This window comes from Catharus ustulatus, chromosome 18 (assembly GCF_009819885.2).
Source record: "Catharus ustulatus isolate bCatUst1 chromosome 18, bCatUst1.pri.v2, whole genome shotgun sequence".
NCBI classification, from domain to species: Eukaryota; Metazoa; Chordata; class Aves; order Passeriformes; family Turdidae; genus Catharus; species Catharus ustulatus.
Genome location: NC_046238.1, coordinates 8,850,617 through 9,138,974, shown reverse-complemented (window position 1 = coordinate 9,138,974; position 288,358 = coordinate 8,850,617). Strand labels below are relative to the sequence as shown.

The 288,358-nt window shown below is 42.5% G+C and overlaps 1 protein-coding gene across 1 annotated transcript; it reads right to left on the bottom strand.

Moving 5' to 3' along the window:
- Positions 1-103,596: 103,596 nt before the first annotated feature.
- MED13L (mediator complex subunit 13L) lies at positions 103,597-272,055 on the bottom strand. Its single transcript, XM_033075785.1, has 31 exons — positions 271,917-272,055; positions 252,929-253,166; positions 192,999-193,083; positions 187,317-187,400; positions 149,881-150,026; positions 148,576-148,770; positions 147,999-148,190; positions 143,908-144,070; positions 142,975-143,079; positions 140,002-140,730; positions 138,693-138,915; positions 138,153-138,252; positions 137,115-137,236; positions 135,889-135,985; positions 132,358-132,578; positions 129,097-129,302; positions 125,880-126,826; positions 125,099-125,278; positions 123,310-123,533; positions 122,545-122,737; positions 120,867-121,314; positions 119,415-119,634; positions 116,931-117,119; positions 115,335-115,558; positions 114,748-114,890; positions 113,444-113,602; positions 112,034-112,210; positions 109,853-110,007; positions 107,843-108,004; positions 107,428-107,540; positions 103,597-106,442 (listed from the first exon to the last, which is right to left on the bottom strand). Exons 1-31 carry the CDS (start codon positions 271,986-271,988, stop codon positions 106,310-106,312), a joined length of 6,645 nt encoding a protein of 2,214 aa, XP_032931676.1. The 5' UTR covers positions 271,989-272,055; the 3' UTR covers positions 103,597-106,309.
- Between the last annotated feature and the right edge of the window lie 16,303 nt (positions 272,056-288,358).

Sequence of the window (288,358 nt, the reverse complement as noted above, 5' to 3'; positions counted from 1 at the left end):
GTGCAGCCGTTTCCAATGCCCTCGGACAAGCTGATCGTGTCAGTGTCTCAAGGTCCCCAGAGACCGTAATCTTATGTGTTCAGAGAGGCTTTAGTTCATGCAAGGTCAGAGTAATTGTGCATGATTAATGGTTTATCTCTTCCTGAAAGCCTTACACAAAGGCTCCAAACCAAGTTAGCCGTAATTCCATACTCCTTACAGTCCGCTTAAAGGGGCAGCATCCTATTTCCTGTTGGTGGGGCCAAGCAGGTTGACTTTATCTATCAGAATTGGAAGTGAGCCATGTGGCCTTTAAAAGAAGTTCCTCTCCCCCATTGAGATCCCAAGGAAACATGAATACACTGGGAAAAAAAATAAATAAATGAACAAATGGGGGAAAAAAAGGAGGAAAAAAGAAAGTCCAAATTCAGTCTAAACTGCCCTAAAGTCTGAAAAGACTTCTATGTAACAGTCCCCAAACCTTTTGCTGTGAGATTCTTTGGTTTTCTACAGAAGTGCTCCTTATCACATTGCCAGAGCAGGACACATTAGAATCACCTTAGAATCTCATTTTTATTCTGCAGCCTTATTTTGTTACAAAAGGATCATTTTTAATCAATTACAGCTTTGTGACCATGGGCAGCCAAATAATCTGATTAAATTATTATTTGCAGATAGAGCCCACAGATAATTCCTTAGGGATAGCTGCAAATTTAGCCCTTTTTTGTTTCCCAAAGCATTAAAGCACACAATTGCCCTGAATGCATTGTGCCTTTTGCTGGAGCTTTCAACTGCCTGTTTTCAGACTAGGGAGCATTTGTGAGCTGCTCGTTCAGCTCCTTGGTGACACACAGGGTGTAATTGGGCACCTAAGTCATAGGCTGTTGTTTCTGCCCTCTGAGTGGATGTGTGTGCAAAGCCCTTTACCCAAGAGAATAGTGAAGAGTTTTGTTCACATACCAAATCCTCCTTGCTCTCTAAGATGTTCAGATCAAACACCACATTCTCTGTGGTTTTACGCAAATCAAAATCCACACACATCAAGTTTGTTCCCTAACAGCAAACGACAGGGATCACAAACATGGATGAATACAAACAGCAGTTGGCAGCTCAAATACACTTTTGTCTTTTGTAAATGCAGTTCCCACTAGCAAAAGTTTTGATTTATCTGGGAATTTGAAATGTTATGTTATGTCAGAGGGAGGAAAAGGCATCCAGTGTGGTTAAACTTCCACACAGCAATAACAGGAGTTGCCCAGAGCTTACGGAAAATGAGCCAGGAAGCTTCTGGAAAGGCAACATTGCCAGTCAAAGGCTGCTCAATCCCACTGGGCCAGTGTGTCAGGAACACACTAATTTCACAAGGCGGAGGAGCTGAACCTTGTCACCAGCTGCCTTGAACACCTTCCTACCCAGCAGGAATGGACTGGCTGAACACTGCAACCAGAAGATAACTTGGATGAAAAAGAATCATGACCTCAAATGTTTTGCTTTCAGAGGAGAGGTAATATCAGACACTGGACTGCACAAGAGGAGATGCCAGCAAGCTGGGGAGATTGGCTTCTTGGAAAGACTTCCCATGGGAAGCAAGGTAGAGTAAAGCTGGAATTTTCTGGACAGATCACACCAAGAGTACAGTAGCAAACTGACAGGAGGGAAATGGAATGTCTCTGATCTTAACTAACTCAGAAAAATTGAACACTAACATGGAAATAGCAACACACAAGTAAGGGTTAATATCAAGGAAGAGCATATGAGGAAGAGAAAAGCATCGGGGACAGAACTGCAAAACAAATTACATGCACCACATATAAAAAGCAGAAAAGAAAAAAATAAGAAAGTCATCAATGCCTTCTTTACTTCCACATTCACTAAAAGATTAATGGTGACTCAAGGTAATTTTTCCTATCAAGACAAAGACACAGTCCAGAACAAAGACAAAGCAGGTTAAATAACACTTCTGTCAGTACAGCCTAACTGGGGGGCCTGTGTGCTAAATCCTCTTTCCCCAGAGAGAAAAGAAAACATCATAAATTATCCAAGCTGTGGAACAGATTCTATGCACAGGGCTTGGATCACCACATGCCCATAGAGCCATGAACTGGAAATGGCAGCAGGCCTCCTTTGATAATAACAGGCTCTGGGGAGGGAACAACAAAAATTCTAGACCTTGTGGAAGCTCCATTTGGGTCACCCTGAGCTCCCCACCCAGACTGGCCTGAACCAAATCTCTGATCAGCCCAGATCGCTCAGCAGCAGGCAGTCAAGACTTTGGTCTGATAAGCAAGACGTGGACTGAGCAGATTCACCAGAACAGCGACTCAGGAATCCTGGACTGGCTTTCAAGTCCCCCATCAGAGCAGCTGGGAGGTTTGCATGTGACAGTGGAGGACCTGGCAGCACCATGCAGGGTCCCAGTGCAGCCTCGGCTCCAAACACAGCGCTAGAGCTCAGTGTCACCAGCAGGCACTGTCTGCTGCGTGGTCACACCCACAACAAATGGGGACCTGCCATGCCACATCTCCCTGGCTCAATAGCTGTAAAGTCAGCATGTGATGCAGAACAGATTCAAAGAAGAAAATCCCTGCTTGCATCTTCAGCACACATTTTCTGAAGCAGAACTGAAGATGTATCAGCTGGCCACCTTTTACTCTTTGCAATACTGTGAAGTAAATGGGAGAGAAGCCTATCCATGCACTGCTATGAACATTCCTTGGAACAGCAGCAAACAACCCTGGCTTGAGATGCTATGTCCTTTCCAATATGGTACCAATATATCTTTAATAGCTTTTTTTCAGTTTGGTTTTTTTTTTTTTAACTGTTACAGTTACCAACCATTTGAACAACCTAACTCACAGTTGCCATGGAGCCTGGGCCTCAATTTCTTTTTCTTCTTGTCTCTTTGGGGTAAAGTAGATTTTTATGCCAGATTAAGCAAAGTGCTACTCTTCTTTGATCTACAGTTCAGGCCTCAGTCCTGACTGGAGAAGGGAAAAATAATTCACCAGGGTGCTCCTAACTTAACTACAGCCAAAAACACTTGGGTTTCCAAGGTTTCCCCTATTTCCTTTTCAGTAGGGACATCAAGAAACAAGTAACAAGTTAAATATGTTGAAATACATTTCTGGTTTGCTCTTCATTTCTTTCCCATTTGCTCTCTTTCTCTACAAGTAGAACCTGAACAAATACTGACCTTAGAAAAGTGCCAGCATGAACCATCAGAAGGTGTATAAAATACTTCTAAGTTATTTCATAACCACAGTATCCTAACCCTCAATGCCCCTTTTCCACTTTGTTCCTTCATGCCGCTCTTCAGCATAAGACAGACTGTAGAATTTTTTAACAAATATTTCTGACACCACATCTAAGAACATCTGTAAAGAACAGGAAAACTCTAGAAAGCTTAATTGAGTCTGGTGTAATGTCAAATGACAGACCTGTTCCTCAGTATTTATATTTAGCTTCAAACTCCGTTAATTAGCATTCAGCAATGTCTGTGTACTTTTAAAACTGTAATAATAGCAACAGCTGTAGCTGAAATGAAAATTTCCTCAGTTCAGACCTTAACTAAGTCAGGCAGAATAGTGAAGTTCTAAGATAACAAGGATAAAGTCATCTGAAGTCTAGCAAGTGAATGACATGTGCTTACTCGTGACAGAATTAACAGTAAAGTCTGCATAACTTCAGAATATAAACAACACCAGGTGCTTAAGTAGCACTTAGCCTGGTGTTAATTATATCTCATGAGCTCTGTCTTTCAGCAGAAAAGTTTCCAAGAAATCACTCTCCAGTGGCACCAGAGGATTTGGAAACAGCTAGTTAGTACCTTAGAGAAAAAAAGGATTAAATTGTGCCTCAAAACATCCAACACAGGCTGCTGCAAAGCCATTCAACTAAATCCAGGGCTTTTTACAATCATTGTGAGTGGGACACTGATAGAGTTAGAAGGACAAAGCTGAGAAACAAAAGTAGTCATAGTTATGAGAGGCAAAAGTAGGGAAACTAGATCAGAAGCCAGGCCTTCTGTAGCCCTAAATTTCTTTTCTCCCACTAGTTCTGCTCTTTATAGAGTTACAGACCTCCTTGTGTAGCCTGGCCTGCTTTCTAGCTCAGCCAAAACACATATTCCAAATATTTCAGTCCTTCCTGTGAAATAGCTCAGCTGCTGCTAGGCCTGAGGTAAACCCACCTCCTCTTCTCCCATAAATAAATGATTGATATTGGACACCAGACAATTGATTTCAACCCAGCAGTTCATTACTCTGTAAGTGGGAAGAACAGTACATCAAACCCCAACCCACACCTACAAAACAGAAAACTGACCCAGCCTGGGACTCTATCCAGGACATCAGAAGATATTTTTTTTCTCTATTAGAATACTCAGTATGCAATGCAAAATTAGTTAGCTGGGGTGTTCTGTGCTTTTTTAATTAAAAGGAACAGTCATGCAATGCCAAAAATTGACTTTTGGAGGGATTTGAGTGATATGAGTAGCTGTTGCATTCAACTTACCTGAGCCTACAGACAAGTGATACATAGAGTAAAGGACATCAGCAGATTTGGGTTTTTACCCCATTCCTGTATGCATTTACTTGGTAGAACTCATCAACTTTGAAAATGTAGTTTACAGCCCCTGAGCTCAGCTGTGCAACCTGGAAAGTGGAAGTGTGGAATGGCAGCAGCAGCTGCCTGGGCCCAGGGAAGGCTCATGTCTCTCCAGACATTCAGTCACACCTGTCTGAACATTGTCATTCAACCTTCCCTTCACAAGAGTGTTCTCACCTGCTCAGAGGGTCTCACATCATCCTTCTTCCACAGGGCCAGCAGGATAATGAGGGTGTGCAGAATTGCTCTCATCAGTAAATGCCTCAATCAGAAAAAAAAAATAAAGTTACTGCACCTAAAATCATGGGAAAATAAATGAACTGAAAGAGTTGCATGAACACCTGTGCTAGTAACAGCCTAGAAAAAATGGGGGGATTTTGAGATGCCGTGTTCCCAGGAAGTTTCAGTGGTTTACTAAATAGAAAACACCAGCACTCCAAAGAAATTCCTAACTATTTAACTTTGGATTCCTTTAGCTGGTATATTCCTTTTACAGTTTCACCCAAATCCAAACTCCTCCTATCTCCCTAGGTATTAAAATAGGACAGGTTGAACCTACTGAGCAAAGTAGCTATTCCCTAATATCTGAAGATACTCTCCAAGGAGATGGAACATGGACCACACTTTGACACATGACTTTCATGGGACACCAAACACTGCACAGACAGATTTTGTTTTGCATAAATATATGGTACAGAAAGGAACTGGTTAACAAGAACACAGGAAACTCCTTACAAATTGGTAGTGATGGCAATTTCCTGCAATAACTTAGAAGATTTTCACTTGCTTGGTTGGGTTGGTAACTCATATCCTTAGGTTGAAATTCAAGAACCTCAAGTCTTGACACACAATCCAGTGATTAATAATATAGACTGTGTGTACAAGAATGTGAAATATATGGGACCAAATTCAGGGTATACCTACACTAGATGTAACATAAATGCCTTTCAGACAGATTTTTGGTTTCAATACACTTTTGGAAGGTTTGTTATTGGAGAAGAGGCTTAAAAAGTTGACCATTCAAGAAAAGCTACCACTACAGTCAACGAGAGTTATGTCCAGCTGCAAAAAAAGAGCTGAGCAAAGACTAGGATTCAGAATGGGATTTTTCAACATCACTCAAATGATACAGGGCTATGGAATGATTTTTGGAGGCAGAGAGGGCATTTCAGCATCCTACTCCTATCAAGCTTTCTTAAGAAGGTATAAGTTATTGATCTGCCGTTTGTAAATTTGCCTAATCCCAAACCAAGTAAGCACTTTTAAAAGATCTAATGTGAGCCTTTAGCTGTACAGGTAAGTCCTATGTGGTTATCAGGAAGCACAATACTGGTTTTCAAAAGAATAAACTACACTGAGCACACGTCAAGTGCTGAGATCTTCTGAAAATTCAGGCACTTGATTCTGTTGTCAAAATGTAAACCTGACAAACTGCAAACATTTTTCAAGCAAAGATGTGAAGATCTGTCTCTGACCTCTGCCAAAATCCATATATTATTGACTGAAATCAGAGGAGAGGTTAAAAACAAGGGCATATGGATGAAAACATTCTTTCATTTTCTTGGTCTTTACTAAAGCACAGTTTTAGTTGATTTTTCACAACAGAGATGCTTCTGTGTTTAAGGACAGAATAGTGGCTAGAATATAGTATAGCTGAGGCAAATAGGAGGAGAAGGAGGCAGGAAAACACCCTGAAATCACTGTTGTGAACCAGACGCTTCCACCTCACAGCCTGACACGAACCACACGGTTTGATGGCCAAAGGGCAGCATGTCATGCTTTAGTGTTGCATTTTTCTCCCCCATGGCAGTGAGCTGCATTACAATCTGTAAAGTAGTAAACCCACAGAGACCATTATAAATAGTCATGGAATGCCCTGGAGTGACTGCAGCAGAGCTGGAACTGTGCCTTCTGAGCCCCTCAAGGAATTTCAGCTTCAGCTTAACTGTAGAGACATCACTTATCCTAGCAGCTGAGTATCTAGTAGACAGGTAGATGTGGGCCTTCACACAAGATGTGACAAGGTGTACAGCTGCTTCAGTGAATCCATGTTTGCTGGGATGAGGCTTTAGGGGCCTTCAGCTCCTGAAAACAGCAGTCATCTCTGTGCCATCTCATCTGCCCAGTCTTCCTTCTATAGAGAACCATCCCCTTGTCCAAGGCAGGAGGCAAGAGCTGAGGCCCAGCTTAGGGGATCACTTGGAAAACAAGCCTAAGTCAGCACTTCTTCCCTGCCCCATGGACATGGTTCCTCACATGGACTCCACTGAAAATGTTCCCAGCCCTCACAAACAGCCAAGATACACAAACAGTGTCTCTCCTGCTCCATGGACAAGGGCTTAGGGAGGTGCCTAAGTCACAACACCTGCAGCAAAACACTGCTGCAGTTCACAGGCACTGCCTCCCTCTGGAACCCTGCCAATTCCCACCCTCTAATACACAGCTGGACCTCAAACTCCCTCCAGATGCATGTGGAAATGTCATTTGTCCTATTGGGTGCCAGGAGTAAAACACAACCTTCAGCTCTGCTCTGCCCACAGTCCTCATTCCTGCTCTTTTTAAAGTTCTACCAAGGTGGCAAGAGGCACTTTCCATCTGCTGGTTAAGGTACAGGAATACACATCTCCTTTGAGAAGCCCTCTTATTTCTCTTTTCCCCCATTGCTCATTTCAGTTTCTACCATACACTGCAGCTACAAGAGCTGCACAAAGTTCAGTTCTCTCACCACTGGTGTTTGTGTCATCAAGCTTCTTCTCCTGCACAATCAGCCTAGAAACTCCTCCCAAGGCTTTCCTGGCTTTATGGGCAATAATGGCTATTCAATACAGGGGAAAAACAGCAACTGAAGAACCCTCCCAGCATCTAAAAATTATCTCACATTCTCATAAAATCAAGGCTGACTGACCACAGTTTTTTTCCCCCCAAAAATCCACTTGGCTCTTATTTGTATTATTTACTGCTCAAACTTGCATGATTTGATGCTCTGCTTTACTCAAGTGTTCACAGAACTTATTCATGTACCAGGTTTGTTGTGAGACCTCAGGCTGTAGCTTCAAGCAGCCCAACTTTCATTAAGTTTCTGCCTCACCTGCAGTGTAAAAAAGAGCAGTGCAGGCCCTACCTGCCTCTAGAAAGGGTGGTGCAGGACCCAGCTGCCATGGTACCTCAGCGTGCCTTGCAGAGCAGGAATTGTTGTTCCTCAGCTGCATAACTCACAGATAGGTTCTGTGGTGCCAGCCCAGTACTGGAATGACACAGTGGCAGACTGGGCAGTGCTGTGTCTCCTCCCTGAAGGAAAAGAAGAGAACTGCTTATCCCTGTCCTTTTCAGGAGCACAGAACTGAGATGGCTCCTCTCCCTGTCAGGATGCAGAGGCAGGGTCAGGCAGGTTTGCAGCGCAGTGCCTTTGGCTCCTGTCCCAGCTGAGTGGGGACACAGTGGCTGTGTGAGCCCACAGCCATCCCGGGCCAGGGCTGCTGCCTGTGCACGGTCTGAAGTGCTGCAGCAGCTAATTCCTTACAGCTTGCACTGCTGAGCCCTCGCCGGGGCAGACACTTGGGCGCCCCTGTACAGTTAAAGATCACAGGCCTTGATAACCTGGCTCTTTGATTTATGACAGCCCAGACCTTAGTGATCACCTAATGAGGGGAACCTGGAGTGTCAACCTGTTTATTAAATACCCAGAACCAGCTGTAGACCCAGCCAAGGAAATAACTTAATCATATTTCTCATTTATTTTGTGTATCCCTCTCACTCCCTGGCTCTCCCCATTCTCTCCTCAGTTCTGCCTGGCTCCCTCTTTTCATCTCAGAAGGGGAGGGATTTCGGACAGGTCATTTACGGAGACTGTCAGGGGGCCAAAATGTTTGCGATTTCCTACTGATTTCTTAGGTGTTTAGAAGTTAATAATATTCAGCACCTCATGATTCTTTCCTAGATGTCAAACAAAGACATGAAAGGCAAGCAATCCAAGACGAAAGGCGGGGAAAGGAGGGAAAAGGATGGAGCAGCAGAGGCAGTAGAAGAACAATTTTCCCTTTCCCCACCGTTTTAAAGAAAGCTGCATCCAAAAAACCCGAGCCTTAGTACTAACACAAAAAAGGAGCACATTAGTCACGCAAAGATATTTCTATTGCTTTAGTCAGACAAAAATTTCCTTGCTCTTCTATTTTACACCCAGAGCAATACAAACTAAGATCCAAAAGGCAAAGATTGAACCTGTAAAACTACATTTATGAATTTTCTATCCCAGTCTAGGGCTCTTCCTTGCCAAATCCATTTGAGTATTTGGGTTTGTTACATTTTTGGTTTGTTTTTTTTTTTTTTTTAACAACTTAGAAGAAACACAAAAAACACGAGTAACTAAAAGAAAATTTTAAAAATCACAAAAATCACTGTATCCATCTACCTGATAGGACACAACTCAGAATCTAGAGGTAAAAAAGATACCCAATGTTGTGATTATATCAGATATTACAAATAATCTGGGTAACTCAGACACAGATCTAGGGCACAGAGCAAGTGCAGTTCTCTCTGTACTGTCATATTATTGTGAGGTTATAATCATTAAGACTTTAATAAAGCTCAGCTATCACCAATTTAAGTGTTTTCATTTCTCTTTGACCACAACAGATCACTCTCTTGAACTCAGCAGAGTATTAATCAAAAAAGTACATCTCTTATCCATGAGCAGAGCTTCTGCTCCCCCACAAGATGAAGCTGGGCCCAGCAACTGTGAATCCATCTCTGAATAAGCCTGTCTGCCACATCTGGAAAGATAAACCTCAAAATCTGATGCAATAAACACCCTTCTTTATAAATACTTTGGTGAAACATAAATGTGCAGAAAGCTCTCAGATACCTTCTCTGATCCATACAGGACAATGAATCAGTCCCTATCTATCCCCTCTGCTGTATTCACAAAGGACGAGGCAGCTGATAGAGAGCATCAGGAAAATCCAATATTTAGTGCTCTTAAACAATAGTTCCCTACGTTTTACTCCACCCCAAGCAGCAGTGTGCTATTTGAATTGCAATCAGAACTGTTCTGAGAGCTGGAGCACATTTGTTCATCCCAGTCCTGAGGTCAGCGGGGCTGCAATACTGCAGGGGCAGTTCCACAGCCAACACAAGCCACCAGAGCCCAGGGCCAGCTGCTTGGAGGAAAGGCAATACCTGCCGCTGTTACCACCTGAGAAGCCAAAAGGAGAGGACTATGGGATGACACAGCTTTTGAATTGCAAATGTCAGATAAGTATCTTCACTTCTGGCCCAGCAACAATCAGATAACAGCCTGAGGTCTGGGCTCACCACACAGGACCTTGTTCCTGTTCCTGCCTTCCCTTCCATCAAAAACTAGGAGAGCAGGAGCTGGCTCTTCAGGGAAGGAGAAAGGGGCCTGAATAGCACCTTCTTTTTGAGTAGAATTAGGATGCTTCCAATAGTACTTTCCAGAGCCTTCAAGCAAAAACCTTCTCCATCTTTTCACAGTGACCAGGTGAGGTCACAGACTGAGCTCTGCGATGTCCTCTGTGGGTGAACTAACAGGGATGGAAAAGAGATGATTCCTTCTTGTTGGCAGCTGCAGAAGAAACAAACCTCCTGATGTGCCAATCCTGCAGATCTCTGAGTGAGCTGACAAGACCTCCAAGAAGTCAGGTTTATCAGAAGTTCTTTCCTCATCCTTCCAGGCTCAACGTTTGCAGAATTAGCCTAAGACCTCAAGTGGTGCTATTTACAGAGGCTCCACCTTCATGGGATGCTTTTTAAACGTATCAGACACCCAATCTGAGTTGAACAATTGCAATTCCAGCCCGTGGTATTTCAGTTGTCCCCTTTCATCTGTCCTGAGGCAGCACTCACCTCAGCATGTACCTCTGTCTCCTTGTGCCTCTTCTCAGGCCTTCCCATCACACCATTAACTGGCTTTTGCAACTCAAAGGAGGAGCTCAGTTAGGCTCCTCTTAAGAGCCCGAGATTGACAGGTTTACCAATTCAATCCCCTGCCTACTGTCACAAATGAGTGCTTCAAGCTACCAAGTTCGTGCACCCTCTAGACTACACAAGAATCTGCCTACAGCTCCCCCACATCTCCCTGACTTGCACTGGCCAGCAGAGCCCATAAGGGCAGCCCAGAGTGCACTTTCTCTGGTTCTTTATCCAGCCTGCTTGGAAATGACGAGGAAATGCTTTGGGTTGCTGCAGACTGTTCCGATTTTTAGCTTCAGAAACCTTAACGCTTTGCTTGGTTTCCTTTTATCTGCCTCTTTATCTGTTTAAATTTAGCCTGGTTCCTCTCTGCTGTTTCCCAAGTCTGAGCCAATATCTGTTACCCAGTAGCCAAAGGGGACCTTTCTCTGCCACTTTCCTTCTTCCTTCAGCTCTGCTCATTCTCTCACAGGAGCTGAGGCTCTCTTGACCCAAAACCACGATCCTGCTGGCAGCTGCTGCTACCGGAGGTAAGATGTCTTCAAGGCATGACATCAAGGAGTACTGCAGAAAATAGAAGCAAATCCTAAAGGCTGCCTGTGTCTATATAATTTATTTATTTAATTGATATGCTCTCAGCTTTCCTTAATAGAAATTGTCAGAAGCATCCAACAGATGAGAGTACTGCCAGTCTCTTGCTATTCACTGAGTCCCCCAGAGCAGGCAGGTAGCAGATGGGGATGGGAAGAAATTGCTAACTGCCCTTATTGTGTGGAAATGAGCCTGCAAGCACTTGCAAGAAGTATTTCAAGGCTCAGCTGAGAAATAATAGCATGGACATTGCAACAAGCAGCTGAAGTGGGAAACAGGAGCAAAACAGGTCTGTGTTGAGAACAGACTTGAAAGGAAAAGAATGTACCCAGTGGCTGCTGGCATGAGGAGCAAGCCCTGGGGGTGGCTCTCTAGCTGGGTATATGGGAGGGGGACACACAAAGGAGTTGTTTTCCTTCTCTCTGAGGAGCCCGGAGCCAACCTGACTGGCAGCTGTCACTCAGCCCCTGTCTGCTGTGCTCTCTTTCACTCAGACGCCCTGGCTGGCATGGGAAAGAGCAGGATGTGTAGGGAAGGCACTGCAGGCAGCTGCCTCGGCCGCTCTGCTCTCAGCCCCGGGACAGGCGGGACACGCCCGCAGCACCCCGAGCTGTCGGGGCCGCTGTGCTGTCACCGGACAGTCACAGCTCGGCACGGGGCTGTCACATCACCATGGCTCCAAAGGAGCAGCAGGGACGTGCCTTCCCTGCGCCCTGCCCTCTGCCCTGACTGCTGCTGACCGTGCTGTAGGCTAAGGGAGCTTTGGGGGTACTGTGCCCACACTGTCCCCCCTCACAGACACTCCTCGGGGGTGGAGACCAGCCTTAATTTTACCCACATCCATTTCTGTTTAAAGCAAGCTCTTGTCACCAGTTCCCTGCACGATGTAATATTCTGTGCGACATGATCATGGATCATTGTCATGTTTTAATTCCTTAGCAGCCCTATCAGGAGAAAGGATTTTTCAGACTAGGTGGGGATCTGTTGCAACAGTTCTCTAGCAATCAGATCTAAGATAGCCATGCCGCAGGAGCAGGACAAAGAACTGAATCTTTACAACTGAACATGAAGGATATCTGTTAAAAATCTTACTTTCTTTTCCCCCTCTGCCAGGCAGAAAAGCAAATGCATTCTCTTGTTAACATCCTTTCAGAACAGCAGAAAAGCCATCGGGGGGCTGCAACTGGGGAAAAAGAACTTCGGTGGTTTGGCTGCTTGCATGACTTGCAGTAGTGGTGCTGGTGCTTTCCTTGGAAATTTCCAGGAAATTCAGCCATTGTTTGATAGTGAAAAGGTCCTCATCCAGTAGCACAGACCTGAAACTTCCTACAGAGCTTTAAAAGCATGAGGCACATTCTCCCTTGTCCTCAGAGCCTTCAGTTACAAGCAAAGGCAAGGAGCATCTTGCACAAATTACTTCAGCTACTCTGGCACAGAAGTCCATTTGGGCCGGATGTCTACCCATTTTTCCTTTCTCTTACTCCATTAACTGATGCTCCCTTTTCTCTTTCACCCCTAACACCTTGTTTGTTTTGTTTCCCCCCATTCTTCTATGTTGAACATCTTGTCCTCACTGCTAAATACCCTGTACTCCAAGGGGTAGCGCTGAAATCCCATTTTCCTCTGTCACATTTGGTTTTGTTATTGCATAACAAAAGTAAAGCACACTGGATGTCAAGCAGACCAACAGTTTCACTCCAGCAACCCCTTTCTGTTTACTTAATTTTGGCAAGGCAGCATTTTCAGAAATACCCACAACACTCTGACCTTCAGCGAGACTGAGCTGGGCTTCAAGGTAAGATATGCTCTCCTAAAGATCATCTCCACAAAGCCATAGGGCAGCTTGAGACTCAGACCTTGGACCAACCTTCTTATCTCCACTAGTCAGTCACTTTGAAGTCAAGAGGAGACAGGTCTAACTCATTCGGTGCTTTTGTAAAGATCACCAGGCATTTCAGATATCTACACAGCTCTGTAAATCTGGCCCCGAGGCTCAGACCCTCCAAAAAGGCGCCTAAAGCTTCCAGCCTTCAGTGCCTTCAGTGGAAGATCGGCACCTTAATACGTTTGTAAATCCAGTGCTCACGCCTAAATCACCTTTAAAAATGGTACAAGGTGAAAGTCAATACCGCAGCGCAGCTCCCAGGGCAGAGGTCCCTAAGCTGCTAAATCCCTGCCAGCCCGGCCCTGCCTGGGTGCGGGGATCCCGCAGAGCCCGGCCACATTAGCAGGATACCGCATTCCCCCTAACAAGCCCCACCTGCTAAAGACTTGCCCTGAGGCTCCTGTGTCACTTAGGTGCTTTTAAAATGTTGCCCTTCAACTAAATCCAGCTCCCAAATCAGTCTAACGACAATTCTGCCCCCTTGGCTTCGCTTCTCAGACATTTGTGTGGCTGGAATTCACTCACATAAACATCGGACTTGTTTTTCTCCTGCATGTCCATGCATAAATCAAGGTATTTGCCCATGAAACTCTTCCTCAACCAATTTGTTTGTAAAAACACAATTACTTGGGGGGGAGTCCCAACAAGCAAAAATTCAATGCAAGCTTGCTAGGAGGCTAATAAATTTGACTCGTTTCAGTCTTTCTCCCTCAGCCAGGAAGGAACCCAGCTATTTTTAAATCTGGATTCATGTATGTAGCCAAATATAATGTTCTTTCTTCTGTGAGAGAGAACAGGAAAAGATTTTAAATGTCTTAACATTTCCTAGACCAGCTTATCTCTTGTCACTCTCCCCAAGAAAACCTCACTGTCTGCCTTGTCTGTTTAGACGGTAATTTTTTTCTTTTAGGCCTGAGTTGTCTTTTATTATGTGTTTGCACAAAGCCTGTACAATGAGAACAGCCCCCTCTGAACACTGCTGCTGGAATAATAAGCCTGTGCTGGGGGTGTATAAAGCAACAAGATCCTGTTTCCCAAAGGGCTAAGCATGTAGGTCTAGGTCCAAAAAGTAAATTAAAATATCAAAAATAAACAAAACCAAAATTGAGAAGAAGGCTTTTCAGAGATGGAGAGGTTAGGTGCACACACATCTGATTTCCTTGGCCCCCAGCATAGAAGCTGTCTTTACTCTGTGGCCTTGTTCCCATACTTGGGGTAAACAAGTAGTTTTGTACTTTTTTGGATTGTGTCCCACAGTCTGGCAGAGTGATAACCACCAAAGCTGATGCATGCAGAGCGAATGCCGAGACATTAAGGCAGCCAGACAGAAGCTTTTCAAAACACATCATTATTAAAGAGAGGTGTGGGTGGGAGGAGATTTCAGATCAGAAAGACACACCCAAGGTTACCACATTGTGTTCTAATTTTAACACTTCTTACGACCCAGCAGCAGTACCTCTCTGGCTTCAGCTCATAATATCTCCAAATCCAGGAAGCCATTATGATTCTCCAGGGTCAAAGGTTGCTTGCATTGTAATTCGCTTCCTCCTTTGGAGGTTTAATTTTGGAAATATTTCTAATTGCCATTGTATGTGACATCGTCTTTCAGATAACCATGGAATGAGTTTTCTATTTGTTGGCTATGACTCAAGTATCCAAAACAAAAAGAAAAAGCAACCCTGTACTTTCTTTGGAACAATGATTTAGGAGTGACACAGACCTCGCAGAGGCTGTTCCACAGTCCCAGTTATCAGCTCTAGGACTGGGAGAGTGGTGCCTCCCATACCCAGGGAGTGAGGACTACACAATGGACACACTGTCAGTGAGTTGGAACAGCCTTCCCAGGCATCCCAGGTCTCTGGTGTAATTAGTGAATGTTCCCTTCTCAGCAGCTCTGAGCAGTGCTCATGGCTATATGGTGCTTAGTTCTCCTTCTGGTCGTTAATGCCTGTATGTACCTAATGACTGTATCTGCCACGTTTATATAGGCTCCTCTCCCCAAACAAATCCCCTGACTTTGCTCTGGCCCTACCTCCTCCCCATCTTACTTTCCATAGCCTCCTTCTCTGAACTCTTACCTCTTCTCAGTATCAGTCTGACCACAAGCCCCCCTTCCATTCCATTCCTACCCATAAAGACCTTCCAGCAGCACCTGCTCACACTGTCACAACCCTTAGGGTGATTGATGCTGCTCAAGTGGAAAATGGAAGAGAGAGAATACGTTATCCAAACAAAATGCATCAGAAATTTAACAGGTCTTGTCTAAGTCCACAATGATTTTTAATATCTTATTTTCCCCTTATTTCCTACACCAGCAACTTGACAGTTTTGCCACTGGTCTTTATTGTTCAGTGACACCACAAAAGTTTGAGCGCACCATGCAGTGAGCACTGTGCGAACTCCTACAACACACTGGGACCAGTGGGTGCTGTTACAATTGCTACATGTAAAGACAAGTCAGGCTATAATATATTTGAGCAAGAGTAAGGAAATAAAAACTGGATTATTACAAGGTAATTTTTTTTTGTTCCGCTCCTAGTCAAGATTTAATGGTTTGGTCAGAGAAAATGCTTCAGTCTCTGCAAGCGTTCAAGTGCAATGGACTAAATCCTTCCAGACCAAAAAAAAAAAAAAAAAAAAAAAAAAGTAAACCGCCTTTTTGGATTAACAGCTCCCAGCATGCCAACCCCAGCAGTCCACCCAGTCATGCTGTTGGTGTGGAGGACTGTCTGTAAAGGAATTGAAACACTTCCAGCCCTGTTGACACTGTGAACCAAAAGCTGGGGGTGGGGTGTGGAGGAAGTGTTAGAAGTCAGAGTCTGCTGGAGAAAGTGTGAACAAGCCAATTAAATCCCAACACTTGTGGACAAAGAAGTCTCTTAGGAAGAAGGAGATTAGCACCTCCTATTCATCAAGAGCAGCAGATTTCTGCGGGCTGGAGAACTGCCTGGCCGATCTCAAGGAGCCACGAGAGGACCAAGGGCCCTGCTGTCATCTGGGGTGGGTGTGCTCACCCCCTCCCAGCAGAACGGGGCCCTCTCATGTTTTTGACCTTGCCTTTTGCTTGAGAGTGCGTAAAGAAACACGGTTGTTGAAATCACTGCCACACTGTCACTGTGGCTTTGTCAGGCTTGCATTAACAATGCCTGATGCCTTCACCAGCCGTGCAGCCACCTTCATCCATCTTTCTTCAAGCCTAGGATTGATACAACAAAACAGCCAGCCACAAGCACCTCAAGTATTCAAACCAAGCTGGACCTGGACCATTGATCCTGGCCCATTGTGGATCCAGAGACCGCTTGAAGCTAGGTCAAAAATCACTATGATTTGTGCATTAAGACTATGCTGGATCTAAAACTCCAGAAAGACCCTGTGGACCTGCAAGTTGGGCACTTAAAGGTCCCAGTTTAAAAACAAAATCATGAGAGTCGTGGCACTGGGTGTAGTATTCCTGGACAGTAAAAACCAAATCACGTAAAATTTCTCAGCTGGGACATTGTAAATGAGGTGCCCAAAGTACTGGGAACTGCTGAGCTCTTGGACATGCTTCACTTTCAGGTACATTTCATTCCAACAGGACAATTCCCAGGATTATACACCTGACAGCACCCTGTTGTTCACCACTACAGTGTTTTATAAGCTGGCACTTGCCACTTGTTTACACAATGGCACTTGCAAATGTAACCCCAGGTTTGAGGAGGTTCAGTAAAACCAGAGCTCTAAGAGGAACAATTCCATGTTTACCCAACCAAAGAAAGCTAACAGAACATGAAGAAATGATGTTGTTAAAACAAAAGAAAATACATACTTTTTGTAACTAGAGAGTAAGGTGAAAAACATGGCCTTTTGAGATTCCTACTCCTCCCTTCTTTGCCTTTTGATTTCCCAGTAGCCTTAGGCTGCCTAATGCCACCAATACAGAAAACATTTTAAAGGACCTTCTCTTTTCATTCATTATTTCCACTGAGTGTGCATATGCCCTAAACAGTCATTACCCAGATGAGACTGTGTAAATGAGAATCCAAAATTCATACATAGGTAAATTGATGCACCTTAAAAATAACTGGACTTTCATTTGACTCAGCTCAATGACCAGAAACTGTAAATTATCTCCAAGTGCTCCAGATCAGATGGTATACAGCTCTGGCTGTGACAGGAGATGTGAGTTCAATTTTTGATTTAGGTCTCAAGGGAATTTTCTACACCTTGAATTAAAAGGGCATGTACCATTTGACTGTTTCCTTGAACCCCTCCACACCTCCCTACTCTTGACATAATGCCAGAGAAAGCACAAGGATGGAGAGCTGGGTTATTAATTTGAGTAGTCAGGAGGAAGCAAGAAGCCGAGTTACTAATGAGAGCTGAGTGAATGCTCGACATTCTCTCTGGCTCTCCAACCCATGAACTCATTTTGCCTGTGCTCGTGGTTCCTTTGGGGTTCACTTTCCATGAACACTCCAGCTGACCAGTTTCTTGGCAGGAAAAATCTCAGAAGCAGCCAAGTTCTAAAGAAACATTTAGAGAATACTTGTGGAGAAGGAATTTTCAGGTTGTCAAACTCCACTTTCATCCTAGCAAACAGGTCCTTGGTGCTGCTGTATGTGTTCATCTAATCAGGGTACAGAGGAGATGCCAAATGATCAACCTGCCCAACAAAGCTTAGACCAAATTAGTTCACGTCTGAACACTGAGAATTCACACCTAGATGCTCATAATCTGCCAACATTTTCTAGCCAATTATTAAAAATACCATGTTATGGAAGACCAGAAGCTATTTACAAAGAGGAGACCTTTTTATTAGAAAAATCTCATCATTAACCAGAGCTCCATTTATAATCACAAAATCTTTTGCCTTCCTTCCTGACTGTGATGTTATCCAGCTGGAATGACACATTGCTCAGTGGTAACCTAGACCTAAAATACTGACATTTTTGCTCTGTAATGTAGGCTCAGACCTAATTTTCACTTTTAATCTATGCCATTTCTAAATTCTATGTATTTGGTGACAAAGAACAGAAGATCTTTTCTCTAGAACCACAGAGACTTTCTGAAGTGGTTGGGTTGATATTGAAGGAACGTAGACAGTTCTTCTTCCCAATATGGCTGCTCTTACTTGGTTCACTACAAGAAGTACCTGAACCACAGATAGCTTCAGTGACTTTAGGCAATGAAGCAGATACATTTTTCACAGCCAAGCTGAGAAGTTCTTTCAACACCTCTTTGAAAGTTCTCTGAAGTTAAAAATTATTCTTCCATTAAATCCACAGACAGTGGATTAGCTGAATGCAAAGAAAGGGAGGAAGGTGTCCTTCATTATGTACACAACTCCCATAAAGTCACTCCTTGTCTTTCAGTTGAACCAATGGCCTAAGATCAGAGATCATTAAGGAAAAATGGGTTAGTTTAGTTCACTATTTTGATTTAAAACCTTCAAAGTCTTTCTCTTTAGGGCGTGTGTTCATTGGTCAAATAGTATTTAGGTCCTTTCCCTTCTCTTCCCACATTTAATCACAACATTACTAATGAAAACAAAAAAAGAAACTCTAGCTGGGCCTTACATGATTTAGGTACCAAGTAAACAGTACTTAACAGTTCTAATTGAAGGTCAGTAAATCCCCAAGAGATTAAATGAATCCTGCAGTGAGATGTGTAAATCTCACTGCCTTTTACGGCGTCCCAGCCAAGACCCTGTGCTGGGTTGTGCAAGACTTAATAAATGTGGTATGCACTTAATCAAAACCATTTTGCCACCAAAGGGGCAGCGGGTGTAAATCACAATTACTCTTGGCACTAAACCGCTGGCACAAAGAGGCCCAGCGATGCCAAACGTCACCGGGCTGATTCCCGCGCCTACTCAGCTGTCTGGCACCGCGCGGCTGAGTGCCCGCTTGCTGCTCGGCAGGGGAAATCCAGATGGGGAAAATAAAACACTGCAAAGGATACTGAATGCATAAGGGCTGTGCTTCCTCCAGCTTGCTCTCCACTTGCCCTCTGCCAGCTCTCACCCCAATTTAGTAACTATTAATAAGCTGAAGCATGGAGCTTTGGCAACAGCCTGGCTCTTTGCAGCTAAACCATGTAGATTTAATAATCCCATCATAGTTTATGTTCCAAATTGTATTTCAAGGTTTAATAACGGGTGCACCAAGAGACTCTGGAAAGTTTCTGAGAAGTTGGTTTCTTTTAGCCAGTCAGGAATTCAGAATGGGCACAGAAAGAGTGAACCAGTGATGCTGGTGATCTTAAAAGATTTTTCCAATCTAAACAATTCCATGATTCTATTGCTTATGATGGTCATCAAACAGGAACTTTTACCCATTCTTAGATCAGCTACCAAAGCAGAATTATGGGACACTAGATTCCTCAAGTGAGTAAAAATGTATTTAAAAATAGGTGAAGACCTATGCTCAACTCCAGCACAGTATTTCAAAACAGATGCAAAACAGAAGATCCCAGATAATTAGTTACTAGGAAAGAGAAAGCCAGAATGATGCCAAGCAGCAGGGAACAAGCAAGAAAACCCTAAAGTCAGAGACTGAACAGTTGGAAGAGGTGGAAACTTCTTTGTATTCAAAAAATAAAATTGAAAAAGGTAGAAAAGATCTAGTAATTTTATTATGAAAGCATTTGGGGTTCATAAAGAACATTCAACTCTTAATTCAGCTGTAATCTCAAAATCTTTCAATATTTTAGTTTCCCAAGGGACTGATCCTTGTATCTCTTCCAGTAACCAATCATTTTCATGGCACAGCAGGTGAGATACAAGTTGCTTAGCTTGCTGTTCCAAGTCTTTAATTTTAAGCATTAATTCTGAGCACTGTCAAACTGGGGTTTTGGATGCATCTGATGAGTTGTTTTCGAAAGTAATTCAGTGGTTCTCCCCACTGACACCCAACAAAAACAGCAGCTGATTCACACTGGTAGCTCACAGTGAGTCAGGAATAAAGGGATTCTCCAGCACCACAGGTGGTGGCTGGGACAATGGGCTTCTTTTGCCATCAGCTAAAAGCACTCAAGTTGCCCTTATCTCCCTGCTTTGATGGTTTCCCTTGCCACTTGTCTCATTCTGCCACCTCTTTCTTTCACCTCGAAAAGCCACATGTTCATTCATTTATTTCTTTCCTGTTCCCCTTCTCTTTATTATTCCCTCTTCTAAGATATTTTCATATTTTTCCTCATATTTTGTCCCATGCTGCTCTTATTTCCCATTCTTCCACATTGCAGTTTCCCCTTCTTCCCCCTCTCTCTTCTCTTTCTCTCCCCCCTTTTCCCACTATCTTACTTTTCCTTTATACCTTCTTTTCCTCTCTTCTCCTCCCCCAGTGTGCCTGGAGCTTGAGCAGAGTCGGCTGGAGCCTTAATTGCTGCTCCCTGCCTGACATCCATCGGAGATGACATCTCCTGAGCACAGAGCCACAGCCGTCCTTTTGCATATTCCCTCTGTCTGAGCACATCAGGAGAGATGTCACAAGCAGAAAGCTGGAAGCCCTCGCAGAAGCAGGGAGCCACAGAGATCACTGAAGCCAGCATGAAGCATTGGAGAGGTTGGTAAACCTCGCTTCCACAACGGGTTCTTCCAACGCTTTCTGCACTGCTGGTCTCAGGCTCAGAGCATTTACAGGAACTGACATATCCAAAGTTGCACAGCAATGTTACACCAGGGTTTTTAAACAAAACAAATGTTTGTGTTCAACTCCATTACAGCTTCGTGGCTCCCTGTGGGAGGGTGACTTTCCAGTAATTGAGCAAAGATGGTATTTCACAGCATAAGGGACACTAAGTACTTGCACCATTTCAGACCTGATCTTTGACTGAAAGGAGCTGCTCATAACACAGGGAAAGGAACAGCACAGGCAGCTGTGTCCGTGCACTCAGTCCCAAGACCTGACACCAAAGCTTCCATACATTCCTTCCCCAGAAGATGCACGCATGTGCACTTCAGCTCCTGCTCCCACATGGCCTTTCCCCAATTATTTAACTAAAATAGTGATTACAGTATCAGCACCTTCCCCATCGATTCTCCTCTATTCTCTCAGCTATTTAGCTGAATTAGCTGTTCAACTCCTTAATTCCACTTTAATCCTGCAAATACACTTCTCCCCACATCTGCAGTGAAATCCATGAACTACAGAAATGCCAGCATGTCAGCTTCGTTCAGATCACCAAACAAGAGGGAACTTCCAGCAGTGGCTGCAAGGACTGAAACTCACCCTGTAGTTCAGGCAAAACTGCTTGAACTTTGATTCTAGGAAAGTTTGCTCTAGCGCTCTAAATTGTAGAGGGGAGTACAAGAAATAAGGAAATCCTATTGTCTAAGTCCTGTGCGGTATTTCTTTAATATCATCCTTGGCTCATACATGTAATCAGGCACACCAGTAACTGCTTTTGGTTTGCTGAAGTAGCACCTTAAAATGCTTGCAGAAAACAGCATTTTCACCAAATGAGCAAATACTCTGCAGCAATTACATATTTTGATAATGGTTTTATCATAATTCAAAATGTCTTCATTTGAATCTTCCTTCAGTTTAAGAAGTTGTTCTCCTAGAAGATCACTCTGTATCATCCACCAATGGACGAGTGGAATCACAGCAAACTGTTGCTCAAGCCTTCAATCTTACTGCATGGCTCACTTCAGAACATGAGTTCAAAGCCATAAAGGTCTGTCTTGTTCACGTAAGCTCAGCATTCTTCATATGTAATTTTAAAATGCACCACCTCCAAACTCATACAGGAACACATAATGTGCACTTACGTACATATCAGCAACTGCATGTGGTTCACATTATATGAGAATCAAGAGTGGAGTTTAGAGCAAGAAAATTGCTTTATTTGGTGCCTCTGAGGCATTTATTTTAAGATTTTACCTGAAATGGACCACAATTGTCACAATTTCAAAAAAGAAAAAAACAGTAAGAAATTGATAGTTTCAGCGTCTTGTTAAAACCATCAAGTACCAAAATGTCCATGTTTCAGTTAACCACCACACAGCAAGACTTTATTTTAGGATTTTCAATGTGTTCTCATTTCAAACCTTTTACTCTTCTGTGTTTTCTGTGTTATTACACAGAGACAGTGCAGTTAAGAACAGACCATGCTGTGCAGGCATAACACTGCTAAAGATGTACAGATCAGGAAGGGCTTCCCAGAGCAAGGTAAGTGTCCTCAGCACCATATTCCGTATGAAACCACTGAGACACCAAGAGCAGAAATCAATGTGCTGTATGACCATAGGCAAGTTAAGAACTCATGTTTCCTGGCTCACAAGTCATTCTTAGTTCTCATCATACAGGCACTGAAATTGCTCCATTGCACAGACACTTGGACTGATGCTGCTGTTTTGAACACTGTTTTTAGTGTCTGCCCACCACTAAAGCTCCCTTTATATCAAAAATTACCCAAAAGCAGTTAAAATACTTGCAAAGTACTTGAAGTGTTTACCTTACCTAGCTACCAACTAGCTATTGAATACCTATTCTTCTCCACTCCTCTGATCAGTTTCTGATGGACTTTCACTAATCGCAATAAAAATCTGCACCAGATTTATGCAGTTCCATTATTAACAGACTGTAAATCCTCAAAATAAAGAAGTAACAATGAAACTCACCAGCTGGAACCCAGAAATCTCAGCCAAGCAGGAACCTATCAGAGGCAGTCAGTGAAGCTTTCTACTGCATGTAGGCTCTACAGAGGCTACAAGGCTCTCCCAAAGTACAGTGTGCTGCTGGTGGCACATTCAGTGTGACTCCTACAGAGAGTTAAGGTCCACATCTACTTGGGGTAGAGATGGTGGGAGTCACTTGGCAGCTTCAATCCCTGCCTGAGAACTGCCTGTGAGTGAACCAGAACTGAAGCCAACTGAAGACTCTTCCACACTCTCTTCATGCTAACCTGTTCTAGAAAACTACACCTGCCAGTGCAAGACACCACCACATTATTCACTGCCTCTTAAATGGGAACTGCTGCTCTGAAAAACAGGTCCTTAGACACCATAGGCTCAAATCACAGATTTACACTGTGCTAAAGAAAAACGCTACAACTGGTACATAACCTTAACTCTTTGGTCAATAAAAACTTGATCTTGCAAGATGTAGCCACTGTTCCAGGCTCCCTAAATCCTCCACTAATCTTACTGGCTCCCAGAGTTCCAGATCTGTAGTGAAATTTTAAAATGGCACATGCATAAGAAAGACAAACCTGATTTCCCCATTTAAAACTATGACATGGGACAAGGAGTTTTGATTTCAGCAGAAGTGTTTGTTAACAACCTATCAGACAGAGAAGGATTTCTGTAATTTGCTTAAATCACTGGAATAAAAGCAGACAAGATAACCAGGAAAAGGTCTGCTGAATGCATTACTGTGAATTACCAGGTTGGCCCAGGAAAAGCAGTTCCAGGTTTTGGAGATAAGGCAGCCATGTAATATAAAATGGAAAAAAAAGTGTCAATAAAGAAAAGAGGGAATTATGGAGTTGCTATGCTAAATTCAAAGGACAGCCATACTGGATGGGCACAAGTGAGCACAGAGAGTGGTTTCAAACTAAAACTCCAAGTGTGTGTATGTGCTCGTGTGCTTGTGCATTACCACAGAGATTAGAGCACACCACCCCAGCTCAGTATTTGCCCTCCTTCTTTGATGCTGTGACACGTTACCTGAGCACACACACAGCCATTTCAGAGTACATGAACCTGAACAGACAGCTAAGGAAAGTCTGATTTGACTCACTGAGGGTAACAAAAGAGAGCACAGTAAACTGTTTGTCCTACTGGGAATAACTGGCAGGGGTTTTATTCCACCCATTTTAATAAAAAAGTCACTTGGTGCTGAATGAAGGGGCCAAGGAAGCACCAAAACATGGGTTTGCTCATCAGCTGAAGCTAAGTACGACATCACAAGCAAAGAATGAGTTTTAAGAAATTTACAACTTCTTCCCTTCAACCTGCAATTTTTCAACCAAAGATTGCTACACTGGAAAAACTGCAATCACCTTTTATGGATTTGCTTTATAAAGTTCTAAGATCAGAAGTCATCAGGAAATTTGATTTTTCCATCTTCTCTAAGATCTGTATTAGAATGAGTAATTCATTCTCGTAAATTCCCTCAAAAGTAGCCAAGGTGGGAAGCTTGCCTAGCTGCACATAGAACAGGATGCATTCCCTGTTATTATCTGGAAGTTAGCACAGATCCTTCCTGTCACAATCCTGTGTTCCTAATTACAGCACCATGTTTTAAACACTGCACGCACTCATCTGTTTGAAATCTCAACTGAGCAAAACTGGTGCTGTATTTCTGACAGGGAAGAACCAACCTCATTTACCTCCATTGTTTTTAATCCTGGAGCCCCAAAAGGACAATTTAAATGTCAGTTATTGAATTGTTTCACTGCTAATTATTATTCAAGTATTTTTGCTGAAATTTGTGTCCCACAGCAGGATTGCCCACTATTGTTCCACAGGCTGGTATGGAAATTCTATGCAAATTCCAAAAAGGAATGGCCTCTTTTTTTTGTTTTTGTTTGAGGTTTTTTTGTTTGTTTTTTGGTTTTGTTAGTTTCTTTAATTCTTTCTTCCTTTTCTTTCTTTCTCCTAGCTGTAGCCTGTATCAATCCCTCCATCCAAATCTTTACAGATCGTCACAAACAGGAGAGCTGGGATAACAAAGAAAGGAGGGATCTTTCCCTGGCACTGTTGGCTCAAGAGGCTCAAATAACTCCCAGGAGGGGAGTGTGTACATACAGCCCCCACCAACAGTCTCAGCTGCAGAGTTCCCACAGGTCCAGATGAAGCTTCTCAACAGAAACTTCTGTTTTCATACTCGGGATGTAGATTTTTGTTTTGACAGCAGTAACCAGAAAAGGAAAGTGTGAAGGCAGCTCAAGAGAAAGACTATTCAATATCACAGTCAGTAAGAACGGACAAACTGTGTGGTGTATTTTGTACATTCCCCCCACAAAATTCTCTTAATTTCAGTAGAATCGCTCCAGAACTCCCCACCTTCCATTCCACAACAGGACTCCCTTTCTCATGGCTTCATCTGCAGGTCAGGAAGGAGAGACATGAACATGAGGCATCAAATAACTTGGCTGCCTGCAGCTTGTGCTGGTGCAGGCCAGAACCTGGGTGGAAGGTGCCAGAACCTGGGTGGAAGGTGCCAGTACCAGTCCTGCAGCCGTTTTCTTCACCAGTATCAGCTCACCTACAGAATCTGAACAACAGTGACAGCAAAAAGTCAGAGATACTCCAAGCATCCTGAAATCTCCCTATTCCCTTAATCATGCACAGAATCCAACTGCTTTTCCCTCTCACACCCACTCTGAACCTTACATACTCGCTTACATGGTGCATGAGGAAAAGCAAAATCACTGATCCCTCTTGCCTGCCATATTTTCCATGGTTTAGGATTTGAGCAGTCAGGGACCCTCAACTTCAGCTGTGTGAGTATCTGACAGGATCCAGGTTGCTTCCAACAACCAGGCACACTGGTTTGTGGAGACTCAACTGAAAACTGATCACCAGAGATGCTCATGAATATCCTCTTCTACAGGGAAAACAAGCTACAAAATGAGACTAGTTTTGGGGTTTTTTGGGGGGGATGTATGTTTTGTTGCTTCTTGGGCTTTAATTTTAAAATGGTAATCTACTCTTGTTCCCGTGCAAATGCAGTATTACAGAACCACTATTACAGAGCAAAAATATCCTCAGGTGGCATAAGGAAAGGAAGAGATTCTTCAAATAAGCCATTTCCACAGCACTGACAATACAGTTGAAAGGCTTTGAAGACTTTTGTATTCAAGAAAGGGCTGTAGGCACACAATAAAACCTAAGAATTTCTCAGAAATACATTGAGGTGATTAGTTCACTCAACTCACTCAGGCTGGAAGACCAAGACCACACAGAGGGATGTTTGTCTGGGACTCAAGCTTCAAAATCCTTGCTTAGAGTAATGACAAAAGACAATATGTTAGTTTAAGGAGGATCCTCACTCTCCCATTGCAGTGAAACTCTCCAATCAGCACTGACATCATAGCACAGGTATGATTTTGCATCCTGAAGGAGGCAAAAGTCAAGTTTCTCAAACTCTAAAAAGGACAAAGAGAAAATTAGGGAATTGTCCAGAAAGTAGAGAAAACATATCTGAAAGCCATATCCAAGTTAGCCTAATTTTACTTTATTTACTGATATTTTACAGGGTGTTAGGGGGAATCCTGTGCAAACACTAAACAGTGTTTCTTCAACCACAAGAAAAAGCTCATTACAGTCGACTGCCTCAATTTGCTGTACTAGCTCCAATCTATAGCCTACCTTCAGCAGGACCAAAGACCTAAGTGAAACAGAGAAAAGCAAAACTAATTAAGCAAAATTACCAGGCTTAAAATGATTCAGAAGTGCAAATGCTATGGTAGTGCTAATCCATTCCTACAGTAATGCTCTCTCTTTTAGTATGGGGATCTTAACTACTACTGCACTGAGTGCCCTCAGCTCTGGAGGGACTGGGATGTATCAGCAGTTACAAGTGCCACTAAATATCCAATCCTTGTGGAATTAAAACGGGTTGTGCCATTATAAATTTTAGCACATGGTTAAACTCATGATTCTTCCTTTCAGCTTCTGTGTTTTTATCGCACTAGAAAACCTCAACCAATCATGGGCATGCATCACACTTGTCTCAATTTTCCATTCCTGCTCCCAAGCTCCTCATGCATCTCTGACCACTGGCAGATAAAGCTCTGCTAGAGGACAGGACTGCAGCACAGACACCAAGGCTGTCCTTGTCCCTTGGAACACGTTTCCCAAAGAAGCACAGAAACTTCATCTGCCTTTGTGCCAGGCAGATATCTGCACCTGACTCTGACATAAACCAAACACAGTGTTAGTGTGTTAGGACGAGCAGAGATGCACATCCATGAACTCATGGCTGACAGAATTTGTGAGATAGCATTTTATGCATTCATTCATGCCTACATGCAAACTATCCTTAGCTTATTCTCTGCAATAGATCTCTAAAATCCCATTCATCTCCAGCCAAAGCAACTCTTCATACGCAAAAGATTCTTGCACTCCTATCTTCTTGAGTAGATAAAAGGAAATTTTCACTAAATTTGTAATCTCATTGCAAAATACTGACTTCTTAAAATATTTCAGCTGGTGTGAAATAGGGTTTATTAAGTCACCATCCATGGGGATAATATGAAATGTCAACCTCCCATCCATCCCTCTCCTCTTGCTCTCCCTGCCCCCCCTTTCTCTTTCACTCCCTTCTTAACCCCTCCCTGGCTCCTTTGAGCTCCCCCTGTCCCAGCCAGAGCAGCTAAAGACATTACTGACAGACACAAAAGGCGGCAGAAATCAAATAAAAGGCAAACGCAGCAGCCGCAGGTCAGCCTTGTATAAATATTTATGCTGGAGGAAGGCTCAGTGCCTGAGTAATGACCTTGTGGCTGGTATTAATAGAGATAATGTGAGTCTGTAAAGACATGCTGCCAGAGAGAGGGAGAATTTGGAGGGTTATAAATCTCTGCATTGGGCTGCAATGCTGGCTGACCTTTACACTGCTCTCCCTCCTGCCTTCCATCTTTCTTCTTCTTTCTTTCAATAAGAGAGAGACTGGTAGAGCACATTAGCAAGGGGAGGAGTCCCCAAATCCAAACCATTTGCTCAAGAGGATTTGATGCAAGTCAAAATTCCCACAGCAACAAAAATGGGAGTGAGGAATGCAATACATGCAGTGTTCACCTCCATGACACATGCAGATCTGCACAGAGTCCCCTGTGCACACACCTCTGTGCTGATCAAAAATCATGCACAGAAACATGCGCTTATACTTTCCATGACTTGTCTGAATGCATGTAAATGCATATATGCATCTATATAGTTATATATCTATGTAAATATACATACACACAGAACATCTCTGTACCACATACATGGAAGGTCCCAAAAGTAATCTGCACTCTCTTGTACCTATGTAACTATCGTGGCAGAAAAGGAAAGCTGTAAAGAGCGGCTTTAATGACAATTTAGGGCCCTGCTGAGAGGGATTGAAGTAGCTTCTGAATTTCTGCCACATACAGACCTGCAACAAAAGGTTTCAGTAGCAGATGAAGGAGAGGTAGGAGCAAGGTTTTGATCCAAGGTACAAGACATCAACCTTAAGCACTGCTGTCTCTTATTAAAAGCTGCTCCTACTGCCACCTAAGTTCCAGTGGAAATCTCCAAATTATTATAAAGTGACTAGGGCCGAGATCTGAAACAGCCATAACAATTCCCTCCTGGGTGAGCATTACTGGGCCATTAGTCTTGAGTCCTCAGAAGATTAACCCTTTGGCTTTCATCATGTATCATGTCATCTGTGCTTCAGGCAGACACTCAGAAACGCATGCTATGGAAAACAGCAGCATTCAAACTACAATTTTGGGGCTAAACGATGGAAGAGAAAAAATAACAATTTTGTGGGGTTTGCTGGCATTCCTCTGTAACACTTGAGTAAAAAGAAAGCGAGAAACCACAGCAAATGTGCATAGAGTTCCATTTGATAGGCACTTAGTCTTTAATATAGATTTATGTCTCTTGGATTTTTCTTCTGAAAGAAACCCCCAATCAGCCAAGCTTATTAATATTTGATAGGAAAGTAATTTGGTAGAAACAGGCTCCACAATCTTTTTAATTCAAACATCTAAATGACAACTTTGTTATTTTACTGTTCAGTGATTCAGAGCTGAAGCTGTGTTTTGCTAGGTCATGTACAAAGTAAGATACAGAAAGTTCAAAGTAGGGACAAACCATACAACACTGTTGGTGGGGAGCTGGACAGTAGAAACCTTAGAGCCTCAGGAGCACTACTGCACCTACAGAATGGGTTTTACAGAATGTCATTCTGAGGTCCAGCAGTATCAGCTACCTGAGAAAATGTTTCAGGAGGAGGGCAGACTGAAAACATGCTGCTGAGTTCTTGAAGAGACAGAAAAAGGCAGACAGAACCAGCCAAGCTCACTATGGCCAGGCAACAGCACCCCAATTAGTCTACACACAGTTCACTTAAGAACACCAGAGAATGACTGCTGATGTTACTGAACGCTTCTGGCATCAGAATCACCTAATCCTGGTTCTGTGGTATTTGCCTCAATGTCTGTGGTGGCCACCTCCAGGACTCTTTCCTTCAGCTTCTGTTCATTTCTCCTCTGCACTGATGATTTTCATCATTGCTGCACTAACAGAAATCTTAACCTACCATAGCAGAATAGTGTCAACAGGTACCCAGAGTATAAACAACACAAGCTGTTACAAAGTCTCTCTGTCTCTGTTCTAATAAACTCACAATATTAGAATTCACAAAACAATCTCACAGGACATGGATAGATCTTCTATTTCCATTTCACTCTGTATGAGCTTCATTCAAAGTGTTACATGAAAACTAAAAATCAGTTCCAATAATACTGTCCTCTCTGAAAGCGTTTGTTACCAAATTCCTGATCCTTATTTCACCATTTGAATCATTTGGGATCCTGACCTTTTTCCCTACAAGGCATTTGTTTCGTGTATGACTTGTTTTGATTTTTGAGCTACACTGCAACCCTGTAGGCCAGGATTTGCAAGAACTTCCCTAATACATGCAGACATCCCCAGCCTAGGGATATTCCAAGAAGTACATAGAAGTACATAGATGTCTGTGAAAGTTCTGATTCTTTGGTTGGTGTATAATATATAGTTAATGCCTAATTAGCCCATTAATGGATAATTCATAGTTAGATATTAACAAATGTAAGAACAAACAAAAGCTGTAAGTTGAAGCTCTTCGATCATGGAACTAAACATGTCATACAAAAAGAAGAACACATGATTTATTTAGGAAGACAAAACAGAGCTGGGCAACCCCTGGGCAGCACAGATCATCCCCACTCCAAGAAGTTAAGCTTGCCAGTCACCTGAGAGAAGAACCAAATGCTTGATCACCAAGCTGGAGGATACTGCAATGTGAAAAGATAAAAGTTTGTGGCTTGATTCTGTCTCTTCTAAATAGGTTCTTCATAGAAGAGAACAGGGCTGTCCAACAGAAAGACAGACTGGTCCCCAAGGTATTTTGACTGAGAGTCCAACACACCAGAACATCTCACAGGATAGGGGACTGGACACTCCCAAGTAGCCCCATATTTTTTGGTCTGTGAGAGAGCTGGATGTCACCAACACAGCCTGTGACACACTAGGACATGCACAGCCAGACAGAGACACAAACACACCATGCAAGGATGAGGAGCATCTGAGAGTGTACACAGTCATTTCCAAACATTAGACCCCTCCCAGCAACATTGTTTCCCTGTATAAATCCAAGTGAATGATGGCACACAGGAAAGATATACCACAAGAGAGGATCATCCCTTATATTATACAAGTTCTTTATGCAAACTGGAAGAGCTCCAAGAGGAATTTTATGAGCTCAACCCCACACCACCTCAAAGCCCAAGATAAGACTGTCACTCAACAAATGTTTGAATTATTCTGCACTTAAGTCAAGATCTAAGCTGTGGAATGAGGCTTTTCTGAGCATGTTTCATTATTTCTGAACCACAGTTTCATTTGGACACACAAATTTTATTCATTTTAGGGGATGGATGTTTGAGCAAGTCTTTCCCTACTGCTGAGCTATTTACAGAAGGACTGTTCCTCAAGCAAAAAAACCCATCTCTGAAGATCAAAAAAGGGTTTTCCTGCAAATTCAAGTACTTGCTACATATCCCAGTACAATTAACATGTTTTTCTGTAACATTCCAGGAAGTAGAAACACCGTAGTATTTCAGTGACCCACTACAGAGCACAAATATATACACAAAGCCCCCAAGCAAAAAGAAACCAGATGCAAACTGTACAAGGCTACTGATATTGGCAGAAATCTCTCCATATAAAGTGGCTGCTAAGCAATTGAAAACAATGAATACATTCCTAAAATATGCCTACTTGCATAATTCATGAACAGAAACAAGCACTAAATCCATTGGATAAATTGTGGACTATGAATCGTTTGCCCTGCTCTAATTATAATTCCATTTCAGTCTACTAATGGTACCATAAACCATTTGAGTTTCACTCTTGTGGTTTATTGCCTCATTAGCTCTCCTTTGAAGTAATTAATGCTTTGTCTACCTGACTAGAGCTCCCATGGTGGCTATGGGTGAGATCCAATGAACTCCATGTACCCAGCAGACCTGGAACTTCCGTTCAAGTGGGAGACTTCAAACTCTTCGGGAGTGCGGCTTTCTGTGCTCTTGTCCACACAACACCTCCCATAAGAGCTCATACTTACAAACATACCTGACTACCATTTTTGTAGGCTACCATAACTAGGTATGGATTGCTGCATTTCTAGGACAATGACATCAGGTAGAATTGTTGAGGGGAGGTGTGTATTATCTGAGGCAGCACTTTGCAGTGATACTGTTTTCATAAGTCCTCTCATGTTAACAATCAGCAGATCTTGGCTTGATTTGTCTAAAGTTAATACCTTGAGCCTAGCTTCACTGAAAAAAAAAACCTCTTTTCACCCATTCCTCTCCTTTCCTTAGCTAGCCAGAGATCTCCTTAATCCAACAGAGGGCAATCCTAAACTTGGGCACAAAATATACTTTTCAAAGCATAGCAAGCCCCATGGTTAGATTCAAACTGGACCACACGTGAGAAATTCAATAAACATCATTTGTCAGAAGCCTTTGTCGGCTCACAGCTGTATTTATTTATAGGCTCCCTTGTTATTTATTGGTCCTTGTGCTCTATATAAAAGCTGTGCAAAGGAACAGTGGTCCTGATGCAGGGGGAAGGGAAGGCCAAGTATTCTGCTGATTATACCAACACCAGAGTGTCTTTTCTAAGAATAAACAGCTGAGCACCTACTTCATCTCCTACTTCCTTCTCATGGTCACTGAAACCAGTAACTGTCAAAGCCTAGTTCAAGTTTCCTTCAATTTAGCTACAAAAATAATTTCTATGAACCACACAAAGGAGGTCTTCAAACTTGAGTGCTGTTGACTCTTCCTAAATGTAGATGCCCTGTGTAGATGTTAAAAAACTACAGGATCTTCTAATCCAACATACAGGAACTTCTGTACCACAACCCTCTCCCTGCCATTCAGTTTATCAAACCTTCAGTTGGGCAATGTAAAGGATGCAAAGCACAACCAAGGTCATCGTGCTGCGAAGAATAAAGTAGCACAGTTCTCTGCCCTCTACTTATTACCTGTTTTTTGTATTAGGTCTTTGAATTCAAGTTTTAAAACAGTAGACCCAGACTGCTTTAAATTACTCTGAAGCCCAGGAACATTATAGCCAAGGGGGCTGAATATCTTTGTTATTAAATCTGCCTCTTCTCTCTGATGGTTAAAATAAAACCTTGACAATGAGAAACCTAAAATCATATTTTTGAACCATTTAGGGGGAAAAAGAAAAGGAAGAAGAAAAAAAAATAAAGCTGGTCAATTTGTTCCCAGTACAATATAATATAAACCTCAGAAAGAACTGCTGAGCATTTAGAGGTGGGGTAAGGAGGGAATTTCCCAGACCTTCTCTCTATAACACACCACAAAGAAAGGGCCCAAAAACATAAATTCTAACATATGTACACACACACGCTATGGACAGTATTTAATTCTGAACACCCACAGAGAATACTCAATACTTTATAGCTCTTTGCTTCAAAGAGTTGGATCCATGGCACAAATCAACATGGCCTTATTATAGCTCCATTAACAACAAATCATACCTGCTAAGGAGCCAACCCATTAATTAATCAAACAAATTCATTTGGGGTTTCCACTAAGGATTATGTAACAGTTTGAAAAATGAGTATGATACAATAAAACAACCACATAGTTATCATTCCCTCACCAAGCATTTTAAATCTTGTGTGTTCTCTTCCTTATGCCCATTTACTGAATATAAAAACTGTAACAGAGAGAATATTCTTAAATAGAAAAAAGCTCAAGCTCAAGAGACACTCCTCAAGCCATACTCTGAAGGAACAAAGAGAAAGTAACAATTATGTTGGATATTATTTCTGCCCAGAAAACCCTGAGCAGTGAAGGAATTTCCAAGTTACTGAACAAGAAAATCTTCCATACTCTTCAACAGATCTGTCATTTCTTTTAAGATATTGTTGTCTCGCCAGTGGACTGTTCCCATCTGAAGAGTCATTAAATAACCCTAAAGCAGATGCTGATTGCCCTCAAAAACAGAGAGTTTGGGAAAGACACTGTGGTTGGAAATATCCTATCTGAAAATCTAGACATGCTCCCAATAAGGTACACAGCAAGCTCAGCTACCAGTGGATCAGGTCAGATGAGCTGCTCCTGTGAGCCAGATGCTGGTGTCAGTCTCACGAAAATCCACTGCAACTCCACTGCAGAAATGGGCAACATTCCAGAGGTATCCTAATGGGACTAAGATCATAGACCTGCCTTCTGCTAAGAAACTGTTTTGGCTCACTTTATATACATACCATTGAATAAGAATTACATATCCCAGCCATTCCCTCCCCATTAAACTGATTTCCATGAAATGTAATCTTTGTTTCTTAAGGATTATGGATTTCTTTTTGGCCAAAGTACGTCAAGCCTTGCTCTTCTGGAGACTTAGTGGCAGTTCCTGCATTCCCCACTGCTCGTATCCGTTGGCAGAAATTGGCAGCAACACACAAGCATTCTTTGGCTAGGATGTGGGAGGGCAAGAGCACTGTTTGAAGAAACACTGGCTGGTAAAGCTTCATGTTGTCTTTGGCAGGTGTGCATTTTGCTGAAACAAAAGGCTTAGGCAGGTTTTGCCAGAGCAGTATGGCCTGAGATGTTACTTGGAAAGGGAGGCAGCAGAAGGCCCTGATGTGTTTGCTCAACAGCAGAAAGGAGTCATTTTACAAGGGTTGATTCTGGGCTTGTAAACAGCATGACACAGAGAGCTTTTCTTCCATGAATTACCAAGTCCAAGGCATTCCCAGTGATGCCCAGCAGAAAGGGAATACCTGTAGTGATGCAGTCTTACAGGCATGGCTGTCCTGGTTAGCACATTGCCTCAAATGCCAAGTAATGTCTGCATTCTCCATAGCACAAATCTGCTCCCAGAATGAACCCTTCATGTTGCATCACTAACTCAGGAGCTCCTCAGCATGAGTCCACTCAAATTTAAGCATCCAGAGAATTCAGAACTGCCCCTTCCCATATCTGCAAACTGATATGTAAATTCACAATTGCATGACTTTGAAAGTCACTCATGGGATCTTAAAAAACAAGAAAAACTTAATGAAAAGCAAGCAGTACTTCTGGATTCCAAAAGAACAAAGTGGGGACTATTTTTATCCACCTTCTCTTTTTTTCAGCCATTACCATACTTAGGAACACACTTTCAGGCTATTCTCTACCATGATCAAGACCAGCAATATGACCCTTTAGTTAATGATAAGGTTTTAATGAAATTCCAAAGTACGACACACCCAAAGTACTGAAAGATTTACTAACACTAAGGCAGATGCAAAACTAACATCACTTTTTCTTGTCAAGCCAAAAGAGATGACAGTAGCTCACGTGGACTTAATTTTATTTGGTTTGCATACCCTGCAGGGCAATTAAATCATTCAGTTTGCAGGCTAAACACTGCATGAAGCTATACACAAGACAGATTCTTGACTGAAATTACATGAAAGTTATACACTGAAAGATCTGAGCTTGGGGCTTCGGCTGCAATCTTGTAACCTAACTTTGTCTTCTTTTAGTAGTAGGAAAAGATGTCAGAAAACAGGACAACAGTGCAAGAGGAGCTGGAAATAAATGCATTAAGGTGGACAATATCACTGCACTTCTTCCACCAGGAGCTGTTGTCTGTGCTTTACCCCAGCAGGGAATGAAACATCTTAGACAAGACAGTGAATAATTCTCCAGTGGAAATTACAAGGACAAAAGGAGGCAGAATACAAAAGCAGAAGCTCAAGCTGCAAATTTAATCTGCATGCAGTTGGCTGTGGATTTTTAATGGCCCCCCAAAGAAGTGGCCACTGTTTGAGATCTGCTTTTAATGACAACAATTGCCAGTCATCAGTGTGTTTACCTGTCAAATAAACAACACGTTGGTTTAGGGGGGTTTTTTGGTACAGAGGGAAGGATGGAGACCTGGAGACTACTATCATCCTATTAATCAGAACATCAGATGCTGTCACAAATTATGCAGACACGAATACCGGTTTTATGGACCTCCTGTAGCAAACAGCACAAAGCATTCTAATATATTTCAGTGCCAGTCACTACCAGTAATGCTATTAAAAATAATGTACTGATATAGCACTCATTTTCTCCTTTTCAGCACCCTCCTTTTAAGCTAGCACTTGTTGCTGGAAGAAAGCAGATGAAACAGTTCATTTACCACCATGTTAAGCCAGCCTCAAATACGATTTTTGGCAAAGGTTTCTTACACGACCTTTAAGGAAGCAGGTCCAGCAGCAGAATGAACTTGCAGGCAGTTAGTGTCATAATGCCTCGAGTGAGTCACAGATCGCTTTGTCTGAAAGCTTAAGCTCCCTTTGTCCGAAGGAAAGACTTATGCACACATTTTCAAAAGCAGCAAAGTAATTAAGAGACAAATTCCTTTAGAATTCATCAGCCCACACCACACAAACCACTTCTTACCTATCTCTTTCCTATGGTTACTTACAGTATTGATTACAATTAGCTAAATGAAGATCTTCTGGATATAGGTTTGCAATAACCCAGCTCTCCCCAGGCCTGTACCCTGAGTTTACTGCTTACAAGCAGTTGAGAGAACATAGTAGACAAATATATTTCATGGCATAAGAGAGGAGTGGGATGATCCCAAGGTCAGTGCTTTCCTAGGAAAATGTTAACCAAACCCCATAAACGTTAAGTTCCATAGTGCATTCTGGGTCCATAAGAGAAGAGCTGGTGGCCAAGCTAAGAGGCATAGAGTGCATATAGCAAGGAAAATTTGGTCTAAGGTGATGGTTAAAACTTCACTAACTATTAATTCAGACATGCCATACTCCAATACATTAAACACATTTATACATTCATCTCTACTGAAATCAGTAAGAAGCAGGTACCTGATCATATTCAAAGAACTGGGCTTCCATCTGGTGACTTTTAATGAGACTCAAACTTGTGTGTGCTGCTCATGGGAATAGTACATGGAGCCTGGGGAAAATGACCTGGGTGAAAGGTAGCTCTGCTCAGCCTTTTGCAAAAAAAGGGCCAGTTTCCAGATGGGAGGTAGCAAGGAACCATGGTGCTCAACAGTTGTGTAGAAGAAAGCCTGTGGGTGAATGCACTGCAAGCTGGTTTTTACTCAGGGGATCCAATTTAAGGCACTCTTCTGGTATGAGAATACACCTCCTCACCTGGCAGCATGTGGAGAGAGAACCAGTCCTCCCCTGGAACAGCCAGCCTTGCAATGCTTTCCTTCACTCACAGAGACTGGATCCCTCAGAAACTGAGGCTTAGTGCTACAACACTCTCAGGTGCCAGGCCAGCTCCTACAGGGATGCTGAGCTCCCAGCAGCCAGAGTGAGGAACAAGGAGGTTCACATGACACAGGTCCCACAAAATCCCCCGCTTTTCTTTGTCTCAGTCATGGCTTCTGCTGACTCTGAATCCAGACGCCGCTCCTGCAGCACAGGAAATATTCTGACCTTCCTTAAGCTTCTTCCAAATGACTTTAGGAGGCACAGAGACTGCTATTAATTGCACTTTTTTTGAAATTCTACAAAGTACAGGAATTGCCCTTCATGTCTAACAAATACCTGAGTAAAACAAACCTTTTGTGGGCAGCTGTGAAATACCTCAACCATCACAAAATATTCATAATAATCCTTTATTGTCACAAACAGAACAGCACATTCGTTGATAAGGATCAGGTGTGTGGAGAGAAAGTACATCTCTTGGGGCCCTAAGGGGTGGTTCTGCAACTGTGAGGAGAAATGAGAGAGGAACAACACAGCCAGCAGTTCTCTTGGCAAACCTCAGCTTTAACTAGAGTGTTTGCTCTGCCAGAGGCAAGGTGGCAATCACACCATTTCCTTACCTCGCAGGGGTGTGAGGTGAGCTAGTTAATGTCTGCAGAGTACAAAGTCAAAGCTGACTATTATTGCTGGGGTATTACGTCCTACCAAGTTTCTCTGCGCAGTAGGACAGGGAACACTGAGCGGAAAATTGCAAATGTAATAGCTGAAGTTATTCACTTTACAAGTTACCTCAATGTTTTTCTTTTTAGCTGTCAAAGTTCTTTATAAAAAGCAGCTCAGCTAAGCAACTCTCACCCTCTACAATTTGGTTTTGTTTGCTTCCTAACCTGGAAATGGGCGTCTCTTGTCTTTATTTCATTTCCAAGTCCAGCCTGAAAAGAAAAATGCTTGTAGAAAAATCCTGTAATTACTGGATCTGATTTTCATTTGAACTTTTGCTTCATTCATATGGTACCAACAACTTCTGAAATTCAATGAAACTAATGTAATTGCAATTTATATGGAAGAATGAGTGGGCAAGTATTTAAGTGGGCACATATATGATAGACTGTATGTCCATAAGAGAAAAAAAAAGTACTTACAGGACTAATACAAAGTCATTGGAATTGTAATATATGAACCAGCTTTCCTGAAGAACCCAGCCTCCATTTGGGCATTAAAATAAGTGGCTAGATTTTCAAAACTCCCTAGCTTCCACCATGCTGAGCAATTTTGATTATCTGGCCATAAAAATGTCTCAGTAAGAACTGCTGGGTGCCAAGCACTTTTGGAAATCTGGGCTCAATTGTGGGCTCTGAGCATTTAAGAAACCACTAGCTCCAAATATAAACAGTGGTTGCATGAAGCAATGGGTGAAAGTCATATAAAAGGCATATATGTGTCTGAAAGTATGTGTATTTCCTTAGCTTCCCTTAAGCATATAATCTGCATCCTACTCCTGCACGTTACCATGCAAAAAGACTCATAATATTGCAAGTCTTTCTTCTGAAATGAAAACAAGCTTCAAAATTCAACTATATCCTAAATAAGTTCTGCTTCAATGCATAATCTCACTGAAAAACTATGAGGATGCTCCTTAATTTTCTGTATTCATCCAAATGATGCAGGACAGTGCCAGCAGAGGATGAACTTAATTACCATCGCAGGAGTCGTCATAAAGTCATTAAGTGCTAGACTATGATGGACAAGTTCATCACACATCTGAAAGTGACACCTCCTTTCCAATCCCACCAGAAAAACAAATACACAAAAGAAACAATATGATTGGAAACAACAAACACTGAAGTCTAACACACTAATGAGTGCATGTTTATGAGCCAAACAAGGTCTGCACCACTGCTCTTTTTAGCTACCACGAGTCTGTGTGGATTTGCTTTGCAGTCACCTGCCTCAGACACCAGCTCACCACAGCCCATCTTCTCTGGACAGATCTGGTAAAGCCAACTCTTTCAGCAGTGACATTTAAAACTTGTCAGTCACCACTCCTTTGTTCTGAGCTATGTAACCAAAATGGAACAGAAAGAGCATCATGTGATCTAGGTGGTCAGTGGAACAAAAATTTGAATACTTAAGGAAAAAGTCTCTGAAAACTGTTTGTGAACAACCTACATTTTGAAATATATTCATATGCAATATTTGTGTTCATATGCAATTCTTAGTGTTTTTCAGTGACAGGTATAATTATATAAATGCTTATGGAATACTGATAGATAAACTTTGACAAAATTGTCAACATTTTTCTTAAAAACCATTTTCCCAGCTCAATTTGCAGCTCAATTACAATAACGTTGTATTTAACTCCATCATCTTTAATAATCTACAAGAAAGTGAGTAAATATCATCTGATTCAAAAAGCTGCAAAGCATTTGCAGTCACTTTATGAAGAGATACTTTCTACTTACACAACATGCCAGTCACTTTGATTCGTGAAAAAAAAAGTGTTGCTGAGTGCCCCAAGGGACTCTGCAGCTTTGTACAGATGCTGCTAATCTCAATGGTCAGGCCAGAATCACAAAAAGAAATCAAACTCCCCACACAGACAGAGCATCATTAAACATTAAATTAAGCTGGCATTAATTAGCAAAGCATTGGTTAGTAATTTAATGAGAAAGATGGAAAAAAAGAGAAAAGGAGGTAAAACAGGAAGACAAAAGATGAGTGGTAAAATAAAGAGAGGCATGAAACATTTTCTTCAATTGCTTTTCATGCTTTTAGAAGAGAATACACAATTCAATGAAGTAATGTGAACAAAGAGTATATTTTTGTTCCAATAAACGCTTCATTTCCCTCAAATCTGGATAGCAATGCTTCCTCTTTCAAAAGTGCCTCCTATTGACTGGCAATAGTTAATCCCCTCATTTTTAGGTGACTTTGCTGAAGGGGGGTGGAGGGGAATCAGGAAAAACGGTTTTGTTACTTATTTTACTTCCCTCACTGTTCTCCAAGAGCTTATGAAAAGTATATTTTTACCTGCACCAAGTTTTCCAACAACTGTAATTTAAGTGTGCTAATGGAAATGCTGGGAAAAAAACTTGCGATTTTACATATGTGACCATTTCTAAATTAAAACAATGAAACTTCCGTGGTGAAAGCTTTGGCCAGGGTTTGTTTGCTCCCCTCTCCTCCACTCTCCAGCCCCTGCCTCCCCTCCTCTTCAGGTGCTTAAGAAATCAAGTGGCTGTTTTGTGCTTCAATGTAGCAGCTCCTAAGGCAAATGGATCAGATAGTGCAGATTATGCCCTTTAGGCCTTTACAACCCAAAACAATTTTTCCTTTTTAACTCTATAAGCCAAACATTTCTTCAAAGCACAACTATTAAGCTACACCAAACCCCTCTCATCTGCACCAGTCAGAGAGTAACACTCATATGCCAGAAGAGGACTGGTGCACTCCCACTCACCAGCTTTAATGAGGATGAGAAACTGTCTGAAGTTCAAGTGTGCAAAGCATTTGGAAATTTTCTCTTGCTACTGCTGTAAACCATTCTCAGTATGGACTGTTGGACAGAAAGGGTTTCTACACAGCAGCGTGATCGTCTGTGCAGAGTGACTCAGCAAGCAATCCAAGTGTGCTCCACAATCCCAGACAAGTTGGGCTCGTGGTGCCTGCTCAGATCCCTGTGCAGTGTGAGACATCCCTCACGGGAGTGCAATGCAGCAGCTGCTTCTCCCATACCTGTGAATATTCAGCAAAACTACAATTCCAGAAAGGCTGTTGAATGTCAGGAAATCCTGGGCAAACAGGCAGAGCACAAAGTTCCTTTCCATTTATAAACAACATTTCAGGACAAATCAGATATATGGTAGCCCACATTGACAGTAAGAGGGCACAGATTACAAATGATCACCACTTGAAAAAAGGAGGCCTTGGCAGCCCAGCATGGATGGGCCCTCGTGTGCTTTTTTGCCACAAGTAAACACACTCGCACTGTGCTCCATTCTGCACAAACAGCCAGATTTTCAGAATGGCTAAGCTGCCTTTTAGGGTGACTAGACAGATTTTTGGAATGAGTTAAATCCATCTGGTGGATCCTGGATGGAGAAAATATTTTGAATCCTTATTTATTTGCCCAGGTGAGAAGAGAAGCTTTCAGAAAATATGTTCCCCTAACATCAGATGGCAGTCAGAAACATACTTTGTTTTGGCATCAGAAAAACCAAAACCTTTTAAATCGGGTCTTGCTAGTACCAGCTTAGTTTCCAACTTCTGCTGGACCAGAATGTTCAAGATAAACCATCAGTTTACCTTTTTGCACTTCATTGCTACTTTATGTGTTGAATTGCCTTGCAAGTCCTATAGAAGGGAAAGGGTCAAGACACAGGTTATTATTAGGTATTCTTGCAGTTCAGAGCTACTCTGCTTTATCCTAGAAGGAGCTGCAGTTCAGTAGTGATTGCCAGAAGGTATCATAGCTAATCTATCCAGTGGCTACAGTACCTTTTCAGGAGGGCACTCTGAGGAAGCAGCGACTCCCAGGATAGCTGAGCAGAAGCTGCAGAGCTTCACACCCCTTTCATTCTCAGTGAAGACCTACAGAGATACAAAAATTCACACAGTTGCTCCCAGCATTGCACACCACAGACTTCCAGCAGATTAACTTGGGAGGAACAGAGAATAGATCTTTTCACTCTTCCCTGTCTGTGCTTTTATCATGAACTTTTCACACACAGACCTCACCAGGATCCCTCTCCCAGTCCTGGCTGGTTCCCTCTGCACTGCCTAAGAGAAAGGGCCATGGAACTACTGGGGTTAAACCTGCAAATACTTTCTATCTGAAGTGTCTATGAATATATGCAGATATCTATTTTTTTGTAAAACCTGATCATACTCCTCACAAAAGTGAGCATACTTACTGGCAAGTATTTTTTATACTGTCAGCACAACCATGCCTAATATCACTAAACAAAAAAATCACATACACAGAGAAGCGATCTGCCTATTACAGCAGCCTGGTGACAACTTGTTTCATTTAATTTATATTTGTTTTATCTTTATCTCAAGAAAAAAAAATTGATTTATTATCTCTGTATATTCTTTCATCCCAGACATACCAGGTCACAGTCATAATGCTGAGAATTGCTCTGTTTTTCAAAAAATGTTTTAATACTTATTAATAATAAATGTTACAGAATTATGTGTAGAATTAATTAGAAGCTCATTGTGAGTGCAAAAAGAAATTTTGTGAGATGTGCTATATTTACGTACGGATGCTGCTGACAAGCAAAGATAAAGGCAAAACTATTTTTAGTGTTTACAGAAGATAAAATTTGTCTACATATATAATTATTTATATGTGCCTGTAAACAACATGCAGAGGGAATTGATGCCTTTGGGTGCTCATCAGCATGCGCACTGAGAGACCTTTCAGAACACCTCTAGACTCCTTTAGAGCATTTGAATTTCACCATCCAAAAATCAAAATTACATCAAACCACTACCAGCCTTCCAAAATTTAATCCGCTATGCATTCATGCAATTTCAGTGTATAAGACTCCATTTTATTCTGAATTTCAGTTTTGCATCTCAGAGTCTATTACTCTGCCCACTTTTCATTAAGTATACTATTACAAAAAAGTCTATTTTTGAAAATTCTCTATGTAAATGTCTTACAAAAATATGATAATATAAATAAAACCACCAAGATTTCAATTGCAGCAGAAAAAAATTTAGGAAATAATGTTTCTTAAACTGTCTTCCATCTTTTACAGTAATTGTTCTTCCAAACAATACTGATTTCTTTTTTGCTGATTATCACACAACGTTCCTAAGCAGGGTTTGTAAAGCTAGGCATAAGATTTGACAGGAAAAGAGAATGTGAAGTGTGGATTTAAGTCGGTCAAAACAGATATCTAAACAAATGCCCAAGAATTTTTTTCAGAAAACAAAAATTATTTCAAATCTGCCCCAAATATCTATGCATTTTACACAACTTTCACACACATAGGATCCTATTTCAATGGTTTTCAGAGGCAGCAACATCATCTGCATTTAGCAGTTAACTGCCAGCAAAGAGCTGTGATGGATTTGCAGTGTGTATTTCTTTCCTATCTATTTTTGAACACTGCAAACATTGACGGTACCTTTGAATTCGATTTCCTCTGTCACTGGCTTTTAACCTGAGAGAAAAAGGAATATGAGCCCTTCTCTCTTGTGTACTTTCATGATTTGAGATATATGAAGGCAGAGGGTCTGTTTAATGGGAAATTATTTCCTAGTATTTTCTGCCTTGCTTGGATTTCCTTTCTTTTTAGTATTTTTAGATCCCAAGATAAAAAACCCCTTGGTTTATTTGTGTTGTAAGACAATCCACCAAATAAAGCACGGATCACTGGGAGACTTTCTTCAATGAAAGGTCCAGTTTAACTGGTTCACTTTTAATTTAATGAATGGCTCTTTCCCTCAGACAAGGAGAAACCGCCACAGACATTTACAAAGACACAAAGCCAACACTGGGCTGTTTTATGTTAGTGTCTTTTCTTAAAACATTTGTTTTTAACTTGAAATGTTCAAGGCAGAACTTGCAGATACAAATCCTTCCCCTTATAGAAACAAAAGTGTTTATATAGCCAACGGTAAATAAACCCTAATTATATGTATGCATCAACTATATTCTTTCATATCATTTATTATTTGTTTCCAGAATGTAAGATAATGTTTGATGAAGACTTATAATTAAATCTTTATCATATAGCAAACACCATTTTTGTTTTGAACATCCTTTTCTTCTTTAGAAGACTATCATGTCTGATAGATTCAGCTTCTTAACAGCAAATCCAGTACAACTTTCTGTCCTGTCTGGATGTATTTTGACAGAAAATATAACCATTTCATGCCATCAGTTGCTGCCTCTAGTTTAGTCCAATTGGTACTTACTGCATATTTCTACAAAACATTATTTCCTCTTTTCCTCCTCCTGCAAAATTAAAATGCAAACAGTTCAGCAAATATAACAAAAAGGGAGGGGGGAAAGGGGAAAAAATAAAAGAGAAAAAGAAAAAAGAAGAAACAAGAAACAGGCCATGTAATATAGTCCAGAATTTTTTTTCATTGTTTTTACAGAGGTTTACAGTGAAAAAGGAAGGAAAAATTCATATTTTGTTTTCTGCCTTTCTAGTGGTTTGTGCTTGTTGTAGAAATAAAGTATTACAAATAGAAACCAGAGAGAGAGAAAGGGGGGGCGGGGGAAAGCTCGTTTAGTTTCCCTTTTTCATTTCCTTTGCTGGAATCCTGGTTTGGAACATCTGAAGACAAAAAGGATTTCAAAGTTGGATGTTTTGTTGTTGTTCAAAGCCGCCCCTAAAGCAGTGCAGTGCGGGGTTCGTGGTGTCACAGCGGCCCCTGGAGGCCGCGGGCCGGGGCACGGCTCGGCCCGGAGCTGTGTCTGTCCCCAGTGATCACCAATTGCTCCCAAACGCTGTTCCCCTTTTCCCTTCAGCCCCCTTTAGTTAGGGTCCGACCCCGGCCGCTTCCCGAAGTTTGTAATCTGCTACCTGTGGGACTAGCGAAGGTGGGAGCACCTATGGAGAACTGCTTGGGGTCACTTAAAGTCTTCATGACCAAAATGCTTTTTGTCCTTGTAGCTTAACCCCTGTAATTACAGACTTCCCGTAAGTGTTCACCACACAAAGCAAATTCTGTCATATTTGTGTATAATCGGTTTTTAAAATGCACTGAATACAAACCTGGCAGTCATACACAGATCTAAATACCTGCCAATTCCAGTTTGAGTTTGAAGTTGTGAAATCCAGTCACTCTTCTGAGAAATAAATATATCTAAAGTGTGGTAGACTATCAGGATTCAGTTTAGTGCTTCATTAAGATACAATTCGCTATGCAAAATACCTTGAGGGTGCAGACCAGAAAGTTTTTGAGACATGAGACCCGAGTATCGCGTCTTTTGTTTATCTGATAAAAATTGCTACAGAGGCAGAGAGACTACACTGTAATGTTTTAACATTTAAACATGTGTAATAAATCACAAATTTGGGCCAATATATCCTCAATTTTTGTGGTTATAAAATTTCAGTTATTGCATTCACTGTTCTTCTTAATGTTGTATAAACACTTCCTTCCCAAACCATTCTTTTGGGAAAAGTGGATAGAAGCTCACTGCAGCAGGAAATCTGACTATTTAAATTTTAGATTACCAGCACACTTATATTTATTTTCAATGGTAAAAAGAATATTAGGCTCGATAATTCCTAATTGGATATTTAATGTTCATAACTCAGATACTTCATGTGATTTTGATATTTCTGATAACTTTTTCCTCCTCTGTATATACTTAAAGAATATTTAAACACACATTAAATAATAATTTTTAAATGCTTACTCAATAATAATAATGATGTTGTCTCCCAGTGGGAACCTGTACAAATATTGCACGTCCTTGATATGATCCTGTTATATAGAAGAACTAAATGCAAAAACATCAGGTTGTCCTTACAGTGATGCTTTTAAAGAATTTAAATAAGGTTTAATGTAGAATCAGGGGAGGTGTCTGCCTTATATACCGTCTGAGCAGTTACAAATGTAACAGGATGTGCACATGTGAAAGTATTTCAAATTCTGTTGGTAAAATCATGAGGTAGGAAAAAAATCCACCTCTGTCAGAAAAAAAACCACTGTAACTTGTCACTCATGCAGTTATGAATGTACACAGTCTCCATTTCCCTTCACACCAAGCACGGAACAGGCATCTCCTCCTTCAGTTCTGACACAACCAAGACCTGCATTTCTTACAGCAACAGCCCCTGGATTCAACCTAAGCACTGTTCTGGGAAGGACACAACAGATCTTGCTCCGTCCATCTGACCTCCCAACTCCCAAGCAAGCTCTGTACTTCCTAAACCTGCCAGGAGAAAAGAAACTGACCCAGTGGCTCTAAATCAAATAAAAACAGACCACCACTGAACCTAGAAATCATTTGTAAAAACACCTTTAGTGGGTGTTTAATGAAAGGTACTGCTCCACTGGGAGGAGGAATTTTTTTGGTCTCCAACAGTCATTTAAATATCAGATAAAAATTACAAACTAAAGTAACTGTACCTAAACACAGCTGGAAACTACCGGAGAAATTTTTCTGAGAAAAATCACATTAAATTGTGAACCTACTCCCCCAAAAGCCAATGCTCTGCCTGGACAGATAAATTACGTTTGTATATATTACACCACTCTGGAAAATATACTTGCCCCATTTTTGAGGAAATTAAAGACAATTTTTTAGGGCTGTGACACAAACCAACAAAAGCCAGGAAATGCAGTGTTAGGACTGACGTTGTGTTTTTACCTCTGTCATCATTGTGCTTTTTCCCCACAAAAAGCACTCACAATAGCATGAGGCAAGTGGGGAATATCAGGCTTAATTTACATTTCCTGGCTTCTTCCAGCTGCTGTCCAAAACCTTACAGTTGTTTAGATAGAACTGAGTTCTTTTGTATTTCAAGTCTGTGTTGTGCATGCAGAAACACAAAATGCATCTAATTATGAAGTCAACTAAAAGACTGAATAAGCAATTTTTTTCTGTGCTAAGAAAAAAAGATAAATAATGGTTTTATTTCTATGTTAGGACTGTAGAAATAACTTACAGGAATAGCTACCAATGAGAAATAAACTCTTTTCTGTCATTAATGCCACAACACCATGTACTATTAAAAATTACAGAGCATTTTGGATTACATTATTTACCAAGGACATCGATGTGATGTAAAAAGAAAGCCTCAACCTCTAAAGATTTTTGTTTAGGAGTACAGTTGGTGAAACATCCAGGTATATTTGAAGCAAGTTGTCCAAAAGAAGACAAGTTACAAAGGGGAAAAAAAGCAAAACCAAAAAAAACCAACAAAAAAAGACTGTTTGAATGCTAACACTATTAGTTTAGTGCTTAATACTTCAATAATACTGAGTGATGAAAGACTGAACACACAGGTTTTCTCCATTTGATTCTCTGCAAGTTCTTTTGCATATTTTCTTCTGCAAAATGTTTAAACTTTAACTACATTTTAGCATTTGAAGCATGATATATGTGCATGTAAAACTTCCCATGTGTACACAGTTATTCATTAGAACAAGCTTTATGACACTCTCAGTTAATTTCTACATTTTTAAGGTGCATGCAGAAAGTTGTGAGCCTTTTTTCTAAATGCATTTCAGTTGGATTTCATTGAATGTGTTGTACACCTTGGCATTTTAGGTACTTTAATGGGGGTTTTCTTAGTTACAAAAACGAAGTTCTTGAAATTAGAGGTTGAGAAGGGGGGAAATCCTTTTAGGAAAAAAGAGGGGGGCAGTATGGGTAAAAGGACTTTATTTTCTAAAGCTCAAATTCCAAAGGAGGAAGACGGGGAGAAATAGGAACTGAAACTAATTTACCTGCATTCCTTTGTCACTGCTTGGCCCTTGACTAGTAAATGATTCCTTTCACTAGCCAATAAAACCAAATCAAAAGCAGGCTTAGGGAGCAGAGGGGGAAGGGGGGCAAGAGAGTAGACGAGAGAATCAACTTAAACTTAGACAAAAAAAAGAAAAAGGGAAGAAAGCAAAGTCACTCCTCTTGCTTTCCAGAAGCTCTCAGGAGCTGCATGCCTGACTCCTTGTGCTAACTTCCCAGCACAGCACAAAGACATTCCCTACCTGCTTTCTTGCAGCACTAGCTAAGGTAGTTCCACTGTTGCCCAGGACAGAGCTGCTTTTGTCTCCATGCCATGCTGGTCCCAGCCCTGCCAATGGAGGTACAGTGGGAGGCCTGTACAGCAGCTTCAGAGGTGAATGGTATCCCAGAAGGGATTTGCTTGGCACAAACCTGATGCCTCAGCAGCAGATCTGCGAGACCTGGGAAATCTTCACTTCAAAGGAGGGACGTTCAGTAACAGCCAGCAGCACTAAGAGCTCTGAGGATGAGAGCTTGGGATCATGGATGCTGCGCAAACACGCACTCTGCGATCTTCTCCCTAGAGCACTTCACATTCTAGAGAAGCAAGACAGGAGTTCAGAGAAAGACACAGAATGTACTGGCAGGGTCAAACTTACAAAAGTGCCCACATGCTTAAGGTTTATTGAAGTCCACTGAAAGATACTTCAAATTCTGACTTTAATTTTTACTCAATTAATTATTTTTAATAAATGGGGAAAGAGGCAAGATAAGCTCCTCAAAACCAGACAACACAAAGTATGATATGGAAATACTTTGTTCTTGAAACCACTACCTCATATTTTTAGCATCAAAGGGGCTTCCTCAGAGCTCAGTATACAGCATTTTTCAGAACTGGATTTTGTTTTCTTTCATGTCTCTTTTGACTAAAAAGAAGAGCTGATTAGAATGACAAGGAGGCAGTAAAGAGCATAATGAACAGAAAAGCCAAATAGATCTCTCAGTAACACGCACATCTTCAAGTGGTTGTAGTGCTGCCAAATACAAGTCAGGAAGTACAAGCACAAGTGAAAATAATAGCTTTAAGTCCTGTCAAGATCAGGATCATTTAAAGCTTTGTATTTTAATTTTAAGGCATTCTATTTTAATGTTAAGGTGTTACAAGTTTATGGAGAGAGGGTGCAAGGACTGTGTCAGGCAGCAGCAGAGTCTACCAGCTGCTCCAGCACCCCACACGTGTTGCTTTGCCAACACTCCCAAGTCCTGAGGACTGTGAACCACACAAAGACGTGGATCAGCAGCAGAGCGGAAATTAGACCAGATTTTACCAAGATACCAGCCCTAAATGCTCTTCATAAGCCTTTGGTACCTCTACAATAGAGGTTAAGATACAGTCAGAGACAAATACTTACCTACTTTCTTCCTGCCTGAATTTGTGGGTTGTGCCCAAATGACCTACATTCATCTCCATAGCAGAGGAAAACATCATCAGTGTAAGCACAGCCCTGTAGCATTGCTGTCTGTACCTGCTCTGTAGAAGACAAAGGCCCACCTGGGGAACTTGGATAAACTTCCTTCCCAGAGGAGAGGGAGAGCTACCTCAGGAGACCATGACAGTTCTAACTCTGGTCAATCAGCAAAATCTTTTTAAACTTTCCACCTTAGGCTAAAGCTGCCTCAGTAAATTAGTTCAGCATTCAGATAGTAGGTGAAGTGACTTTCAGGGGTACGGAACAGTCAAGATTCCCACTGAGCAGTGTTTGGAATTTCATGCAGAGTACAAGGTATTTATTCTAATTAGCAGCAAGTATAACACATACAATAAAGAATTCTAAGAATTCAAAATTTCCCTTTCCACAGTATGCATATACACACATATGAGGTTTTACAGTGCTGTTTTCACAGACACTCAAGAAACACAACCACAAATAGAGGTGCAGTCTTGAACAATTTGTTATGGTGTTTAATATGGGAAAAAGAGTACAGAAAGTATCAGCGTGACAGATGATTTCAGGAGCTCTGAGTAAGACAAAATGACAGTACTGTACCTCCAAAGGACCAATGCTCTGTAATAAAGGGTTCCATTTACAGCGATGAAGAAACAGAAAACTAAAATTTCTTAGCTTGATGCTGCACCAAGGCAGGTGTACACACTTCATGGTGGGAACAAAGAACGAGCTGTGGTGCACAATGCACTCAAGTATCAGACAGGATAAATGTTAGTGATATCAGTCATAATTACCAGAGGCTGTAAGATCTAATAGTGCCCCAGAACCAGTACAGTGACATTTATATGCAGATTTATTCTGAAAGTGACAGAGACATCTGTCAGCTCACACATCAGCATTCAGTGGGGGTCCAAATGTGGACAGCAGAAGCTCTGGACTGGTGACTACCTCACTCAAATCCCACAGAAAGAAGGCTGCAAAAGAAAGTTATCACAGAAGAAAACTCATGGAGGATGGGGTCACACTTCTTTCTGGAATCTCAGAAAAATACATCACACAAGTTTCAGCTTTTCAGTGCAGATGTTAATAAATACAGTGTATTTTTTTCCTTGTGTCAGAGGACATTGACCAGATTTATGCATGTTAGGTATTCAGATTAATATGGAAGAATGTTAGGGGCAGTAAAAATTACTATTAAAAGCAAATTAAATCAGTAGGAATCTATGATGTCTGTAGCCTACCTGAGAGGAGGTGTTAGGAGCTTGGTTCAAATGAAAGTCACTAAGCCCATGGCAGAGCTGTGTAATGTAAATAGGAACAGCTGAAGGAACTGAAGTAATGAAAATCCAATGGGAATGCTGGGAAAATCTTAGACATTTACTCCAACGAGAGAAATTGTGAAAAGATGGAGTACATAAGAAACAGGTAAAAAAACCCCAACAAACCAAAAAACAAAAAAAACTCTTTTGAAAATAAATTACTATACTCAGGAAAAGCATTGCCCAGACAACCAAATTCAGTCCAGACTGAGACACTGCTCTATTAAGCATGGTAGGAACATATAAGAAATCCTGGCCCCGTCTTGAAGTATTTGCATTTAAGATGATGAAAGGAATTCATAAATGCTGAATAGTTGGGATGTTCTATGGTCTGTTTGCAGACAAACCATGAACAAAAACAGGGATGGAAAAAATTAAATTAATCAGGAGAAAATATGCACTATTACTTATCCTAGCAGACCTCAAGAAAGCCAAGAAATGTTTTTTTTTTAAATATGCCCCTGATCAATGACAAATATTTTAACAATATCAGTGTACAAACCTGTATTTCTTTGTGCATTCCTAGACACCAACTCAGAAGGTGGAGTGAGTCAGTCATCAAGTGCAGCTATAGAAACTTCAGCATATTTAAGGCCTCTAATTTTTCCCACTGAATTCTGCAAAGTTTTTAAGACCAGCAAATTACAATAATATTTTGCTTTGTGAAATAATCTTTCCTGCTCTCCCTAATCTCTTTGTCTCCACAAAGTCTCTAATTTAATGGAGCAGGATGCTTCAAAATATTGCCAAGGCCATTATCTCTAGTGGTATTAATAAACTTGCCTCCAAGACACGCCCATACTCACACTCCCACATGCACCCATTTCACATGGAAGGTACAGAGAATGCCTCAGCCCCTGCGGGCAAGGTTTCTGAGTGCTATGACAGAACCAGTGCTAAAGAAGAAATAGGTAGGGCATGGCAAACACATGAAAAACCACTCTCATATCCACGAGAAAGCAGGCTGAGCAGCCCATTTGCAAAGCTCTAAGTTTCCTGGAGCAAACAAGTTGCAGGAAACTCCTCAAACAAGCCAGAGCTGGCCACACAAAAAGCATAAAACCCTCCCTTTGGTTATTACATTGATAATGGGGCAATCCTTGGCCAGAGGGCTTGAGGAATAGGAAGGCAGGAACAGGAAATTTCAAGATCCAATTCATGGAATACCATAGTGAAACGCTGGCTACCAGAGTACAGAAAAATATATCAATTTCCCCAGATCTATAAGCATAAAATAGATGGCTCAGGGCAATAAAATCTCAAAAATGTACAGAAAATGTACAGGTGACTGCTTTGTCAGTCAACCAAAATTTGTCTAATAAATACATCAATGCACAGCAGGTTAATACAGGCACAAGTTACAGTAATTTCACGAATACAAGCCGCACCAATTTGACCAAAATTTTGGTGGAAACCCGCAAGTGCGGCTAATATTCCGGGGCGGCTAATACATTAACAAAACTCTAAAAGCTGCCAACACGGAAGTGAGAGCCCGCGGCAGCCCCAAGCCAAGCTGGAGCCCGGCCGGCCCCAGCAGAGGTGGGAAAGCCTGGCAGAGGCGGGGCCAGCAGTGTGGGGGCGGGCGGCAGAGCCTGAGCCAGCAGGGCGGGGCAGGGAGGGCGGCAGAGCCCGGGCCAGCAGGGCGGGGGAGCCCGGGAGAACTGGGGCTAGCAGTGCAGGGGAGCATGGCAGAAGCAGGAAGGCCGACGGGTGGGGCTGCCTGGCAGCGGGGGAAGCCCAGCAGAATCGGGGCCAGCAGCGTGGGGGAGCCCGGCGGTGCGGGGGCCTGCAGTGCCGGTCAGGGCGAGGAAACGCGGCGGCGGTGCAGACGGGAGGGGGCGGCCGGCGAGCCTGGCAGCGGCGGCAGCAGCCCTGCCGGCCGGGCGAGCGAACGCGGCGCGGGGCGGCCGGCGAGCCCGGCGGCGGCAGCCCTGCCAGCCGGGCGAGCGAACGCGGCAGCGGGGCGGTGCTGACGGGAGAGGGTGGCCAGCGAGCCCGGCGGCGGCGGCAGCACCAGCCGGCCAGCCCCGCCGAGCCGTGGCGCTGAGCTGGGCCACCCGGCCCCGTCGGCAACCATGAGCGGGCCGAGCCTGCCTGGCCCCGCCCCGAGCCAGTAAAGCCCGCTATGCCGCGATCCTGTTACTAATTGGCCAATTTGTGAAAGCTGCGCACGGATTCTCGCGACGAACTAAAGTGCGGCTAATATTCGGGGTGCGGCTTATCTATTGACAAAGACAGCAACATTGTCGAGGCACCGGGGGTGCGGCTTATAATCCGTGCGGCTTGTATTCGTGAAACTACTGTAATACATACTCAGGGAGACAAGCAGTGAGCACCTCCATCTACAGGTACCCAGTTAGCTTGCTCCAGTTTGTTTTCTTGGTACCACAGAAACAGGAGATGAGGCTGGTCAGCCACAATCACAGCTGCAGGAAGAAGACACCACTGATTTCTGCCACACAGTTCTGCTGTGAGCTGTAGTGCAAGTTCTTATTCACTGAAAAAGAATACAGACACAACACATCTGAGATCAACCTAGAACCTGCCATACCATACGCTCTTCCAGATGCTTTAAGCCAGCCTTGGCTTTAGCTAAGAGCAGGGTGATTTGCAAACGCTTAACATCTTGTAGCTTCTTCCCTTCTCTTTTTGCTGATCAGGATTTTTTCCCTTTGCTGGCTCTTAACGCATCTGCTAACTCACATCAGGACACTTCTCCTCTCCGTGCTTTCTACAGTGTCTGGTCTCCAGATCAATGCAAGAGGTGTTAATCTTTATCCCCATCTACTCCATGTGCCCCTCAAAGACCCACTTTGCCATTGGGTAGGGCCCTGTGATACGGTGCAACAGCAGAAAAAACAGTAGGTGTGTAGTTCTCCACACACACAGCACTGAATTTAGTGGTGACAATGACCTCTCTGCCATTTCACACCTCACTGCTTCCTACTTTTTTCCTCTGCATCCTTTAGCACCCCTATCCCATTCCACCTTTGGCTTCCCCACAAACACCATCCAAGATGGCACAACCAGTCCCTAAACCACCTGCCTGCTAAAAACTACAGAACAATTGCAGATACTTTATTTTCTCTCAGGAGTTCACAAAAATCTCTCTCTGCATGGGCCAAGAGACCATGTTAAAATAACCAAGTTTTGGGTTTTAGTTTTCACCCAGAGAAGGAAGTAAGTTCCATGCTTTCCCATTTCCAGGCCTTTCTTTGAAAATCCTTTCTTTTCTTTAAATAACAAGGGGTAGCAGTCAAGTGAAAGCAAGGGCTACTTGATCCATTGTTTGGACCCCGGCCAGGTTCTGCTGGTCCCGCTTTCCCTCTCAACCACCCGTTTTTCTATCGGTCCTGTAATTTGGGGAGATTAAGATGTATAGCCTGTAAATTGGCTAAACTTTTCCAGGCTGCTTTAATGAGACTTCATATAATAGGGCTGGCTTTTTTTTTTTTTAATATTTTCCTTAACGTGACCCATATGGAAATAAAAAGATATATTTTTTAATGTATGCTAGATTACGGCCGACATTTTCCTCAAATTAAAATCCATGCTTCAGCAGCAGCATACATTTTCAATGATGTCAAATATGTTTTTTCAGCCAACTGGCTGGGGTCACCCTTATAACTCAAAAGTTTAAGTGTGCTGGATAATCAGTAGAACATGTGAGACTCTGTAGGGCACTGTGGCTGTCTCGGTGCCTGCTCAGGAGCACACAGGGCCTATTCTACTCCAAGGCACTCAGGGCAGGAGATATGGAATGAGACAGGGATAAAGCTCTGCCTCAGAATGAGCTGACAGCACATGGCTCACAGCAGGAACCATGTGGCTCCAGCCCATGTGGCATCAAGCTCTTCCAGCAGAGATCACCAGGACACAATCACCATGCTCAGCTGTAGGCTGACACTGAATTTACTAAAACCACCAGCACTTCTGCATTGACAGATGGAGTGTCCTTTGTTCAGAGATGCCATACAAGCCTTGTCAACCATTCCTGTTGTTATTGTGTTGGGAATGACACCCAGTGGAAGCAGCCACAACCTAAACAAAGGCTGTTCTTAGCTTTGTTCATAGCATATACACTACTGAAGTACTTATTTACCTGATTTTCCCGCCCTAAGAATAAAGTCAGAATATTACCTATAGCAAAGCAAATGTTTGGGCCCATTGACACTTTAAAGCAACTTACACAGATTACAACTAAGGCTGAATTAGAATTTAAATAAATTTCAACTAACACATCTAGAGAGCCTAAATTCAAACAACTTTGAAAAACATTTTCCAAATGCTAAAGCAAAAGAGAGAACTGTAACAATTTCCATGCAGAAGTTTAGTTTTCTAACAACTCTTTTAAGTCACAAGTAGCTGATAATGAATCCACAATTGCTTGGGGAACCACAAGAAACACACTGGGCTTTCCACTTTAAATGTTTTTTTTTGTTGTTGTTTTTGTGGTTTTTTTATTTCACATTACAGTTTCTGATTAGAATATGCATTGTCATACAATTCAGTCCAAAATTCCATTTCCATCAAAAGGCTATCCATTCAGCTTTACAGAAAAACATACTTTAAGTAACTTCATAGCTAGCACAGGTAGTGATAGCTTAGAATGGAAAAATGCAAGCTGGCCTATGCTTTAAAGTCGCATAAGAATGCTGGTACTGCCTGGTTGTCGAGAGTTACCCCTGCAACCCTAACATGGATGAATTTAAAAATGGGCAAAAAACCCAAAAGCAAACAACCAAAGTCAATTTGCTTCCAGGGCTTGCCTCAGGCCCGAGGAAATAACTATAAACTATGTGGACAAATGGCTGTTTTAAAGCTGTAGCTCCACTCAGAAGATTCAGTGATACAATTGTATCAGGGTATTCATGGCAGCAAATACTTTGTAGTTAATGCATAAAAACCCACCAAAACCTCATTTACAGTCGAAAGGACAGGTAATTAAGATACAGGGGATTATGTTACTTCAAACAAGATTCAAAAGGGTTATGGGATACAAGTATCAGGCTTCTCCATAAATAAATTTGTTCAGTCACACCTGGCTTGCTCAACCCCTCCATCTTCCTATCACTATCCTACTCTTTTCTGTTTAAAGATTCATCCTGTGAAATATTCATTTATAGCCCAGGTCTCACAGACATTGAGCCTCCTGGGGCCTTGCTCTATCGCTGTACAATTCTAACGGGGTTTTTACTCAACAACAAAGTTATTACTAAATAACTGTACTAAGAACATACCTGTGACTGTGCATGTTCAGTTTCCTGGAGAAGCCAGTCCTGCTTTACTGAGTGGAGCCCAGATGAGCTACCAAAGGCTCTGGAGCAATTTTATCCCAGGATGCAGAGGACACAGTGGGAATTAAGGACAAAATCATGCACCCATAAAGGCATGGATCTGCTGAACAAAAAAACAGTGTTTTGATGAAAGCTGTCCATAGTCAGAAGCAGAAACAACCATAATATTGGAAATGCAGACTAGGACACAACCAAACCTTCAGGCAGGTTCTCATTGAAATGAACATGGAATGGACTACTGATAGTGAAACAGACAACCAAGCGTTTCAGTTATTTGTAGCATTTCACAAACAATACCTACATGAAAGGCCATGAACTTATTTCCATGGAGGGTGGTAGAGCAGTGGAACACCTGAAGTCTCCCTCTCTGGAGACATTCCAAACCCACTCGGATATGTTCCTTTATCACCTGTACCAGGTGACCCTGCCTTACAAAGGAGTATGATCGGGTAATCTGCAGAGGTCCCTTTTCAACTCTGATTAGCCTGTGAAAACCACATTTACTGCACCTGAGGTTGCTCACCTCTTTGCCCTCAGCCTCCTCCGGCTGTGAGCACTCCCTGAGGGGCCGCATCACCACTGCGCGTGGTGCCCTTCCGCGCCTCACGGACTCCCACACAGGGGCCTCTGGGCTGTCTCATCACCGCCGCGCCTCGTGTCCCTCCGCCCCTCAGGGCTCCGCGCGCTCGTGTCTCAGTCCCACATCACCTCCACATCTCGTACCCTCCACGGCTTGGGCCGGCATCCCTCTGCCCTCCCTGTCCTGCCGCTACAGCAGCAGGTATCTGGTCACCCGTGTTCTGCCAGGAGTACATTCCAGTGCCAGGGACATCCCAGATGGGTCTGAGGAAGTGATCTTCTCAGGTGTTAAGGGAGTCACAGAGTGGTTTTGGTTGGAAGAGACTTTTAAGTTTCATCCCGTCCCAACCCCTGCCGTGGGCAGGGACACTTTGCACTATCCCAGTTTGCTCCAAGCCCCGTCCAGCCTGGCTTTGGACACTTCAGGGATGGGACAGCCACAGCTTCTCTGGGCAGTCTGTGCCAGGGCTTCACCTCACAGCATTGGGAGCCTGTAAAAGGAGAATGTGGGCTACCCTCGGGAAGGAGATGAGGGTGACAATTATTTTCCAAACTCAGCTTTGTGGTATTCTGCTAAACTTACTCGTGGCCCATTGAGTCAAATAAAATAAATTTAATAAATTTGTCACCACAAAGTGGACAGAAAATGCCTTGGTTTCTTTTCCCATTGTGAAGGTTTGAGTGGTCTTTTCCCATCTCCTGGTCCACACTGGCACTAGCAGGATTGAAGCATTCAGATTATACTAGAAGCTGAAACTGAGGCAAGTAACAAGAGTCAAGATAATTCCTGATGAAAATAGTTTTGCTCTTGGTCAGAGCATGGTGCTAATAATAGCAGGGTTGTAGGTTCAATCCCTGTGTGGGCTATATATGTTTAAGAATTGGACTCAATGATCTTTGTGGGTACCTTCTGACTCAGAGTATTCTGTGAATCAAAATGTGTTTGTTCAAATGAAGCAAAAATATAGAAGGTAATTGAGACAGTTTCTTGAAAATAAAAAAATTCTTCCTGGAGTTCTCATTGTTCTGAAGTTTGTTCTCCTGTGATTTGCTCTAAACTCTATTTAATCAGTTTATTGTCATTGATCAGCCATACTAAAGCAAGGCTGCTGTTCTGATTGGATATTTTACTGCATTTTAGCTGAGTACCAGAAATATTTCTTGATGATGAGATGTCAGACAGCTGAATTCTCTTCCAATGGAACTCACAGAGGCCCTGTTATTACAGCCAGTGGTAAGTCCATTGTACAAAATACCCTATAATCAGCAGTTTCAGGACAAAACTAAACTGATGTTCTCTTTCCAGCATTTTGGAGAGTTGCTCCATAACTGTGGGAGCTGTGAAAAAGCTGGGATTTCTCAGCTGCCTTGTCTGGATTGTTTACACCTGTGTATAATTAAGAGTTCAGTTCTTCAGAACTTTCTGGAAGGTGATAAGTAGCCTTGACTCACCAAATCATTGAAATTGTTCAATTTTCAGCGGCAGAGAAGGGTTATATCTGCAGAATCGGGTTCCTAACAAAATGTGGGAATGGGCAGAGCAGCTTTGATTCAAAATTTGAATGTAGCATTGAGATATTTATTTCTTTTGAGCATGAACATTTTCATACTCTACAGTGGTAACAAAAGCATTGAATTTGCATTTAAGTCTCTTCATTCCATAGCTAACACACTGAACTGTTAAAAAGATTCCAGACTCTTTTTCTTAGATTATTTGTAGGTGTCCTGTATCTACTGGTTTCATTTAGGAGCTGAAGGATGAAATGGAAGTAAAAGCCAGAGAGAGGTGTCTTGAAATTGCCTGATACCCAGATTTACCACAAACCTCACTAAAACATTATGTATTAGGGTTCCATAAAGTGTTCTCAATCAAACAGGTTTATGGAAATATCCTTAACTGTCAAAGTAAAATACAGAAAAGAGTGAAGAGAAGGAAGGATGCAGATTTTTAAAGAAGTTTGGGAATGCTGAACACAATAAATCTCCAGTAGCAAACAGGGAAAAAATCAAGTAATTGTTTTTGCCTCAGCATTAAGTATTACAGAAATACCCTGCTGCTTTGGCTGATGAGAGGAAAAGACAGGGAAACACAAGATATTCTGAATGTTCAGTGCCCAGGCAGTGGAGTGTTTTGAAATGTGCTCTGCTACAGCTGTGTTCTGTCACACAGCCATGTGCAGGCAGCCTTTGGTCTGCCTGCCAGGACAGGCAGGTAAGAGTGAGTAGTGTCAGCTCCTGGCACCTCCCAGCCCTGGCTGTGCACGGCAGGTGCTGCAGGCTCAGTGCCAGCTGACAGCCACCTTGTTTTCCTGCTTAGGCATTCCTCAGAGTTACTGGAAAACTGCTTCAAGTGGCCATCCAGTACTAGGGAGTGCTTTTCACTACATGAACTGATTCTAATGGACCCTAGAGGGCAACTGGCATTTTCTAGTATTTGCTGTGGCACTTCAGGAATGAAAATAACTCTTGCCAGACTAAACAAGGCTAAATTAAATGAACAAATATCCTGTCTCTAGGACAAGTGCAATAACTTGTAGTTATAGGGCAGTGGAGGAACTGACAGCATCGTTCCTTTTGGAGATGATGATGTCACAGTGCACAGCTTTGGTCTGTTGACTGAGGCAGATTTTGTATTCCCATGTATCTTATCATCAGCACTTTCAAATCAATTTTACCCTTTTGAGGAAGGGAAGTGAGAGTTGGAGGGTGGATTTTTATTAGGCACAGCTGGTCCAAGGGACGTCATTTGTTCCTAAAGCCAGGGCTGTCTTTCATATGAAACCGTGGGGTGGATGGTGGGCAGGGGGAATCACTCGAAGTAGTTTCAACAGCTGGGGGTCAAATTATAGGGAAAAGTGAAGAGAAGTGAAATTTATAATCTATAATTTGAAACCAAAATAAGAATGAGACAAGCTTATTTGAAGGACTGGAAGGAAAAGGATGTGATATATGGCCTGATACAGCCAAGCAAAATGAACACTGCCATTGTACTATTACTTTGCAGACAATCCAAAGAAACCAAAAGGGCCTATTAAGGCTGTCTCTGTGGAGATCTAATTAGTTCATACAAACAATCTCTGTTGTTAATAGGACCCTTTAACCATACATGGACACCTTAAGAAGTCTGTAACAGATATAGGAAACATTCTGATCCATGATGGGAATAAGAAGTGAACAAGAGCAAAGAAATAACAGATGAGAAATTGGCATAGGAAAAAAAAAATCTATAAATAGAATTATTGAAGTACGAGAGGAACGTTGTCCTGTTATGTGAGACATGATCTGCTTTTTATGTGTGACGTTAAGGGAATGGAGAAGAGGAATTGGTAGGAAATGATAGATCTCGACGGGGAAGAAAATGCTTCCAAGAGAAAGTGTGCAAAGATTGTGTTAAAAGAATGTGTTTACTTGGAGTGACTGATAGCAGTGACTACCTGGATCATCCTAGTGAAAGAGATGTAGAGGAAAGTTGGGTGTGGATTAGAATCATAAGTGCAGTGGGACCTCTTCTGGCTTCGGGACATCATGCAAGAAAGGTGTCAGAGGTGTGTGGGTCCTCACTCAGTGCAGACTGGACTTGTTGAGACAACAAGAGCTCTGAGTGACCCACTCACACTGCAGGTGTGGTCCCTCTTCACACTTACCTTTTCTCCCTCCCATGCTTCCAGGTAGCAAATAACTGTTTCACACCTGTTACTCCCATTATGTCCCAATAATATTCTGACCATTCTCTAGCACAGAATCCCACTCCTGTACTTGTTACAGCTAAGGGTTGAGTAATATGTTTATGAGCATATCCTAGAATCTTGAAAGAGTTATGGACTTAATCACAGCAGGATACTCTGTGGACCAGCAAATGTTCATAGTGTGTAGCAGTGTACCTGGATAGGGAGAATTTAATATCTGCAGAAAGCACACACTGAATGAGCAGTTGTTCATGCCATACTTGGAATGTACTGTTCAGTCATCAGTGGGTGTACAGTATTTCTGTCACCTGAGTCCTGTAACTGGCTCACTTGGGGTGAATTTGCAGGTGGGATATTCACAGTGGCCTGATTCTGAGCTATTTGCAACAAGCAATATTGCACACTAACACTTACAGGTAGTAAAGCATCTGAAATTTCAGAATGTCACAATCCACTTACCAGTGGCTCAATATTATAAAGAGCCTAATTCAGTACTCAGACTTCTTCCCTTGGGTATTTAAGTCCCACTAAATCAGATGCTAAGAGAGTCAGAATCATGGGGAAAAAAACCCCACTTTGCAACCTTTATATGCATTTCAATCCAGCGGTGCATGGCCCTACAGCATTTTATCAGCAGTATTTGAGCTCCTCACTACCTACATGAAAACCAGAGGGGTTATACAGCTTTTCTTATGTTATGCCGAATAATTTCCTAAAGATTGTATAGGAAACCTGTAGTTCAGCCTGTAAATAGGATCCCATCCCAATTCTTCACTCCTCATTGAGGAACACTGCAAGAGTAGCTGTCCCGGGGAAAGAGATGGCTTTAGGAGATCTGTTCCTTTCTATGGCTCTGTGCTCTGTTCCATGAAGTCTGACACTCCACTGCTTGGATTTTGAAGCAGCCAAGTTAAAACTAGTTTAAAAACTCCAGTGAAGGGACTGTGTCTCCTTATTACCCTGGATAGTTTTTACCAGTATATGTTTCCTAGAACCAAGGGCAAGATTGGAATACTGCTACTCTCAGGAGGAAGCCAGGAATTTTAGAAGCACTGAAAATAATATGAACTACCTGTAGCAGAATTTCTTCAAGCCCAACTACGTCTGCATAGGAGTCTACAGGAAAGTATCATCATTTTAGATCACTTTATTCACAAATCTGTCGTCTGTTGTTGTAAATGCAAAGGAAGCAGTCAGAGAATTGCCCAGGAGTTCACCCTGCCATGACTGAGCTGCATTTCACTTGAGATTGGGATGAAATTTGTTTGCAATAGATCTTTGTCTATTGCAGAAGTTCACAACCAGGGGTTTCAAGAAGGCAAAAATTAAGAGTACAAAAGCTAATTTTAATTTATAATTTGAAATTATAAACCTATTAGTTTATAATTTATAACAAAATAAGTAATCTATACGCCAGTTATATACAGGCATCCTGTGTATCAGCAGGTGCCACCAGGTATAGGAAACTCAAGGCAGTGATTTGGTAGCAAACCAACTGAGCCAATACCGTGTTTTGCTGGTGACATCATCGCTGCTGGATGGCTCTTTGGAATAAATAACATCTTCCACATGTCCCTAAGCACATGCTCCCAAAATAAATTTCAATTTCTGTAAGGCTCAACGTCCTAAATCACCTTGGATTAATAAGCAGCAGAAATGGAGGAGGAAGGCATCCAGGATTGGTTTTATTTCCCTAGAAATACTTCAGATGAAGCAATTGTTAAATGCATTAAATATTGTGCAGGGCAAGCAGGAAATAAAAGCATGAAGGTGGGAGAGATATTAACATACTGAAAACCTGGCAGGAAATGCTGCTCTAACTTGTGTATTGCCAGACTGGAAACCGTGGCAGCATTCAAGATAGGCTGAAGTTCTGTAACTGTTTCATGAGCACTGGTTTTGTCAGGAGTCTTTGCAGAGGATTGTGTTAAATATTTCAGAATGCAGAGGAAGTTTAATGTGAAACTTCCCTGAAGAAAAAAAATCCCACAAGAACACTTGCATTCTCACTCCCAAACAGCAAAACTAATTCCCAAGTAGACGATCAGTGACGGGTGAGCAAATGTAACTTCCACTTAGACCTAATCTGTAATTCTGGAGTGTAAATGGTGCCTTTGTCTCTTGCTCAGAACAGGGACAATTTATGAAAGTAAGAATAGATGTGTTATGGATGAGTAATGCCAGTTTATTTAGAAGTATCCAGAGCAATTGATCTTCCAGCAGCTAACAGGTGACAATGAGTCCTTAGCCAGTTTATGCTGGTTCTCTTTTTAATGAAGTTGGTTTTAATTATTCTGATGTGGTCTTTGCTTATCAGTCTGTAATAGAGGGGAAATTGTGTCTAGAGACACTTTTGCATATAACATGCCCTGTCATTGCAGCAAAAGGTAAATCCTATTCTGATAGGTTGTGTTTCACTGGATTTCTGACAATTCTGTCTGTGCTTCAAGCCTTGCACATTGTGTGATGCACCACAGAGAGTAGCATGGTTGCATTCCCTGAGACTTCGTGAAGCTGGAATTTTATTTAAATAATAATTGGAATGTTATTAGTATTATTATTATTGATTAGGTTCCAGTTTCTAAAGACATACAAAGCGTAAGTAGTAGAGGTGTAAATTAATTATGAGTGCACAATATGCAAAGGATCTTGTCCCTACAGCTAGAGAGGAGATGAGGAATTTCTCTCTGAATGCAGTGGATACTTTATAAACATCAGGTTTGCCTCGTCCCTCTGCCCCATTATGGTTTTTTCTCCTTACAATGGATAATAACAAAGCATAAAAACACAAGAACCTGCCCTGAGTAGTGTTTTACCCTCAAGACCTGTAGGGAAACCATTTACAGGAGTTGCTACCTCTGTACAAAGCTGAGAAGGAAATGAAAAGCTTCTGAAGTTGGAGCCATCTTTCTGCTTTTTGTGAGAAAAATCAGGCTTAGCTTACAAGTACAGTGGGAGAAGTGACCAGTGTCCAACACAGATTCCCTTTTTCTTTTTTACATGTTGTACTAAAGAACACAACCCATTTTGGTTCATGAGAGAAAATTAAAAAGAAAAGAGAAAAAGTGTAAAAAAGCCACTTGCTAACTGAAATGGTGAGTGGTTTTGGATTGGTATCATTTGGCATGTCCTATGGTGTGCAGCTGAACTGGACTGAGAAGCTGTGACATGCAGGCTCTCAGAGAAGAAGTTTATTCAGAAGTCCTATTACACCACTCCTCTCTGCCTTTCACTGATTTTTTTCTCACAGTGCAGTATTTTCTCTTGTCCTTTGTTCAGTGCTGCCTTAAGACTATTTGAACATCATAGTTTCACAAATCCCTTGCAGACTGCACTCAGCATTCTGCATTTCATCCCATCTTACTCGTTCTACTCCCCAGAGAAGCTGAGGCAATCCCTTCCACTGCCTGGTGTGTTCCCCTTGCCCACCAGGGCTGGGGCAGCTGCCAGAGGTGGAGGTGAGCCGGAAGCAGTGATGGAGAGAGCAGAGGGGAGCACCTGGCACTGTGAGATCACACTAGTAAGAGCTGGTTTAAAATTTCTGTCGATGACAGGCAGTTCAGAGACACTTGACAGTTTTATCACAGCAGAGCACACTGTAATTTCACTGCTTACATGGTGCATGTGCTTGCATTTTACTGGTGTTTGTCTGCTTCCCCACACATCTGCCAGAGTTACCTGAATGCAGTGACTTGAGTCACAAAGTTACTTTGTTCTCATTCTCTCTGACCTATACCACATCACCCTGAAAATCCACCAGGGAAGAATGCCATCTATTTATCCCATCTCCCAGGAAATACTGGCAAAGACTGGATGTTTTAAAAACTGTGAATAGCAAAGTAGTGTGAGTGTTCCACTAAGTGGAATTTTCTTCTCAGATGAATTTTGTTTTAGAGACTTCTGTGTTTTCTGAGCATTTCACCATGTATTTGCTGTGTAGAAATGGTTCTCCCTGTTCCAAATCCAACCCCACATCCTCTGTCCCACCTCCCATGTTTATAAAGAATGCCATAATCATATGGTGCTATTATTATGCCTGTCACAAAGCAGGCATCTAAATGGCAGCCTTTCAGGGTTTTAGCTCCCTCTTCCAGAAAAATGCAGTTGCAATTGTTTTCAGCTCAGACACCTTAAGACTATGAAGGGCATAGTGATGTTTTGGAGGTCCTCATCTTCACATTCTGAAAGGTCTCAGCTTAGTTAAGTCTGTATTATGAAGATCCCAAACCACATCATACTGTCATGCAGCACTTGAAATGGTGCATGTAGCAAGCCAAACCTTTACATTAAATCAGCTGAGACAGAGACCTTGACAATCATTTCTCAGAAGCAGAAGCATTCTAAAATGCCTGCATTGAGGCAGATTTTGGTAAGCCTTTAGCTGTTCCACAATCCTTCCACAAACAGTGAGAGACTCGTATGGCAAAGTCTAAGTATGCAAGTCAAGATTATTAGCATGTGACCTCAGCACCATGGTTTTGCATGGCAGCAGGGCACAGTGCTTGGGACTGAGGGAGCAGAGCTGGTGGGTGACTGGGTGTGCTCCCTGACCTCCCAAGAAGAGAACCCAAGGAGCCTCTGACAAGCCTCGTCCTTCACACCCCGAGACCTTGCTGTAAGCACTGCTCCTCCAGACCGGTCAGGGCAGCAAGAGGAGGGCTGGGACAGAGGACAGCAAGCCCAGGGAAGTTTAGTTTAGCAGGCTATAAATCCCCCTTCCCCTCCTCCCCTCTTTATTGCCTGTCTTTGGAAAACACAATCCGATATAAACCAGAGAGAGTGGAAGCAGGGCAATAAAACTGTACGGCAGGAGCACGAGTGTCACAGGGGTGTTATATTACTGGCATTCCAAGTGGCTGATGTCAGGCAGTGAGCAGCAGAGCCCACAACCCACCAGGGCAAAGAAATGTCCCAACTGTCCTTTGTCTCCCTGTGGCATCCCTTCTGTTCAGATCCATTCTCAACTCTTGTACTATTTATCTCTTCTGCCCTTTGCTACTCCCAAGCCCTTGTGTTATGATTTCAGGGGCTCTGGTTTCCAGGCTGTTCAAGTTGAGCACTCAGGCCTTTTGACCATGAGTCAAGATATTCTTGAAATGCATGATGTGTTGCCTGATCCATGTGTAACAGGATCAGCAGTGCTACACATACAAAAATTATTTCTTGTTGTGCAAATGGCTGGATTAAAATATATATGTATTGATTTATTTTAAAAGTTACTTTATGTGAACTCAACTTTTTAGATAGGGCCAAGAGTCTTGAAACTGGTTAGCAGTTCTGAGTGCTCTACATGAGTACTGGTTTTCATAGGACTGGCTCCCAGCATTTTCTGAAAACCAGGCCCCTTTAAGGTACTATTAATTGTGCACTTGAAAGAGTTTTCAACTGTCTTTACCAATGCTTGCTGTGAAAAATTGAAGGAAAGACACTTAACCACAAGTTCCGAGGTATAAATATTGCTCAGAAACTCAGATGTACTTCCATTCATAGAGCTGGCACAAATATGATTTCTTGGGGCTAAGTTTCTTTCTCCTCAGTTGTCTTCAGTTAGGTGTTTGCTATAAATTAACTTGCAAAGCTCATGTAATTGGTAGACTGCAAGAAATATCTCTGGAAAAGAACTCATCCTGCTTTTTTTCGGATACGGTCGCACAATCAAAATTAAGCCTGCTTTAGTCAAGATGCATAACTCATGTTTTTCTGTCTCTTCTCGTTGTTGGTATTGTTCAGAGTTGGTTTGGGTTGGATCAGTTTCCTCACTTGATTTGTTCCGCGGCTGTATGAATGCTTGATGGCACACAGACATCGGGAAACATGCAGCTAAGGACAAGGGAATATGAGGTGAAATTTTGGGGACAGCCTCCCCTTATGTGGACTTATAGCAACTCTTTACCAGCACCCTCAGAGATGCCTACCACGATGACTTTGTCATCCCCTAGGTTTGCACATCTTTCTGTGGAGTTAGGACATATACCAAACTTAGGGACCTCACTAGACAACCAGAGTTTGGTGAGGTGAATCTCACCGTTATTTGAGTATATTCCAGTTCTGAGGAATACTCAGCAGTGCCAATATGCTCATGGAAATGGTAAATTCTAAATTTAAATTCACAGAGCCCTGTGCTTGAATTTCTCTGCTATTTTATAAATATGACACATGTACTCTGGGGTGGTTTTGGAACATGTTGGGAAAAAATATCCAAATTAACTTTTGAAGTGGACCAATTAAAGCATAGTAAATCCCTGTGTAGACACTCTTCCTGAGTATCAAAGAGGCCTTAATTCAGGTCAACCTAATTTATTTTGTATTGAAGTAAAACAAATCAAATAAAGGTCCCTTTAATCCTAAATGAGAGTGCCTGTGCAGGCGGGTGGAGGGGGCTTAATGCTATTCAGAATTTAATGGCATTTGATAGCAATTACTTAGAATAATCTCCTTTATGAGGTTTTTGGACACTCCTCTCAAATTTGGTTGCACTGTTTGTTTAATTACATGGAATAAAGTTGACATTGAAGAGTTAATGTTGGAAATTGAATTCCAAAGGGTTTTCTGTACATGAAATGTTGAGATTTTGAATGACCAAGGAAGCAGGAGAAGGACATGTGTCTATCTCACCATTATAGATATGCATTGCTCTCCATCTCATTTATTTCTACACATTTCCCCAAGTCTGCATAGCACTGATTTTTAGATCAGAGTTAACTTTTGGTTCAACACAACACTCAGAAGAGAAAGCTGTGAGATTAGTGATTGTTTCCTGATCTGCATATAAAAGGAGGTTCTCTTCATTCTCCTCTCCATCCAGATGAATGTTTAATTTACAGAGTATCATACTATTTTGCATGAACATATAGCACCTTTAATCCTGTGATCCTAAAGGGCCTTCCAAATGTCAGTGAACAAAGCTTCCACACGGTCCCTGAGAAAATCAGAGAAGTGCCATGATCCCAAATTTACAGATAGGAAAGACACGATCCTAAAAAGTGAATTGTCTTTCCTAAGGTCACGCACAAGGAGGGAATGACTGCACGGAATAAAACCAATTCTTCTAAATCCCTGTCTTGTGACTCAGTCACAAGGCTGCCCTTCTCTATTGTTTTATAACAAGCCTTATTTCCACTATCTCCCCTTCCAGAAATGCTGCTGTCAATACAGTCCTTTCTGTGGTAGCCACATTGTCTGGCAGTATCTATTAGGAAACATGGAGAAGTTACTGGTGGTATGCTTTAGGGCTGCCGTGGCACTTGAGTGTGGTGGGGTCTTTCTGCTCCTAATCTGTTGTATCAGCTCCTGGCAATTCAAGCCTGTCTACTGAATTGCTGGGGGTGAAAGGTCAATGCATTAAGCATAGCAGATTAATACACTGCAGTAAATCCCAGAACCAGCACTTTAAGGAGCCAGTAATATTTCACACGTGATTGTTCTACCAATTGATTGCACCATCTTGTGAGTGCGTTGTGTGTGTGCATTTCTTTGACTCCATTTACGAGCTTTCCCAAGCTCCCCTGTTTAGTAGAGATTGCTGTGTCCCACACTGGTTGCACTTTGATCAGGGAAATTCAATACCTGAGGTCTGGGCTTTATAGGAAAGCAAGGTCCAGATTAAGGGAATTAGCCACAGTATATCACAACTAATAAAAGAGTGATTGAGCCCCACCACAGTGCTGCCCCAGGGGACGGGAGGTAAAAGGAGGGGGGGCAGTTAGTGGAGGGGAAGACTTGCAGATAAAGCCATGTCCATAATTAAAAATGAATAAACCTGCTATCACATCATGCTCTTACGGTGCTAGCAACCAAAGCAGCATCTTTTCACAAAATGTTGCAGCTATAGCTTTTTCTTTCCTTTTTTCCTTTCCCATTTCTTCCTGTTGACCTTGTCCATTCCCACATTTTCAGAGCAACTAAATTACAAGTCTTTTTAGGAATTTTGTGGAGAAATAAATCACATATTTATGGACTGATGCTTATGTCCATTCCATGGCAGTGATTAAATAACTCAGGTCAGTAGGAGTTGCAATTTCAAACACTTGACAAAAGCAGGAGTAGGAGCACCAACTATTGTGTGGATACTGGGATTTCTGTCAAGACAAGCCTTGAGAGTTTTGTAAAGGGCTGGCTATTGTTATTATAAAACCAATCAGAATCATTAATCTTTCTTTATCTATATTACTTTTAAAAAAAGGACAAAAATCAAACCAGATCTGAGCATGTAATTTGCTCTTTGACTAAGAAAGTTGCTGCAGTAATTTTCTTGGAAGGTTTTCACACTAATATGCCATGACATAGTGTAATATCTGCATATCTAAATCAGGAGATGGTAGGTTTTATTATTTTACAGACAGTGACTGAGGAAAGATTAGTGATAATTCTATCAGGAGGAATCAGACTGCTTCAAAATACAAATTCTTCTGTTACAAAATGATTTTGTATCAACTGTCTTCAGTAAGGCTGTGAGCTTCACTTTTTTTCTGAGTTCTTAATCCAGACCTAACTTGTCTTGAGTTTTTCTTATTCTTTTAAAAAGAACTTGAACTAGGAGTGGCAAAAACAGTAGAAAAGACCCAGCTCATAATGCCTGTGTCTGGCATCTCCTGTGTCATACAGGGCTGGGACTGGGTACACTGTGCAGTTGTACACAAACAGATTGATTTGTTTCCCAAACTGAGCACTTGATTTTTCATGTTCTTTGTCCATGATGTTTGGAAAACAAATATAGAAAAATATCTAGTTTTATAGTATCTCTTTTAGAAATCTGTTCATGTAATGATTTTGGTGCTTCCTAATTTGAATCTGCAAAAGCATTTTAGCATACACCTAATCTGACCTATCATGTGTTCTAGCAGTTTTCTTGGAGTCAAACACAGGGTTAAGTGCTCCAGTGAGTTAGAGCCACAGCAATTTAAACTAGTCACATAATGAAAGGAAGAGTGTATTAACCATACTCAATGCCTTGCAGAGTTTTAGGATTTCTGTGTGTTGGATAAATGTCAATATCCTCTCCAATGACAAATTCCTATATTTTTTTACTAAATCTTTTCATTTCAATACTCTTCAGCATTCCAGCATGAACAATGGTGAACACTGAAGCCAATGGAAAGAGTGTGTTGAACTAAATGCATATTTGATCAGGTTCCTAGAATCCATTTTCACCTATTATTTATTATTACTGTTTAGTAGTATGGTATAAAGTGGATGGCTACATAAATAGTTATTCTGTCTAATTAGGCTGGTCTGTCTGAAATCCTCATTCATTTGCCAGATAATGCATTTTCAGGCGAATGGCACAACAGTATTGATTAATCATAGTAACTCTTGACAGTGTTTCTTAGAGCACCTGACCATACACAGTACTTTTATATCACAGGCAAGATTTTTTTGTCCCCTTGTGCCTGCTAATTAAATTTGCCCCAAGTTTTCAGAAATACATAAAGAATTTTCTTCCAGGATCAGGATTTCCTGATTTCTAGCACTTCTGTTTTCCTTAAGACCAGGAATCTTCATGCCAAAGCACACATTTGTGCTTGTCACATTCTCTCTAAGAAACCAGGTTTCCAGCCTCCTCAGCCTTGATAGCCTTACAAGAGGAGATACAAAAAATGAACAGAAAAGAATGTTCAAGTTTGTTATGTTGTGAAAAGCTATCAGTAATTCAAGACAAATGGTTGGTTGACTGGAGCAGAAAATTTTGGTTAAATATCAGTTCCTAGAAATATTTTTTTCCCTGATTGAGCCATCTTCCCACAATTGAGCCATCTCTTTGAATTGTCTGTCAAAAGTGGGCTAAACTCAGAAGTAAAATTATATATATTAGTTGAGACAGTGACAGCACTGAAATGTATTAAACTTGCCTGAGTATGAGCAAATCCACTTTCCTGTGGTATAGAAGTTGAACACTCAGGAATATACTATTTTATTTGAAATTTAGATATAAATAAGGTGGAGAATTTCAGTTTTGTAATCACCTACTTTCAAAAACTTAAACCTAAACTTTGTGTCCCACAAAATCTTATTAGATCATGTGTTCTTATGTAGTCTGTTACCTCACAGGAATTAAAGGCCAGCTCAAGCAACTTTGTGACTGCACAGCAACTCTACCTTCTCTTGCTGAACATTCTCAATGCTGAGCGCTTTTTCCCTCCCTAATCCCCTACTGTCACCTATGATTCTGTATTACTGTTAATACTGTTAATACTGGTTTAGATTTTCTGCTTTCATTATTTCATTATTCACCTGCCAAATATCAGGGGAAAAAAATATAAACCCCACTTTCTCTAAAAAACCCTCTAGCTGTCATATCAGATGATGCCTCTAACCCAGTGTCACGTGCATGAATGGATCATGGATCTGGATATCAGTGAGACAAAGCTGTCAAGGGAAATCATGTCAATAAACAAACAGGGAAACTTGTTTGAGAAACCCATTTTTAATCAAATGGGTAATCAATGCACCTAATGCAGTTCAGCTTTCCTTAGCATCCCAGTCCAGTCCCTGATACCCCTCCAAGCTACAAGTAGTATAAGCTTACTTCATAGTCCTGAAACTTTAACATTTTAATGAGGCAAAGTTTTGTCCCATAGAAGCTAAACTCTACCAGAAATGCCTAGGTAAGAGCCAAATACGGAAAATCTTTGTGCACACAGTAATCCCTTTTCATACAATACTGCCATACAGCTAAGAAATTGATTTCTTTCAGAAGAAAACAAGAGAGCAGCACCCATTAGTTCTTAGTTAAATATTAGATTAAATTACTTAAATGCAAAATTTATGGCATTCATTCAGTACAGGAGTCACTAGTTTTTTAACTGCTTTGTTACTTTTTCCAATCCATGAACAATTTACATGGTGAGGGATTAACTACCACTTATTTAGGCATTTATTCCTGCTTCTCTTCAAGTGAATGGTAAAATTTAGGTAGGTTTGAACAATGAAGAATCAAGGCTGATAAAAGGTCTACTGAAGATTCCCATCAATCCCCATTGTCTTTCAGCAGGATTCCACATGAGTGCTAACTTGAAGCAGCTCACTGGAGTTATTTAGAATAACCCAAACCAAGTCTGTTACTGTAACTTGAGCCTGTTTTATAAAGTGGCAGGAAATGAGGACACTGTTGATGGGCAGAACTCAGGAAATTGATTAAACCCCTCAAAATCTCTCTTTTGAGATCCATCTCCACAAGCAGCAGATGAAGCTACAAGTGATGATGAAATGCCAGTGAGCAGGGCCAGCCCACATCAACTATTTCATGACTGCTTGCCAGACAAACAGATTGGTTGTTAGAGCAGCAGGAGAAATACTTGGACTGCCAGTAACCAGAAATTGAAAATCTGGCAAGGTCAGTCTCTCCCTCTGATCCTAACGCTCAGATGTTGTCTTCTGATCCCCCCTGAGAATGTGTAAAATTCATATAAACTGCTTTTAAAGTAGTTAGATAGGTAGCAGCTAGGCATTAAAATATTTGTATGAACATACCCTAAGCTTTGCCAAACAAGATGCACGTTGCTGTATAAAAGCCATCCAGACAGGACATAAAAGTTCTGATGCTGTCATCTCCACATAGTCATGAAAGATACTTTCATGAGACTTTCACATCTAGCTCAGTTAGCCAATTCCAAATAGACTGTACCTTCCAGTAATGCTCTAAGTCCAGTCTCAGCTGTCCAATAACATTTGTCTTTCATTTTAACACTTTTAATCCATTTATGTGAATATATGTCTTATAAAGAAATCCCATTTGTCCTTATCATTTCATAGATAGGGACAAAATGATTTACTCAAAACACTCCAGTGGCAGAGCCAGCAGTTAATGCAGTTTCCTGACTCAGTGCCCTTTTGCTGAACCACCTTGTGTTAGTCTAACGTTCCCTAATATCTGCAATCACATACAGTACCCTGGTCATCAGCCCCTCATTATCTGTAGCAGCACATACTGTAGTGTTTGGCTCTTCTAAGAAATGAGAGACTAGCAAATATTAGGTATCATTTTCTGATTTTGATTCCTGTTGCCCTAAATGGATAGTATCACAGTTAGCACCTCCCCATCCCTCTGTTCCTACTCAATCATGTATTTTGAAACCATTTGCTAAATAAAACTTCACTCTACCAAGGAGTCTGGAGAGATTTTGACCTATATAGTGCTACTATTCTTCCTCTTTTTTTTTTTTTTTAAATTTTTATTTTTAACAGTCACTTATTAAAATGGGAGCATTACCAGAATGGGTGCTATGTTAATTTTACTTGCACTCCAGGTATTTTTTTTCAGTATTTACAGAACACTGTAAACAGTTATCACTGGGACAGCTCAATGCAGACCTTTTGTCCATACAAGAAGTGGATTTGTTCATCCTTTACTTGAGCTGTACCACTTATCCTCTGTCACCATCTACCACAGCACTGGGGATGCTAATGTTCTATAGGAACAGGTTCTGACTAAGCCCTCAGGCCACCATTTTTTCCTAAGGGACAAAGAATAGAACACTCAGGGCTGTGGTTAACAGGAGGTGAGAAAAATGCTTCCCAGAGCAGCTTGAAATCAAGTGAATTGAGGAGTATTTTATTTGAATATGTTCTCACAAGATATTCAGAATGGTTTTGGTGCTTCCTTATATAATGATGACAGTGTGCAAGGAGCTTCCTTGGCAATCACAGAATGGAAATCTTTGGTTTGGGAAGCTGACAAATCTTAAACCTTAGAGATGACTATCATTTTACCCTGGCAGCTTCTAGTTCTAGGCTGCCACATTTGGCATGGCTTCTCATCACCATTATGCTCTGATAGACACAACACGTAACATTTTTTAGTTAGGCTGCTATGATGAAAAGCCTTTTCTACACAGTGATTCTGGCTGATCTCCTCTTGCCTGGGGAAATCCTAACAAATGAAGTGCTGCAGTCAGGAGTGAATGTCAGTATACACATGTTCAGAAAGGGCAAGTTTATTGCTAAAGATAACATGGAAATCACACAGCTAAGTCAGTAGCTAAGTGTGGTGATCCCCCCAGAATGGACTCCTGTAAGTGCACACTCAGGCACACAAAGCCTGCTTTAACCTTCTATTAATTTTTTTCATCTGGTTTTGTAACCACTTGGCCCATGAGAACATGTGTATAGCCACAGATAGGTTTAAGATCTGTTTTTCATATGATTCTGATGACATGGAGAGCCAGGAGTGGAGTTCAGGAGATCCCAGAGAAGGGATGAAGGTTGTTTGACCTGAGCATCTTTGATCTTCTGGACAGGAGGCTAGTTTGCACTGGAAACTGAGGTATAGGTGACTATAAAAGGCAATAATAGAGAGAGAAAAACATCTACTGCTTGGGATCCATGTACCTGGATTTGCCATGGTGCTGTGTAAACAACTAGAGAAATCCAGACTTCCACTTTGTAATAAAGACAGCTTTTCGTGGGGAAATCTGGCCTGGCCTTCCATAGGCATGGAATGCCTTGAAGCAGCAAGAGGAAGACGATAAAAAAGTCCAGTGATAAAAATTTACACAAGATACCTAGCACCTCAAGAACTTCTGTGATTGCACATGGGACATCAGAGGATCTGGGCAAGCTTCAAAGCTGGGAAAGTGAGGGACAACTTGCAAATTGCCCTTCTGTTCTCCCAAGTGGCAACCATGTCTTCTGTCCCTACTCTGCTGATAAGTGATGGCACTTCCACACAGTTTCCACACAAGATGGTTGCCTAAGAGGAAGATTCTCAAAGAATTGAGTCCTCAAGGCCATACTGAGATAAACTGAATGCTTACCCCTTCACTGTGATTCTGTGAAATTTTCCAGCAGGTACTCAGAAAATATTTCACTGCCCTAAAGGCAGGTTCTTAATTTATTTCCTGCCCTGCACGGTGTCTCACTCTTGCTTGTGTTTTTCTCTTTATTTTGAGAGTAGGGGACTGGGTTTTTATGGTGACCATGTTAATCGTATCCCTGGTGGTCACAAAGGAGTTTAATAAAAGGGGTGGGTGGCTGGGTTAATTATTTTTTCCATCTGTCTTAGGAGAAGAGTGTTTTAAATAAATACAGCTCTGTTGGAGCAGAGGGGTTGCAAGGGTAACGTTTTTTGTTTCCCTTCCCTTGTCACCCCACCACCCACCTTCCCACCCCCCCAGTTTATTTCCTGCTGTGGAGACAAGTGGCTTAATAAACTCTTATTTATTTGTTAAAGATGTGTCTTTCCAGGACTAGCTTTCCTGCTGGGGAGATGAGTGTCTATAAAATATTTCCAAGGTGTACCTCCTTTAAAGATTTAGTGGATTTCCCAATAGCACACTCCAAGTCCTACTGCTGTAAAAGTTGCTGGCTGTTCATTTTTCAACATGTCCAAGAGCCTGATGGTAGAACAAGAGGAAAGTTTTGTTCTTCCACAATTTTTTTAGTGTGCTTCTACTTTCAGTCTCAGTTCTGTACAGCAGGAGTGACCTGCCAAGCCAGCACTGAGCCCTATTTTGTTTAACAAGGCTCTGGTTTAGCTCAACTTTATACCATGCAGATTTGCTAAGCAGGATTGAGACCTTCATTTCAAACAACTTTGTGAACAGTTGCTGAGCAGGGAGGCTTGAAGTTAAACTCTGGGATTGAAGGCTCTGGGCCACAAATCTCAGTATCACAGTGGCCAACTCCATTTTCTTAATGTTTCAAGACAAGTTAATTTTTTACTACACCAGCATCTATGGAGGAGACTAAATACAATACGTTCCTGCTGGAAAAAAAATTCAGCATGGACTGTTTTTCACCACTGACACATCAATTCATTTTTTAAGAGTAAACTGTAATTTCTATTTTTTTGCTGAAAATTCAGTCTGGCATGCTTAGAGCTGTGTCCAGCACCTTTCTGCTTTTCTCATAGAAGTCAGTAGAATATACTATATGAATACTGCATACTGAGAGTATATATCCTCACAAATGGTATACAGTTTCTTCTCCAGTACTACAGAATTAGGAATTACTACTGTAGTAATTGTGCAATGTGTGTAACATAGCCTTCATACACATACAGCATTACAGTGGTGTCTGGTGGCCCAGACGAGCTTAACCTGCCAACTTCAGCAGCAATGATTCTGTACAATATCATGTCATTTGCTTTTTATAACCTCCCTGTATTGCATCAGTCCTGAAGCTGCAGGTGAAACCCTGCCTTTAGATCCAATTTTTCCTTGGGAGAAACCCTCAAAACTGATAGATTGGAGGTATGAGGACACCAATCAACCCAGTGTCTCTTTTGAGTGAAAACTCCTTCCTGGGTTTGGTCCAAGTTCTGGTTGTTCAGTGCTGGTGTTGGATCTGGCACAACTTTTAAGCCTGGAGTTTAGGAGCTACCTGAAGCAGGAGAGTTCTTGAGAACCTTCCAAAAGTAAGGAGCTCAGCATGGTTCTCTGCTTCCCCCAGGTGGAGGTATCTGTGCTGGCATGGTTCCGAGATGGGCATGGCCTCTGCTGAGAGCTTTCCTCAGCAGAGGGGGGAATAAATCACTAGGGGGTTCTGGGTAGAGGAAGAGGCTGCTGAGCAGAAGTTTACTGGAGACACAAGGAAGGATGAATTCCCAGCTTGGGGAGTAGGTAGAATAAGACTGAGATGCCTGAGGTATGTGACTGGTCACTCTCTGTCCACTGTTCTGGGTGAGCCATTTGTGAGACTCTGCCTGACATCTTCATTGAGCAGAAATGCCACCTTGCCATCGTAGGATGGGCTCAGCATTCTCTGTGTTTGTGCAGTACTGCTGAAAGTATATCAAGAATATTTGTATTCACCACCTAGATGAACTAAGGAGGGAGAGAACTATGCAGAAAGGAGATAGGGGAAGCATGAAGAAAATTTGAGAGTTGAAACATCACTAGAAAGAGGCAGACACTGACTTTAGTTCTTTTAAGCCTGGCCTTACAGAGTTTGAGACAACACACAGGACTCCTGCATCATCTCACATTATAAGACAAGCCTACTGGATTGCCTTGAGCCACAGGTCCACACCAGGCAGGTCACTCTGAATGTAGCTCCTTGGGACATTAATTCCTTTCAGTTTGTGAAAAGTTGCAGAGAGGTTGCTTCTCCACTAGGTACAAGGGAGGAGCCTGGAGAGGGAGCAGAAGGTACTTCAGGAGCATAACTACTGAAAAGATGCAGTGGGATCTGCTAGGGAAGTGCAGGGCTCAGTCCCCTGTGTAGATGACCTTGTGTTGAACAGAAAGAATGCGGAAAAAGTAGAGAAGGCTTGGAAAATGGTTCTTTTTTGACAACTCGATTGTCTAATCTCAGGAGGGCCCTGAAGAGAGATGAACCAGTGTATGATAAGAAAGCAAGAAGAGTGGGTGTTGGAAGCAGACTGTTAGCCAGCAACAATGGACAGCTGTACAAAATTCTGGAGACAGATAATTGTAATCAAGATTCAGTCCCACAGGGACAATTAGTTATGTGAATACAAACCAGAGCAGACATAACTGAATGGAATAGAAATATTTCATTCCTATATAAGACTGGGAAAAAGGCTATGAAAAATACACGAAGAGTATATATGAATGAAATTATTATATTATTTGAAACTTGTACATTTCAGGCATTATTCAACACCCTAACTATGTACACATCTACTCAGAGTGGCCTTATCTGCAAGGGCCACTTGGAGTTTGTGGTTTTACCCTTGTTCCAGATTTGGGGGTTTTTTGCTTACACAAAACACTGGTGTGAAATTGGAGCGTTCTGAAACATTCCTGGATTTAAAGCAGTGGAATCTGGAATCAGGACCTTCCCTTAGCTTTGGCATCACCTTTCTCATTTTGTTCTCATTGATTTCAACAGTCTTGCATGTGTAATAAAGTAAACATGTCAAGATTTGGCCCATAGCAGGAGTCATAAATTCTTTGTTTTTGAAGGCCTGATCCTTCATCCACCGATGTTAATACAGGAATTCATATTTGACGTCATTTGGGAGGAACAGATCCCAAGGCATTTGTTCTCAGGCATATCAAAGCAACTATTTTGTATCGAAAGTAAATTAAAATGCAATATTCCTACATTTGCCAGGAGTGTAAATCTGAGCATCACAAATCAAGTTAATTCTGTATCTGTGTCCAATATTTCAAATGAAACCTGTGACAGTCAGACAAGTTGTTCGATAACTGATCTTTTAAAAACATCAGAGCAAGATTATTCAAAGTATTACTTCAAACTGCTTTTTAGTGGCGGAAGCACAAAATGGTCAAGATTTAAAGTTTAAGTATAGCAATTTAATTTGAAGTTTCTCTGTATTTTATCAAGGATGCTTGTGGACAGAATGTCACCTGAATGAGCTACTCCCTACACTAACCAGAAGGTGACTGGACAATTTACATCTGTGTACTTACTGAAAGAAAGGCTGAAAGAGTCATTTTTGTTGATGAGTCTTGCAATGATGTTATTATGTGGGAAAACAAGCTCTAACAGAAATAGAGGGGGAAAAAATTCTAAATTGTCTCTGATCATATCCAGATTCAGCATAATGCAAGGATATCCTGGATAATTCTTGATGCATCATTTTTTAATCATTCCCTGTTTAGTTTAGCAACACACCCCCCCCCCCCCCACATCACTTTTGTTCAGTTTTTTACAGAACAGTTCTGACACTGTAAGTTCACTATGTAGGGTTACAACCTTATTTTAGGAAGGAATAATTCCTCTGCTTGTCATGCTAATACTTGGCTGCTTGAAATGATTTATGTATTTTACTTGTGGAAGTCTTAGTGTATTTGTGTGTACACACATTCTGCATATATATATATATATACATATAAAAGTAAATTAGTTTGTTTTCTGTTTTTCTGTTAAGTTTCTTTCTAGGGAAGGCAACTATTTCTAGGTTTTTATAAGCTGATGGAACGAGCTTGTCAAATAGTCTTTATGAGAGAAGAAACAGGAAGATGGCTTGGTTTGCAGACAGAGGGTTATTGGGCAATTATGTTTTTTATAGAGCTGTTGTAGGACAAATCACGGGCCTGCTTTTGCCTTTGATGCTACGAGGCAGACGGCCCAATAAAGATCAGAACAAGGGAGGGCAAAGGGGGTCAGGGACAGAGCCTTCCCTTGGGGTCCCGCTTCTGCCGCTCGCCTCAGAAACCAGACACCCCTTCCAGATGCACCATAGCTCCACTGTGACCCTCCTGATGGGCTGTGCTGGGGAGCTGGGAGTGCTCCAGGAGTGTTCACCCTGCACAGCCAGCTCCAGGGTTACATGGATGCTGGGGAGAAAGCTGCCCTCTGTGGTGTCCTGCCACAGCCATGGACATTGTTTGCTCCCATGACTACAAAAAGCCAATGTACAAGAAACTGTGTGTGGAGAAAAAAACAAAACTGCTTAGCTTAAGCAAAATTGTATAACTGGCAAAACTGTCTCTTCATTTGTCCCTTTCTTGATATCTATTTCTTTTTGTACTGTCTGAACTCAACTTTCAGCCACTCTCTAACCTTCCAAATTAGGAAGAATTCTCCTTGAGGTGAGCTGTCCTCTCAATTTTTATTTTGTTTCACCTTCATCTGTAGCCGTTGGTACTGGGCGTGTAAGAGAATCTTGGCTTACATAAACTACAAGTTATTTGTCTATACCAATTCTTTTATAAATAAAGAGTGTTTAATAGAAAGGTGTGTTTATTTTGATAATGGAGATTTATCACATGCCCCTGTAGGGACACTGGGAAAAATCTCATCTCTGGAGTGCTCCTAATCTCCAAACATTTCTGCTGCCATTCAGAGATATTTCAGTTGGGCAGCTCATTCCAAGTACAAAATAGATAAATAAAATTGGAAAAAAAATCGTTACACATTTTACATCATCTTTTCATCATTATTCAGAGCAGTGCACGATATGAACCTGAGCTACTTCTGTTTATTTTCCTTTGGGACATTTTGATGGCATTAGTTAGGTGAAGACCATATCCACATAAATGCTGTGAGTAGTGTACTGGAGTTATCTTTGGGAATACCCTGCTCTGCTGTCAGGGAGTTGGTGACTGGGGATGAGTGTCAGAGCCCAGAACTGCATGGAAAGGAGCCCTGGACCTCCAGTGCTCGACTGGCCACAGCTGTAAAATAAATACATACACAACAACACAGGTCCACCTAGGAAAGCTTGGGCCAGTAGATCTGTTAGAACCAAGTTATTTCCTAGAGTCAAAATTGTGACTATTACTTGAGACAGTTCCTGTACTGACACCTGGCACAAGCTTCCAGATTATCTCTTTTGATCATTTCCACCACTTTTTCCTCACAAGGGAAATGTGCTGTATCATGGTATTGGAGAGACCAGAAAGAGGGGACTGGGATGCTAGAATCACACAAGTACATGCCGTGTACATTATGTCAGGGAAGATGGAAGTACTCAGTGTGCAAGTAGCAGATTTTGACCCTGACCTTCCCTGCCAAAAGTATTGACCCCCTTGCATCCTCAGGCTATCACAAAATTAGCTGTTCTGAATGAATTGAACTTAGAAAAAGGTAGGATTTATTAAATACAAAATTGACTGACAGGGTGAAAGCTCTCTCCCCTTCCAGCATGCCACTGAACTACTTGAATACCAATGGGAAGGGTAAGAATTGTTTAATGAAACACACCAGTGTTTGCTTTTTATTTGCTAAATGCTTAACCAGTTACAGAGAAAGTAGAGCACTGTCAAATTCTTATTGGAATAGCAGTGAGATTAGCTAGGGAATACCTAAGAGAGATAAAGATGGATCACTTCTGCCTGCTGCACTTCCTTTCACTGTTACTAGTTTTCCTGTTTGATAAACCTGTAAGCTTTCTCTTTCCTCTACTACCAGTCACAGCCTTTTTCCAAAGACATCTGCTGCTTGTTTTTTGAGTTCTTCAAATAATTGTTGGTCTGTGGCTGTTTCCAAGTGTCTGCTATAAAACCAAAACACGACTAGCTGGTGTTCATTGTTGTCATTCACAACTGAACATCAAAAATTAAGTCTCATTCTGCACTCTGACAGAGAGAGCTTTGAACCACAGCATTGGAATTGCCAGCAGATTCAGACCCCTATATCAGGAGGACTCTCTGCAGGATATACAGGACTTAATTTCCATGCTTACAGGATTCCTAACTACTTCAAAATGTAAAACTTCATGGAAAACTAATTAAAATGTAGTGTATAGAAAAAGAAAAGTTTAGGGCTCAGAAGGGCCTCCTTAACATGAACATTAGGAGTCTGAAAATCTAGAAGATGGATCAGTACTGGGCTTACATCTTTCCCACCTAGAGCTGAGGAATCCATATGTCGCCCATTGGCTGAGCAGCAGGTCCCTGGCAATCAGGAGAATTCCAAGAACAGTCCCTTAGGCCTCTTCCAGTAGAGTCACGGGCAAGAGCCAGACAGAAGCACCAAGCTCTGTGCCCGAGACATCTTGAAGACTTAAATAACTGCACATTCCCTGCCCTCCTCTGTGCCTCTGCCCCCCAGTCATATTTCACCTACCTTGGGAAATCTGCAGAATTTCACCTGTGACAGCTCTGCTGACAAACAGGGGAGATCAGAGCTTTCATCTGGGTGATGAACTGCCAGGCTGTCAGAAGAGCAGAGTATCTGTGCCGTGGTGAGACAGGTCAGGGCTGCCGCAGGGGCTCTGCATCCTGACCTTGGGAGGGCTCAGGGAGGACTGGGCTGTACCTGCTCCTGCCTCTCGGGGTCTGCAGGACAGTCGTGGCATGTGTTCCCTCACAGGACACAGAGACAAACCAGAGACACTCCTGAGCACACACATGGCTCAGGGAATTGTCTAGGATCACACTCCATTCCTCAAATCAGGGCCTCCCACACTGGGGGATTAATTGGTAGGTAGGTTCTAGAAACTCATAGTGAGGTAATTACATGTAAAATTAGGTCTTTTCATTTGAATACCTGACTGTGAAGTCATAGCATTATATTTCCCGAGCACAATTTTGCACAGCACAATTTGATCGACCTGAATTTTGGTACATTTTAAAAAGCACCAAGACTAGCAACTTGTTTTTCTGCATGACACCTTATACAGAAGAGGACTATGTGAGTATTTAAGGAATTTCTCACTATGTGCTCTTCCAGCTTCACCGCATCTGGTCTTTGAAAAGAGAAGGATCTTGACTGGACATTTTGTTATCTACTCACATACATGTGGTGTGGGTTGGGAAAACCCTGCATGCTTGTGAGTTCCTGGATAAGCCCAGAAAATTGGAACAGAAAAAGAATTTAGAACCCCCACTTTCGTGCCCCCTTTCTGTTTGAAGTAAGCTGAACCCACATCTAATTCTCTGAGTGGCCTGAACAGTGTACTTAAGTCTTTCTTGTGCATAGGCTACATATTTTATTTTGAAAAATGTAATAGAACTAAACCTGAGCATCAAGAATATCTCTCTGTCCTCAAATATCCAACAGTCCTGTGTCAGTGCTTTAAGGAAGAAGCAAGATTCAGGGTTCAGTCAAGAAGCAAATGAGGCCCTTTAAGCCACGTTATTAGTTCCAAAGATGTAGACTTTGTCAAGCTCTTGACTTTGTTTTAACCCCTCCCTACAGCTGAAATCTTCTGTCATCTCAACATTAATTTCTGTCAACATGTGGGGAATTTTGCTGAGAAATTTTCCTATCTCAACACATTACAGATGCATTTTTCTGCAAACATCTTGACTGCAGGGTGGCAGTTTCAAAGCAGAGTCAAGGAGGTAGGAAAGGTGGGTCTCACTGCAGTGAAAGCATGTTATGAGAACATTAGTCATCTAATCCCTGATTCCTGAGGGGACTGGGTTGGTACAAGATCTCTTTATACTTGCATTGTTTCTTACAAGCTTTCCATTTGCATCTGCTAATGACCATTGTAACAGACAGGATGCTGGGAAAGATTTAGCTGTGATCTAATCCAATCTGACTCCTCTTGTGTGATTTGATAGTGGCTCCAAGACACTGTCTCTCCAGTGAGAAGTTTTACAAGGTTTACCCAATTTGAGTAATCCCCATCAGTGGAGTTAGGGAGCTGTGGTGCCTCTGAGTTCTTGACAGAAGGACAGTGACTGTTCATCTGAAGTGGGACTGAGAGGCCTCTCGAGGCGAGTGCCTCCGTGAAGAGCAAGTGCTATCATCGTTCCCTTCTTGCTCCCTAAATTTAAGACGCTGAACTGTTAAGATCGGTTGCCTGAGGTCAGAATGTTTCTCGGTGCTATAACAGGATTCTCTTCTCCTGGGGAAAGTACCGTGTCAGACTAGTTAGTACCTCCTTGCTGCTGGCAATTTATTTCTAATGGCAGGAGCCGGAATTCCCCTTTTTCCACAGGAGACAAGGAAGACAGGAGGCTCTGGCTGTTTATTGGGTTTTCTTGCCTTTTTAAAATACTGTTTAATGCTTTCTAGATGTAGTTTTACTCATTCATAGCACAATGTGGTGCTTCTACACCTCTGTTTTCTGCACCCTCCATTCCTTCAACTGCCCCAAGAAAGTTTGCAAGTGAATTGCAGCTTAGAGTGTGAATGCCCGGTTATCTGGACCAGCAGTAAAATACAAAAAACCAGGATGCAGCGAGGTGTTGAGAGAATCTGGGACCAGTGGAAGGTAAATAGAGAGGGGAAGAAACCTTAGCATTGCTGTTTTGTGTCTTTAGATATCACAGAACAGCCTCAATGAACTCTTAACTTGAAATGTTAGAAATAGACTCTGCAATGTGTTTTGAGCCTCTGCTGCTCTGTTGGCACATAATACCCTTGCAGGACTGGCAGTAAGGGCCCAGGGGCAGATGGAGGGCTCTCATCACCCAGTCTTATATGGAGCTCTCTGAAACTTAAGAGCAATGGTAGCACAAGAAGAACACTGGAAAATAGGACTAATATGAGTGTTTGGATGGTTCTACATTAATGCTGAAGCAGTCCCTGGAAAGATGGTATAGTTAAAATGGAATAATGTGCATAGTGTAGTCTTCTGTATCTGTCACTGTATTGGCAAAGGAACAAGAAAATCTGCTGAACATTATTTAAAACTTTTTTTTTTAAATTTTCTTTTCCAGTCACCCCTTCAATTTAAATCTTTCAGATTTCAGATATATCCCAGAAACTCTGCAGAACAGTGAAATATCATACTTATAGTGTTTGAGGAATCAAGAGGAAAATGCTTAAACTCTTCAATTACCTGCTTTTCCTGTAATCTCCCTCCTTCTTGCCAATGTAAATGACACCATATTAAACTCACTCTTGCTGTGGGGACAAAACTAAGTGCACAAGAGGAAGAGTGGGAAGGGAAGAGGAAGGGAAAGAACGTGATATTTGTGTACTACAAAGTAAATAGGTCCAAAAAAGTCTTAAATTTTACAGGAAATGCGTAACACCAAGTCACCCATCCCCTGCCACCTGCCTGCCCAGAGCATGAAGAGAATCTCTGGACACACTCAATTGCATTTTGGGTTGTGTCACTAGACCCAGGAACTGATGGAAAGAAGCCATAGGTAGAAGAATCTTTATCTTAAGGCAGCCCTCTTTATTCCCAAATAAAAGCATCAGAGAGGGGCTTTCCTGTTCTCTTTGTAGAAAGAGCAGAAATCCCATTTCACCCTCCTGTTCAGAACTGCCTGCCTGTACCTGCTCCTCCTGCCTCTGCTGGTCTGCTGTGTGTGTTTGGAATGAAAGATTTTCCCTGCAAGCCCTGAACCTCTTCTCTGGCCTGTCAGGCTCTTATCAGCACAGGTTCCTCAGTGGGCCACAGTGATTTACTGTCCAAATAGTGCTGTTCTTTGTCAGAGATTGTGATCGAAAAGCCTTACTTTGCAGCTAATAAGAAACTCTTCCCTTTCCCTCATGTTTTTTTGCCTTTCTTCAAATATTGTTTTACGAGCCCGTTGCTTGCTATCTGCCTGACACAGAAGCTGTGCCTCAGGGCATCATTTTCTCACCTCTAAGCCAGAGGGTTGTTGCTTTGATGCTGGGTTTGAAGAGCTTGGAACAGCTCCACGCAGGGTATCTACCCTGTCTCCCCAGGGCAATCTGCTCAGGTGAGGAAAGTTGCCTTCATGGTTCACACTGGCATTCTGGGCATTGCTGTTTTGTTTTGTTTTTCCCTGATACAAAAGGAAAAATGTTTTATAAAGGGAGAGGGCTTGACATTTATCAGATGCTTGAAAATGGCAACATGAACAGGAATGGGAAAATGCCTGTTATTCACTGTATGTTTCTAAGGTTAAACTTCAAATGCTTGGGCACTTTGTTCTTAAGAGGTCAAAGTAGCAGTCAGGAAAGGGGATTCTGGGCTGCAGTATACTTCCAAAAAACAGGAAAAGACAACTATCCTTTCACTAGTCCACAACTTTGGTTGCTAAAGTTTTTTCCCAAATAAGAAAGGTGATATTTTCTCGTTGATATCAAGCCAACTAGACATTCCACTGCTTCATTTTCATTAGAAACTTTCTATTAATTGTGCTATTTTCCAGAAAGATCCTGTTTCTATTTCTGCCTAGAAGTTCACATACTGAAAGTATGGCCATAACCTTTAAACAAAGTCCTGTCCTGAGATGCCTTCAACCATGTGGGAAGATTTGATAGCATGGATGCTGCAAATGCTTTTTATCTTTAATTCAAGCACAAATACAAACAGACACACTCAGTTGAGATGATATTTCAAGCACAAGGCAATAGAGATTGCAATAGCGATGGCCAGACTACTCACAATTACACTCTAAATTGATTTTTTTTCTTTTTTTTTCTCCTTACTTTACATAGAGGCATGCAAGTGTGTATTTCACTATTTATCTTCATACTGTAGAAATGTGTATTTTACCTTATCATTTTTCTCAAATGCATGTTATTATCTCGGTGTACACCTGAATGGTGACTTGACAGCCTATCATTTTCACATGTTAGAACACATTTTAAAGTGTCTATCAAAGGAGCCTGTTCTTAGCACCAGCTCTGTCACCCTTCAGCAGGGCTGCTTATTAATCATCATTCACATAAAAAGCTGTTTCCTTTGACTGTGCAACAAACATGAGAAAAAGAAAAGGGCAAAAAGGTAAAGATGCATAGATTCTTTGAGATTTAGTGAAGTGCAGTTGAAGCTTGCGTGCCACCTCAAGATATTATCTTGTCAGATTCCATACATTTTACAAAGAATTCCAGAGCAATAAACGGTAAGAGCTCCCAAGCCAATGCAGCACTGCAGGTAGTGACGTAGATCAGCAGGGTTTCTGAACATCCTGCAGACTCTTTGCAAGTACAGAGGTGCTAAACCTGACATCCCCTCCAAATTCCAGCTGTAATTATTTTCTCTCCATTAATGTCTCATTGCATTTTCAATGGAGACATCATTCCTTGCTTTGTCCTGAGTTCATGTGTAACATTCCTCCATCACATTAAACTGCTGCCAATTTCTGCCCTGAAGGGGGCTGCAATTAAGTGGAGGATAAATGCTACTCCTTGTTTGACCCAAAACAAGCTTGAGTCCTTGCTGAAGCAGAAACCTGCTCCAACTATTCTATTGCATTTCTTGGTTCTTGAAAGGAAAAGCAGATGTGGACTTCACAGCTGGCTCAGAGTGTGCTGATACAAGAAAGTCAAGGGTAGCTGTGTATCCTGTCTGCTGTTTAACCAGAGGTCCAAAATGGGCAAATTACTGATACAGTGTCAAACCTAACAAAACAGATCAGATTTTATTTTCTTCTTCAAAAGGGTACTAAAACAGTATCTACTGCACGAAGAGCTCCTTCTTATACTCTTCATGTAGCTTCTAAGCTGTATTAAGAGCTTTTGAAGGTGGTGGAGTTTTGTTCCATCCAGTCATATTTGAATTTGGTTTGTGTATGCTGAGCGTTTGTGTGATCTGCCTGGAAGTGCTCAGCATCACTGATTTTGGTTGAGAGATAGTTCTGGTTTTGTGGCTCTCAGAGGCGGCATTTCTCACCCTTTCCTGAATCTGAGGAGCATTTGAGAACCAAGACTTTAATTAATGATGGCATCTCAGGCAGCTGCTGGTGGCTGCCCTCTCAGAGCACACTCATCTGTGGTCACACTGACAGCACAGGGGGCAGGGGAAAACAAGGAAACCTATGTGCACAGAATTGGAAACCTATCTTCTGCTTGATTGTGGTTTAGTAGTTTGAACTGAACTGTTTAGGACTGCTTAATTTTTTTTAGGTTCTTAATTGTTGAACCAGCAGTTCAGCATTTCAGTCTCCTCTGCACTTTTCACGTTGCTCGTGTCACAAAAGATGTCTCTCATCAGCCAAGCACCCAGTGGCACAGGCACTGAGAGTGTCCAAAATGCCAGCTGCAATTAAGCATTTCTGTTGTGAAGCCCCTCAGTCTGTGCATGGTGAGAGCAGCTTCCCTCCCTGAGCACAAACTGGAGCCTACCAACCTCGGCAGCAAGAAAACCACACGTCCTTCCTCAGGTACTCACAGGCTCACAATACAGAGGCTCACATGGAGATTAAGCAATATATGACTATTCTGTGTATCCATCCACTGCTTACAGAGAGTAGAGGTAGAACTAACCTCAGAGCTGTACTTAGATTTCTCCCTAAATTAATGCTCTACTAAGTGACTGCTTACTTGGTGGCCTTGCTCCCCCTCTGTTACAACTCATATTTAAATTCAGGGACAGATTTTTTTCGAAAAATTTAAACCTCCCTGTTACCCCTGAAGGACAGGTACAGTCAAGAAAATCGTGCATTTTTATCACTGATTCTTTTTCTGATGTCACAGAGCTGACACAGGTTTTACTTTTCTCCATAACTGTGTATACAGACAGTATGTGATGGTGTAGTTTAGCACCAGGCTTGGCCTATAAATCTGAGCTGAGGGAGGCTGAGGCAGCTCCCCCTCCCTTTTCAGTGTGAAGTCCTGCTCATCTGCATTTAGCCTGAGTTTGCAGAGCCAGCAGTTCAAGCTGCCATCATTTCACTTGCAAAAACAGCACATTTGAGCTGAGGTCTATGGAATGCAATACAGAACAGTGCTCCCTTCTCACTCTGGAGTGGCCCAAAAGGCTCTTGCTCGAATCCTCAGGGTTTATGTGGGACTCAGAGCTATCACTTCAGGTGGTTTGACCCACGTGCTTGTGACCTCCAGCTAACACAGTCCTTCATCCTACACAAACAGAGGGTTTTTCTTCTTGCTGCAGAGCAAACAGGTTTTAGATAGTGCAGATTTGCTTCCTTCAGGGCTGAAGGAGACAGAAGGCTGGAGCAATAAAATCCATTATATATATCATTTTGTATCTCCTTATCATGAACTCCTAAGGAAGGGAACTAAGAGGATCACTACTGAGAAAAGCACTATAATTGTAGCTCCTGAGCACCACATGGAGAAAATTGCCAAGGCAACCAATCATTCCACAGCAAGGGCAGAGGTAGTTGAGTTCTCCTGCTGTGCATAATCATATAGTAAGCAACATTTTTAAAAGGCTCTTGTAAAAAATAGGACAGAGGGGAAAGGAACGAGAGAAATTAATTTAGTCCTATTTTTCTGCTTGTTCACTGATTGAGGTATAAGAGCAAATTATATGTGTGTCCTGCACCTGAGGACACTAGACGCTGGCAAGGAACAGCTGCTTCCTTCAAAACAGTGCAGAGCGTCTGACACATAGGGCACTGGGCTAGTTTTACCTGAAAAAAAAAAAAAAACTTTTTGTTTCTAATGTATTTTTAAATATGAAATCAGAACAAAAGTGCTTTTCTAAATCAGGAGCTTATGTCTTGGCTCTTTGTTACAAATTGTGTTCCTTGGGGGATTGTTTGAAGTTAATAGGATCTTTGTCAATAAGATTTTCTCCTGAAGTATGAGATTTACAGATCAATTCTCTGAAAATTAAACGGTATGTCCACAGCATCCTTCCACCATCAGCAAACTCCTCTGAAGCAGATCTTTCCCTGGATTCCTCCATCCCATCACTCCAAGCTACTTATCTCAGCTGCTAGAAATCACTTGCATAGCAGTACAGTGATTTACATGGCTGGATCGTCAGCTGAAGCAGGTAATTTTATTTTTTGTTCGAATTAACCTTTACAGGCAGCTGTACTGGTGATTCAGCCTGTCCCACTAACAGTAAACCAGCAAGCACAGCAAAGCCATGGCCAAGGCTAGGTACCCCAAGTACAAACAAGTGCCAAAAAAAATCTGCCACAGTACTTCAGTGAACAGCACTTGTCACTTTTCCAATTCTAGACACTGCTTTCCTGCATGACCTTCCACTTAAACAAGGAATAATTACTGCTTCACAAATGGCTGTTTCCATTTGTGGATTTTTTTGTTTCACAAACGGGTTTGCTCCTTTTTTTTTTTAACCATGCTGGCTCCTGCTAAATAGTTTGCAGACCAGACTGGAAGAGTTCTAGATCCAATTGTACAGATTCTGATTTCCACAAGTTGAACTGACCCCTAGTTTCTGTAGCTAGAACTGTGTCCATCATACATGTGAGCATCAGAAGTGGGATTCACCTGGGATTGACCTACAGTGATGTTCTTGTTGCACAGCTCAGCAGTAGCCATATAGCAGGGAACAAATCAAAAACATAACCTACAAAACAAAAATCCTGCTATCTGTCTTTATTTGTATGACCTGAAACCAGACAAATACAATTAGTATACTGAAAAAGTGAGCATAAAACTTTGTGGAAGAGCAGATGCCAGCTGGAAAGCTGAAGCATCACAACAGCCTGTGCTGTTGTGTGAAATTTTGCCTCAGAAAAGTCATATGTAATTAATATGATACTGATCTTTGCTTTATTGCTAATTAGCAGGGGTGATTTGTATTCAGACAGGTATCTAGTGGCAGACTAACTACAGAGCTCTCCTGCAGTGTGGTCTGATTTAGTGATGTTACAGCTAAAAACCAAATAACACTTGCCCAGACCTTTCTTTTACTAAAATTAAACTCCAGCTCATTCCTTAACAAGTTTGAACTCTCTATGTTTGCTCTTTGGTACCCACCAAATGAAAACTGACATTCAGGGAACTGAAAAACAAATTCTTTAGTTGGGCCCTCAAAGAAAGTGGGTTTTCCATGCACATGAGGTGACCAGAGAGATGGATGGCTCTCTTCTGTAATGTTCTGAACCTGTGGAAGGATGTTTGCTTGTTCTGCCATTCCAGATCCACTTTAATATTGATGTTTCAAGTTCCCACCCCTTTAAGGGTCCTCAAAGTAATCTGCATATCTTTTTATTGACAGATTCAGCTCTTTCCCAACCTTCATTTTAGTACAAAAAATTATTCCCAGTTTCACTGTTTCACTCTTGCTTTTAAAAATGCTTTCCTGTTTTATACATCGCCTTCAGCCTGCAATACCACATCTTTCCATAAAGAATTTAGGTGTGGGGTTTGTTTGGTTTGCTGAGGAAGGATGCTTTTATGTTGAGGCAGACAACTGCAGTTGAGGGTATTTAGGTTCTGCCCACAGGGCTTCTCACAGAGTGAGCAGTGTGTGTAGCAAGTTATTACTTGATTTCTATGGCATTGCTAAAAAAGATAGGGATAATACTTCACTATTTCAAGGTGATACAAAACTAGAGTAGTGCTTGAAATCATGCTGAAACAGCCTCTTTTCCCTCAAATAGAAGGTGTAATGGAGGCAGTGGTTTGTTATTATTATGTATTTACCCAATCTCATCTAGATTTTACATGTTTTTGCCCTGTGGTTATGTCAAATAGGGAAGAATACGGGAAATATGATTATATGCTGTGAAGTAAATTGCTCTTATTTGCTGTTTTGTCCATAAAAGCTTCCTGGGGGAGCTAGGAGCTCAAGGGTAATTTTAGCTATGTCAGAGAGGGGTTTATGCACCAATGAAAGCATTATCCTCTTCCCTGTCCTCTTTGCCACCCCAAAATGATTTGGGTTCTCCCTCTCCTTCTCCACCAGGTTAGGAAGGAGCCCATCTGGGGTGGCAGGACTGACTGAGCTACTCAGAGCTAGTTTGTTTATGAGCTTGCAAATTCATCCGTGCCAGCACAAGCTCAGAGCTTGGCATGACCCATCTTAGAGACACAGTGGCTCCCCCTTCACAAGAAGCTGACTACAGCCAAATTCCCTTCTGGTATCACTTAGAATTAGTGTGTTTGACAAAAATAATATAAACAGTGTACAACACAGCTTTGTGCCCACCTTGTCTTTTTTGCAGCCTTAGGAAAAGAATTGGACAGCACTAAGGTCATCCAGCTGGTGCTGCTTGGACTCTTCTGGAACCAAGCCATGGATCAGTGGGCTCCTTTCTGGCAGCCTTTTGCCACCCCTGCTTTAGTTACTATGCTTTACTTTACTCCAATTTCCGCACAAATTGTGCCCAAGTGTTGAAGTCTTGAACAAAGCTAGAGAAGCCTTGCCTGGTTTTTCTGGCTTTACAACCCCAGTCCTACACGTGTGCCCCTGGAAGCCTGATGTGCCTCCCAGGGACTTGGACTTGGACTGAGAGAGCAAGACTCTCCCAAAGGCCTGGTGTTACAACTTTGGCTTGGCTCAGAGAAGTCAGGAGCTTGTCAGTGCTCCTCTTGAGGCTGAAAACAGCATTCCCAGTCCAGGGAGCAAAGAGTGAGAGACAAACCAAGGTGTTCTACACATCAACACAAGGCACTTTATCCAGGTTATTCAGACAAAGAGCCTTATGTTTATGCCATTGAAGTGTTGCCATGAAATGAGAACCTCTTTCCCTTCCCTTAGATTTGAAACAATGCAGATGCAGCTCCAGGTTATTAGGCCTGAGATGTGCAAACCTGTCTTTTTTCTCACTTCAAAGCTGTACATTCTGATGTCTCTCAGGTCAACCTTTATCTCTCCAAATATATTGTAGGAGCAAAAAAAGTTATTAAACTCTGGGGAGAAACTGGTTCTTTTCCTGTGAGACTTAGTTCACTCTCCTGTTCCCTATGAATGTCATTGTATCTGCTGTTTGCTGAGCAGGAAATGCATTATTAAAGCAGCTTCTCCTCCATAAACTGCTTTGCATCTGACTGTTCCATTGTAAATCCATAGCCACAAAGTCAGGCCACCTTGGGATAACCCAACGTGAAATCTGACCTGATGAAAATGGTTCATGCCTCCCAGCCTGCATTGCAACCTGTGAGAAGGGCTTTTATTATTTATTCAAAACCTGTTTAAATCCCCCTTTTTCTGAAACAACCATTTTAAAAATATTAAAACACCACAGCTAAGCTGGGAGATTAAACAAGTTTAAACCTTATCATCGCAGGTGGGATATTAGTCCAATAAAATGAGGAGGGATGGCAGGCTGCATGGTAACTGGAGCCCCTTCTACTCAGTAACTAATCACCGAGAAAGCATTTGGGGAAGGAGGGGGAGAGGGGATGAGGGACTGACACAAACAATGCATCCAGGCTCCTGGCAACCCTCTCTGTTTACCATGGTGATGCACAAAAGGAAGAATGCCACGCAGAGTAGCAGACCTGGATCTGTCCCCATAACACTTGCCCTAGATTCAAGTGCTCTGGGAGGCTGATAATGTGACCTTCAGATATTTTTTCTGATGGGTGATGCTGCAGCTGGACAACACTGTTCCAAAGCTGTCAAAAAGCTGCAGAGTGTTTGCCTACATTTCTTCCATTGCACATGTTTCTTTTAAATCTTTAGCTATCAATGCCTCTCTTCCACATTTCCACTCTTGTACTGATGCTTTTTAAAGAGAGACACAGTTTTTTTGTGGCCCTTATTCACCCAGAAGTGTAATTTCATTAAAAGTATTTTAATTAAAACCCATCAGACTCCGAAGTGTTCAGGTGAGAGATGACTATTTAAAATAATATTCTCCTCTCTTGAGAGTAGTATTATCTAATTGGCCATTCGTGTTCTAAGGTACCCTAACTTCTGTTTTCCAGTCAGGAGTAGCTTATGGGAACAACTTCAGTGTTCTACAGCTGGATCAGCCCTTCCCTTCTTTCCCTAGACTTCATTCCCATGATGCAGGAGAGCCACAAGTGGAGGTACAGCCTGGGGAGCCCCAGCAAGAGACTGGGCACTTCTATCCTGAGACACAGATGTGCCAAACAGGAGAAACCTGCACTGCCCAACAACGTGGTAAGAAAGGGATTTATCAGTACAGGTACTTGTCCATCTGATTGGTGAGAGAATAATTTAATGCTAAGAGAAATTACATTGGTTGCTCACAAGTTTAACCTCTTTTTGTCACCAGCGTTGAGACCTATGAAGTCAGTCCCTTTCTAGGGCATCTTTACACAGACTTCAGTGGAAAGGATGCAACGTTAAAAAATATCAAACAAAACAAACAGTGCAAGCAAAGTTCTAAGGGCTACATGATTGTCCTGAGTGAGGGGCAGTAATCACTCAATGATATTTCAGTAATTCAAGTTCTTCAGCCTTGAGAAGTTTCAGGAGGAAAATTCTAACATGTAAAAAAATCTTACTGTGTATCACAGGCACTTAGGCAGGCAGTGTGCAGTGTATAAACTCAAATCATTAAATAGCCTTTGGCCACTGCTTAAAGTGAGACAAGTATCTGCCTGAGCTATGTACTTAAATGCTTAAGAGAGGAAAAAAAGGGGGGCAAAGTTAATAGAAATCTCAGAGCACTAATAAAACTAGTGTAACTCCTACAAGAACTATTGAATGGTGCATCCAGAAATACTTAGGAGGAACCTGAAAGTAGTAAACAAAGTGCTTTGAAGGGGTCACCAGTGGGTGTGAAGGACAAACACAGTGTTAGAGACTGATGGGGGAAATCCTCTAACCTTGCTGTGTTGCCTGAGACCAGAGCAAGGGCAAGAATAGAGCCAGAGCAGGTGTGGGATGGCCCAGGTCTCAGGTATTTTTGAACACACCTGCCTGTAAGCCTGCTCTCCATGTTCCCAGCCCCTGATGATTGCATCTGATTCTCCTGTCATTAACACTTTTTTTTGGTCGGAATTGTAAAGAAACATATAGTTGTGACTGAAGGAACACTCTACCAGGGAGTGAGAGAAGACTGATTTCACCGAATTAGATTTCCATGAGATTTTAAGGAATAATACAGAAGTGAATACATGGGGAGGATCCACATGGGCCACAGAGCACCTGATTCCTTTTGGAGGATGGACTTTTTACTGATGATGGTATATTTCCAGCTGTCAACTCAAAAGGATTAGAGTAACTCCCCAGTGGTTTGGGGTTGTGTTGGCATTCTTGGATTCTTTGGGGTTTATTTAACCTCCCTCCCACTAAGTATGGCCTCTGTAGTCTGAGATGTTTCCTTTTTCTAAGAGTTACACAGGTATTTCATCCCCATTCTATATTCCTATATACAGTTAAATTTTATGTGAGGGATAATCATCACTTCCTGCCTCGGCTACATTAGTCTCTTCCTGTATACCAACTTATAATCAATATAAATTTAGGATATAATACAAGTTTAAAGCTTGCTGCCAAAATATTCCTGCATTGGAGGTGTACAGAAAATGTCTCAGTCTGATGTGTGTGGCTACATGTGGTGCCCAGTTTGTACTTGGCAAACAGCAGCAGCAGCCAGTGCTGAGCCTCTGCTGCACTGTTGCTGTATTTGCAACTACAACAAAGGGGTACCTTTGATGACCACAAAGTGCTGCATACATGTCTCATTCAAGTCTAATGGCACTCTATATGCACAAAAATCAAGTTAATTGTATGGTGCAAAGATGCCCAATACTGCCTTCCACTTTCAGGACACAGTCCCAGTATTCTACATCACCATGTCCTCAGTGAAAGCCTCTTCAAATATATGTTCTTTAATACAAGTACAGCAGCTCTTTATCAGAGCTCTCCGTGTATATAGTCTCAAATTTTATTTTGTCAGATCAAATCCAAAATCCCTCTGGTTCTGAATATTTATTAGGCTTTAGCACAAAGGTCATCCTTTGTGATAACCAAAGAGACAACCCGAGCGGCAGGGAGAGCCCCTCGCCCTCTGCCCTGCTGCAGGTGAAGCCCCAGGTGCGCACGGGGAGCTCTGATAACGGGGAACAGGGAATGAGATCGGCAAGGGGAGCCTGAGCCTGCTGCTGCCGGAGCATCACACAGGAGGTGTCACTGCAGCCTGCTTCTGCCGCCTGAGCTTGAGGTGTCCCGTCCACTGCATGAGAGGACACAGCCTGGATGTTCCGGCGCCTCGAGCCTTGGGCTGCGGCGACACCTCCCGGGAGCTGATGGCACAGGAGCGGCACCCGCTGCTCTCCACTGCCCCGGCTCTGGTCCGATCCACCATTTAGAAACAGCCTTTCGATTTTTAACATGGGCTCCAGAAACTTTCCCTATTTGACATTTGTTGTGTTCATTCCTCAGAGAAACAGCCCTTTGTTCAACTACCAGGAAAACTTCTTGTCTTGCACACAACACCGCTAAGAAGCTTGTAGGAGACAAGATTCTAAGCCCTTTTCTATAGAAGAAAGTACCTGGAATTTAACTGCAAAGTGGGTGAAAAATGCTTGAACAGTGGTAGTTAAGAGCCCTTTTTACTTCTTAACCCAGTCAAAGGGCCAGAACATTTGCCTGTATGGAAAAAGGCTGGCAGTTGCTGGGATTGTATCATAGGGAGCCATAAGTACCTGCAGGCACTGCAAAGTTGTTAAGCCCCAGTTCAGCCCAAAGACTCCCAAAATATACAAAGCCTGTGTTCTGATTATGGCCTTTGAAAAGCGATGTGTGAGAAAGGAGGATACTCTTGGGGGATCCTTTGATAAGTCAGTTGTGGTGTGGCTGGGGAAGTCATTCCCACATCAACCCCCGTGCAGGTTCCTATCAGTGGTGTCTGTCCTTTTCCATAGGGTACTGAGAATTTAAAACCCCTGTCAAAGGCAGAAGCTTACAAAATCTGAGCAGCAAGGAAGAACACAAAATGTCCTTATTTTCCTGCGGATGGGTTGGGCTCACTCAGTAACACCAAATGCCCTCCATGGTTCCTCATACCCCAATGGGATGCCAGTCCTTTACCAGCGGAACAGCCTGGTCACTCCAGGACAGAAGCCTCACAGTCCTAGCTGGCTCTTTGGGGGAATGCCCGTGTTTGTACACCAACATAGATCTAAGGATGCACAGGTATCCTGCTAAGCTCCCTTTGTAAGTAGAACCTGGGATTTCACACATTTTCAAGTTGTGGGGAAGCTGGCTGCTGAGAACGAGAACCAGAACTGACTCCTTCATGTCACTGCAGAGACCCCTCCTGTCAGCTCAGTCACATCGTGTCTCCTGAGCATGTTTCATTCAGTAAAAGTGGTTCTTGCTACTCTTCAGAAACAAATATGTAGCAGGATCATTATTCAGACAAAAAAAAAAGTAGACTAAATCATCTGAGTTCAAGCTGAAGTGGGACTTTAAAGTGTTGTGCCAGCTTGAACTCTTGCTGTTAGCTGCTCTGCAGTGGGCAGTGGGACAGGACAGTATCTAACCACTCTCGCTACCTTTTCCCCAGAAATGAGTGCTAGAGTGTTCCTAAATGCTTGTTTTTCAGTCTCAGCTCTTGTCTATAAGTTTTTTTTTTTCCCCCCCTCCTTAACAGAATGGCACAGTCTTCAGCCTCCTCCCCTGGTTCCCATCTTCTTTGGAAAATAAACAGCTCTGATTGTTGTGCACTTGAGATTATGAAAACATCAAGTCCATTAGTATTTGGCAAAGTGCTCTCTCATTTCCTTCTGATGTAATAATTGAGAGAGAGGGAGCGGAGACAGCAAAGATAGCACAAGGCACAAGTTAATGACCTTCTCGCATGTATGTGTGGGCTCTTTGAGAGGGAGCCTTTTCCAAGCCCCATCTCGCCTCCACTCATACTGTTTCAGCTGAAACACTGCTTCAATGTGGCTTTTATTATTTGATCTGATGTCCCTTGGCCAGCCTTCAGAGGCAGCTAAATGGCAGGCAGGTGTGGGGGGCTAAGAGACAAAAAGCAAATGGAGCTAATGCTTCAGCAGGTCTGCTGCACACAGGCCCTCGGCTCCAGCCCTGCAGGCAAATGCCACTGGTGGCCAGTTCCTCTTGCCTGCTTTGGTTTCACTTACACGTTTAAGTCTAGGGGGAGAATGTCTTGCTTCACTCTCTGAAGGAGATTCTTTGGAAGACTGAAGGCCTGATAAAAATCAGGACGTGGGTGGAATGGCAGAGTGTAGAAAGGAATCAGTTGTAGAAAGAAAATTAACTGAGGTCAGTGGTTGCTATTCTGTAAGTGTTGGACTGGCCACCCACTTACTTGATTGCCAAATTTGTGGCTTTACTCTGGGTGCCTAGAGCCAAATTAAAGTGGGATAAATTCCACAGAAGGGTATAGTGTTCCCTGCTGCCTTTCTCAAGACTTTTCTTCAGTCTTTTGAAGTGCTTCTAGAAGCCTCCAGAGATGTGTAGCTTTCCACATTAGCTTAACTGGAACCTAAGCCAAAAATCTCATCTCATTTAAAAAAATAATCTGAATTTGACAGCTGAATTTTTGGGAAAATAAAGATTACCCTTTGCCAAATGGTCCCCTTTGATGGCCCCACCTTGAAGTGACAAATCCCTAGGCTACCTGAGCCAAAAGGTGATAATATGGATACTGCTGTCCCTCCACGACGCTGAAGCCCAATCCTTCCCCATACCAAGTGTCCCTGCTCCCACTGGATTCACATAGCCAGCACCCTGGAAAGAGGAAGCATGTGAAGGATCACAAGTGGATTTTCCCTCCTGCAGCCAAGGGCTTCTGTCAAGGAATGGGTGGAACTCTGAACAACCTGGGCTGGTGGAAGGTCCCGTGCCCATGGCAGGGGGATGGAACTGGAGGATCTTTAAGGACCCTTCCAACCCAGACCATTCTGTGATAGAGGATTACTGATTTCTATGAAGGGTTGACAGCAGTGCCAGAATGCAGTCCCACACTTCCTGGTGCCTAGAGGAGTCCTTCCCCTTTCCCCTCAAATAAAGGTATCCACCTCTTCCCTCTGTACCTGGAAGTGTTGCAGTGGGAGAGTTAAGCAAATTTATTTTGATGTATTCCAAGTCTCAGCAGGTTTGAGCTGGCCCTGTTTTGCCACCACAGTACCCTGGGCTTACATGTTCCAAAGCAAACCATGTGTTCTTTGCGCAGCAGCATTGGAAGTCTGGTGGAGGGCATCAATTTTACACTCTTTTCAGCTCCCATTCAAAATGGAACTGACAAATGGATTCTAGGATTGATCTGTATCAGAAGATACATTATTTTTGAAGACCCCCAGCTGTTTTCAGGACTGTGTAACAGTCCTTCCCTACCAATCTCATACACCTTTATATTTGATCATGAAAAATTTCATATCAGAAAAATGCTCTTTTCCAGACCTAGCTGCAAGGATAGCTGCTTCCTTCCTCCCTCTGCATTTCCTCCCTCATATTTTATACATGCAAAGGCATATACATTCTTACTCCTTTCTGCCATCCTTACATGGCTGCAGTTTTGATTTCATTGATTGCACACACCAGTGTCTGCAGAGCTGCCTTAAGGAAGTCGAAGCCGTTGGGAATTCAAGGTGAATACATTTTTCTCCTTCAGATACGTTGTTTTAGTTAAAAGCCATTCCGGCTGCTCCATAACAAAACCTGACACAGTGGGCCCCATTGTCCGGCTCTTGGCCAAGGTAGCATGTATGGATTAAGTGATGAATTGCAAAAAGGGCCTAAAAGCCGAGCTGTAACTTCACAAAAAGGCCATTAAAGCTTATATCTAACTAAATATTTATTTTAAATGAATCATGATATTAAAGTATTAATTCAGGCTTCTAATTAATTTTCCAAAGAAACTGTAATATACTCTCAAAAATCAGCTGCTTCGACCCTGTGGAGCATCTCTCATGAACCAGGTGAGCAGGATTTTGTCTGAATCTCTCTTTGCATTTCCAGATGTTCACATGAATTATTTACTGAGGTCCCACCTTTCCATAGGAAATAAACCAGATCTGGAGCTGTGTTGAAAACAACTCTTTACTTTTACACTCCTTCTTTTCCAACAGCTTCACTTTTTGGTGGGTTTTACCTCTCTAGCTGGTCAGCCCCAGACCCCAGCACACTGACAGGGATGTTCTGTCCCAGCTGGTCCGTAAGTACCGCGTGCTGGCCACGGACAGGGAGCCGGTGGAGACGCTGCACTCGGGAATCCTCATCCCCAGCCGGGCGCTGCCCATCGCCTTCCAGCCTCGAGCAGGTCGGTGCAGCTGCTTTGGGACCTGCTCTGGGGTTTTTATTCTTAGGGGGAGTGTAAGACAACACATGTTTATCTGCTCTTGGTTCTCGTCGTGGGCCTCCAGCAGTGACTGGGACACACGGGCGGTCACCGTGGTGTCCCGCAGGCTGCCACGCGACCACCACGCGACTACGTGAGCTCCCCTCCACGCGTGGCCACCCACTAGTGACCATCCCACGCGGGTTTCCTCGCGTGATTATTCCACGCGAGATTTTTCCACGCGTGTTTTTTCCACGCGAGATTATTCCACGCGAGATTATTCCACACGAGATTATTCCTTTTTTTTTGGGTGTTTACCCTGCTCCCTGTCCATGACTACAGCGCAGTATTTATGGACCAGCTGCAATAGAACATCCCTGTCAGTGTGCTGGGATCTGGGGCTGACCAGCAGGTTAGACAAGAAGAGGAAATACTCCAGCTTTGTGTAATTAACTTACACAACATAACTGTAAACTCTGGGTAAGTCACACAAGGGCCCTGGAGGTTTGGTCAATGTCTTATTTTCTCCTACAGAGTAAGACTGAGTGAAACAATTCAATTTTGTTCTTGCGCAGGATAAAAACAAGGTTTTCACCTGGTTTCAACTTGTCCTTCAAATCCTCCCCTAGTCCCAAAGTTTGGATAGGGATGACTCTCAGCGTTTCTCCAGCCCCACTTCAAAGGCAAATATTCCATGTGGGGATGGGATCTGTGCCCTGGCACTAGCAGGGAATGAAACACAGCCAGTCTCATCCCTGAGAGCCTCCTGCACCCTCCTGGGCCTGACCCCGTTCGTGGAGCTGTGAAATTTGTTTAAAAGGGGATTAAGTGATGATTGAGTGATGGAAGATTACCCAGGAAGCAATGATTGGATTGCTAATGGACCATCAGAGCTGGCAGGGGATGTCTCAAGTGCTTAGGACCCCTGCAGCCTCCTCTCCCCACAGCAGAGTCACCACAATGTCCAGGGGCAGACTCTCATGTGACTTTGATCCATGCCAGGGATGGATTCCAGATGGATACGTCCCCAGCGTTGGCCTACAGGCATGTTTCACACAGCATTGATGGGGTGTTAACGATGCTAAAATTTCAGCCAAGCTCCTCTGACGTGCTGGGTTGGGAATGAGGAGAGGAGTTCTTTAATAAAAACCTGATGTAGACCCAGCACTTTTACCTGTAGTGCAGCCAGAGGAGCCATCAGAGCACCTGGAAGAGGGAAGTGAAGGTGCAGCCCCTGCCTGTTGCCAACTTACTGAAGCACCAGTGGATCTTGGCATTTCCCAAGCTTCTGCCTGGAATCGGGGCCTGGGATGAAGCCATTTTTGGGAAGGTGTGGGGTAGTGTGCAAGTGGTGGCTTGATCCTGTGGGAGCTGGAGGGGATTTGCCCCCAGGAGCTGTGCGGGTGGCTCAGGTTGAGGGGAGCTGAGGGAAGGATCAGGCACATCCCCCGGAGCTGTGGCTGCAGTCCCACCTTCAGCTCCCCCAGGGCCTGGGACACACACAGAGCTCGGGGCAGTCCTGGGAAGGGGCTCAGGGTCTGCTCTCCCCTGTCCTCAAGTCCTGCCTGATTCCTGGAGTGGGGACCTGCCACAGGCAGAACGGAGCTGAGCCACTGGGCTTGGCTTGGGCTGCCTGGGTGACATTACCACACTCCTGTTGGGGTCATTTTTGGCTCTGAAATCCCAATTCTTTTTTCCTGAATGGAATGATCCTGATCTGTAGCCTAGTTCAGAGGCCATTCCACATCTACATGTTTGGCTTAATTTTTAAGGTTTGTGTGTGTCTTACTAAGAATTCCTTCTGATATTTTATTGGCCAGTTCCACAGCATTCTGGGATCTTTCTGTAAGTCTTTGGAGAAGGTTTTATTTTTTGTTCTCCTAAATAAATTTACATCATCCTGACTTTAGTTTGCAGACTAATGCTCTGCATTCTGCTGCCTGAGAGGCTTAAAATGAACCAGAGCTCCAGTGAGTCAGTGGCATTGATTGTTACACAAGCAAGGAGTAGCAAAGCCAACATTTTGCCCAAAATCTCACATTTGTTTGAGCAGCTTCAGAGTTTTGATCTTTCCTCTCCCCTCAATCCCTTTAGCATGCCTTCCTTACTTGCTTATTAAATCTGGAGCTGTTCTTCTGATTAACTGCACCCTTAATAACCCTAAGCCATTGCTCAGGAGGCTGAAGGGGTGGGCAGTAGTTGCACAGAAACCTGGAACAGCAGTTCCATTCCATGAGTGCTGGCCTCAGGCACTTGGAGGTTATGCATTAACACTGAGTGCCAGTGCCCCTCACCTGCACAGGCACCCTGGGCAAAAGAACAGGGACCTGGGGTGGAGGAACCCACATCAGGGTGTTGCACATGGAACAGGGGTCACTCCAAACACCCCTCCTTGATTAGGAATCTGTAAACTCTACAGCAAACGATTTGCGCTTCTTGAATGGGCAGGGGACTCATCCAAGTCACCTAAATAACAAAAGCAGAGAGATTCTGGGAAAATGAGTATCTACATCCTCTCAACTTCTGCCTGAATTTATTTAGGGTGGAAAGGTTATGCATTGTAGAAAGGGATGCCCACTTGGGTGGGATATTTCTTTTAAATAAAAGCAACATTTCACTAGTGAAAAGGCCCAACATCAAAAAACAAGTCAGCAACACAAAGAGAAAGGCGAACAAGTGACGATGAGACGAATCTCCCAAGGAAAGGAGGGGTGTCATGTGTCCCTCTGTTGCCACAGATGGTGGTATGAGTTGTTTTGCACTTGAGCTCTCCCTGTTGTTTACAGCTCAAGTCACCCTGAGACCAGGCTTGGGCCCATGCAGGTCCCTTTTCTGTCCCCTGCCTGTCCCTGGACAGCTCAGGCGGTGCAGCAGCGTGTGGCATCGCAGCATGGGGCACTGCAGTGTGTGCCAGTGCAGCAGAACCTTCCCCACACACCACAGCCTGACAGGGGGAAGAAAATCCAAGGGCAATTACTTGTAACTGAAATGTTGCTGAAGCCAGGAGCCCGGAGAGCTGCTCACAGCACCATTCTTTTAGCACTTCCATGGGCCATTACCCTGCTGGGATTAAGAGCCCCCTGCCCTGCCATGTGCACCCTGCCCCATCACCTGCCTCTCCTGGCCTGTCTTTTCCCCAGGCACTAATGAAATTACCACCGAGACTGATTACAAGTGGGGTGGAGCACTTTGACCAATGAACCTACACCTGCTCGCGTGGTTGACCTTTAATGATCCAGCTCTGTAACTCTGCAGTTTAATTTGGTTTTTTAAAGCCCGGTTCAGGGAGAAGCTGGAGTTTCATTTGCCATCAAAACATGACCCCTGCTGGAGGACCAAGGATGTGACTTTCAGTTATTCATATGGACAACCCCATACAGAGAAAGGCACAGATGTGATTAATGTGACATGATACAGCTGTCACTGGCTGCAGGAAATCACAGACAACTAAAAAATGGTTGGCTTAAAAAGACTTCTAAAGTATTCACCCAACTGCAAAGGTAAAAAAGTTTTTCTGGCTATTGTTTTTTGGTTGGTTGTGGTTTTGGTGTTGGTTTTATTTTTGGATTATTTTCATGCCTGGGATTGTGTTCTACAGAATTGCAATGAGCTTTTTCTGCAGGGCTCTGTGTGTGTATAATCCTTTTTTAATGGAGGTTCTGGATATCAAATCTTTGGCAGAAAGTTCTCCAAACACTCACAGTAGCAACAGTGCATTTGAGGATGTAGTTTGTTCCTAGATTTATACCAACCTGACATTTTCCCAATGGCAAAATATTTAAATAAAAACAAAGAGAGTGTCAGGCTGGCAGGAGTTTTTAAAACATATGTCTGATTTAGTGTGAAAGGAAAATAACTTCCACTTGTGAAGGCCCTAGGCCTGCCTTGGTTGCCACGCGGACTGCAGCAGTTCCCTGCTGGCCTGGCTGTGTCTTTTAAAAAGGCCCAGCTGGAGTGAGCATCACTGCCTGAGGAGCAGCTGATTCTGCTGAGTAGATGACAAAGGTCCTGCAGGAGCAGGTATTGCTGAAATGAAACATCTGTCCAACAGGAAAAGGTGCATGTGCTGTGGGAAGGAACCCACATTCCTGGGATGTGAAGGTAGAGGAGGTGGCTGGGTACCAGGGGTTGGCTGGAAGCTTTGGGGATTGAAGGTGTCAACAGCAGAGGCTGCTGTAGTATCCTCTGAGCCAGGTGAGAGCGGCACTGCAACTGCACCAGAGCTTGTGGAGCAACCAGAGGGAGCCACTGAATTCCAGTGGGTGTTGCAGGACCACAAAAGATGTTCCTGTAGAAAGAGTCCCCAGCAGTGCCATGGACTGTTGGTTTGCTGCAAAGCGGCCCTTGTGCTAAACTGGTTTTTAACCATGATTCTGAAAGGTTTCAATAAACAGCTCTTCCAGGGAAGAGCTGATGTTTATCAGATAAAGGAGCATGTGCTGTGTGGTTTTGGCTCCTGTCAGCTGTACTGGATGTGTCCATGGTTGCAGTGGCTGGCAGGGCCTGGCGTGGGAGCAGAGCAGGAGCTGCTCCTACAGAATGGCTCAGACTGGAGCCTGCCCTGCCCAGAGCAGAGCTCCTGTGAGATCCCAGCACTGACAGCTCAGGGCAGCCTGAATTCCCAGCTGGCCTTACACAGAAACTAGGGCCATCTTCTTCCAGGCCTCTGCAGAGTATTGAGGTTGCAAACAGCCCTGAGGTTTCCATACCCCGTGGGATGTGCTCTGGGATTGCCCCTTTGATAGCTGGTAGGGGAACAGCCAGTGAAGCACAAAACAGGGGCTGCCATGTCCAAGGGTTAAGGTTTGGTATCAAAATAGGGAAGTGGAAGCTGCATAATTTTATAAATGCTGCTTTGTTGTCAAAGACCAAAGATTTCCTGTTTGGGGATCCAGGGCTGTTTCCATTTCCACTGTAAATGGTGAGACACTACCTATAAACCTCATGTTTACTTCACAATTTCTGATGCTTTCTACATGTGTTGAAACAGCTTTCAGATGGCCATGACATTTTGTCAAAAATAGAAATGGCAGTTGGGAAAGGAAAAGCAGTTTAATCTCAGCCTAATCTTAAAAAGCATTTTCTTTATTAAAGAACTGAGTCCATCACCACAGCACTGCACACATTTGTTGTATATATTCCATTACTGTAACAAATCAACTGAATGTTTTCAAAAATCAGCTGAGTGTTTTCATTCACTTCTTCCTTACAGTCCTCATGGAAGAGAATATTTAATTGGTGGGTTTTGTCTGTGAAGCCAATGCATGAGCTACAAAATAATCTCTATGTAACAAATCTGCTCTAATTCCAGGCACTTGCAGCTCTCGCAGGGGAAGATCAAAGTGTCACTGTTCTGTTCAACTTGGACAGTACCACAATTTACAGTAGTACAGTGAAATAAAAGATACAAGCTCGAAAGTTTAAAAAAAAGGTAAAATCTTAGGTAGTACTTTTGTAATTATCTAAATTCAGAACTAAGATGCACCAAAATTCAAGCACACAAGAATTAACATCTACTGAGGAAATCCCAAATGGCCTTTAAAGAGCCATGGAAAGGAGTGGCAGTTCCTCCATCCAGTCACTGGAGCTGTCACACGATGCTGATGTGGGCTCCAGCTGTTAAGGAAAATGAGTTCTTTTAGGATACTTTTTAAGGGAGTGAGCCACAAAGATCAGCTGTGAAACACTTGGGGTCTGCAGAAACTCCCCCATCCCCTTCTGCTGTAACAGGGGCTGTCCCTGCAGCCTGGGGTGGCACAGCAGGCTCTGACCTCCCACACATCGTGGGATGGCACAGCTGCTCATTAAATGTTATTTTTGGCATTCTTTGTTTGGGAATGACTGCTAAACCCAGAGTGTCTCCCTCTGAAGAGACCTCCTGGGGTCCAACAGCCCAACCCAGCAGCTACACTTAGCACAGAATTCACAGTTAGCACAGAATCCAGAGTTTCCTGAGCTGGGAGGGACCCACAAGGACCACGGAGTCCAGCTCCTGTGGGCTGGGGTTCTGCAGCCAGGCCTGCCCTGCCCTGCCCTGCCAGCTCCTGCTGGAGACTCACCTGCTGCACGTGGAGTTCCTCCAGCACTGATGGCCCCTGTTTGGAAAGCAGGCACTGCTTCCATGGCACTGGATGATCCCACCCCGCCTCCAGCAGCATTTTCCATCCCTGGCATCAGTGATACCCAATTTCCTCTCACACCAGCCACGGTTTGAAACATTTAATTCCAGTCCCATTCACATCCCTGGATCTGCACCTTGCAATTCCTCCCCTGGGAATACCAAAACTCAGAGCTCAATACAAGAATAAAATTCCACCAACAGTTTCAGTAATTCAATAATTTATTCATCTAAAAAAGTGTGTAAAAGTATATAGCTCTCATCCACAAGGTATATATGAATGACATTTAAAATGGAGGTCTTTTATTATTATTGTTTCTTTTTATCAAAGTCTTTTTTAGTGTATTGTACCAGCGATATACTGTAGATTTAAAATGAACTTCACATTTTTTTTTTGTTTTCTTTCAAATTGTTGGCTATATATAAAAGAAGCTCACTGCAAAATGCTCAGAGGAAAAAAAAAAAAGAAAACAAAAAGAAATTCAGAACTCCCCAGAAATGTACAGCTTTTACATTTAAAAAAGGTTCTGAAATATACATACAAGCATGCTGGACATTCCCCACCCTCCCACTCCCTTTAGCTGAAACAACTGTAATAATAATTCTGATTTAGGCATGATTTTCCAAAGTTAGAAATAAAAAAAAAATAATAACTTTCTTCACTCTGTAGGAAAGCCAGGGCTTGTACATTTCAGATTAATTCAGTAAAAAACTCACAAGTAAAATAATGCATATTTAAGAGAAATATTATACAGAACTTTTCACACTGAAGTACATAAGATTTTTCTTTAAAATCTATTGCCATTCATTTATTTTGCACAAAAACGTATAAATATGTCACCAGCTTCTCTTAACTTAAAAAAATTAAATAAAAGACACCAGATGAAAACTACTCCTTGCTGCCCTTTTTTTAATTTCTAATTTTTGCTTAGAACCAGGTTTGTGGGGAAGAAACGCCCCTGGATAAAAACAGCCCATTTAAAAACAATAAGCAAAATAATAATCCAAAGTTCAGATGAATCCTGGGAACAAATAACCCCCAAATGGTAAAAGATTACAAATGTCTACTTTACATTTCTTTCCTCCCCAAGTTAAATTTTTTATACAAGTTTACAATCTTCATCTTTTTATGCTCTTCAAAAGGCCTTGAGAATTTTCTTTTTCTGATTAAGAAAAAATAGTACTGCAATATTTTTAAAGTCAATTTTACACTGTACACATTAGATACAAATGGTTTGATATCAGATTTTTTTTAACCTATACATTGCAAAGAGAACACCCACACGGAGGGGTGGAGCAGGGAAGGAAATAATCCATTTACAGGTTCCTCTCCTGCCTTCACCTTCTCATTACACAAGCAATTTTTTTTTTCTTTTATTATTTTATATAATTTGTTTTAAATGTTACATTATCTCAAGAAAAATACTTTTTAAAATCATAGAATTTCACTTTTTTTTAACCAGAACATGAAAGTCTTTTGGAAGAACTCTAAACTTGGTAGTTTTTCTTCACAGCCAGGGGAGGGGTCACCAAGCCTGATCCAAGTGCCTGACCCTGGCCCCCTCCTGCTGCCCAGTGCACCCCCAGAAATGAGGGAATGGGGCTGGAATAGGAACCCCTTGGAGCCTGGAATGAAGGAGTCATAAAAATACTTCAATTAGCCATTAACCTTCCCAATGGCGATCATTTCATTAAACAAAGTAACTTTGCCACCACAGTGGTGTAACTTCAAGTACTAATTTAATGATATAATTTTTAAAAATTATTTCTTTGAAATAATATTCCTATAGTCAGAAAAAATACACCAGATTTGTGACTGATTTAGTGTAAACAAAAACCATATTTTTGGATATGTACATGGACGAGTCTGCCCAGAATTAAAGGGCAACTTGGCTTTCAGTAAATACTTTTCTAGCATCACTAAATTTACTGGAAATATATTTCAATCATAGCTCTACAATAGATTAATTTACCACTTTCCACTTGCCCTGACACTGGGCTTTAAAGTATTTTTCCTCCCTACCTCCCTCTCACTCTTCTCCCTTAGGTAGTGTTATCCTTCATTAAACACTGGCCATTCCTTGCTTTAACCAGACTGAAAACAGGGGAGAATTCCTTAAAATACAAGATACTCTTACCAGAACACACTTCCCTTCCCAGACTTTGATTGCTTTGAGCTTCACTTTTGATTTCCAGGTCAGAAGAGTGAGAGGTCTGTAGATAAATAACCCTACAGTGGAACGGAGCTGGATTTTGAAGGTATTTCTACTGTTCCTGGTCCTTTATAATTTAATCCCTCCCCTCCCCAAACCTAAAAATAAATAAAGTATCTCCAGACCATTCATATCTACATGGACAGGTAACAAATGCATGCATTCATCCCAATCCACTCTGACAGGAACTCCAGGTAGACAGAAAACTCCAATATTTATACGAGACTACAACTGTGTGGTTTTGTGTTTGTGGTTTTTTCCTCCTGCAAAGTCCGGTTTACGATGATCAAACAACGAAACACCTGCACTGGTCGCTACAAGGTGGTTTGTACTCGCAGGGCTGACACTGCTCGTGGGTCTTTATCAGTTCCTAATGCAAAAAGATCCTGTAGTCTTCCTTAAAAAAATAAAATATTAAAAAAAATAATCACGCTGACCAGTAGTTACTGAGCCACCAAACTAACACTGGCTTGAGGTTACTCTGTGTTCACTGTTCTTGGATGTTCCCAGATTTTGGACTGAAGCTGCCAGAGATGTCAATGGGTAGTTTAGTTTTGAACACTGCAGAATTCACATGTGCTTTTGCAGGAACAGAAGCACAGCACAGGACTGGTCTGAAGAGAAGCAAAGGGAGCTCTTTGCAGGTCGTGGCACGTTCCCGGGCGGAGGGGAGAAAGAAGCAGCCAGAAGAACAAGTGCTTGTCCTACAGGATGTTCATGATGGCGTTGTAGAGCTGGGTGAGCACCACGAAGTGCACGGGCAGGCAGGAGCTGCGGTCCTGCGTGGCCGGGTTACACGTGAGCCAGGACAGGGCGTTGTACTGCTCCAGCACGAACCTGCACAGCGAGGCAGAGAATCACAGCCTGCCCTGGGGGTGGGAATGGGCTCTCCTAAACCCTGACACAGCTGCCAGTGTGCTGGCAAGGGAGAAACCCCACTGAAAAGCAGGAGGGTTTAGCTTTGCTATGTCTGAACTATTTGCATGAAGGCCTTCCCAAACACACAAAGACTGCCTCTCTGGGCACCCTGTGCCAGTATTTGCTCACACTGTTCCTGTGATCCTGTATCTCATTGCAATTTCTCATCTTGCAACTTGTGTCTGTTGCATCTCATCCTTTCCCTGTCCACTGCATTCTTGTTTTAACTCAATACCTGGGACACCTGTGAGAGTTCAGTCCTCCAAGAGGATGAAAATTCAGATCTTCTAGAATAGTACAGCCCCAATTTCCTCAGATTAGACATTCCTGTTCCCTGCTGATGTTTGTTTGTTCACTAGGGTGTCCCACACTGTGTGCTTTCATGACACAGATCTGTGTCCAGCCCCCAAAGGTGGGATGGAAGCAAACAGGCCCTACATCATTCTGAACAATAAAACACATACCCTGTATGCATTCAGGAACAGTGTCTCCTTCATACCCCAGTCCTAGCACAGTGGCATGAGGCAATACTTTTATATCCTACAAATCCATTCAGTTTGGAGAGGTAAGATAATGAGTGGCACAGCTCAGATCAGATGCCAGGGGAACAGAGCAGTCTAGGTGGGGGGCAAACCATGATGTCCCCCTGGCAAGGCTGAGCTCTTCTGAGTTTCCTTGGCATGGCTGTGAACAGTGGAGGGAACCCACAGAATTCCCCCTCAAAGCCCTGCTCTGGCACCTTGGAGGAGGAAATGCCCCAAGACATATAGGGTACAGGATGGCTAAAAAGTGTTGATAAAAACTGGTAAGTAATTGTGATAGATTGGAAAGGTTACTCTGAAACCTCCAAGCTCAGTCCCCAAAGTTCTGTTTAGGGCAGAAATGAAAACCTAAAGGGTGTTACCTCAAGACATCTGATGTAGTTTTAGAGTCGAGGGGGTGAGGAACTCGCTGAGAATTTCTGGCAGGTAGAAGCTCGTCTGTCTGCGCTACTGAGATGTGGTGATGGAGAGAGGCCTGCAGAGGGCAAGAGCAAAAATTAGCTCCTCATACAGCAGGTACTGCTAAAGATAGCCAAGAAACATCCAGTGTGAATCACCTCAGGACAGCGTGGGAAGTTGGCAGTTCTGTGTTGAACCCCCCATGACCACGTGTATTTCCAAATTAACGGTAACATTTTTGAATAAACTGCCTGGAGTTCTTGCAGTTCTGGAGTGGGAGGTCTCAGGTTCACTCTGACACCACAGACTCCAACTGCAGCTTTTACAGGCACGGAAATAGCAATGGATAATGAGTGCTCCATGTGGAGCATGACAGACCTTCAGGAAGAGGGGACACTGGTTCTGTGCCTGAGGACAGGAGGACCAGAACCACTGCGGGAGGTTCTCGGCTTTGGCGGTCGACACGAAGTATCCCAGAGCCAGAGGCTGCTGCTTCAGCTCTTCTGGGGCTTCCCTGGAGAGGAGACGTTCACCTTGGCTCTGCAACACAGGGAAAAGGCAGCTCTGAGGGTGTTGTCACCTGGAACAGTGACTTCATTTGCTAATTACTGTCCTGTGACAAATGAGCCCTCCTTTAGTCAGTCAGGAATCTCAGTCAAAGTTATCCAGGCCCTGCCTTATTCCCCTGCAGTTGGGTTCTCCAGGCTTATGTTTCAGAAGCACTGTAGAGCAGTTCACTTCATCCATAAATGTCAATAGGTTAAAAGAAAAAGGCAAAGATTCCAGTGCACAGAAAGCAGCTCAATTACAAATCCCTCCCTGCCAATCCCTTCCAGCGGGTCTGGACAGGAATCCAAGGCAGGGAAAAAGCCTGGAGCAGGTGGCACCGGGAGCCCGGCACATGGGGCCAGTGCCCAGCCATCAATTATTGCCCTGACCCTGGGCCCACGGGGGAATGATCACACACTGCTGCTCTGCTAAAGCCAAACATTACACTGCAATTACCAGGCCTGGCTTAATGGTTAATGGGAATTACTCAGGTTCAGCTGGAAGGGGTTTGTCCTGGGCTCTGGGCTCAGGCCATGAACCTCCCAGGGCTGCTCCCAATGGATGCAGCTCTACTGAGAGCAAGCTCTGCATAGAAGTCAGACAGAATGGATTGTTGAGGGAACTGGGGAGAGAGAGTGAGGAGTTGTGATTTGTGGCTGCAGGGTTTGGCAGCAGAATTTAGAAGTTTTCATTTGCCCACACACCAGTTTGGAATGCCTGGGACAGCAATGTGCTGTTATCAAGGCTTTGATGGGAGAGCTGTACAATCCACACAAGGTGGTTGTGGACTGAGCTCACAAAATGCAGGATTAGCATTTCTGTGGCTGAGGCAGGAGGCATTTCTCCCTCACTGACTGTATTAAACCTGCACTGAGGCATTTTGGCAGAGTTTGCAAGAAAAATATAGGTAGGACTTTCTACTTCCAGGGGTGAAACTACCACCATATAGTCACACCTTCAGGAGTTCTGAATTTGAGACATCTCAGTGACATGTCAAAAATGGTATAAAAGTTACCCTGCTCCTCTCATAAAATACTGTATTATTTAGTAAAGAAGTAATATGCTACTACTGTAAACTTCATACTTTTAGAACAAAACTTCTCAGAAATTTGTGAAGCATAAAACTTTTACCTAATAGTGATGGAAACCATTTTAAGAGAACAGCTCAGTCTTACATGATAAAGTGTAGGAGGGAAAGAGTTCCATCAAACCTGATCAAGCTATGCCAATTCAAAAAAAATAACTTGAATTACCAAAACAATTTGCATTTTAAATAATCACTGATGTTGGAACTGACTTTATAAAAGCCACTTCAAACAAAAATAACTCCCAAATGCTGTTTGCTCTGGGCTAAATATTCCTAAGAAAACAACATCTGCATAACCATCCAGCACCTGTGGAGTTTCCACGGGCAGAGTTTCACCACTGGGAGAATTCTCTCCCTCTTGCCTCCCCTGAAATCCATGGGAACAGGGCAATCACAGCTTCCCTTCTCACAAAGGCTTGTCACTTCATTCCAGGGACATTCCATAGGAAAGAATGGATGAGTACAGATTAAATCTGTGCAGAGTCATCAGCTATGGCTGCACCACACAAAAATTAAACTGCTGCTCTCCTGCTCTCTCCCCCTCAATTATCCACCAACAATTAACCTGGAGGTGCAAAAAGCCAATGCAGAGACACCTCCAGCAGCATTTAACCTTCCATTTTTACCTAATTTTTGCTTGCTGTTGAACTAATTATGTGTCAGAATCTAAAGGAAAAAGATGTTTTGGAGGATTTGGACCTTTCTTTATATTTTATTTTAAGCAGTGTGTGTCCTATGTGATCCAGCCTTACCCTACTGTGATGGTAGTGAGATCCCACTCCAGTGCCAGATGGTGATCCAGGGGAAGGAACTGGGGAGGAATTTGGTGAAGAGTGAAGATTCCCTGTTATCAAAATTCTAATGTCATTGTCCATGTCATCTGGGAATGGGAGGTCAAACATGTCATCTGAAAAGGAAAAGAAAGGAGAATAATTTCCAATGTGCTATACTCTTTTCTCCAATACTTTTTTAATAATTTATTACCTTTCCCTTTAATTTATTATCATTCCCTTTTTTCTTTTACATACTCCCAAGATAGATGAAAGCAGAGATAAAGACTTTACTTTTTAATCCCACTTAGAACCCTTGACTGCAACCACAGACATGAGAGTTGGCAGGCAGCTATTGAGATAATGAATTTTAGCAGTGGCCACAGAGTGAACAGAATTCCCATTGTAGCACCTCCATAAAATCCAGACTGAATTTTGTATCACAACAACTGACACCTTTGTGCAGTTGCTCACAGAGACCCCTTAACAAGACACTTGGAATCATCACACATAGCTCCATGTGCTGCTCCTCAGGCTCCCAGAGCTGCACCCCAGCTCCAGCCTCTGGGAACAGCCCTGGCAGCTCCAGGGACACTGCCCCAGAATCCACGAGGGCAGCAAGGGACTCAGGATCCTCTCAGACACTGCACCAGGATCCCCAAAAAAAACAGCCTTCATATCCCACTTTCACCTCAGGAGTTCCACACAGCTTGTTAGCATAACTGGCTGGATTAATTTGGTTTAAGTTAATATGTGGGGAGGGCTCAAGATACAGGGAAGATGCGTTTGCCTTGCATTCCATTACTCATTATCTGCACATAGGTTACAATACTGCAAGTAAGTTATGGGAGGGAAGGATAAGGCACCATCAACACAGCCAAAAATTACAGCATCCCAATATGGTTTAGAGGGGTTTTTCTTATCCAGATTTCTCAGCAGGCAAAGAAATCCAAGTGTATAATGACATTTAAAGCACATTTTAGTGGGTAGACAGGGACAGTGGGAGCTGTCTGAATTAACTGCATTAATTAGAATTGCAACCAAATTTATACTAAAACAAAAATAGAAAAACATAAATAGAAGTTATGCATCCTACATATAATAAATAACAATTTCTCTTGAAAAAGATTCATTTACACTGCATAAAATGGAAAATTATGCATGTCCTGAACTAATTTTACCTGAAACCCCAGTACTGAAACAGGCAGGTGGTTGTTTTCCTTCATCTCCCAAAGAGAACCTCTGGATTGCTGGAGCAATGCTTTAACTGAAGTTTATTAACTTGTGTCCTACAGCCTCAGTAAACAAACCAGAGCTAATATCATGCTCTGCTTGGCCCCCAGAGCAGAAATGAGCTGGCTAATGGCATAGGAAGCAGCTTAATCATTAAGTAGAGCAGAGTTAAGAAAATTAAATTTAACACCATTTTGGAAAAGGCCATTCTTGTACCTGACTCTAATTAACATCTGCAGCACCAAGGGGCAGGTTAATGCAGGTTAATGTTTGTTGTGCTTGGGAGGGATCCCGGTGCCTCCTGGGACAGGGATTGAGAGGGGCAACTTCCCTTCAGAGGCCCTGGGACATTCCAGGAGGGACAGATCAAAGCCTTAAAAGCAGTAACCTGCCTTCCTCTCCAGCCCAACTGCCCTCCTCATTAATACAGCCACTGTACGTGTTCGTAGCTACTCTTGGTTTAAATTGCTTTGCACTCATTTAAAGGATTGGGGACAAAGCAGGAAAATGCTTATTTGGATATAAAGCATTAACCAGAGTCTTGCTGACTCAGACTGCAGGTTCAATTTAAAAGTACTCTGGGGGCACCAGGGAAATCTCAGGTTGGGATATTTTCCCTACTCATCCACAAGTGCCTCCTTCCTGTCAGCTTTGCACACACCAGGGCCCGATGTAAAGCATGACTGGAAAACAGCAGCTGGCCTGAGCAAGTCACAACAAGACAAAGCACACCACTTGGTGCATTGGCTGGTGCTTGTCCCTTTGGGAATAACCAGTGTGACTCTGAAAACAGACTCAGGGAAAGCACAGTCTCCCCCTGTAGCTGAAGCCCTGCATGGTTCCCTTGCCAGGGTGGTGTGGGGTCTGTGCAGAACCCTGGCCCCTGGGGGTTCATTCCTGCCCAGTCCCAAGGCACTTCCCCTCACTCACCGTTGGTGGGGCTGAAGCCATCCTCGTTGGGGTAATTTGCAGGTGCCACCTGGATGGTGGCAGAGGTGGGGAACACCAGGATGTGTGTGCAGGAGGCGTCCTGGGGGGTGTTGAGCTGGGACGACTGCAGGTTCAGAGCCGTGCTGCGCCCGAACACCGAGCCCATCGTCACCGCGTCTGTGGGGACACAAAATGGCCCAGGGGTCACTGCATCGCCTCCCAAACACCTGCTCTGTGTCCAGGAACACCTCTGCCAACCCCACTTGCTCTGCAAACTCACAGACACAGCTCAAGGGCCTAATTTCAAAAGATTACATTGCTGCAAGAGTTTGACATTAAGACCACCCCCCCCACCTCTCCTGTCATTCTGCTGCCCCTTAATCAAATATTTACTTGTTAAATAAGGAAGTTAAATTGATTTTTCACACACATTTCTGTAGAATTATGAAATACTCCCCACTTTGGTTGATATGAACACAAACACAAAAATAAAGCCACACAACAATAAAGCTTCTCTCTCCTCCTCCTCTATTCTTCTCAATTATCCACCAACAATTAACTTGGAAGGTGCAAACAGTCAATGCAGAGAGACCTTTTCTGCAGTATTTAACCAGCACCTTCAATTTTAACCTAATTTTTGCTTGCTGTTGACCTAATTATGTGTCAGGATCTAAAGGAAAAAAAAACTGTTGAAGGATTTGGGTCTTTGTGTTTTGCTGTGATATGAAAAAGGCCTCGTTTGCCATCTGTTTTCTCACATTACAAAATCTCGGCTTTGAAAATATTCAACACGATAAGTAATTTTCCACCTCAATTAATTCTGCTCTGTATTAGTCTTTTCTTTCTAAACTTAAAAAAACCCAGAGTGGTTTGTAAGGATATGTTAAGGATGTGTCACCACATACATTGAAAAGTATGTGCTTAGGTAAAACAACAAAGGGAACCTCAGCATTAAATTTTACTTCAACTGAAGCCCATGGACTGCTGCTTGTAAGTGAACTCCCTAAATAACTTCAGCATGTGAGAAGGCAAGTGGGCTTATTCTTATTTCCATTTCTACAGGCTCCTACTCATTCCCACTGCAGCCTCCTCTGTGCACACGAGTGTCTGTGACACAACTTCTGGCCCATGGGAACTGGGCTGCATGAGCCCAGTTATGTTAATATGTGGGGAGGGTTAAAGAGGGAAGAGATCAGCACTTTGGCAGTGGCCCACAGTCACCTTCCCTCTGGAGACTGCTCTCCCCACATTTCTCTGCTGTTTTGGGGAATTCCGCTGGATCAATCTATTGTCTGCCACACATAGCCATGCTAGTCAAGTTCTTCACAGAGATCCCAAGATCACTGTGCCCAGTGTGAATTGTGATGAAGAACAGTTTTGCTGGCATTGCCATAGTGGGCTCAAACATACCTGGCATCACCACGAACGATCCCTGTGGCTCCATGGCAACGAGGCAGGCACTGAGGATGGAGGGGGAATCTGCTGCGGAGATGCCACACATGCGGCAAACCTCCTTCAGCTGTTTGCTGATTGTCTGCAGGGAGCACTCCCCGAGCAGGATACTCCAGTCTGCAAGGGAAAAGCACCATGGGAGGACAGAGCTTGTGCAGAGCCATCACTCCCCTGGAAACAGCAAAACATTCCCAACACCTGGCATTTCCCTAATCCCAAACTCTCCAGGACTGACTCCTGTGCACATGAGGGGTCTGGCCCTGCAAACTAGCTGCTTGAGGAGTTCCTAGATTGTTTTATTCCAGGGTAGTCTCTTGGCTTTCCTTTGTTCAATACATTTTTTCCCAAGACCTTTTAGTTTGTTTAGCAACATTTAAGTTGAGGAATCACAGCTGAATCCTGTCTCTATTCCTGTGCCAGGATAACTTCACTCAGAACTTTTTCTAAAATGTGATAAAGCCTCCAACTTCCCTTGGAAGGACAGTGTGCAAATCCTGCACAACACAAGGGAGTAGCATCAGACCCAGGGCACAAACAAGGAAAGGTTTTTGGAAACCAATATAGGAATTCAGTGCTAGGGTAGGACTGCAGCCAGCTCTCCTGTAATCCATGCTGTCATAGCCCAGGATATTCCAGTTTGGAGGATCCTCGTGATTTCTCTGCCAGGTACTTTTACACCCAGATCCACTTGATCAAGTGGGCATCAGTGTCAAGACAATGATGGGAACAAAGGGAGAGAAAGGGCTTCAGCAGTTCTGTTGTTGATTATAAACTCCTAAGGAGCCCTGCCTGGGAAGCCTGGAAATGCTTCCCATCCACGTTTGCCCTCACTAAACTCTGGCAAAATAAACAACAGTCTATCCTGTGTGATAGAATTTGACACACCTTGTTCACCTTCTAGGACGCAGAGACAGGACTTGGGAAGGGTAAGCCAAATTCACCCCATCTAATGTCACTGTGTGATGGCAGAGTGCACCCTCAGCAAGTCTGCAGGTGATGCAAAACTGAGAGGAATGGCTGAGTCCCCATCCCTGGAAGTGTTCAAAAGCTGTGTGGATGTGGTACTTGGGGACATGGATCAGTGGTGGCCTCAGCAGTGTGGGGACCAGCTGGACTAGAGCTCAGAGGGCTTTTCCAACCTAAACAATTCTGTGGTTATGTGATTATCACTCTCAGCTTTTTAGTTTGAAAGGTTTGTGATCGAGTCTGACCATCCTGCCTCTCAGCCCGGTCCCTGTGCCACAGCCCTGACAATTGCTCACCTTTCAGCTCCCCGTGGCCCAGCCGGCCCAGGCGCCCGATGACGACTCTCCAGGGCAGGGATGTCATCTGGACAATGCCAATGCACCATTCCCAGAGCTTCTGCAGCCCAATCTTCCGCGCAGACAACTTGCTCCTCCTTGACCTGCACGGGCAGGAATTAAAAACAAGAGTGAGAGGAGAATCAAGGACAATATTCAGATTCTGTTCTCTCTGATTATGTCACTGTATGTCACTGCACAGGTCTGGGCAATCCCTAACCTACCTTTTACTACTACTAACAAGAAAAACTTAGGGTTCTGCTTTCAGTGCTGTTACTGCAGTGCCATCAAACTGCTGAGCAACACACCAGGTGTTCCTCAAGGGACAATATATAAACAAAACAGTTGTAAAACAAATTGTAAACCTAGTGTAACTCAGTCGCTTTTCCCCGTGCAGATCTGAAAATCTACAAGTGCCAACTGAAATGTTCTCACTGTAACACCAGCACGATCTCCTGAGCAGGAAAGGGGAAGGCAGGGATGTGCAAGGAGCTGGTGAGGGATGACTCCAGACATGGATCCATGGAGAAGCCAAGGGCAGGGAGTACCTGCTGGGCAGGTCGATGTTGACAATGCAGGTCTCCAGCAGCTCCCCGTGCAGGTCGGTGCAGGACGCCAGGAGCCAGCGCTGGTCATGGGACAGGCAGTACCCGACAAAGAGCACGTTGTATTTCTGACTGGCCTCTCCAAATGTCTCTCCCAGCTCTGTCTGCTTGTCTTTGATGGGCGCCAGGATGAAAGGAGGTGAGTACAGCTGGATTGGGCTGGGCCTCTGCAACAGAGTCAGCACAACCATCAGCTGATAGATCAGAAACTACTGAACACAAGGAACACACACACACTGACAGCAAGTACAGAGACAGGCAGGCCTGAAACAATGAGTAAATTCAAAGCATTCCCAGTGAAGGAGGAGATTGGGAAAAGGGGGGGTTATAGACAATTCACTGCTGCCAGTTAAAACTGATGCACTTCAAACCTATCTAAAGATTTCTTTTTATGTACAGGTAACCCAGGATATGAAAGCAGTCTTTGGACCAGTCTCTGACACAGGCAAGAGTTTAAACCCACTCCTGTCCCTTAATCATCTTTAGGCCCTTGGCTGGATTTGCTCCAGTGCATCTGAGTTTCTTGTCAGAAGGGAGGAGGACAAGCTCCCCCCGGCTGTGCTGCAGCACCTTCCAAGGGCATCCCAACTGCTGCTCCTTGGGAGCATCCATCATGTCCAACAGGACCTCCAGGTCATCTTCTGCAAAGCTGCTTCCCACAAGGGCATCCCAAACCCATCTGAGCCTTGGAACTCCCCTCTGGAGAACACACAGGAGGGGCCTCACCAGACATGTTCTATGATTAAAAAACAGTCAGGGTATTCTCTTAATTCTTCAGCAAAGTTTGGGAGTCTGCAGTGCAGATTGAGAACAAATGTGTAAAATGCAATAAACAAAGATTAATTAAATGCAATAAGTAAATGCCAATAAGTTTGGCTTTGCAAGTAGGTTTTTAAACCCTCCCAAGCAGCTCTTTATGCCAAGGTAATCGTTTAAGTGTTTCGTTGGTCCATTAGATCTAAATAAAATATTCACAGTTATCTTTCAAAGAATGCAAAACATTCATAGAAAGTAGGATGGATTATTCTTCCTTTGAAATCCCTGAAGTTCCAGAATCAGAGCTTTAATATTTACAGTTTAAAATAGATAAAAGATAAGCTCATTGAAGAGGGGGATTTCTCCATTACCTCGGGGAATTAATATAACATCTGCAATTAGGCACAGGAACTTATTTCATATATATGCATATATATGTGAATAGAAATAAAAGTTGGGTTAAACTCTGGTTGGAGCACTATAGACTGAAACCAGAAAATGACTCAGAATCTCAACTAATGATGCTCATTTTCTCTTCTTTCACACTTTAACCTTTTACTTTATGACTCAAAACCAGAAGCTTAAAATGTTGTGAAAGCAAGTTAGCCTGATGCTTTTGTTATTATTTTCTATTCCATATTACCTTGCCTTTTCCCTTTATATAATCATTGTCTTCTATACTTTGAAAAAATCCCCAACAAGTATTTTCTCTACTCTTTGATATTTGAGGAAAGTGGTTACAGTTTATTAACAGACTTGGATTTTCTTGCCACCAATACCAACCTCAGGATTTTTGAGGGTCATCTCAATGCTGGCAGCTGGCCCAAAGCCTGTGAGGGACTTGATGTGGATCTGTGTGGGCAGGGGCCTCCTGCACTGGCAGTACACAGAGAATGCCAGAGACTTCAAGTGCTGAATGTAGAAAACCTGTTCATCCTTCATTGTCTGCAGCATGTACTGGCAAGGCACAATCTGTGGAATTCAGACACACAATAAAACAGGGCTGAGAGGCTTCCAGGAGCTGCTCATTAATATCCAATCAGAGCCACAGAGTCATTAATCACTGAACACTCAGCACACTTTGGGATGCTCCACAATACAGGTCCCTTGGCAGGAGTGGCTGCAGCAGGCAGGGACTGCACCCTCTGGGACAAAACTGCTTCCATCACAATGAGAGTGAACTTTAATCCATAAACCCAAACACCTGTATTCAAACACCCTGAATTTTTTACAGGTGTTTTTCTGGGCAACATCTTCACTTGCAGGTGGCCTGAACCACACCATCCCTGAACATTGTGTGCATGGTCAGGGTTGGGAATTGTTTGCTGTCCTTGTGGGAACTGGCACTATGGTGTCATCCTTAGAGAGGGGTGGAGAGGGCACAATAAAGATTCTATTACAGTGATCTGTATGGTTGTTTCCCCTTTTCAATTTAGTTCCCAGTGAAAGCTCAGCAGCCTCAGCTGCTGCTCAGTTTATGGGAAGAAGCCCACAAGGACCCACAGGTTCAACAGCAAGAACCAGAGCTACAAGATTTGCCTGGAAGATGAGTTTGGGGGTTAAGACTCATCTACACAACAAGAGTAGGAAGGAAAAATGGCACAACACTCCTTCAGAAGGAAACAAAGCATGAAAAAACTCCTGGTTTTCAGATCAAACCTATTTTAAAATTAGAATTAAATCTCTGTAACCTCACTGTTTTTATCTACTGGTTTTATTGTACAAGTACCACTTGTGACTGTTAAAGTATCTTTCCTTTTACAGTGAGATCTTTGGAGCAGAAGATGTCAATATAAAACATTTACATTGTAGCTACCACTACAAGACTCAAACAGATTCTTTCAACAAATATTTTCAGTAGTAATAAAACTTAAGTGTGACAAAACTTTTATTACTTTATGGTTCTTGCTTGAACCTTCAGAACCTTGGCAACACATTCTGCTTACTAAATGTGCCTGTGTGTTTTTAAAAGCCAGCTTTACCCAAGGATTTCAGAAGCTGAGCCTTCCCCTTCTGTACAGCAATGGTAATAAAGCTGCAAACATTTGGGTTTGATTTATTTTGAAGTAACTGCCTGTTGTGTGTGCTGTGGTACAGCTGTGAGAATACAGTGCTGGAACTGGATCATGTTTCCCTCGACTTAGAGAAAATTGTTGTTTTGACTTAAACTGGCAAAATGTATTTTGAGGAACAAAAAGTGAATGTGGAAACAAACAGCACTGAGAAAAAAGGGTCAGTGTGCTACAGCCTCAGCTCCAATGGCAGTGCAGAGGTTACACAGTTCTTGTGTTTCAGACACTGCTATCAGTGGCTGCTTGGGTTTTAGTACCCCAGGTCTGGATCAATCAGCTGCCTGCAGCCTACCACAATATGAAGTTGTGGATCTGATTTTTAGCTCATCCCCAAGCCTGAAATATTTTGGTGACAGGTTCCTCCATTCTTTCAGGGGACAATGAGGTCAGAAACTATTAAAAAAACACAACAGTTTTCCATGCCCAACCTGAGACACCTCCAGAACTTCCAAATTTTGAACTTTTAAAAACTAATTTGAAATACCTTTAAACCAGGTGAGCAGACATGGATAAGGTGCACAGAAATCCTTCCCACACTGTTCCTGCCTGTGCCCTCTGGCCTCCCACTGCCCCCACATTTATTGAGGCTCAGCCTCTGTGACAGGAGGTCTGGCAAAATGCAGCCTGCCTGGGCAGGAGGCCAAGAGCTGCCTCTGGCTGCACAAATTCAATTCTTCAGCAATTCCATACTAAGTAACTGTTTTTATATGCCAAGTTACATGGTAAATTATTTTTAAGAAGCAGATAATAACAATACAATAGTCATATTATACATTAAATGTCTGGCTTCACGTACTTCTTTTGGATTAAATAGTATAAATCAAGGGAATATAAACAGCAAACGACTCAACATGTAAAGTAATCAAAGAAGCAACTGACCAGTTTTGGCAAAGGCAACTTGAGTTACAACTTAAATAACTGAAATCCCTCTCCAGGAAGCACTGAGCAGATAGGATTGCTGGGACCATGGGACAGATTCAATGCAGGGAAACTGTGGCTGCTGTAACTAATTTCCTCATCAAAACAAACACAAGGGGTTGTTTTAATGCACAGACTTGTACTGTCAACAAAACAATTTGTAAATGTCACCTACACTTCCTGCATTATCTCCCATTTATCTCTTAGCATAGTGTCCATATTATAGGTGTGCTGTGACACAGTCTCAGTGTGAGGATACAGAGGAAGGCAGAATTACCTGGAGAATGAAAGAATTCCTCATATTCTCAGGCAAGTTGTCCAACATTTCTGTGTAGCATCTCATGAGGCTCAGGAGCCAGAAGTTGGTGGAAGCAGACTCCTCATCAGCAGTGTAGGTGAAGGGATCCACCATGTAGATGACCACAGCAGGGGGGTAGGTGTTGCTGTCCGCAGCGTCAGGCTCCGTGGGGATCCCGATCCGCTCCCGTTCCGACGTGCTGGGGGCAGAGCCACAGGGTCAGTACTGCTGTGTCTGGGGCCAGGCTGGGCCAGGGGGAAGGAAAGCAAAACTGAAACCCATGAGGACAGGCACTGAGATGAGCTGTGCTCACAGCAGCTCCTAATCCAAATAGGTTGATTAGGCATTAAAGGTACCATACAGTCTAACAACATCTCAGGGAGTGTCATCAGACCAGCTTAGACCTGAAGGATATGGAAAAGTTGACTCCTTACATGTGTGTCTTTTGATGTATGTGTGTATTTGGGTTTTGGTGCAGTTTAGGGTTTGCTTTAGGGAGAAGTGGAAGGGGGAGAGTAGGAATTTAGAAGTGCTAAAGGAATTCATGGAGCCTGGAGTCCTGCTCAGGTCCACTGGTAACAGAACGAGCAATTGAGAATTTCTTACTAGGTAAAACACTCCTCCTATGCCTCAGCCAGGAGAGACAGGCTCAACATCTGTAAGTGATCAAAGCAGCTCAGCCTCTGTCAGAAGCCCTTGCAGCTGCTCAAAGGTTTTTTTGCACAGATCAGGGAACAGATGTCTCAAGGACCAGCCCAGCTACAGCAGGATGTGGGTGTTTCCCTCTCTGTAACACACACCAGGTCTATCAGCAATGTGCATTATTATAAGAGTAATGAAAAACATGCTGCCTCAGAAAGTTACTTACAAAACCTTTTCTTAATTTTTATGTGATGGATGGCTATTCATAATGTAGTCTTTAAAAAAGTTGTGCCGCCAAAATCTATTTTAAAGTAACAGGACTACAGTTGTGTCTCTTGACCTCACAGCGTGCCTGCTCACAAAACAACACCTGCAATGCAAAAGAATTGGGGAAAAAATATCCATGGCTTGCACTTTGCATCTGTTAATGTTGCAGGTGTGATGGAGCAAGAGGCACTCAGGTCCATGGGGTACCTGCAAGTGCTGAGCCACAGGCTCTGACACACCCCACATGCTCCTGGCGCTGCAAGGACAGGGCAGGTGGAGGGTCCCAAGGCGGCTGGGACCGGCTGGGATTCCTGTGATGAAAAAGGGGAGGGGCGTTTTGTCCAGCTCCCCTTTGTCAGTGGGTGTTTCAACAGGAACAGGCGCTGCTCTGCTCCCACCTGCTCAGCTGTGCTGCACCTGTCAGAGGGGCCCCTCCTTTGAAGGTTTCCCTAAGGCTGAGCTGGCTGAGCGCAGGACAGGGATCAGTGAGCAGCACTGCGAGCCACTGAGCGCTTCGCTTACCCTTCCTGTCCCTCCTGCTGCTGCTGGGGGAGGTTGGGGCCCGGCTCGGAGTCTGCCCCGGGCCCCGCGCTGCCCTGCGAGCGCTCGGCCGTGCCGCCCGCGGCGCTGCTGCTCTGCCCCGAGCCCGCGTTGCCGCTGAAGCCCGGCGTGGAGGACGTGCCCATCTGGCTGGCGCCGGGCGTGGCGGAGGACGCGGACAGCTGCGGCACCGAGGAGCCCGAGGAGGAGGCACTCCCTGCCGGAAGGCTCGTGGTGCCCGCGCTGGGCGTGGAGCTGAAGGAGCTGCCCGTGGCTGGGGCCCCGGCGGCGGCCGAGAGACACGAGGAGGAGCTGGAGGGAGCGGGTCCCGAGCTGCCGGGAGCCGCCTGCGGCTGGCTCGGAGCCGGCGTTTGGTACTTGGGGGGCAGCAGGAGGCTGCTGTCCAGCTGCAGGGTGGCCAAGTAAGGTGCTGGAATGACATGGAAAGAGAGATTAATGGCAGTCAGATCAAAGGAACCTGCATCAACCTGCAACTCCAATGACGTTCCCTGCCCTTTTACAACATTCCAAGAGTATACAAATGCTAAGAGCATGGAGTCTCCACGACCAACGTTTGCTTTGGAATTCATTTCTCAGGGTGTCAGTTTGAACTGATACGAATCTATTGTCTTTAAAACCAGGACTGACTTTGCAGGGCTTTGTGACTTTAAGCTGGCACTGACACGTTCTGCTCTCTGGCCAAACTGTGTGGCAATAACTGCATTGTACAGTGCCCAGCTCTGCAGTCTCTGACAGGCTGGAAACCTTAGAGCCGTTTATATCTGAGCTGCAGTCATGGCAAACTTTAACACAGTTATTTCTGCTGTGAGATACCACAGTCATAAATGAATATTTATTATTTATTTGTTCCTCGAGGTGGTGTAAATCACCAGCAGAGAAGTTTCCAGTGCTGCCCCTGTTGGTGTAATACAGAGCAGGGCAGGGTGCCATAACAAAAGCAACCAGACTCATCAGTTAAAAGTGTCACTGTTTCAGGGGGAAATAAGCCAGCATGAGGTTCAGAGCAGAAAGTGCCTCCAGGGTCATGTGGTTCCAAGGATCCACACACAGCAGACTGAGGCCCCAGGCACCAAGGGCATCAGCACTTGCTCTTCTGCCCCTGTGTTAACTCACTGCCTTTGCACAGTCCCAGTGACCTCCCCCCCTCTACAAATACACCTTTACACTGCAGACCACCGTGACACAGCTCTGTCACACAGGTGTGATGAGATGTGTCAGCAGCAATAAACCAGACCCATGGACACCTTCAGTCTTCTGTGGAACACCTGCCCCATCCCGGGAATATTCAGGGCCAGGTTGCAGAGGACTTGGAGCAACCTGGTCTGGTAGAAGGCATCCCAGGGGGTGAAACAGGATGAGTTTTATGGTCCCTTCCAACCAGACCAGACTGTCATTCTGTGATCTTTGTGACACACAAACACCTTATACCAAACTGACTTTTCTAAAAAGATAAGAATTCGAATCTCTGACACAATCCCCAGAGTGACAAACAACACAACTTTCTGAAGTAGGCGATTTTAACATGGAAGAATTTAAGATAAAGCCTAGTAATATATTTTAAATTTCTGAACAGCCCATAATGTGCACCTTCAGAAAACCCACACATTATGTTTGCCCCCAGAGCCGTGGTGGCACTCACCGAGGTGATGGCGGCAGACCTGCGCGTAGAGCTTGAGCCTGGAATGATTGTCACAGTCCTCGGAGCCCCAGGGCTGGCTGAACCACTCGCTCACCAGCTCGTCCGTCAGCTTCTGCGCCACGCTCTTGCCCACCTGCATGATCCCGTCCCGCAGCACTTTGCAGATGGGCTTGTGCTGCCCAAGTCTGCACATCTGCAAATGGAGGGAAGGACAAACACCCCTAAGGAGATGCCAACCACCCCAGGAAGTTACAGAGACTGGCCTGTGGCTTAAGCCCCTCATTCTGAGCACACAACTAGGAGGGTTACATTTATCTGTGGCCTTGAACTACACTCACAGCAAAATTATGGTTACAAAGTAATCTGACATATTGGGGAATAAATGCTAAAGAAATAAATGCTTTTATCCCCAGTTTAGCAACTGTGAGAAAGCAAGAGCTTCTTTAATGTGCTCCTTGCTCTTTAGGCTTGGTTGGGCCATCACTGGGAGGCTGCAGCTCTATTAATGCCCCTACTGCCTCCTCTGTGAAACGAATGTGTGCAGGGAAGAGCTGACAGCAACAAACACCCCAAAATGCCTAGAGAATCCCAGTGTCACTCAGACAGCATCCTCAGACTCTGAAAGTGCAGAAAGCCCTCAAAATAAAAAAAGCCCTTCTTCAAATAATTGTTACTTTAAACCCCATGCACTTCTCGCATTGGACATGCACTGGAGCAGCAATGACACTTAAGAAGCAATAATTCAGTGTGGTCCCTCTTTCCAACCTCGTATACAGCACTCAAGTCCCTGAAGAAAGTTTTGGCTCCGTCGAGCAAGGCCTCGTTTTCCGGACACACCACGATGTAGGCGACATCCCGATGGCCCCCGTAGGGGTCCAGCAGGAGCCTCTCCCAGAAGGGCAGGGAGAACGGGGAGATTGTCAGGAAGTCCTTGTCATAGCCCACCAGCAGTGTTGGGATCGGGAGAGGCTCAGGAGATTCCTCAGAGCCTTCACAGGAGAAAAAAACAAATAAAGAAAAACGTTAAAATATCTGGTTTAATTGCTGGCCCAGGAAGTGGGTTCTTTTACAGGAATATTGGAAATCACTCATCCCTTGCTGTTGTGAGACTCCTGCAGGTTTATCATGGAGTGGATAAACCATGTGCTCCCAGCCTTTCTTCTTGGAAAAGATATTTAATAAAGGAGAGGGAAGATTTATATTGTACTTAAGCAATGTCATATAATCAAAGTTGTTGGCCGAAGTGGAGGGAGCCGATCCAAGCACCACTTAAACTTTCCTAGAAAGCTGCAATAAAACATCTCCCAGTGTACTCCAAGCTCATGTACTGCCCTTCCTGAGGCTTCATCTCCTGCTTTTCCTTTGTCATATCCATAACCACAGCCCAGGAGTTCCTGTTCAATCACAAGTAATAACAGGAACACACAAAATCTGACCTTACAGCTCTTCATACAGCTCTTCATCCACCTCCACCTGGTTGTGCAAAATTACTGATGCTTAGAGAAATTCATTCCCAGGTATATAATACCACACAAAGTCATTATAATTCTAAAAATTGCCTCCTGCCCCTCTCCATAGGATGTGCTGCAAGCACTGCTTTCCCCACAGAGAGGATTATTATCCAGTGTAACAGGGTGTCTCCCAGATACTGCCTCAGTAGAAGAAATATTGCTGAAAGTGTCAAGCTAAAATATACCCAGTAGTTCCTGCAGAATATAATTCAACTTTATTAAAAAGTCAGCATCCAGTAAAATTCACTGACTTTCCATCAAACGCTCTGCTCTGCACTCTATGGGAATTTTGGCGTTATTCTCTGGTAACAATTGGCAAATCCTAACTCTTCAAATTACAAATGCTGGAAAAATTATTAGAAGTGTTCCTGGTGGGGCACAACAGCTTTAGACAGGAACTGGAGTTACCCCCAGTTGTCCCAGCCCCAAGGAAAGCAGCAATATATCAAATACCAATAGAGAGCAAAGTGTGGCGGAGCTGTAGGAAAAATATTAAACCAGGCTGCAGTGGTTAAGCCTGAAACAAACTGCAAGTAAGAAATACAGATTGAAATGCCAGTCGTTATTCTGCAAGCCTGCACAGACAAAATCTGGTTTGCTATTTTGCATTTTACAGAAGTGCCACTTACAGTCAGGAGATACTGAAACTTCTCATTAAGGCTTTGGGAACCGGTGTGGAGAAGTCATTCCCAGTTTTTCTGGATTTGCAGAGCTCACACAGGCCCTGCTCCCATTATGATGTGGCTGATTTCAGCAGCTCCCTCTGCTCCCATTATGCCTACACCAGCTTGCTTTGGCCTGAGCCAGCCCCCCACTTCAGTTGAGGGGGCTGAGCCTCACCTACAATTTCTGCTCCCTGTAAATGTGCATCCCCTGGAGGGGTAAAACCTTCACCAGGGTGTCACAAAGGCCTTCTGAGGCACTTTAAAGATCTGTGAAGAGCCCCCCACCCGTATGAACAGCCCCTTCCTATCATTTCCAGGAGAAAGTGCCCATTTCTAGGAAGCTGCACTCTAACTCGTGACAGAGCCCAGGGTAGGTACCGTAGGTCCCCCGTCCTGCCATCTTATGGAACTGCTGCCAGGTGAGTGGTCCCTGCACATGCTGGATGTTCTCCCAGGTCCTTCCCGTCCGCTTCTTCTGGATGGCATCCTGGAGAAAGGGCTGCAGGGAGAGCAGCATGCGCACCACGTCCTGGGAGGAGAGCATGCTGATGTCCAGCACTGCAAGGGACAAGGAGCAGCAATCACTTCAGGGAAGGACAGCAATCCCTCAGACACAGCAACAGCTTTTGTGGATTGTTCCTTCAATTGCTCTGCACACTGCCCATGGAATTTGGACAACTCTAATTAGCTGGATGGCACTCAGTGTGGCATTTTCAAAAACACAGCTGTCACCACAGGCCTTTACACACACATTGCAGTATCACTGGTGTCCAGCTCAGATCACAAGATGTCAGAGCATCTTCAGTATGCAAACAAATAATATTTAATTACAATTATTTTCCCCCCTTGGTACTTTTACCCCTTTCTCCCCCTAACTCAGAGCAATTCTTTTTCTGCTTATACCCTTCTCCAAAATAAAAAAGGGCCCCCTAATTTTGCCTTTCCCCAAATACCTGCATTTACTTCAGATTTGTGAACTTCCACAGACCCATTCCCAATTTAGGCCACAAAGTCTGAGGACAACTAGATTATTGGTACTTCAGATGTAATTTACAAGCTTTCAGAAATCTACTTTACCATATTTTTAGTCCCACATAAGGATTATGTGGGTGACAACTAAACAAAGTTACAGAGACAAAAGGCTCAGCTGTGCCCGTACCGTTGCTGTGAGGCCAGGAATGGACAGTGGCACTTCGGACAAGGGCTTCGTCCACCTTGCCCCCCGTGGGGTTGTCCACGTACTGCCTGCCCTGCTCCAGGGCGTTGAAACATTCCACCCAGGAGTCGTTGCTGTCAGCCTGCAGCCGGTCATAGCTCAGGTTGACACAGGGCAGCGTCTGGCGGTTGTTGGAGGCCATGTAATCCAAGCAGCTCAGCGAGGTGAAGGGCTGCGTGTGCTGGTTCTGCAGCAGCAGCAGGAGGCTCATGGGAGGCTCCTGGCTCCTCCTGGCTCCCTCTCCCATCTGCGAGATCAAGTTGCTCTGGCAGATCATCAGTCGCCTTTCTGCAGCCTGGCCGATGTCCGAGGTCTTGCCGAAAATATCCAGCTCGTCCTCGATGAAGAGCCCGGAGTTGTAGCCGAGCTTGCGGTTCATGATGGCGCTGAAGCCGCAGGTGCAGCGGTACTGATCCTCGTTGGAGGAGTCGGGGATGTACAGCCCCACATCAGCGCCCTTGATGTTCATGTTGCAGGCGCAGATGCAGCAGCTGTCGAAGTTCCTGTCCTTGAAGATGTTGAGCACGGAGTCGGAGAGGATCAGGGTCACGTACAGGCTGTGCGCCTCCGGGATGGGCTGCACCGTGCCCGGCTCCACCGAGTTGAGCGGCCGCGTGGTGGAGGGGGTGGAGGCGGGGGAGCCCTGGTCCGTGCTGTCGTACTTGACGGAGCCCTGGCCGCTGGCGGTGCCCCCGCCGCGGGGAGTCCTGGGGGTGCGCGGGGTGCGCGGGGTGGGCACGGAGAAGCGCGGCGTGGCCGGGGACGGCAGCACCCCCGCGCCGCTGTTGCTGGCGGGGGCCGCGCTGTTGAGTGTCACGGGCGTGCTCATCTGCGGCGTGCTCATCTGCAGGTAGTCCTGCTCCGCCAGGCTGCCCACGCTGGGCACGTTGCTGCAGGGGAGGGGGGAACAGAGACCCTTCTGTCACAGCTCATCTTTACATACAAGGAGCTAGTGGAACCTGAAGGGACTCACTGAAACTGTAGTAAAGAACACTCTGCTCATAACCTTGACTCATAGCTCGCAACAGAACTCGGAATTCTCACCATGAGCACCACTGTTCCTTATCATCATGATAAAAAGTATCACTTCACCTTCTTAAAGATTATTCTCATGACCTAAAACCTGAATGCTCTAGAGAACAATCCAGGTAAATGATCAAGTTAAGATTTAGAAAGTTTGCAACGTTTTTAGGGAAAAAAGAATAGTAGCTTTTATTTTAAACACCGCTGTCTGTGAAGAGATACAGATCAGTAGAAATGAAAGTATTTCAGAGATACAGAAATCTCTGTTCTAGAAATGACCACTTGAAATAGCTGCCACAAGTCAAACATGTGGCTCTGATACACAGTGTCACCTCATGGACACACTCTGCATGTCTGATTCTATAATTCAAATCTTCATTTCAGATTAACAGTCTACAGCACAATGGGATACGTTCTGTTACAAACTCCTAGTCCAGTAAAGCTAAGGATCATATTTTTGAGTCATCTCCACTCATGACTGGGTTTTACTACTCTGTTTTTCTCATTTCCTGCCAAATTCAAGTGACCACAGAACAGTTTGTACATTCCCATGAGATCTGTCTTCCATCTGCAAGGACTCATTTCAGGAAACAGGTAATAAGGGGCAAAGAAAAAGATCTTTTTTCTTTCCACATCACTTCTAACCTGCCTACTTTTCTTGTAATGTGTTAATTACATATTTGAATGAGGAAAGAGTGTAAGAACTCAGTAAGTCTCTGGATAAGGAAGGGGAAACAGGATTTTCCCATGTTTGTCTGTCCTCACAGTGTATTTTGTGTGTTATTGGAAAGGACTATCATTTGAATGCCCACCTATCATTAGTGACTTGAAAAGGGAAACACTGAAGATCTCTTTCCTTACAGTTATTTTATTACCTTGAACTGATGTGTGTCCAACTCAAAGCAGGAGATGGGAAAATAATGAAGCAGGGTCTGAAGGAGTTGTGGAGCTGCAGCAGAGTGAGTGCCTCAGACTAATAAGAAAAGGTGACCTAGAAACCCTGATTGGCAATCACCACTCTGTCGGAAGCCTGCAGTAATAATCCTCACTCTAATTGGATTAGATTGAAAATGAAAGGGTTTTTTCCCCCCAACAAATACCTGAAATTAATAACCAGCTCAGGCCCGGTGCATCAGTTACTATTATGAAAAAACCTGAGAATTAAATTGCTCCCTAGGCACTATATCAAGGGTTTACAATTTCTTCTTTGCAATTTTTTTGAGAACACTGAAGGACCCTTTGGGGCTGCAAAAGGACTGATTTAAAGGATTTACAGACTGATTTAAAGATAGAAACTGCTTCCTCTGGAAATGAAGCAGTGCAGCAGGAGACCTCTGTACTATTACTATGCTTTTTAAGGGTTTTATTAATTTAATGGTGCAAATTCTTGCTAGCTTTCAAAACCTCCAGCAACGAATTTCCTCCATAAACATTGCTAATTTCTGAGAACTGACTGAGGTCTCCAAGCTTTGAAAATGAATGTTAGTGGTTCCCTGTAAGTCTCAGCACTCTCCTCTTTTGGTACCAGAAGGGTGGGACAGGACAGGACAGGACAGGACAGGACAGGACAGGCACCAACACTGGTCTGATCAGCAGCTCCCCACAGCCCCACTCAGGGATGCCACAGGAGCTCAGAGGAGCTCCCATGGGAACACATGGGAGAGCTCTTGCAGGCCCCCTCAATATTTCCAGAGCCCTCAGAAGGGCAAATGGAACCACTAGGACCAGAGACCAGGCTGGAGCTCAAAGTGACACAAGGTAGCCTGGCTAGAGGCTGGACATGGAAATGGGAGGGCAGAGATGTGATGGGTTCAGTGCATTCATTTTGTTCCCCAACACCTGTGATTTCTGTTGAATGACAATATTTCCTGCATCAGAAATTACCATTAATTCAGGCACTGCATGTTCCTGTTCTTTTAAAAGCACTGAGAGTGGAAACACACTGTAACACCCCTGACTGCCAAAGCCAGGGTTAAATGTTCCTGCTTTAAGAACTGGTTTGAGCTCAGTCAATGACAAACCTAAAAGGTTTAAAATACATTTGTAGGTTAAAGCATTGTCAATACAAACAACCATTTCAGTTACCCAGATTTAGGCATGGGCTTGACAGACCCATTTCCTCCAAGGCTGCACTTACTTGTAGCCATCTCTGATGAAAGTGGCTGCAGGTGGCAATGGAAGTTGTTCAATTTTTGGAGGAACAGCCCAAGAAGGCCTGAAGATGCAGGCATCTGGAATCTTCAGAGGTAGGAGGCACTGGCTGGGCAGGATCTTCAGTGGAGCAAACAGGGAGGAGCCCACGAAAGGTTGAAATGATGGAACTTTGTGCACATACGAAAAATCCTGCAACATCCAAGTGACCTTGGTTACAACAATGTGGTCAGGCTGCTCTTTAGATATTTATTTTTAATTAAAATCTATCATTCTGCTTGAACAATCTACAATTACCTTCTTCCCCCTCCAAATGAACTATATTTATTCCTTCTACAAGGCAACCAAGAGTAGTTTCTTCAAGAAAACTCAGCTGAGGCTCCCTGTTATCCCAAGATGTTGCACAGCTTTATGGCAGGTTTCACAATTGGATCAGGCTCATTTCAGACAGGCTGTGCCTGAAACGTGAGTGCACTATGAAATTTTCACACTACCTTTTAGCACCTCATTTAGGCACTTAAAAGATTGATCTCTGCAAGACTTCTGTACTGACAGTGGGGAGAGGCTGTCACAGTTCAAGGAACCCTGAGGTGCATTGAGGCAGCCCCTCCAAACAACCCCCACAGTGGGGGTTCACATCACTCTAGCAAGAACAGTGCACACTTTGCATGTGCCAATCATTACAGAGTATTAAATACAAATATCTAAACAATCCAGCAAACACAGTATTGACTATGAATGAAGTTCAGCCCACTGGGCTTGCAGTGACTGTCATGTTTGCTCGCAGAGAGTGATGACAAGAACTTCAGCCAGAGTTTCTAGAGCTATTCCAGCTCTTTCAGGAGAACAGAACTAGTCCTCTTGAGGCACTACTGCAAAGTAAAAATCAGTGTGAAAATAGTAACAGCAGTCTCAGTATTTAACATCTCATTTGAGCTTTGCATTTTTTCCCTTGCACCTTGTCAAGCATTGAGGGATGAGGAATGTGTGGATTTCTATCTCCAGCTGCAGAATGCTCAGCACAAGGAATCTGCTTCCATGTTCTCAGAATGATCAGCAATGGGTTTAGTGTTTGTTTCCCCCACTGGAGTGTATGAGCAGGTGTGACACACAGAGAAGCAAGTCAATTGTGCTGTTGGAAATGTTGTCAGGCAGAATTGAAGTAAGTATTTTAATACTCCTGTAATGGTTGTGAGGGAGATTAAAATATCTTCGGTATCAATGATGCCCTGAAATCTGCTCCCACTCCAACAGCTCAACTAATTCCAAGAGAGACTTCTTTTTTCCAAGCCCAAGTTATCCTATTCTTAAACAAACAATTTACTGTACAAGCAGAAGAGAAAAACCAGCAAGGTCTGTGGCAAGGCAAAGTCTTATTAACCTTATAAAAAACTTACTTCAAACTGCTGTAGTGGCACAAAAACTTGTGGATGCCCCAGCTCAGGATGGGCAATGGAGACTGTCCTGGAGCACACACTGAGAAGGTGCCTCTTACCTATGTGGCTCCAAGGGAGAGCTCAGGGAGGAAGGAAGGGAAGATCTGGCAGTAGCAAAGCAGACTTGCCCCATGTCCTGATGTCCAGCTGGGTTCTGCCATCAGGAGGGACACAGGGAATTCCCTCCCACATCTGCAAGCCACAGAATTGCTGGGACAAGCTCCCTGCCAGCTCAGCCCTTGGCAGGGGAGTGAGCTGGGAATTCTGGGGTCTGGCTGGACACACTGGACTGGCACCAAAACATGGGAGCACAACCCTGGAATGCTGTCCCACACGCTGTCCTGCTTCCTGCCAGGGACAGGGACTCCCTTCTCTCTCAAAGCCAAAAATGAAATCTCCTGTGGAAGTGTGGAAGGAGTCACCCTCCCTTTGCCACAGCCTCCCTTGCAGTCTGCCTGAGGGATGCTACTCCTGCTGGCAGGAAAATGTCCTGGTTCAGAGCTGACCACATCATTTACACTGAACAAAGGCATCCATCAGTATCCTCACACCAACACACAGCCACTTCTTGTCCATGCAGCTGCAAGGGTGTCCCTGGCTCAGTAATGCAGAGCCCTAAAAATCAGCTCTCAGTTAATTCCAACATGGGCACAAAGGAGAGGGAAGGAGGTGGTGCTGGGGAGAGAGATGGCTGCTGAAATAGAAGGAACAAGGCTGTGGCACATGAGGGACAGGGTGGGTCTGAAGGAGTAGAATTAGGCTACACAGTCCAAGGTTGGGGACTACCAGCAAGCCAGAGTTAGAGTGGGCATCTCCCTTTTTATTCCCTATGAACAGAGCAGCTTGCTGTAGAACAACATGCTGTGCATTTCCACACAAAAAGAACATTTTTTATTAAAAAAACAAACCCTCAGGCTGTATGCATGGAAATATGGCAACAGTACCTTCTGACAAAAGTGACAAAAGGCAGCCCCAGAAGTGCAGTAATGCAGGACACAGAGGCAGAATCATTTGTGCCCTGCTCTTACCCTGTGATGGAACAATGACACAACCAATGTATATCAGTGCTGATGCTGGTCCCTCCATGGGATGCTATGGACAAATGGCCACACTGGGATGTCAAAAGAACCCAGAGTCCCCAGTTACAAACAGCTCTTAACTGAGACACTACAGGACTCAAGAGAGGAGGAACTAGGTGACATTACCTGACCTGTGTTATACAGAAAGTCAGATAAGAATGGTCCCATCTGGCCTTAAAACTTGTGAAGTAACATCAGCTGAAGAAGAAACAGAGCAAGTTCAACCCCCGGGCTTTCTCAGAGAATTTCAACCCTAACCAAAAAAGGAACATTTCAGAGAGATAAAGGCAGCCTTTCTACATGCACCACTTTATCCCACTGTGTGCCAGCATGGCAGCAGGGAGGGGGGCACAGCAAAGGTGCCACAGAGAAATTATCTGAAGAAATACATCATTTAACAGCTACTTAGGCACAAGTGTGGTGTTCTTCTATACATGTACATTCTTTCTCTTAGGCACAGGGCTCATTTCACAGACAATACTGTTTGTTTCCTGAGAACACTCAGAAACATTACAAACATAAAATCACAAAATGCCTACAGTTAAAGTCAGGGAGACAGTTAAAAAGCTCTTCTACTAGAGAAGAATATTTTTCCAGCTCCAGACTGACAGGTTCTTTACATGGGTCCAGCTCACATTTGTTAGTTGCTACATACACTACATGGGACTTGTTTATAAAAATCGAAGTGTGCATAGATGAGTTTGTAAAAATCCCACATTTCTGGCATGTTACCTTAATTTCTTCAGGTTTAGGGCTACCTAATCCATCTTCCACCTCCATTTTAAACTCAGCCAGCTGTGTTGGAACCATGTTGACCATAGGACTCTCCATCATTCCCAAGGCAGTCACAGTCTCTGAACTTATTCCATCCTTATAATTCATCACTGGGGAGAAAGCAGGGTGCTGCTCTAAAGAGGGTGGTGTTGGGAACATCCTTTGGAGATCTGCCACAGCTGGAGGATGAAATAACACAGTTAATCACTCAAATACAAATTCTCAAGGAAATCCAATAAAACAGAAGAGACCAATTCAATGCTAGCTCTTATTTCATCAGTTAAAACTAGCAAAGTTTCTCCAGACTTACTGGGGTTCTGACAGCAGTGTAAGTCTAGAACAAAAGTTAACTCCTAGGGACAAATTCCCCAAATTACTAGGGATACTCTGAAAGGTTATTGTTCAGCAGAAACAATAACCTGGTAGACAGACAAACAGATGTACAGTTTACCAACAACTAATAAATCCTTTGTAACTGGAGAGGTGAATTGAATTAATGCCAAGCTCACTCCAGTGACTGTTTCTAAGGAGTCACAGAGAAGTTTCCTCCCTTTGCCAGACCTAGCCCTAAACAGGAGGCCTTTGGAATTCATGTGCCCTGATTCTCCAATCAGTAACTGTAGCCTTGTCTGGTCCATGGCAACCCAAGTCCTGCCACAAACAAGGGCAGTTCTGCCCAGGAACAGACTGTCAGGCATCCTGAAGTTCCAGGGCCAGAGAAGCCACAAAATTATCATTTTGCATCACAAGACATTAGGCCAGGAAGATCCCTAAATGACTTCTCAGGAAATTAATGTAATGGAATCATCCATTGTCTATTTATCTTCTTTAAGCAGAACAACCAACCCCAACAGAGATGCTCTATACAGTGTAATGCAATCAAACACAAATCACAGCAAAGTCTTGCATGTTGTCCCCAGCTCCGTTCTGCTTCCTTCCAGCTACAGCTTCCATATTTATTTTGTGTCACATTCAGCATAAATGTTCTATTTTCCTTTCTTGAATTAGAACAGATCCTCTCTGGACAAAACCATCAGTGGTGACCACCCTTAGAGAAGGGTGAATTCACACAAGTGTCTCCTCTTAAATACTTTTTTGGACAGGTTTAATGCCCAATCCCATTTCCATACCCAAGCTGATAAGACACAAGAACACTCTTATATTCAATAACATCTGGAAAAGATTTTTGGAAAATTCATAAATCAATAGAGATGGGTTTCTGACTGGTAAACACTCTGTTGTGGAAATCCAAACAGGTAAGAAGTGTCCTCAAAAATTTACAGAAAAAGGCAGAAATAAGTGATGGGATTACAATTATCTATGGACTATGAATTCCTGCACTAACAGTACATTTGTGTAGGATGCTGAAGCCTCAGGATGTGACTCCACTCTGCCTTAACAGAGCCAACCCTGCATGTGATGCTTTTGTGCTCAGAGATGACACAGCCAGGCTACTGAACTCTTCAGACAAAGGGAAACCACTCAAATAGGGGCAGTCCTCACAAAATGCACTTCTTTTGGTAATAGCTGTCCAAGCTGAACCCAGTCCTTCAGAATCTGGAGCAGAGTAAACAATGGACTATGAATTACTCCCACTCTGTCCATATTCTTTTTTTCCCACTCTCTCAGTAACTGATTTTTAAAGACCTTAGTCTTGTCCTGATACAGGATAAATAAAAGCTGAAAAAATGTTCAGCAGAATGGAAGAAACTCTTATCCACCAACATTAGTATGGAATACAATGTCAGGCTGGCAGCTGGATTTGCTCCCTCTGTTTCTCAGCAGAGAGGTGCTTTAGGCACTGGAGAGGGGACAGGAAGGTGAGGAAGGTGAAAATGAAGGGTGGCCAATAGGAATTTATGATGCTGTACAAGGCACTTCAGCTCCCCAGAGACACTGCTCTGCCTCGACAGCTGGTGGCAAGGCCACAGCTACAAGTGGAGTGTATCTGTTTAACTTCACACTACATCATCTTCTCACCTCCAGCTCACTCCACTTAGCAAAATTCTGCAGTGCAGATTCATAAAAAAGTTTAATTACAAAAAAACCCCCCAACCCTACAGCAACAGGCAACTATCATCATTCATTTTCATGTGTGTCATGCTTGAAAAAGCTTTGCATATTTTAAAAAGCTATGGATCAACTAAACCTGTCAAAATCCAATCTCTGTATACTTCAGACTTCTACATTTGAGTAAATCAGCACAGCTTTTATGGGTCCATAAAACTCTGACTCATCTCCTTCAGACTGTTTTTTTTCTTCACCTCAATTTGTTCTCATTACCAGCTGAAGTTAATGAGAAGGCATTAAAGAATGATTTGCAGAGAGATTGGATTTCTGCTTATAGTGGCCACAGAAATCAAACACCCTTCCTTCTCACCACTAAGTAATTTGTAATTTGATTCGTTACTATTATACCAAAAATTCTCACCTTTCTCCTGTCCCACAAACACAGACACATTTCTCCTTCATCTCCAGAGAAATGCCTCCTACACCAACAGAATCAGAGATCTGCTCAGGTGGGAAAAGCCCTCTGAGATCATCGAGTCCAACCACTCCCAGCACTGCCAAGGCCACCCCATGTCCCCAAGTGCCACATCCACAGGGCTGTTCAATCCCTCCAGGGCTGGGGACTCCAGCACTGCCCTGGGCAGCTGTGCCAGGGCTTTACAGCCCTTTCAGTGAAGGAATGTTCCCAATATCCAACCTGAGCTTCCCCTGGCCCAGCCTGAGGCCGTTCCCTCCCCTCCTGTCCCTGATCCCTGGGAGCAGAGCCCGACCCCCCCGGCTGTCCCCTCCTGTCTGGTGCAAGAAATGCAGCAAAGCCCTCGAACCTCAGAGTACAAGTTACCATTCCCAACAGTAGTTGGCACAGTCCTTACAAAAAAGCCCTATTGTTTTAATCTAATTTCATACAATTTCCTAAGTTTCCTGCACTCCCATAACCTCCCTTGTCCATGTGCAGGGCCTGCACAAGCATCACTATCACAGTCACCTATAAAAGGTCTACACCCTGCCTGCAGTTAGAACCCAGCACTTTGATTTTAATCATTTATTTCCATATCCACATTAAACCCTGAAGGTGATTTTAGTTTTAATTTGTCAAATGTTCAATGCAATTTTCTTCCAAGAAAGGTTGCACCATCATGGCCAGTTAGTAAGCCATGGTTCTTAATACTTTGATTTCACTAAGTAGAAGGATTTATACTTTAAGAGGGAGTTTGTAATGATGGAAGTGCCCAACAGTGAGCAGAGAATAGAGGAGAAAGCTTCCAAAGGAAGATTTATAACAAACCCCTCCCATAGCTCCAGACTAAGACAACAATGTCAACAGAAGGGTACCTCCTATCTCAGTGGGCTCATTAGAAACCTGTGTCTGTGTTACCACTGCCCTCAGGCAAACCTGGCAGTCCCAGCAGCAGAGGCACCCTGTTGCCCCGTGGCACTGCAGGGCCGTGCTGTGGCTGTGAGCTGTGCCCTGGTACTCACTGGGAGGGTAGGGAACTGCAGTCCGGCCGTCCTTGCCCAGCGGCCGCTCCTCGGAGCCCGCGGCCGGCAGCTTGGAGCGCAGGGCTGGGGACACGGCCTGCAAAACAAACACTGCACTCAGCACACCCTGACACTCAGTGCACTGCACAGCAAACACAATGCCTGCTTTGCCACCCTCCCACCCACTCCCCACAAGGAGGCTGGATTTTTTCCCCCCTTTCAATACTAAAAACAAAAAGAAATATTTGCCTGTCTACATATCCCCCCATAAACTGAGGCATACATATAACTGCATTTTTATATTTCTGTACACACACAGAATATATTCAAAATGTTATCACAGGCCCTGAGGTTGAAATGCATGTGACTGCTCTATTTGTTTCTATGTTTGGATTACTTCAAGGTAGTAATGAGAATATGACAGTGAGAGTAAGCCCAACACATGCAAATGTTCAGACAGAAAATCATTAGGGCTGTCCAGGGCAACTTTAGAGAAGAAAGTGATTTTTTATTTTGACAGAACAGTCCTCTGGTAGATTTTCATATTAACTGTGGCATCTGAAATGCAGTTTGTGTGGGACCACAGTAAGGAAATTGGTGTACTAAAAAAGTCCTGCCAAGAACAAGGCATAAGACTTTTAAACACTGTTACCTACTTACAGTCACTTTAGGACTACCTTCTGTACCATTATGGCTGTATTAGATTATGCTTAAAAATACCGACTATCCAAATCTTTGCCTTCTCAGGCAATTCCCCCCAGCCCCAATAACTGAAATAAAATTGCATTTCTTCTGTATTTCCTAACATGCAACAACTATTTCTCTTTGCACTGAAATAAAGTGCTTGGAGGAATATGAGGGAACATGACTCAGGGAATTACTCAGGGAATCCTCGAAGGTGGAATTTATTTTTCTTTGGGTGGGTTCTCCGACAAGGTAGAAGAACCCATCACCAATTAATAAAACTTGGATCTTTTCCACCATAATTCTCAAACACAAAATTCTGACAGAAGTCCAGGACACAGAACTAGATATAATGGATTTACAAAGCAACTGCATGGCTCTCCCTATGGAAGCTCTTACAGCCTGTCCATACAGGATGGATCTCCAGAAGGATCTCTTTTTGTGCCTGCCTACCTGGAAACTCCCTCTCCCATCTATTAGGGATAATCCTCCCCACCAGGACTGCTGTTTCTGGCCTACAGAGCCCTGATCCCCAGACTCACCCCCAGCTCATCCTCGTCGGAGTTGTCGAAGATGTTGTCGAGGTCGTGCAGGGACGGGGCCAGGTCGGTGACCTGGGTGAGGCTGCCGGAGCCGGCCCTGGCAGCGCCGTCCTGCCGCGCCTCTGCCAGGGGAGCAGGCAAGAAACGGGAGCACAGTCAGGACACGGCAGCACATGGAGCACAGCAGCCCCCCTGAGCCCCTCTGCTGAGCTCAGGGAACAAGGAAGGAGCTGCTGCTCATTGAAACACTAATCTTAAAGAAATTAGGATTTTAGTTAAAAGTTAAGGGTTAAAACAAACTGAGCTTAAGATAGTTACCTGAAACTTAAATAATTGATTGCCTGTCAATTTATGTTTGCTTAGCTGTGCTTGCAATGGGAAAGGATGAAACTAGTAATTAGGCCCAAAGAACACAAACAATTGCAACCAGAAACTCATTCTTTGCAAAACTGGAGTTGCCCCAAAAGCCATTTGTATTGTCATGAATAGAAAAGGTCAGGGTGAGGAAGACTCGCCTTATTCCTCCTTTTAAGACCCCTCCCCACAAAAACGACCCCAGACTTAATTCAAGAAGCTAACCACGCTGCTTAATAGCTATTCAAGCTAATTACCACAGCAAGTAGGGATGGGAGGGGCTGGTATTATGAATATGTATTTGTTTGAACCTTTTGTCAATAAATAGACTCTGTGATCACCTGTAATTTTGCAGTGTGTATTAGGGAGCTACCCCACATTGCTGCCCAGTGCTGAATAAACATACCCTTTTTAAATTTAAATTGTTAGAGAGTCTTTTGTCAGTCACAGTTGAGTATCAGTACTAGACCAATACTCATATCTTGGTAAATCACTCATTTAACATTCTAAAAAACACATAATTGTTTTTATAAAAAGGACAAGGAAAATCAAGTTTTTTCCAACTTGGGAGCTATCTATAGCTCTGATGTAAGAGATAAAAGTTCAGATGTTATTCTTCCCTTCAGATCTTATGGCATATGGGTATTTTTGCTTTGCAGAGTGAATCAAAGAGCTTTAACTCACCAGTCTTAGGAGCAGAACTGAAAATGGACATGGCATCTTTTCCATCAGGAACTGGTGTGGAATGGCCTGTTGAGGGGATTTCCTTGGAACCATCTTCTGACTACACAAAAAATCAAAGAGATTTCAGGGATATGAATTTAAGCTATGCAAGAACAAATGTTTTCCTATGTCCAGCCAGTCTCAGGGGTCTGAGTTAAAGAAAAGATTTGACAAAGGATTCCATGGACATCATTCAGCTCTGACAGCCAGGTGATTAACCACCTGAAATTCTCCAGAAAGAAAACATCTTTTAGAATGTTTGCTTGCACAGCCAGACACCAAAACAGCTCCATAAGGGACAGGATACATAAGGAGCATGGTGCAAGTGATAATATAAAATAATAATTTTTTAAAAATTAAAAATATAAATATAAATATATACATGTCTGATTTTATTCAGTGAAACAGACTTGCGTCTTCCAGAGAGCTGTAGAGCAAACACTGTGCTACAGGATAAATCCCACAAAAACACTAATGCTAAAGACTGGATTTACACCTTACCTTGTTCTTTTTCAAAGGATCTTTCTCAGCCCCAAGTTTGCATTTTTTATTGACAGTGAAACTGTACTTGATGTCTCCATCTTCGAAGGTGTAAGGATCAGTGGTGTCTCCCCAGCCTTCTCCAGGGGGTTGTAGTAGAGGCAAGGGGTCAAGATAGTTCAGGGTCTGCACTGGTTTCTGCTCTTCCAAAATTTTAAACCGTTTATTAGGCTGTGCTAAGAGCCTGAAGTGAAAATAAACAAGCAAAGCCACCATGAAACAAAACCAGCATGATCTGTAGCTGTCACACAAACACAGTCCATGGCTCACTTCATCCCCCTTGATCAAGTAGAAATGGTTTTTTCCTCAAATAAAGGATGTATAGCATACATTTAGTATTAAATACCTTACTGTATTAAGACCTACTTTAGGACAATGAAAGAAGAATCAATTTTGTCACTATATAAATGAAAACACTTTGAAGTTCAGCCTTCCCAGGCTGTGTTTTTCAGGCTGAAATCCTTTTCAGCCTAGCAAACTCCACTGTGATTACCAAACCCAATAATCTTTTAACTCAGTAACTCTTCCTCAATTAGTTTTTCCTAAAAATTTTCATTAACCACTCTCTCTGATGCATTTTTTAAAATGCATTATCAGAATGGTACAGTAATTTTTAGGCTAACATAAAATACAAAAATAGGTTACAAAGAGATTGATCAGTTCTTTCAGTGTCCAACATAAAACCAAATATGAAAAAGGCAAGCATCCTGCAATAGTGTGTTTTCATTTTAGTATTTGGTGCTCTCTGCACCATATGTCATGGTGAAGTGAAGCCTTAGCCTTTCTCAGTTGAAAAGTAGAAATCAGAGTGATGACTTAGGGTTTAGCTTTTATATTTTTCAGATTCTCTGCTGCTTGGTATGTGGCTCTGAAAGTTCATGTTGGGTGTTGGTGAGTTCTCTTCACAGGACAGTTGGACAGAGCAATCCCTTCCTAGGCAGAGAATCAAGGACACCCAGTGCCCAAAAATCAAACAAAGGTGAAGGGAAGGGGGCAATTCAGGGGGCTCATGGTCTGGGGCTGTGGTTGGACAATTGACCCCAAAGTGTGGATGAACCAAAACTTATAAAAGTAAAGACTGGTGGTGACCAGGATCCAGCTTGGATTTGATTTGGGTGTAGCCCCAGCCAAAGGTCCACGGTGAATCCTTTCAATAAATAACTATTTTATTCCTTTTGCTCTGTTTAATCTCTGTTCCAGGTCAGCCTTTCCAGCATCAGTTTGGTGATGCTGAAAACTGCCCAGCCCCCTGCTCAGAGTGTGCTCTCACCTTTTCAGTGCAGTGCTGTCGGGGTTGATCTCCATCCTGCCATCATACCGCTCACACGGCAGCTCCGGCGGCCGGAACTCGGGGTCGTCACTCGAAGGGACACTGTAGGTCCTCCACACGTCCACGGCCTCGTTGCTCTGAGTTATGCCACAGTACAAGGCTGTCTCACTGACCTCTGCCATCAGAGGTAACCTCTGTCCCACCAGGACTGTCCTGTCATCTAAGCTGGGCAGTGGCTGCAGCTCCAGCCCGCTGCTATAGAGTGCTGGGTTCACAGGAACTGAAGGGGGGTCCAGGTTCTCTGCCTCCTGACCTCTGGGCTGGGGGCTCAGAGTGGGAGGCAGAGGGGAAGTGGGGGAATGGGGTGAATCCATAGGATTCATATTAATTTGCTTGCTTGGATTTCTAGCAGGCAGCGAGAGCGGCTTCTCGTATTTCCGGGAACTGGGGACTTCCAAAGCAGACTCCATCCCAGCCAGCCCCAGCTTCTGCCCGGACGTGTCCTGCTCCATGCATAGCTCTTCAGTCACCGAGGGCCGATGGTGAAATGGCATCAGGGGCCTTTTTTGCAGTTTCTCTCCCTTGTCCTGCCTCTCGGTGGTTTTGTGCTTTGAGGAGGCAGGAGGAGGCAGTGCCGAGGCCGCCGCCGTGCCCACGCCGAAGCCGGGCTGGGGCAGCGTGGGGGGCCGGCCCGAGGCTCCGGCGCAGCGCTGCTTGAACACCTTGTGCCTGGAACAGGAGGAGAAAGCACTCACTGTGTGCTCCAGCCAGTCACCCAGCCTCAGGCCAGAGCCAAACCCAAGGAACAGCACGGAGAAACCTCCTGCCTGCTCCAGATCTTTTAACAGGCTTTTAACTTCTGCCTGATGGAAGAAGTTTGAATAAATATTTTAAAATATTCAAACCAAAATAATGCAGTAACATACAATCTGATTACCGGCTTCATACGGCTTTTTTGACTTTTAAGACTGAGAAGCACAGGATTGAATTTCAGTGTTTCACATCCTGCTAAAAAGTATCTTCATCATCCTGATGATTATTCCTGAGGATGTGACAACAGGGATATAACTCTGCCCATAATTTTACTGGTCTTTTTTGTTATTCAAGGTTTTTTGTTTATTTGATTTTGTTAAGCTAAATAGAAATTGAAAGATATGTTTGTGCTTAACATTGCAACCTGTTTAAAAATAAACACCATTTCAAAATGAAAAGCTCCATCCCTACTTTATGAAGAACAACAAGACAACAAAAACCCATTTCAAAACATGTAATGTGCTTTCTACTTCAAAAGATAACCACCATGATCACAAGTGAAGTACACTAGACTGAGACAGGTGCAAACACAACCTCATATGCTTGCTGCTCCCTGGAAGCATGCAGGCTGTGTGGGGTTATCCCAGCTTTCCCGGGGCTTTGCTGTCCCCAGGACACGCTGCAGATTCCCTGCAGCAGCAGATGGTCTGTGCCTGCAATCACCCTAATGTGCAGCTAATGCCCTGGTAACTGGAGATTTGCCTTAAGCATGTTCTTGTAACATTTCATTGCCTTAATTCTCCATCATTCACTGTATTTTAACTGACTGCACAGAATTATTTCAGACATTCTGCTCCTCACACACCAAGCTGGGTCTGCAGGAGACTGAACTTGATGCTGAGTACCAGACAGCCCTTTGAGACTCCAGATCTAAGATCATATCCTGACATTTATCCAGTACATGGAATGGACAGAATGACTAAAACAATTTCTATATGCCAGCAGCTGCTCAGGTTCTGCAGCTACACAGAAAGTATTTATTGCTGTTTGAAATCAGGTACTGCCTTCATTTAAGGTTAATGTTTCCATTTCCCAGCTGCTGTGTTTACCAACTGCAGCATGATGCAGTTATCACTGGAGGGATGAACAGACAGTGTGAAATTGCAAGTACAGCTGAATCTTTCCACAGAACCAGGCTCCCACTGCCCACTATTATTCCCATCTTTCCAGGCAAAGCTGGACCTCAGTTTTCCACAGGAAACACATGGCATTCTGACAAAACATTTATCTGTTTCACATTCTTGAATATATAAATACAAACAATGAGTATAATCGGGGGAAGAGCTGCAGAAAGCATCCTCTCATTTGGGATAGAGCAGGGAGTGTCCAGGTTGAACATCCCACCCTTGTGGGATGCACAGTCCCTTCATCTCTTCCTCTGACTACACAAAGAACTGCATGCTTAAGGAATAATTTATTTTGGTAAAGGGGCTTTTATCACCTATCTTACAAGTAGATGGTGACCTTGAGAATTAAGAATTTCAGCAGAAGCTTTTCACAGGACTGTTTCGCTGCAAACTGGGGATTTTTTCTAGCCCTGCAACATCTGATAGCTTTAAGAATGGTTAAGTATATTGGTGATGAAGGTTTGTCTTTCCTGAGTGAGGAGTTCTGGAACTCTAACCACCAAAAGATGACAGATAACTTTAATAACTGCCTAAAGTGTTTGTGTTAGTAAGCTGTGAATTCTTTCTGATCCAGTGACAGTGGGTGACCAGGCTGCAAAGGTTTAATATTCACTTGAGTGGGTTTTGTTGCCATGGCAGATTGACCAGAGGCACATGAAGTGGTCTGTAAGGATGTTATCCCTCTTCCTCCAAATATCAGGATGCTCACAAACTTAGGCACACCCTGCCCTCCTCATCACAAGATTTAACCACTTAACCAAAGGTTACAGCTCTGAAAAGCTGCAGGATGAGCTCCTTATGAATGGGAACTGTTGGAGTAATCTTGGCCCCAGTACCATCATTTTTCCACTTGGATTGGCTCCTGCAAGTGACAAGGGGCTGAGATGCAGATTCATCCCCAAATGTGATCACAGGTTTGATATTACAATTTCCTCTTGTCTCAACTAAAGTAAAATTCCCTTCTGTAATGTATCTGTCTGAATTAAACAGGGCTCTTGCAATATGACAAATGTTTATTCTCTTCAAAGCTCACCTGGAACAAGAACAACTGACTCTTTGGACTGGATCCACAAAATCCCAAGAAACATTATTGTTAGGAACTTCCTCTTCCAAATTTGCAGCTGTAATTTGATTCCTCCTGAAGAAGAGAAAATTATTTTAGTAATCACCACCTTTGGAAGAACAAAATTTTTTAAATGTACATGCATAAATTCATATATGTTTCTCTCAGATATATTACTTCCTTCTACCTGACTTTTGAAATTGACAGCAGATCCCTGTACTACCCCTTAAATGTACAGTTTGATTTGTGTAGGAAGAAGGTCCCAGCTCTGTGTCAGCTCTGTCTGGAGTCTGAGCACAAGAAGCGAGAGGAAAGCAATTTAAACTCTTTCTGGCAAGTAGTCTGACACATCCAATGAGGAAATTGCATGGAAATAGGAAAAAAATATTTCAGGGCTCATCATGCTGTGATACACTTTAAATCTCCAGTACTAAAGGTCTATGATACTAACATCAATTTATACACCCTTGTCAATTGAAATTTTAGTCCAACTCGTGTAATGCTTTACAAATACTCCCCTCAGAGCCCTAAATAACAAATATATACAATCTGTTCTGCAGTCACACAGCTTTCAGTGTAGTAACTACAACTGGAGATAGAAGCTGCCATCACTAAATCTGAGAGCACTTGGCTGAAGGCACAGCCTATGGATATATGGCCTCAAGGACTGTCACAATTAGGATATACAACTGCAAATGCAACAGGAAATGTCAGGAGTTCTCAGCTGAACACAGGGACAAATTTTTTTTGATAATACACTTTCTTTGATAACACTGTTTGGCATCATTAGCTCTGATTGGTGGCAAAGGAATCCTGTAAGGAACAACATTAAGGCAAACTATGCCAATTTTAGCTGTATATTATGTGTTATGAATCAGCAAAGCACGAGGACTGCTGCCATACTTGGACTGTGCCCTGTTGAGGATGCATTCCTTCCACACACGGTGAACAATACGGTTGTGAAATTTGGGAGTAATCTTGCTTGATTTCTTTGGACTGTGGACACTGACTGTGCTCTCCTGGACTGCTGGATGGCTGATGCTGCTCTGAGAGCAGCCACTTTCTCCTGCAAGAGAAATAAAGCATTAATGTCAGAACTGTTCTTCATACTGTCACTTGGTATTTTTTCCTGGAAGTCTCTTAGCAGGCTGCTGACTACACTGATGTTCCCATTCACTGGGGAATGCTCAGAGCATCCTAACAAAACACATTGCAAAACCACACTTCCTTTGAGGTGACAAAGGTGGCACTGGGTTGTATCACAGACATGGGCAATAGAGTTGTGCACATACTACACCTCATGTGATGTGATATACTCTGTATATAATAGATCCATATGTATCTATAAAAAATACACTCCCTAATAAATGGAGGTACTTTAGATAGCCCCTACAGCTCTGGATTGAATCACTAAGAAATAGTGCAGATAGAGCTTTTTCATTATTATCCTGGATGTTACACTTGAATTTATATAGTCTTTGGTGAGTTGCTTTAAAGACAAAATTTATTGTAATATGGATGGTCCTAAAAGCATCTATTAAGAAAACTAATCATTTATGTAGACTATTTCAAAGCAAGGATCAGTTCTTTATACTCAACATTAAACCTCACTGAGAAAATGAATGGATCACTGATGCTTTTCTACAGACACAGGTTGGGAGATCTGGGAGTGCTCAGCTGGAGAAGAGAAAGTTCCAGAGAGACCTCAGAGCTCCTTGCAGTGCCTAAAGGGGCTCCAGGAGAGCTGGAGAGGGACTGGGGACAAGGGATGGAGGGACAGGACACAGGGAATGGCTCCCACTGCCAGAGGGCAGGGATGGATGGGATATTGGGAAGGAATTGTTCCCTGGGAGGGTGGGCAGGCCCTGGCACAGGGTGCCCAGAGAAGCTGTGGCTGCCCCTGAATCTCTGGAAGTGACCAAGGCCAGGCTGGACAGGGCTTGGAGCAGCCTGGGATAGTGGAAGGTGTCCCTGCCCATGGCAGGGGCTGGAATGAGCTTAACTTTAATGTCCTTTCCAACCCAAATCACTCTGGAATTCTGTGCCATTTCTTTACAATATGCTTGAATTGAAATACTAGAATCAAAACTGGCTTTGGAGAGATTTTCCAGTTGAGAGATACACTACTACAGAAATTTCCAGCAGCTTATCACCAGCAGATACACTATTAACACTGCATATAATATTCTCAGTATGTATTTTCTGTAGGATCATCAAAGAGATAATAAATGAAGATATTACTTCAACATGTTTGAGAGCCTGAAAACTCCCTGCACTCCATTCCTTCCTGTGATGCAGAAGCCTTTAGCAGCTTTTGTACAAGCAGATGCTGCTTTTCCTCCCTGCAATGTGTTCCTGCTTAGCTGAACTGAACTCCAGCACATCCATCTTGCCAAGCCCTGCTGCAGCAGCAGAGGGAGCTTTGGGTCCACGGGCCTGGGCACCGAGTCCCTGCTCTGGGCTGGGGCTGGAACAGCAAGGAGGGATGTGCTGCATTTTCACAAGGTCACACCAGGGTACAGAACACTTCGTCCTCGTGCTGACGCAATCCAAGCAGCCTCAAGTGTGAAGTGCTGAAGGCACTCAGTGCTGCACATCACTGCAGCTAACAGGGAATCCTGCTGCTTGCCACCAGGTCACTTGCAAAACACAACTTCTGAAATGGTGCACAAGCTGCCCAACCCTCATCTTTCATTCTTCACATTATATATTTCTTTCTCCACTTAGACCTTGACTGATTATCTTTTTGTAAAGTCATACATTGAAATCCCTGGTCATACTGAGGCTTGTGCCTCTGACCATGTATTTCACTGGCTTTCAAATGTTCTCCAACAAGTGGGAATTTGACAGATGATACAAAAACAAACAGGTCAGAATTTCAGAACTGGCAAATGTGCCCTCCTTTGGAGAAGGGGAGAAGGAATATGTGTGCAGACAAACAGCACACGCACACAGAGGCATCACATGTCAACAGTGGGAGGAAAACAAGGAAAAGTCTGATGGGAAGGGAAGGACAGGGGGCATGAGAGGATAACCAAGGAACTACCAGGGCTTTCAAGTTACATTGGAATGCATTAATTATTGCTTTCTATAATTATGTAATATTTTATACTATACAGTACAGCAATATACAGCATAACAGGAGACAGAATTGCACAGCAGGCAGAAACACTTTGTTCTCACACACTGACACTAACTTTTATCCATGAACATCCCTGGCACAGTCCTGGAACACACAGAGGTACCTATGGCAGGTAATGGCACAGTGAGTGGAGGACACAGCAGCCCCTTACCAGAGGCCACCACACAACCCCTGCAGTCCAGACTGGTTCCACTGTGAAAAATGCCACTCCCCAGTTCCAGCAATAACTTGTTTTGTTACATACTTTAGACACAACCATGGAAAACATGATTAAAAGAGAACTGAAGAGATCATTTAGTCCAGTCATTGCTTTAAAGCTGGATGAACAAATCTGTTTCTTAAAAACAACCGTACAAAATGCCCCCACCAAACCTCCTAAAACCCATCATCCCTCTGCTAATGGAACTTCTGTAGCTTCCCGACAGCCAATTTATTCCAACATTTCATTATCCTTCCTCAGAGCAAGTTTTTCCTCCTGTTTAACCTAGTTTTGCTTTGCTCCACTTTAGATTCATTACATACTGGTTGCAGAGAAAAGCTTATTCTTTTTCTCCTTGAAATTTCACTTCTCTAGACTAAACCACCTCAATTCTGTCCATCTTTTCCTGGAGGTCCTGTTTGCAAAATCCAGGATCACTCTCACTGTACTTTCTTGGACTCCAGTCGATTTGTCCACATCTTTAGGTGCTCCAAACTGGACCTGGCACTAAAGCCACATTTTAAACTGTATTGGGCAGAACTAAGTATTATTCCCATGCCTCACACTAATCCAGTTTATGGGTCACATGAGTGCTTCTGGACTGCATGACATGCTGTTCCAATCCATTCCTCCAGTTTTTCAAGGTCTTTTAAAATGGTTTTTGATAAAAATGAATCCTTTCATTGTTTGCTGAAGAGGCACCCCTCTGATACAAATTCATACTGCCCTCAAACAATAGCAGAGATCAAACAGAAGCTGTGACTGCCAGATTGGACAACACAAACTCTTTTATACAAATGATAGTTTATAAATATTCAAAAATAGAATCCCCCTTGTGATATTGTACAAGTGTAACAGGGTTCTGAAAATTTTAAAAACACAATAGCACTTTAATATATGCATCAATATTTGGATGGATTGTTATTTAAATGGTGATCATCTTGCTTCAGTTAGATATTAATTGGCTTCTTGTTTGTTTTAATTCTCAGTTCCTTTGAAAAACACCATTCCAAGTGAATTTACATCTCATATTCTGACTTATTAGCAGTAAATACTAAATACTTTGATTGTTGTTATAGGCTCTAATCATGGACATGAATCCAGACATGCTTTCTTTGGCTTTGCATCAAGGTTCAATGGTTGGACTTGATGATCTTGGAGGTCTTTTCCAACCCCAGTGACTCTGTCACTCCAGGACTGACCCTGCTGATGTGACAGAACTATCCCACAAAGGCCAAGTTTGGGAGTTCCCCACTGAGGGTGTAACAAGGATTCTTTAGCCTCATCTGGCTGCACAGTCTCACAGAAACTTGTAGGGCCTTTGTACCTTTGACACTTCTTTTGCTCTGTGAAATTTAATAAGTGCTGCCCAGTAGGTTCAAAAATTGTCCAAGCTCAAGAAAGTTGCCCAGTGGTGAGAGGTTTTGCAGCAGTGCACACAGATGTACCCACAGGAAAGGGAGCTGAACCAAATTCACCTTGTTTTGTGTAAAGGGATGCTCACAGCACTGGATTTCCTTCATCACAGACCTACAAAGTCCTCCTCCACACTCCTCCACTGCCTGCCTTTACCCTGCCCTTGGTCACACAGGCATTCCCCAGGAGCCAAGCAAAACCCAGAGTCTGACTCCATCTCCCCAGCCCACTGCTTACCCATAACAGCCTGCTCTGGAGAGGTGGGGGGAGTCAGGGGCATCCCACAGGTACTGACAGGATCCTTCACGCTTCCAAGCCCCTGCTGGCCCACATTTATATGGCCTGAAGCACTGGCAGTGCTCTGTGACACTGGGATGTCACTCTGGGAGATGAGAACAAAGGCTGAAGGATACACCATCCTCACACCCCCTGCAGAGAGATGGAAAACCACAAGTCTTAGACACACCTGATAATATCCAGCAACCACAGCTACTTCCACTTTTTTTCAATGTCAATTTGACAAAACTTATTATCTGAAATACAAAGAGCTAAGGAATTTCCACGCTAATATACATGCAGTCCTCTGTAACCAGCACAGAGCTGAAACAAGTAGCTCAATCCAGTGAATAATGGCATGTGGGATACAGGGAGTACAAAAGCTTGAGGCAACAGAGCTACTCAGATGTTCCGGTGTCAAGAGAGCTACGAGAGAATATAGGAAAATTATAATGGCTCTTTCTGATTAATTAGATGACTTTTTTTTTTTTAATCATGGGGAAGAAAATAATCCTTCAGGCACAATATTGAAACTTACCAACAATGACTTCAACTGCTACAGGGAAATCGTTGTCATATCCCAGCTCTTCCTCCTCTTTCATGCCTTCCTTTTTCTTCAGCACCATGGGGTAGAAGTACTGCCACTCCTCCATGAGCTTCCGAGTGGCAGGGTCTGACATCTTGTAGGACTGGCCTGTGAGGGTCCCGTTCAAGCCATAAGGACTCACCAGCACTGCAACACAACAAACAGCAGCCCTGAAGGACTCAGCAGCACTGCAGAACAAACAGTCCCAAACAACAAACAGCTCCAGCTCTGCTTGGGCACTGGAGGGTCCAGGGAAAGCCACTGCAAAGCCCAGTACAGGTGTGAATCCAAACCCACAGAGCACTGAGCCCTCCTGAGCTAACACAGCACCCCATGGTAGTTTGGTTCATAATTTGCACAGCAAATGGAATTCCAGCAACCCCAGTGTTGTGAAACAGCACTCAGGGATGAGCACTCATGGAAAGAATAGAGCACAGGAACATTTGAGACTTCTCGGCATAAAAAAGGATAGATAATACATGAAGAAGAGTCACAAAAAATAAGGAAAACTACTTGTTTAACAACAGGTATTTCCATTCTGACTAAAACTAAAAGTTTTGCTTTTAGTTGTATTTGACTTATGAATTCAGCTCACTGAAATAAAACGTATAACTGAAGTGCCTGAGCCTCTGTCAAAGCTTTACATGTAGACACAAAATATTTTCAATAAAGCTTCTATAAATTAATATTGCTGTAAATGATCATTTCATGTGTCTCTGGCTGTCTTTTTACTCTGTGTTGAACTTTACTAAGATTTCCTGCTTTAATTGCTTTGAAATTGTAATTTCAGACTGTAGTAAAGACAGCATAATGGAATGACTCAAAATTCTTAATGTTTTTCTTTTTATTTTTTTGTAGAGCATCACATGAAAATTGCATTGTGAATTTACTAAGCCATCAAGTTAACTCTGTAAAATTCTAACTTCTTAAACTGGCAAATAAATAGTCACAGATACTTAAAAATTTTTCAGTTTCTGCTACGTTTTCACACCCACTCACCCCTGGTTTTTAAAATAAAACAGTAAATAGTTGCCAATGTATGAATGAGTCCTGAACCAGATAAACTCAGTATTTGCATCCACATAGGATTCACAGAGAGACCATGTCAGAAAATCACATGGGCGCACTGACATCCTTAAATACGAATTCTTTTGAAAGTGAAATGATTGATTTGCTTGGCAGGAAATGTTCCCAACAATGAGAATGGCTAGCAAGTTCAGGAGAATCCTCCCCCCAGGGCTGCTGGGAGCTGGGTACCTTGGAAGGGCGAGGGGGAGGACTGGGCCATGTGGATGTGCTCCTCGGTGATCAGGTAGATGGGCTGGTGCTGCGCGATCTCCACGCTCGTGCACACGTTGCTCTCCCCGTGCAGGAAGAACGTGAAGGCACACGACAGGTGTTCACTGCAGGACAGGGGGGACAAAAGGAAACATTTCTGTGTTAATGGCTCCAGGAGAGAAATCAAAGCCTCAGAGGCCAAGCACACACCCTCCTGTCCCACTCTGAGGCTCCTTGCCTGGCTGACAAACACATGACAGAGGGATCTGTCACCAGACAAATAACTGACAGTGTTGGCAGCTGTCTCATTGATGTGTTTTCATACTTGTTTCATTACAAATAAATGGGATTTTAACACATTTCAAGCAGTAAAACTATGGGTCTTCAGAAATTTCTAACATCTCATGAGAATCTTGATTAAAAAATAGAAAAGCACATGAATATTACAGAAAGTTGTCAACAACCTATGGTGAACCATGGATTTGCCACTGCTGACCAAATTTAACTTGAAATGAATGGTATTGAAAATGTTTTTACTTCTTTCTACCCATAGAGTGATTCCCATCACAGAGAACTATTTGCCTGAATATTCCTTGCTATAAAGCCACAAGAAAAAAAGCAAACAAAGCACATTTCATGTTTTAAGCACCATTTTAATCGACTAAAAATGTACAAAGCTGCAGTAAGTGTGCAGAGACTTTTCAGAGCTGTGCACAGTTTTATGGGTGTTGCCTTTGGCACAGGGCCAGCCCTAATGGGACCTGTGTTTCACACACAGCTCTCACTACCTGCACCAAGAAGAAAAATCAGTGCCACTACAACCATTGCACTTCAGCATTTAAGTCAACCAACTGTTCTGCTACTGCTGCCAGTCGATTTCAAACAAAGGCACTGATGGTCTAGAACTGGGAGCTGCTCTAATCTCACTAAATCTCTGAATGATTCCACACACTGGGTAGAGTAACTTGTCATCCTGTAGTCCAAGTTACTCTTCTGTGAACCTCAAATCCTACCACAAAAAGAGACCAGAGGAAAAGCTCAGTTGAGAACAATCTGGAGAGAAAGGTTACTGAAAAAGGTAACAGCTACACTTCCCCTGGTGCTGCCATCCATGATTCTGAAGTACCTTGTAACAACAATTCCACTAAATAAAAGGTTTCATTATGTTTCAATTTCCACAAAGGAAAGAAATTTCACTATCCTCAGTGATGAAGTGGTAAATTGATCATGAAGTTACATAAGGGGGAGGAGGGAGGGAACAGGACATGGGACAAAATGGGTCAGACTCCAGGTATTTCTATCCCCAACAAGAGAAGTAAATCAATTAATGCAATATAACCCCCTGAACAATGGATTTCTGCATGTACAAGAAATACAAAATTACAGAAAAGTCCAGTTATTTAATCAAAGCCCATTAGTTTCCTTACACAGGGTGAGCACCTTTAATATAAACAAGGTTTTAATAAATAAAACTTCCATGAGAAATCTGGTGTAAGATCAAGTGGGGATAATGTCTACAGAGACTTCACATGCAGCAGGTCAGCATTTCCAAAGCAGAGAGCAAAGCTGTTATTTTCAGCTCCTTTCTTTAGGATATACACAGAAATACTCTGGATAGTGCAAGCTTCCTACAGGATTTATCTGTGGGTCTTGTTTGGCCACTATTGAATTGAAGGGAAAAAATTGGGAGCATCCAGGAACCCTCTCAAGTGTCTTGCAAATGCTCTGGCAGGAACAAATCATGTGCAATCCCATGCACCACTCACAGCTACCCCATCAACACTGTGAGGATAAGGAGCACACCAAATCAGAGCTTCAAAGACAAAAGGTTTGGTTTTGGAGGGAAGGCAATGCATGGCACTGACTTTCAACTGAGAATCACATAACACCAGAATTAGGAATTGAGATCACAGAATTAGGTAGCTTCAGACTAAGAGTACAGACAACCCATTATGGGGGAAGAGGTGCATCCATACAGTGTCAGCCCATCTCTCTTCCCTGAATGCCAGATGAAGGAACAACAGCAATGAATGCCACTGCTCACACCCAGCAACAAGGACTCATCAGTGAAAGATGGAGCATTTCTAGCACTGGATCCAAATTAAACCATGCCCAGTTCTAGGAAGAGAGCAACATCAGTCCAGCAGGGCTTTCCTTCAGAGCAGAGCTGGTGGAGCTGCTGGCACAAGGTCCAGCTCCAACCAGAGCCTGTGCCTTGCTGCCCTCCCTGACCCCACCAGCTCTGCCAGGGGAGAGAGAGGCACTGACACACAAGTGAAGCTCTCTCTGGTGTCAGTCACTGCCATAAGCTCAGCTTTCAAGACCAGAAATAATAAAGATTAAGGTTTGGGGACTTCCTGCAGTCCCCATCAGCTCCTGGCACATCCCAGGTGAAAGTTTCCTTCAGTAGCAAATAAGAATTTGATTTGAGCCCTCGCTGCTGGGCTGTGTTCCACTCTGGCATGTGCTCCCAGCCTCCTGACATTCCTGCATGCAGTACAGCTCACACCATTCCTAAAACACCAGCCCAAAGAAATCACTCTGGCTACAAATGTGAGCCAGGTCTTGGAAAAAAATCCAAGTGGAGCAACCTCACCCAGCCCCAAAGCAGCCAGCCCTTTCACAGTCCCAGCACAAGGCTTCACCTGATCCACCACTGAGCTCCACACTACCTTCAACCTATTCACATCACATAAATTGTTCAGGTCCTCACTAGAGTCTTCCAACATTACCAATATCCAGTTTTCCTGCCAGATCCACTTCCCTCTGCACCAACAAAAAACTGAACACAAAATGCAGATCATTCAACACCTAAAAACATTCAACATCTTGTTCAGACTGGGTTTTTATTTTATTTACATTTATTTCAACCCAGTTCAAAAACTGAAGCTGACAGGCTTTTGAGAAGCCACTCCACTATCTCTGCAGGTTTTTTAACATCCTCATTTCTGTACTCTTTCTGATCAGACGATAAAAGTGTCAGAAACCACCAGGAAAACACATGAAATGGCTTCCAAATGATCTCCCTGCTCCCCAGTGTCTGTTGGAACACCTCCAGCTGCCAGCTCAGGACAAGTACAATAATACAAGTGCTGCTAATTTTGCACAGCTGTGCCATACATTCACTTTGCACACACTAAGGAATTACACCAGGAACCAAGGGCAGTCAGAGGCATGGTTTGACTCCTCCTCTGACTCTGTTAATAAAACATTCATAATACTTTATACCTTTAAATTTGAACTAGTTTTGCCCTTAAAGTGCTTTCTCCCACTCCTTATCTCACCTCATGAGCCTGTTTTTTTCTCCTCCTCTGCCCAGCTGTAGCAGAGGAGAGTGAGTGAACAGTTTTTGTGGGTACCTGGCATTTCAACCAGTGTCAAACCACAACAAAAAAATCTGTGACAGCACTCTGGTCACACTATACAGGAACTCTTTCTTACAGGTACTTTTTCAGAAACCTTTCTTTGCTTTCCCTGATGGCTGCCTTGGCTAGGATGCCATCTCCCCCAGTGGAATGTATAGAACATATACAGAATAAATGTTATTTCCAACTCTGGCTGAGGTGGGAAAAATGTTGAGCACTGGTCTGCAGCCAGCAGAACACTTTAGCACACACCTTCAACAATATTTCCACTACATTCACTGAGAGTTGTGTGCTAAAATTAAACCAACTGCTTAACTAAAAGGCATCTACTAACAGAAATACAAAGAAATAGCAATTTCAAACAACCTTTTGTAACAAAAGATCTGCCTCCTTTTAAGTACTGCTGGTATTTTTTTCAGAAAAATCAAGGCTTCACTTTGGCACCTAATCACCTGCAGCTGACATTATCTGTCTTTCAGGTGTTTCCTCTGGGATCTTAATTACCTCAAGTAACTTTTGAGATGCCTAAAAATGTAGCTGAATACCTTGGCAAGGTAATATTTAGGACTTCCCATAAACTTTATGAATGCCAATTCCTCAGTTACTATAAATGACTTAAAGAAAACAACATTACAATACATTTACTTACATATAAAAATCATGTAAGGATTATGAAAACCTGACTACATTTAAACTCCACAACATTGGCAGAGAAAGGAGAACAACTGATGGATTCAGGTGTTGTTTCCATTTTTTGGGTGGTCTGGAAAAATACCCAGTGAAACCTGTGCTGTTCTCCATTCAAACTGTCCATGAAAAAAATGCCAAGATACTGCAACTCTTAGCAGAGTTTGGAATATCTGTATTAATGTTTATCTTGTATAAAGTCAAACTGCACCCCACAGATTTCAAAATATACCACAAATGTGGAAATCAAACTGCCAGTAACAATTACTTTGGGATTTGGGGAAGAGGATTCTACAAAAAAATTTAATTGAACAAAACAGATTTTTTCCTTATTAGAGGGATATAAAAAACAATAGTTTTATGGTATGAATATTACCATTACTATTTTAAGGACTTGAAACCATTCCCTGAAAACCCCTTGCTGCCATGCAATGCACAGTGTCTAAGCTTGCTTTGTCCCAAGCACTGCAGCCTCCTGACACACCTGAAAGTGCAGTTGGGAGCCAGATGCCAGGACTGACACTAAAGAAAAACACAGTGAAAATTTAAGAGTCCTGTATTTGTACATATCCATCCTATTTTTAGAACAATTTCAGGGCTGAACATTTTTAAAATACTTATTTCTCCACAGAGGAGCTCGAGCTGCCATGCCCTGCCCCAAGCTGCAGCAACCTCTTGTTTCTCCTTTATTTATAAGCAATTGCCCACAAAGTCACTGGTTGTGTATGATTAATTATATTTTCTGACCAATAAATTGTATGGCTGCTTTAATTCTCCTCAAAGTTCAGACTGGGATCTGAAAGCCCTCAAGTCACAGTTACCCCAAAACAGCTTCATCAAGTCTGATGTCAGAAAAGAGACAGCAGCAAGGCACAGGCACTAGGAAAACAGTCAAATCACTTGTTTGATGTGGACTACAAAAGAGGGCATTGACAGGCAAATTTGGAACAGAAGAGTGAGAGTAAAATAAAATAATTTCCTTTAAAGTTGCTAAAGCAACAGGGCAGAAGCAGCTCACAGTGGGGTCTGGGCAGGAGATGGCAGCACCTGGACACCTCTACAGTCAGTAACACTCCAACACCACAGTAAATTAACAGTCCAGTATGTAAATCACCTCTTCTTAAATGTTCTGGAAATTAATATCCCCAGAGAAGCCTGAACTTGAACAAGCTCCCACTAAGGGAAGAGAAGAAAGGCTGCCTGCCTTCATTTCAGAGAAGGCAGAGCCTTAGTTCCAGTGCAGAGTGGCCTTAAATGTGCCAGTGCACAGTTTAAAAAAAAAGCATATTGCTTTTGCAAAGACTCCTTGTCTCTTGATTTTGTTATCTCTTTCTCTTCCCCAACTCAAATAAATAAAATAAGAGAAGGGAAACAGAACATCAGTTCCCAGAACTGCCAGATCGTCAATAACGATGTCTCTAAGTCCATTCATTGTCTCACAGATTCTGTTGGATTTTTTTTAATGTATGAGATGCATAGACAGAAACTTTGTATACCTATTAATTGCCTTTAATGTTTTTTCCAGTAGTGAAGTAAAGCACTAAGATAACAGTTTCACAATGCAGCAAGCATTTAGATAACATTATCTAAACACTTGCTGTGTTACAGACTTATTATCTCAACACTGCCTCAGCTGTCACCAGCAAAGCCCTTGCCAAGGCCAGCACACACCTTCCTAATGGGATTCCCTCCCTGATGCCATCTCCAGCAGCCTCCCACCCTGCCCTGTGTATAAATACATGCGCAGGGTGAGCTGCCAGCCTGGGGACACAGATCCATCCTTCCAATGGATCCAGCAATCTGCAGTGTGACAGGGTAAGAACAGCAGTACCTGCACGAGTCATGGGGAGATGCTGCACATCCCATCAGCCCGTTCTGAGCAGCAACTCCATTGCAGGATCACTTGGAACAAGACTCACAACAAGTCTGTGCTGGAGGCAAGGTCACCTCCAGCATCCACAGCCTTCGATGGAACACGAGACAAACTGCTCCCATTTCCTGCCCTGGCTTATCCCAGTGCCTCAGGCTGGCAGAGCTCCAGGTTTGGGTTTTTTGGAGATGGACTGGACTGCTTACAGAACACAGAAGAGGCTTGGCTGTGAGCAAATAATGCAGTGACAGTGCTCCCCCTGAGGAGTCTGCACTTTAGGGAAGCAGAGCTTCGCCCCACAGCTCCTGCAGGGAGGAACAGGCTCTGCAGCAGCAGCCATGCCATGCCTGCCCTGCAAACTACACACAGAAATAAGCACTTTTTTACACTGCAGTGAAGCAGTGTTCAATATTTGGTTCTATTTTTATTAATGGATAATTTAAATGTATAAGGAGCTCCTCCAGTGTGCTGGCATTGAGAGATTCTCTTCCCTGTACAACTGGAGTAATTTTATTCCTGTGATCCTCAGTGAAGTACTACAGCATAATAGGTGAAAATGTCCCATAAATATTCACAATAAACCCTTATTTTTCTATACCAAGCAAGTTTTGCATGTTGAACATCGAAGTTTATTGATTTATTATTAGCTGCACATACGCAGAAAATGTGTCTTGTCAAAATATGCTGGTCTAAAATTGTTTCCCACAATTTTTAAGATGAACTGAATTCATTCTCAGATCATTGATGGTTACTGAAGAAATAATCCAAAATAATACCCCGAATCACTAAATCAGGCAACAGGGCTGCACAACCACTGCAATGTATTTCTTTTCTCTACATTCAGGGACAAATCCTGCTCTTGATATCAGTTAATACCAAAGGCAAGGCAAGTCCCTGGATCAAGGACAGCATTTATCTTTACCCCATGTATTCAGAAATATGGGACAATGATAGATGGCACAAAAGGTTGATCAATACATCTGTCAATATGAAAATAAACACATTAAAATCAGAGCATGGCTATACAGAATTTTGGTTTTCATGCTGAAAGCTCAACCTGCTTGAAAGACCTGGAGAGGATTCCTGCTCTGGAAATGGGCTGGGATCCATCTCCAGTGGGATTGTAACTGGCAGATCAAACCACAGCAATCCACCAGTGCTGCTCAACAGGTGAGGAGCTGGTGCATCCTCCCATCACACTCCAAAGTTAGGAACATTTTGGGCACATCAGGTCAGAAATATCCTGTCTGCAGTAGATAAGCCGAGGTTATAGGGTAAATAAACAGAGCAGATCAGCATAAGCAGTTTCTCTGTATCAGAAATTCAGATCACTTAAAATTCTATGTGCTAAATTACCATTTTTTAATAAAATCTGATTTTTACTAAATGTAATCAATACCAGATAAAACTGGCCAAAGCCAAAGGGTCTCCTGGATGTGTGAAATAAAACTCCTGCAGTGAAATCCCAGTGAACACTCCTCCCTTGGCAGAGGGATGGTGAGTGATGCAGTCAGGACTATACCACACACACCATGTAGCTCGAGGCACTGAGGATTACTGAATCCATTATTTGTTACATTTGTGCCACACTTCAGAGCAGTGCTGATTTAGAACTACAATTATTTTGAATTATTTAAGATGTCAGTACCAAAAAGTGATTCTGCAAGTTTATTATATTCATTATGAATTAAAATTCATTGTCATGAGACACCGCATCCTGTCCTGTTTAGAAAACACAGAAGTTGTTGTGACCATATTTCTACTGTACTACAGGATATAGACTTTAAAATACTATATAAATGCATACCAAAAAAGAAACATGGAGGTTATTAAAGTTATTTTCAGGTTAATGCCAAAACAAACACGTATTTTTCATATATTTCACTGGAAATTCGGAGTTTTTTAAGATATATGTCCTCAGGAATCAGGAACTTGCTTCTATCTGTACCAGCATTACAGGTATTCTAAAAACAAAAGTATCAGCTGGTGAAAACTACAAAATGGATTATAATTAACTAGAAGATTGTCAGAATGGATGCAGTATTTCCTGCTTTAGCACGCTCAAAATACCAACACATCAGGAAAAATTGCATATAAAGCTTCTAAAATCCCTGCTGTTATCACCCTCCTGCCATCTCACTGTCTGAAGCACTGTTTCCACACAGGGTCTGAAATGGGTTCTTTGGAAAATTCATTTCCATGAAAGATCTGATACCCTTTCAAACAAGAATGCAGGAGATAAGCTCAAGCTAAGATAAATTCACTGTGCCCCATAAGTTATTCATGGCACATGAATAAGTTACATGTTAGTTACATGTGGAATCTCCCAAAAAGCCCTCTTTTCATGCTGTTATTCTCAGCATTTCTTAAATACCATCCAGGCCTCAGAACTGTCAGGAGCAGTTGTGCTCTGGAGATCAGGACTGAAAAAGATCCTTTTGAATATTAATAACCCCAAACTCCAGCACCGGCGCTGATGGAGGCTCGCCAACCAACTACTGCCATTTCTTTTCAGCCTAAGGCATAAACTGACCTTTCCTTAACAGCTTGGCCCTGCAAAGTTTAAATGCTGGGCTCCCTTAAATTGAAGCTTTCTGTGGCAGTTTTATCACAGATAACACAGCTATCAGTTACTCTGGCTTACAACTCCAGCTGTATGGTTGACTGGCACAGTCAAAATGATTTGTCTGTGAGTCACAGACCCAAACAGAGCTGAAGCTTTGGGGAAAGGCTTCCCTCTATCCCTCATAAAGGGATAAAAATATTATCCTTTCTATTAAGATTTGTGTGGCACACTGGCCATTGGTGGGCAGTTAACTTTATCCAAATTAAGTCAGCCCAGTTTTCAGTCTCACACACAGTTGTGTGTGAAGTCAGTGATGAAATCATGTTCAGCAGAGAACAAAAACAGTATTTAACACTCAGGGATGGGGGACTATGAAACCACATTTACATTGGCAGCTTCATTCTCATAAATTGATTCTGCTCTAGAAGTAAAGCCACAAATCATTAGTGATCCCTTAGTAATTGTTTTAGACAATTCCTTACTTCAATATGTCACTCAAAGCCACAGCTGAGTTTGTCACCAATATTTGCTCTGTGCTTTACTGGATTCAAAACTGCATATTTAAGAAGAGTATCAATATGGGATAACACAGAAATTTATTTGCAAAAAATTATCAAAAATTATCTAAATTCTGTCTTGATTTATATCACAATTAGCTCTGAAAGCTAGAAATTTAATCTGATAGTCTGTTTTGGCTTGAAATGGCTTTGATCTCAGCAGCCATTTGTTAGAAATGACTACTCTAAAAACCCCTGTAACCTGAATGAACACCCTGCTGTGGATAAGCACTGCTGGGTTTTATAGGGCTAGTCTGTTATTATGTATGCAGAGTCTGAAAGGTCACGTTATTTGTTTATGTAACACACGTGGTGTTCTTACAAATAACAGCTCTGAGATCCTCAGTAACCAAACATTCCCTCACGTGGGAACACCGAGCTGGAACAACCACCCAGGGCTGTGCACATCAGGCTAGAGGGACCTAAAAAAAATTAAAATATGGGAACAAAACCAGCTGTCAGTGCTCTACAAAAACCCTGACTAGCAGGTATGAGGTGCAAGGGGAAATAATACATGAACATCAGCTCATTCTCAGACTGCTCACAGCAAGGGAAGAAAGTGAAGCAGACACTCACTGCCACTTACTGCTCCTGCACCACATGTTTAAATTAGGGAGGGGTTGTGTGAAGCTTTAAAATTATTTTATCCAAATTCTTTTAAGATAATCAGATAGTTCTACATAAACCCTAAAAATGGAGCTCAAAATCAGTGAAAACTAAAATCCCATAAAAGAAAAGACATGTTTCTTATAATCAAAGACCTGATTTTCTCCCAAGCAGCCAGGCTTCTCTCCCTGCTTTGTAAGTTTAGCAGCACTGGTAACACAGTGCCCAGTCATTCACAAGTTAACAGACACCACAATTCATTTGGTCTCTCCCATTTAAATTCCTGCAGTCTCAGCCACAGGGATGCTCTCCAGACATGCACACAGGCTCTGTCACCACAGTCAGCAGCCAGAGCACAACCAGGGTGCCTCCTTTCTGCGTCTGAGCTATAAAAACAAAGCCCAGCCCGTCAGAGGCTCCTCCTCTGCTCTGCAAGGCCAGCACTGCCTTGTTTTTCCTGCCTGCTAATGTAGGTTAATGCACCCTTCTACCCTTCGCCCCTTGGAGGGTGAGCTATTATCCAAAGCAGCATTATATTAGATTAAGGCTATTCAGAAAAGAGATTCCTAGGGAAAAAAACAGCAAACTGAAGGGGAAGAAGGGTCATACATCCATTTCTTCTTGTCATAAAGTTCAGTCCACATGAAATTAAATTTATCTGTTTCATTCACAAAGCAAGTACATCAACAGGGGGAACTGTGATTACCCAGGTTGTTCAGCACAGAAATAATAATAAGAATATTGTTCTCAAAATCTCAAAACTATTCATGCAGTTTTTATTTGTGCTGCTGACTGTAGGCTCCCCAAGGGAAAAGGAGGAGTGAAGCCTTATATTGTATTTTATGTCACAGATTCACACAACCTTAAAAAGAAATTCAGACTTTTCAGGCATTAAATCCCTGTACCCACTCTCCAGTGTGAGCAAAGTTGAGTTTTTCTGGCAGGTGAACACCAGCACTGGGAGCTCTCCAGTGAGGAAGCAGCCCTGCTCTCAGAACATGGGAGCTGGGGACCTTCTGACCATCTCACATGCATTTAGAAGTGGCAACTGGAATCAGGATTTGTAAGTGCTGCAAGACTTAATCCCTATCTAAATTAATTTTTTCCCACAAACCAAATCTTCTGGTATCTTTATATGATTATAGATCCATAATAATAATTCAGTATTTTCAATTACAGAACACGAAGAGAGGTGAATCCTGATGGAGAGCTTTAATATTCCCAGGACTCACAGCTGAACTCAAATGTGACAGGACAACAGCACTACTGCAAAATGGAAGGCAATAATGCTCAACTACACCTTGATAAAATTAAACAAAAAACCAAACCCTCCCTCCCCCCAAAATAACAAAGCAAAGCCAAATGCCTAAATCCCTCTGTATTTCCCCACCCAGCACACATTGCTCAAGCACCAAGGACTAAGCATAAAATGCCCTTCACACTTGTATTGAAGAGCACCAGGTTTAATGAGCTACCCAGAAGAAAGTTTTAAATCTGAACCTCATTTTACAGCATGGTCACAGAGAAAATTTGTTCCCCTTTGCTGTATGGCGTGTAAAAGAGCCTGCAAAGGCTGTAAACACCTCCTAATACACGCTGACACTCCTGCTGTAAGCCTCCTGCCAGCTGTCCTTTAGGAGGATGGCTGCACAAAATTATTTCACATGTGTCCATTATGCAGCATGATCACAATTAATGGAATAAATTTTATGATTCAAAACAAATTAAGCAACATGTAGAAAATTCTAAACCCATGAAAAATGCATTAATTTATTCATTGCCATGCATTTGTGATCTTTCCACTTTCGGAGTACGGTTTAATTGACTAGTTTAGAGACCAATTAATCCCTTTACATTTAAGTCAATCACTGAATCCTCTCCAAATAATTTAGCTCCTACATGCTGCCTCCCATTTGATGTCCCAGGAGAGTGACTGCAGTTGAAACAGGTGGCACACAAATCACATTTAGGAATGGAGAAAGAACTGCACTAGCAGGGATACGAAGCATTAAAGATGCACAATTCAGTCAACCATGTCCATTCCCTGATCTCCACTACTCCAGCTCCCAATCATGTCCTGAATGTTTGGGGGGTTTAAATGACAACTGCAGGTCACACATAATTATTTGAATTTTCTTTTACGTTCTAGTCCTCACCTATCTACTGCTCCTCTCTTCATTATTTTACAAGGCACATGGAAATAATTCAGTGTCAAAGATAGGGAGAGGTGGATTTGTCACCAGGGAAATAATTCCTCAGATGGGGAACAGAGGTATTGGACACCAAATCAGTAACTTCCAGCCTCACAGTCCTAAGAGGGGGGGAAAATTCTGACGTATTGAGGTTTTTTGCCAATTAAAACCACTCACAATCTCACCAATATTGGAATGGGACAGGGCATTTTATCTTCCCACAAAATAACACCTTAAAGGCTATCAGAATGAAGGGAGGATTTCTCTATTTAAACAATAAAGTAAATCTGAAAATGAGCCAAGGACTTCACCCCTTCTATAAGGTGCTCAACCAACAAAAAAGCTTGAAAAGAAAAATTATTTCAAATAAGCTAAAAACAGCTCCTGAAACCACACAAGGCTCAAGTAGAAATGAAAGTATTATTTTTGTCGGTCCAAGACTTGTTGCATTTTAAACATTTACATAGACACATGATAAACAAATGATCTGAATCCTAAAGAAAGTATGTTCCAAGAACACAATTCAAGAAAAATCATGAGAAGGAAAAATAATTATTCTCATATCAAATGCAAGATTTTGTGTTTTCACTTCCACCAAGTAATCTTATAAATTATTTTCTCCCTCCTTTTCCTCTTGAATTAAGAACAAGTTTCTGTCAGAAAATGAAAAGAAAAAACCCCAACCCCACCACTGCAAAAAAACATTTCTGCAGTGAGAAGTATTTTATAGAAATGCCTGAAATACCAATTCTGTGTCTTGGCAGGACTGAAACTCCACCCAAGTGAGTGAAGCAGACAGAGCTCTGGTGACCAGCACCCACCCACTGTGGGACACTGGCACAGAGTGACCTGGAGAAGGGAAACCAGGATCTTTATCTACCCTCCACCTCCAGCAGCCCCTGATTTCTCCATTCTGAGACCAGTGGGAGCTTTGTGCAAGCCCCAGTGGGCTCAGCTCCTGCAAGCCCAGTGCCTGTGCCCTGGCCTGTGCTGCCAGAGTGCTGACTCAGGACCTCTGCCAGGCCAAACAATTCCTGAGGCAGGAATGTGCTGCAGCTGCCGCTTTGTGCTGAATTCTCACCCACAGACAGAAACGAAATGCTTCCAGCTTTCAGCCTTGTTCTGCTGCTGCTGCCTGTGGTGGTGGCACAGGTTTGTTTGCTGTTCAGAATGACTTCAACCCAAACATGGAAACAAAATTAAAGAAATTGTTCTAAAAGCTGGATTAGCCTATTAATTACCAGGCAGAAATGACACGGCTCTGCCATGTGTACACAGCTCCCCACATGTGTAATGCTGAGCATCAGTGCAAACCCACATATAGACACCACACAGAGAAAAAAAAGCATGCAAGCATGCAGCTTGCCCTGCTCTTCCAACCAGACCTCTTCTCAGCAGACCCAACACTGGAAGGGAACGTACCCACAAGGAAAAGCTGAGTTCCATGAACTCAGCTGTCAACAGGTAAAGCAGTCATGCTTACAAGGACTCCACAGTGTTCAAAATGTTCAAGTTCTCTGCTCTCTGACAACCCCTAAAACATCATTATTACCAACAGGTCACTGAGTTTTGGCAGGATTTTCCTCAAGGTCAGAAACATTCTCTTCCAGTTTTCAATTAAATATTGTTAATTTTTGACTAAATTATACGGTGAAGGAAAAGCAAATAACCACTTCCCAATTCTGGTTCCTCCTCTCTCAACCTGGTCATTTGACAGGCTGCCAGCATTTCTGAACATTCAAACTCCAGTGTGTGCTACAACTATGACTGTTACCATCCTATTCCTGAAGGTTCCAGGAACAGAGAAAACACAGGATTCAGCAGTGAGCATGGGAGAAGGGAAATGAGCTAGACTGAAATAACAGTGATATCCCTCAGTGTAGTCTGCAGCTTCAGGATCCAAGTTATTCCTGTCTAGCCCAGAGAAAGTGTCTCACACTATAATTAATAAATGGAATCACAAGAAAAGGAGTTTTACACTCATTTCCTCTCCTCTTTTTTAACATCAACAAGAGTCTCTGGTGGCTCTTCAAACGTTGTCTCTGTGTAGGCGCATCCTCCCCTCTGTGCTGTGGACAAATGTTCTGTGCCATGTGCAGCCTCACTCCATCCTCAACCTGCTCTCCAGGGACATCTACCAGCCCTGAGCTGTCTGCACCCACCTCTGCTCCAAAGGGAAGACAGCTGAGAGCAGACAACAGAAAATTCTTGGTATAGTTGAATATATTTTGAATAGTTCTTTTTCACCCCAGGCACTTCACAATGTTGTGTTTACCTGACCTGTGAGAGAGGAGGTGGCTTCCTTTTGAAAATCTTCTGGTAAACGGTGGGACTGGTCAGCAGCCTGATCTCTATCAGGAAACATGAGCAGGTTTTTGAGGGTGTGAGCACAATAGGCTGCATAATCTCAGCACTATTCCCACAGAGATGTCAGGCCTCTGTACATAGGCCTGGACCAGGCTCCCTTGTTTCAGCACAATCAGCTACTGCAGCAGATACATTTCCAGAAAAAAGGACATGTAAATGCAGGTGAGCAGGAGAGCAAAATCAGAGTGAAGGCTGTTTAAAGTGCATGGTCTTTTGTGTGGAATTGGTTGGAAATGCTAAGACTGAAGATGAATGAAGTAAAAAACATGCCAATTATTTCACTTTTTCCTCAGTACCCAGGCTGCCCACCCAATCTACCCATCAGCAAAACAAAAGCCTTCTTTGTTGATGCTCAGTGACTTATTCGAAACTCCCAGTGTAAAATGAGATGTTTCAGGTGCTGCAGAAGTTCTTGAGAAGCAGAGATACCATTATTTACTGATGGCAGTGGTTACATCACACATAAAGGTACCACCGAGGTCTTCTACTTGTCTCAAAAACCTCCCTGACCTCAGTGTCCTGGCAATAGCAGAACTGGCCTAGGGACATGTCCTCAACAAGAGAATGGCACCAAGGGTAAGGCCACACTTCCATTTCATTCCAGAATTGAAATCTAACATGTAAGAGGAAATTCTTTCCCCAAAATCCACAGATTTAATAGAAAAGAAAATTTAAAACAGGCCAAAATACAACAAGCATGCTTAAAAGTGCCATGAACATCACCTTAAAAGAGTATTTTCTTAGCCCTAATTTTTTAAAAAAATATTTTTAAAGGAATTAATCAGGAAGAAAATATTCTCTTAGTAGTCCCACTTAGTAGTAGAAAAAAATTCAGAATGCATCTGACATTTCTTGAGCAGACAGAAAATACAATCTGTAAAATAGGCAACCAAGCTAAGGAGACACAGAACAAAGGAAAATCCTAAGCTTGTAAAATATGCTTCTTTTTAGAGATGGGAAAATCAAGATCCTTATTCTGGAAAGTGGAATACAGTAGTTTGTTTGTGGGGGTTTGCTGTGTTTGGGTTTTTTTGAAGTATAGGTACTGTAAATGTAGATTCAGAGTAAGTCAAGTGTTTGCTGCAAAGAAAATCACAGGAGTGCTTTACATCCAAGAGCAGAAAATGTGTCATGAGCTATAAAAGATCTGCTGCATTCCTACTGGGAACTCTGCTTGTTCCACACACCGTTCCTACAGTTATGTCTTATTTTGTTACTCCCTCAAAGAACAGACTGCAGAAAGCACATCCCTGGGAACTGCACCTTCCTCTTTGGCAGAGAAGACAAAATAAACAACCCCACTGTAGCATCTCTTGTGTCACTGATGGAATTGCCTGTTGGTATTTTAAACAGCACTAGCATAACAGAAATTAAAACTGCTCTTACATAACAGTGTACTCCAGTAAGCCCAACAATAGTTTAAACAAAAGGTTTCAAATGTCTTAATTCAATATTTAGCAATGAAATCTTTTCACATACCTACACAGAGCAGAGAAATACCACTTCCAACTATTAGTACTTTGCAGCTTTCTATATACAGCAATAAATCACATAATGGAAGCATAAGGAAAAATAATACTGCTCCTGGATGAGAGAGGCTAGAGACAAATCAGTTTAAAGAAAGCACCTGAACAACTGGCTTAAGAAATATTTTCTAAGAATCAACACATCCTATTTCAGCAAAGAAAAAAAAATGAAGGCTCTGCCATTATTCTACCTTTAACAAAATGACTGCAAATTAGGAGTGAAAAGGTAAAACAATTTCTCATTAGGATATTACAGTAAATGATGAAGCAAAACACCCAAATGGAAGAAAATGTTTCTTGTTCCCTCATCCTGTGTGCTTCAAGAACAAAATCCAAAAGCAGATGTAGGAAATCACTCTTTAGAAGCATGCATAAAGTTACACTCATGTTGTCTAACTGCACCAAGGCACAGAGAATGGCATTGGTGCAGGGAACTCTTTCGGATGTGGCCAACACTGCAGACTGGAATACAGACAAGCAATAAACAGCTTCACACCGGATTTTGCTTCAGCTGGGCTCCCACTGCAGCACTGGCTGGCAGTGCTGACCAGCTGACAAGGCCAGGGTGTCACCTATCAATGTCTGTGTTCTTGGCACTGACAGGAGACTTAAAGATTGGCCCGACCCAATAAACACATAAAAATCAGTTTCTTCATTAGTTTCCACCAGAGCAGGACTCCATGAAAACCAAATTCCTACCCATGGAAGAGAAAAGGCTGAGCACATGAATGAATGAACTCAAAGAATTTCTGCAAAAACAGAGGACTGGCACTTTAATGAGAGAAATGAGACCCTTGAAGGGCAGCCTGGATGATTAAAAGACCGGAGCTGGGAAAGGAAATTGATTTATATTCTCATCTCATCAATGTAACTTCTGGTCAAACACAACCACTTAGACTTAGGTACACAACTCCATCTATATTTCTCAGTGAAATTAAGTTTATTAAGCAACTTCATGAAGTCCACAGAGAATTCAAATGAAGCAAAAACAAACCAAGGAGCAGAACATTTATGATCTGGAGGAAGCAAAAGATCACACATCATGTCCCAAGAGCAAACCATCAGAAGCAGTAGTGCAGCAGCTTGAAGTTATTAAATGTTATTGTGCTTCAATCATCAGCAACAGACTCCAACAGGAATCACTTCAAAAAGAAAATAAGGCCCCCATGCCCAACACAACCCCCCAGCCATGTTAACCAGAGGCAAGAGGGATTTCACACCCTCTTGGTACTCCAGTGGCCTAAAGAGCCAAATACTACATTTCTTATGCCTTCTGTGATCTACATCTTCCCTCTTTCAGACACTGTTAGCTAAGACATTTTAAGTGACAGAAGTTGTGAACACTTTCTATTACACCGGCCAGCAATTTGCAGCAAGTATCAGCAATGAGGCAACTTGTTTGTGTCAGTGTGTCTGAATCACACAGAAATTGCTAACATCACACAAAAAGCCACACTTTTGTATTTTACATAAATGGGACTTTGAACAGGTATCTGCTAGAAGACACATTTCCATGATAGAAGTGAAATGACGTGTTTGTGAAATTACTTTTGTCACACAGTCAGCTTCAAAGGGCGATCTGCACCAAATCCAGCAGGAATCTCTTGTTGTTTTACCCCAGCAGGAGTAGGGTAGAAGTAATGGCTGGAAACTGTCAGATAAATGTGCCATGGATCCTTCTACAAAGAAGTTTGAGTGCATAGTGATGGAACATGATATTCTCATTTCAATCACACAACCATGCTTCCAGGGAAGCTGTTCTTTCTGGGACTCCTAATAATATCCAGAGTGATTTAAGAGATTCACAAGCAGCTCCTCTCATTCCAGACTTCTTGTCACTTCTGACTCATTTCACTGATTTCTTCTTGGGGAAAAAGCCCCACCAAAACATCAAGAGAACAAATACAATGACCCAGCTTAAGCTGACATGAGCACGGAACACTTTGAGAGGCTTTTCAGGTGCAAAACTCCTAACAAAGCACAGCCAACTCTTGAGAACATCAGCTGATGGAGCAGAGCTCCATCCCATCTTCTCCTCACAGACACAATACTGGCAAAAACTCCACTAGAAATGTATCTATATAACCCAAGAGTTCCCTTCTTCTGTTAACACAGCTTCTCAAGACCTGCTTTAAACTGCTAGAATACATTATTTTTTTGCAAATCTAAGCTACACCAGCATCAGACAGGTTTGGTGGTTTTCATTTCTTCATAAACTCTAAGTAGAGAGATATTTTTCAATAGTCCTGCTTGTTGGGTCACTACAGTCACCATGTGAGGTGGGAGGGGTGAAGTGCTGCTGAAAACAAGACATCTGTCTTAGGGTTTTAAACACCTTGTCTGTAAAAATACACATACTCTGATCCCACAGAGTACAGGTGAACTGTAAGGGTAAGGTCAGCCAAGTGAGAAAACTGGATTCCATACAGCTCCATTTTTTCTTAATCAAACAATAGCAAGATTCTCATAGCACCTAAAAACATGTCTCATGAGAACTTTGCAGTTAACTGTGTTTTTCCTCACATTTTTTCCTTCTATAACATAAAGGCTGATGATAAGTAGTGCAATAGCAATCTAAGCTAGCCCTGAAATTTCCATTTCTAAACCTCTCTCCATAAAGCGGAAAGGATTTCAATTTTCCAGCAGCCATGGGAATTCAGAGGAGCAGGAAGGGGGGGAAATCATTTCTGATAGATGCCAAATTTTATCACATGTGGAAGCCTGAATGAAATCTAAATCTAGGAAAATTATTTAGAAAGAAGATACAGTATGTTTTTGTATAAAACTACATAGATTTAATACCAAGGTAAGACACTGCCAGCAAATGGCTTTAGGAGGTTCTGTTTTCCTTGTGTTGGGATCAATTCATGAGCTGAGCTTGAGGGAAGACTTCCTTCAGGGTTGAAAGGGTAATTTAGTTTCCATGGTCCATTAATTTCTTGGCTTCTTTCCCCAGCCTGCTCATTAGTGTGAAGTGTGGTGACGAGGTTTAGAATATGGAAGTTGAAACAGCACCTACAAAATTCCTTCACACAATGATTGCAAAACATCTATCAGAATCAGCAGAGCTTTGAGATTTTTTGACCTAGAATTCAGACTGGTGGCCTGCATCAATAACCATTTCTACCTTTAAAGATGGCACCAAGTCAGTTAATGACATTATTAATGGCTCCTTACGATTATCCATCAGCATTTGCTCCAACAGCCTCCAAACAGACAAACTAGTTTTACTTCAGCTGAAATAGTAACAGATGGAGGAGATGCATTACCCTCAATCACAAGGTTAAACAGATAATTATGAGAAAACACCCGCAAGTCTCCGATATTATCTGATCCTATTAATGTTGCAGGCAACAGAGTAACACAGAGCCGAGCACAGGAAGCAGGAGAATTATTTAGGTCACTTGAAGAAACAGATTTCTCTCTGATTTCTTTCTTTCCAGAAGCACAGGCTGCAAGTGAAGCAGCCAAATTTGGCAGCATGGAGGCAGATAGAAACCTGGGTGTGAGTTCTAGGCTCTCAGGAAAAGCTCCCACTCTGCAGTAGCACTTGCCTGGATTAAACACTAACAGGATTTGACCCTTCCCTTCCACAGGACAGGAGGAAGAAGAGGTTTATGTTTCATTCTGCTGGCCTGTGCAAGCCAACCCTGCCCCACACTTTTGTATTCTCCATCTCTAACACACAAACCAGTGTCATCCCTTCCCACGTGGAATTAAGTGGCTGAGAAAGTATAACAACATTAAAGCATAACCAGAAAAAAATTAGGATTGCCTCTCATGCTATTCCCACTCTGTACTTCAGAGCAAGGTTGTTAATTTTCTTTTTGAAACTTGCAGCCAAAAAAAGGTTAAACTTAGAAACTAATAATTCTCTTATTAGAGCCCACCTTAAATCTCAATATTTAAAGCAGATTCTCAGAAGAATAAAGGAAAAGTTTGAGTAAAACCAGACATACATCTAAAAAAATTTGAATTCAACCACTTCTTAGGGCTTGGCTGCTTCACTTGATGAAAGAAAATAAACTTCACCAATTCCTGCAACCCAGGATGTCCTGCAAGATGCACCTTTCCTGACTCCAGGCACCTGGGTGGTGCAAAGCCCACCCCATTCCTGGAGAAAGTGTCTGTTCCCTGCCCTGGAACAGAACCGTGCCTGTTTTCCTCAGGGGAGTTTCTGTCACTGCCTGGAGGCCAATCCTGTGTCACTGCTCCACACAACACTTCAGTACACCTGACTGTGGAGAGGCAGATATTAAATAAGAACTCTGCACTGGGATAATTTATTTCTTTGGAAAAGAATCTGACTAGGTAGTTCCTTTCTTACTTTCAACAATAAATACTCTCCCAAAATTAAAATTGCCTGGGTGGAACTGCTCAGCTCACATTTTTCGACCATTAGTGAATGTTTTCCTAATGCTCTTGTTGAAAGACAAAATTTTAATAAAATCTGTTAAGATTCTTTGGATGCTACTATCTGTTAAGAAGACTAGGTCAGAGAAAGTAGCAGACAAGAAAAATCTAAATATTGACTTAAAACTATGCTACCTGGCCATAAAATTGACACATAAAATTAAGCTCCCAAAAATACAACTAAATATTTGAAGTGCTCCTTGAAATGCAAGCTCTATTGTGTGCAGTCTGCCAGCAAAGTGATCCCATGGAATCAATTAGAAAAAAGAAATAACACAACTGTGAGGAGACCATGGCATTTCTAAATATACATCCAGAGCTACATACACAGCCATCTCTCAGCAATCTCAAATAATCACCAGGACAAAATCTAAAGGTCACCAGGGGAGTAGGGAGGAAACAGCAAACTCCCTTCATCCTGTGAGGAAACCCAGCCAAACACACCGTGTACTTTGGAGCCTCATGGCACGGTGGGAAGTTTCAAGTTTGCAGAGGTGCATGGCCGGTATCAGATAAATTAATCCCAAAAACCATGTGAATATAAGCATTTAGCACAATGCACAAGGACAGGAATACACAGTTCCTGTTTCTAAATGTGTTGCTACAGCAGGAAGGGTTTTATTAATACCCATTCAGGATTGCTGAAGTGCTTTGCAAGTGGAAAGTCCAGTAGTGAATTAGGAGCTTAGACGCTGGGTGAGCCCTCCCATCACACAATCTTCTATCCCAAACACAGCCAACACCTCCCTGAGGATGCAGGCCAAAAGCTGCCCAATTTTAAACAGAGCCATGGTTCCACATTCAGATCAGAAAGGAGGATCCCTGGCAGCAGACTGGGCCGGGAAAAGAATCTCTTTGAAGCTGCTCATGAGTTTGGAATGCACAAATGAAGACTGTACCCTAATTCAGCCAGACAGGGAAGGCAGGACATAGCTTTAAACAATCATGTGGTCACAACGGCTTCACTGGAATGTGATAGTCTGGAATTATGTGCAGCTCAAGTGTTTTTTAAATAAGAACTTGAAGCAATCCAACTGCAGGGAAGGAGGCAGAGCACTATTAAACCAGCAGGCATCACACACAGCAGCTGAGCCACTCACACTGCAGTTCCCAGCTCCTGCCTTCCCCCAGTCACAGCTCCCTGCACCGATGGGTGCTGCTGCTGCTCCCTGCAGTTCTACCCCAAACCCTGGCTCCTGAGCACTGCTCTCACCACCTCACTTCTCATTATTCACAAGGTTTCCCTCAAACCTACAGCAACATTTTTTATTTCCAAGAAACTCACTTGAAAGGCAAAAACCTAAACAGTGGTTAAGTATTCCTTTGCTCTGTGATTTTTAATATTTTAGGACAAGCCTTCTGTTGTGTTCAGGGTTTGTTTGTAGTTGAAAATATTAAGTTTCAGGGTGTGCTGGTACAGTAAGTCTTGTGGTTGGGATTTTCCAGCCCCAATTCACACAAGTATAATTTAATTTTTCAAACATATCTAAATAAGGTTTTATAAGTAACCCCAATGGAACTGTTGTCATGCAAAATGAACTAAGAGTGAAGTGTTCACCACATATTGATCTTAAAGTGATTCCATTAGGCTTAGGAAATTTAAATTAATTCTAATTGCTGTTATTTCAGATTTTATAGAAAAAAATTCTACAGAAAAAAAATTCATTTATTCAGCTACAAAAAAGAAAAGCAGCTCTGTATACGCATTTCAGTTTTCAACTAAAAATATCTGAAAATTATTCTCCTTAACAAAAAAATCTAGTTAAAAACAAGAGCAGCAGCACATATCTATCTATAGCTATGCACAGATGATGTAATGTGTGTGCATATGCAGCAAGGATCTACAGGCACAGTCCAGCATCCACAGGCATCACATTTTTGGACAGCTTTTACAGTTCATTTCAGTACAAAAGGACTCTAAACTGGTAAACAAACAAAAAAACAAGGGGTTGTTAAAAAGATAATCACATGCAGATATGCCATTTGTATTAAAGCAGAACTTGAATCTCATTTGATCAGAGCCTTTCTTTGGAACACGAAAGGAGCCATCTCCTAGCTAGAAAAGCCATTATCACAGGAAATCCTTTGACTTCACTGACAAGATGGATAAAAAGCACCTCATCGAGGGTCAGGTTTGCACGGTCAGCAAAAAAGAAAGTAAAACCAGCCTTCCACTCCCCCTTCTCCTGGGAAGGCTGAATATTAGGCTATTAGGTAGTCAGATACATTATTTTATAGCTTGCAAAGCCCTTGGGTAATAAAGAATGAGTGCAACTGCCACAGGCAGCTTTACAGGAAATTGTGTGAAACAATGACAGATGCTCCAGAATTGTTTCAAAACAAGAAAGCCAGGAAGAGCAGTGTGTCAGCTCAGGGGTTTTGCCCACAAACCATGTTCTCTAACATGCTGACAGAAACTGTGTGCACAAAAATTGTGCTTGGGATTATGTGCACACAAACAGCCCCATGAATGCAGAGTTAAATATTTCTATCCATAATGAAATATTTCAACAAATATGTATTTTCTATTGCCTCTCAGAAACAGGTGGAAAAGCCTCACTCATTTAACAGAAATTACTTGAGAAGCTACAAAGGAAAGTAAACAGGAGTGACAAAATTAAAGCTTTCATACTGAACTTTCAAAAACAGTTGAAGTACTGGTCAAAAAATGCACTCAGGTATTTAAAATACTACATCTCACAAACCCTCAACTGGATTTAATACTCTTTACTCACTGAACACAGGACTTATATCACAAACCAACTTCAGAGCTAGATTTCAGAAGCAATTGGTTGCTGTTAGATAGAAAAAGATACCAAGTAGAATCTTGAAGAAACAAATAATACCCAATTTCCAATGACAGAAACATGAAGTAGGTACCTAATGGTGCCAGAAAATCCTACAAGCAGCTACTTGCATATTAAATCACAGAGATGCTCTTAACTGCCTCCAAATTCAAGATTTTTAACTACAACATAAAAATCTCTTACAGATTTTGGAACAGCAGCACAGGGATGATTCTTTCACCCAGCCCAGGTGGCAATCTGCTGCTTTTGGCAGAATGACACTGATATTATTTTGCAGTGCCATCTGACTGTTTAATAAATAGGGCTGCTTCTGTGTGATCTCCTGGTTGGTTTTTGTGTATAACTAACCACATCTTTGTCTTGCTTAATACATGTTTACATTGCCAGTGTGCTTTTTACTATAAACTGCTTTAAACTATTTATTTGGTTTAACATGCTACCAACACAGTATGTAAAAGTTCACTTGACTGGCTTTTATAGAGACTTCTAGAAAAAGTAATAATATTTAAATGCTTAACAGTAAAATCACATCAATAAAGTCATCTCAGTACTTTTTCAAACAAAACAGTGGAATTCCACGGCAGGATGCATCTGCAAAGAGTGAAGACAGGTGAAATTACTGCAACATTGCCAACTGCTAGGTGCTTGGTTTCAGGTGTGATTCTTATTGTTTATTAACATTTACAGAAAATATCATTGTTTTTAAAATACTTTGGTCCAAATAATTTATTCAAATAATTAGTATCTTCATTTAAAGAATATTGCTGAACCTTCTCAAAAGATCTGGGAAACTCTTGAAGTGTGAATGAACTGTATCCTCAAAGCTCTTACAACCCAGCACAGCGAGGAGAGAACAACATCCCCTGGCTCCAGAGGTGGTGGAAGTCAAGTCCTCCTTGTTTAATCTCTGCACTTTTACAGCAAGGAAATTGTGTGCTCAGCTTTATTAGAGCAGTTCAGAACAAAACAGGGAGCAGATTGCAAAAATCCACCTCCAAGTAGCAGACAGGTCACACGAGCACGTCAGTGACACAAAGCACACTGCCAGAAAAGCAGAGAGGCATCAGGACAGCCTAAAATAAAGCATTGCTATTTTTAGTTCTTTGTTGCTGTTGATTGCACTGTACCCAGAAATAGATTCTAAAATAAGTATGGAGGTTTGGTGGGGACTTTATTAGTCCATCTGTTCTCCAGGAGACTTTGATTTTTCTGTAATACCACATAAAGCTGCAGTACATGAAGGTGTCTTTAAATATAAATTTATAATCAAAAGAATATTCAGGAAAACATGCAATAAATCAAAGTCAGTCCAGTCTCAAAACAGTGGTTTGAAGTTTGCAACTTGAGCAAAACAAAACCCCACCAAACTAACACTCCTATTTCAAGATCTCTGTTGTGATAGTGTATTGTAAAAGGATTGACTGGTTTATTTTTCAACTCAAAGTAAATCATCTCCACTCATGCAAAACCATCATTCAAAATTGGAACATTAAATAGATTTCTCTTTTTATACTCTTGAACTGGCAATTTACATCCAAAATGAATCTTCAAAGATCATAAATGCTACATAAAGGGAAATGGAAATGCAGTTGAAATTACCTGTGCGTGTGTGTGTGTTACACAAATGGGAACAATCATGGATTTGTGAGAAGAGTGGCCCTAGGAATAATGAAGTACAACAGCAAATCCTGCTACACTGCACCCTGCATTACAAAGAACAGCCACTATAACAGAAGAAGAGAGATTTAGGTTCATTGACAGTGTTAGCTCCTGTAAATAAAATGAACATGTGAGGCACAGGGTGGGGGAATGGACAGTTAAACTCACTGGCCAGTAGAATTTCTAAATCAACTGTTCACAAAATGTAATTCCTTCATTTAGAACAGCTTTCTCTGTGCTAACTTCTATCAGTGAGGTACTTTTTTCTCTGCAATTTCTACCATAAATACAAGTGCTACACATTCGGACTGAACTGTATTAAACAGGTCTGTGTGGGCAGTTCATAAAGTGCTCCAGTTTACTTTAATTAGTTCTTTTAATTCTCTCACTTATACAAACACTACAGCTACTTAAGTGCCTCTCCTGAGATCACTTAGCCCTCTTTGATTTCTTCCAGCATTGAGACACAGTCCTTGACTTAACTTTGCATTTAAAAGAGACATCACAATTATTAAGGCTAAATAATGAGAATTAAAAGAAGAAGGCAAACAGCACAGAAACAAATTCTGCTCTGATTATGATACTGGGAAAACTAGAATTCAAGGCAAAGAACTTGGAGAACTTCAGAGAAGTCAGAGACTGGATGAGGAGAAAGAAAAAAAAAAACAACAGGGAAAAAACCCCCACCAAAAACCCCCCAAATTAAATTCAATAGAAATAAACAGAAAGAAAATGAACAGGAGGCAAAAATAATAATTCCATACAAAGAACATAAGGAGTTTTCATTGTGAAGGAGATGAACTGAACAGAGAGAACAGATGTGTACTAAAATCAAAAGGCTTGAGACAAAAAAGGATATAGAGAGTTACATTCTCTCCTTCACACAGGAAGCAGGAGCCCTAAAGTACACTAATGAATGAAAAAATTAAACCAAAAATCCCAACCTTTTTTCCATCCATTGCATAGATGAGCTATGGTATTAATTACCAACAAGTATTTATTCAGGCTGAAATTCTGTGTGGGTTCAAACTCAATTAAATGCACAAAAGAAAAATTCATCAACAGTTGTTAAACATTAAAATATGTCAAGTTGTATTGTCAAACCCAGCAGGAATCTGACCCAGTGTACAGAAAAATAACTGAATTCTTGACATGATCTGAAGACTCTTCCCTGAGCTGCCCCACTTCTGACCACTGCTGGGAGACAAATTTTATGGTAAGGGATCATTTAGGATCTGGGTATATTTCTTTTTAAGAAATCAGAAGCACATAAGTAGGCAGCTTCCTGAAATGCCCAGAGTAACTGTATTACACTGATTTTTATCTGACTTGGCCAAATGCTACATCTGTCTCATGGCCGGGGCCAAAGTAGGCAGAATCTGATACTCTTCAGGCAACATTTCCACTCCCTCCCAAATTAAATCTTTTTCTAGGAACTGGGCAGGGCAGTAAATAATTTCCCTGTACATGTCTGTCCTAGGGAACTGCTCTCCAAAATGTCAGATCTAAACGTGGCTTCTGCAGCACTGTGTGCACACTCATGTGTTTCTACATAATCTGAAAACTAGTAAAGAGAGAATTCTGTACATTAGACATCCAGTTCCATAGTTGAGACTGTTGGATCCTTCAGCAAGAAAAAAAAGGAAGGTATTTTCATGTTCTTCCTTCAGCTCTTCTCCATCAGCTTTCCAGTCAACAGATGGAAATTATATAATTAGATGTACTGACATCATCATCTAAAAAACTCTTGCAGTTCCCCGTGTCTTTAACAGCTGGCAACATGAACAGATTAAAAAGAGATGAGATCCCTCAAAGTAATTTTTGCAGCTTGCTTTCTCAGGAGACAGAAAATCCCTTTGGCTGGTAGGAAATTCAATCCACCCCTACATTACCACCTTGTCCTTCAAGATTCTTCTCCCCACAGTCCTGCCATGCCTGCAGACATCCCAGCCACCAGCATTAGTCTCTCACTCTGCCATGTCACATCACCAATCGTGGGACCATAATTTGTAAGTCCTTGAATCCTTCACAAAGGCACCCACAGCTCCCACTTCTCTCAGAATGCCTTCCCCCTCCCACTCCTCCAGGCAGGAAACTCCAAAAATTGTCACCATGACATTCAGACTGACAGAAATCAGGGAAAGGCAACAGTCCTCCATGAAAGTTTCAACTTTGCCAGTTATTCCAGGGTCTAGCAGTGCATCTCTGCACTTAAAGATGGCCATCATTAGACAATGCACAGTAAGAAAACTGTTCTTCAGTCCAAATCTGGATTGGTTCTCAGAGATCCAGATAAAACTTTAACAACAAGGAGAGAAGAAAGGATAGAAGGAAAAGGGGAAGCTACTCCTGCAGGAAGAAAATATATTGCAAGTCTCACACAGAGAGTTACACACAGACATTGCTAAATCCAGTGATGCAGGGGGAATTCCTTGTGGGTTTTTTCTTAGAGACCACCAAGGATCTATTGGCATTGCCACAGGTGTGGCCTGGGATCACAGGATACTTCATCTGCAATTCCCTGGGCAGGTGAACCCTGACCAAAACACTCACTGAGGCAACTGTGCACACAGTGTCAGGATTTAGAGCCTTTTCCCTGTGTAATGAAATTCTCTGTCACTCACATAAGCCAGTCCAGAAGTAGCACTTCCCATCCTGAAGAACAGAATCCACATCCAAGCCTTGTAACAGCAAATCTGCAGAGGTGTCATTACAGCCAAGCAGTCTGGACCACCCAGAGAAAAGCCATGGCTTGATCCCTGCTGCATCACCAGACCTGATGGCAGCAGATGGCAGCACCAAGCACAGTATTGGCAAAAACAGTTTGCCAATGTTGGAAGAATATTTTGCTGGGCACCTGGAAAAAAGGTCTGCTCCTTAGGAATTACCCACTCTTAGCTTTATTAACAGGTAGAGTCGAGAGACTAAACGCAGTCTGATTAATTACAACAGCATTTCATGCTGATTTTTCAGAAAGAAAATTTGACATAAATACACTGTGTGCCATGACTGTGAAGCAGAGGGCTGCCACATGGGGGCCCACACAACTGGGTCTATCCTACCTTGAGGGAATCCAGACAGTCCAGACCCACACACTGCTAGAGAATCCAATTCTTGTTTCCAAAATGTTAACTAGCCACTTTTCCAGGAATTCTCAACTTCCAAAGTGCAGACACTCAGAACGTAAAAAGTCACTGCCCAGTGAGAGCACTTGAGAGCTGCCCAGCACCTGGGATTGAGAAAGGACCTGGTCCACACGTGTTCCTCACACTGCCTCTGGCTCAGGCCACATGTAACTTGTGCAGAGTTCACACTGAAGGAACATTTCTGCCCTGCAATCCCAAGCAGCAGGAGAAGAGGCTTTTTTCTGAGGACTTGTCCTTCAAAAGGCAAAATTCTTCAACAATTCACCCCAAAATCCCAGTTTGAGGGAGGTACGACAGCAAAGGATCACACATCCATTGCCAAACTTCTCCCTGTCCCTCACTCCTGCCCCACTCTTTTCAATGAAAAAGCTATTTTTAACCATGTGAGATTGCTCAAAGAGGAAAAGTAAAAGCCCTGTCACCAGTCAGTACTTCTTGCTACAACTCAGAGAGAGCATCCAAGAATAACAACCAGTGGCTTCTTAATGCACTTTACTAATCCAACTCTACCAGTTTGACCCACCAAACATCATTGCTCCAACTGCTGCCCCTCCTGTTCTAGACAGGTTTAAAAAGAAATGTTGTGAGCTCAGGACAGAGTTTGGTTAAAGTGATTATGCAGGAGGAGAATGAGCCATTGGAAGCAAACAGAAGGGAGAAACAGTGAGCATTACTTCTGTCCTCTCACCAACAGACTGAAGCCATAATTCAGAATTTTGCTTTCTCAGGTGCCAGCAGAGTTCACAAATGGTGATGCATTTTAAGAAGAATCTGCTGTGTAATTGTTTGTATCAGCAGATTGGTCCTCTGCAGTGTTCACTTCAGCCTTGGAAAGGCTGGCTTGCAGCTCCCTGTTCATTGTTCAGATACGGGTTTGTTTGTGTTATAGGCCCACCCAGAGGAATTGGTTTATACAGCCCTATTTAGATTATACAGGATATACCAAGTGTTCATTCAAGTTTGCTGTCTTCTAAACCAGCAGTAAATTTCTACCAAAGCTACTCTAAAGCTGTGCCATTAGCCTGAATCTGACCATTTAGTAAGTTAAAACACTACAGGCATTCAGAAACTAATACAGCTTTTGCTCAACTTTATAAATGGTTCCAGACAATTAGTCTTCAAAAATAAGCATTTTCATAACTATTTTTGCTGCATAGCAGTCACAAAATAGTCCATTTATATTCCTATCATTTGAGGATTTCTTGAACAAGGGACCTGGTTGCACAACACCTAATGGATCATGTGGTATTGCACAAAAATCACATTATTTTGCAGTATTTAAAGGACTTGTTCCACTCCCTGCCATAACCAGGGACACCTTCCACTCTCCCAAATTGCTCCAAGCCCCAATGTCCAACCTGTCCTTGGACACTTCCAGGGATCCAGGGGCAGCCACAGCTTCTTCTTCTGCGCCAAGGTCACAAGAGAGAATTTCTCCCTAACATTTAATTGAAAACCAATTGCAGTTTAAAACCATTCCCCTGTCACCACATTTCAGTCTGAGTCTTTGGAAAATAAGGGTTTACAGAAATTTTTAATGGAACATAAGTCTCAGAAAACAGACTTCGAGAATAAACAACGTACATAACTGTTATGAAACAAAGCTATACTTCAAGATTAAGTTATTTAAAAGAGATATAAAAGTGTCAGAAAAATAAATGAAAAAGGTATTCTTGCTGACAGAAATAATCCAATGGAATTGCTTTCAATTGAAGTTTTCTCTCCTGTGTTTGTAAAGAGATTGAAGAATCTTTTTTTTGCTTTGGACACCAATTTTATTTGTGAATATGAGAAAGAGTATTTACTTCTGAATTGGACTGGAAACAAACTGTAGTGGTACTGTTTTTGCAGAACCCACAAGACCGTATATGTGGATTTTAAATCAGTCTAAGGCCCAAATGCAGCCTGATTTTCAGAAACCCAGGCAAGCCATTCTCTCCTGTTCCTGGAGGCTCCTGCAGCCCAGGGAGCAGAACTGCAGTGCACCTACAGCTAGAGCAGCAACAGATTTAAATATTCCAAACTACGGCCCTCTAAGTATCTACAGAAGCCCTTAAGTCAATTCATTACTGATACAGTAAGTGACAACACTTGTGTTTGGCAGACAGTGCAACTGGGAGCCCTGACAAATCTCATTAACAGCACATCAGGGGCACTTAGTTTATCCTTTACACACAGTGCCAGTACTGAGTGTATAATGAGAAAAGGAGCTTAAACTTTAGTGGGACTGCACTAATTGGTCACCAAGTCCTGATTAAGCCAGGCTTCATATATAATTACTGAAGTTCAAGTATCTGACACAAATGTATCCAAAAACACTTAATGAAGATACTCAGTCACTTCTAAGCTGTGCAAATAAAAATAAGGCATGGAAAAGAAAAGAAACATAGAAATATGCAACTTCTTTACTTGAACTGCCTGTCTTTTGTATACTCCTTGTACAAAATATTTCAATCACTTAAATAATTACATTTTTCAATGTTACAAAAGTGTGAAGATAATCTCTCAATTACATTAACTAATGCAAATATTTAGAATATATACAGGCATTTCAGTAATTTTATATGTATAAATATTTGTATATATAAATAACATTGCCCAGAAAAAAGAACTATAAGAGGAAGTTTTACAGCATTCAGAAGATAAAGATTACTGGATCAGCTTTATGTATTTATTCATTTGCATTAATTAAATCAGTAAAGAAGATCCTTAACTTCAAAACTGCAGAAACAACTCTTCTGCCTTATAAACTGGAATCCACAAAAATATGTGCCAGCACATCCCCCCCCAGATGGTAAAAGAGGAAACACATGGAAACATATACCCTAACACACATATCCTGGATATCCTGGCTTCCTGAAAATCCTACAAGGGGGTGGTAGTTACAAACACACACTGAAAATTCCGAGTGGATTCTGAGTATTTCAGAGGGGAAAAGGCAATCCAGAGTCTTGGGCATCTCACAAAAATCAGACTGTGCCACTCTGTGACAGCAGCCTGAATGTCTGTCCTGGCTCAAACACAGCCCAGGAATGCAGGGTGCCTTTGGAAGCAGCGGGCACGGCAGAGTTCTTTGGAAGAAAGGGATGAGAATTATGCTACCAGTTCATTTCACACTGCTGGATGCTGGTCAGGAGCTCCTGTCTCCTGTGCTGGAAGCTCATGAGGAGCCAAACACCTCGAGTTTACATAGATCCTTCACAAGACTGCAACACCAATTATTCTGTGAGTACCAACGCTGCTGCCTCAGGCTGGGAATTCCTGTGTGACACGAGGGACCCTCGATGTGCCAGGGACACACAGGCACTCCAAACACACCTGGCAGGTGCCCATCAGCTGCAGCAGAGCACTGAGATAATGCTGCATCCAGACAAGGTCACTCCAGTCACAGAACCTCTCTTAGCAAGACAAGAGTGCACTTGTGAAGAAATAATTTCTACCTCACTTCTATCACCAAAATACAAGCTACAAGGTGAATGAAGAGCCCCAGTACAACCATCAAGATCCCTGCTGCTTTGTCTGAGGTGGCTGGCTCAGGTCCATGCCCTCAGCAAAGAGCAGGGTGAGACACTGCACAGCATCCCCTGAATTGGCTGAAGTGGGGAAACGCAGCAAAGCAGAAGCACAGCCCCAGTGACATCTCACCAATGACCCCATGCGGGGAGCCCTTCCATTGTTATCCTGATTGGCAAGGGACGAGGAATCCGAAGAATCGGTGCCTGGGGTTGCTTTGCTACTGCGTTTTTAATGGTTTTAGCCAGGAGAGGAGATGAAAAGGCCGGGCCCCGGGGCTGGGGCCGGCAGCTCTCGCTCCAGCTGCTCGGTTCCATTCCTGAAGGACACCACACAAAGCCCGGCCCCACGCCCCAAGCACAGCTGGGCACAGCCACTGCAAACTGGGTCACACATTTCAAACAGGCAATGGAAATTTTACAGCGCGCTCAAGCACGGTTCTTAGCAGCTTTTAGAAAATGCTGGTTTATTATTTTCATTATTAAATAAAAAAACAATTAAAAGACAACTGAATAGCCCTTAATTTATAGCTTCGCTAGGTTAGTTTGGTGATAAAGCACACGAACATTGAGACGTTCAGTTCAAAATGCTTTTTTCCTGAAAGTGTGTTAACATTTTCAATCAAGAAATTTTACATACAAGTTTCCAGAAATACAAACACACAAAATAATCCAAGACTACCAGTAGCATATATAAGAATAGTTAATAGTTATTAAAAAGGTATTGTCTGAATAGCATTTTCCCAAAGCATCTTAATAGTATCCTTTAGTAACCGTAAGCTGCTACTAATATTTTTATGTTTTGCCTGTAAAACACAAAAATATGTTATATTTATTAGTGGTATTAGATTAATACACTTGAACAAAATGATATTAAATTGCTTGGAAAAGTCTATAAACATAAGCATGTTGATATCAAAACACCTTGATATCAACCTTGATATCACCTTGATATATTTGCAGCTTTTCCTGAAAAATGCATTTTAAAATCTCTCCTTTAGAACTATTCCTTCTGCTACAATACAAATGCAGACTATATCACATTGGGTACGTGACACAATATTTCAGAGTAAGTAAGAGTTAATTCAGCTTTAGCACTCACAAGATTACCAATTAAAATAACACCAGCCACTGATATAACACACCAACTTGGTGTATGGTTTTACTGAAACCATAAGTAATCCTCCGAAGAAACTCAGCAAAGATGAACATAACATTTCAGAACTTAAACCTCGAAAATATGAAAATACTTCTCTGGGAACTAAGCCTCTTAAACTGAAATAGCAAAGCTTACTTTTACAGAGGTACGAAGAATTACTGGAAAATACACAGTATTTCTTATTACTCTGTATTTCTATCACATTTATGTTGACAAGTCAGGAATAAGAACACATTATTTAAAATTAAGTCGGATTGATTTTTATTCTTTTCCTGCCTAGTCTTTCCTCATTTATATTGGTGTTGGCAGTACTGTACATATATATTACTACAGCATCACTAGACACCATTTTCCAGACACATATATGATCACATTACTGAATTTTTTAAGATGGCTAAAATACAAGTACACAAATGTGCAGAATTAAAATAATTCATAAGATTTCTTTTTCTAAAAGTCAAGGAAATAAAACTCTTCTTGCTGCATCACAGCAAACTGTACATGCACAGCCAGTTACTTTTTCTCAGCTGAGGAATTCAAATCTTCATAAAAATTTTAATAGGGCACTTCAACTTATTTTACTGTGCTTTTACTGCACTATGTCACCAAGTAATGAAACACCTGAGTGCCATTTGCCAGAAGACTTTATCTGTGCCAGGAGTAAGGCTCTGTGGGATTCAGCCAAGGTGCTCTGGTGCAGCCACCAGTTCCCAGCTGCTCCTGGCACAGCAGTTCCTCTCCAGGGCTCCCCAAACCTGATGTTTTCATGTGAAGGCACTGACCTGACCGGCAGGAGTTCCTGGCATGGCACAAAACAAATGCAGCTTGCAACAATGCTTAGTGTCAACTCTGGTATCTCTGATTTAGGTACTCCTTGGGTGAGCCCTATGGCTACTCCCAGGAAATTGAAGGCAATGATGATTTCAAGGATCTGAGAGGCAGCAGTGCTTTAAGTGTCTGCAGTCTTCAGGTTTTGATGGCACTGATCAATGCCCAGTTTCCATGCTCACAAAGAAGTGAACATAGCTATTGACCAAAACTGGCTGTGTATGTACTGACTGAGCTATTACCAAAACTGGCTGTGTTTGTACTGACTGAGCTATTACAGAGGGAAAAGTTCCTGGATTAGGTCTATAGGAGGAGAGCCGAAATGGGATGCTCTGGATATTTATTAAGATACCCATGCACCCGTAACTCACAGATTTCTGTGTTCCAGCACATCACATGAGGTTGTCAAGTATGGGGCAGTGACAGCCAGAAACCTGTTTGGGAACTGCAATCCAAGAGCTGCATGTCCCTGCAGCCTGACTGCAACCCCACTGCCCCATCCATGCTGGTTCACAGGGGCTGCCTAAGCCCCATTCCTATCTGCCAGCCTTCTCACCGAGCAATGAGGAGAGCAACAAGCTCTAATTCTAAATATTCTACTGATGGAGTAGTTTTCTTCTTAAGGCTAAAAATACCCAGCACACTTTTGGAAGAGGGGATGACCAATAAATTATTTAAGCTACAAAAAGCAACAATTATTTTTTCATGTGTTCTTTACATTTGATTTAAATAAAAACAGCTTAACAACTTAATCTGCTCATACAGTTCAAAACAAACTGATTTCCCCCTCAATTTTCTACACACTAGGAAAACAATCACTAAAACAATCAGCAAACATTCTTACATAAGATGGTAATATTTTTTTTCCAGTAAGTTGTTTAACACTTCATTGTGGTGCTTTCCAAAACAACAACAACAAGAAAACCCATATAGACTGTGAGAATGAATTTTCATCATACAGTGAAAGGCACTACCCATGCCACGGATCTGACAAGTTCTGTGAACTCCAAACCTACAGATCTCCTTGAGAAAGCTGTGTGAAAAAAATAATCAAGTTTGCCATTTCCCATCAGTAGCACGAAACCTATTTTAGACACACTGCTGTAGGATGACAATAAAATGTGTAGAATTATTTAGGAAGTGACACATAATAGTGAAGATACTTGGGAAAGGAAACCCACAAGTTCTACACTAAATTTCCTGTCAAAAGCATCTGGTCTGCACTGAAAGCAAAACAAAACACAAGCATACAGGGATCTGTCTGAATCCTTCTGCTGTTCCCTCAGTCCTCCTGGAGAGCAGGCACGCTCATCCTGCACACAGTTCCCAGCACTGCCTGGGAAGGCAGGCCAGGCCCTCTGTTGTTCTCAGGCCTCCCTCTCACATCTCAGCATAAGTAGGTCACAGCCACTGCCATGCTCCACTTCATCTTTGACTTCATTCTGAAATCACAGCCCTCCCAGCCTTCTCCTGTAATGCCATTCACAAAAACCACAGGCCCTGAAGGACTTTACTCCTTGAAAGCCAGCCCACGACTTCCAGCTCCTTCCCTGTTCATTTACACCCAGCCCAGGACTTCTCAGTGTATTCCCAAAATGGTGTTAGTAACTCTGGACACCAGAAACTTGAGATGAGCAACTCTGCCACAAGCAAAAAAGCACAAAAGCAGACTTTAGAGATGGTTCTATTTCTTTAGCAGAAAGACACCTGCTGGTTTCCACCATTCAAGGGGGGATATATCCCTGGAGATCTCTTTCCTCACTCAAAGAGAACAGAGCAGGTGTTTTCAATAGGGATTGCCTGTTCCCAGACTCCAGTCTGATCACTGTATGCACATGTCATTTATTTCCATTCCTTTATATAATAACATGGCTTTAAGTAATATTTTATAAAATGCCATTTTTTCTTGTTATTGAGGTTTTATGTTAAAATACCTAAACACTCTCAGCTGGCCTCTTCTTACTGTGACTACTCCTTGCTTTATCGAGAACAAGCTGCTGCTTAGAGCAAGAGCTCCACAAAGAATTTATCTGGAATTAACAGGAATCAATTTGTGAAGATAGCTTTTTATGCTATGCTGAGAAAGAAAGCTTAAAAGATTAAATAAAAGGTGTCTGGACAGATTAGTCCCCAAAGCCTCCTTCTACTTGTTGCTACTGTCCACAGTTGACTCTACTGTCCACTGCAATCTACTTGTCTTTACTGCAATCTTTCAGGAAGATTAGTTAATTTAACGTTAAATTTCTAGCAAAAGAAAATTAACAACCTGAAACTACACAAAAACTATTTCAAATTAGGCACAATTATTATTTCTAAATAAACACTTTTGAAATAGTACATATCCCAAGGATCTGTAGTGACAAGAATTTTATAAAAATAAACAGAGAAATCAACACTTCCCCAACCAACAACAAACATTATCTTCTTCAAATCAAGAGTGCACTCTCCAACCCTAAAATCCTCAGTGTCAGATTTATATATTAAATACTTGAAACACAAACCGAGTTCAACATGAACTCAGGTTTTGTGACATCTTCCAGGCCAGATTTCTTTATGTGCAGACTGTACTTCTGTTTACAAATGCAATTATCCTCTACAGGAGCCTCACTGTGCAGGTTGATTTGGTGTTACACATATGTAAATCAGACCCAGGACTTACTAATCTGTCAGAATTCTAAGGTGATATTACCTCCCACGCCAATGCTGCTGCTGGTTTTGACAGACATCATCCACTGTAGCAGATGCTTAATTTATTAAATTGATACACACCAGGAGCAGGCAGGAGACTCACAGGCACATTTAATCTGAGCACTCAGGCTGCAGTGACGTGGATAAAACAAACAGCTTTTGCTGAAAGGAGCTGCCTCTCTTTTCCAGAAACTGGAATTGACCCCTACTTACGTCACTTAAGGGAATTAATCTTCCAGAAAATTAAGCTGATGTTGGCATGATCAGAAAAGCAGCAGAGAAAACACAAGGCAGAAAGGTGGTAACGCACAGCCAGGACAAGGGAAGGTATGGAAAAGCTGGACCTTTCCATGGCTCCTTGCCATTAGATCGATGTGAAATCAAAGGTTACACACACACAGTGTCAGCCACAAAGTAAACAGTAACAAAACAGATAACCCCAAGCTACATTAACACTTTCAGGTTTTGGAAAGCACACAAATCCATGGTCAATTCCTGCATTCTCTCAAAACAAAACGCTGCTTGTAAGCAGCTGGTTTGCACCAAGTTTGCTACAGAAGGGAGCCAATGGTTCATAGCATTGCATTGTAACTTTTCTGCAGCTAAACCTTGCAGTGAGATCACGATGAGAGGGAGAAGACAGGTCTGATGTGCAGGATGATTTCCACCTGTCCCCATCAGACACTGTGTGACTGTAGCTATGCTGGATGGATGAAGAAGTTGCCACCCCACTTCATCTCCACTGCTCATTACCTTCAAATCTCCCAGCATAACTGCGTGTTTAGTCACTTCCTAACCCAGTTCTGTCAAAATGATTCCCGTTAGAAAATCTGTGTTTCAGCTTAACTCAGATTATTTTTGACAGAACTTGTTTAGCGGATGACTATAAATGCAAGTACCAGAAGATCTGAGAACATTGTAACCTTTAGAGCTCGGAGAGGAAATAGCGAGCAGTGGAGCCAGCTACCCCTGTTCCATGGCTGTGCTGCTGCAGGAGAAGCACATTAATCACTCCTATAGGTCTGATCTGTCAGCCTGCCTGAGCAGGGAAAGCTGTGGCATCTTTAAAGAAAATAAATCAGGAAATCTATAGACTACTTATTTTACAGCTTAAAATGTCAGGTTGGGGTTTAGTGTCCAGAAATTAAAATAGTTTGTTATAACTGCCTGCAATTCTGTTGTATAATGAGAGGAAAAGGCAGATGCTGCTCAACAGATATTAATAAATGTGACATTTCTGTGGAGCTAATGGATAAATACCAACCTCCCCTTCTTATCTTAAATTATCATAACAAGGCCTGAAAACTTACTTAATTGCTTTCTACGTATGACTGATGCGAATACAGTGTCTGTATTTGTACTTGTTACACGGCAAAAAAAGTGAGAAAACTACCACCAAAATGCAGCATCCAATTACCATGACACAATCCACAACACCGACAGGAGCAGGATTTGAGATCTCCTTACCTTTTATTAACAGGCTTCTCATCCTTGTCATAGGGCCGTATGAACCATTTCCCAATTCTTACAAAGTTTTTATCCATCAGGCATCTGGAAAACAATTACAGCAACAATTACTAGTTACATCTTAACGTGCAATTAAAAGGAGTCTTTGAAGACAGTGACTCTGAGGGATTAGGCAGCTGAATTTCAATCAGATTGAAATAATAGTTTGTAGGTTTTGGGTTCCACTTCTTTTTTTCCCACATCAGTCATAGAAAATCCCTGTCCCATCTCATGATGCTGTCACTGATGCTGAATTTCACACATGTATTTACCCTCACCTTAGCCACACTCTTTTCCACTCTGTGCTACTCTTTTTGCTGACTGATCCCTCATTCTATTTTTCACCTCCTCGAACAAAGGCCATTCTTTAGTAGTGATTCTTTTCTGTACAGTCTTTCAGACTTCAGATGATAAAGAATATGCATTCCCTTATTTTTGGCATGTAAATGGTATAATATAGGAATGACAGAAAATTGCATTAAGGAAATATTAACAATGATTCAATTTTCCCTTCACATGATCCCCACCATGATTTCAGGTGCTGAAACACCCATAATTACTGCTTCCTCTGTCAGAAAACCTCATTCCATCAAATACACTCCCACATCACCAAAATTAGAAAAATAAGTTCTTTTTTCTGTGGTCCCTTTGAAAGTCCAGTTTCTTTTTAGAAACTGCATATTCTCTTTAAAAAAACCCCAACAGTGAGGACTCAAAGTAATCAATACCCAATTCAAATGGACAAGTTAGGGAGTGCCTGGTGCCTTTTTAGGTCCACCTGTGCATCACAGGAGCAATTTGCCAACCCTGATTATGCCTCATACATTAAACACGTACTCGAACATGCTGCCCAAGGGACTACACACAGAAATTCATAATTAAGGCATATTTTTCAGTAAGGTAAATAATATGCTTCAAAAATTCTGTAAAACTGGTTATTTGTTGCTAGTGGTTTATACACCATTACAAGTAATATGCAAGCCTTGCCCATACATTTCACATCTCCTCAGTATTTTTTATTTAGATGAAAGAACTGGATTTTTCCACTCTTCTAAGTTTTCCAACAGTTTATTTCTACAGCAGCTGCTAAAGAGCCAAAACAAAGGGAAAAGAAATTTAAAATCACATGAAACTTTCTGGGCAAGTACATTCTGCAAAGTTCAAAAAAGCTGTGTGATCTACACTTCAAAAGCATACCTAGAAGACACAGATAGGAAATGGATGACTGACAATGTAAATACTAATATGTTCATAATTTTTCTGTATAAACTTGGCAGGATTTCCCAAAGTTAAAGCTGAAGAAAATTCTACCAGCAGTTTCTCAATTAAAGCAAAAATAATCCATTTCAATTGAATAACCAATATCTTAAACCGAATATGAAAGCTAAGGCAGCAGAGATCTAAAAACATTGGTAGAGGGGGGAGGAAAAAGCTTCAGCAACTATTTCCCTAGGAAATATTTGCTATCAGAGAGTCTGTCAGTGCCAGCATGTTTTATACAAACAAAAGGAAGTCTGTGAAGTTTACATCAGATCCCTAAAGAAAATAATCTGTAGTAGCAAAAAAATGTAATAAACTCTTCCCATCACACACACTTCAAGGCTTCATCGCTGTGTCTCACCACAGCAGGTTTAACTGCCTCAAACTAATGCTGCTTTCCTAGAAAAAAAAGTCTTCATGGGAAGATTTGTCCTTAAAAATCAGTCAACCCTCCATGCTAAACTAAATCACAGGTTATTTAAGGAATAATCCCATATAAAATCAGAGCCATGCCTGCAGCAGCATGGATCTCAGATACGGCCGGGTGGGCAGGTAATGATAGTATGGTTATTTTTGCTGTATAAGCACTAAAGGTAACTAGTCTTTCACAGTGAGCTGCAACAATGGACTTGTGTAAAAAAATAAACCTCAATATATGGTCATAAAAAGCAGTTATTTAATGAAATAAGGACATGAAACACCCCACAGGCCCTGGCTGCTCTCCCTCCTCAGGGCTGGGCGATCCCTCCCCCAGCAGTGCAGCTGTTCCAGCGCTTCACTGGCGCCTGACCTCCTGAATTTCGGATTTTTCCATGAAAAAATTACCTGCCAAGGGCACACCAATCGTTATGAAACGACACCGTAATACTTAGAGTACTCATCCCTGAAATCTTGTAATGTTTTCTGTACTGCCAATTAACATAAACTGAGATAGTGTGGGTACAGAGGGAGAAAAAAATTAAAATTAAAAACAAAAATCAAAAAACCCCACAATCATTTGTATAAAGGCCGTTTTTCTTGCCTTTGCCAGGGTAAGGTAAAAGCAGATGCTACTGCTCCCTTCCTGCCCCATCCTGTCCCCTCAGCTCCCTCGGGCTCCTCCATGAGGGGCTGCTCCCCTCACGGCTCCTCCTCCTGCCATTTCCTTCCCACCACGGCCGATCCCCATCAGCCTCCAGTGAATCCACACGGACCGAACCCCGAACCCCAAACCCTGCTAACCCCGAACCCCAAACCCTGCTAACCCCGAACCCCACACCCCGCTAACCCCGAACCCCAAACCCCGCTAACCCCGAACCCCAAACCCTGCTAACCCCGAACCCCAAACCTCGAACCCCAAACCCCGCTAACCCCGAACCCCACACCCCACTAACCCCAAACCCTGCTAACCCCAAACCCCGCTAACCCCGAACCCCAAACCTCGAACCCCAAACCCCGCTAACCCCGAACCCCACTAACCCCAAACTCCGCTAACCCCAAACTCCGCTAACCCCGAACCCCAAACCCTGCTAACCCCGAACCCCACATCCCGCTAACCCCGAACCCCAAACCTCGAACCCCAAACCCCGCTAACCCCGAACCCCAAACCCCACTAACCTCGAACCCCGCTAACCCCAAACCCCGCTAACCCCGAACCCCAAACCCCACTAACCCCAAACCCCGCTAACCCCAAACCCCGCTAACCCCAAACCCCGCTAACCTGCAACCACCCGCACTGATGGGCCAGAAACAATCGAGCCTTCTGCTTTATTATGGGGCTTTTCCTAAAGAGTGCTCTTTAATAAAGCCTGCATACATTGCTATTACAGTAATTTCATGATTATAAGCCACACCTGATTATAAACTGCACATTACAATACAGAGTGTGATAAAAGGTATCTGTTCTATCACCATCTGTTGAGGGTGGGGGCAGTGATCCTGATCTCCGTGGGAGATGTTCTGCTAATGGACCATCCATTGAAACCTGGCAGGGCATTGTTCTTTATCTTTTCACAACCCATCCTTCCTCCAGGGAGTCATTTTCTGCTAATGGCCATTGAGTCCCACTGTGGGACTAATAAAATTACTGCATCCCATTGGAAGTTGCTCCAGCCAGAGGGAAGAGCCCAGCATTTCTTACCAAAATAAAAACAGAGGTTTTGGGACACTAAGGGAGCCCCTTTCTCCACTGGACTCCAGAGGAAAACCGGATTCCTCCACATCACCACTGGAGCTCCGGAGGGAAACTGCACCTTGTACAGGAGCACTGCTCCAACTGAGCCACATCTGTCACTGCAGGAGGATGCAGCCACCATGGAATGGGACTGCTGCCAACACCCTGCCTGACGGGGTGTCAGGTTGTACTCTGACTTTGTCAGGGTTTGGAGTTTGTTTCTTTGTAGTACTGTATTTCTGTTTTAATTTCCCTAGAAAATAATTGTTATTCCTAATTCCCATATTTTTGCTTGAAAGCCCCTTGATTTCAAAATTATAATAATTTGGAGGGAGGGGGTTTACATTCTCCATTTCAAAGAGAAGCTCCTGCCTTTCTCAGCAGACACCTGTCCTCCAAACTAAAGCAGTAACTTTTCATTCTTTGTCCATATATAAGCCGCACCTGATTATAAGCTGCACTTCGGGTTTGGACCAAAATTTTAGTCAAAATGATGCGGCTTATAATCGTGAAATTACTGTACTTTAAATGAAGTAATTAGGATGTTCAGATTTGGCAGACAAGATACATAAAAAGTGAATAACTTGAAGTAAATTCAACCATGAAACTGTACAAATTGTAGTCAGCAGAGCAGTGAGAAGATGATCATGTCCAAAGCTGGGATTGCAGAAGTTGTATCAGCTTATCATAACATTAATCATATCATCTTATCACAACAGTAATCATATCAGCTCATCGTGACAGTAATTGTTTCAGCTTTCAACAGAGGCTCTCGGCAAACACCTGAGCTGTGTTCACCAATTACTGCTGGAAGAAAAAGACTTTCCAGTCACAGCTGGACAGAATAGCTCTGCTGACTCTGCCAACTGATTTCAATTAAGTTATATTAAAAAAACCCTACATTTATTTCACAAGTTTAAAGAGGTCCGAAGAATAAAATTAGCCACTTTACATTTAAAAGTCAGCTGGCTGGGTATCACAGATTAATAAACACATATCAAATTAATTTTCCCTTTTATACTATAAAGCTGCAAAAGAACTAATGAGCATTCTAGACTTGGAATTTAATTTTTATACTTTCGTTCATTCTAAGTAGCCTACAACTTTTATAAAAATCCCCTAAAGAGAGTGATGGCATAGAAAACAGGGAATACAACGACTAATCCTTGTACCTGTGGATATGCACACAGGTAACTCGGTCACCCCATGGAAACACAGCCTCGGGAACATAATGCAAACCTCATTACCAGTAAATCTACATCAAAGCAAACAGGACACTAAATGAGACAAGATGAAAGTGTTTTCCATTTGCTTATTTTCTGAAAGAAAAAATATTCAAGGCTGCATTCTACAAATTACTGCAACACCAAGGTGCATTCTATTTTGTTGTTGCTATTATTAGTATTATTATTATTATTATTATTATTAGAATCTCAGAGAAAGTGGGAATAGTCTAATGACATTTAATTCTAAGAAGATACCCAAATTTGTAAGAACTGGATGTAATACAGAAAGGTGATGATCATATGAAGAACTGCAGAAACAGAAATAATAAAATTATATAGCCCAAGATGCCATGTCCCACTCAACAGGCCTAAGAACAAGATAATCTTCAGTAATCTTAAAAGTTGATAGCTGGATTAAGAAGAAAAAGGCGTGAGTGTATTAATTAATCACAGAATAACTCTGCAGCTGAGTAACATATACATATAAATAATATATCATATATATGGCTCATCAGAGCCAGGAACTATCAAGCTTCACCCTGAATATTATGCACAAATGCAGTCAAATCTTAACATGCACATAACCAGGATAATTGAAAGAAGAGAGTTAAGAGCTTTTAAGATATGTATCATTTAACCTCATCAAAGCACTCAAAGTCAGATACAATTACACTCTCTAAGCACTTCCAGAAGGTGAAAACTTTCCTTTTTCTGGATTTAAAACATCTCCTTAGCAAAAATCTGAGCAGAAATATATATAATATATTACATATATAAAATACATAATTGTTTGTAATCACTCTTTAATTTATTGCACAGCATTTTATGATAAATTACCAGAGTCAATGACTTAGGAGATCCATCTCTATCCTGTTTTCTTGGATTCAAGGTCTAACTCTAAAAAAATGTAGTGTAAGATTCATAATAATGTGATTGCTCTATAGGCATCCTGTATGATTTTAAGTATCAAAATGAAATACTTGAGAGCACTAGAGTTTTTCTTACCTTTCCAGAAGATTATGAATTGCTTTGAAGAGCAGGGTCCTACACTCATAGGAAAGTCCATTCTCCCAGAATCCTTCTTCCACCACTACAAAAACACAAAATGTCAACACACTCAGAATAGGGAAATACAAACATTTATCCAAAACATATCTTCAACAGCTTTAATTTTCAAAGTAGCATCTTTCATTAAACTATTTCAACTATTATCTATATCACCCAAGCAGCTTTAATCTTTACTTGACGAAGACGCAGCCTTTGAATTAAAAAAAAAAAAAAAAGGTAAACACAAAAGCATAAAAGCAAACCCATTTGTTTGTAGCATTCAGTATGCAAGTACAGGGGTGAGGAATGCACGATCATTCTTTGCCACCACTGGTGAGAGAGCCTTTAAAACTTAACCACAGATGCCGACAATCAAGAAACAAAGTGAATCATTAAAGGTGTAAAATCAATTTACATAACTGAAACAACATGAAACAACTCCCCAGAACCTCTCCTGTCACACTCAAGTGCAATTCCTCCATTGTACTGACTTCAGCTATTGCAGGTTTAGCGATACACAGCAGATTTTATATCCAAATAAGAACCGTACACTCAGTACCGAAGTGCAGAGATTTTAGAGTTTAAAAAGTAAGTCTAATTATCTCTCATAGTAGAGTGCAGCCTGAATTAGTCACCTGAAGGACAGACAAAGCTCAGAAATATCTGCAATCCTTACTCATGGCTTTCGGGCGCTAAAACTACCAGGAGTAGCACTATTTCTGGTACGCCTGTACCAGATTCTAAATCTTACTCAGCCAGAAGCCTCAGCGTGAAAAGAGATGATAAAACAACTTTTTCAAGGAGTAAGAATTCGTTAATTGTCTGAGTTCTGTCATTTCAATTATACAGGAGTAGTCGGCAGATCTTTACAAGTGCAAACATAAAATTCTACTGCACGTTAAGCACTGAATACTTCACACTCCTCCCTGGCCAATTTGCAGGACGAGACCTCCCAGCAGCGTCTATCGCACACAGATGATTATCTCAGTATAGTTTACAACCATGTTTAAAGACAAGCTTCTAAGGAGTTAGTGCTCCATGGAAAATGCTAATATTGCCAGCAGCCTGCAAAGCCTCGAGCCACCGTTCTGCTGCTTCTCCAGGAGCTGTAACTCACACACTCAGACAAGAAAAGGCACATTTTTTGCATGCGCAATGTTGTGATATGGAAATGTTGGTAACAGAGCCTCTCTCTTCGTGCAGAATGGAAAAGCCAGGTTTTAGTACCTAAATCACTTTATCGGACAGCACAGGACTTGCCAGGAGAATGCAGACACAGAGCTGTGCCCCTGGGCACAAGCAGCAGCCAAGGAGCTTTTCCTTAGAGAGCACTGCAAGCCGTCGCTGACACCAGGGCTGTAGTGGCCATGGCTATTTACTGCACAGGACTCCGCATGGCCCCGGCTCTCATGGGTAAAACACTGAGCTTAAGGAACTCAACCCCCGTGCATCGTCAGAACTACTGATGTATAAATCCTCAACATCTCAGAACTACCGAAACCCCAGAAGCTGCAAGGCAGGTACAGGTTTGCATTTAAAAATTACATAATCCTTAAATATATGAAAAGCTACAGATTAGTTACACTATGAGAGATCACATCTACATGAAAATTCAATATTTAAATTAAAAACCAAATTTTTGGACAGCATAATGAAGTTGACAGGATCCGCAAAAATGAAAATAAATTCACTCTTACACAGCAGTGAACTCTTGTCCAGTTTCACCCTATTCTAGGCCAGTATTGCCCCTGTTTTAGGAATCCCATACATAATAGGGGAGACAAGAATCAAGTCTATGATTTTACAGGAAATTTCCCACCACCAGTTCTGAAGTTCTCAGTCCCAGGTATACGCAGTAGACTAACAGGACCCTGTCACATCTCATATAATCTCTCATAACTATTTTCTGCAAGTGTAATTTCACCATTTCAGAATTTAGATCAGATCATGCTGCTTTACACCACTGAATGTAGTATTCGCAGAGTTGGGATAATTTTAATCCAGAATTCTTTTGTGTCTGGACATCACCTGTATTCTTTTTGTCTGCTCAGTTTCCCTAGGCTACCCCAGCCTGTTATTCCTCCACAACCCCAGACATGAAAGCACTACACATCCCAGCAGGAGGGACTGGATGAGGGAATGGAAACTGGCAGCACTCCCCCTCCCTACCCACCACCACAGCTGCATCCATGGCTGTCCTGCACTCAGGAGAAGGAGTGGCTGGGAGGAAGGTGTCCAAAATCCAAAGAAAATCAGGGAAAAGCAACATTAACCTTGAAGCCAAGTCCCAAGGGTCAAATGTGCCATGAGGTCAGACTGGCTGAGGAGCAGCAGTGGAGTGGGACAGGAAAAAGGGGAAAGTCTTAGAGTGGTATCAACCCTCAATATTCTAATTTTCTAAACTGCCTTTCTTAGTACACAGAATTCACATAAATTATATATGAAATGGAAATAAAATTACTTCCCTATTAAATTCAACTCTAAGTATATCATAAGACATTGCCATAACCATTTTCCTGTAATAAATAATGCCTCTAATTCCCAGATATATTAAAGCACTATACTTACTGTAATTATCTCTAATGCTTCTTTATCCTACTAAAAAAAGTACATCTTAAAATTAAGAGCATGTACATATGTCTGATGCCATAAAAACGAGGAGGAAAAATTAGAAGTGCAGCATTTCACTTCCTCTCTGCTCTTTGGCTTCTTGATCCAGACTCCACAAGAAAAGTGTTGAAATGACTGGAGCAAGTTACAACTTCAGGATGCATATGGTGACCAATAAAAAAGCTTGGCAAAACACTAAAAATTAGACTATCCCTGTAAATTCCAAAGCTCCTGACACCTATAATTTAACTAGATTTTAAATTTTGAAGAGTATTTTAAATGCCTTATAGCATATTGAAGGCTAGGAAATGGTCTCTGTCTGTCTACACAATGATTTCTAATGCTTTTAACACTCAAAACGTTCAACTCCAGCCCCCCTCAGCTTTCCCATGCTCCTGATAGCATTTCCAGGCACAGCCAGCAGAACACAGGTGCTGCACAGGTTCCAAAACATGGGAACACCTCTGGCCTGTCCTGGAGGCATTTCTGTTACTTCAGTTGAAATATTTCTCTTTGGACACTGAATAACAGCTGTGAAAGGCATCTTCCAAAACACAGAACTTCTAGGGAGACAATCAAGGACAGATGGAATGTTTTGGTGAGAGAAAGCACAACAGAGCACAAACTACATTTTCATCCATGGAAATCAGAGCAGAGGACAAGAGTTTGGAGAGGCAGCAGAGCACAGGGGACAAACTGTGGGACACTGCTTGCCAGGCCATGGGGAGACAAAGCCATGGCTAATGTGATCCCTGTCTGCAGCAATCCCATCCTGGGAAGGTGACAGGCTGGGTGACCTCCAGGAGCCCAGGTTCCTTGTCACCAGTTATCTGTCAGGTGCCTGCTCCTCCACTGGGACAGGTTTATGCACACACATCTTTATAGCTCTGTACATAAATATATATTTCTGTGTATGTTAACTACCCTGTCCAAGCCATTCTACACTTTGGAGAAGGATCACACCTGGGAGAAGCTTCTACTTGAACAGGCAGCTCATCCCCTTCTCACTGCCCTGCAACAGAGGGAGAACTTCACCACGTCACTTCTCACCAAAAGAAGTAACTGCTTTCCTGTAGTTATGTTTTGGTTTGGTTTTTTTAATGAAATAATGTCACAAAATAAACCACTAAGTATGCTATTCTGTCTCTATAAATCTGGATTCTCAGAAAAAAATATTATCAAGAATAGCAGAAAATCCAAAACAAGAAAAATGTGTATCTGACACTTATAATGGATTACGGTGGAGGTGCTAATCTCACTGCTGGTGTTTAAACAGAATTAATCAACTGCCTTCATATATGTAAAGTTTTCAGGCATTTGTTACGATTATGTTTTCTTAGGTTCAAAAAAGGAATAAAACGTTTGTGCTGATTTTTATGTTTATTCTTGCAGACCAGATGTTAAAAGAATGAAAGGCAACTACAATAATTTAGACTTACACGGGAAATTTATAATTTAAACATACATTAATGAGCAGCTTAGTTGGCTTGGGATCTTTTTTATTTTCAAGTCAGAGATATTAAGGTCTTCAAAGTGTCCAACAATTTTTATGAAGCCAGCCATGTTCTCAAAAAAAAAAAAAAAGATCCATTATAAAAATTTCAAGGAGAGAAGTCACAGCAAAATATCAAAGCAAATACTTCAATAATTTTAGGTCTCCCAGCAGAGATACTGGAAAGATAATAAGATCTCTGTTCTGCTTCAGTGGCCAAACTGACATATTTTACTTAAAAGAAATATAGGAAGGAAGGAGAGGAGGCAAGTCGAGGCTGTGTCGGCGCTGCAGAGACAGTTATACCTTTAAGAAATCCAGCCACCCACATTTTAATAATTCAGGTCACACTGCCTTGTGCAGTTTAAAAGCAGAATTAGTTTCAAAGAATACATATTTCCTCAGAGCTATGTTACATATTTCCTTTTAATGTATCATATTGCAGCAACAGCTGAAATGAACGTCTAGACATCAAAAACAAGGCTTTATTCCCACCTACTGCTTTTTTACCTCAGGCATCAGAGCTAATGAAACCCATTATCCAGAACACTGCCCTCAGTTACCACATTGGCCACTGCAAATATGAAAAAACACTCTGGGACAGCACCAGTTATTCAGCCATTAAAATTACTGAAAATCAATTTCTTGCTGCACACTGCAGAAATACTGATAGATTAAAGCAGGACACATGGGACAAGGAGATTACTTCCAGGGAAGATTACTATGTCAAACTGCTGAGGACGGGGACTTACTCAGCTCCTCAAGATTCACATTCAGAGCAGCACATGCTCCTTCTTAGCCTTTGATATTTTGCCTCCTCATTGCCATGAAATATGAAGGATGTAGGGTTTTTTCCATGTTTTAAAAACACATGGCTAAACAACTCAAACAAAATCAGACATAAAATTACTAAAAGCAAGCATTTAATTTTTCATCTGTATTTTTATTAACGTGCCCTTAAAACAATATTTCAAAAACCAACGAGCATTTTGAAGCATCATTTCTCCTAAAAAATTGAGTTAAGAGAGTAACAACACAATGCAATGGTACATTAATTCTGAAAAACTATATTATACCCATAAAAATCCAATTAAAGACAATGCCATTGATCGATCATTGCTATACTGCCATTGATCACCTTGTAAAATCTGCGTTTGAAGTCATTAGTGATTAAATTGACTTATTACTAAATCAGATTCAACCCACTTAGAGATCTAATTTCCTTGTGCTGGTTATGATCGTAGGGAAATTGTGCTGCTCACTCGTACAGGCCTGAGAATCCATCTTGGCTCTCTGCTCCAAGTCAGCTCATCACAAAATGAACCAAAACAGTGCAAATGCTCAGAATGATTCATTTCTGTTCTCCTGTTTCCAAACGCAGCAAATATTCACTGGACATGCATAAAGCATTTCCAATCTGCATCCTCCCAAGGTATCCTTAACAGCTTCCACAAAAATCAGAATATTAATGGAGACCATGGCTGGAGATTGCTGCTCAGGCACGGCCCGAGTTTGCATCTCAATGCACCGCAATTTTCGATATAAAAACCAACACTTGCAAGCAGAGTTGACTATGAAACTAAAATTGTTGCACTTCAGAAGGATAAATAAAACCTTCAAAGGCAACAGCTGTTGAATATCACAGGAATACTCCGAGGCTTTAATTGTTGTGCATTGAAACAGAAATTAGCATAATAGCTATTTATTGAAAAACAGATGGTAGGTAACTATCTGCACTTAGATTGTGTTAGCACTACTTAAAGTAATACTTTTATCACTTCCTCAGTCCCGTAGGTACAGAGTTGTTTTTTATAAAATACACATTAAATGTTACATCCTCTCCCTGGCCCACACACTCACATTCCTGGGCTCCCGCACGGCCTCTCCTGCCTTTCACCAGAGCTCACCACAGCCAGATCTTCCCAGGGATGGTTTCTCAGCAGCTTGGTTAACCAAAATTGTTATCTACAAAATCAGAACGAGTATTTCTGTGCAATTACAGCTCGAGTCTGCTCTCTCTGTAGGAATGCAGATGAGCTGTGCAAAGAGCTGAGCTGCTTGCTCCTGAGACAGGACAGATTCCAAATCAAACCACGGTTCTGCTGCGTGGTTTTTGCTTTGAATGCTTTCTACAATCACCAGAAAGAGCAAAGGGAACAGAAATAAGGCATATTTTTACACGGTTTACACAGTTTCCCAAAGCAAAGCAGGAAGTTGTATGCAATGGGAAACCTGCTCTCGCATGCCAGAAAATCCCTCCAATCCCTGATTTATGCTGTTTCATTTGTCCCACCATGTGTTTGTATTAAGCAATCTTATTTCCAAGCCACTTTATATTTCTTTGCAGAGGTATTTCCTATAAATGAAAAGCATAACCTGACCATAGTGAAAAGGCACTAAAGGTTTGAGGAGATTCTCACCATCATTTCCTAAAATGTACCAGGCTAACGATACCAGTAGAATAGAAGCATTTTCTTAACTTTACTCCTGGGAGTTTCTAGAATTTCCTCTCACATTTATAAACTTTTCATTTTCCATGACATCCTCAACTCTTTGGAATAAAGACATTAAAGGTAGTTTGCCAGAACAACATAAAAGGAACTCAAAAAACTTTGCAGGAAAATACAATTTTCAAAAGTATACTATGCTTTCCTAATCCCAGAAACAACCTGTACTCTCCAAACTTGATTTATTCTCTTCTATCCTCTTCCAAATCTCCCAAGTTTTCTTAATTTCCATTTCCAGTGACCACCTGGGCCTTGCAGCCAGTGTGACGCCCAACTCCACACATGGGCTGCAACAGGTTCAAAAACTATGGAATTCCTGCAGTGGATGTGCAGCAGGGAGACCTCCCTCAGCAGCACCATTGCCATCAGGAGGACTTGCATTTTTCCTCTCCGAGCACAACTGGTGTTTACTAGCACTGGTGGGACACTGACTGCATTCCCTGTTCCCAGAGCTCTGCTGGAGGTAACAGAATGTACCGGGGCAGCGAGTGAGAAATCAGAGCAAGTTCAGCCATCCCCGAGTGACACAGGGCTCGTTCTGAGGGAAAATGCCGTCCCTATTAATCCCGACTTGGAAAGCGAAAGGAACCCGGAGTCTTCCCTCACTTCCCAAGTATGCAGGACGTCACTGCTGGAGCACACACAGCTCAGTCCAGAGAGCAGCACCGGCTGAGCTCTCCCTGCCCTTCCACAGGCTTAGCCTCAGGAACACCCGCACGGCTCCACCTGGGCGATGCCCTCAGATGCTGCAGTCCTGGCCCTCCTCATTCCCCTTCCCCTTCCCATTCCCAATCCCATCCCATCTTCTGGCCGTGCCTCCCAGTGATCCAATCCCACATCCACAGGGAGCTGCGGCAGCATCCAGGGCAATGCCAACAGCTTCTCCTGGCCAAGGGACATGGACACGAGGCACTGCCATGGCCAGGGGGACATGGACAGGAGGCACTGCCATGGCCAGGGGCACAAAAGGCACTGCCATGCCCTGGGGCACACGAGGCACTGCCATGCCCTGGGGCACACAAGGCACTGCCATGGTCACAGTGACCGCCAGGCCGGGAGGGCAGCACGGCCCAGCCCGAGGACACAGCCGGGGGTGATGGTGATGCCCCTCCCTGTCCCATGCCCCTCCCTGTCCCACACCCATCCCTGTCCCATACCCATCCCTCTCCCACGCCCCTCCCTGTCCCATGCCCATCCCTGTCCCGCAGGAAGGCAGCTCAGGCAGCATTCCTCGCTCCTTCACACCGTGCTGCGTGCCACAGCCTTTAACTGATATGCTGAGATGACGGTCAGAGGAAAGAGAAAATCTCCAACACATCCAAGGAGATGTTTATGGAGAAATCCCGGCTGTAACATGCCCAGTCTCCCCAGGCCCCCGGAGTTCTGCTCTGTGGAACAAGAACTGGTGATATTTCCATCTCAGCTGTATGCTGACTTAACCAAGTCAACATTTGGATTTCCATCAGCTAAAATTTGAGGTTATCCTTCTGCATAAAAATTAAGAATTATGATTATTTTTCACACTTGCTTTTGGTCCTGGTCACTACTTGCAGCCCTCAGGTTCCTATTTTCTTAAATCTTTTTTTTTCTCTCCCCCAACCTAATGGTTACAGAAATAGCAATTTTCATTAGAAAATCTTGTTTTCTTTAACTTACTTGTAATGCTATATTGTGAGAAAACAAGATTTGGATTTAAGTAAGGGATACAGGAAATATTTTTAGAGCAATTTCCGGTGTTAAATACACATCATGTGCCCTATACAAAATAGCCAAAGGTTGTACGTGTGAACTGTAACACTCATTCCATTATACATGGAATGTATTAGATAAGTCCTCTTCATGTTACTGTTTGAAAACAGGAAAAGATGTGAATAAATATATTGTTTCCAGGTTATACATACTTTCAAACTAATGTTTTAAGCTTATTTTACTACTTGTTTTCCTACCTCCCTGCTGGAATTCATTATATTTTACAGAGGAATAAATGACAAAATTGACTTTTCAATTTGTGTACTTAAAGACTTGCTGCAGCAAAAGCTGAATGATACAAAAAACCCAAACCCTAACAATCCCCAAAAATACAAAAGTAAGATTTAGCAGCAGGTAACCCCAAATTTAATATTGCTGGCAGGTTTTTTGAGCAGCAAAGTTAAGGAAAGGTCCTTTGCAATCCAAGCCATGACATGATCCTGTAGGTCTTTCCACACATGACTTTCAGCCTGTGATTTTTATCAATTAGAAAATAAATTTTAGCTTACAAGGTTTATACACTTCAGAAACAGAGGGTGGAGGCTTGAGCAATAACCAACATCAATGCAAAAATGGTTATGGTCAGACTTGATGCTTGCAAATAAAATACTTAGAAAAAATATTTTCAAAGGAAAAGACTCTCAGTTTTGAAACAATTCTTGGAAATAAAGAAAAACTGAAAATGGATCTTAAATTGAGCTATGAAGAACAGTGTAAATGAAATATCTTTTTATAAATGTGCCAGTGAGAACCTTTTCCCTCATACACTCGTCTTTTTGGAGAGGCCAGGAGCCTTCCAAAACCACAGGCACAGAATAAAAACGCAGAACAGACTTCAAAGACAAAATAAGCATATTTTTGTCATTTTGTTTGTTCTTTACTCCCCACAAAACATGCCAAAATACTTTGTGCTCTTCTGTAAGCAAATATTTACTGGAGTTTGGTGCTACTTGAACGGAAGCAAAAGCAAAATAACAGTTTTGTGCTGAGTTCCACCAGCGAAGGGGTTGAGCTGGAGGCAGCAGAATGTCAAGCAGGTTTTTAAATCTATTTTTGTCCTCTGAGAAAGCCAGCAGAGGGAGCTGGCTGGGACCCGGTCTGGGCTCTTCACCCAGGGGCTGCTTTTTCGATTAAGAAAAGGATCCAAGATCACACAGGCTAAAAATAAAACTTCAGGGGGGAAAGAATCGACCACATGCAGTAATAAACATATTAGGAGAGAGCAGGTTTGGAGTGGGGACAGTGTAAGCACTCCTTTTAAAATAAAACCCTCCATATGAAACAGCTTTGAAAGCAGAGAAACTTCCTTGAAAAATAATCTGGCGAAATGTGTGATCCCTTGGGAAAGGCTCTGGAAGATCCCTGAAAATCCTGATGTGCATTATTTCTGCTGGATGAACAGATACTTGCCACAAACAAATACCAAAACCTCAGTGTAGGAAAACAACCCCTCTCCCTCCTCATCCCTGCCTCTCCAAGCAGGGACTACTGCAGATGCTCTTTCAGATGGGGACAGAAAAACAATTTATTCAGCAGCACATTCTTATTTATAATAATATGTTTATTTACTCCTGTTTATAAACAGAAGGTATTACAGGAGAAAAATAATGAGGAAGACACAACATGGCACTGGGAATGGAAAAAACAAATTACTGTGGACTGGAGAGCTGTTCTGAAATCGAGGAGTCCTTGGAATTCCACACAGTAACAGACTAAACGACAAGATTTTACAGACTGAGACTACCAAGTACTCAGCTTTTCTCATGATCTTTAAGGCTGAACAGATATATGGCAATTATTAATTTAAAGCCAGTCCTGCTCTGTAAGATCTCTCCTGTAAGAATCTCCCCTGCAAGAGTTACTGCAAACAAGAACCCAAGTGAGCAGGATTCCCTTGGGGATGAGCAGGCTCCCAGAGGAACACCCAGGAATAGAAAGTTGTGATTTAACTTTCTATTCGAGCCAAAAAAGCGATGCAATTTCTGACTCCTCTGCACTTGGGACTCCTTCTAAAGATCCCTTTTATAAAATTTAAGCCAACTGACCACATTTGACCACTACAAAAGAATTCCCCTTCCCAGGCATCCCCTGTGCTCACTGCTGGAGTTCTTTCCCATATCCATATTTCAGCAGGAGCCGTCTCCCTCACTGCTGGTTGTGCAATGCAAATGCAATATGTTGTTCACTTTACAGGCTGTTGCCATGGATATTAATGTGATGTCATAAATTGTTACATCTTCATTGCAGAAACAAAATGAAAGGGCTTGGAAGCAGGAGAAGAATAAGAACTCATCTAACCAAGTATATTTAAGAATAAGCAACTGTTGTACAAATCACAAAGAAAAAAGAGGCACATAAATGTGTATTTTAATTTAGTGTTGTTGAATGCTTCTCTATGTAAGTGCTTCCTAAAAGATTTCAAATTCCCTATTGAATTTTTTACTGAACTGTTACCTGCACAGTGGGACCTCCTCAGCAACAAATGGAACAGCGCTTCTGAAATTCAGCTTTTCACCACGGTTGGAAATGTATTTTTCTGTTGGAAACATCAGTTTCTTAAATCTACTTTAAATTATTGGACAGTGACCAACCATCCTAGCAATGCCAGTGTGCCTTGCCCCTGCTTTTCCTTTCATTCCAGACACTTTTTGACTGACCAATTCTATTCATGGCATGTGGGCCATAGCAAGTACTTAATTTTCGAAAAATCAGGGTTGTGGGTTGCCCTTAAAAATTATTACCAACAAGTATTCCTGAAGTTTTTCCTCTCCAAGGACTCCAGGAATCAACAGTAACAAAATGTTCCTTCGCCTTATTAAAACAGTAGCTAAGATTACAACAAGTTAATCTACTTTATCTGTAGATATACACACAGAGAAAAGAATAATTTAGCTTAGAGAAAAGCAGAATACAGTACAAAGCACACCCAGTGTTCACAGTCACAGAGGATTTCCCTCATTTTCAATTAGTCAAACTGTCTGGTTTAATCTTTTTCCCAAACAGTTTAGCTTTGCTGAGAGTGGATTTAACTAAGTCGAAAGACACACAGCAAGTGGGGCATGAATGGGCACCTCTGCCTGCCCGGAGCTGCTGACCTGCCAAGGAATAACTGCCTGGGAATAGGGATAAACACATCCCCACACCCTCCCACTGACACCAAATGGGCACCCAGAGGTGGAGCAGCACTTGGCCAAGGACAATCCTGGTGCTGTCTGACCCTCCTCAGACCCTCCTCGTGGTGCCCTGGAAATCCAGGCACTCCTCAGCTCCTGAGCATTTCCTTTGGCAGCTCCAACAGGGAAAAAAAGCCTCACACCTGGCCTTCATTTCTGGGGTCTTGTGGCACTTCTAAGTCCACCCATTCAGTGGTGAGGAAATCATCCACTTACAGTGGTGAGGTGTTCCTGCCCTTTCCAAACTGCCTTGAATTGCATATGGAATGGGATAGATCCACACCCTTCCACTGAAACAGAGCATCCAACATCCACAGTTCAGACAGCAGAGCAGATCTCATCTTCAGCAACCCAAGGGTACCTTCTCTGGTCTTGTCTGTGGCTTCCACTTCCACATTCCATCTAATCAGGAGTCTTAAACTGCTCCTCCAAGTCTCTCATCCTTAACTCTCCATCACAATTCATTAAATACCTTTTGTTCCTACCACAGCCACCCATTTAGGGGAGAAGGAACACTCACCAACAGACATGCTCACCATTCTAACATCTCCAAGACTTAAAAGCTACTGAATACTGAACAAATAGAAAACAAAAAAAAGTTTTTTTACATCTTTTTAAAAAAATGTTCTGTAATTGTCTGGGAGATAGTCAGCCTTCTTGACTTAACCTGTTAAATTCACTGCTTATGAGAGCTCCTGCTGCCAGTAAAACATCCAGTGAATAGTCCCCCCTCCCAGTTTAGGCCAGTCCCTCTCATCATCTGCACTTCTTGGTGATGGCACCACTCCCACTGACTCCATGGCAGCTGCACTGGTTCATCAAGTGTTTTGGGACAATCTGAACCACTTGGGCAACACAGGATCACCTGTACTCTGTGTTTCAAATCGTGTTTTTAATTCAGGAGCTTAAAGGGCAAAACAGACTCCAAATGACATCCCTTGGTCACCCATCTGTCCCTTTCCCCTGGCAGTGGGAAGCCCTTCCCTATGCCCTGTCCTTCCATTCCTTGTCCTAAGGTCCCCTCCACCTCTCCTGGAGCCCCTTTAGGCCCTGGAAGGCTGTTACAAGGTTTCCAGAGAAACCAAGGCTGCAGATCCCCATTAATTGCTCACTTCTGAAATACTTCTTCATCAGAACACTTTAATTCAATTCCCAGACTCAGTGGGTGCCTATTCTGGGGGAGCCACCCAACACAGACACTCTGCCATGGCCTCCTGGCTCTGAACAGTTAAGCAATAGCAGCTATGTGAGCAGTAATAGTGAGGATTTATTACCCTTGAACGATTTGCCTCCTACAGTCCTACAGACTGAAAGTCCAGGGTCAAAGGGCAATAGAAAGTCAACTAGCCCTCCAGGGCAGCCTGAACACACCACAGCACCACGCTGGAACACCAGACAGTGGGATCAGACAGGAGCAGGGGCAGCACAGGTGTTGGAGGAACATTTCTGAGATGCAACATGAAGGGCTTTCATCCAATTCCCCCCACCGAGTGCAGGCTCCTGAGCTGCATCCCACAGTTATCCAGGCAAATCCACCCAAGAACAGTGTTCAACAGCACCCTGCAGCTTCTCTAAATCAGGAGGGTTCTGTGCACGTAGCCAGGGATCCACTGCACAGGAGAACACAAAATGCCATTTCTAAAATAAAAATAATTATAAATTGAGCTTTTATTTTATTAAAAAACCTACTTCTGTTCAAAAACACATCTATAAGAAGATTACAGCTCAGCTACTTAATTTCCCCCAATATTTCAGTAAATAGCAACCATGCATTTCTGCATCTCCACAAAAGCCCCTGCTGGCAGAAGGAGCCACCCAGAGAACCCTCCAGAGACTGAGCTGGGCTGTGGGGTGACCCGTGAGTCCTGGCAGCACCATCACCACACTTCAGCCTCACCCTGCACTCGCTGGGCCTGGCCCACTGTGCTGCCTTGGGCACAGCCTCCCATGGGCACAGGGCACAGTATCCTCTGAGCACAGCCTCCCATGGGCACATCATCCTCTGGGCACAGCCTCCCAAGGGCATAGCCTGCCCTGGGCACAGGGCACATCATCCTCTGGGCACAGCCTCCCAAGGGCATAGCCTGCCCTGGGCACAGGGCACATCATCCTCTGGGCACAGCCTCCCATAGGCACAGACCGCCCTGGGCACAGGATACACCATCCCCTAGGCACAGTCTCACATGGGCACAGCCTCCCATGGGCACAGACCCCCCAGCACATGGGCACGGCCCCGCGGGACACCCCAGCAGCAGCCAGCACTTGCAGGACCCTGAGCCAGTGACACAGAGCCCGCAGATTGTTCCCTGGCGGGGCAAGGACAGAGGGATCTGCTGCCAGGCTGTGCCAGCTGCCCTTTGGAGCCTGCAGTGGACATCGGCATTTTGCCTTTCTGTCAACAATTTTAGTGTCAAAACCCAAGCACGCACATGGCCATCCCCACAGAGTGCCTGTAACAACCACGGCTGTCCCTCGTGGAACAAAAACAAGCTGATTTTCTATCGTTGATACATCTTGCACTACAGAACGCCTACAGCCAAACCCAAATTCTCACCTACGTACCCCAGAAGCAGCAAAGCCAGACTTAATTGACTTTGTCACGCTAGGGATGTAAAAAGCATCTCCTAACTACTGCAAACCACGGCTAAATACAAATCACAGTAGGTGAGTTCCACTGCAAATTAACAGGGAAAAATGCCCCTGTGAAATCTCCCAGCACCCTGGCAGCCCCACCCAGCTCCATCTCTCTGGGCCAAAGAATTTCACTCACTCCTAACATTTAAACATAATCCGACAGCAAATGAAGCTTCAATTGAAGATTACTAAAACGCTGGGTTTGCTTACTTGTCCCCCCTCAAGTAGAACATAAACCAGCTGGAAAAAGCCTCTTGGAAATGTACTCCATTATATATTCTTCATCCTGATAAAAGTTGTTATCAAATACAACCAACAGATCAATGACCGATGCTACTGACAATTTATTTTCTTTTATGCTTCCCTTCTTGTTTATGTGATACCTCCATAGCCTGTAAGAGGCCTTTGCCTACAAGCACAAAGCATCACAATTACTTCAGACATTATTTTGCTGGCATAAAACCCCAGCTACAACGCATTTAAATTTCCACAAAACATGTCTGGGTTGTTTAAAGAGGGTAGCAACAGGGAGATAATCCCAGTTTAATAACTGCATGTAATTGCTCTGAGCTACCATTTTAAGCTGTTTTACATAAAACCCATGCCCTGAGTCACTTCTTGTGCCCCCTACCCTGGGAGTTTGTGTCTGGCTGCACCTCCCAATTCAGTTGTGCTCCATCCCCACCAGCAGCGTCCTGCACCCTTCCACATAATCACAGCAGAGATGAGCTCCCCCTAAATTAATTCCCAGGACTGTCCCAGTATTTTGTGGAAAGTATCTCATGAGAAACAAAATTAATCTTGATTTCACATTTACTAACTAATATCTGTGTTCTGTGGTGCTTTCTTTTTATTTCATTGCAGTATTAGCACACTAAAATTATCAACAAACAGCTTCTTTCTACTGAATTACTGCACCACCTCGGTTTCAGTTAAAAATACAAAAATAAAGGTCTCTACTGCTGGTATTTAATTTTTATCTCCAAAATTGAACTTTGAGTTGAGTAGGGTGTACACCATAACAGTGGTGGGTTTTACCTGGGCTATCAGAAAGGAATAAAAGTCAGATTACTGGGGGTAATTCTGGAAAATTATTGATATTTTTAATTTACGCAAAATAAAATCAATTGGGTTATGAAAACCTGCAAGAACCTTAGTAAAAAATGCCTGAAGTTCCCATGTTCAGGGAAGAGAAATAATTTCACCACACATGAGAATCTTTTCCAAGACAGACCAGTAAGAGACAGACAAATTATTTAACCAGTCCTTCACTTCCACTGGATTATGTTTTGGCAAGAGATTCACAGCGCAGTGGGAAAACATGTTTGATGAGCAGTGTTTTACACCTAAAATTCTCCTCATTCCCAACAAATTCCCCATGAATTGTCAGCAAGTCTGTAAAGCAATAGAGCCCTGTTCTCACTGCTGTCACTTTTGCATTTCACAGAAGTGGTCTGAATGTCTTTTCCTTGCCAAGAACATCCCCATCGGAATGTAGCATTTATTCTGCAGCTAAAATAAAATACACCCTGTTCAACTTCCTTTTGCTCTCTATATTTTAAATGCATTTTCATGTAACATCAGGCACAAATTAGTCCAGAAGTTCCTGCACCAGGCAGCCTCTCCCTGCCCCACCCACCCCAAACCATGGAGATGCTCATTTCCCAGACGGAGCAGCTCAGGTGCCAGGGACTCCCTCCTGCAGCATCCCAGCCCCAGCATTATTTGTAAATAAGCTAATTTTGGTGAAAGTTACACAATCAAATACACACAAGCTTCGCTAAGAGGAAAAAACAAATTAACTTCTCATTTGGCTCGTTTTCAAACTCCAAATTAAGAAAGAAGTGGAAGTAACTGGTTTCATCCCACTGCTGTTTAATAAGCTCTTATTTTGGTTTATCAAAGGAAGATAAGACTCCTGTATATATATATATACACACACAAATATATATGTTCACACACACACATATACTGAAGAGTCTTATACTCTACACCACACTTAAAAAACATTAAATAAATTCATTAGTCTAGGAAACATAATGGACAGCACCACAGATGCTTTTAAACACAATTTTTCAGTTAAAACACAATTTTAAAGAAAATACTTAATGTATTAAGTACTTCTAATGCTAAGGAATTATCCAGACTCTGAGATATTCACATCAAACCAGTGCACACCAGAACCTTGTCACTGGAAGATGTTCCTTTATTCTTGGCTGGCTCCCCAGTGGATACCAGGATACATCTGAATCCAAGCAAAAGAATGTCAGGGAGGAAGCTCAGAAGCAATTTCAGATCTATCAAAATTTAAATATTACCTCAATGTAACAACATTTTCACTTTGGGAGCTCTGCCACAAGAGCCAAGCTACCCTGCAGTAAGTGTTGCTCTTTGGTGTGGTGTGACCCATCTTCCATGATGCTGCTGGTGAGCAACTACTGAAATCTCCACACTTGGACCTGCCTTAAAATCTACCAAAGCTGCTGGATACAGCCATGGGGCAGGAGGAGTCAAACAGGGATTGGACAGGTATGGTCAATGGAAAAAATAATGCTGGAAGGCAAGGGAACCAAGGCTGGTGTCCCTCTGCTCCTGAGGCCCCTCTGATGCTCAGGCAGCACAGGTTGGGGACATCCTACCAGGAACCAGCACAAAGAGGTGTCACACAAAGTGGGAACAGCAAAACAAACAGAAAAGATTCATGTAACAGCAAAACAAAAGGCACTTGTGATTCTGTCTGCAAGGTAAAGCTCTCAGCAGCATCTCCCAGTTTAACTGGGGGCCATTTTTACAGCGAAATTACTCAGCAGAAAAAGCCCAACCCAAATGTGAGAGGAAGGGCTCAGGGTGAATGTGCTGTTGGAGGGGCACATTTATCTCCTCATGACTGTTCGAGAGGGTTTGCTGTTCATGGATAAGTTATTTATAGCTCATCTGGGCAGCATCCACATCTTTAATTCCGCAGCAGCTTCCCTTGCCTTTTGAATTAAAAATTGAACTTTACTCCAACGGATTCTCAAGGGGAAAGCATTAAATGTGCCACATCCTGTTCTTTGTTTCAAAGCAGCAGTGTGAAATAATGTAAAGAGCTCACACAGCCCTGATGATTACTGCATATTTCATTACCACTCCAACACTCTTTGTCCCACTTAGAGCTGCCTACATGCCTTGGGCCATATGGAGCTGGTTAAGCAGGGCCTGTGATTACTACTTGGAAAAATCTACAACAATCATTCTCAGACAATTCTCAGCATTGTGATTACTTAACTTCCATTTTTCTAAACCTAAAAAAGTAATCGACTGTGTCTGGAATGTAAGCGAGCCCAAATTTTTCAAAATTCATTAAAAGATGCAACTGATTATATAAATATGACACACAACAAGTAACTGAGCAGAGGTACAATGAGCTATATTTATTTTTGCCCATCATTTTCAGTAAGTTTGGGGGAAATGTATGACTTCAAAGTCAGAAATGAGTGATCTTTTATAGCCGACACACATGGCTGGCAGGTGACACACGTTATTTTGTTGTCTGTGCTGCCTGAACTTCCAGACAGTTCAGTTTCACTGAATCACTTTTGGGTCTGTAACACTGCAAATGTTAAATCCATGGATGAATTTGTGGCTAAAACAATTTCACCTGGAGCCTTACACAGAACTGCCCATTGACTCCATCCCACAGGCACAGAAAGCCCATCCTGGTGTCACCCCCTGGCTCTGCAGGCCCCAGACACAGCAGCATCTGCTCCTGCTCTGCAGACATGCCCTCTGCCAGATCCTTTATTCCCACTGTCCAGATATATTTAATTAATTACATCATGGCTGTGCAGCATCCAGGAAAGGGAGATGCTGTTAATAATGTAGACCCAGTTGACAATTCTATTTCAGTTTCCATGGACCTCTAAAGGCAATCATTCCATGGTGCTCATCCCCTGTGGGCTTGGAAAAGCTTTCCAGGGAAAGCTTCCAAAGGAGAGGCTTCCATGCTGCTCACACACACCTTGGGCAGAGAAAAGAGCACATTTAGGGGCACCTGTCAGCAGAAGGAGGGTGGGCTGATGTTTCTGAGGGCTGGTTAATTCCATAAATTAATCCTGATCAATTCTCAGGATACACTGAAAACATCTTCTGTCTTCAAGGAGAGCCCTGTCAGGGAGCTTTAGGCTGGATACTGGAATACTCTTCCCTCCAAAATTATCCAATACCATTGAATTAATCATGAATTACATTGGCTTGTCCAGTGGTTTAATACCATCTAACTTCTACCAGCATACACTCTGCTTCCCACCAGCTCCCTCTCAGGGCTTCAGGGACATTCTGGTACTTCATGGCTTATTCTACTCCCAGGATTATACTGGATACTGAAAAGCAAAAGTAAAGCATTTTATGCAGAAAAACAACACTTGCAGCATATGCAAAAGCTGGTTGCAGAGCAAGCCCAGAATTAGCTATACAGATATTTTTCCAAGTTTGACAGTTGAGCCTTCTGTGCTTGTCATGCATATGCCACATTAGAAAAATAATGTTCTTATGTAGTAGTGAACACATGTTTATTTAATGGCATCTGCCCAGAGGGATGAGATATTTGCTGGGAGTACTCACAGAACGGTTTCTCTCAACCCAAATCACGTTTGAAATATCTAGGTTAAAACCAATCTGGAATGGGTTGATTTCTGAAAAACAAGACCTTTTTAACTTTCAAGAATTCAAACCCAGGGTTTTTCTACACATAGCTGAATTTATTATGCATAAAAATATTCCCATCTGAAAAGAGGGAGAGAAAACCAAATAAAAATATTCTAAATATTATAACATTTATAAACAGAAAATATGGTTTCAAAGAAAATACTAGGAAATTTTATTCTTTCTGTTCTCCCACAAAACCACATTGTCTGTCCTGATCTATGTCTTTGGGCTAGAGCCACAGGGAAACAGAAACTAATCCTTCAAATAAAAACAGATTTGCTTGGGTTTGCCTTGCATTTGTGGGAGGGTTTTGTGTGGGTTTGGGTTTTTTCCTTTGGGTGGGGTTTGGCTTTTTAAATTAAACAGTGGAATATTTACGACTTTGGGTATTTGTTAAAGGACATCATCAAAATGCAGAAAAGAAAGCTTTTTGTACAAGACTTACTACCTTAAAAGATTAAAAAAAATACAGGAAACAATGGGTAAGGCTCTAAAAATAAATACAAATGAAAAAGCCTGTGTTCTATTCCTTCTCCCCAAAGTGATGACTTCAGCTGAGTAACTCACTATTTGTCCTTTGGCATCAGCATCCATAAAGACCAGAGTGAGTTCATTCATCTTAAAAAGACACAAAAGAACTCCATCCCTTCCCATCCATGACTAACACACACGTGTAAGAGACTGCAGGCACCCAAAATGTGATGGCATCATTCAAAAAATTAGGAGCTAAAGGGATTTTGGTATAAAACCCAGACTGAGATCTGGCTGAAACACATTCTGGGGGTGCAGCAGTTCAGGGGACCTGTGGCAAGGGACAAAACAGCAGCAATTGTTTCAACCTTTGCATGGGAGGAAGATGAAAACAAACCTTGAAAAGGAAAATGAGAAGATTTAAGTCTTCTTCCCTTTCAAATGTCTTTTAAATCTGTTTATGCCAGAGTTCCCTGTGGGGCAGCCTGGCCTGGCAGGGCACAGGGGAGTTGCTGAGGCACATTTTGGGCACAGCATTCAGGGATGCAGAGCAAAGCTCTGTCTGAACTTTGGAGAAGCACTTGAGCCTCCACTCTAAGTTTAATGCACTTGAGCCTCCCTTGCAAGTTTAATGCTGCTGCAGTGGGGCCCTCAGGGTATTCCAAGGTCTGCAGTTTCCCAGGGTGCCATCCATGCCAGGGCCAAGGCTGGAGGTGGCTCCCTCACCAGGTGACATTCACTCTCCAGCCTGACCATGACCTTCCTGCCCTTATTTCTCTCCCATTCTCACATCCCCACTTTTTCCTCAGCTTCCATCAGGATCTGCCAGCACAGGGACCTCTGGAGAGCTGCAGCCACCAACACTGACAAAGATTGGGGCAGAAAAGCTCAGCTGGAAGCAGAAAGGAGGAACTGGCCCCTTTTTTTGGAAGCAGATCAGATTGAAATTCAGATGATCCTGCAAACACAGCTGGAAGAATCTCCTTCTAGAGGCAAAAGCACCCAAGCCTTCCAATAGCACTCAGAATATGAGCTGAGGGGGAAATAATTTAGAAATAAAGAATAAATTGCCTGATCAATTGGTGTTTGATCAGGATTTCTGCTGTATACATGAGTGTTCTTCAGGGCTCACATGCTGTAAACAACACGTCCCTGTCCAGAACATCGAAACAAGCTGCACATGAAACACACACAGTAATTACAAATAAATGTTGTGTTTCTGTGCTGCCTAAAGGGCTCAAAAACAGCTCCCAGAATATCTAAAATATTGTAATTCTGCTTCAGTGGCAAAAAGCTGCAACGCATAAATAACTGCTCTGCAGAGGATCCAGGCAGGCCTAAAAAGGATATTCTATGTTATGACATTTTTAGTGCTTTGTAAGACCAAACTTTAGATTTCTGCTGTTACAACGAGGATAAAATAAGTCAGGAGCCATATGCCCCCTTGCCTGTTTGCTCTGCTTCCTCCTGGGAATGTGGCCAGAACTTATGGAGAGCTGAAAGATCTCCACTGGCACAGGAATTTAGGAACAATTCTTTGTCCTTTTATCAATATTAGGGTGGGGATTTGGAGGTTTTTGTCCATTTTGCACTATTTCCTATTTTTTACTGCTAATCTAATAATAAATCGATGATGAGCTCCAAGATCCATCATGTATTTCAGCTGGATAGTTGAAGCTGAGATGTTTGTCATCCATTAATTAATCTTTCGGAGGGTTTCAGGGATGAGAGAGAGAAACAATAAACCGCTGAATAAATGGGATTTAATTCCCTTCCCCTCTCATCTTCCATTACTCAGAGCACACTCAGTATGAGAAAGTCTATTTGACAAGAAGTATCAACATATTAAACACACACAAAAGCCATCCATCCTGCCAGTGCTTCCTGCAGCAGCAGCCACTAACTGTGATTAATTTATACTAATTTGGAGTTTAAAGAAAGACACTGATAAAATAATGTTTCTCTCACTATTAAAAATATAGAGAAAAATATATAGAAGGCAGCCAGCAATTCAGCAGTGTGCAAGTCAAAAGTAAATTTACAAAGACTAAACTCTGGGTGTTATCACTGCCACACTGCACCTGAGGACTGCCAGCATTCCAGGCACTGTCAGGGACATTTCACCAAGGTAATTCCATCCCACACCTGGGTCTCACCTCCCTCGGAGGCTTTTTTTTTTGCTTTCTGAACCTTAAGAGAACAGTTCAAAAGGAAGGAGGACACTGAACTTCTCCTCTATGCAGGCAAACACAACCATTGATGAGAACTGCACATTTGTGGTTTTAATTTTTTACCTGCACTCAGTAGGTGCTACTTAGTTTTTGTAGCTGTTCACATTTCTTTTCATGTAATGAGAAAAAAGATCTTGAATGTTTTATTAGATTAATGTTTGTCTGGTTACTTAAAATTGTCTTACTTGCTGAAAAACAAAATATAACTTCTAATTATTCATTCTGCTGTACCACTCTTCCATCCCAAGGGCCAACCTGGTTTTGATAAGAGAGATCATTCACCAGCACTACCCACACTCAAAGGCTTGGAGGAGCTGACACCAGTAGCTGGAGTATATTCTTTTTACTGGAGAGTAAAACTAGATGTTTGTATTTAATTGTTTTTATTTAATTTATTTAATTATTTCCTTGCAGCTTGCAATAGAAAAAATTGCATTATTAGTAGGATCTGAAGTTGTAATCCAGACTGCACCACCAAAACACTGGAATCATTATCAGCTCAGAAGCAAATCAGAACTTCCAGATAAACCTAACTCTTGAACTTCATAATGACTTAGATGTGTCTTATCCTTCCACCTACACAATAAATTTAATTATTCAATTATTTTCCAGTATGATACTGGTTTGGCTGGTTGTCAGGCAGCAATTCCATCCGCAATGACACCAAAATCTGCTGCCCCTTACAGTCAGTTGTGCACCCAAGGAGCAGTGTCAAACCACTGCCAGGTGATGTGAAATCACAGTAAGAAAACAATGGCTCAGGTTTTATATCCTTACCCTTTCCCTGGGGCACAACTCCAACCTACCTTTTAAAAGGCACATGCTACTGAAATGAGTTTAAATACACAGATTATCTGTGTGTAAATCTGGGGGTTTGAGATCATATTTACTTTATGTTTTCTCCTCTATCTCAACTCATTAAATTCTTTATAGCCATTAAGCAGTGCAACAAGTGTCTGAAGCTATAGGAGAAACATTTCCTATGGATCTCATCTGAGGCTTACCTATGGAAAAGAGATGAATCATCAAACAGGAAATCACCACTATCTTGTGCCAGCACATGAGAATTCCTGTAAGTCTAATGCATCACTGCCCAAATTTAAGTTATTGGCTGCCCTGAGGTTCCAAATACCAGGCTTCCAAATACTCCACTTTATTCCAGAGGAGTTTCACAATGTGGTATCAGAGCTACAATGAAAATCTGAGCCCAGAAAACAAAGTTGGTGCAGAAAACTGAAGCAGAAGGAAAGGAGGAGTGGTCTGAGCCCTGGTGTAAATGTAAATACTATAGGTGCTCCCTGAGTTCTGTGCTTCTGGAGTGGGAACTGCACTCCAGACACTGCTCACGGACTGTTCTGAGTCAGAAGACAATCCACACATTAAGAAAAGGGACCTTTTTTTTTTCTTTTTGTTTTTAATTAGCATCCAATAATTCTGTAGGTTTCAGAACTGTTTGGAGCTGCTCTGTGGGTCACTCCAAAGTGAATTTCTTACCCTTACCTCATTCTACAGCAATTTGAAGTCCAATGCATTATGCCTGTATAAAGCGTAACAAATTTCTAACCTTTCTTTTAATAATTTATATGCATGTTATCAATAATAATATTTTCAAACACACAGTCCCTCCAACAGCTTTAAGATAACACAAAACATTGGAAACACAGCCCTCCCTCCATGGGAGTTCCCACAGGAGCTGAATAACAACCAAATCCAACATTTCTTTAGTTATAAATCTCATACTTTGCCCCACAAACCATTTCAGCTTCCCCCAAGGCACAGAGGGATATCCAAGTAACAAAGGATTTAACAAAAGCTCTCCTAAGCTGTTTTTATCTATTTATCGTAGCAAGAGGGATCCAGGCCTGAGTCTGCTGGCTGGGGATGTTCTGCCCCTCAGAATCAGCCCTAGCAGTACCTGCAGATGGCTTTACTTCCAGAGCAGGAGACCAGGACTGGATCCTGAGCTGAAGTCAAACAGCACTTCAGGTCACAGCTCCAAGTTTCCTTCCACACAACAAACGACCTGAACAGTTCCTGAGGTTTTCTCATGGCTCCATTCCAAAGTTAATTCAGATCATGGCTCCAGCTGCCTGGCCCTCTGACACCTTCTCTGCCTCCCTAAAACCACCAGGGGCACTCCTGCAGTGTTACCTCCAGGAAATCTTTCTTTCACCTTGCCTGGTACATCTCTTGCTCAGCTTTTCCAAAATCCTTATGTATTGGCAAAACTGGATCTACAGTCACCCCAAACATAAATCCAGCTCTATTCAACCTTGACCTCCCTTAAACTTGGGGACTGCACTCCATAAACCCATCCCCACTCCTTATCTTAATTCCTCTTTAAGGACAAATTAATTGCTCCTTAATTTCAGTAACTTTTCCTCCCACAGATGTGTGCCAAGCAATGCCACTGGAGCTACCAAGCCACTTTTCCTTGGACACTCAACAATTTGTCTGCAAGAAAGGAACAACCAGTTCAGCCCCACAGAAATTGGTGAAAATACCCAACACAAGAAAGCCAGGACTTGGCTGTGCATTAAAAAGATTTATGGTTGTGCTCTCACAACTGAATGCAGACTTGACAGGATGAATTGGCCTTTAAAGATAAGACAGGTTAAAATCCCATTTCTGCCTAATTAGCAACTTCCCCAAGAGCAGGAGCTGGTTTCAGAGTAGAAAATCCCATGAATGACCTTTACATGATGATAGTTCAGAGGAAATATTTTCCTGAAAGAGGAAGTAGATAACATGCTAAAAAAACATAGCTTGATTGTATCTCACAAATTATTTGCTCCCTTTTACCAACTTCCTGTAATTTTCTGACATGTAATTCCAAGGTGGAAAACAAAAGGAACCCAGGATCTCACACTAACTCCTCACCACCACCAAAACAGCACACTAAGCCTCGTTAACAATAAGGGCCCCTCAAAGTATCTTTATTATTTTAAAAGTTTATTAGAAATCACAGAACATCCTGATGTTTAAATTCCAGTAGGAAGGAAGAAAGCAGCAGGGAATTAAGGTACCACAGCATCCAGGGAGAAAAGGAGTTGTACCAGGTAACATCCCCAGACTGGCTCAGGCATTTATAGTTACGAGGGCTGGCTTGGAATTTTGATGTCTTTTGTATAATCCAGGGTAAAAACCGGTTTTGTTCAATTTACATCATCCAAGAGTCCTGAGTGCTGTACTGCAGGGAATTACAGTTCTAAATATCACCAGAAAACCCATTAAAAAGGAAGAAAACAAGAGTGAAAGGACAGAGGGATGGCAAATGCTGTACTCCTCCTTCCAGGCTGTATTATGGAATGGGAACAATGCTTTTTGGGATATAAAAAGGGTCAGAGCACAATGCATCACCACCATTGAATGTTCCAAGAGCTCTAAATAGCAAACTGGGTGTCTCAGCTCAGAGAACTTTAATTTCTTTAAGATTCAAATACTCCAGGAAAAATGTTCCTGCCTCAGAAAACAAGTGAAATAAAAGGGGGAAAAAACCACTCTGTAGCACAGAAGGCACCTGGCATTAGGACATTCTATTTCTAATGTTCATTTGCTCCTTGTGGCCAATCTCCTGACAGCAATCTTGTACCAAACCAGAGCAGCTTCTTCCCACAGCCCAGATCTGCATCCACAGCTCTTCTGGGCCATGATACTCCTCAGCTGAGGTGGTGGCTTCCAAAAAGCAAAGGAATCATGGTAAAATTTAGCCCAGAACCCTCCTAAGGCCATGGCCTGTAACCAAATCAAAAGTTACTAACACTCCACACACAAGTCTGGAGCATCTCCAGGGTTGAATATTCCATCATCTCTGTGGACAACTTGTTCCAGTGTTTGAACATCCTCCTTGGAAACAAATACTCATCCAAACTGGAAATTTCTGCCCATTGAGGTAACCTTTTATGTTGTTTTTCACTTTCCTTGAGCACATCCAGAACCTGCTTCCCCTGCCTGCTGCCTCCCCAAAGTGCCCACCTGAGGGGTTCCCATGGAACCCAGGGCTCCAGATGGTCCCACCAGTGCCTAAGAGTGAGGAATAAGCCATTCCCAGAGCAGCAGGGAATTATCCACAGGGGAACTGCTACTGATCCATATTCAGCTCCCTGCCCATCAGGAGCCCAGATCCTTTCCTACAAAAGCTGCTTTGTTGTCCCCAGGCTATAAGTGGTCGTCAGTGCTGGATTTTATTCCATCTCAGGTGCAATATCTGGCATCAAACCCACCCTTCTGCAGAAGGGTGTTGCTAACCCAGAATGCACACTGGACCCCAAACCACTCCCTCTGAGCCCAGCAGCTCAGCCTGTGCTCCACACCAGAGACCAAAACCATCCCAACAGCCCTGTTTGTCCAAAGTCAAGTCCAGAAGACAGCACTGAAATCAGAAAATTCCACGATCTTCATGTCCTGTTGCCCCTTTGAAGGCTTTCCAGCTTTTTAAACCAGCTCAGGCAAAATTGTCCAGTAAGAACAAAATATTCCATTTAAAAGATGCAAACATATTTGGTACCATGCTCCTGCACTGAACAGATCTCCTTCCACCACACAGCAAGTTATGTATGCTAATATATGCTAATTAGGCAAGCTAATCCTCTGAGCTGAAAACCTGTTTCAAGAGGAGGTAAACTTCAAAACATTTCTCAAAAAAGCTTCTGCTGAAATCCATATTCATTACCTTGCAGGCAGGGATGTACCACAGCTTGGTACATTTGCAATTGGGCTTGACAGAAATCTGAACCAAGTGCATCAGTTTGTCCAGAACTGATGGAGAAGATGGACTTTTGGAGGAAAAATCCTTTTCTCTTTAGAGAATAAATTAACACTGCCAGTTTCCCTGGTTGTAGAAAGCAGTGAAGCTGTGCATAGTGATTCTCCCAAAGAATTATTTTCCAAACCAACACTCCATAAATGTAAGGAATTTGTACCATGACTTCATTAATAGGTGGCACATACAAATGATATTCTGCTCTGACACAATATTTACTGGATCACTGCAGAGGCTGCTCCCTAAGCAAGCAGCTGTAGGAAATCCAGCTCCATAAGCATTGTTAACATTCTGTGCTCCAGGAAAAGCAAAGGCAATGCTGTGGCAGTGCCCAGTGGGTGACCATGTGTGTGTGCCCAATCCCTGATTTCCCTGGATACACGGGGAGCTGCACAGGCACATGGCAGAGGAGGCCTTGGAATCGCACAGGTTGTGCAGAAATGAGGAACTGTCACATAAAATCTGGAATCTGTTACCGATCCAACTGTTCCACTTAATCAAAAGCAAAGAGACTTCTAAGAGCTCTCTTGCTACTTCTGACAGCCAATTTCCCAAAGAAAGAGCAACTGTGCTAACAGATCTTAATAATTCACAGGGCCTGGAGAGCTTTTGCTTAAAAAAAACAGGAGGGAGGGAGGGAGGCTTTTCTTTTTGACAAAAACCAGCAAATGGCCTCTTGAAAACAGCAAGAAAAGAGTCTGCCCTGCCTACACCGAGTCTGCAGAGGAGAGGGAGCCAGAGCAGTGCCACATTCCTCATTCATTCCCTGGATTTAATGGCTTTTTCATGCCTGGAATGATGAACAACATGGCTGTCTCCAGTGGATTACCTGTCACACAAAGTGCTTACCTCCAGGACTACACCCTCTCTGCTGCTGCTGCAGCCTTTTATGGATTGTATTGTTCAGTGTATGACCTTGTTAGAAATGATTAAAAGAACAACTCCTACCACAGCCGATTAATCCGAATTTAAGAAAAAAACCCCCAACTCTGGTAGGAGATTTATTTTCTCTCAACAGCAGGAACAGTACATGCTATAACTTCTGTAGATTATGGAAAGCCCTCCCAGAACAAGTAATAACCATTGCCTAATTCTTGAATGAATAGCCAATAAAAATGGCTCAAATAGAAAATTGAATGTCAACCCTGTCAGATAAAGCTTCCAGGCTCTGATAAAATGAAACTTGCAGAGGAATTTTTCTATAAAACAAACTAAATTTTATTACCAAACAGTAGAAAATTTCTGAAGATATTTGCAATAGAGTATACAGTTCTGAAGAAGTGTTCAACTTTATTCCTCCTTATATCAAAACCAGATGTTGCTGCAGAGGGAAAGAAAATCCTTACTTGGGAGAGAAAAAAAAATCCACAGGATCCATAAAAAACCCATAGGTATGGAAGTGGTGTTTGACAGCAAAGGTAACACAGCTGTGCACAGCCACTGAGAATTCCCCAAGCACTTTGATAAGATAATTTCATTGGAAAGGGATTTTTCTATTCCAGACACTCTTCAAAAGGCACAAGTGCCACTGCTGGGCTGAGCTGTGGCCCTGCAGGCAGGCACAAGTGGCAGAGGTCTCTGTCCTCAGGTGCCTCTCAGCCCCTCTCCGCGAGGAAGGAGCTCCCGGATCCGGCCTCCCGACAGGAAACGCTTCCAGGCAGCAGATGCTGGCTGGGACAAAGCCCATTCCCTGCCAGGAATAACTCTGAAACACTTCAAACAATAACATTTTTACTTTTTTGAGCACTGCCCAAAGAAAAATAAGTACAAAGAGGCCTGGAAATGCTGGTGTGTTTATAGCACAGAATAAGCTACAACACAACCAAACCAACTGATCACCAAAGTCTGCTCCTCACAAAAAGGAGTTGTAAAGTTTTGGAAGCAAAAGCAAAATTAATAGGGTAAAAGAGCTTAATTTAAAAATCCACACAGAGAAATTATTTTCTCAGCTGTTTTATGAAGGAATAATAAGAGCAAAACAACAAGAACAGGAGCACAATAAATGAGGAATCTAAGACTGGCTGAAAGTCTGTTTCATAGATTAGTGGTAAATGTTTTGTTTGCTTGATTTCTCCCTTGACTTAAAAGCAGAAACATGCCACTGTTCATTTTCTGATATTTCTGTTCACTTTGTTTTCTTTTACTTCTGGACAAAGATAAGACCTTTGTTGCCAAGCCCATAAATCATGAATGACTACATGAATGCCTTCAGGGTCTCCGTTGTCCAAAGGCACTCCAAGCATCTCCTCTGTAAGGACACAGGCAGAAAAGGTGGAAGGGAGGTTACACAAGGGAAGGAATCAGGAATATCCCCCAAACCTGCCTGCTACAGCATCCCCTAGAAGAACAGCACAAAATACACAAAATATCACAGCTAAAATATCAGAAATAATTGTCACCAGTCCTACAGGCCAGTTGAGGCAAATTTATTTGCTGTCCATATTAAAATCATCAGTTAAGCTCAGGATTTGCAGAATGCAGTAGAATTGATGTAGGATATCTCAGAATGGCAAAGCCTCCCAAGTTCCACTAGCATTTTGACATCAGAGTCCGAATTTCACAGACGTCACAAAGCTGAACATGGAATTGGAAGTTTTCAAGGAGGAAGTATTTAAGCCAAGACTTCCATGGAGAGCACGGATTGCAGAATGTGTGTTGCACTGCACACTCTCCACTGCTGGGGGAATTCAGGACAAATTCTGGGGCTTCCTGCAGTAGAAACTCAGCCACTGGCACCCAGAGCTGTCAGGCATTGCCCAAGAGAGGTGGCTGAACATTGATCCCCCAGCTCTGTGGAGCTGCCAGCCTTGCCAAGGCTCTATAAGGGAATCATAAGGTGCCCTTTCCAGACCTGGGATCCCAGAACAGGAAGCAGCAAACAGCATTTCAACTGCTTGACAGGCTCTGCTGCCAGCACAGGGAAGGGAAGAATCCCAAAGCCAGGCTGACAGCTCCAACCTGTAGAATTAATCTATTAATTCATCTGCCATTTTCATGTCAGGGATGGAAATTGTACACAAACCATCCCTGGTAGGACACACTTTCATATATTTCTACTCCATCTTTCCTGCAAACAAGGGAGGTATTTGACATTTTTTGTAGCTCATACTTTGTCAGTAACAAAACTAGTTCTGAAACTTGAAAAGTTGAAAGTGAAACAGCTTCCAAAAGAATGGTGTTCCTGTAGGAATGCCTGTCCATTCCCACTCAGCCAAGTCACAGCAGGGAATTCATCCAGTCTCTAAGAGAACAAAATCCAAGAGCAGAGTGTGGTTGTTGCACCTACGGAAAGGCTCTTTATCAGGCTTTTCTTTATCAGAAAATTATCACTGTGCAGCAATTCATCTTGTGCACTAAGCAACACCCACTACACAGAATTTACATTTAAAATTAAATAACTACTCTACATTATTATTATTATTATTATTATTATTATTATTGGCTGTAATAGATTTTTAGGTAATTTCTCAAAACAATTCATGGAATTCAGATATTCACTGCCATTGACAGGTGACTGCTTGCTCTGGACACCATTAATAATTCCACTTGAGCTTACTGTCAACTGCTTCTCACGGAGCTCTGTCAAAAATCTGCTGCACAATGCAATGAGGGTGTTTTTTTAAACATACACCATTATTTCCAAACACACCTTCCACTAGTCCAGGCTGTTGTGACTAGGTCAATAAGGTGTATTTTTCAAAGAACCAACTAAATAGTCTGTAAATAGAGGCTCATAAATAGAAGCAGCAGCACAGGTGATCATTGACTTCTGACATCACAGAAATGATCACTCTTTTCCACAAAAAAAAAAAGAAGTAATGCTTACAATAACAAAAGGCCACAAATTAAAGCTCATTCTCACCACTCAAGTAAAGGCATTAAAAAGATGTATAGGGAGTTCAAGAGTACTTGAATATCTTTCTAGCCCTGACTATTCCTGACTCAGCCAGCACCAGTGTCTGAAACTCCCCAAAGCACTGGGGTTTATCCTCAGCTTCACCTCAGCCCTCTCTCCACAGCACTGAACACAACTACTGTGAGAGCAGCAAATTTGATTTAACAGCACCAACTGACCTGTAATGCCATTAATAACAACAGTCAGTCTAATAAAACACTTAATGCCTCCAAACTCTCACATTTTGAGCCCATAAAGGCAGGAGAAAGGCAGATAATTAAACAGCTTTCCTATAAAACCCAGCCCCATCTGGCTGCAGCTCATTTTCCCAACTGCAGGATCATCAAGCACAAGACTCGACTTTTCATAAGGATAAAGGGATTGGAAAACTGGTTTTGTTGCCTGTGAGCCTTGCAAAAAGGCACTGCCATCCATATGGATACCTGTGCTGGATTCCAGCTCAGCCTGAGCTACAGGTGTGCAATATCCCGAGCTGCAGGAGGGGTAGCTTACAGGGAGGCAGTTATTACTTTTTTGGGGCTTATCAAAAACCATCCATAAAGGAGGAATTTTTGCTTCTTATGTTTCCCAAATCGCTGCCTGCATTATTTGATCACAAACAAATCCAACAAAACCTACTCACAGTATGCTTTTAACAGCTCATTTTAGCCTGATTTACATTTTAAAGAGTCCACCTACACATGACCATCTCTGCTAACTCTGAAAGATGATCCAACTGTTTCCATCAAGTCTATGCCTGTTCAAACTCTTCTTTTCAATTTTAACACTGCACAACACTTAAAAATTCATAGTAAATTATATCACAGTGTTTGTTCCAGGTGAGCCACTCCAATTTTTTCAACAAGCAAGAGGGAAAGAGAATTTCAAACTGAGAGTAGGTTTAAACGGGATATTGGGAAGGAATTGTTCCCTGTGAGGGTGGGAAGGCCCTAGCACAGGGTGCCCAGAGAAGCTGTGGCTGCCCCTGGATCCCTGGAAGTGTCCAAGGCCAGGTTGGACGGGGCTCAGAGCATCCAGGGATAGTGGAAGGAGTCCTTTGCAAGAACATATTGAAAAGTGATTAGGGATTAGAAGCATGAAGCATTCCAGTTATGGAAGTTAAGAGAGGGTCAAATCCAAGTCACGTTGTACTTCTGCACTTGTTTCCCAAATGTGAGTGATGCAAAGTAGAAATAATGCAATAATTGAGTACATGGCCTGTCCTGCAAACTTAAATACTGTGCTTATCTTCATCTCCAGGATTTTGTTGTTGTTGTTGGTTTTTTTTCAGCAAAATAACAGCAGCAGAATTTCAAGTTTCAAGAAATGAAAGAAATGATGACAGGGATCTCAGGACCTAGAGACACTGCTCTCAGGGCCAGGAAAGCAATTGGTCATGCATAAAATCCTTAAGAAATGCTTATCAGACAACATGACTTGCAATAAATATAAGGACACAGCTCCCAGGGGACAGTATTGCCAAGGCTGCACTAGAAGGGTTATTCCATGTAACTCCAAGGGTAGTTTGCCTAATGAATCCTAGCCAGCATCAATCTATAAAAAGCTTCATTTACAAAGTGTAATTTTCAACTGGAATTACCCCTCCAGGAGCAGTACTCATGGCCCAGCACTGGCCCAGCCATGCCAGGCTCCGGGCACAATGAGCATGGGGACGATGCTGCTGGACCAACCCTCCCATAAATGTCACTCAGTATTTTCAAAGTGTTCAAGGGCTTGCAAATTCCTGAGAAATGCACTAGAAGACTAGAGGAAGACATGCAATTATTTCTCATTTTCACAATCTGAGCAAATTTTAACTGAGAAAATCAAAAATACAGAGATTGTATCTGCAGTTATTTTGATCTCAGATGTTAGGAATGAAGAAAGCTTACAAATATTCTGGCTTCCAACAAAACAAAACAAAACACCAAAACCAACCCCAAAACAAGCTATAAATCTGTTTTATTAACACCTTTTATGCTTCCACGCAGACTAATTTTTGAGAAAGATCAAAAAATGTTTGACTCCAGGAAGTCTCTAGGAATGCCTCATTGTTAATGAGAATGAGACTACCCCATCCCTTCAGAAAAGGAAAATTCTGTCAACAATTTCTAGCTAAATAATCCTGCCTCTTCCATGAGTTTTGCTAAACTGTACATTTATGGAGCAGTATATTATGTGTCATGCTGAGCTTCAGGTCTGAGTGGAAATACAGGCAGCACCATTAAACTGCAAGAAAAACCCAATGTTTCAAGTGATCAACACAAACTCAGATTCATGGACGTGCTCAAGTGATCTAAAATTGCTCCACACAACTCTGAGGGCTCAATAAAATCGGTGTAGCTAAACCCACATATGGCCCAGGACGAAAAAGAGAAGAAAAAAGCAATAAAAGCCAAGTCCCAGCACTACAATGCAAGGATTCAAATCCTCACACAGCTCATTATGTATCCAAATAAAGCTGGCATGGCCTGGCCAGGGAATCTGTTCCATATGTTGGTGTGTACCCTCTTCTCTCTTCCAAAGAGATCCCAGTAAATGGAACAATTCCTGTCTGCAAGGTGAGCCTTTGGAAAGGTGTGGTGACCAAATCTCGTGCTCACCTTTAGCTCCCTTGGACAAAACTCCCAAATTTCAGGAATTTCATTTACAATTCTGAGCTGAAGATGACATTGCTTGGTCTGACCTAACAAAGGGAGCCCCTGGAGACACTTCAGCCACAATTTTTTCTGCACCTTTTTTCTGTAATGGCTGGAATGCAGTAACACTGAGAATAACCAGTGAAAAGCAGGTAATAAATAACAATTCAATAAATACAGTCTCATAAAAACAGCCATATAACATTTCCCTGATCATTTTAGCAACACCCTTCACATCTAGGGCAGCCTTGAAAGCGGATTCCCAGCAAGTGTGTTGATGACAAGGAGCAGTTCATTGTGTCAATGGTTTTATCTCTTGGATGAGATTGAGACCTCACAGTTCACAGAATCAGCGACCCTCAGATCTGTGTTTTCCCAGAGCAAAGGCACCCAAAATGCAGCTCCTGCTCTCCTGTCTCACAGGGGCTGTTCTGCAGCCACACAGGGCAGGGCAGTAATAAAGCTCTGAGCTGTACTTTTATGCAACAAATAAATTTTAAGAAAGGATGTGGCTTCAGAGCATTTCTTTCCTCTTTCCTTCTCACACGTTTCAAATGCATCTATTTCTGCCAGTGCTGAGGACACCTGCAAACCACAGTCAGTGCTTCCCACTCACCACTGCTATCAGGTATCTCTTATAGTGAGGGAATCCCTTTAAACCACTTCCATTAATTCTTCAAAAAAGAATTGTTAGATTTAACGAGAGAATTGCATAATTACAAAAGTAAAAGCTATTATTCAGAAAGGTTGTTTTAATTCTTTTTTAGCAGAGTGCCTTACACCATCCACAAGGCCTTATTGCAAATGTTATTAAAATATAAGTTATAACATTTTTTTCCCATGTTAAGCAGCAAGTTCTCCTATAGGTTTCCCTCACACAGCACATCTGGATTAATACCTGTGAGATGCACCAAGGGGATCTCTAACACTCAACGGATTCAGGGGTTTAATCATTTGCCAGAAGCCACCAAGTAGCAGATAAATATTGAAAACTGAGAGCAATTATGACAAATATTGTGCTTACACAACCAAAGTTACTAAAAATGCAAACAATGACAATGCCATTTCAGATTTGGCTCACTCCAGGGAGTGCCAATTCCTCCCTGGAAAACATGACAGAGGATGTGGAACTTCCCTCCATGGAGCAGGATCCACACTGCTTAAGTGAAGTATGGAATGGCAGCAATTCAATGAGTTTGGATTAAACAAGACCAATTATGCACAAAAAGAAATCCCAGTGCCCCCATCCCAGAATCTCTGAGCACCCCCTGACTCTCCAGCTCTCCTGTAACTCCCCCAGTTCAGGCCCAACACTAAAATACTGTGTTTACAAACCAAAACAGGTCTTGTCATAGGATCTACAAACATCACAAGCTGAATAATTTAAAATTTTGTTTTCCCTTCATACAAATAAAGCCCATGAAGTGATTCAACACCACACTATATCACTCATGCTCATCTTCCACTCAGCCCTTTTCTAGAGACAGTATTTCTTTGTTTGAACAAATAAACATATTCTCAAAGTATAATCAAATATTTTTACAGCTGACAAGGTTCTTCCCTGATTTAAAATGAGAGTTGAAGAGGAAAAACAATTAAGCAAGTGGATAAAAAAAGAAAAAAGCATCAGCTGTTCTGTGAATTGGGGCACCAATAACGATCAGATCCCAACACAGAGTAAATTAACCTACACAAATCTCCAAAAGCCATTTGTGTTTAAGCATTATGTGCTCAAGTTTCTGAAATAACATAAATTTAGTTTTGGGGTGTATCTCCTCTGACTGACGGGAAAACCTGCTAATTCTAGTTAAGGCAAAAAAAAAAACCAAAACAGTCACCAGAGCTGGTGTTCTCACTCTAGCCCAGCCTCTCCAAGGCTGGAAAATAAAGACCAATCCAAGTGGAACGTTGCAGCTGGGAAGGGATGGACTGGTCAGGGTCCTCCCTCAGAAGGAAAGCAAAGAGGGAACAATGACTGACAAAATATACATTTAACAAACAGAAATTCAAAGCAATGAAATGACTTGGTAGATTCTTTCTGAAGAAGCTTACAGGGTTTGGTGGAATTTATTGAAGGCAGAGAGTGCTCAGAGGATGGGGAACAGTGCCAGCACATTCCCTGAGACCACAGCAGCAGCACAGAGCAGGAGCTGACATTTACTGCCCCCCCCCCCCCCCAGATGAAAACAGCACATCTGGGTGATGTACAAGGACAGTGGCTGCAGAAAAGGATACAGAATTCCTCACATGCCAGGATACTCATTGTAAGAGCTAGATGGACTGGAAAACCAAGTAACGTAACAGTATTTTATAGTGAGAGGTAAATATTGCTGCTGCCCTAGGAATTTCTTTTCATTTGAGAAGTGTCAAGAAAGCCCAAGAGTGTTGAAACACGCACAGACCCTGGGGAGGCATCGGGGTATTTATTGAGGCAGCTTCTCCCTGTAAATAACCCCCTGCCAGGCTCAACTTGAGAAAAATTCTCAAATAATATCCAACCATCCGTTTCTTTCTCGGTGGGATGAGGAAACACCCGTCAGTCCGCTCCAGTAGCGATTAAGAAGAAGGAAAGAAGAAAGGAAAGAAGATGACTTAGATGAAGAAATAAGTAAATATTTCTAGGTCCCTAACTCCCATTTCTTGTTCAATAAAATCCATGTCCAATAAAATCCGTTTGTTGTCCTCCTATGGTCTCATTTGTACCTTCACTGGGGCAGAGGTGCCTCTCCCTCATGGCATCCTAACCCTGGATGGCACCACGGGCAGGCTTCCAACCACAAGCATTCCAGGATTCTGTCAGGGACTCCCTTCCCTACTTCCCTCTGTTTCCAGCTGAAGAATACACAGCAAAGCAACCTTTGCTATGTGCTCTGGGAGCCCACCCAGCTGCTGGATCTTGACCGTGCCCCTGCACAGCTCCCTTGGGAGGCACAGCAGGAGCAGCACCCTGGCAGCCTCGGTAATTGCCCTCTGAGGTCCATGGCACACACTGTAATGGGCTGGAATTCCAGCTTCCAGCAAGGAAAAGATGTTCCTGCCCTTCAAGGCAAAGCTCTGAAGGGGCCAAGACCCAAGTAAAGAAAGATCTGACAGTGACATTTCATTGCCAGCCTCCATAACTTCATTCAGGGCTGTGTTTTAGCTCCTGGATTGGGAAAAAAAAATCAGAGGAGGGTCTTTGGCTGGGAGCTGCCCTGAGTCAAGAGAGACACTGGGAGGGAGAAAGGGCAGATAAAGGAAGGCAGGAGAGAAAGCAGGACACAAATGGCAACCAGCTGAGAAGGTGGCACTCTAAAACCAAAACAGAACTCATGGTAAAGGAATGGGTCAGAAATTAAGAATTCTGAAACTTTATTTACTGTGCTTCTCTGGGCAACCTGTGCCAGGACCTCATCACCCTCACAGGGAAGAAGTATTTTCTATAATGAACCTGAATTTACTCTCAGCCTGAGCCCAATGAAATGCAATGAACTCATTTGTGATAATTCTCATAAACTGCTCAGCTTTTTGTTCCAGTGCATCCAGCAAGCAACAGTCAGGACAGTTCTGTGAGTTGGGTTCCCATGCTGGTGACAGAGGGACTCAGAAATCTAAACACCAGCAGAACACCAACAGGGCACATTTATCATTTTTGTTACAATAGACAGCACTGAAAATGATAGGTAATGACAGCCTCCTAATCATCCCAATCCCCTCTCAATTTTGAACTTTCTCTGAAATAACCAAAACAGCTCTTAAAATTCCTTTATCTTTGTCAATCACAGATATTTTGAGAGCAGACTCAGGAAGAGAGCACAACATTAGCATGCTGTTATTCAGACATGACTTGTTGACTGTCTTTCCCTACTAAATTACAGCAGTAATATTGGGAATAACCAGGTATCCTGAGGAATTTTTCCTGCAGCAAGTTATTTTCCTATCATGGCCCATCTGTAATTTTATTACTTATTAAAAGACCAATATAAATACAGTACAGCGCCTTGCAATTACTCCCCCTTATATTTATAAACCTCAAAGTCTTCCAGGTCTTAACAACAGGAAAAAACCCCTGTGTCACCCTTTCAGGAGATTAACATATTTAGGGTTTGGACACATCCTCTGGAGGATGAAGTAGGAAAACAGCTGAAGCTCCAGCAGATCCTTAATAAACTTTTGCCTTCTGGGTATCAGGAATAAAACTTTGTTATTTCAGTGTCTTGATTTTTTATTAATCTAGTTATTATCTATTAATTTCTTGCTCTTTTTGAATTTTCAAAAGCTGATGTTGCACAAAAAAAGTGAGCTGTGGAAACCTGAAGCAAGCTGGGCAATTAGGGCTGAACTGCTCCATCTGCTTCACAGAGAATTTTTATTTGACCCCAGGAATGCTGGTTACTCAAGCAGACTAAACAACTTTGATTCATTTCAGCATGTGAGGACTGGGGTGTGCAGCTCCAGGCCAGGCTGGCAGGGTTGAACAGGAATTCCCGAACAGCACTGGAGTCATGGTCCCCCCAGCATCCCCTGTTCCACCCAGCCCCAGCCTGCCAGGAACCAGGCTCAGCAGTAAAAGCACAAATTCTGAATACCTCAGGATTGCTGCACAAGACAGAATGATCAAGCTCTGTGATTCCAAAGTCCCATCTCAGGTTCTCATCTGGGCTAAAGGCTGTATTTTGGGTTAGGAACAGGCTGCCTGAGCCAGCCCCAGCTCTCTTTGATAGTTATCAGCACCTGGCTGCTCTTAGGGTCCACAAGAGTGCAGAGCCACAGATAAACCCTGCACCAATCTGTCTGCCTAGAGACAAAACTTATTTTCTTCTGCACACCGAAGTTCCTTCCATGCCACCTGGTTTAGATAAGCTGCTCAAGTTTTGCCTGGTTGGATTTGAACAGCTGCTCCCTGAAGATGAAGGGACAAGGCCAGGAATAGTTAATAACTTTCTTAACTGGAAACACTGTTGAATCATTCGTTTCCCTCCCCACAGATTGCGTAAAGCCTCCTCAGTGTTTGAGTCTAACCAACCTTTTAACTGGAAATAGCAACCCTCGGCAGGATTTTCCTGTCCTGGCACCAGTTTTTCTCAGAAGTGTCCACCTGGCTTCTAGCCAGAGCATCTATAAATGGCATTTATTAAAGCCAAATTTTGAGATAGGGGAAGGTGTGGGTGGAAAATTCAAGACAACAACTGAACTCTGAGTAGTTTTATACCTACAAAGCAACAGGGTCATCTCTATTCCCTAATTCACATTATTTCCTATCCTGCCTTTGATTTTAACACTCATTCTCTACACCAAAAAAACTGTTCTCTGTTGGCTTTTTTAGCTGCAACTGCTCTGGTGTCTTTGCAGCTCTCCAAAGCCTTCAGTGTCACACAGGACATCTGATTTCTGAAATTCCACCCCATGTACTCATATACACTCCTGCACCCCAGCCCTTCTCCACAGAGCTGATTCCCACAGCTCACCCCAGCCTCTGCTGCTGCTGGGGGTGTTCCTGCCCAGGTGCAGGACCTGCATTTGCCTTTGTGGGATTTCCAAAGGTTCCTCTCTGCCCATCTCTCCCACCTGTCCAGGCCCCTCTGAAGAGCTGCAGAGCCCTCAGGGGATCAGCCACTCCTCCAAACCTTTTATCATCACTGATCTCCCTGAGGAGCCATCAACCTCACAGGCTCTGCCTGTGCTGCTCCAGCTCCCTGCTCTCATCATCTCCCCTACGTTTATCACCATTCCAGTTGCTCTATCTTTCCTTACAGAGCAAGAAAATAGGAAAAAATCAGGTGGATTAATGCCAAATTATGCTGGCATTTTACAGAGAGCATGAAAGACAACAAAACTGACGATTTTCTAAAGCAAAAGCACTATTACAGTCACAATAACACCTATCAAGGAAAAATCTGTTCCCTAAAGTAAGGAATAAATTTTAATATAAAGTCCCATCAGCTCAAGGTGGTACCAATTAATCAAAACAATTCACTTGCAGATTCTTCACAGTCACTGTTTTTTAAATGGTAATTCTTTTCTTACTTGCTATTCCAATGTTGGCACAAAGGAGGTTTAAGCTGATTTTCATCCAGTCTTAAAAAATAAATCATAACTGTAGTTTAAAATAGTTAGGATTGTTTACTCCTCTCAGTTCTACATGCCAATTCAAATACTGAAAAAATGATCAGAAAACAGCACTTCTGCCAAAATGAACACCTTAGAAATGCCAAAGTCAAATGCACATTACTGAGCAATACTAAAATCTCTGATTTTTAACACAGTATGAGTAGTGTACAATTAGCAAACTCCAAGAATGTTCGGGATTCACATGCCCACACACACCCCAAGTGTGCACCTTAATAAAATTAAATACTCATTAACTGTGAACAGTCCATTTTTATGAAGATGTTGAGCTGCTAATTGAATTTGAAGCACAACAGATGCTTAGTACTCCAACCAAATGCTGCTTTTCCTATATATTAAATAAAAATATAAATTACAAATTATATATTAAATATAAATTAAATATATATATTTGTGTGGCTACATGGAAATGCACCTCAGCTACTAAAGTAATTTAAAAATATCAGCAAAAGGGTTTCTGCTTCCCCATAGCTTACAAACTCAAGCCATGAGCTAAAAACCTCAGCAATTCCAGAGAGGAACCACTGCAATGATGCCATAGTAAGCACCAATTCTGATTAAAAGTCCTGAACTTATAATTAATGTTTGTTTTAAAAGTTGAAAAATACTTTTGGGCATGGCTTCTGCACAAAAATGCTTTTCCATGAGAGTCTGCCAACTACTACAGAGCTACTCAGGGTTTAAAGTGTTACTCCAGGTTGTGCCTGGGCCAGCAGGGCATAGGTCAGAGCTCTGCAGTAAATTCCTGCCATCAGGCAGCCAGGAGATAAGGGTTGGGAAAAGAAAAAAGAAAACAAACATAACAAACCCCAAAGCCCCACTGGGCACATCTCCTTACAGTCAGAGACCTTGTAAAATGTCACCTTTGTCTCCCCTGATGCCAAACTCCTGACAAGAGGTTCAGAACAAGGCACAGGGGGTGTGGAAAGAAGAATTTCACAAACCTAAATCACAAAACTTGTCTTGGACTTTGTTTTTTGAGTGTTTTGCAATTTTGCTCTCAGAAAGTCATGCAAGATTTATGAAACTTCCATGGAATTTAAATCAAAGATTCATGCTGTAATTTTTAGCCCTCTGCCTGAACACTGGTACCTGCACTTGTGTGCACACACTGAAATAGCTAATTTCTGTCAAACTCTGCTCTACAACAACAGGAACAGGAAAAAAGCATATCCATGTGCATCTGGCAATGCCAAAATGCACAGACCCACCTGGGGATGCTGCTGTCAGCCCTTATACTCTGCAAAAACTCTTCTACCCATTTCAGGCTTCAATATTAAACACTAAGCAAAAGAAAATGCTGCAATACTGCAAAGGCCATCTCTTGCAATTTCTCCTTGGCAGACGTTTGTGCAGGTCCTTCATCCTGGTGGAGGTGAGGCTGTTGCTGAGTAATCTTCCTCCTGAGCCCCTCAAGTGACAGAAGCTTCAGTTGGGATCACAGCTTTTCACAGCCACCAAGTCGGCTGTCACAGACCTGACAAGGTATTAGGGCAGGACACAGCAAGTTTCACACAGAAGACATTACAATCTCTCAACAGAAGAAGCCACATATGGAGAAGGAGACAGGTTTGCTTTATGCAATTTGCAAAGAAAATTTGGATTTAAGCATGGTAAAATCACTTTAAAATAAAAAGGCTGCAACAGATGCTCATTTAATGAAGCAACAGCAAACTGAATCTCTTTCACATCTTCAAGTGTCTATTTGATGACAACACAGGTTCATCCTCACCATCATTCCCTAGATGACCACAGACATACTTGCAGCTTCTTGACAATGTCATCTAATCACTTCCTCTGCCATCCCAATTGATTTCCCATAGCACAGCCCCAGCTGGGCACAAGGAAGCTGAGGCTGCTGCTTTGTTTCCTGAAGTTCAAGTGAATCCAACTCTGTACATGCCTACAGGTCTGGCTTGTCACTGGATTACAGAATCATGGACTAGGTTGGGTTAGGGGGACCTTAAAGCCCATCCAGTGCCACCCCCTGCCATGGGCAGGGACACCTTCCACTATCCCAGGTTGCTCCAAGCCCTGTCCAACCTGGCCTGGGACACTTCCAGGGATGGGGCAGCCACAGCTTCTCTGGACTAAGCATAAAGAAAGAGGTTGTGCTCCTCCCCAGATGTGAATCAACCACAGTGGCAATAAAACCCTGGGCATAAGGATGTACTTAAAAACATCAGAGATGGTCCTTGTGATTTTATAGGTAAAAGAGATCAAATGTTATATGAAAACAGCCAAGACTTCAATGCGTTCAAAAAGGCCTTTCATGAATGTCAGGCAAGAGGACAAAAATTAGAAAATACCTTCAGCCAAGTAAAACTGGCTCCATTCACTGAAACTATAGTAACCATCTGCTTTTTGTTGCCTCTGTGCTCTTACAATACTGTCCAGAATGACCATGTTCAGAGAAAGTGAACATAGAGGGGTGAAAAAAAGAATTATTTACAGCAGTTCTACAGCCCTCCTTTTACTTCGATGCTCTATTTAAATATTCTGGCTGTTTCAAGGGCTTGGTAAAACTGGCTTTTGTAGACTGAACACAAAAAACAAACAGGAAAAAAATGCAGTGTTTTCCCCCCTCAGCCAGAACACAGTGAGAGCACGATGGTTAAGCAAAGGCAGAGTAAGCTAATTACCAAGTACACAGCTGCTCCTACCTGGCAGAAAGCAAAGGGAAAAAAAACCTATGAGTCATCAAATGCAGTTCCTAAATCTGGAAAAGCCTTACAAAAATAAACTTCCATGAAGAAGGGACCAGCTTCAGAGGAAAAAGAAAGCGATGCAGATAAAAAGATCATTATTTCAGAAAAAAACAATTTCCAGTTTGAAAGAAAAAAGGGGTTTTTTTGGCAAGGCAATTACTAAATATGTCATCTAGTTAAAAACAGCTTCTCTTCTTGTGGTTTGCTGGGGCAGAATGAGCAGAGATCTTCTATCAGATTCTTTTTTTATATCAAACACTGAAAGGGGGTGGGAAGGAGTCATTTCTAACCCAATTTAGAACATCTTTATTCCTCTCCATGATCACCAGCACCTCTTACATCCACCTCCAACACACACAGAGCTCCAGATATTCACCAAGAATTCAGGGGAAGTTTTATGTCCTGCTTTAATCAGGAAGGATAATCCTGACTTCCCGATTTTGCAGACACACAAGGATACAAATACACAACTGTTTATGCTTTGGCAGAACTTCTGTTTTGCAAAACCCTTACTTGCGTAATTTCTCATCTATTTTAGAAAACAGCAAATGAGTCTCTAAATTATTAGTAACAAAACAAGAATTTGTAGTAAAAACATTGCTTGAATTTTTTATTTTTCAGTTTTGTTGCTAACTTTAGAGTTTCTCTGAATTTGTTTGGGAGTCTTTTCTCACACTCATTCAAGGTTACTGCTGAAATTGTGTTATATGGGTCATTAAATTTGAAGGTATTTAAATTTTAAAATTATATTTAAAAAGAGAGGAGAGCTGAAAACTTCAAACCAGGTATGAACTGTTGGGTTTGTGAGCTTTCTGTGTGTTGGGTTTTTAACTGGGTGTCAGAGAAGGTGAATTCTGACCCACCTGTACTCACACACTAAATGAGCACTGACACAAAAGCTACTGCTGCCCACACGTCTCCTCACCAAACCCAGGAAACCAAAACTGCACTTCCTTCAGTTTTCCAAACAGATTTTTTAATCCAAAATTCAAACCGTTTAATTAAAATTATTTCTGAGGAGAAATGCATCAGCTTCACAATCTGATCCCATGAGCTGCTCCATTATAAGCTGCAAAATATCCTCATCTTAAAAAGTCTTTTCCAACCTAAATGATTGTGTGACTCCATGAAACACATTTAAAATATTGATACAGAGTATTCTGAAATAAAATCCCCATTTCAATTATCCTCCAAAATGTTGAAATTAGGAATTGCAGTGGAAAGTTCTCCTTTCTGCCCAAACCACCAGATCCCCATTCAACTGCCCCAAGTTTCAGCTACTTTATACTCCCACCTCTCTTGCCTCCTAGTAACAGTTACCAGAAATTTGCTTCAGGTTCATTTTAGAAGGAAATAATTAGATTTACAATTAACATTCCAAAGTATTTCTTGTGTAACATTTTCCCATTGCTAATCATTTACCCAGTGGCAAGGCACTGGAATCCACACAGGGCAAGTGTGCGAGGACAAACACCCAGGGGCTCTCAAAATGCAGTGTTTAAAGTGAAAAAGGCCATGTTTTACAGGGAGAATAACAGTTTTCCAATTTCCTTTTAGACTGGCCTGCAATTTCTAAATCTTTAATTTAGCTGACTTCTAATAAATTTCCTTTTGATATTTTCTATCATTGATGCCTGGGTGGACTATCAGCAAAAAACAAGTTCCTTTTTTCCTTACTCAAAAAATATTTGACTGCACAGCATCTCCCCAGAACAGACAGCAGGAGATTGACACTTGCAGAAGTAAAAAAAAAGACCCCCACAAAACAACCAAAAAAGAAGAGAAATATAATCACACACATCATTACTGAGCACTGCTATTTGATAAAAATGATTATTTATGCTCAATTGCAGTGTAATTCTTCCTTCACCTCTCTTGCATTTCATGAGGTTTTCTTAGCAGGTTTAATCAAATTTTCCAGAATCTTGTTGGATATTTAAATAACGACATCCACACTTAATTTGCACAAAAGAAAAGGCATGGATTAAGGTTTGCTTTGATTCATTGGTTAGGCATTAAGTAATTAGATTTGCCTTGTTGTTAAGGAGAGGATAAACATGTTGCTCAGTTATGATCTAAACCCAGAGCTGCTTCTCTTTCCCTTTTTGCCCTCCAAAAAGTTTCTTCCAAGTGGACACTCAGAATTGACCTAAATGAAACAAGGGCCTGGAGGGGCAGGGGGCAGGGATGGCTTCCCACTGCCAGAGGGCAGGGATAGATGGGATACTGGAAGGAATTTTAAAGAGAAGTTAAATTAATGTGTTGTGCTCTTCTTCCAACACAGCCACAGATCTTCACACAGATAGCTCAGAAATTATCATCCCTGACTCTAAACCAGCTATCATAACTAAAAAATAGAACTTGGCTCCAAAATTAATTTTTTTCCATCCTGTTCTTACTATGTACTACCACACAAAACAAAAACAAACAAATAAAAAAGATGGCATCACCTCCTTGATTCTGTACACAGAGACAGCTGGAAAAAGTAATTTATACACTGCAGGATCAAGAGAGGAATGGTGACACAGCCTAGAATTGAGAATACACCAATCACCCTGTACAATAAAAAGAAAATTTGATGCTTATAAGTTAATACCCACCAGATTGTTCACAAAAGACAGTGTCTAGAGACATCTTGTTCACAGCATTTACTATTGAAAAAAGGCACAGAAAATAAATTTAAAAGCCTCATATCTCTATCCTATAAATCTACTCACAGGGCAGAGCTGTAGAGAACATTTGCACAGGGTTTGAGCTGGGGAGAGTTTCCACACTCACCCTGCTTTATACTTCCTGAAAATGTTTATTTAAGTTGCTATTTTCCATTACTGTTGTGACTCTTGTCATTTGAAACACCACAGAAACAGCCACAAAGTGTCAGTACAAAGCAAGAAAAACAACAAGACAAAGCTCAGAAAGAACAAAGCTTATTTTGAAATCTGAAGACACCTGCACAAATACTTTTTTTTTAAGAAAAATAACCCAAAACTTTTTCAAGTGAAAAATAACCCCTCCAAAAACATATAAATTCAAGTGAAACAGTCAAGATAAAAACAAGGAAGTTCAAATGCACTTACACTGGATAATAAAAGAATTGGTTTGTTTGCTATCTACAGTGATTTTTCCTAAGAAAACATTCACTAGAAGACAAATATTTAATATTACTCAAAAGCAACAGTCCCTGTTTAAAGCTGTTCTGTAAGACCAACAACTCTGTTGAGCAGGCAGTGTTTATAACAAAAACGTGCTTTTTATATCAGACAGTTTGTGCTAACTCGGCAACATTTCCAGCTCAGTACACTCTGTACCAGCAGGGCTTGCCAGAAACTCAGCTCTCCACGAGCATTTTCCTATTTGTTAACTATTTCTTCCAAAAGAAAGGAACTAATCCCAGTGTTTTGAAATCCTCTTCCCAGCCATTTAACAAGGAATTAATTTGCCTAACAAATACACAAGGAAATACTAATGTAAATAGAATAATAGCAAAATAATTTCTGCTATGTAAATCAGAGAATCCGGTGGTTTAGTTTTAAACCAGAACAACACAAAGCCAAGCATTACCTCGTTTCCTACAAGGCTAAATCAGAGAGGAATCCAAGAGGCACTAAAGGCTTCTTAACTTTTCCCAACTCTGTTCCAGATAACAGCCAAAAAAGTTCCTTTACATTTTGATTCCGTAGCGCTGGTAGTTTTTTATTTATGAAATATTGATGAAATATTAAAATATTTATTAACTCAGAGAGAGAAGGGTGGTTGATGTTGTAGCTTAATGGATGAGCCAGGAGCACAGGCAGCCCCTCACACAACCACTGCTGTTCTGAGTAGAAAATCCATGGAATCACAAAGGAAATGTGCATCCACAATCAAAGCCTCCAGTGGCTGCATCTCTTCAAAGCTCAAAGCTGTGCTGAAACACGGGGACTGTCAGCATTTAGGAGTGCTCTGCAGCCCTTTGGCAACTGCTCCTGACCCTGCAGAGGGGGAACTTGGCTAGAGCCAGCTCAGCTGAGCCACACTTTTGTGTGCTTGCACACCAAGGTGAGGGTGCAACACATCCCTCACACACACAAACCAGGGCATGTGACACAAATACCTGTTGTCACAACAAATGGTGACTCCTGAGGGGATAAAGTACCAGGACCTAATACCACCCATGCAATTCACCCACTGCAGATGAGTGACAAACACTGGTATTGAGGAAAAATAAAAGCTAGGCAATCACCAGTTCTCATCACTCTACCTCTTCTGGTATGTACAAAACGGGTTCTTTTGGCAGCAATGAAATACTGACCTCTGAAAAGCTGATTCCACTTCCACAAAAATCTGATAATGGGATTTCAGGTTATGATGGTTGTGCCTGCCACTTCCTTTGTGTCTCAGCCTCTTGGACACTGCACAGCACAGTCAATTTTTTGCAAAGCTCCCATTAAATAAACTATCATTACATAAACAGCCCCATCATTTTCACAGCACATATGGTTTTAAAAACTCCCTTTATCCACGGGGCAGCTGTGACGCTGAACAGAAGCTATGGCCAGAGTTATGGTGCATGCAAGAAAGTTCTGTGAATCCCAAGTTTCTGTGTTTTTATTTGGTTGCAAAATGTCTTATTTCTGACACATGATGGGGATTTACATCTGCAAATGCTCAACATGTCACAGTGACAGGCTAGGGCCATGGTGACTGTGTGTTTTGTTAACACCGACAACAACCACAGCCGGTAAGACTCTCTGAGTCTTTGTATTCCAAATGCAATGTATTCTTTTCTAATATATTTGTACAAAATATCTTAACTTCTTCCATTTTCCTCAAGCACTGTATATTCAAAGACTTTGAAAAGTTACAGTTCATGGGATTTCAGGCTTGTATTTTCTTTTGTTCTTTTTCCTTTTCATTTATTTATCTATAATCTCATCCCAGATGTGGCATCAAATGCACACAGCAGGATATCCTTAAGGATTACTTTGTAGAGTTCTTTGTGCCACCATCCAACATCCTTAATCACGTGAAGATTAGCAGAAAGACTTAGCTGGGAGTAGTGTGAGCAATGGGAGGGGAAACTGGATATCTACTGGTTTAAAACAGTTCCACACCAGCTTTCTCTCCTTTTCCCAATTTCCCCAGCTCCCAGAACACAGAGACAAGGTGGAGCAATAACCAACCTTCACTTCCATTCATTAGCATTGCCTGCTCGTTCAGCACAGCACTTAAAAGCAATCGTGGGCTCCCTCCTCCTCCTCCATCCCACATCCTGGATAACTTCACAGCTTAAAGCAGGTGGCCACGGGGGAAATGCTGAACACAAAAGCTTCGGCCGAGGCAGCTCCCAGTTCCTGGTTCCAGTCAGATCCGCTGATCCAGATCCCAAAGCAAGAGCAGCCACTGGTGACGTTTGCAAACCACTGCAAACAGCCAGGTGAGGGAGGGTACAACGATCTGAGAGTTCAGCATTCCCACAGAACCCTTCCACTGCACGAGGAAAGCAGGACACCAACAGTTCCATGTGCAAGACAGGCAAACAAGGGGGCTGGAGTGATTATTGGCCCCACAGGCATTGGGAAGTTGTGGATTTCCATCACAGATCATTGTTCTTAAACCAAGATCACTTATCATGTGCAAAGCAACCACAGAAAGCCTCTGACAAATGGTACAGGTGACAAGGAAAGTAACTTTATGATGCAGTAATTCATTCCTCATCCTAACATGTTAATTTAAATGGTTACCTGGGATTAAGTGGCCACAAACCCAAAAATTCAGAAACTGCATTATTAAGTGTTTTCTGGAGTTTAGGGAAAACTCCAGAAAAGAAGTGGATCTGCTGACAACACAACTTCGAGCCAGAAGAGGAATGACAAATTTTGTCTCTGACACGTATGGACTAACAGGAAAACAAATTAACAGCAGCCTGTTCTCACATGAAATTATGAAACAGCACAATAGTGTAAAAGTCATATTACATGCAGAGCTCTTAAAACTGAATTAATAGAGGACCATTGCATAGTTACTGCTGGTTATAATTTGGAATACATTAAAATCTTTACTTCCCCAGACCAATATTTAAAATAAACAAGAAGCAGTGAGCAGGCACAGCCACTTCATTAAAGTGATTACATAAACTCTCGAACCAAGACTTAATTTGAATTAATAGCAAAGATAAAATTGAATGCATAAACACGCCATGCAGAAAGAATGAAGTTCTGAAAAGAATTAAGTGGGTTGATGATATCACATAGCAAACACCTGATGAATTCATTAAACACAAAGGGTTGCAGATGCCACGATACACAGTGAGTAGTTCCTACTTGAAAAATCAGATGGATGTCAAACTCACAAAAACTAGTAAGTCTTAACAGCTGCAGGACGCAGGCAAAGGTTCTGCAAAGCAGCAGCAAAATTTGAATCTATGACTGATATAGCCAAAGTATCAATACCAGACATGATTAATTTCAGTGAAGTTACTCCAGTGTTCGGGACAACAGCTTCTATTTCTGCTTGGAAGTGCCAGGGATTTCTCCCTTAAAACTGCCCTGTAGCTGAGATCCACTTTCCCCCAGGCACATTCCCAAGGGGAGACCCTCAGATTACATAAACTACTCTCTAGTCTTACTCACCATAGTAGGGCAGCTAAATATATGCACCAAGAAGTAAAATCTGCAGAGCCATCAAAGCACTTCTGCTGGAACAGAGGAGCCGACAATTTATAGGCTCTTCAGTTGTGCCTGCTTTTATCAGGCTGGTTAGTTGAAAGAAAATGCACACATAATTACTTAATCCCATTAAAACAAAGACAAATGACAGCAGAGAACTCCCAAGCTCAGCAGTTTGAGCACTGGAAGATTCTGAACTCACACAGAAATGAATCACAGAGCCTTCTTTGTGGGCAGCTCCTTCCACAGCCCCTCTCATTTTGGCTACATCAGCATCACAGCTCTGATATCCTGGTATTCCAGCCAGCTCCAGAAAATGGCACCTTGGACAATGAACAGCTTCCAGATTTCCCAATGTACCAGAAATCCAACGTCCCCACTTTTTCAGTGAAGGGATTACATGTCAATTAAACAAAGCAAGTAAACTCACAAGAAGCTACTAACAAACCTCAGTTGTTTTTTCCAACATTTGGGGAGCACAAGCAGGAATCCTAAAGAGGCAGCAAGTGGCACTTTGGGGTTGGTGCTTAATTTACACATTTCGAGTTTCAGAAACTTACAGTTTGTTACATTCAGTGCATGAATGACAAAATGTAAACTCTAGTCAGTACCTGAAGAGTGAAAATGAAGCAAATTAATGTTTCTTTAGGGGATTTATAGCACAAGTTTGCTGGCATGTTTACTACACAGGAATAAATAAAAGTGTAAAACAATTGCAAGAACTCATTGAAGAAATCAAAATTGAACTTGTGTAAATTCACATTAAACTCAAAAGTCACTTCTTAAGACAGTAAGGGTGGTTTTGGTTTCTTTTAATACAAATACATATCTAGTGTACCTCTAAGCATCACAATCTTTTCTCTGCTGCTCCACACAATAATCTGAGCCCTTGAATGTGAACAGTGCCTCACCTCCAGGCTCAGCCACCCTACAGCAGCTGTCTGGGACAGGACAAACAAACAGTGCTGAGTGTAATGTTTGCTCACCAATTACCCTTCTGTGGGCTCACTGAGAACTTCCCAGGACAAGGCCAGGCAGGAACCCCTATCCCAAAAGGGGAGGGATTAGGAATTTCAGTACTAGAGTGCATTTCTTTTGAGACTAAGTAGTAACAGTCTTGCAGGAAAAACATTTTTCTTCACACTTTCCAGGCCTTAACTGTGGTTTACAGCAAAAGAAATGGTAATAAAATAATGCTTCCTGCAGTCTGGTTTAGTTTAGGAGAAAGGCAGAGAGACTGAGCCATAATTCCACATACCCCTGGGACAGGGGATATCTGTCTGGAAGTTTTCCACTTCCAAGGACAGCTTCTCCAGGTACAAAGGCTCTCTGGGGAGATCTCTCAAGTACGCTGCTGTTTATTCCTCTCAGATTTACCTCACCTGTTTATTAGCTCCTGCATACACCATTTCCCAAAGAACAGGGATAAATGAGTGCCAACTCCTTCATTTGGACTGCAAAATCCTGCTGGGTTTGTGCAGAGGACCAGAGGGCCTTACTGAAGCTGGAAGCACCAACACCAGCAGGGAAGCAGCAGCAACGATGGTGACACCACTTCAGGACACCCCAGTTTTAGTGAAGTATTTCATTTATTTTAGTATGATGCAGCAATAGAACAGAAAAATCAGAAAATCCAAATTAGACTCCCAAGTCAGGATGTTAAGGATGGCAAGAGAATCCTTAAGTTATTCAAACTATAATGTTAATACAAAAGAAAAATAAAATATTTTCTTTCAATAAGCCAATTACACATTAAAGAAAACCTATAAAGCTTTTGTCAGGAACACAGATTCCTCTTGACCACCAGCCAGTGAAAGTGGCAGAACTCTCAGGAACATCTCTGCAAAGGGCAGGATTGGCACTCCTTCACCATTCTATCCAGCACAGTCCACCATCACCTCCATCCCTTGATAAGGGCACAGAGGACATAATGTAAATACAGAAGCCAAACTTGCTTTACAGTCACACTGCTCATTACCATAATATCAGAACTCACATCCTTTTCATACAGAAGAGACAAAAAACATGACAGGGCAGACAAACATCACACACTCCCCCCTCACCTGCCTTAGAGAATTCCAGGGAATTTTGTTGACATATGGAACAAAGTATTGCATAGAATAAATTTTATCAAACTCCAAAGGGACCACGAGATTTTCCTTCCAGCTCCCCAGAACCATAAACCCATCAGACTCCAGGCCCTGCTGTTTCCCTGATGACACAATAACACTGTCCATACTTCCCATCTCTTTAGAGAGCTTTACAGAATAAATATAAAATTCTTAAAGCCATTCCAGTAAAAAAAATCCCATACAATGACCCTTTCATCACCTATGACTGGAAGTTTCCCTGGTGGGAAAGGTATTCTATTACTTGTGTCTCAGAAGCAACCAGAATGTCATGGAACAACTACAAAATATAAATGTTTTATTGAAAATCTGATATTTACTTCTTGCTTAGAAACTGCCCTACTTGCAACATTCTGCTCTTCCTTCTAAGATCAGGTTTACCAATATAAGTACTTTAATACAGGAAATTCACACTTCAATTTCTCCAGGAATTTGAGGTGCTACTATTGTCTGGTTATTGGTACCATCCCTATCAATTTGTTACACAAATGTGAAGCATTTCAGTTTGACTCCTCTGGCTCACTGACTATTCCAAAGCAATAAGCACCGCAGGATTTGGTGCAAATAGTGGCAAACACTGTCCAGGAGAAGCAGAGATCAGGGCAGTGAAGGTTGAGCAGGAATGGCTGTCAGGACAGCCAGGGAACAGCAGAGGTGGCTGTGCCAGGGCCCAGCCCAGCACTGGGCTCGTGCCAAGGCAGAGGCAGGGCTGGGAAGAGGCAGAGGCAGCTTAGGGAGCTCCCAGCCCTCAGCACTGAACAGAAACTGAAACTGTGCTGGGCTCCCAGCAGCCCTGAGCTGAGGGAGTACAGGGACAGCAGTGGGACCAAAGCAGCACTGCAGCCTGTGCTGCTCTGAGCCAGCCTGAGCACCAGAGCTGGGCTGCAGCTCCTGCTGGCTCTCCTCAGCTCCAAGGACACAGTTCAGTGTGGATTACATCAACAAGGAGGCAAAAGCATTCAAACTATGCCCACCTTGCAGTGTGCCTTTCCTCTGCCTTGTACCTTCACTTCAAACTACTCAGCATTTCAGCCTTGGAAAACCAATTTTACACAATTCCACTCAAAGTTCTACTTATCATTATATGAATGACTGCAATACATAGGTGCTTGGTTTGTTTTGGGTTTTTTTTTAACCAAGAGACTAATATTTAACGAACAGCACAACTCCAGCCTTTTCCTTTTGAAACCCCCACTTCCCATGGGCACAGAGCAAAAGTAAGAATCCACCCTCACTCTTAACCTACCCCATGTACTCAGTTTTGTTTGCTTCTTTGGAAAGGCCATATTCCAGCTTCAGGGCCTTGAGGTTTCAATGAACATCAGGAACAAACTTCACATTTCCAAAGCTGCCTCCCCCACCTTTTTCCTGGTTGATCACTGAAACCCCGAGCCATGGATGACATCTGGGAATTGCCACATGGAGACATTGCCAGGTATCCAAGGTACTTGTCCTACAGATTACAGTCAAATCCCAGGATAAGTAAGTGCAGGTGTATAATGAAGCCCACTTAAAATGAAACTGGTCTCAGGCTTGGGGTATAAGAATTCTGTAGTAAGATTTATGACCTTTAACAGGAACTTCATTATAAAGAAAGTGACTTTTATGTAATGAAAACCATCTCTCTCTGAAGAGGAATGATGTGTTAACATCAGCAGAGCTGTGTTTCAGTGTTTTCTGTTTGCAATCCAGCACCGTCATTGTCACTTAAAGTTCATTAATTATTCTAAAAATGCCACTACCGAAGTGCAATTGTATGCAATTTTTTAATAATTTTCTTCAGAAGGTGGCATTTCATCTATTTAAGTCTAAATTTTCCAGTAGAGCTTACCCTGTGTTCTTAGAATTACTCAATACATGAAAATACAAACATTAGTAATGAGCCCTATTAACGCAGATTTCACTTCAAGCTAACTTAGATTTACTTCACACAGCTAAGTGAGTTCATTTCACTGGAAAAAGAGATTCCCTAAAGGAAAAAACATCAACTACTGTGGCAGATATTGCCCAATACATTGCTGAAAAATAAATTCTACTGATTGGATTTTTTTCATTCCCCCCGCCCCCACAGCACTTTAAAAATACAGTCTTTTAATGATTGTTTAATTTTCATATAACTAGAATATAAATCCTTTACATACTGCTTTGCTGCAGCTGCAGCATAATGTCTCATTTTTCATGGAAAAAAAAACCTAATTACGTGGTTCACCGAATTGCCTGTGGTAACACATCAATTTTATTTACATTCAAAAGTTGGACTTGAGTTTGTTCTCAGCACTCCAGTTAATTCCAAGTCCATTTTACACAATAGTTCTCCTGGATTCATTAGTAACACCTCACTCTGCTCTTATTGGGAGGGATTCCCAGTGTTTTCCAGGCAGTTCCACTTCCACAGTTCTACCCCACTTTAAATATCCTGGATTTGCTTTAAGTCTGGCCTTGCTGGAACAGTTCTGCCAAAGGACCATCAAATGTCCCTCCAGAAGGCAGCTGTTACTGTTCCCTCTGGAATGCCAACTCCTTTTCCCACAGAAACACCAGGGGAAAACAAGAACTGTTGTGTGGTAAATAAAACCTAAAGGTTAATTACCCAAAATTTCAACTATTTCAGTCAAACTAAGCTTATATTTGGAAAGCAGAAACCTTACAAGAAAGTATGTGGATTCAATAGTGAATTTCTTGGCTTTGCCTTCCATCAGTGTCTTTCCTCTAAACTGTTTTCAGAAGGTAATTTGTTGCAAGCAACAGGAAAATCTCCAAATTCCCAGCCATGAACATAATTAAGATGTTAATTCTTGAGTGATATAAATAAAATAAAACAATAAAAAGCATTATGTTTTTTTACATGGGGCCCTTTGGTAGATTTCAGACTTTTTTATAACTTTTTAGGCTTTGATGTTGCCAGCTGTAAGAAGAGGGAAAATGCACTATGTGAGAATGATCCATGGAATATTCTGAGCTGGAAGGACCCACAAGGATCAGTAAAGCCCATTTCTTGACTAGAATTGGTAATGAATTCACAAATGCTACATGTACTCATTGGATCCTGCTCTGAACACTGAGATTCCCTGTTCATGTGGAGACAAAACCACTGAAGGAGAGAGGAATTAAAGTAACAGTAAGTGCAGTCATTATTCCAAACAGGACATCAGTTTTATGTTTTTTTTAAATGACTCCCATAAACCAACTTTCAAGTAAAAGGGGTAGAAGTAAGTGGTGGGAAGAACATTTATTTTTAAAAGAAAACAAAACAAAATGAAGACATCTCACCCAGACACAATAAGGCTCTTGTCAACCTCATGTGTATAAAAGGAGTTGGCATTTTCCCATGAAGCAATTCCTTAATCCCAAATGATGGCATAATAACCTCATTTAATATGCCTCCTTAAAAGAAAAAGTTTATTTTGTCTAAGCTGAACTTCAACTGGCAATCACTGGACACCAATTACCAGTGTCAGATATAAGGGTCACAGAACAATTCTGCAGGCTGAGAAAGTAGGAATTCACTTTTCAATCCCATCTTCTTGCCAAAAGAATGGAAAAGTTGAACTTTGTTTTCATGTCTTTGGGAATAATCTATGCTAGGCAATTAAGAAAATGCAAATGACTTATCTTATTGAAAATAATCAAGCCAGAAACAGACTTTTCAGTAACTTAATATTCCAATAAAGTCTTCTGTCATAGGAACCTACTTGTTAATTCCACTCCGCACTCAAGAACCGGCAATTAACCATTTTCAGATTTCACTTCAAATTATTAATAAGTGGTACTCAGCTGCTTGATATTCATTGCTGTTTTTTAAATGGAAAGCCTTCCAAAAGCCTTGCATTTCAGATCCTTTATTCCTTGTTCATGAGCTGCTTTTCCATGCCCCGGCTGCTCTTGTTCCCGCTACCACTGGGCATGACGAGAGTTCTGGGGTTTATGGTGGTGTTGTTGTGATTAAAATTGCTGTAATACACATCCCATGCTTTCACCAAAGCCCAGGGATCCAAGGAATAACCTTTGGGCAAATCCAAGCAAGTCTCCAAGCCAGCTGTAATGCAATTCCAGCAGCAACCCCCTCCCTTCTTGCCCACTGCTATAATCTCATAGTAGAATGAAAAGACTGAGGAGCACTCTCATTTGAACAGCCATTTCATGGCAAGGGGGCTCAGTCTTCATTTCACGCATTGCTTCACACACTTAAAATATGTTTGAATAGGCAGGAACATCTTCTCATTCAATAATTAACGAATCTCACAGAGCTTAGAACATACTCTAATTCTTGACAGAGCTCCCAATTCCTTGCAATTGCAGAAATACAGACAGCACCCTGCAAGAACCTTAAAAAGGCTCAAATCGAAATGGAAATTAGATTTTTCACTACTTTATTCTCTTTTACATTTGTGGAACTAAAAAATAAATTTTTTTCCAAGTTTTCCAGTGTTTTTCTTTTAATCCCTAATAAATGCTGGCAAGCATCAACTACTAAACATTTATAGGTTAAACATTGACCTTATTTAGAAGACTTGACTGATGAATGAAACTTTGAAATCTGGCAGTTCATAAGGGAGCATCAAGAACCCTTCCTAGCGGGAATAAAAACAACTAAATTGAGTTCTGGGGCAAACTGTTCTCAGGAAAGATCCTTAAACAGAGCTGACATGTTCTGCTCTCCTGTAGGTTAAATTCAGCAAATTTCAGGTAGAGAAACAAGAGCAGAAATTAATTTTGGGGCATAACCACGTGGGTTAATGTGGGTGCCCTGCACACAGCTCTTCCTGCAGGCAGCATTTTTCCCTCCTCACTTTTATCAGCACCAGGGGATTACGGCTGCGCCAGCCCAATATGCCAAGAATTCATAAACAGGAACAAGCTGAAGCTCCAGGTTTTTCCTGTCACAGCTCAAATTTCAGCTACGTTTTTAAACTTACCAAGCTGCACACATCATGTACAATAATCTTTCAGGAAAGACTTGCCTAATTCATTTAAGATAATCTATTCTTCATAAGCATTTCCATCTAAATTCTTATATTCTCCATAGCAGAAAGTGAAATAGTATCATTTTTTCTGGGGAAGTAGCTCCAGAAATTAATGGATCAAGTGCAATATATCAGATGGAAATCCCAAATACCTACCAGAATCAGTGAGTTTAGACACACAAGCTACTAAGCTGATAGAAGGATGTAGTTTTACCTAAAGAACTATCAAACACCCAGAATTTATTCATTTTTAAGCTCCTGTCTCATATCCTTCCAGCTTTCCAGAGTCTACCTCCAGTGCAATGCTTACAGTCACCAACCTGCATTCTCAGTAGTGGTACACACCATAATCCCTGCAGTGTTCCTGAGAATTCCAATATTCTGTACCACAAATGCAGCAAAATGGAACATATCTATAATTCCAGCACAGAGATTATAAATTGATAGACAAAACTGTCAGAGAATTACAGAATATTCTGAATTGAAAAGGACCCACAGTATCATCAAGTTCAACTCTTGGAATGGTGTAAAATGTCAGAGCAAAATGCTCTTTGCAAAAGCAAAGAAGGGAACTGTGGAACAGATCTCCCTTCCCTATAATCTGTGGAACCCACAGGGTCCAGGGCAGGGGTGGGAGAAGAGTGAAAACCCAAGAGTTGAGTCTAAATTCTCTGTGATGCTCCAGATGGTATTTGGTCACCAAATGCAAATGAGAGCTCTGAAACTTGCAAATCCACAATGTTCATGTCAAAAATGCTGCCAACAGTCAGACACTCCCTCCTCTCCTTCCACTTCTTCTGTCAAATGTACAAAAAATGGATTTATGGGAAAAGGTACTGTGGTTGGAACAGTTGCCAAACCTCTCCAGGCAGTATCATTAAACAGCATTTATTCTTCAGAAAACCAAACTTCAACAAACTAAAGCAACGCCCAGCTTTTTCAGACTTACAGAATTGCTCCAGCTTTTCCTCACTCACTGACCCCACCCCAATTAACTTTTTCCACCCAGCATTGAATAAAGATCTTCAACCTCTCATCCAGATTTAAATGCCACCACAATGAAAACCAGAACACCATAGTCAAGGCTGGCAGGAAGAAGAAATGTAGGAGAATGTGCAAGAGACACCTCTAAATTTCCCAGCTGCCTGGTTAATCCAACCACTCCACTGATCTATAACTGCTCTGCAAATAATTGTTTTTACTTAATCTCCCATGACAGCATTTAATTATCCACAGTTTTGGAAAGCTACTACATAAACAACTCTCCTCATACCTCCTGTTTACAACCAGTAAGTTGTTTTCCCTACGACTATTTGAAATGCTTTTATTAATGGCAGATTTGTTGTTTACCAAATCTTCAATGTTATAAAGATAAAAGACGCCTTAGAGTTCATGAGCAAAAGTTTTTGAAGTGCTTCTGAAAGCAAAGCCTCAGTTTGGACATTTCCTCTGTCTACTGAAAGCAGTAAATATCATACAGCACTACTGGAGTGACTCTTATCCAGAAAAATCAAGAATTATAATTTAGACTTGAATTAATAAAACATAATATTTAAAAATAAATTCTTTAAAATTCAGTTATCACAAAATTATTTCACTTTCAAAGCATGAGACCCAGGCAGGGAAAGAAAAATCCTAAACTTTGTTCTTGATAAGAATTCATGATCTTACTAACAGGCATTATTCCCTAAAGTTCCTTTATCTCAGATATTTGTTTTGGATAAACTCTAGTCTTCCTCTTGGATTTGCAGCATCAGATTCCTGGGACTTGTACGCCTGAACATGTGAGTACAACACAACAAAGTTCTGGCCATGGAACTCTAAGTCACAGTGACAATCCAACCTGTAGTAGCAGCATTTTAAACCAAAGCAGCTCATTTCCTGACCAGCTTATCCAAAGGAAAAAAAAAAGGCATCGTGTTACCCCCAGCCCAGCTGACAGGCAAGGAAAACTCTGCTTCAGTAACTTTCCTATTTTCTGTTTATATGCCCACACGGAAAAGCCGTTTATATTTTCAGGAAGCCAATTTCAACTATCAAATAGTTCAGTCTTGTGGTCTGTTTATACAATAAAAAGCCAAATAAACTTGTTCTTTTTGCCTTCTGGTTGCATGAAGCAGTGAACACAAACCGTGTCCTTTGTCCTATCTCAAGGAATCAATGGACATAAATGCCTTGTTCTGGCAGAATTTGAGGCTCAATATTTTGTCAATACTGATGTTTGAACTCTAAAATGTACTGAACAGAGCCCGACAGCCCTATCAGCAGGAAAATGTACAACACTTACACAATTTACATCACTTTGAACTATATCTGATAAGTCACTACAAGTGTTTCAATGTGCTTTTAATATAGAACAAGGAAATCTGCCCTTGTAGGATTTACACACATGACAACAGACAAGTTTCAGATTGAATTCCACTTAAAAGTTACTGTTCTGAAGGCTGCAGCCTGGATGCTGGAACACCCTGTGTGCAGTGTCCAGTTCTGAGCCCCTCAGCTCAGGAAGGACATTGAGGGGCTGGAGCGTGTCCAGGGGAGGGAACAGAGCTGGAGAAGGGGCTGGAGCCCCAGCAGTGGCTGAGGGAGCTGGAAAGGGGCTCAGCCTGGAGAAAAGGAGGCTCAGGGGGGACCTTCCAGCTCTGCACAACTCCCTTGACAGGAGGGGACACCAGGGGGGGTCAGGCTCTGCTCCCAGGGAACAGGGACAGGAGGCCTCAGGCTGGGCCAGGGGAAGCTCAGGCTGGACACCAGGAGGAGTTTCTGCATGGAAAGGATTGTTAAACATTGGCTGGAGCTGCCCAGAGAGGTGGTGGAATCCCCATCCCTGGAGGTGTCCAAGGAACACCTGGACACGGCACTCAATGCTCTGTCTTGGGGGATCAAGCACAGGGTGGACTCAATCACCTCGGAAGCCTTTTCCAAACTAAGTTCTGTGGTTACAGAAACTTTTGAACCAGGCAAACAATGTGTGACAGTGATGCTTTGCTATACTCGGCCCCATACTGCACCCAGCAGGTTCAGTTGTCCAAACATTTAAGTGAATTTCCATACCACCACCACCACTGGAAGCAGCATCACAGTGTTGTAACCAACATGTCAGATATAAACAAGCTCCATCAATTCACAACAGAAACAGAAGCATCACCTGCAACTCCCCTCAAATAAAAAGACACTTTAGTCCCATCTACTGCATTTGAAATATTAAATAAACTATATTTCACTAAGAGAAAAGCATATATTATTAAAGCTTTGCTGGCTAAGTAGAAATATTACCCATTCCCTCATTCAAAACAGGTGCCTCATAAAAAATGAATGTCAGTGGAATGGCTCAGTGCAGCACTTGTGAGCCATCTCTTTAATTATACATGATCACAGGGCTACCTGCATGGAACACACCCCAAGGTACTCAGGCCTCCATATCTGTGATTTTGCAGGCTCTGGTGCCAAATAAACAATCTGGCAGCCATCAAAGCAGGAAGTTTGGAACAGTGCTTAGAACAGAATGAAAAGAAATGAATATACCATAACCCAGGACTAAACAGTGCAGGGTACAGGTGAGTGATAAGGGACAACTGGAGCACACTTGATAAACAAAGTATTCTGTGTACTTGAAACAAATTTTATCACCAAGTCACCAGAAGGTCTAAAGGTCATGAGGATAAAAAATTATTGCAAGAAACCAAAACCTGATCCTTATGACTGTCTTAGGTTTTTTTAACTACCAGAACTGGTGAACTTCAGTCATTTCCTTGCAAGACACAAGGTGAAAATGGAGGTAAAATTCATACAGCCAAATAAAACACTTTTTATTTCAGGCAAACTAAAACTTGCCATAGCAACAATACACCACTGAAAAGAAAATAATATATACTGGATATAGTCAAACCCAAGCAGGATCATAACAGACAGTAGAAGTAACTTTATCAGGTTAAGGCTCCACATTCTGGAGACTCTGAGGACAATCTCAGCTGCATAAAGCCTATAATCACCAACTTATTACTGTCACCTCTGACCTACCTGCCCCTTCCTGCCTCCTGTTCCATTCACCTGTTGCAACTTGCCTTGGATCATGCTCAAATCCTGCAGCACGAGCAAGAACAAGTCCTGACCTCATAGATTTATGTGGGGTGTCATGGAGTTCACCTGATGCCACAGGAGAGGTGATTTATTCCATCAGCTACTACCTTATACCCGAGCTGGGGTATTATTATCATCATCATCACCCCTTGAACTAGAATCTACTCTATTTTTAGAGGTTCCACAAAAATCCAAGTCGTGATATTGACTACAGGTCTCCTGAGTTCAAGTTTCACTTTGCATTTTATCACACAGCAAAAAAAGCCAAATTTACAGGTTTTGTTTTCCTGTAGGATTTAAAACACGAACTATGACAAAAATCACAAAGTAGCACATCAAAGCATTAAAAACATTCCTTTTTCACTGGAAAAAACAATTAACTGAGAAAGAAAGAGTGGCTTACTGTGCAGCTCGCGGTGGATGACATCGACCAGGTTGGGCTCGTCCCCCCACCAGAATATCCAGAGCTCCTTGCAGTCGGGTTTGACGTCGCGGCGCCACACGCACAGCAGGTTGGCCTGCAGGCAGCGGATGAAGCTGAGCAGGATGGGATCATCCTGGGCTGGAGCTGAAATGATGGGCCCACAGTCCCCATGGCCTTCAAAGTTGTACCTACGCCATTTGATGCCCGTGAGTTCAGCCTATGGGAAACAAAAAAAGAAGAAAAAAGTCATTGGATTACTTCATGATTGAGTTATATTCAGTTTTTCATTTTCATTGGTTAATTCCTGAATTCAAGTTCAAAAATCCTCCTATTCATAAATTTTCCTTTATTCCTCTTCAAGGAAAAAAACTAATAAACAACACTGAATAAACCTGGCTTACCCCTGCAGTTAGGTTTTCACCACAACCTGACTCCCTTCCATTCATTTCTATTCTATTCATTTCTAACAGCTTCATTCAATTTCTGACCTTACTGTTATCTTATTGTCATCTTGAAAATTAGAAAGGAAAAAAAAACAGACAGGGAGAGGGAATAAGGCTGATTCCCTACATGCTGCTTGGAGGCCACATGAGCTCAGCGTCAGCCCAAAAATTGGCCACTTGAACGTCAGAAGTCACAGTGCTTAAGAAAACCAGTGACTCACTGGAAAAACTAAGACAGTTTCACATAGTCATGTTACAGGTTTACCAAATGGGCTTTTTATTTTTATTTTGCCCAAATGAACAAAAGCAGAATATGGAAAGTTAACATTTATTGTCTCTGAACTGGACAGAATTCTCTTATTAACCATCAAGGAAGAATAAAAAGAAGCAATTTGCTACCCAGATGTTTGGGAAAGGTTTTCTTTGGGCACTGAACAGGCTCTCCAGGGAATGGGCACAGTCCTGAGGCTGTCAGAGCTCCAGGAGTATTTGAACAACACTCTGAAGGATGCACAGGGTGGGATTGTTGGGGTGTCCTCAGCAGGGCCAGGAGTTGGATTCAATGATCCTGGTGGGTAACTTCCAACACAGGGTTTTCTGAGATTTTTTCTGTGATTCTGAGATTTCCCTCCACTCCCAGTTTGCCCCATTTCTGTTGTAGCCTCCCCCCTTTCTCTCCACTCTCCAGCACAGGACAGGGAATACTCCCAGGACAGTCTGGCTGTTATCAAACACAACTGGTGTGTGCATACCCAGCTCACAGTGGGCTTGTACTCTACTCTCCAACCTGTTACCACATTCCTGCTGCTGCTATTCCCTCCCCTGCTTCATTTCCAGTGTTCACACCTTCCCTTGGCTGTCCAGAAGCAGCCAGTGCTCAGTTCCCAAGTGCTCCTGCAGGAACAGCCAGCTGCTCTGCTGTGAGGAGTGCAGACACTCCAGGGCAGCAGCTACACCTCTGAGGGGAGAGGGCATTGCCAGGAACAAGGGAAAGAACCAGCAGTGGAAACACTGACTGTAGGAATGAATTTTTACTCCTAAAGAAAACCAAAGACTTGTGGATCACGTATTCCTCCCACTGTCATTACCTGTGTAAGGACATTCAATTTCTCCTCCAAAACCCAAATTCCCCATCACACACAGAAGGATTTCCTTTTTCCAGTTCACAAACTTAGTCCATTTACAAGTTTAAACTCTAAAATTTACTTCTGTCCACCACAGTAGCTGGAAGGAACCTGCCTGATTCAAGAGCTAGCAAGTGAACTGCTGAGGAGCTAAAGATGATATCTCATCACACCAGCTACAGAGGCAAAAACCACAAGTATTTCTTGGATCTTGTAAATACATTCTCTGAAACAGTTTCACCTCATTTCTGTATACTGCCTGGCACAGCAGGAGTCTGGCCATGGTACAGTTCCTGGGATTCTGCCTCAAGGACTATTCCCCCAAACACTGATTATTCACTTAACTTTCCCCTGAAGCAGCCTCACCAGGCACATACCCACACAGTGCTGCACTGGGAAGGGGAAAAACCTATGGAGCAGTGAACAGCAGGGAAACTGGGTTTCTTGTTTGCAGGCCCCTAAACCACCAAGCATCTTTAGCTCCACAGGGCAGAAGGGACACTGCCATCCTATATCCTGGCAGCAGGACACCAGTCCTGGATTGTCCCAGCTGGAGGCTCCCTACAGCCAGCACTGAGCTCTTGCACTCAGACAGAAATGCTGATCAGCCACCCAAAGGATTAGGAACTATGGAAAAGGAAATGGGAAAAGATAGTCCAGACTGGCTGAGATACACAGCCATGTGCCACCTTTCTGGCACAATAAGGGCAGGGGAATGCTGGAGGAAGAGGCAAAATGGAAGGAGTAAGGTTATTTTTTCCATAGCAGGGTGCTGGAACGCCTCATACACTAAATAACAGTCTAAGAAAAAGTGCTCCTCCAAAACATCTACATCTGTTCTATGTGCATCCCCCCAGCTATAGCTTGGACAAGGAATGGGCAGAGTTTCTGAAACAGCATAATGAATTCAACTATGAACCACAAAACACCAAGAATTAGTGCCAGCATAGGCAACCTGAAAAAATGAAGTTAAATGTTTGTGCCGTAACCAGCTAAGAACATATGCTAAGTCACAAAGAGCATGGAACAGGAAGATGACAAAAACCAAAACCAAAAAGCCCAACTGAACAAAGGACCTTACCCAACAGCAGGACTCACTTGATCCACACAGCAAAAGCCAGAGCTCAGCTGTTTCAAAGAGCAGAGAGGCTCCTGTGGCTTCCTGCCAGCTCAGAGGTATCACTCCAACATCCCCCCCAGAGGAGGGATGAAACAGAGTCAAGGAAAGCACAGCAAAATCAGCAGAGCTGCACCCAATTTAATTCTCCACTAACAAACTCCTGGAGTCTGTAATTCTGTGGACTGTGAGGAATGATAAACTACTAACCTGGATCACACCAGTGGCCACCCACACAGAGAGATACTCCTGAGAAAAGGGAGAGACAAGTCCTGGGGCTTTGGACACAGCAGCAGTATTAAATGAGCTCTCACACATCGTTTCCCAGTCCAAGCTGCAGAGATGTGGTTCAGCACATGTACTGCGATATGTCTGTTTCTGTTTAAATTTTTAATAGGTAAGCATCAATAGTAATCCCTCAGAACTTCTGGATTATGTCCTCATGTTAATTAAAACTGAGTTCAAATAGAGATTTGAATCCAGAAGGGATACACAAGAGCAGACTACACCCAAAACACTTACACACATTCTACGCCTCTACTGATGTTCTGTGTAAAGTATTTAACACACTATAGGGAGAAGATCTGCATCCACATGGGGATTTATTTACATTAATTTCTTTAAACAAGCCAACAGCCCTGGTTTGAAGAGGCCTCCATCTGTAGCAGGGTTTGCACAGACAAGACAAGCAGTGGGCTGTGGTTCTGGGAACTGTTCTGAAGAGACAAATGTGGTTTCATTTGTGCTTCACTGGCAGCGAGCACAGGCTGACCCAACACAGCCTCCTCCTCCTCCTCCTCTGCCCCAGCCACACATTTCCATGTCCCAGTCTGATCTGGTTGTGGAATCACTTGATGAATGGGATCGCTTCAATTTAAACGAGAGAAAGCAAGAGAAAGACAAACGTTTCCAGGCTCAGCACCCTGACAACTCATCCTGTAGCCAGGGAATCATCGAGCAGCCCCAGGAGAGGGACAGTAAAGTAGGATCTCCCCTGTCAGGGACACTCCAATGAGATAAAACACAATTTCAGTGCACCCAGACTGCTGTTCATGCACACCCCAACCAACACAAGCAAGCACTGGTGCCAGAGCAGGCCTGGCCTGGGTGCCTTCCCTGCAGCACTCAGCTGCTGCTCAGACATTCACACTGAGCTGGGCTGACTCAAACCCAGAAGGGTTGGATTAAACGACTTTTTCCTCTACTCAGATCAGTCCCCACACCTGATTCATTAAACAGCCACAGAGATGCTTGTACCGGGAACTCTGAGGACAGCAAAGCAGGTCAGGGAGGGCAGAGCTGCTCTGATTAGTAAAACTGCTGGCTTGAAAGCAGCCTGAAACACTGAGACAGAAACCAAAATTGCCAACCTGAGGACAAAACTGTGAACACGCTGTTTAACTCACAACTGGCTAGAGATGAATGCAGAACAAAGCAGAACTCTTGCCAGGTGATGTAATCTACTGAGTTCCTTGCATCTCTTCCCATATGCACAATTTTGGATTATTGCAGTTGCTACAATGTTTTTAAAACTAAAAAGCCTGGCAAAAAAATAAATAAAAAGAACTTACAAATACTTATTATTATCCAACACTGTTAGCAAATCATGCATTAAATGAGATTTTTGCTTTGGCTTATAAAGGAACATGTGTTATGGAAGACTGTGCTGTGAAGGGTTCAACTGCTCAGATAAGTGGGGCTGTTTTTTAATGGAGTTTTTTTCTAAGTTCAGCTAACTGCAGTTGGACACAGAATATTTGTGAGACGCCAGTTCTAAATGCACTGGGCCAAGCGTGTAAGGAAACAGAGAAATTGGATCTCTAACAGTCATACCCAAACCCTTCACTAACATCCAACTTCTTACAGAGTAATTCCCAAGACACAAAAAGATCTGTTTCTGATGTTTTCAAAAGCAGCTGTCAGGGTAAAAGAGTGTGTTCAAATTCCACACAGGCATCCAAAACCACCCAAAACATCCCCAAGAAACAGGCATTAATGAAAGCAGTGCATTGCCAACGTCTTTATTGAGATGCATGGCCTCAGAGTGATCACAGAGTCCCTTGGAAAGGGACACAAGCTCAGGTTTCAGCGACCATCATCACACCCTGCAGAGTGAAACAGCCTCAAAAGAGATGAGCAGAGAGCGTTCAAACCTCTGATCCCCCCTGCACACACCGACAAGCAGAGAGACACAGAAAGCAAATTAGCACTTTCTTTCACACCCTGCTGCCCTAAATACAGACATCTCCACATGTTCCTGCCACAGCTCAGGGCTGCAGGACACCATCCACGACTGTGAATTCACAGGAGACAGAAAAAACTAAGCTCTCATTCTTTTCCCCCTCAGGCTTAAATCACAATAATAGGCAGGCTGGGAGGGTCTTCTGCTGATCTCATCGTGCTCCACTCAGATTGGTAGAGTTTAGACTACTAAAAATCACAATTCCCCAGTAACATTTCACAGTACACAACTTGGTGCTGGCATACTCCCAGCAACCCTGAAGATATAATTAGTGCTGGGTAGCCACTGTGACTGCTTTCCTCTTCTGCAGCCCTTGCAGATGAAACACAAACAAACCCATCTTCCACCTCCTCTTTTATTTCCCATCTCCACCAAATGCTTTTTGGCCTCTCTTTTATGGGAAACGGACAGGCCAACTCTAAATTAACTTCTCCAGATCACTTGAGTAATTCCACCCATTTTAATACAAAAAGCTCTCTTGGAGAGATTATACAATAATACAGCACAGCAGAAGAAGAAAGAGAGAAAGCATGAAAAGTTTGAGAAATTCCTGCATTTGGCCACACCAAGTATAAAGCAGAGCTATTTTTTAACTACTTTGTGCTTCTCTATCTTAAAAACAGTGACTAAAACGATATTTATATGTTATTTTTCCTGCTTCATGTAGTACAGAAAAGTTAAGACAGAGAGAGGATGCAGAGTGTAGAAAATCATTTCAAAATAGAAAAGATACATTGGAAGGGAGGTAAGATCGTGTAATTAATAAAAGAACCAGACATCCATCACACAGGTTCTCAGTTCCGGCCCTGCTTTCTCAAAGACTTTCAACATGGGAACATTCAGGTCATCTTATTTTTCACACTTCTCCAATTTGAAACAAAACAAAAACCAAGTATAAAAACACTTCCTAGTTTCCTCCTAAAAGGTGCCACTCAGACAAATTCAGGTCTGCCCAGTGCTTCAAACATAACTTTCTTTAATGGTTAAAAAAAAAAAAAGAAAATGCAAGACACACCTCATCACTTCCACAAACACATTTCAGGTAAACAAAGTGAGTATAAAAGCTTTCATCAAATGTCCTTCCAACCAAGGGGAAGATGTTAAGCTGCCCAGAGTACCTTTAAAATATTTTATTTATCAGTCTCTGAAGTTAGGCTCAATCTAAACAATTCCTCTAATCTAGAATTTTGTTTGCTTCTGTGTAGGAGAGTAGTTGCTAAGTATCTTTAGTCTACAATTTATGCTTCGAATTGGAACATAAAACATGTAAATGCCATATATATGTTTGCCAGTTTTATTAGTGTCTCATCTTGAGAGCTTCATTCAAGTAAGTAGCTATTCTGAAGCCACCAGAGACTCATACTAAGGACTACTCACATGAGTGAAAATCTGCATAAGAAAGCCCTCAGTTCATAGTCCAAGAATTTAAACTGTAGTAAAAGGTGTCATGGGAATTACACCACCATTTTAATTAAATGCTGTAAGATCTTGCAGACAGACTCAAGATTAGCACCATCTGTTTTGGTTACAGTGTCTCATTTCACTACATCATCCTCACACAGCAACGAAATATCATTGCACACTCTACTCCAGCCATTTAAATACCAGATAAAAGTTATGTCATGTTGATACACTTCACCAGGAAGGAAGGACAAGGAGGACAGAGGGACTGAAAACTACTCTGTAACAATGTGTTGCTTTTGGGGGAGGCAAACACCATTCCCTTTAACAGTGAAATAAAGTATTCAGTAACATTTGCCTATGTCCCTGTCAAGTGAATTGAAAGAATAGAGACTGCTTAACTAAAAAATTCATTTTCTTCACAGCTTTACAGACTGTTTGGACACCCTGAGAGAGGTTCTTATTCCCACAGCACAAATGAGTAGTGCCAGCACCTGTCCACAGACATTCCCTGTCTTTTCTGCTGGGTCTGAAGATCTCTGGTGTTTGCAAACCCACAGCAGACTGACCATCTCAGCCCTGCAGTCTCCTGAAATCAGATCACTCCCTGAAGTACATAATAACAGTCTCCTCTTTATGCTTTCCATTTTAAAAAAGCAAGGAATGGTTTGTGTTCCCTTCCCTCAGGGCTTATCCCTTCTGCCCCTGTAAGAGGGAGGGATCACATGGCAGTGCAGAGACCTTGCATGCACTGAATGAGCTTCAAAAGGACATTTCTGTGAGGCCAAGTATTGCCATAACTGCACAAAGCCCTCCAAACTTGTTCTGAAATCAAGAACAGACAAAAAGTAGCACATTAAAAAACAGTTAATTCTGAAATGGGTGTCCCATGGCCAAAAAAAACCCCATGCTATGGTTTGTGTTTCAGAGCCCAGCACTCAGCCTCAGCCCTCTTAGTATGCAACTGAGCAGCAGCAGAATGACATGTTTGACTTTAATCCTCTCCCTGCCTAAGCACACAGTCAAGTGGCTGGAAAAAAAAGGGATAAAGGGCAGCCACTAACAAGCTTTTAAAAATGAAGGATGAAAAAATTACCTTTTTTTTGTTGTTATTCCTCAGCTCTTAAAACCAACGTGAAAGTGAGCATGCCAGCGCATGCAGCACATGTGCCTGGAACAGCTTTCTGCTGGATAAATCCCTGTACTCCCTGATGCCTCCTTCCCTCGTGCCCCCTGGAACAGATTATCTAAATGCTCCTACTCCAGAGCTGTTTGTGACAAGCAACAGTGTCAGGGCATTTGTGTGTCATCTTTTACCTTTGCAAGTCTCAGAGAAGGATTTAGCTGTAACCAAAATCCTATTATCAGATATCTCCCGGACGGACTTCGGTACCTGGGGACATCTGAGATCCCATATCACAGTATCGAAGACCAGAAAACCAAGGCGTTTCTAAAATAATAGATTTCACATTATTAAAAGCCACAAACCAACAGCATGAATTCTTATACCTAAAAAGTAAACAGCACTGACAGAAATTAGGTATTTTTTCCTCTTTCTCCCCAGCGTGAGGGTGACTTTGCCTATGTAGGAGTGGAGGCAGCCAGGAAGATTAATTGCTTCTTTCAAAGAAACAAAAGTCAGACCCATCTCAAAAAGAATTTGAGGTGGCAAACAAGTACCATCTTTCCCAGTGGAAAACAGAAAAGGACTCCACTACTAATGCTCAAATTTCAGCAGCTCTGGCAGATGCAGGAGTTACCAACAAAGGCTTTTTGAGTGGCAAGCATAAAAGAAAGAGCAATCTGGTAAAAGCGTCCAAATTACTGATATGGATCCAAACCCTCACAGAATTTCAAGGTTAAATACTAAAGTAGATGACTACAATCAAGCACAGCAGAAGGAAAATGAGCACACACTGACACACTGAAAGAGAAAAAGTGTTTTTTTCCAGTCCACCGCAAAAACAGGTTGGCAAAACAAAACCAAATGTGAGAAATTCTTATGAAAAAATTGAGGCCAATACAATTAATTTGTAGCTCTGCACATTCATCACAAACTGCAGTTCTTGTTTCACAACATCAAGTCTAGAAGAACTACAGGAATGGTGAAAAAACGTATATTCCATTCAGTTAAAAAATAATCCAAGGATTAAGTCTGGTTGGTTTGCAAGAGGGGAACTGAGGTTCTCTAGAGAATAGCTGCTGGTTTTCTTCTAGATATCAAATAAAATTAGCAGAATGCAGATACAAACCAAAACGAGGTGGCTGAAATTTTTTTTATCAGGATAAAAACTTATGTACATGTCTAAAATTTGTCTACAAAACATCAACATGGTTCAAGAAACCTCCCAGCCAAATACACAGAGATTATTCAAGGGAAGTGCAACTACATCCACTTCAGCAAATTTGGCAGGACAAACACTGGCCACCACTGAGACAGGACACCTTGGAATCATGATTCCACAACTCTGTTCCATGCCCCTTCATTTAGCCAGGTACCAAAGGTACCTTGGAAATCTCATCAGCACACAGGGAGCATTCAGTGGTCACCCTCAGAGCCGCTGTCCTCAGCCAGGACCCAATTTCCACCTATAAAGCAGCTACAGTCATTCAGGACTAACTGCAAAAACTCTCAAAAATAATTTTAAAACAATAAAGAATTAAAGAGGAATTTTTACATAAAAGACCTTAGAGTTACATCACAATTTTTTACCTTGAGTGAAGGCTTTGTTTAGCAAATCTGCAGCCCTTAACCAATCCAGCAAATTTAGAACATGGTTCCATGCTGGTGCCTGGCTTGGCAGCTCCCCTCCACTGTCAAGGCTGTAACCCAGTTCATCAGATGAGAAAGGATAATGTGATAAGCATGGCTAGAAGCCAGTGGGCTGAGACTCAGACATCACTTGAAAAGATACTTTCAAGCCCAAAATATTCAAGACACAAACAAAGAAACAGAAAGATGGCAGCAGCACTGTCCCAGGTCAGCATGGGAGTGAGACTCACACAGGCACTTCCACATACGTGTCCTGATGGCTCTTGCACCAACACAGCCACAAAAAATGGGAAGCTGCTGTGCCAGAATCCCATCACCAGGAGTGAGAAAGAGACAGGGGAAAGCCAATCTGCACAACAAAACTGAATAGGCAGGAATCTGGGGTTCAGTGGATGCACAAAACTTCACATGTCCAAACATCCACCTGGCAAAGCCATGGCAGCCAAAAGTAACCCAGCATGACCAGGTTTACTTTGGTTTGGGTGTTATTGCTGGGAAAAGAGGAAGAAGTGGACTTGATCTTGGAGCTCTTTTCCAGCCTTAATAATTCTACATGGAATGAAGTTTACCCCTGGCACAGGCAAACATTTACCCCTGTAGGCTGTATGGAAGCACACAACACCTGGAAGCAAAATCCAAGCCATCTCCAAGACAAAAGACAGTAGGCATTGAAGAAATGATTTTCATGTTACCAAACCCTGGGTTCAGGTAGTGACCCACCCCACAGCTCAAGTCAAAGACATGGAAAGGCATTTCTGAGTTCTCCATCACTTCAGCCAGTTTGTTCACAAAAGGGAATCAATTATATTTTAACTTCTGAGTAGATGGTTGAAAGCAGATAAAATGGAAACTACCACTGTAAACTTCAACAGCACAAAAAAAAAAGCAAATAAAGTTGCAAGCAGTCAGAGTACCTCTCCCTAGTTTTCAGACAGGGTGAATGATGAGGTTTGCAAGTCCCCTTCAGAAAGAATCAGAACTGACTGCCTATTTTCCAAATTTAAAAGTCCCCTCTTGGAGAAAGCTGGACTACAGAAAAGCAGTCCAACATGTGAAAAAAAAATGACAAAAGCAAATCTGCAAGAAAACAAAGGAATCTTCTCTATTCTTCCCAAATTTAACTTTCTTTTCTAGATTTTTTTTTAAACTGAAAGAGGAAGGAAATGTCAAACATCAGAGTCATACAATGGACTATCAGCTGTTTCCCAAACCAAGTAATCTGACATACAGGCAGAAAAAAATGGGGGAGGGTGGGCTGGAGGAAGTAACAACCCAAGCAGAGTAAACTTTGGCACAGTGAGTTAAAGAATGCAGTTCCCTTTCTTCCATTACACACAAAGCTGCACCGAGGACTCGGAACATTCCCGTGCCCCACATCTGAGCAGCACAGCAGCTCCCACGGGTTTACAGCTGTGTGCATCCCTGCCCTGCCCAGCAAAGCTCAGTTTTAACCCATGTCCATCCCTGCCCTGCCAAGCTCAATTTTAACCCATGTCCATCCCTGCCCTGCACACCTCACTACCTTTCCAAAGGGGCCCAGCCCAGGCTCCTGCTCTGGGACAGGGAGGCAGGAACAGCACAGGGATTCCATCCTGCAGCCCTGGTTCTTCATCCCTGTCCTCATCACTGACACCCAGTAATGCCCAGCTTGTCAGGAGCAGCCAAAATCTCTGAGCCCTTCAAAACCCACCACCTGGAGAATCCTGCTGTATGAATCTTCTGTAACATGGAAAGTAGTAAATAAAGCCCCTACATGACTGGTCATGTAAATTCACTTTGCCAGCTCTCTCACTGTCATTCCTGCAAAGACAAGAATCCAGCACCTCCTGCCAGAAGGGAATTATGGAAATTCACTGAGAGCTCCAGTCAAAAATTAAAATACACATGGAAAATTAATAACTAGAAATGCTGGCCTAAAACTGAGAGCAGCTCTTTCAGAACAAAGTAATTTAATCAATTAACCTTTTCTCTCAGCAAAGAAACTACTTTTTTATAAAAATAGTTAACATGGCCACTACAAAAATATTCTTGGAACTAATTTTGTGTCTCACCAGAGCCACCTACAAATCCAGTAACATAGTAGACATACATGAAGCAAGACTCATAAAAGTCCAACACTAAGAGACTGTAGATATATTAAACTAGGTTTGAAAACTTCTTAGTAAACCAGAGACTTCTATAAGTAAAAAGTCAGAGTCTATAACGTAAAAAACCAACACATTTCGAAACTTATGTCTCATAGTTCTCAGCTATGAATGCATCGTTATCAAAAACTGGAAGTTTGCCAATGTCTGGTCAGTAGGTAAAGAAGAGTTTTCCTTTAAATTTTGCTTTCAATCCTCTGTTCTCACAAAATATTGTATTTTATGGGCAAATACAGAGTCATAAGAACAGGCAACCACAAGGCCCTGACCACAGCATAGCTCTTTCAAAGCTAAAAGATGAATGAAATAAAGTTTTACTGAACAAGCTTTAAATTTCCTTCTCTAAGACACGGATTGTGGTTACAAAGCCACTTTGATCTCTGTTCAATCCATGCCACTGCCAAAACGTGGTGGGAAGAGAGGAATGAGGGGAACAGAGCTGCCTTGGGAGAGAGAAGGGGGAAAAGATTTTCACTAGGTCAGTTCCACACTCCAGGCTTAAATATGAATTTATGGACCTTTCTGGAGTCACCAAGGCATGGAAGAAGAGTGAAAGGGGAAGAACAAAAATGAAAGGAGGGGTGGGAAAAAAACACAGATTTTTCCCTCTGTGATTATAATTTTCATAAACAAGAATACACTGAGCTGCAACTGGCTGATTAAAGAAAACTGAGGTAAGTGCCTCACAAGAAGTGATACAGAAATACATGTGTCACACCTTATTACTTTTGCAATTTAGAAGCCTAGCCATTTTTCTCCATTTTCATAAGCTGATTAAATACATTCCTTAATATAGGGACAAGGTCATTGTGTATGTTTGAGCTCATCTGTGTTAGTCACATAAATGTAAATATTGCCTCAGGGCACCATATACAACAGCACCACACAATAAAATTCCCCATCTCAAAGAAACAAAAGCAAGGATGCCACTAAAAGGTCCAGTCACATTTCCACATTACTGCAATTCTGCTCATGGATTAAGCCACACATGACTCAATGAGAAATAACGCATTTTTACAGATTAAGGAAGAAAGTAAGAGTCAGAATTCATCAAAATTCAGGGCACAAACCAAAGGAAAAACTGCTTAAATCTTTCACATTTGTAAGGCAGCTGCTTACAACACGAGGAAATGCTGAGAAGCCTCCCAATGTGAAAAGCTAAACTTCCTCCCTGGTATCGGAGCGGGTTCTGCTCAGCCCTTGTTATCACTTTGCAGCGTTGGGATCACACTAATGCACAGCTCTGTAATGAGCTGGGCCACAGCAGGAAACAACACAAGCTGTCATTCCAGCATCCCAGTCCCCTTATCCCTGTGCTGTGCTCTCACTCCACTACTGTGTGCACAGGGAACTCAACACCAGCTTTCAGTCATATTTTGAGGTCTGCAGAGCAAAATATTTTTATTATCTGGTTTCTCTTTAGAAGTACCAGTTGATGTCAGGGAACTCAAGGAAAGAGGATCTATTTTTAAAGCAATACTTTGAGCTCAAAATTAAAGCAGTGGAACAGGCTGGTCTGAGGAACAAAGATGCCCCCATGTAAACACACACTCCTTATAAGCAAATCTTCTGGATTTGGGTTGGGATCTTCTGTTGGAAACACTTGTGCACTTTTAAAACTGGCAAGTTAATACTAAAACAAGCATGTTTTCAGTCAGAGTAGTATTTTTGCTTATTATTTGTGTTACTATGGCACCAACAAGATGCAAATGCCACCGTGACAGACTCTACACAACGAAGTGCACGACTCACCCACAGAACAGTAAATGAGCACACACAGACTCCAAAGTTTTGTGCAAAGTACATTTGTCAGCCTTAACAACAGTGGGAACAGCCCAACCACCTATCCAGTGTTACTGGATTGTCCAGAGGATCCTACACAAGCTCAGGAAAAGGGGTTTTGTAGGTCTGTGGACATCAACTGTCACCTTCCACAGCTGGAAGAAAAAAACCAAAGGACAAATTTATAATGAGGTGATCCTGGCATACACTGGACAGCACTCAAGGAAAAATAAAAGGCAAAGAGAGCAAGTGTAACAGCAGGGAGAAATGAAGGAATGCAGCAAGGTGCCAACCATTCCAGTCATGGGATGAGAGAAAAAATTTTGTAGGTGCATGGCTGCTCCGATCAGAGCAAAACCCAAACCCTGAGAGAAGTGTGCTGCCACAACTAAGGATGCAAAAGTGGACTGGGGCAGGTGGGGAGGTGGGTGTAATTCCATAGAGAGATCAAGGAAAGAGGAGACAACAGGTGCATTCTCACCCAGTGAGCAAGAAGCTTCAAACCAGCCCAGGTGTTCACCCCAGCACAAAGTGCTACAGCCCCCTAACACTGACACAGTTTGGTATTTAAAAGCAGTGCATCTGCATACACACATATCCTTTCATGTAACTCTTCTGAGAACTAGAGAGATGAAAAAAATTAAAACAAAATCCATAAAGATTCCTTCTTCATCTAATGACCAAGGTTACTCACGTTAACACACTCAGCAAATATATCTCATATGCACCACACTTATTTTTTCCAAAGATCAAAACCTTCCGTTTCTTTAGATTTTCTTCAAAAGACCTGCATTGTCCAGAAGGAAAATAATAGAAGAAAGGATTAAAAAGTTCTATCTGTAGATCTTTCTTTATTCTTTCATATGAGGAAGCACTCTCAGAAGAAGGCAAAAAAATTCAAGATCAAACGAGTCAGGGTAGGGAGGGTGTTTGAGAACTAGGGTTATGATGTCAATTCTGTATTAAAACCACAGAAAAATAGAAAAATCTATTTCCAGATATTGTTACAGTAAATCAAAACTCTTGTTCCTAAGGTGCAGTTACCTAGGACTTTTTTTAATACATCACCCTAATATTTGAGTATTAATTTTGTTGTGTTGATGTCCCTAATAAACCACTGGATTCATAGTGCCACCAGAATCAGGACAGAGTCTCTGGGGAAGGACTCCCAGCCCCAGGAAATGTGTGCATTCACAAGACACTCAGGATATCAAGAAAACCTCACTCAAATATTTCTTAGTGATTAGCTTGGGCACACTTAGTGTGAGCTGCAAATGTCACTCCTGCACTCCACATTTTCTTTGGGAATATTTTGAAAAGGTTGGTTACCCAACAGATCCCTCAAGTCCCCTCCTGGAGCTGGGCATGCTGGTTGAACACCACTGTCCCAATCTCTTTGCAAATCTGGGTCTGTTCTCTTCCATCCCTCTCCCTGGCACATCCCATTAAACTGTCAAATACTCTGACAGGACATAATAAAAACCTACCACTGAAGTGATTTAAAACCTGAAATAATCTTTTATTAGCAAGAAGTGAACAAGCTTTCTAATGTCATCTCTCTACTTCTGTCTTGTTACCTAATAAAATTCAGGATAAAGATAACTAGAGAATCAAATACTTTTGCACAACTTGAGATCTTAATTCCATTTCTTAATTATTTATGCATGTAAATTCACACCTACATAAAATTCCAAACAAGCAAGATAGACACTGTGCAGTGCTGTAACATCACCCAGTATGCCAAAATCCCAGCCCACTGCTCGGAGCACTGCATTTATGAAAACACAACAAGCAAGGACTACTGGTTAATTCACTACTACTGAAGGCATTGAGCAATCAACATTTACTATGAAGTCCTTTACTGAAAATTATGCAACACCAAGGAATAGCTCACAGCAGCTTCTGCAGCCTTCACTTTCTGATGCCATGACAAACCTTTAGGAAAAAAATCCAAATGTCACCTCAGGTTGCTTTAATCCCTCTTATTTTATTCTAGAAATACCAACAAAACTCACTGATCAAAAGGGACAGCTTCTGTTCCTGAATGTGAACTGCAATAAGCAATAGTAGCAACGGCCTTCACTGCTTGTAACTTTGCCTTTTAAACAAAAACAAAGACAATTCCCACTGCCTGGACCCTTCTGGCAGTGGATTTCTGCAGGGAATGCATTTATACAAGTACTTGGGACATCTTCCACAGTAGCTCCTGTAACCCGATCGCCCTTCCCAAGAACACAATCATGTCTTTTCCAGCATGAAGATTCCTACAGTACCAAATCTTTCTCCCCCATGAAAGCGCCTCCAAATTTCAGGTCATTCCTGACACCCTTGGCTGTACTCTTTCCAGCTCCAGTGTATCCAGAGTTATGTAACTTCACCCCAGTTTCCTGAGACTGACTTGTGCCTTTGGATCCACCATGGCAGCAAAGCCAGATAGTTGAGGAAACATCTTCATGCAAGCCCTTGCTGTCATATAAGTAACCCTTACTCACAGGAAAAGTCAAATTAATTTCAGTAAGACTACTTTTATGATTAAGGATTATTCACAGGAAGATTGCTTGCCAGCTGAGGCTCAAGTTTTAACACAAAGCATATTACCTCAGAACATTTTGTCTCTAAATAGTTATTAGACAGCTCTTAATTAGTATTTAAATAAACTGGCCCATACAATGGCTTATTAAATACTGTTTATCAAAACAGACATTCTTTTCAGAAGCAGCAGCAGACATTTTGACTACAGCAAAAACAGAGTGAGAACAAACACAATTTTTCCTACTGCTGTGCTAGGATCAGCAAATTCAGACAGAAACCATATTTTTAATGAGCAAGGCTATTATACCTAGCAGATTGAACAAGTTATTTGAGGAATACTCTGATGACAAAGATGCAAACCAGCCCTTCCATCACCTTACTGGGAAAGGCTCCACGCTCAGAGCAGGACTGGGGATGTCTTTGTGCAGTCTGGCTGGGGGTTTTTGCCTGCCAGAGCACACCATTAACCCACTTTCCAGAACACCACACACACACAGCAGTGCTGCCAAGGCTGCAATCCAGAGGGACATGCCATGGAACTCAGCTCTGCCACCCCAGCACCTGCACAGTCAAAGGTAACTTTAAAACCTTCCCTTCACACCGTGCCCTCCCCTCAGGTGACACATTCTGAGCCCAGAGCCCAAGGGCCTCCACAGTTTCTGGACATCAGTGATAAAAGAGAATCAGTTACTAAAAGCTTTTAGAAAACACTTCCTATCAAAAGATTCTGAAGCAGCAAAGGCTCCTAACCTCTCTAGCAGGTCTGGAGTTGACAGAAAAACAGAAACCATGAATTGTTAAACCAGCCCAAATCCACCACAGCAACCAGACAGAGCTGGCACAGAGCTCTGGCTTCTCCAGGGCAAGGAGACAGCATTCCTGCTTCCACAAAACAAATGTCTGTGGCAAGAAATATTCTTTAACCATGAACAAACAGTATCACGATAGACTATAATTATTTCAGCACTGTAATTCTCCAGTCACGAACACTTCTTTGTGATCCACACACAAAATAAAGTCTGCAGTTGAAAAACTCCCAAGTTCTAATAGCGGAATCGATTTTCAAAATATTTGTAATCTACCTTGCTCCTAAAGAATGAATGGATTCCCATCAACTACTGCTTTAGATTTTGTTGTTACACTAAAAACACAAATGATTAGCAAAAGTTTCTCTAACTACTAATCCAGACTACTGTAGCTTTAACATTTAATAAATTTTGAAATGAATATGACAATGTGAGGTAAAAGGGTCAGTGGTGCTGGCCGCATATTTCCAGTCAGTGTTTCTATTTTCAATATCTTTCTCTGCTACGTAAATCCCCCCCAAAAAACCTAACACAATATAAAATAGATCTTCCTAATAGTTTTCATATAGACTGCATTTTAAAAATACTACTATTTGATTTGTTTTTTGGGGTTGTTTGGGTTTTTTCAGGTTTTTTTGGGGTTGGTTTGGTTTTTTTTTTTTTTTGTGGAGGCAGAATAAAATAAAAACAGAGTTTCATACACAGCACCACATTAAGGCACAGATACCTCCCACAAAATTACATGGGAGATTAAAGGGTTGCACATTAAACTCATTATTATTAAAGCCACTTGCAAAAGAATTTCGTTAAACTTATTTCAGTGATATTGCACACCCATTTAAAATGGAACATTTCCCTAGCCTAGTCAGGTGGGAGGGAAAAAAAAAAGCAACCAAACCACAATAACTATGAAATAGCTTCACTTTATAATTTATGCTAATTGCATGCCAACAATTATTTTTAACAGTGACAGATTTGCAGATTGCAACTGCAGGAGAAGTTCCGCCTCTCCAAACACACACTCCAGTCTGCATTAATGAACGGGGACTTCACAACTCTGCGAGGAGCAAACCTCCACTGCCTCCCTTCTACAACCACACACGATTGTCCCCTTCATGCTTCCCGATTTATTTTCCTCCTCGGCTAAGTGCAGCGTAGTCAAAATCACCAGAACAATCCCCCAAATCACCCTTCCTGCATCTCGAGGCACAGAGCACTGCTACATATTTATAAGTATTACTACGTGCCTTCAAACAGAAGCACCGATACAAACTTACATTACAATAAATAACAATAAAAAGCCGAAGTAAGAAATGTATCATTCTCACAGAACAAGCTCTTGGGACAGTTTTCCAGCTACGGCTCTCGTCCCAGATTCTTAGAAGGTACGAGCAAAATACACACCAAACATGTAAAATATACACCAAACATATGTAGATTTAAAAAAAAATAAACCAAACAAAAACAATCTGAGACAAAAAAATATACTACAATAAAGTTAAAAAGTATAAAACGATGAGCTTGATCATTTGATAAGTAATTTCCTTTTTTCTCTCTCTCCTTATTTTCATAAGGGAGCTAAAAAACAATCTCTTCCGTTCTATCAGAAGAAGAACATATGCACCCACCTCCAATTCTGGCAGAGCTCTGAGCGGGGAGGGGGCACCCACCACAACCCTTTCACACATGCTACCCCCAAAGTTGCATCACAAGGTTTTAACTCCACCACACCACGCACCGAACAAGTCCCTCCTCCCCTCCGACATTATCCCTGTAGCACTGGAAGGCTCCCGATGATCCAGCAGCCCTCTCGCTCACTCAGCTGCTGCCCAGACAGAAGGGATAATGTTCCTGTGCGTGCCAGGTAAAATAAAGCAAGGTATTTCCAAATGACTTTGCCATTACACACAAATTGTTTTCGCATTTTAAATGTCAAGTGCCAATCTATAGCCAGCCAAAACTGATACCATGATTTTTGCAACATTAAACCACGCAATCCACGTCGGAAGTTCCCAGTGAGATAGGCAGACGGCATCTATGCAAATAATCCGGCACACTACTGTCAGCCGCCGTTGTTCTTCAGAGAAGAAAAAATTTAAAGGTTTGGGGTTTTTTTTAACCTCTTGCCCCCAAGCACGATGTGTGCAAAGAGGAGAGCAGGCTGTAACAGCAGCTGACACGCCGTCACAGGAGCCCAGAGCTAAGTCCGACAGACGATCACACTACATGAGCGTTCGCCGCTGCTGAAATGGCGTTTGTCATTGTGAGAGGAGAGAAAACCCCCCGGTTCGGTGGCACAAAGCGCACAGGGCACGGAGTGCCAAGGGAGGCGGGGAGAAGAGCCTGTTTACCCAGGGAAGATGGTCGTGCAGGGGACACAGAGCCGTCCCCTCCCCGCTCTCCAGCTGCGAGCGCGACACACGGACCCGCGGCAAACCACGCTAAGGAGCAAAATAAACACGGGGACCGGGCCGGGGGAGGGGCCAGCGCAGGAGCAGCCCCGGGCCCTGCCTATAAACCCCCGGCAGCTGCTCCCGACCGGCAAACCCGGCGCGGAGCCACCCCCGGGCACCCACCCGCCCACCGCCCGCTCACTCACTCACCAGCGAGAAGAGGTTGGAGTGACAGTCCTCCAGGCTGGCCCCGTTCGCCACCCAGTTCGCCGCCGCAGTCATGATCCTCGGCGAGCCGGGCCGCCACGGCGGGGCATGTCTGGGGGGACGGCCGGGGGGCGAGGGGCAAGGCGGGCGACCCCCGGGGCGACCCCCGTCACTGCCCGGGGCGGCCGCCGCGCTCCGGCCCCTCGGCCCCGCGGGGCCCCGCGGCCGGGAGGGGACGCGCCGAGGCCGGGGCGGGCGAGCTGCTCCTCGCTACCCGCCCCCGCGCCGATAATCCTCGAGCCGGGAGGCCCTTCTCCGGTGCAAGCAGCGGGGACGCGTCCCCCGCTCCTCCAGGCCGGGAGAAGAAGAGGAGGAAGGGGGGGCCCGGGGCCGCCCTTCCGCGTCCAGGTGCGGCCCCCCCCAGCCGGGGGTCGCGCGGAGGGCGGCGGGTCCGTGCGGGACGCGGTGCGGGCGAGGCGAAGGGGGGTCCCGGTCCCGGCCCCGTGCGGAGGCGGCGGCGGGCGGGGGGCGCTGTGTCCCCTCCCCGCCCCGCCCGGCCGCCCCTCGCTGCTGCCGCCGCTGGCTGTGCGTGGATGGTGTTTTCTTCCTCCTACTCCTCCTCCCGCTGCCGGCGCCGCCGCCTCGTCGGCGCTGCCCGCGGGGTGACGGCGGTGCGGGCGCGGCCCGGCCCGGGCAGTGAGCGCTGTCCGCCCGCGCTGTGCCGGCCGTGCCCGCGGCGGCCGCAGCTCCGCGCCCGCTCTGCCTCCTGCGCTCTGACAGCAATGGCGCCCGGGCCCGCACCGCGCCGCGCCATTGGTCCGCGCTGCACCACGTGACGCGGGCCCGGGGGCGGGGCTCCGGCCCCGGGGCGCCTCCCGCCGCCGCTGCGCTGCGCCCGCCGCCCGCTGGGGGCGCTCGGGAGCGGCGGGGCCGCGGGGGGGTCCCGGTCCCGGTCCCGGTCCCGGTCCCGACCCCGACCCCGACCCCGACCCCGGAACGGGAGCTGCTCCCTGCGGCCGCTGACAGCGCCCCGGGATCGGCTGCGGCTGCCGCAGGGCAAGGTCCTCACCCAGAGGGTGGTCGGGCACTGAACGGGCTCCCTGGGGACCGCTTAAAACTCACGAAGTACCGCAGGACATAAGAAAACCAGTGACTTACTGGAGAAGGTGAAACAGAGTTTCACATTGTGATGTTACAAGTTTCCCAAAGGGGCGCTTCCCCCCCGCCACCCTTCCCCCAAATAAATAAAGAACGGATAATACTGTCTCTGAACCAGACAGAATTCTTTTATTAGCCATCAAGGAAAAGCAAAAAAACCAGCTGTGCTAGCCAGACATTTGGGAAAGGTTTTCTTTTTCTTCGGGCACTGCACGGCCCCGGGGCTGCCAGAGCTCCAGGTGCACTTGGACAGGCTCTCGGGAACGCACAGGGTGGGATTGTTGGGGTGGCCCTGGCAGGGCCAGCAGCTGGGCTGGATGATCCTGGTGAGTCCCTTCCACCTTGGGATATTCTGTGGCACGGGGACCGTGTCCTGTTCGGGTTTCCAGTCACGGAGGATCACGGTCCCGGACCTTCCACGGTTCACCGGAGGGTTTCCCCAGCACCTGAGAGTGTTCAGAGTCTTAAAAACGCCCCAAAATTCGTTCATAGCCGTGTTGAGCCCCATGTTCTGTCTGCACAGCCCCAGAGCTGCCCGCCTGAAACAACTTCAAAGACATTGGTGGCATCAGTTTTCATAAAGAGAGCTCGAAAACACCTGAGTTAGATAAAGAAATGAAATTCATTCCCGAAATAATAATGGTCTGGAGAAGAGCCATGGAATATCCTGAGTTGCAAGGGGCCCACAAGGATCACGGAGTCCAACTCTTAATTCAGCACCATGCAAGAAGATACTCGGTTTAAAACAGATAATTCATCACAAATAACATTTTCACTGTTTGTAATGACCTGTTGATTTGAACCAGTGGGAGCAGATTTAGGCTCACCTGCCTGACTTTCTCCCTGACTGGAGAGTTCCACAGGTTGTAGAAAGCAAATATTGTGCTTAACAGGTGAAGATATTGAGCATTTCAGCTTAAGCTTTAATACAGAAGTGCAGCACATTTTCAATGACGTGATTCAGTGGAAAAAGTTCTCACTCTGTGCTCAATGGCAGCTTTCCTTTATAATGATTTTAATCTCATTTAAGTGTCTTTTTTGCAATTTACTTTTCTTGGCAATAAATTAAGATTAGCATCTCTTGCAATGGCTGACTGGAGTTTGTTTGGATTTACCTCATGGTAACAAATCTCTCCCACAAACAGGCATCACATTCACCTGAATTACGTACACAGAGGGAGAGACGGAATTTTCAGCCAAAAGAAAATTTCCACCTAGCTCCGAGTTCTTTGGGTGCGTGTGTTTCCTCTGACAAATCCATGATCCATGCAATCCCTTCCCTGCCATATTGAGCAGGAATTCTGTCTTGCAGAGACTTGGCCTATACAGTGAGGAAAAATGTTTTCAAATACAAATTATTCACGTTCAGTTACAATTGTAATTTATTCAGTCTAAGTGTCACAGCCTCAAAACTGCTTGTTACATCCTGGCACCCGCAATCAGGGAAGTACTTTGGCCCATGTTACTCCCCTTCCTTTTGGCACAAGTCTTATAAACAGAGAACACAATCTGACACTTGTAAATATGTCAAGCAATGTGTATTAACCAACCCCAAACCACATCCTTCCGTATTAAAATAGTACAGCCTTTGTAACTCCACTGCAGCACCAGGCACCCATCCTATCATTACAGGAGGCCCAGGGACAACAAACCATTTTATGAAGTGTCCATCCTATTTCTGGAATAAAAGAATATCCTTTACCATGAAAAAAGATATTATTTTTTATTACAGAAAATATTTTGGAATTGTGAATCATGCTGTTACTTATCTGGATAAACACTGTGCAGGATTGGACACTGCAGAATTCCTGTTCCTTCCATATGCTGCTTATCTCCAAATGGTGTTTCCAGTCAGCACCATTCCTCTTATCTGGATCTTTCAAGTAATGATGACTTACTATGCTTTATTTTGTCAGGAAAATGTGGGGTCTAACAGATGACTCAGGTCCATTTTCACGAGGAGAAATGTTAACATACTCATACTGTGCTGCTTTGGCCACCTTCCAGTAGTCTTATGAATGTTAGATACTTCATAAATTAAAAATTGTGAAATCATAGAATGGCCTGGGTAGGAAGGGGCCTTAAAGTCCATCCAGTGTCAGCCCCTGCCATGGGCAGGGACATCTTCCACTATCCCAAGTTGCTCCCAGCCCCATCCAACCTGGCCTTGGACACTCCCAGGGATGGGGCAGCCACAGCTTCTCCAGATAAGCTGTGCCAGAGCCTCCCCATCCTCCCCATAAGCCATTTCCTTCTACCATCTAATCTAAATCTCCCCTATTTTAGCTTTACTAAAAATCATGTAAAGTAAATCAACAGCCTGTTTGGCAATTGTGGCAATGTTCTGAGGTTGGGTAGTTGGTTCTTGCATTTCGGAAATGGTACCGGTCACACATTTTGACCATGGCCCTGTGCTGCCAAGCCCATTTTGGCTTTAAACGGAAAAAAAAACCAGGTAACATTTCTTTTCAAGTACCCTTTGCCAGGTGCTTAACTTTTTATTGCATTCAGTTATCACAGAGAAGGGTAATCATTGGAGTCTAATCCTTCCCTTCCCAGTACTAAGCTGGGGAAGTTCCCTTCTGTCTCTGACAGCAGCGCTACTTCAAACAGAAACTGCTCCACTTAGATATCACACACAAGTGACACTTCCTCGTGCATAATTACCTGAGATGGTATGTGGTGGAACGTGTTCCCCAACTCAGGACATTCCAGGTTTTTTTTTCCATGTTATCTTTTACCTCTTTTCAAAAATCAATGAACATGAACAGTAACATTGGGGTTTCTACTATATAAAAATAATAATTTTTCCGTAGTGGGAAGATACAGTGTTAACTAATTCTGCCAATGGATTAATTTGCAATTCCAAAGTTTAGCCACTGAAAGTTCCCAGGCTCACGGAGATCAGCTGGATCACACTCAGCCTTCAGCACACAGAGCTGGGAATGAGCCAGTCCTCACCTTGACAAAATTACTTGAAACAATGATAGCCCAGCTTATTTCATTCTAGAACAACTTCCCCAGAGCTCAGAATAATGATGAAACCTGTTCTTCCAGGGGAATGGCTCAGCACTTCCATAGCCTTTGTTTTCACCAGCAGGTGCTGCTTAAGCTTCAAACTAGACCTGGGGGAAGACACAAAGGTGTCACAAGGAGGCTCCAGCAAAGATGGAATGGCAAACAGGGACTTGGCTTTGTTTTGTCCCAAAGTCTGGTCCCTTTGCTGTACATGGAATTCATTGAAAGAGTGATCCTGGAGCAGCAGGCTCAGACAGGGCTGTCCCAGCTCTGGGTGCAGAATTTGGCCCTTCTCACAACAGGAGCAGAGCTGGAGTTCAGCCAAGCTTTGTCTGTGTCAAAACTCAGCAGCATTGGACATTCCACGACAAAGACAATTCAATTCCAGGAGAAACATATTTCTATGTATTTTAGCTGAACATTATGGTTACTCACTAGAACAAAGTCCACTGGCTGCAGTACCACTAAGGATTGTCTCATGTCTTATTTAATCAAGTGTTATTTTTACCGTTTTCTGTGTTTTCCTCCCCAGTAATGGAAAGAACAAGGAGGGGAGGATGATATGATACCCAAATTAAGAATACCACACAAGCAAACGATCTCCAACTGCTCTAACAGCAAAAAGCTAAAAATAAAATAATTCTGTTTGCCCCCTGCTCTTGGGTTGCCCTTAAATAAATTGTACTCAAGGAAGTAAATTCATTGGCAAGGATTAAAAGTCACAGAATTTTAGAAGATTTTGACCACGATTTATGTAGTTTCTTTTTGTGTGTTCTCATGATACAGCACAGCTGAGCAGCCTCACTCCAGATATGTTCTCAGTGGTCTTACTGTCCACTTTTTATAACATTGCATAACTTTCTTCAGTGTTTTTCAATTAATTCAATACTTGCATTTTTTTTTCACGTGTTTATAAACAACAATTCAAAATTATTTTGTTCTTAAACCATAAAAATTTACTTCTATAAATTGGAGAGTTAAGAGGGAAGAAAACCAAAACCAAACCAGCCAAACTAATTTGCTTTCTTAATTAACATCTAATTTTGACATAAAAATATTTTTTAAATTTACAAAACAAACCAATACCCAATAGTTCTTTTTCTAAACACTGATACAGATTGCCTGTAACCCCACACTTTCATTTTAATTTTTTAAGATACAGGAATAGCTGCATTAGCGGGTTTATTTACTCCTGATAAAAATAAAAATAAATTTTAAAAAAGTTATCTGAGTTTTAAAACAAGATATTGATTTTCTGAAGGGATGGGTACTTCTAGAAGGAAATTAGAAACATCAGTAAAAGGTTTGTTTGTAGAGCAGTTGTCCATAGACCCACAGTTTAAGTCCTGCCGGTGATCAGAGCGAGGTCTTTGAATCAGCCAACCTTGCCAAGGGTTCCACATCCCCCTGAGAGTCATACACATGAAAATTCCATGAAAATTACTTTATTTGCTTGGCTCAATCCTGTACTAACAGTGCCTGTTGTGGAGCAGTTTGAAGAAAGATTAATGACCTGGAAAGCCAGTTTGGGGAAGTTTTTCCACCTCCAAGACAATGTTGAAAGAAATCTGCAAACAGTTGTAGAGGACTTCCATTAACCGAAGGTCACATCATTAGGAAAGTGAGAAGAGAAAAAGTTCAAGTTAATACTCGAGTTCTAATGACAAGAATGAGATGTCTAAGCTGACTCAGGAGCAGATCTGCTCCCATATTTTTATCAAAAACAGACAAATTATCTTTGTAGCTGCTTGTTCTCTGTGTTGCAGAAGATAGAAGAGAGGCAGGAAAGGAAGCAGTGGCAGGCAAGGGGAGATAGACAATCTTGTGCTGTCTAGAAAGAAAAAAATATCATCTCTGACTGCTATGGATGGAGGAGCAGCAGGAGCTCAGTGAGAGCAGGGAGGAGTGGGATGGACAGAGAAGGAACTCTGACAGAAAGGAAGGCACCAAAGGTACCCAACTCATTCTGAAGAGGAGTGCTTGTAGCTGGGTGCCTTTACTGGTGGTGGAAGTGTGAGGCAGGCAGGAAAAAAGGATGGCTAAATTTGTCTGTGTGAAGTTTAAACTGCCAGCAACGAATCCGAGAAAATCTCTAGAAATGTGGCTGTGGATGAAAGGATAAAAACAGTTCAGGAGCAGAGTAGATTGATTCCTTCCCTACATCACAGTGATATTTAGATGACATTTCAGGTATAACTGGTAGGGATGAAGCAAGTAGTAAATGCAAACTGTTACTTTCAAGCAAGTGTAATGCTAAAAAATAGAAGTTGTTGGAAATAGAGATAAGATTTAAAAATCAAGCTTCAGGCAGTCCCATGTATGCTGACCCATTTGACAGTCAAAATGTGTCAAAACCTGTGAACAGGTTTTCACCTGGTGTTTTTTAAAGAAAGAATGAGAATGGTCTGTGTTTCACAGAGGCTTTGGGAGCTTCAGGTGCAAGTGGGGCAGAGAATTGGCCAGAACATCTTGCAAGGAAGGCAGAGGAAGGAGTTTATTTTCAAGTGGAAGTGAGAAACAGTTTTGTGCTCTACCTTATCCCGTTGGTTTCTGTGAGACACCATTGCAAACTTCACATTAAAATATTCTGTAGAACCAAAGCAAATGAGCTGCTTGGAAAAACAGAGAGAAGCAAATGGCAACTGAAACTACTTGGGAATAAAAGGGGAGTGTGATTTAGGCAGAGCAAAATGGCAAATACTTTTAAATTGTAAATTATTTTTGCACTCAAAAGAGGAAAGAATGGTGATTTGGCAAGATACCTTGTGTTAGGAATAAACATACCTGAGTTTCTGAAGGATTTAATAATCTAACATGAAGCTCCCAGTAGCCCTGCAGGCAGGGGATGGGCCTGTTGGGTCATGGTTTCATACCATCAAAGAGAGATTTCATCTTTCAGATGTTGTTGTGCTCGCTTGGTAAGAATTCAGCTTATTAAAAGGTGTTAAATAAGATACAGGATAAAAATACTACGAGAGGAAAAAAATAAAATATTTAAGGCTAAAAGGCAAAGTAAATATGGAAATAACATTTGGCAAACACATTCTGAGAACGAAACTTCGAGTTTATTTGTTGGTTTAGGCTGTGGGGTAGCTCTGGATGGGTGATGCAGCTCAGTGTGCCATGACCCTGGAATCAGCCAGGCAGGCAACACCCCATGCTGCACATGTGGAATGTGCAGCTTTTGGCATGGGAGCCCAAATATTAAAATTGGCCCATAAATCTGAGTACAGTTTTCAGGGTTTAAGGATCTTATTTTATCTGGATTAAAGTTCTCTTACCCTCTGGCATTAGAAGGTGTTTATGGCTGTAAAAACAAGAATTGTGAAGTATTGCACTGAAATATCTAAGGGCTTCTCCTGCCAAACTTACAAGGTTTACTTTGCAGTTTAAAATTAAAACAAACAAAAAAATAATCTGCCAGTATGGCCTTTGTGGACAAAGAGCAGGAAAAGAATGGGCAAATGAAATTCATAATTCCAAATATTTTTTGGAATTCTAAAAATAATTTTCCTTTCCTGTGGTGGGAAAATATAATCAAAGTTTATCTTGTAAGTCCTAAGAAATCTCTGGGCTTTTTGAAAGTCATGCTCAAGTAATGTTATAAAAAAGATGGATAAAAACTGTGGCTCCTGTCTGTGATCAGTGACCACTTCAGAGCCTGGATTAATGCAACTCTTTGCCTTCTCTTATCTTCCAACTATTATATCCATAGGTGGAAACAGTTACCACAATCTGGAAAGGTATAAAAACACTTTCTGGGCAACAGCTCTGGAGCTTCAGGCCATTATCAATCAGATTCTTTAGTGCAAATTCAGATACTTATAGGCATTATTTAATAGGATTTGCCAATTTCTCCTCTTCCCTCTAGATTTATTTTTCTTGTCATTAAAACCTATTTTATTGTTGTGCTCTCACATTTTGCACATCTTGATTTCTGAGGGTACAAAGTAATGTTGTAAACAGAAAAGAGAACAAACCATTTCACAGTTTTGGGATCTGAAGGGGGAGAGCAGCTGTACAGTCAGAGAGCATTCATGGGATGGAGAGCAAAGGGTTTGGAGTAGATGTCACTGTCATGGAGTTCACCATTTAAAGAGAGATTGAGGTTCAAGTCACAGCCCTGGAAAAAACTCATTTACAGACTAAACCAGCAGCTTGGTGTCAGGTGTACTGACCAAAAGGCAAAGGTGCATTTCACTCAGGTGCACACATTGCAATATTTATAATAATTTCTATATTACTCATATTTAGGTCTGTTCTTTCTTCTGTCTTTGCTTCCTCTCACCCCATTCCAAACTGGAGCCTGAACAACCCAGTGGAGGCTCATCAGTAATAATGAGATTGAATAAGAAATGTTCTGTTTTACATTCTGTTACCACTCTGACCTCATTAAGGCCCTTTTGTTCTGGAACCTCGGTATCAGGACTTCCCTTCGGCCACGGAGCTGTCAAGTTCACTCACAGCTCACTTCTAAGAAATGTAAATCAAAGCAAATAGTCAGCTCTGGCTAAATTCTGCCTTCAGAACACATATGAACTGTATTTTTATGGGAAATAAAACATGCAAAAGGCTAAGCTCACTCTGGTAAAGATCCAACCATTAAAATAATTTACTGAATATCTTTGATGTTCATTTTCTTCAGCTGTAAGCATTCAGTGATCCATCAACTGCAGATAAATGTTGTGCTGAAAGCTTACACTGAAATTATGAGAAGGAATAAAGGAATTAGAGCCATAAGACTTCCAGAGATGCCCTGTGTTGACATCCCTGTTTCCAAGCCCTATTAAATAAAACAATGCATTTTTTCTGAGATTTTAAGGTTTCACATGCCCTAATTTACAATGGAATTACAGAGCAAATCCTATTTTGCTACCACTCCTACTATCAAAAATTTAAAATATTCACCTTAAAAGATAATATATACAATTAAATATTTCAACTGCTTTTAATTAAATCAACTGCTTTCTTGATTACTCAAGAAACTATCCATGCCTTAAAATGTTTGTGTAAAGGGAACCTATCTTCCAGCTCAGAGATATCTGTTCTGCCTTCTGTTTTCCTGCAGCCCAAGGAATATTGCTTTTTTTGATTTTTCTGACACTTGTTTCAGGAAGAAACTGAAATGTTTGTCTTTCCTTGACATACGAAGAAAGGAATTACACAGGGATATTTATTATTTTCCAGTGTGGAGCCTGCAGCCTCTTGGCTTCATTTAAGTCACACAACAGAACTAATACCCGCATTCCCACTCAGCCAATCATTCTGGCTGAACATCCTTGGACTGAGATTTTATGCCAAAGAGAAACTAAAAAATTTGAATGGAAAGGGTAACACTGACCAGTCCTGGCAGGAAAGAGTTCCTGGTCCAAACCAAGGAGCTGTCCCTGCCTCCCCAAGGTTCACCTCCCGATCCAAGGGTGAACAGTTCACATGAGCCCCTGTATTTTCTGAAATCACAGAGGATCCTGGGCCAGTCTAATCAGAGGTGACCTTCAGTTTTCTGGCACATGGACCTAAAATGGACAAAGACTAGCTCTGCTGATTTAAACAAACCCTCCTCTTCATATTTAGAAACAAGTGCTGTTTTTACTTGCTGATTTGGGGCTTGATGGATACAAACTTATTCTGAAATATGCTTGGTTTTGCTAACAGAGATTTCTTTTTAAATGATTGACAAACCTACAAGTCACAGTGCTCTGCAGAGCCTAAATTCTATTCTACACCTTCAAGCTAATACAGTATTTTGACAAAACACAGTTGGTGTTCCAAATCTGAATTTGGAAGAAATATGTTTGTGCAAAAACTAAACTCACATCAGAGCTGTGGAGTTTGAGTAAAAGGAGAAACTTAGGAGTAGCAATTCTACTGAATCTCTAGGTCTCAGTATTCAACCACTGAGATAGATTGGATGAAGGCACACAAATCATTGTTTTGTTGTTGTTGACATTGTAAATCTTGAATCTGAGATTCGACTGGGTGCAGACCCCTGGGTTGCAGGAGGAGCACGTTCCCAGTCTACACCTGGACATTGGAATTATTTGCAGCTGAAGGACACACCCCTTGTGTCCCTGGAAGGACAGGGGCAGGAAGGAGCTCCTCATCCTATCCCTCAGTGTAAACTATTCCAATCATTTATAGAATACTGAAAACTTGGATGATGTCAAAATGGAGGGAAGGATTTGGGAGCATGAGAGCTGGGTAAAAATTCTAGCACAACCCTCAGCTCACTTTGTGGTTTCAGACAAGACTCCTGGCTGCCTGTCTGTGATACAGGTCAAATATTTTAGGTGCTACTCACAGATATTAAATGAAGGATTGCATTATTACTGTAACAAGTTACTCTAGAATACTATTTTTGAGGTAATGACACCATTTATGAGCCAAAATCCAGTTTGTACATTTGAAGCCAATTTGTACCTTTGGAGCCAACTGCCATCAATTTTCAGCCACTGTGCCAGTGTCATGCTTCTGTCCCAAGCTGCTTCTTCAGGTCAAATTTTCTCATCATGGGTGCTGCCTGCCCACTGTGTGTGCTCTGGCTCCAGCCTGGGATTAACCAGCCCTCTTTCCATCCAGAACAGTCTGGGAATCACTACTCCAGTCCTGCCTCTCAAGCAAGGATGGTACAATCCATGGGAGTTTCTGGCCTGTGAACCCTCAGTGTTCCTTCAGAAGGTACCACACTCAGTGGTGCCCCTTTAAATCCACTTTTCAGATATTACATGAGCTGTGGTGCTTTGACCTGCACACAAAATTCACATCATAGCAGTTGGAAAATCCCTTCGGTCCATGTGCCACTTATAATGGAATCTCCAGAAAATGGAGATACATTCCTTAGGCTGGAATAAGTGAGGTGATGTTCCACTTCACCTAAAGAGAACCCACTTTTAATGAAGCAAAGTTTTCACATTTGATTTAAACAAAACAGCACAGCCCAAGCCCAAAGCGTGTCTGTGTATCACACCCAGAGCTCGGTGAGCTGCACTCTCTCTCTGGGAGCAGTGGGCAGGGAGTTGGGCAGTGCAGAAATAACTCCCAAACTCTGCTCTCTGGACTGCTCCTGTCTCTTGTAATTACTTCTACTTGGAGATGTCTGCCAAATTCTTCCCAGTGGACATATGGCCTCAGCAGGTAGGAACAGGCCAAAAGTGCTTTTCTTGCACTGACGTCAGTGGGGGAAGCGTGACTGAATGCAGCTCCCATGAAAATTAAATATTACCTGACTCCTGCCCTTTTATCAAGAGAACAGCAGCATGGCCTAGTTATTCCTACAGCTTCTTGAGAAATCTTCAGGCTTTTGCTTTCATATAGAAAGTGTCTTTACACTTAATTAGACGATAATGCCAGTCAGCTTCTGCTAATTATTTGTATTTTTGCTTAACACTTATAAATCTACTTGTTCAGGTATTATTACAAGCTAATATTTGTCTTGTAACACACATTAGTCATTACAATTAGCAAGTAGAAATAGATTAGTCATGCGTAAACAATCTCATAAATGAAGTATTTATGCCCCCTTTGGGGATGGAAAGGAAGGTAATTTGAGCCTTTATGATTATCTAGGGAAACCTGACTTGTGTCTTCTATTCACATTGTTGTTTCAGGATTTCTTTTGGGGCAACCTCACTGGGGGTATCCTTTAAAGTCCAGTAGCACCACGAGTAGTTATGGATTTAATGGAAACCATCAGGTGTTACCTTACCCTAAACTGCTGGCCTGCATTGTTCAAAACTCATCACTTTTTTCTTTCAAATATCTGTTTAGTTAGTATTTCAGCTTTTCCTGTGACTTCAGGAAAGCTCCCTTTCCTGTCTCTGAATTTAGATGTTTTGTTTGAGCAGTGAACAAAAACATTTATCTTCAGATTTAGGGCTTCTGTCACCTCTCTCTGAGAAAGACAGTGGAGATTACAAAATTGTCACCCTAATCTATGTGAGTATTACCTGTGGCCTGGAGAGCTCCCTGCTCAAAGCCAATCCAAGATCCATGATCATGAACTTCAAGGGGTCCCTTCCAAGAAAAAGGTTATGCAATTAGTTGATCAAAAATGTGAATTACCAAGTTTGATTTGAGCAATTGTAAAAGGAAATAATCTGGAGAATTCCATGGTTTTTATTCCATTTACCAGTGGCTTTTCTCTGTCTCTTTTGCATAAAATTTCATCTTGTTTCTTTCCAATATGATGAGCCACTCAGAAAATCATCACTCTTTGTGTATGTATATAAAATCTCCTAAAATGTCACTTCTAAAATAATTGGGCTAAGTCAATCCATAAAGCCATTTTAAAATGAAAACTCCAAGTCATTTAATGTAAGTGAATGTAACAGCTGTGGATTGTTTCCTCACTGGTGCCCTGCACTGCCCACAGGTGAGGGCACTGTCCCTGATTATAACAAAGCATCCTTTATAACAAAGGGTTCCCACCCAGGCCTTCATTTTTCCCTTTGCTATCTTTAATTTCATCTAATATTTCAATGCAAAATCAAGCAGCTCATAGCTCTTCCTCAAGGAAACATTTTCTCCAACTAAAGAATTTGTCAAGCTTCCCGAAGGAAGGTGGGAAGAAGGGAATATTTGTTGCTATGTTTAGCACAATTACAGAAATAGGTCACATACTGTTTCTGAAGGAAATGGATCACCAGCATAGAGGCCCCCACAACTCATCCTGGTCTCCCTCCCTCCACCCCCGTACACAGTGCTTGAAGCGTTCCAACATCCTTGCCAAATTCCCTCACAAATACTTTAATTCTTTACGTGCATGTCTCATTCCATCTGTTCCACATGCTCTTTATGCCATTTACATTCACTGGCAGGGGCTGTGAGATGACACCACACGGTGTAAATTTGCTGGGGTTTGAAGCAGTTTTGGGATCGCTCGAGGGAAAAGCGGAGCAGCTCCAGGTCTGGGGTTTGCTCCCTGAGCCCAGGGTTCATCCAGCTCAGGGCAGAGTCGTGGGAGTGTCACCAGCAGGTTCTCACAGCAGTGCCTCCATGATCAGGAGAAGCAAACACTCGCCTGCAGAGGATTTGTGATGGGACTGCTGGTGTGGGAGACTTTGTGCCCAAATAAACAACAACGACAAGGCAAATGTGATGTAAATGAGGTATAAAGGAATGCAGCACTCGATGGGAAAGGTGGAATCACTCCTGAACAAATGCTCTCTGTGTGCTCCTCCACCACAGGAGCAAACCACAGCCTGGGAGCCTCCAGGCTCTGCCTTTGGGAAGCATCCATTGGTTTTGGGGTTTGGCAGTGTGGTCACTGCAGCCCACAGCCAGCTGTGAAGTCTGGAATGCTCAGAGGCCATTGCAAATGTTTGTGGGACACAGATTTAAGGGTATTTTCCAGGATAAGAATAGGGGAACACCCCACCTCTTCAGGTTTCACTACAGGGACATTCATAACACCAACCCACAGATCAGCTGTGCATGCTTGGCCACAGGTCTTCAACTCCTTGAACAAATTATATGAAAGCCTCAAGCTCTGAAATTTCAATTATGCCATTAGTTCTGCACACCAAACTTTTTTTTTTCACCTCCATACAAGAACCTCAGATGCAAGAATTATGCATTTAAAGCACACATAGGAGTCCAACAGAGATTCCAGGAAAAAACAGCAAAACTGTGAGGCTTGGGCACAACTTGCCCTGCAGAAGGCTCCTGCAGCAGCCCCCAGGACCAGTGTACCCAGTACAAGGAGTTTGGTGTCCTGGCAGTGGCAGCACAGCTGGAGTGCTGGGACATGTTACCAGTATCCATTTATCAGACCATTATGCAATACAACTACTTGACTACTCTTATTAAGAGGTTGTGAAAGTACATGCTAGATTTCATCAGAGGTCAGTCAACAGCTCTAACCTTCCCTTTTCCCAAAGTGAGACAGCTCAGCTTGCTTACCTGGCAAAACAGATTTCTCAATCTTTACCTCTCCATTTTTTCACATTCCTTTCCTCATCTAAATTTTCCTGCTTAGCTTGTGTGCTCTACCCCATATCCTGTTATCTTCTACCCCATCTCTCTCTTTGCTCCGTGCCTGTTATTGCCACATTGTCTTTAATGTTTCCCTGCTCCCCTTTTCTGCCAAGCTCCAGTTTTCAACCGCTGTGGAAACGTTTGATTCACACAGATTATTGTTTCTTCTTCAAAGGAATCACAGTCTAAAATAGCCTGCATGTGCTGGAGCAAAGGAAGGGAAGGGAAAGCTGGCATTCCCTGTTCACTCTCAGTTTGAAGCCTTGTAGGCGACTGCCCAGCAAATGAGGAATAAGGAAAATAACAGCCACTGTCCTGGAGGGGAATTGAGTCTTTGCAGCACAGCATTGGATTTTTGATCCAGACTTTCTCAGGCAAAGAAAAAAAAAATTCTCCATTGTCCAAACTCTCAGTATTTTACACATGTCCCAAATTAACCTGGAATATTACATCTTGGATTCCTGATCACTTCATACCTGCCTGACAAATTGTAGTAAAGGATCAAGAGTTGGAGGTGATTGGTCTGAGGCTGAGAGCTCCCAGAGGTGTTAATCTGTCTGGGAAAGAGCTGAGGGGGAGCTTGCAATGGGGTCAGGCCTGTGCATCACCCTGGCCAAGGGAAGGCATGGCTCCCTCAGGATGGCATTGGCACACACCTTCATGGAGAAAGTTTGGTTCCTCAGCAGCTGGGCACAAAGTGTCAGTGGAAACCCTGAAGGGAGGGGGGTGTTTGAAGTGTCTTCCTCCAGCAAGGTTTAAACCTCATAGTCCTCAGCTAGAAAGAGCTGACTTCCATGGCTATCTCTGCTCACCTCCCACAGAACTGCCCATCCAAGATCATTCCCCTGGAATTTAGGTACCTGAGGTGATCCTTTTAGAAAAGATGCTCTGCAGACACTGGGGCAATGCCCCCTGTCACTCCAGCAGCAGGGAAATGGGAGACAGCTCCCTAAGAAGGTTCAAGCCCACATCTCCCATGGAAATGACCTCAGTACTAAATTATAGGGTGTTTGCTCCAGGTGGAGCATTCCCCACCCTTGCTTTGATGATAGCCCAGTGTGCAGCACTGTGAGAGTTACATTGGGCAAAAGAGAAGAATTATTAAAGCCTAATGAGTAAAGCACAGACTTATTTTGCCTTCTTTTGCCAGTGACTGCTTTACATAATGACAGGTAAGGCCCTGTGCAAACACATCTCTTTGATCCACACAACCACTGAAACCATGGGGAATGGGCTCATCCCATGAATTCCACTCACCTGCAAGGAAATTTTCCTTCTAAGGTAGTTATTGCACCTTTCAGATTTTTCTTCTCTTTTTAGATGTCCATTGTCTTTGCTAATTACTGTATTATCTTTACCTTTGGATATTTCATCCTTAGCATGTGCTGCTTGCAGAATTGTGGAGAGAAAGAAATTCCATTGTCAGCCCATTTAGTGTCCTTTTGGGGGGAAGAAAACCCAGAGGGTGGGATTCAATAAATGTTCAGTAAAACCATCCAGGTAAGTGCGTCCCACTGGCTCCATTTCACCAAATTAAAGCGATTCTACATTACAAGTGATTTCCCTATTTTACCTTTTGTCTTCTTTCCAGACAGATTTGAAATTTTCACTTCTTCCCATCATAAAGTATCACAGAAACATGTGCTATACACAGTACATTTAATTTATGGTTTCTTTTACTATTTTTGTGACCTTATAGTTGGAAGCCAGCACTACTTGAGAATGACAACTATGAGAAATATTTCCTATTCTCCACCTAGGTTGCCAAGCACAAAACCAGAAACGTAGGTGAGAAAAGTTCCTAATACAAATTTGTCCACAAAATCATCTGTGTCCTTAGCAAAATAATTCTCATTAAGAAATAAGTATGGAAAAAAATCACCACCCAAATAACTTACAAGTGAACTATCATGAGCAAGGACACTGGGGACAGCAGGACCTCTTATTGCTTAGGGTAGAGTTCAGTGTCTCCTGTGGTTTAGGTACAAAAAAGTCTTCTGAGTGGAGGGGGGGAACTGTTCATGTGCAGAACAAGTAGAGGAGAAACAAGAGTGGCCAGTTAAGACATGAAGAGAAGCTCCAACCTTTGGAAAACACAGTATGTATTCACACTGAGCACCAGGCAAAGAGTGAATTGAATAAAATAGTTCTGAGTAGTAATCTGAGTGGGACTGGGGCCAAAGGGTGAAAGGAAGGGAACACATTGGAGTTGTGATTCAAGATGTCCTGGAATCCTTCCTGACCCGCTGGGTCGGAATTTCTGACTCGACACCCTGCCTTGACTCAGAATAGGA

What these genes read in the sequence shown, in the direction of transcription:
- MED13L (XM_033075785.1), bottom strand. Translation starts at nt 271,988, where the DNA reads ATGACTGCGGCGGCGAACTGGGTGGCGAACGGGGCCAGCCTGGAGGAC. An exon ending in ACTCCAACCTCTTCTCGCTG is followed by an intron (nt 253,167 to 271,916) that starts GTGAGTGAGTGA and finishes TGTTTCCCATAG; the next exon opens with GCTGAACTCACGGGCATCAA. An exon ending in ATTCATAATCTTCTGGAAAG is followed by an intron (nt 187,401 to 192,998) that starts GTAAGAAAAACT and finishes ATTGTTTTCCAG; the next exon opens with ATGCCTGATGGATAAAAACT.